The 288,358-nt window shown below is 42.2% G+C and overlaps 4 protein-coding genes and 1 pseudogene across 21 annotated transcripts in view; 3 read left to right on the top strand and 2 right to left on the bottom strand.

Moving 5' to 3' along the window:
* Positions 1 to 5,322: 5,322 nt before the first annotated feature.
* On the bottom strand, positions 5,323 to 83,758 carry Slc38a9 (solute carrier family 38 member 9). Of its 11 annotated transcripts, none has more exons than XM_016002214.3 (16): positions 83,421 to 83,758; positions 71,680 to 71,823; positions 54,592 to 54,676; positions 52,351 to 52,611; positions 48,819 to 48,940; positions 48,625 to 48,688; positions 47,668 to 47,761; positions 41,887 to 42,057; positions 38,200 to 38,259; positions 36,821 to 37,012; positions 34,572 to 34,679; positions 23,378 to 23,484; positions 13,665 to 13,778; positions 11,941 to 12,089; positions 7,829 to 7,918; positions 5,323 to 5,951 (listed from the first exon to the last, which is right to left on the bottom strand). In XM_016002214.3, exons 4-16 carry the CDS (start codon positions 52,570 to 52,572, stop codon positions 5,786 to 5,788), a joined length of 1,659 nt encoding a protein of 552 aa, XP_015857700.1. In that variant the 5' UTR covers positions 52,573 to 52,611; positions 54,592 to 54,676; positions 71,680 to 71,823; positions 83,421 to 83,758; the 3' UTR covers positions 5,323 to 5,785. The 11 variants fall into 11 exon arrangements, 8 of the variants coding, with proteins under 8 accessions (XP_015857700.1, XP_076408002.1, XP_006983715.1 ...); XM_076551887.1 differs by having other exon boundaries at positions 52,351 to 52,483; positions 83,421 to 83,535; XM_006983653.4 differs by lacking the exon at positions 54,592 to 54,676 and having other exon boundaries at positions 52,351 to 52,483; positions 83,421 to 83,683.
* Ddx4 (DEAD-box helicase 4) lies at positions 83,702 to 164,078 on the top strand. Of its 7 annotated transcripts, XM_076551884.1 has the most exons (24): positions 83,702 to 83,847; positions 99,292 to 99,368; positions 104,884 to 104,970; positions 112,191 to 112,241; positions 112,852 to 112,909; positions 114,132 to 114,209; positions 118,239 to 118,316; positions 120,967 to 121,017; positions 125,965 to 126,024; positions 133,513 to 133,614; positions 134,501 to 134,581; positions 135,088 to 135,129; positions 137,083 to 137,130; positions 137,221 to 137,268; positions 137,467 to 137,609; positions 138,427 to 138,579; positions 141,338 to 141,492; positions 146,691 to 146,820; positions 148,769 to 148,935; positions 159,081 to 159,226; positions 161,234 to 161,333; positions 162,235 to 162,505; positions 162,623 to 162,736; positions 163,380 to 164,078. In XM_076551884.1, the coding sequence occupies exons 2-24, from the start codon at positions 99,354 to 99,356 to the stop codon at positions 163,464 to 163,466; spliced, it is 2,265 nt and encodes a 754-aa protein (XP_076407999.1). In that variant the 5' UTR covers positions 83,702 to 83,847; positions 99,292 to 99,353; the 3' UTR covers positions 163,467 to 164,078. The 7 variants fall into 7 exon arrangements, with proteins under 7 accessions (XP_076407999.1, XP_042117491.1, XP_042117490.1 ...); XM_042261556.2 differs by lacking the exons at positions 83,702 to 83,847; positions 99,292 to 99,368 and adding an exon at positions 103,719 to 104,044; XM_076551886.1 differs by lacking the exons at positions 83,702 to 83,847; positions 99,292 to 99,368 and adding an exon at positions 104,052 to 104,238.
* An 18,450-nt stretch (positions 164,079 to 182,528) lies between these two features.
* On the top strand, positions 182,529 to 183,915 carry LOC102916530 (actin, cytoplasmic 2 pseudogene; annotated as a pseudogene).
* A 12,263-nt stretch (positions 183,916 to 196,178) lies between these two features.
* Positions 196,179 to 239,199, top strand: Il31ra (interleukin 31 receptor A). Its single transcript, XM_042261560.2, has 15 exons — positions 196,179 to 196,574; positions 199,903 to 200,050; positions 205,630 to 205,747; positions 207,444 to 207,607; positions 210,783 to 210,925; positions 214,324 to 214,498; positions 216,842 to 216,921; positions 219,784 to 220,000; positions 227,576 to 227,761; positions 229,248 to 229,349; positions 230,520 to 230,666; positions 232,076 to 232,216; positions 234,888 to 234,981; positions 236,435 to 236,516; positions 238,204 to 239,199. The coding sequence occupies exons 2-15, from the start codon at positions 199,996 to 199,998 to the stop codon at positions 238,660 to 238,662; spliced, it is 2,163 nt and encodes a 720-aa protein (XP_042117494.2). The 5' UTR covers positions 196,179 to 196,574; positions 199,903 to 199,995; the 3' UTR covers positions 238,663 to 239,199.
* A 14,051-nt stretch (positions 239,200 to 253,250) lies between these two features.
* The window catches only part of Il6st (interleukin 6 cytokine family signal transducer), a 41,334-nt gene continuing 6,226 nt past the window's right edge, over positions 253,251 to 288,358 (bottom strand). For both annotated transcript variants that reach the window (XM_076551890.1, XM_076551889.1), the window contains exons 2-16: positions 282,805 to 282,882; positions 278,533 to 278,838; positions 277,363 to 277,483; positions 271,916 to 272,076; positions 271,123 to 271,277; positions 269,013 to 269,172; positions 265,374 to 265,456; positions 264,315 to 264,525; positions 263,627 to 263,809; positions 261,918 to 262,019; positions 261,615 to 261,761; positions 260,984 to 261,124; positions 259,159 to 259,255; positions 257,214 to 257,295; positions 253,251 to 256,405 (exon numbers count right to left, since the gene is read on the bottom strand). In XM_076551890.1, coding sequence (XP_076408005.1) covers positions 255,665 to 256,405; positions 257,214 to 257,295; positions 259,159 to 259,255; positions 260,984 to 261,124; positions 261,615 to 261,761; positions 261,918 to 262,019; positions 263,627 to 263,809; positions 264,315 to 264,525; positions 265,374 to 265,456; positions 269,013 to 269,172; positions 271,123 to 271,277; positions 271,916 to 272,076; positions 277,363 to 277,483; positions 278,533 to 278,838; positions 282,805 to 282,868 — 2,754 coding nt within the window. In that variant the 5' untranslated portion in view covers positions 282,869 to 282,882 and the 3' untranslated portion in view covers positions 253,251 to 255,664. The remainder of the gene's footprint in view (positions 256,406 to 257,213; positions 257,296 to 259,158; positions 259,256 to 260,983; positions 261,125 to 261,614; positions 261,762 to 261,917; positions 262,020 to 263,626; positions 263,810 to 264,314; positions 264,526 to 265,373; positions 265,457 to 269,012; positions 269,173 to 271,122; positions 271,278 to 271,915; positions 272,077 to 277,362; positions 277,484 to 278,532; positions 278,839 to 282,804; positions 282,883 to 288,358) is intronic.

A 288,358-nucleotide genomic window follows, 5' to 3' on the forward strand; every position in this document is an offset into this window, starting at 1 on the left:
CCAATGGCCTGTGTCTTCAAGCTAACGCAGCCAAATCAGGGTTCCTCATTTGTATGAGCTACTTGCTATCTGAGGCTACACATTTTGTGTTGTTCCCTAAGGAGGCAACTTTAGACGGTGTAGGGTGTCAGCTGGTGGAAAACCTGGACCTGTCCTTGTAACCAAAGGTCTTTCTCAGCTGGGCATGGTAAAGCCTTCCCTGTGCTCGTGACATTTGGGAGGGGTAGGGGGAAGATGCAAAGTTCTAGGTCATCCTTGGCTACGTAGTGAGTTCAAAGCCAGGAGAACCTACAAGAGTCTAAATAATAATAATAATGATGATGATAATAATAATATATTAAATATATCTGTACTAAAGATTCATAGTAGGCAGGCACCTTCCATTGTAGCAGTGTGTACACATGTTTCTACAAATCTTTGCCATGATTTTTCTTAGCCATCACTTAAGGAAAAATTTGTTATACAAATAATAAAGCAACATGGGAAGTGATTCACCTGGAACTCCATCCCCTCAACAGGTCATTTGTTCTTCTACGTGACCTTCTGGTTTTGTACAGATAATTTAAGTGCTGTAATTAACCTGGGACGGGGGAGCGTTTTACACAGAAAGACACAACTCACTTCAGGAAGCCCCACTGATCACACTGGGCTTCTTCACTCAGCTCCTCAAATTACATGCCACAGCACTCCACAGAGACAGAGCACCGAGAGGGCAGAAGCCGGCCACTTCCTGGCACCTAAGGAAGGTGACTCAGTTGCTGGGTCAGAGGGGTGGACAAAGGATGCCGAACTGCCAGGACACACCTTGCCTGTTCACCACAGCATGCTCAGTGCTTAACACAAGGTCAGGCATTCGGTAAGCACTTAAGTATTGAATGATTAATCTGGAAACTGACTGACCCATTTTTTTTTTCCTTTTTGTAATGCTGGGATCAAACCCAGGACCTCATGCTTGCTAGGCAAATGTTGTACCACTAAGCTGCACCTCCAGTCCCCACATTATTTTGAGGGAGGAGTATGTAAGAAAATTCTAGATAATAGCATCTAATGTGACTTTCCGTTTAAGTGGACTCTTGACTAATTAAACAAGCGCATCCTGAGGCCTGCGATGACTCAACATTACTGGACTGTTTGGGATGGAGAGTCAGAGGGGGATGGCCAAGTGGAGCCTCCTCATTCCTACTCTGGGACTAGACTGTGAGGCACAGTCTGAGATTAACAGAGTGACCTTTTTAACTTTTAAAACAGTCTTAACTTCTCAAAGACTTGGGAAATCAAGAAAAAATGACATTTGGTGGGGGCTAAAAGCATTTTTACTTAGAGAAGCCAGAAAATTAGGCACCTTTATTAGCTTAAAAGGTTTTGGAAATTATGACTGTTCCAGAGCTTTAGGCCAGAAACTGGGCAACACTGACCTAAAGGGCCACAGTTCACGGGGATGGTCACCTCAGGTTTCAGTTAATGTGATGATATATGCCTTCCTAGAAGATCAGGACTTTAAGGAAAACTTCTGACATGAGACACAGGCACAGTCACTTGAGAAATGTGGAACCTAGCTGCCTCTGCCTGTGGTCAGTGCTAGGTGACGATAGTATTTCCCAGCCAAATTCTACTAAACAAAATCCCAGAGATTCTTTTCTTCGAAATAATTTTGATTTAATTTCTTTTTTTTTTCTATAAAAAGACAAATCATATATCAGAGAATACCGCTGGGACTCTGAGGCTGCCATCAGAGCTGTTTGACAATACGTGCTTATACAATCTTAAGTGAAGTTGGCGGCCAGACTGCGAAAGTGGGCCACCCGGGTCAGCGTGTGTGACATCAGGGATTCATTTCGCTTTGGATCGCAGGCCAGTGACACACTATTGTTAGGCACCAACTAGACTTGGATTTGTTTAAGTTGGTATAAAGTCAAGTTAAATACAAAACCCAAAGCACCACCACCTTCTAAAAAGCAACATGTCAATACTGGGTAAGGGAAACACACAGCATGATAGTCTCCGCTATTATCAACTGTGGGGGTTTCAGTGAGGAGTCTCCCCATGGGCTTATGAGTCCTCAGCTGGTTTGGGGACCCATTGTTTGGGGGAGGTTCTGGAACTTTCAGCAAATGAAGCATGGCTGGAGGAGCTGCGTCCCCCTCGAGGGTGGGCTGTGAGTTCACACCTCTCCACACTCAGTGTTGGCACTCTTGCTTCCCTGTGTGCAGATGAAGTGTGATCTGCCAACCCTGCTCGCATGCCTTCCTGGCCAGCATGGACTCCCTCTTTGGTACCGTAAGCCAAAATAGACTCCTGCTTTTGGTCATAGTATTTTATCATGGTAACAGAAACAAAGTGGAAACATTAGTACATCAATGAATGTAAACATTTGACATTTTGAATACTCATATTTAAAGAAATTAAAATTTTGAAAAGTTTATACAATCTGTTCATAGCACCCAGTGTATGACTAGTTACACCTCATATTAATCAATTATGCTTTCTGTCCAAGAGCTATAGGAGTTAAATACTTTAATGATAATAAGGAAGAGGAAATAATAGCATAAAGAAGCAATTAAGTGTCACAAAATAGGTTTTAGAGGAAACCTGCCCCAACAAAGGGAAATGCATGTAACATATCATTCTAGTTGTTGGTGAAACACACAGCATGATATTCTCTGCTATTATCAACTGTGGGGGTTTCAGTGAGGAGTCTCCCACAGACTTACGAGTCTGAGCACTTGGTCCTCAGAGGGTTCATCAGTGAACGTAATGTTGGGGAGTAGGAGGAAACTGAAAAGTGCCCTTTGCCTCTGGACAGTTCCTCTTCCTCTGCCGCCCCTCCCCAGAACGCCATGGTGCTCCAACAGTCCCCAACACTGCCCTGTGTGCCAATGAGCACCCTGTTTCTTCACTAGATCCAAAGTCCCTCTAGGACGTGCATGTTGTCTGACACGTCTTTAAGCTCCTCCAAAGGAATGCACGTCGCTGACTACTCAGTTATTTACACAGAACAATTATGGGAACGATAATGAAAAGCACACAGGCGTTTTCTTGGTAAGTTTCGAGCAGAAGCGGACCCCAGGCCCTCCACTGCGGCCAGTAGCTGCTGACATTTCTATGGCACATTTAATGTAGATGCAGTATTTCCCCTAAGGCAGTCTCTTCCAGTGGCACATTTAGTCCTATTCCAAGCACATTTTCGGAGTGTGCCAACGGCAGTGACTTGGCATGATCACCCACAGGTATAAAACTTATCTCCATTTTTCCCTTTCTGGTTTAATATTAGCATAGCCCAAAGAGATCCATAGGATTTATTTCTAAGGGAGATCTCTCTAAACAACACCTTTACAATTTTAGTGTCCTTGGCTGGGGGTTAAAGAAGTTAAATCCAAAGGCTAACCACATCAGAGCAAAAAGTGAAAGCAGTTTAATTAGCAAGTTCAAAGAGAGGAGAGCAGAGAGAAAGTCAGATTAACTGCGTGTGAGTTCATGTGGCGTCACTCTCATAAGCCAGGACTCTCACACTCATGCAGAGTCTGACCTAGCCAAGTGACGGGCAGCGGAGTCTCATGAAGAGACTAAGGAGCTGTCTAGCAGATAGGAGGTTTAAACGATCAAATCTCTTTAAGAAAACAAAAGCATAAATCCATAATTTTTTGTTCGGAGAGTAGCATCCCTCGCCATATTCCTTTTATCTATGAAATAGGCAAAAACACATGCAATCATCTTTGATTATTAAAGCATAACACAGCTCTGATGTGCTAAAGCATCCAGGAATGCCTTGGGGGAAAAAGCAATGAAAATTATTTCTAAAGTTCTCAAACGCAAAAGAACCTACTCCGAAGAGACAGAGCTTAAGTCGGGAACATGTCTTAAAGCACCCAGCTCTGAGGCCAATGCCCCTTTACCGACGTGACTCTGCAGTCTGAGGTTCCAGGGTCCCCCTCAGCACAAAGGCATTCGCCCCTGCAACATGACTTCTACAGCAGCTTCTGCTAGCCAGAGCTTTTGAGACCAGCTCCATGCTGAATGGGCCCAGGTTCAAAGTTGGGGCTATTAGCTGGATATTAAGGTTTGGAGAAATGAAATGACATAATGTCTGAGATCGGTTTTTAAATATGTCAGTCGAAAAGAAAAAGGCAGGAGGGAGCAGGTGGAGCACACTCAGCTAGGTCTGTAATTACTAGACGCAGGGATGGGTGTACAGGAGTTTTCCATACTATTCCATTTGTGCATGTGCTCGACAGTGCTCATAACGAGCCCTTAAAGTGTTAGGAATTACAGCTTCTTATAAACAGGCCTGTAACGCCAACAGGACGTTAAACTATGCTGAAAGAAATTAAAGCTGGTCTTAAATCTGGAGCTCCTCACTAGATTTATCAAAACCATTTCACCTGTTTTTTTTTTTTTTTTTTTTTTTTTTTTTTTTTTGTTTTTTGTTTTTGTTTTTTGTTTTTTGCTTTTTTTTTTTTCCAAAGGAAGGACATGACGCAAATCTGCACACTGTCCTGGGAAGTGGAATCAGGATGCATTTTAAACAATTTAGCCCCAAATTAGAGAACTCTAAATGTTAGTAGTTGTGGGTGGAACACAGACCGTGTTACATGGAAGACCGACATCTGGATTCTGGTTCAGCTTTTAGCTGAGAAGGGAAATGGGATGTTAACTCTAAGAACCTGGGTTTCTCAACCTTCTTGTCAGACACAGGTTTTCTTGGGGAGGCCTAACTTTTCCCTTCCCGCTCTAGGAGCAGGTGGATGGTGTCTGCTCCGGAGGTCAGACCTGAACCAGAATGACTCGGGATACACTGGGCACAGGCCCACCCTTCCCAGCTAGTCCCTCTCTCTTCTGCACAGCCTCATCCACCCCCCACCCCCCTGCTCACGCTGTCTCCATTGGGCTTCATGACAGGCCATGCTATTCTCCAGGGCACGAGAAGTAAGAGTCCCCTCGGTCTGTGAGGACAACTGCTTTTGTGACGTGCAAGATCTGGCTTGGGAACTGTAACCTCAATCCAGGTCCCTGGAACTGGGTTAGAATTAAGAGTCAGACAGAAACAAACTGTGCCCAAGTGTATCTGAGCCATGTTTTCTTTTGATGTCTTGAGACAGGCTTTATATAGTCAGGCTGGTTTCAAACTGGCCTCGAAACTGAGGATGACCTAAACCCCGGATCCTCTGCCCCACCACCCAAGTGCTCACCGACACGTACCGACTGCCCCTCTGGCCTTACTTCACATGCATTTTCTGGTGGACGGATACTATTTACAACTTTTTTGTTCTTCAGATTAAGTATTTAGTTAGGAATTCAGTCAATTAATAATGATGCCATGGAAACTTCTTTTACAATGAGGTATTTGTTTTACTGTTTGAAACAGCAGAGGTTTGAGTGAACTGTAGAAAAGGTCCAGCAAGTAAGAAACTGGAAGAGAGTACACTGAAACAGACCCAGGGTCTGGCACAGGCCGCCTCGACCCAAGACCCCTGAGATTCCTTGCTGTAGGCAAAACATACCCACCTACCTTCTACTTATCAACAGAAAGATCAGTACGGCTCCTTCTGTACGTCTACTTGGATGCATGGGAACGGGGGTCAGTGTGAAAGGCAGAGGGCTCAGACCACCCGATCACCCCCTCCCTGCTCCAGGACAAAAATAGTCATCAGCAGACCATCGTTTCCCTTGCTCTCGGTTATCTTAGGAAAACACTTAGAATTACAGCAACGACAGCATTTTCAAGTTCTTTTATGCAGAACCGTTGCCAAGGTTCAGAATACCATGAGAAATCTCGAGAAAACAGTTTTCACATGAAGAACTGAGCAATCAGGTTCGCCAGGCCCAAAATGATGATGAAGACGTGAAAGACTAATTTAGGCCATGTCAGACGCTCTTCTTGGTGGAGGGAAATGATATAGATGAGAGAAGGATATATGAACACGAAAGCCAGGCCACAAGCTGCTCCTGAGTACCTGCAGAATGAAAACTTTCTGGGTTAATGGTCGTGCTGCATTTTGGATGACTTATAATTAAGGTAAATACGGTATAATTTAAATTGTGCTCAGTCTCATTTTGCAACAAAATGTGTCATTTGTTACTGACATTGAGTTTAAATTGAGTTGTTAGATTTTTAAATTAACAAAAATATTATTTCCTGCTTGTCTTTATAATATCTGCATGGCAAACAGGTTTTATTCATTTCTTAAATCTCAGACACATCTGGAGACAGACTTTTATCTTTGATCTTTTTTTTGAGACAGGCTCTCATGGAGACCAAGCTAGCTTTGAACTTGTTACATAGCTCAGAATGACCTTGAACTTCTGATCCTCCTGCCTCTACTCCCTAAGTGTGGGCATTTCAAACCCACAACACCACATTGGTTTATGAGGTGCTGGAGATGGAACCCAGGGCCTTGTGCATGCCAGGCAAGTTCTCTACCAAATGAACTACATCCCCCATCTCCATTTTTGACCTTTATAAAGTCATTCAGGGTTTGTGAGGGATTGGTAGCACCTGTGTATGAATGAGAAAAAAGGAATTCATTCAGTGTAATTATCAAGGAACACAAAAATACTTAAATAAGTTTTGACAGAGAAAGAGGCAATTCCCCATTTTCTCAAGGAATACTTTAACAGGGACTTTTAAGTCCATTATATTCCTTAGGTACCACATAACACTTTCTCACAGACACCACAGAACACTCTCTCCCACAGACATCACATAACTGTGGTGGTTTGAAAGAAAATGGTCCCCAAAGGGAGTGGCACTGTGAGGGGGTGTGGCCTTGTTGGAGTGGGTGTGGTCTTAGTGGAGGAAGTGTGTCACTGTGGAGGAGGGCTTTGAGGTCTCATGCATGCTCAAGTCCTGTCCATGAGAATCGCCTGCCTATCAAGATGTAGGACTCTCAGCTTCAGCAACATGTCTGCCTGCATGCCACCATGTCCCACCATGATAAGGGACTAAACCTCTGAAAATGTAAGCCACCTCAATCAAATGTTTTTCTTTTATAAGAGTTGCAGCAGTCATGGTGTCTTTTCATAGCAATAGAAACCATAACTAAAAAAATAACACTGTCTCCCACAGGCACACAGAACACTGTCCTCACAGGCACACAGAACACTGTCCTCACAGGCACACAGAACACTCTCTCCCACAGGCACACAGAACACTCTCTCCCACAGGCACACAGAACACTGTCCTCACAGGCACAGAACACTGTCCTCACAGGCACCACTTTCTTTTTTTATTGCTTGCTACCTTCTTAGGAAAAATTCTTAACAAGAGTGACTCAATCTGATGTCTAAATCAAGGAAGACATCAGATCATTTTGAATGCATTTCACTCAGTCTGCTGTTCATATCGAGGAAGGCGTCAGATTATTCTGAACACATTTCTAGCGACAGTATAATCAACCATCTTTTTTTTCTTTATTCTTTTCTTTTTTTTTTTTTAGAAAGGACATTAAAAAAGAGCCATCTTGGATCTAAACTCTTGCTTTTTGAATCTTTTTTCTTTTTGAGTAGAAACATATTAAGAGTTAGGCAGACATGGTGTTGACATATAAAGGACTTCCTGGGTGCACCTAAGAAGTAATGTATATTGAAAATAACTTTTTATTTCAGATAAAAGAAACACAATGGAAAATGAGAAAAATAAAAAGAAAGGTAGCTGTGGGACAAGGGGGCTCCTAGAGCTCCTTCTCAGAGATCCGCAAAAATGGAATTTAATAAGCACCTAACAAACAGCAGAAAGTATACTTGAACATGACCAGTATGGAACACTTTCAGAAAATTCATTCAGTTAAAGCATCAACAGCAACAATGACAACAGCATGTCTGCACAGTGTACCTTATGATCCCTCCTATGTTTGGGTAGAAGCAGGCCATGGTCACTCCAGCTCCCACAATAACTAAATTAAGAATCAGCACATGGAAAATGCTAGAAGGTAAAAGAGAATTTATATGAAAGAAAAGATATAAAACAGGTAAGTTATAATCAATTTTTAGGACAATTAAAAATCATTCTTTTTTTCTCTCTCTCTTTTTTTTTTTTTCCGAGACAGGGTTTCTTCTGTGTAACAGCCCTGGCTGTCCTGGATCTCACTCTGTAGTCCAGGCTGGCCTGAAACTCACAGAGATCTCTGCCTGCCTCTACCTCCCAAGTGCTGGGATTAAAGCTGTGCGCTACCACCACCTGGCTAAAATTCATTCTTAACACCTTTAAAATGATTGTCTTTACTTTGTCAACAAAGCTGAAATATACTACTCAATGCTGGTAAATGAAAGTGAAATTGGCCTTTTTATCTAATTCTATAAAAATTCTATAAAAATTTATTAGGTGCAAACTAGTAGTATGCACCAGAGTATACATTATATCTATAATTTTTTTACTTGGAATATCTTGAGAAAACAAAACCATGAAAAAAAACCTATTAAAGTACTTACAAAAAAAAATAAGAAGACTGTAGATCAAGGAAATCAAGTTTATCTGACAGAATATAGTAAAAATTATTAAAAATAACACCATTATTTATATAAATAATCAAGAATTATCCAAACAATTTAGAAAAAAAGCTAGTTGGATTTTCACTAAACAAGAAAATCAAAGAAAAAAGTGGAGGGTAGGAAGGTATGGCAGAGCATATTGCCAATGTATGAAAAAGTAAGGAGAATTATTTATACTGGTAGGCAGTTATCATACATTTCGGTAAGTTCCAGAGCTATTAGGTGTCAAGATGTTATTAGTCACCTAGAATTCCAACCTTCAACTTGCTGGACCTTTTGTTTTACCAGGAGAAAAACTTGGTTTATTTTCCAGAGCAGCAGCTGGTTCTCCGAGTGTGACCACGAATCCCGTTTCGGGAAGCCTTTGAGGTAAACCCTGTTCTCCTGACCGTACAAGACACGGCATGCTTTATGAAAACAACACAGGAGGGCGAGGGCACCCAGCTGTGTTCTATGATGGAGTGCTCACTGCCAACACTTCCAAGAGAAAATGAAACAGGAGAAAATACTTATTAACTTTGTCCATGAGAGGGGAGGGGGGTATGACTCAGTGGGGTGTTTACCTCACATGCTCCAGGCCCTGGGTTCGATTTCTACCACCCATGGGCGAAAGGAGCAAACTTAGTGTGTCAGATCTCACCCTTGGAGTGTGTACCTTTTTAATGTTCTCTGTGGTCACATGGGAAGCAGTCAGGCACACCTGCACACTCAAGTACACGCAAGTCTTGAGGAAAGGCAGCTGCCAGCAGAGCTGGCCCAAACTATCGGACAGGCTCAGAAAATGCTACCATTTCTGGAAACGCAGCCAAAACAGCAGCCATCTACACTTGTTGATGAACTGACATTTCCTATAAATGAAGGCTGACGAGCTTGCCATTTAAGGAAAACAACAGGCAGTATTCATTGCTGAGAGTAACAACCGAGTTTTCAAATAAAAACTAGGATTTTGACACTTGCCACGGTGCGTTTGACGGTTTTTCAAAATGTAAAGACTTTTTGGGATGAAACTGGTAATGATATTAACGGATGTGAGTTTTAGTGATGTATAAAGAAGTGTGTGGACATTGGAGAGACCTACAGAAACCCGGGAACCAATATTGACCAAGTATGATGTCATAAACTCATTCAGGGACCAAGAAGCACAAAGCAAGGGAACTCAATGGGTTTTCAGGCAACCAGCTTCCAACTGTACAGTGCGGATGAGGAGCTACGCTGTGTCCAGTCCCCTCATGGCACCAAAGATGAGGAACATCCTCAATTATCTGACAAGCTATAAAAGGCTCCTCTTCTTCTCCAACTCTACATCTACATGAGGCTGATTTTCTTCACATATCTTAATGAAAGGATGGTATAACAGACAATGTAGAAACACAGACTTCAACTGCCAACCAGAAAGCAGACATTAAAGAGTTTTTAACCGTACAACAATGTTCCAGGGAGTCGGGCAGTGGTGGCGCACGCCTTTAATCCCAGCACTCGGGAGGCAGAGGCAGGTGGATCTTTGTGAGTTCGAGGCCAGCCTGGGCTACAGAGCGAGATCCAGGAAGGCACAAAACTACACAGATAAACCCTGTCTCGAAAAACCAAAAAACCAAAACAACAACAACAACCCCCCTCCCAATGTTCCAGGGAATCAGTTATTTTTCATAAAAATATTATTCGTGTTAACAAGTAATGGTTTTATCTATAATTTTTTGAGGGGAGTGCCAGGGTCTCAAGAATGATGCATTTGTTTTCCAAGTTGGCCTCACCCTTGAGGTTCTCCTGCCCCTTCCACCTAGGTGGGCGGAATTACAGGTGTGCCTTTCTGCTTAGGGTTTTTTTTAAGGAATCAATAAATACCCTAAAATTTTTAGTTTTATTTTTTTACATTAAATATTGATAATGTACCTTTGAAAATGAAAGCTCCTGGTAATACTCAATCAAACTGAAGAGTATAAAGAAGTCTGGAGTTCAAAAAAATCATGCACCATCATGTAGGGCAATGGCAGTGTGTTCTTGTCACAGGGAAGAAAAAAGTGTGAACACGAAAGGGAAATCTCAGACTTTTTTCCAAGAAGAAAAACCACTCTAATGGGCACCATTAAAATAGTGGAAAAAAGGAAAACAAACAAACAAACAAACAAAAAGCTAGGCAGTGGTCTGTAACCCTAGCACTCAGGAGGCTGAGGCAGGTGGATCTCTGAGTTTGAGGCCAGCCTGGTCTACAGAGTGAGTTCCAGGACAGCCAGGGATACACAGTGAAACCCTGTCTGGAAAAAAACAATGAAAATGAAACAAAAAAATGGCCAAAGATAGGAGTGATGCATTAGCCCAGAAATATTTCATCAATGACTTCACTGGGTTGTTTTATTTTGGTGAAACAAATACAGTAGAGTCAATGGAGTAGCAAACAGAAACTTTGTATTTTCTGGACTCCAATAGATTAGCAGGGTTAGAACTATAGCTTGTTACCCATTAATGTATAAGAGGACATTGTATCAATGTATCAAGAATACCTGGTAGCTCTTGATTTGAAATATTTCATGAGGGGACAGACTACAAACAGGAACTGTTTGTTTAATATTGCTTAAGAGTTAAAGTCTTGTTTAGTATGTTGTTATAAGTATAATGTTTTCCTATATTGTATTAATAAGTCTTTTTCCTTTAAAACATGCATTCCTTTCGCACCTATAATCACACCATTTGGGAGGCTGGGGCAGGATCATGAGTTCCATGCTAGCTCTGGCCACATAGTAATACCCTCTCTCAAACACCCACCCTTTCAAAGCTAATTTATTCCCAATGAAATAAGGCTAGGTACTTATGTACTATTTACTGTAAGGGTTAATCAGGGGACTGTGAGAAATCTTCAGGAACTCCTGGAAACACAGTGATGTTATGTGGAAATTTCTCTTGGGTAAGGGTAACTACTTGAACAGATCTTATTCAAAAGGGTGCACAATTACTCTAGACCCATTAAGAGGCTAACATTCCCATAGTGATTTAAATTTGTTATATATGAAATAAGAATTTAAACTCATTCTATGTCTCACCTTCAATTCTACACAACTTGGCATTTCTATAGGAATGTACAGCTATTAATGAACATAAATGTATTAAATATCAGTAATTAAGAGCCCTGGCTGTCTTAAGCACCACAGCAATATAGGTTCTAAGTGCCAACACCTCTTAGCAAGGTGCACTTAGTAGCAGTTAAATCTTACATAGATAATAATAGACATTAGGGCTAATTGACTGTCCTGGAAAGGATGGACACCAGATTGTCCTGGGCAAGGGAGTGGCATCTCTATTTAAAGCTCTTCTGGGAAAAGTACCCTGTGATCTATCTTTAGTAACCATTTTCATTAGGCATTTTTTTTAAATAGCAAAAGGATCAGTTAAACTTTAAACTGACCTGTTTGCATAGTCATTTGTTGCTTGGCACATCTTGCTGGTCAAGAGAAGAACCCTTACCTAGGATAAATGTCACCGAAGATATGGCCCAAGAGCTGAACACGAGCCAAGTAGCCTAAGAGCGGGTAGACAGTCATCATCTGGAACAGCAGGAATATCCTTGCAATGAAGGACAAGGTGTCCCCGCTAGGGAAGTTGTCTAAGAAGTTCTAAATCCAAGAAAGACAACGGAGTCATGTCAACACTCAATGCAGTACATTCAATTCACCACATTTCCTGCTTATTGTGAACACAGGCAATACCCAAATAGTGGCTTATGAACTGATGTCCGTCTACAAACCACTTGCCAACTACTTGTCAAGAGGTGAGTACAGAAACCAAAATTACATATTTAGAAAGTGATAAAACACCAACACTGGCATAGTCTGCCTTATAAAAATTCTGGTCTGAAAATGACTCAACATTAAAACAATAAAGAAAACTTTGTTCTTCACAGCAGACGGTGCAAGAAACACAGCTCTAAAGAGCTCATATGCAATACGTAAATTTGTTCCCGATTTATTTAAATGGCAAATTCAATCCCATGACATTGTATCGTCACTATCTAGCTCTCATGCTTTTCCTCCACCACCACTGCAGCACTTCCAAGAGTGTGCATGGCGTGAGTGCACCTGCTACCATCAATGCTTGCAGGCCAGCACCAAGTAGAAAGGAGTTACTTTGACACTTTGGCTTGTTTTTTTCATTTCAGTCTGGTATCCTAAAAAGTTAGTAACTCAGAATTACATTTGCCCTTTCAACTATGAATACCACGAATATTCCTACTCCCAGGGGAGTTGGCATTATGTGGGATTATTCACATCAGGGAAAACTTAGCAAACACTTGGCTTCCAAAGAACTTCCACAAACAACAAGATGAAGAGGGGAGCATTTCCAGCTATCACACGGCAGCAGCTCTGTCTCCTTGCAGAGAACACTACCAACACTGCTGAAATACCCCTTATAACTGGCTTAAAACACGATCACTGGACTCCTAGAGGGTTTCCTCTGACTAGAAAATCACCAGGGAAATGCTGTTCTTCGTGAGAAATTCTTTAATACCCAAGATGTTACTATTTCTAAGTTTCACTACAACTGCTTAGCGAAGGATTTCTCTCTTACTGTTTCTGGCTCTCACTTTTTTTTTTTTTTTAGTTTTTTGAGACAGGGTTTCTCTGCATAGTTTTAGAGCCTGTCCTGGATCTCACTTTGTAGACCAGGCTGGCCTTGAACTCAGAGATCCGCCTGCCTCTGCCTCCCGAGTGCTGGGATTAAAGGTGTGCGCCACCACCGCCCGGCATTGGCTCTCACTTTTTAATGGCTAAATCATCTGCTTTGTTTTGCTGCTTTTTACTCAGTCTCTAAACAAGAGTCCTATCTGTCCTTAAAGACCAATGAATTAAAACCGGTTCACCCTGGACATTCCCACAAGTAAGCTTTGGGAAATCAGGGACTTCAGTGGCTTCTCGGTGGGGGTTTTAGAAATCCACGTGAACACTGGTAATAGTGATCTATACAAAGAGAAATGTGTGCACACAAGAGTGGTCATTCAAGCATTACAAGCTGCAGAGAATCCATCAAATGGAGCCTGCATGTATTGTGTTACTTGATGCAAGAGAACATGGAAACTTGGGAAAGATGGGGGAGGTAGAGGTGGCGTTCAAATCCAGGCCTGGCTGATCTTGCTCCTGTATCATTCTCCCTGTTCCACACACAAAGTCACACATGTGCACATGGTGCCTTACCTGCTCAATGCAATCTTTGGATAATGGAGGTGAAGGAAACGAGGCAAAGACCAGGAAGCCAATATAGAGATAAGTCAGTGTTACCAGCATATAAGCCATGCACAGGTCTCGCACCTGCACATGAACAGAATAAAATGCTCACTCAATATGAAGACATTAGAGTACGTCCATTCAAACACACTAAGCAAGGAGTCCAACAAATAAACCTACATTTATATTTTTATTTTGTATGTGTCTACATACTTCCTAATTTTCACAGACTGCAATATCTATATACACACACACACACACACACACACACACACACACACACACACACACACACACATATATATATATATAATTACTCTGACAGTTTTTTTTTTAACTTGTCTGGAGTATGTAGACTACTAAACTACTTGTTAGAAAACTTTGGGAGCTAATAATAACTGTGGTTTTTAACATGACTGAAGTTCTAATTTAATTTCAGAAGGTAACATTTGCCAAATTAAAAAATACTTGATTATAATAATAAAGACAACAAGAAAGTATAAGCCACTTTTGGTTTGACCTGTGAAATTTTAAAAATTCTTTCTTAGTAAATTAGCTTATATCATCCAAGTATGCGTAGGGAACAGGAGTGGAACATATGAAAACATATTCAGTAGAGAAGGGAGACTGGTTCAAGAGTAGACAAGTACACGGTAAGGACAAGCTTTGAAAACTGAAACAGTAACTAAAAGGACATTGAAAAAGCAGCTGGTTAAAGAGCTGTCCAAGGCTATTACCGGAATCAGCAAACAAACCCAGCTTATTAAATAAAGCAGCCTGCTTTCTTCCAGTGCCGTTCCCACCCTCCCAGGCCAGGCAAAATAAAAAGCTCCAAGAGGCTGAAAGCAGCCAGCTGTTAGATCCAAACAGAGCAGATTCCACAGCCTGCACATTGTCTCCATTACCACTTAAGCCGGAGCCAAACAATTCAGCACGACTAAATTGTAGCAACAGGCCTATTCATTTTAGATAGGGACTACGTGAAAGCTAGGAAAACAGATTAGAAAAAATTATACGCAGTTTTTAAGTTTGATAACATAATAAGAATGTTCAGACACTTGGAGTCAGGGAACATTTTGGATTTTTCTGGATGACTCCTAAAGTGGGGTGAAGCAACAGCAGTGTTTTATAAACTTGGCATTCATAAGTCTGGCTGAAGGGCAAACAAGAACTTATGAAAAATCTTAAGGTCAGGTCTAAACTGCCATTCAGTTTGAAAACAAACGAGGGCTTCAGTATCAGAAATGAGATAGTGGGTAGGCCTCTGGAGCTAGAGGCTTATGCAATCTGGTCCCAGCCCTTCCAGATCAATGTGAGAGCTTACTGTCTAGGAAGGGGCTTCGGAATCTTTTCTCTTTAGTTCATGAAGCTCTAGGGCCCAGGTCAGCTAGGATTTGGTTTCCCCTGGCATTGGGTCACACTCTTGTGTGGGATGAGCAAAAACAAATCGAGAAATGCCTATTTTCATATCAAAAAGTAGTTGGCTTCAATTGCAACATTTCAAAGGCATTCCAGTCTCCACCTACTCAAGCTGGCTCAAGAATTAAGACAGCCTCATTTAAAAAGTGATTTATTATTTTTATGCATGTGTGTGTTTGTTTGTGGGTGCACATGGGTCCTGGTATCCAAGGATACCCCTGGAGCTGGAGTTACAGGTGGTTGTAGGCTACCTAATAGAACTGAACCCAGGTCCTCTGAGAAAGCAGTACATGCTCTTAATTGCTAAACCATTTGTCCAGCCCAATATAGCCCCCTTAAGAAAATCCTGGGGGGCTGGGGAGATGGCTCAGTGGTTAGAGTGCTTGTCACATAAGCATGGGGACTGGAGTTCAGATCTCCATAAGCCCACATCAATGCCAAGCTGGCCTTGGAAGGGAGAGATGGGGTCCCCAGAGCAGTATGATTGGCAAGACTAGTCAAATCTGTGAGCTCTGGGTTTGACTGAGAGATTCTGCCTCAATGAAGAGGTAAGAACAACTGAAGATGATTCCCAACTTCAACCTTGGGCTCCACATACCCATACATATGCATAACACACACACACACACACACACACACACACACACACACACACACACACACACACACGGAAACTGGAGGGGAAAACAACTGTGTCAGAGAGGGAGAAGGGAAAGACTTCACTGACAGTCTTTAACTTACACCTGACCGTCTTACCTTAGTCCAACTTCCTATAAAACCTGTGCCTAAATGAAACTTCAGGATGCGAATGATGATTCCAAGACTATGGTACCAGTGCCTCCCAACAAAGCAGGGTTCCCTCCCTGCTTTCCTGTTCTCAGGGCATTAGCCAAGTGCAGCAATGTTTACGTTCTAATCACCATTAACTTTGAGTTTTAAATTGTGTGTGTGTGTGTGTGTGTGTGTGTGTGTGTGTGTGTGTGTGTGTGCGCGCGCGCGCTCGCGTGCGTGTGTTGGTATATGCACAGGAAGGAGCCCAGGTGTCCACAGAGATAAGAAGAGGGTGTTGGATTCTTTGGACCTAGTGGTACAAGCAGTTGTGAGCTGCCCAGTGTGGGTGCTGGGAATTGAACTTGGGCTTTTTACAAGAATAGTTCACACACTTAAAGGCTGAGTCATTGCTCCAGTTCCCAAAATTATCAATTTTTTAAAAAAAGTTCTTGAGTGGAAAGATGTCCCTTGACATTAAAAAACAGCCAAGTTTAGTAGTTATTTTATCACAGACCTTGTACTCCCACTACCTAGGACAATATTGGACATAGCAGGAACTAGGAGAAAATACAGACATGACCTGGCAGCCAGCCCACCTGGCACACTGCGTTTCTAAATAAGAAGCATGGCACACCATGCCCCAGCAGTCGGAACACTGAATTCTGAAGGAGTGTTAGTTGTTAATAAATAACGTTGCCCGGGGGTCAGAGTTATTAGAGCCATAGCAAGAGCGTGGTGGTGGTGGTGGCAGCGGCGGCGGCGGCGGCGGCGGCGGCGGCGGCAGCAGCAGCAGCAGCAGCAGCAGCAGCGCACGCCTTTAATCCCAGCACTTGGTAGAAGAGCTAGGTAGATCTCTGTGTGTTCAGGGATACAGCCAGCATTGGAGACATATGCCTTTAAGACCTGGAGGGAGGTACTTACAGGCAGTGACGAGGCAGTCATGTGTTTGGGTTTACAACCAATGAGAAGGCAGAACAGAAAGACTATTTAAAGACAGACACACAGGAAGTAGCTCTTTTGAGGAAGTTAGGAGCACTGCAGGAGGTAAGATTTTAGCTCTGAGCTCTGATCTCTCAGCTTTTTCTTTTACATTGGTTCTGTGTTTCTTATTTTAATAAGATGGTTGGTTACATCTACAGTTAGTAACTGGTAGCTGGCCTGTAACAAACCACACTCTCCATGTCTCTTTTTATGTGTTTCTTCCCCATAGAGACCCTGGAGTTGTGAGCACTCACTATCCAATCCGAGGTAACATGCTAAACAATCACAGGCTATAGGCTTCCACTATGTAAGTAGTTATTCACATTCAATAAAGCAGACACTGTTCCCTGTGACTGTCTCCAGAGTGGTTCTTCTCCATGCCCTTTACCCACCCATGGGCCTTGTGGTCTTGTCAGGGGACACCTGGTAATGATGCTAGGAACTCGATCTAGATAAAATACACACATCTGTTAATGACTTCTAGATGCCCGCATCTGTGCTAAGCCCTGCATAAAACCTTACGATGTAGCCACAGTCCATTTCTTTACAGCTGAGTTTAAGTCACAAAACTTTTACATGGTGAGTAGTTTGGTGAAGCCAATATTCCAATCTCCAGCAAGGTCTTTCTGTTGCCAAATTGTGTGCACTTAGCTACTATGATGCAAAGTTTACTAGTCTCCGGGTATTTAAACCATATTAATAATAATAATAAAAAGAGGCAAAAAGGAGTAACAAAGAATATAACACGAAAGCACAACTAAAAATACAAGAAAACAAACGCCTTTGAGGACAGCTCTGTTACATGTACTTGGCACATATTAAGTACAGCTCAGACAGGAGATGTGTGTCTGTTTTCATATGGAACTACTGATGAAGAGAAATGACGCTTTTATTATAAAGCAGCTGAGGATCAGCATGACCTGGGAATCATGGCGCCCACGAATAGAATGCATATATTGGGGGCTTGCTATTCTTTGAAACCAATGTCATCTCTGTACTAGACCTAAACTATAGCTTCCCAAAACCCCACCGCAGGGAAAAGGGTCGGGAAAATCATCTTATGGAAAATGAGGGTGACTGAGTATGATGGTACCTGTCTGTAACCCCAGCAATCGGGAGACAGAGAAAGAAGAACCAGGAGTTCAAAATTACCCTCAGCTACACGATGATGTTGAGGCCACCCTGGGCTACACTGAGACCCTCTTTTGAAGCGGGTGGGGAGGAAAGACTCTAAGCAAGGAGTATGTTTAAAAAGAGATAAAAGCACAGTGTGAGGTGGTAATACACCTATGTCAAGAATCCTGCCCCCTACTCTGCTTCATTAATAGGGATCCTGGAAGATGGAGGAACTAAAGACAGGTAGACCGTCAACTCCGACTGAGGACTAGATTTACAGCAAGGTCAAAAGAAACACTTGTGTTTGTCACACACAGCTTATTTGTTCCATGTACTGTTCACAGTGAAAACACTATCCTACAGAGCATCCACTAAGAAAAATGACAGACAATAACCATACAGCTCTACTCCAAAATTTACATAAAAACTTCTGATCTGTGGCCAAGGATCTACAGACTCAGACAAGAAAAAAGGAATAGCAAACGAGATAGAAGATATGTTGAACCACTTTAAGATCAAAGCTTGTAACAACTAAATCAAACAACAAAACTACACAGAAGGTTCTGCATGAGGTCTGACTCACCGAGAACTATCAGGAGGCGAACCCACACACCCACATAGACCACGCATTTGATGGTAAGTTCATTTTCAACCCCCTGATGTTTTTCTGGTCAAGTATGCTTTAAGGAACAGAAATGATATACAGTTTACACACACACACACACACACACACACACACACACACACACACACACCAGCTGCTGAGGGCTTTAGGGCCCTTCACAAGCACCTGGGAAGGAAGGGGTCAGGTCCAGCTTCGGGCACACTGGAGGGAATGACCCGGCATTCTACTTTCAAATGTCTTCACAACTCTACTATTTTCTGACTTTAATCCCCCCAAATTTTGTGCCTCGCTATCAACTGGACAATTTTCAGTCAAATTATTTAGTGAAAGCTCTTAAAAGGTGTAATCATTAAATAACTCAAATAGTATGGTATCCATTTCGCTTGAGTTATGCCAGTGTAAAAGCCAATTTCGGTATAAGCAAGACACGATATGTTTACATCCATTCAGAGTGGTTAGGATGCTGCTGGCACACGGTACTTCATAAATGTTCATTTTCTTTGTGGTAATTTAAAAAGAATGAAGTACAACTGCTTTTACAGAAAAGTGGGAGCAGGGCCAGCAGGTAAAGGCCATTGTTGCCAAGTCTCACCACCTGAGCTCAACCCACGGGCCCCACGTGATGGAGGCAGCGAACTGATTCCCCCAAGTTGTCTTCTGACCTCTATGTAGACCTAGGACATTTGTATACACACAGAATAAACAGTTGTAGAAAACTAAAAATAAAAAAAAAACTTTAAAAGTTAGACTATCACTTCATATTAGTTTTAATTAAGACAATTAAAAAATCCATTTAAACACTGGCCTTTAAGTCTTTCTTTAAAAGGTATTTTCTATAAATGACAAAAGCTGACGACAGGCTTTATTAGTGCATCTGATACATGCACTAGTTTTACAAAGCCCTCACTGCCCAACTCAGCAGAAGGAGAAACTCATGGCGTCCAGCATTCTGCTTTGCTCTGCGCATGTCTGCTGGCTCTTAAACTCACGCCTCCCACGTGCGTGCTGAGCAGGAGCCGTAGCGCCGACCTACGTCTGCAGGCTCCCGACTGTGGTAATAAGACAGACAGAGACCTACCTCCTCAGCCCCCGGACAAGGCACCCATGTCTCTACCCAGTTCTCAGCTTCCCATGAAGAGGCTCGCCCCCTTCCAAAGAAGCAGGCCTGACTTTCTAGAGAGTCGATTCTCCTGGAGACTTTTGGGAGCTAGAGTTAAGCCCTGGCAGTCTCCACATGCAGTACAAGTTACTGTGCAGCAGGGAGCTGTGACTACCAATCACAGAGACAGGAATTGTGATGCTCGTGTAAGCTTTGACAAGTTTTGTCAAAACATTAAACTGTATTTGCTACAAATGGAGAAGGAAATGAAAAATATTAAAGTAGGTGCTTATTTAGTATTGTAATTAAAAAATCAGCAACCAAGGGCCTGGGAACGTAGCTTAGTGGTGTAGCACTTGCCCACACGCATAGGGCCCTAGGTTCAATACCCAGCACTGCAATAAATGAACAAATGAATAAATGAATGAATCAGGAGCACTGAACATTAGATGTTTTGTTTTCTAAACTTAGTATTAGTTTGAACTACACTTCCCCCTTCCTGACCTGGTTTTTAAGTACAAGGTCTCCTGTAGCCTAGGCTGACCTGAAACTCACTATATAGCTAAGGATGACCTTGAATTCCTGACCCTCCTGCTTCTACCTCCCCAGTGTTGGGTTGCAGATGTGAAGTGCAAGGCTGGGCTAACACTTGCCTCCTCTTTTTTTTTTTTTTTTTTTGGTTTTTCGAGACAGGGTTTCTCTGTGTAGCTTTGCGCCTTTCCTGGAACTCACTTGGTAGCCCAGGCTGGCCTCGAACTCACAAAGATCCGCCTGCCTCTGCCTCCCGAGTGCTGGGATTAAAGGCGTGCGCCACCAACGCCCGGCTAACACTTGCCTCCTCTTAGTGAATGATTATGATACGTAGAAAGCATCTTTTTAAGACCTCAGTGACATGTCATACTCCAGCTTCGCATGGCTTTTAACTTTTCACCCTGGGGCTTTCAATGTGGTGAGGTCTCTCCAAGAGTTCTTTCTTTTAATGTGAAGCTTTCCTAACTGTCACTCCTTCTGTGACATCTTTCTTCTTGTCTTGAAAACTGGTTTCCAAATTTGCTCTCCCTAAACTCCTCTGGCTGTGTATCTGGAGTCTCTCAAATGGAAGCAGTCTCAACGTTTCTATAACCAGCTATTTCTTTTACAACTCTATTTGGGTCTGAATGAAATTTCATTTTATCATTGCCGTTTTTGATTATTGCGTTTCACCTTTTTCAGTTATCAACTTTATAAATTATCATGTTTGTTGCTGTGGGGACAACACAATTATCAGTTCTGTAGACTGTGAACGACATGCAAGTGACCAAATGCTGGCTGACTTTGAAAGCAGTGATGGGATCTGTCACTAATCATGATGTACACCTGTTATTTACACAGTGATTTGTGAACTGAGGACAGTGACTATTATTCTACGCCAGGCTCATAATTCCAATCCTGGGCTAAATGAAATTTGAACCATATCGGGACTTGTAATTTGAACTACAGTGATTAAATTTGTGCATGCGGGAACCATGCAATGTGAGAATTGCCTACAATTTAACTCCTTATTAATCCTAGAATTCAGGAGGCAGATCACTGTGAGTTCCAGGCCAGCCAACGCTGCATAATAAGACCTTGTTTTAAAAAAAAATTTACTGGTAAACTACTTTTTAAAAAACAAACAAACAAACAACAACAACAAACCCATGGTCTTACCTAGTCTAGACTGGCCTGAAACTTACTCGGTAGTGGTGAGTGGTCTTGAACTCCTGATCCTCCTGTCTTGCACTTGGGAAGTGGAGGAAGGTTAGGATTTTGATTCCACAACTTTACTCTTAATGTAGGTATTTATAGCTGTACATGTCCCTCTAAATATAGCTTTAGGGACAATTCCATACATCTTGGTATTCTGAATGTTCATTTTTCAGTAACCTTCAGTTTGTGTGTGTGTGTGTGTGACTCTTCCTTGACTCACTGGCTGTGTAAGAAGATGTTGGCTTTCATTTCTTTGGAAATCCCCAATGTCGGTTGTTAGTTTGTGCTTTTGCTCCTTTACGGCTAGAGAACACACTTGACATAATTATCTTTTGCATTTATTGACCCTTGTTTTGTGACCTCGCACGGACCCTATCTTGTAGGTGTTCCTGTGCATTGGAAGGAATATAGGTTCTGATACTGACAGGACTTTTTATAAAGGTCAATCAGATCCAGTAGGTTCATGGCATTTTTCATGCTTCTTATCCTTGTAGTTTTCTGTCTATTTGTTCTACCGGTTATTGAGGAGGAGGGAAGAACATTTCCAATTATAATTGTAGATTTGTTTACTTTCAGTTTGTTGGTACTTCATATATTTTAATTTCTAATTACATTTTATTTAGCAGTGTGTGTGTGTGTGTGTGTGTGTGTGTGTGTGTATGACAGTGTATGAAGGTCAGAAGACAACTTCCCAAGGTCAGTTTTCTCTTTCACCACGTGGATCCCAAAGATCCACTCAGGCGTCAGGCTTGGCAGCAAGCACCTTTACCTACTGCGCCATCCTGTAGGCCCACTTCACGTGTTTTAAGGTTCTATCACTGGAGGAATATAGACTCAGGATTATTATAGTCTCTTTCTTTCTTCTTACAAGTGAGAATGATTGTATTTCAATGCATAATTTCTGTATAACCTGATATTAAAGCAGAGTAAACAGAAAACACAGCACTTCCTTTGCAATGCATGATGACTTGCTTAGAGACTCACTCACAAGTGAGCTTATGAAAACTAACAGTCTTAACATGGAAAGTGAAAAAAAGAACACAAATGAAGAACATTATGATCTAATAGTATCAACTAGACAACTTTATTTGTAATATTACATTATGAGTAACTAAGAATAAATGGACTGTTAACTAATATTTTTTATAGTTTTAGTAAATGGCCAAATCTAATTGAAACACAGTACGCACTTATTCCCATTAGGGCATTTACTCAAATGTAGATTTCATATATGTCACATGGTACTTCCAAGCGAATTAGTCCATGAGGTCACAATATAATCATTTCTCTTTGACTCTGGCATTATCATTTGTGCTGCTAGTAACACAGGTGTTCTACTTTCTTATAGTATTCTTAACGTTTCTTAAAGGTACCACATAGTTAATTTTATTTTTTAACAAATCTGACAATTTTTCATTGTAGTTCTTGGACCATTTATATTTAGTGTAATTATCAATGTAACTGGGTTTAAATCTACTAGCTTGATATTTAGTTTCTTTTTCACAGCTATTTTTTTGTTCTCCTTTTCTTGTCTTCTTATTCTCTTTTTAATTATTATTGGAATGTTATTAGGTATACCTCTTTATTTTTTAGTAGATTCTCTATAGCATCTGGTCTATGGGTCAAATCTGACCCACTGTCTGTTTCTGAAAAAAAGCTTTACTGAAACATAGACACCACCCATTTGTTTATCCATTGTCTGTAGCTGTTTTCATGTCACAACAGCAGGATTGGGTAACTGTAACAAGAACATATTGCCTGCAAAGCCTAAAATATTACTATCTAAAAGTTTCATATGCTTGACCACTGATCTATAATTTAAGCTTATAAATTAACAGGTAGAAACAAGTTGTATAATTTTACTCAGAATATAAAGTGCTTCCAACATTGATTAAAGTTTATTCTTAAGAAATATCAAGGTCATTTTCTCTGTTAACTACTCACGTTATTTTCTTGGTTCTTGTTGTTTTTCAAGAGTGTGATAATACAATTGTGAATAAAGAAAGCAAGAGTAAGCACTCCAGTCAGCTGTGGAAACTCAAATCTTATCTCTAGGAGAAAAAGAGACCAAACCAAAAATGTTAAAATTACAAGGAAAAAAAAATGAACATCATCCATTAAAATCAGTCCCTTTTATTATTATTATTATTATTATTATTATTATTATTATTATTGCCTCAGGGAATAAGAATATTCAAGTGTTTATAAAAGTTCCTCAAGGTGAGCATTGTACTTGGTCAAAGCACTTAGAAGAGACAGAAAAGGAGTAAAGGGATGTGCGTTCTGTGACTTTCTCTCAGTTATCCCTAGCTGAGATCCCACAACTAGAAATAATTCAGGGTCTGTCTAGGACTAAAATCTTCCACTCTTTTATACCTGAATTTGTTTGAAAAGTTCCTGTGGTGGTATTATGTTCCCCAAAATATTGTGCACCCCAATAAATTTATCTGGGGTCAAAGAACAGAACAGCCACTAGATACAGAGGCTAGAAAATGGTGGCACACACACCTTGAATCCTAGCACTCCAGAGGCAGAAATCCCTCTGGATCTCTGAGTTCAAGGCCACATTGGAAACAGCCAGGTATGGTGACACACCCCTTTAATCCCAGTAAGCAAGCCTTTAATCCCAGGGAGTGATGGTAGAAAGCAGAAAGATATATAAGGCGTGAAGACCAGAAACTAGAAGCATTTGGGTGGTTAAGCTTTTAGGCTTTTGAGCAGCACAGTTCAGCTGAGATTCATTCTGGATGAAGACTGAGAGGTTTCCAGCCTGAGGAAACAGGATCAGTCAGGAACTAGCAAAGTGAGGTAGCTGTGGCTTGTTCTGCTTCTCTGATCTTCCAGTATTCACCCCAATAACTGACCCCAGGTTTGATTTTATTGATAAGACCTTTTAAGATTCCTGCTACAAGTTCCTCTAGAAAAGGCACCACAGAGGGAGAAATGGCTACTTAAGCTTCTTGGGTGACAAATCTAAATTGCATTGCATGAAAATATTAGTGGTTAAACTGAGATATAGTTTGCATTGGGCTACAGTATTTAATACCAGGACAAATGTTTGAGTCAAGCAGCATGTCAAGCTTGATTTGCTTTTGTTTTTTAAAATGTACATAAACAGCTGTAGATTATGTACTCAAGGAAAGAAAGAAGAAAAGATGTTGACAGAATCACAGTGGCTATCCCTAGTTGACAGAATTTATTTTATGGAGGCAGGTAATAGTAAGTGAAAAAAATTAGCTAATGTGGAATCAGACTACAGTTGACTTGGCAATATTAGTAGGTCTAGGCAAAGCATGTGGCAAAGTAGAGAGCCACCTCAGGGACAGCTTGGTGTAGAGAGCAGAACTGTAGAAAGGGTCTACTAGTTCTCTGCTACACTGTTTTAGGAAAGGAAGTGTGACCCACTAAGAATCAACCAGCAGCTCTGAACAAAAGTAGAGGTTAGGCCAATGGAAGTCCATTGTTCCGCTTCCTTCCTTTTTTGTTTGCTTCCCTCAGCCTCCTGAGTTCACCACTCCGGTTACAGGCACGCGTCCCCACGCCCGGCTTACTCTGCTAGCATACTTCCTGTCCGTCAGCTTTCGTCCATATTTTTATCTGTGAATGCAATTCACCATATAGGCAAATTCTTCCTTTGTTGGTTTTTAAAAATCTTCTTTTGTAATCTTTCTAAAGCACCTCCTAATAAACTGAGATCACTTCTAGTTAACAGCAGCATTACACATGCGTGACGGCAAAAGCGCTATTTTTGAAAATGATGACAAAATCATGTGCAGATGGCTTTACTTGCTGATATTTTTAACAGAGGAGTAACTGACAAACTCTTTAGCTGGAATCCAAAGTAAAGCAGCTAAATAGGAAAAAAAAATCACCATTCATAGTGGTTCATGCCTGTGATCTTAGCACTTGGAGGCTGAGTCTGGGGCCAGTCTGGCTATTTAGTAAATTCCAGGTTAGCCTGAGCTAATGGCAGATCCTGTCTCAAAAGGATCTACCCCATCAATATCTTTCTTATATAATAAGTGGTTAGAAGCCGTAAGAAAACAAATGAAATGATCCCATCCACATTAGCAAGACAGACACTAATTTGGCCTCTGAGTACTTTCATTTCTACATGCCATTATATTAAAGTACTCTGTGCTGTGGGACGGTCTATATGTCAAATTGCTCTGATTGGTCAATAAATAAAACACTGGTTGGCCAGTGGCCAGGCAGGAAGTAGGTGGGACAAGGAGAGAGGAGAATTGTGGGAAGCGGGAGGCTGAGGTAGAGAGACACAGCAGCCGCCGCCATGACCAGCAGCATGTGAGGATGCCGGTAAGCCACCAGCCACGTGGCAAGGTATAGATTTATGGAAATGGATTAATTTAAGCTGTAAGAACAGTTAGCAAGAAGCCTGCCACGGCCATACAGTTTGTAAGCAATATAAGTCTCTGTGTTTACTTGGTTGGGTCTGAGCGGCTGTGGGACTGGCGGGTGACAAAGATTTGTCCTGACTGTGGACAAGGCAGGAAAACTCTAGTTACAACTCTGACATATTACCGGGAAGTGCAACACCCAGATCTTCCTTTACATGAGAACCTGAGCAAGGAGGTTGTTAGCTGATGGTTCCTGGCTCCAGCCCTCTGGTGTCTGCTGCCCTGATCCTACAATAGCCATTTCCCCACCCTAACAGCTACTAGCCAACCCTGAGCTTGCAGTTTATTAGGGTGTGGGCATATTTGTGTATCTCTAGATTATTCTAGAGGCAATATTTGCATTGAGAGTCACAGTGGCTGGCCAGGACTTTCTGAATTTACTTCTGTTAAATCCGATTCCTTTTCTTCTCTCCCTTCCTACATATCTCAACCAGGCTTGGTCTTGTTCCTAATCCCTTATTTCTTGCTCTTCTAACCCTATTTTGGTACCTGCTTACTGGAGAACTGAAACGGACCCAGTTGGTGTTGAAAGTGGTCTGAGAAACTGGGATTTGAGCCCTGGATAACTTACTACCAAGTTTTCAGTTATCATCTGTGCTGTGTTCATGCTAGATCCAGAGGTTCTTTTTAGTTTTGAGATGGGATCTCATGTAGTCCAGGCTGGCCTCAAACCCACTATATGCTTGAGAGTGACCTTGAACTTCATGATCCTCCTGTATCTACTTCTCGGGTTAGAGGCGTGTGCCACCATGTTCAGTTTTATACAGTGCCGAGGATCAAATCCAAGGTCTCTTGCATACCAGGCGAGCGCTGGATGAAGAGTGGTACCCGAGCCCCAAAGGTTCTGACAGTGTTCCACTGTTGACTGAGAGTGACTAAAAGGAGGGGCGAGCTCCTGACCTCATCCTTTCTGGGTAGCATTTCACCACGGCCACTTCACTACAAACTGCATTTTCAAACGGAGGACTATAGGGCTATTCTTCCTTCGCCCTACTGGTCTCCTGAAGACATAAAAGCCTATCTTGCAAGTGTGGGGGCCGGGGGGGAGGAGGAGGGAGTCATAACTGGCCTTTAGAGTTATATTTAGCTTAAAAGAGAAGCTTTTCAGTCCAGTTCTTGCTTTTTAGTGCTTCCTACCATTTTCTCAACAAGTATTCTTTCAATTGAGCCATTCAAATTCTCATAATTTCCTAAATGAGTCATGTTACTTCAGGCTTTAACTGTGCATGGCATACCTCTGAGAATTCTCCAATTCTCATTTACAGATCTCTTTTCGGCCTTTAATAGATTCCTCTGAGATCACTTCTCTGCCTCCTCTGGTATATGCAATTCCCCTGTACTCCAGTGTCCCTTGTGTACCTCTTTTTTTACGATTGTTACTCCATCAGTTGTCTTACTGCTCATCTGGAATCTCGTGGAGGGCAGTGGGTCATGTTTTATGCAACACTGTGTGGCATGTAGCCGGAACACTATTGTCAGAACTGAAGGACTCTCAGCCATGGATACTAACAAAATTCTACTTAAAATTGTTTTTAGAGTTGAGATTATTAATTTTCACTCTTACTGACCTTTTCCATCTCAAAGTAATCAACCTCTGTCTATGACAGCTGATGAACTTGGTCATTTTCAAATTAAAGCATTTGCAATTGATTGACACAGATACTTTTTGAGCAAAAATGTAAAAACCCGAGAGTTTTCAGTGTTGTTAAAATATAATTCATATATTTTTTACTCATGTGAAGTGTAAACATAAATGGTCTTTAATATATTCAGAGTTGTGTGATCATAACCATAGCACTTTGTCCCTTTCTAGTGCTGAATGATAGTCCACCATATTGATTCATCATACTTTAGATACTCACCAGGGACAGACACTGGGTTGCTTCCACTTTTGGCAATTACAAATAATGAAGTTATAAACACACACACACACACACACACACACATTATGAGGAATATGCCCAATATGCCTTTTCAAAGAATATAACATTCATGCCATGATTATTCCATTGTAATTAAAGAAGACAAGTAAATTCACAAAGAATTTTAAGGAGTCCTAAACATCTGGTCATTTTCAAACTACTTAATTTTTTCTTTTGAAAATGTGTACCAAAGGAGGATTTAAGCTAGTTCTGGGATGAGCCTGTGGTGCCTGCTTGGCATATGCAAGGCCCTAAGATTGATTTCCAACACTAGGAGGTAGTGGGGATAGGGAGAAGAGAATTTCAGTACATGTATCTAATAAAGTAGTACTCATATCCAGAATATACAAAGAAATATAAGTTAAAACATGAAAAATAGAAAACTACTCAGAGAAGTACTTTACCAAAGAGCAGATCCATATGTCTAGTGACATATGAAAAAGTGATACCTTGCTGGGCATGACACATGCCTGTAATCCCAGTGCTAGGAAGGCTAAGGCAAGAAGATGACCAGGAGTTTGAGGCTATCTGGGTTGCAAGGAGAAACCTTGCTTAAACGATCAAACAGAGGTGCCAGTTTTATTAGCTATCAGAGAAATGCAAATAAGACCCACAATCTAACAAACACAGATGCATCAGAAAAGCCAGTTGAGAAGAAAAGACAAGTGTTGGTGAGGCCCTGCAGAGCTACAATCCATAAACAATGTCGGGAGAATGGAGTGCGCACAACCACTGTGCAAAGCTGTTGGACATCTCTTAAGCAGAACACAGCGTATTCTTTAGCCTAGGTTTGTACCCAAGAGAAGGCAGCCACATGTTCACCTATTTATAAGAATGAAGAGTACTAAAAATGAAACTAATAGCAAAAAATTAGAGACTACTCAAATCTTCATAAATAGAAAAAGATAAGACAGACTTTGGCAGCTATCCAATGCAGTGATAATGACAATGAACTATAACACTGTACCAACATGGATCAATCTCATAGTATAATGCTAACTGAAAAAGGCCAGACCCCAAAGAATATACATTATATATACAGTACATATTACATTTATATGATGTTTAAAAAAAGCACACAAAATCAATCTCTAGTGTGTCATTCTTACAGGGAGACAGGTGGGAAGAATGAGAAGATCTAGTAATTGGGGTTTTGATCTGGATGCTGGTTAGATGATAGATACAGTTTGTGGAAATTAAACTTACACATTCTTGCATATGAATATTCTACTACAATAGTAAAGCTCCTAAACAAACAAACAAAAATCAAAGGATAGAGCATATATCTAAGAGTAAATAGAGGTTCTATTTTATTTAGAGATACTATTAGGTATCAGTGTGTGTAAAAATGTAGTCTGCTGCTGTGGATGATTGATTGATAAATAAAACACTGATTGGCCAGCAGCTAGGCAGGAAGTATAGGCGGGACTAGCAGAGAGGAGAATTGAGAGAACAGGAAGGCGGAGAGGAGGAGACGACAGCCTGCCGTCCAGGGAGCATCATGTAGAGGCAGCAGGTAAAGCCACGGAACATGTGGCGACATATAGATTAACAGAAATGGGCTTAGTTTAAGAGTAAGAGCTAGACAATGGTAGGCCTGAGCTAATGGCTGAGCAGTTTAAATAATGTAAGTGTCTGTATGTTTATTTTATAAGTGGGCTACGGGACTGCTGGGACTTGGCGGGACTCGGAGAGAAAAACTCTAGCTACAGTCTGCTCTCAATATAACTATTCAAAATACTTGAGCAGGAAAAAAAATTTCATGTTCCTATTATACTGGAACAGAATAATGCTATGAAAACAGCAAACCAGGGGCTCGGGTGGAGGAGGATCAGCCAGTAATGCACTTCATGTGCTCACCAGGCCTCGAGTTCAGATTCCCAGCAACACGCTTAAAACCAAACCCAACCCAACAACAAAACTATCGGTGTTTCAGTGCACATGCCATTTCAGCACTAGAGAAGTGGAGACAGGTGGATCCCCAGGGCCACCTAGACAGCTGCCGAGTCAAATCCAGTTCACAAGCTCCTGCTGCCTGGTTCATTTGAGACCTTGCCTCAAGAAAGAGTTGGAGGTTAATTGAGGAAAACACCTGATGTCATCTTTGGCCTTTGTGTGGCATACACACCAGACACCACACACACACACACACACACACACACACACACACACACACACACGCAGAGTAAACTAGCATCTAAAGTCTCTTTGATATCAGTTTCAAAGAATTGTGAGGGCTTGTTTTTTGAGATAGGTCTCTGTGGTGGTTTGCAAGAAATTGGCCCCAAAGGGAGTGGCACTTTTAGGATGCATGGTTTTGTTAGAGTAGGTGTGGCCTTGTTGGAGGAAGTGTGTCACTAGGGGTGGGCTTTGAGGTCTCCTGTGCTCAAGCCACTTGATATGACAATAACAGACTAAACCTCTGAACTGTAAGCCAGCCCCAATTGTTTTCCCTTAAAAGAATTGCCATGGAGCCAGGCAGTGGTGGTGCACGCCTTTAATCTCAGCACCCAGGAGGCAGAGCCAGGCAGATCTCAGTGAGTTCAAAACCAGCCTGATCTACAGAGTGAGTTCCACGACAGCCAGGACTGTGACACAGAGAAACCCTGTCTGTCCTAAAAAATAAAAAATAAAAAAATAATAAGAGTTGCCATGGTCATGGTGTCTCTTCACAGCAATAGAAACCCTAACTAAGACAATCTCACTATGTAGCCCAGGCTAACCTCTAAATTGTGACAATCCCTCTGGCTCAGCCTCAAGTGCTAGGGTTACAGGTATGAGTCACTATATCCAGCTCAGAAATGTCATCTTAATTGCAGTTTCAGGTCTACTAATTGTTTAAAGTTAGCCTGGCATGGTGGCACATACCGGTGATCTTAGCACAGTGGAGGTGAATGCTGGAAAGCAAGAATTGAAGGCTATCCTCAGTTACACAGTGCATTAGGCCATCCTAGGCTACATGAAACCCTGTCTGTCCTCCCCACCCCCAAAAAAGGCAACAACCAAGAACGGTTAAAAGTTAAACAATATTGGGAATGTGGCTCAGTCACTAAAGTGCTTGCCAAGGGTGAAGAAAGAACTGGATTTGGTCCTCAGCACCAAATAAACCAGCTGTGGTGGTTGGTGCATGCCTATAATAAACATGGGCATCAGAAGTGCTGAATAATCATACTTTTAATTTGGACTGGGAAAATCCAAATTAAAATTTTTTATTTTTATGATTATGACTGAATTCATAGCAGGCCATGGACTGCATTGTGATTAATTTCCTTTTATATAAAAACTCTTTTCATTGACTTGTTTTTCTGAAGGAAATAAATAACTTTCTTTTTTAGTCCCTTAATTATCTAGTTAATACTAGTTCCTCCTCAAACTTTAGTCAAGAATTATAAACTCTTTCCTCTCAATCTATACAACATACCAAAAATTTTTGCACTGTTTTCTTTGAAAAATTCCATTTAGGATATCTGTCTACCTCTCACCATTTGCTCTGGCTTCCCACTCGGCCTGTCCTTCCTGTTTCCTAGTTCGCCTTTCATCATGTCTCTTTACTCTTATTTTAATGGGATTTAGGAGGAAGTAAAGTAAACATATTTACTTATTCAGTAATTATTTCTTTACATCTTTACTTGTGTGTGTGTGTGTGTGTGTGTGTGTTGTGTGTGTGTGTGTGTGTGTGTGTGTGTGTGAATGTGCATGTCACAGTATGAGTGTGGTGGTCAGAAATGGGTCTTGGGGACTGAACTCAGGTCCTCAGGCTTGGTAGCAGGTGCCTTTACCTGTTGAGCTATCTCACGGACCCTCAACACTTATTTTTTATTAGCACTTAGTGTGTGCCAGCAAGTATTATAGGATTTTGGGATACAACAGTAATACAGAACTTTAAAGACTATAAATAATACTCGAGTTAAAGGAGACAGATACATAAGTAGAAAATGAATTTTTGGTATCTGAATTCAGGAACCCAAAACATTTAGAAGTATTTCTGGATAAATCCCCTTTTCTGTAGCTTGTGTTACTTTGGGAAGTGCAGGAGCCAAATGGATTAGAATAATTTGGGGCCCCCAAGACTCCAGCTCATTAGAATCAGGAATTACTAACATATCACAGGTGCTTGCTAGAAGGTTTGTACTGAAAAGAGCCTTAAGGAAAGGAGCAAAGCAGCCTGAGGGTGGGTAGGTAGTCCGAGAAGATCCTGCATAACGACACTGGCCATCTGTGCCTCTGAGAGAACAGGGCACCTCATACACAGGGAACAGTGAATGAAGAAATTCCTAAGCAGGTAACTATTTATTCACCCTGGTTATACATTTTAAAAATCATGTTTATTCTATGTTCAATTATGTGTAATTGTGCCTGTGTGTGAGTATGTGCATGAGAGTACTGGTCCCCACAGAACACTGATCCCATGAAGCTGGAGCTACAGGTGGTGTGTTGACTCCCAGAAGGTGCTGAGAATCAAATTTGAGTCCTTTGCAAGAGCAACTAATGCTGTCAATTGCTCTGTCATCTCTGGAGCCCCACTAGGTTTCTACTTTTAGTTTAACTATCATTAGTAGAAACTTTCCTCACTAGCGCTTAATAAAGCACGGTAGACGTAATATTCAAAAACAATATCCTGGTCTATTTTTGCCATCAGTGGGAAGACTCAATACTGCCATTTTCATCAGTACTTTTTATTTGTCTTTTTAGAGACAGGGTCTCTCATGTTCTGGTTCTTCTGGAATAGAGATCCAGCCACCTCAGCCTCCCTAGCGCTGGGATTAAAGGTGTGCACCACCATACAATCTTGGAAAGAAACATGCCCTTTCAAGGCCCAGTTCTTTGATAAATCAAAGTTAATAAAGTCAAATGTTCTGAAAAAAAGTAGCCATGGCAACATAATCAACAATTTTCAATGGCTACCTACTCAATACAGCTTGAAAATCTAGGAAGGTCCTAACAAAGAAATAGGGAGATAAATCGCTCCAACTAGGGATATCAGGAAGACCAGACACTGAATGGTGACTTGAAATTCTAGACTGCTTGGTGACTGAAGAAAAGAAAGAAAGCAGTCTTTCTAAAGCAACAGTAGAATCGAGCATTATTTTCTCATGATTAGTTTTCAAGATCTTTTTGTAACTTTTATTCCCCTGGGGGAATCTTTGTACTGTCAACTTTTTGGTACTTCGTGTTTTCTGCGGGCATTGGTCACACACTGGGGGCATTTTCTGACTCTAGATCTTCTTCCTTGGTGAAAAGGCTGAAACTTCCCCAGAGACACTTTGCCCCCAGCAGATCCTTTCTTGGGGATGGGCAGAGACAGGTCACAAAAACCCTCAGAGATCGTGGAGCTTGGCCTGGCACAGACCTGGCACTTGAGGCAGATTTTCAACTGTCCCACAGATAGGTCCACAATCTTGCTGTCTTCTTGCTCCAGATAGCGCTTCCACATTAAGTTGGCTCTATCATCATGACTTAATTCAGGTTCTTCATGCAGAACCCCTCCTTGGAGAGGTGGAGAGGGAACTGGACCCCTGGCCAGAATTGGAGGTGCCCGGCGGCCTCGTCAGTTGATTTCAAGGTGCAAGCGCTCCCTGAGGAGCTTCAGGAACTTTTGGGCATCCTGCTGGCTGTATCCAGAGAAGGAGGCAACGTATTTATGGAAGACAGCCCGGAATCCAGGAGGATTCACAGCTTCACAGGAGTCAGAGTGCCAGACGCAACTACATCTGCGAAGCTTCTGGGCTCGGTCTCTCTGGGCATCTCTTGCTGGAAGTTCCTTCGAAGACAAAGTCTCCAAGAGGCTTGTGCTGCTCAAACACTATAGCACCGCGTTCAGGAAACAAGTATTTTCCAGATTTCGGAGGCCAGCATGGTAACAGCCACTTTTTAATCTGTCTTCTTATTTAGTATGATTCATTCATTCATTTATTCATGGTTTTATTGGTGCTTTTTAAAAAATGCCCTCTATATTTTAATTTGGGTGAAACTAAATTGCCACATTATAATCAGGAGGAGAAATGAGACAGGTGCAAAAATCCATTTAATAATAATAATCTTGCTGGGCAGTGGTGGCGCACGCCTTTAATCCCAGCACTCGGGAGGCAGAGGCAGGCGGATCTCTGTGAGTTCGAGGCCAACCTGGGCTACCAAGTGAGTTCCAGGAAAGGCACAAAGCTACACAGAGAAACCCTGTCTCAAACAACAACAACAACTAATAATAATAATGATAATAATAATAATCTTAACCTGAAAAAACAATAAAGTTACTGAAAAACCTATAAGGGGAACAATGACTTTTCTTTTCTCTTTCTTTTTCTTTCTTTTTTTTTGAGACAGGGTCTGGACTGGAACTCACAGCAGTCCTACCCAAGTACTAGGGTTGAAAGCATGCCCAGCCAGGAACAATGATTTAAATGAGCAGTATTATCAACATGCGTAACAATGTTCTAAGTCTCTGACATTCTAAGCATGTGTTCCTTAGAAAAGTCTAGAGAATAAGTTTTTGATTTTTCAAGTGCATTATAAATTAAATGGGCTTCAAGTGTCAAGTCGTAAATGGTAAGAGCCCTGGTTATCCCTAGTTGCCAGAAATACCAACTACAGCCCTGTTTTGTTTTATTTTATTGTTTTTCTGAGGCCCAGGCTGGCCTAGAACTCAAGGCAGCTCTTCTGTCTCAGTCTCCCACATGCTGGAATTGGCAGGTGAGAGCCACCACATTAACCTTGTATTACCTGTTTTAAACTGACAGTTCAGAGTAGTTAACTTCAAACACGTTATTGTTATTCAGTTATTTCTTATTTTGACAAACTCACCTGGTACAAAAAATTCTGTTGGCACAAACCAGTGAAATTCCAGATGGAATCCTAAGCGAATAGCCTTCAGGGTGACAAGGAAAATCAAATAGAGGACGGACACCGTACCTGTACGGGACAGACAAACAAACCCAGAGACCACTTATCACCTTTGCGTATCTTACAGACTGCTTTAAAAATCAGGACTGGAGAAATTATCTTCATTAATTTTATTTATTTAAAAAAAAACCCAGCTAGATTCTAAAGAAGAAAAATTAGCCTTGTGAGTTATCAGAAAATGAAACAGGAAAGTAAGCCTAAGGAGAGCCAGATCAAGGAACCTCTAGTGCTCACTGAAGGGGAACTGTTCAGTTAACTCAGGGATTCAGCGCGGGCAACAAGCAGACTCCATTACGGAACTGTCAGGTATACAAGAGAACAAAACCATGAAGCCAGCTGACTCTGTTTTAGGTGTTGAGAGACACGCAACACACTGGAAAGTCTGTCCAGTTAACTTGAAATGATAAAGAAAGAAAAACATTTGAGAAAGTGGACAAATGGGCCGGCAGCTCCGTGAGGCTCTGCCATAGTTTTTACTGGTGCAGAAATGAGAGGACTGTTATCCTTTAGCTAAAACATGTTTCTTGTAGTACTGGGAATCAAACTGAGAGCCTCGTAAGCACACAGCTGGGCAAATGCTCCCTCGGGGAGCTCCATCTCCAACTCCAGGTTATTCCTCCTGCAGAAGTAGATCCGGTCATTATGGAGGCAGTCAGACCTGTTTCTGGATGCCCCTGGATGCTACTGCTGTGAGGAAGTCACAGTTGGAAGAGGAAGGAAAAGGACGGCAGCAGAATGTCTTCAAGTCTGGTTGGAAGCCTGAGGACCACGGACGGGGTCTCGCTGAGCAAACTCTCTGTAAGTTCACACGCTTGGAAAGACTTGTTCCCCTGGAAAGTCAGCAGCGAGTCAGGAAAGCACAGTGAGCTCTAGAAGCTGGACCGCGGGTTTAGAGATTAGCCCATTCACAAAGGTGAAGACAGAAGGCCGGGCTTCCGGAACAACTCGATTTCTCCCTGTGTTCATGCTGGCTTACAGCATCCTGCTCGGAGGGAGACAGACAGAGAGACCTGTCTGTACCCTTTCCTTTCATCTCCTGGGAAGCCAGCTACGTCTGGGTTTTGTACCTCTGAGTTCCCTGATATGATGGAGAGTCTGGTTATTGTGCACTACAGCTGCCCACCGGGAGAGCCTTTGAGGGGAGCTAAAATCCTAACAAGTCTTTGTAAGTGGTTATCTCCAGATTTCCTTTAGTTAACCAGATCTGAGCTTTCACTGAAGGTCTTTTTGTAACTTAAATGGGGTCAGAACATTCCTTGGGAGGTTTCTGTAAAACAGGAGACACATACAGAGGTCTATTCCTTTAGGAGGCAACTGTGCTAAGAAACAAAAATCAAGGAAGAGCGCAAAAGCAGGATAAACCTAAGAAGCCAAGTCAGGCTGGAGTGGAGCGCAGTGCGAGAGCATGTTGGTTGCCCAGGAGGCACAAGGCCTCTGTTTCTTTTTGTTTGCTTTTAAAGCATTGGGTTTGATTCCCAAGACCACATGAAGGAAAGAAGGAAAGGAAAGGAAAGGAAAGGAAAGGAAAGGAAAGGAAAGGAAAGGAAAGGAAAGGAAAGGAAAGAAAGGAAGGGAGAGGAAGAAAGAAAAATGAATGAATGAATGAGAAAAACTTAGCACAGGATATCTCTTATGTTTAAAGTTAGATGACAATTCTGTGCCATACCTACCCCCCATCTCTGTAGTCAAGGATGACCTTGAACTCTAGCTCCTCTGCCTCTGTCTTCCAAGGGCTAGGATTAGTGGCATGTGTCGCCCGCCTCACTGCTATGAAATACTCTTAGATGGAATACAGGGAAGGACCTTTCTGTAGCAAGTGCCAGTGCTTTCATACTTTAAAACCGAGGATTCCTGCAATAGCCATCCTGATGTCTCCTCCTGAGACCTTAGTCTATCTCCTCCAGCTGAACTCTCACCGGAGTGAGTTGTTCAAGGTTAGAACGGGAAACCATCATATCAAGAAACCCCCCAAAAGGCAAAAGGAACCCGAAGTGGTCATGTCCATTTTTCTGTGCCAAACTTTATAGAAAAACAAAAAGCAACAAAATCCAAGTATCATATGAATGAACAAATGAAGTAGATATGAACAGCCGGGAAGGTTACGCTCTCCCCACTCACATGCCCCCAAGTCCCACAAAGCAGCGTCTTACCTAGGATATTAAATTTGGAAAAAAACGAAGGCGATTTGAAGTTGAGCAGTGGCAAGAGGAGCCCTATCAGGTACAAGGGCACCGTCTTGGACTTACTCCACCACTTCTCAAACTGCTGCACCTCCGTGTCGTTGTAGAGAATCAGGGAGCCGTTGTTCGGGTGGCCGCCGCTCCCCGCGCTGGGACAGATCACTGCAAAAGTAAAGTGCCACGACAGAGGTTAGACCACACAAGCCAGGGTTAGATCACTGTGCCAGGGGCTGGCGCCTGCCTGCTCAGCTCTTAGCACCAACTTCTGGAAATGGGTTATATAGGTGCTGTGGGAATCTTTCCCCTAAATATAAATAGTGGAAGGTGAGGGAATCTTAATTAGGACCAAGAGAAAGATCCCATAAGGTGCTCCTGGGCCCCATTGCTGGACAGAAAATTTTGGGCTTATGGTATCTCAGTAATATGAGATGTATCACGCAGAGTGATTGTTGGTACCAATAACCATACAAAGGTCTAATAGCAGACCTTTCTCTCTTAACATTTGCATTGGATTTATTGCTTGTGTGTGTGCATGTTCATCACAGCACACGTGCAGAGGTCAGAGGACACCTGGCAGAGGCCTTCTCTTCTACCATGGAGGTCTGGGGACTGACCTCGGGTCATCAGGCCTGGCGGTAAAATACCTTTACTTACTGAGACACTTCACTGACCCCTTTTCTCTCTTTTTTTTAGTAACAAAAAAATCTATGTGTTAGGGAATTAAAAGCAGAAATCCATGATCACTAGTGAAAAACTGAAGAATTTGGAGTGTGGCAATCCAAAAGGATTCTGGAGTTTACCCGACTTGCAGAAGCCCAAGAGTCTATTTGACAGGCTGAGGACTGCGAAGTCTGGAGAGGTGTTGGTCTTCTCCTTCTCTGTGGCCCTCCCCTCCTTTCTGCTCTCTCAGCACCTGCTTCTGTAACTTACTTGCTCTGCACTGACAGGCTGCAGTGTGTGAAGGTCAGAGGGCAACTTGCAGGAGCAGTTCCCTCTCCAACCCCGTGGGTCTGCGGGGTCAAGCTCGGGTTGTCAGGCCTGTTACCCCCGGATCCATCTCCCCAGGCTCATTTTCACGCTCTTTTTCATTTACCCCCTTATGGTGCCCAGGCGTAACCCCAGTGCTCCTCACATGCCATGCAGATGCACTACCACCAAATCACACTCATTTATTGTTAACAAATGAATCCATTCTGAAACATCCTGCCAATAATTTTATAGCAACCCAGTAACATAAGAACAATTTTTCCCCGACCGCTTACTTAAATTGTGGTCACATGTTCTATTGTTAAATTGTTTTGGGAGCAGGATTGGGGACAAGGAAACAAACTGAATTCCAAACTACTTACCAGAGTTGCTATTATTAGTGTTCAGTATAGTGTCTGTGTCATTAATGTGATGAATAAAATCTAAAAGTTAAAGACAAACATATAGTTAAGCAATGAATGAACCATGCCAAATCCCATCATCATCTAAGGTCTTTTGTTTATAAAAATGGTTATTTACTGTATCTAATATTATTGAGTACACTGACCTCAAGCTTTCTTAGTTACATAATTTCACTTTTAGTTTTCTTTGCCTACAGGAATGATAATGTCATTTACTTCATAGGCCCATATGGAAAAAAAATTACATAATCCAAGGTTAAAAAAAAAAGCTACCTGAAAGACTGAATTAATGGTAGTTAAAAGGTCTGGAGGAAGATAATGCATACAATTTTTTCGTATACTTAACATTAATTTACAGAAGTATAGCTACATTTTATGTAAAGCTCTCAAGTATGCCAACAGGGAAACCAACCAGCATACATGGCCAAGCCCATTTGGAAAATCACTTAACGTTTTCCTAAGGCACAGTACATACTTCTACAGAGTTAAGGCTGTATAGTGACGACCAAGCTTGTAAGAACTGCTGAGGTCGATGGAAGGACACAGGTAAAGGCACGTGCTGCCAATGCCCGAGCATTCCTGCCATTCCACAGTGAATGTGAGGATGGGTAAACAGTGTGCTAGGTCTGTCTGTCGGTTTTGAGACAGGGTCCTGCTTTATACCTTAAAAAAGAAAAGAAAAGAAAAAAAAACTACAGACATAATAATATTTGAATTAGAGTAGTGGGGGACACCATGGCTCATGGTTTCTCAATGGGTGTGATAATGTTACCAAGGAGAAGAATTCATTCCTGAGGGGAGAAAAAACTTACTTTTTAAAAATATAATGTTCAGATACACACTTTATAAATGGTCTATCTATGATGGTAAATTTTCATTGGAGGGACAATTAGAATAAAATGTCTAAAAAGGTGCTCTCAAGGATTAATAAATTTTTTTTAAGTGGAGGAGTTAGAAAATATAAAAATATAGGAGATGCCAGCCCACCATCCAGGGAGCAGCATGTAATGGCACACAGGTAAAGCCACAGAACACGTGGCGACATATAGATTAATAGAAAGGGGCTGAGTTTAAGTGTAAGAGCTAGTCAGTAGTGAGCCTGAGCTAATGGCTGAGCAGTTTTAGTCAATATTAAGCCTCTGAGTGATTATTTTATTAGTGGCTGCAGAACAGCGGGTGAGAGAGATGTGTCTGGACCATGCGGGGTTGGACCAAATGGGACACAGAAAAACTTCAGCTACATATTACAGACTATTCGAGAACAGTACAATGTTGACAGCTGATAGGGCTAAGTGAGAGAAACATGTGGATTCTTTTTCCTTAGTATGTATGTATGTATTATGTATTTATTTATTTTGGTTTTTCAAGACAGGGTTCCTCTGTGTATCCCTAGCTGTCCTGAAACTCACTCTGTAGACCAGGCTGGCCACGAACTCAGATCTGCCGGCCTCTGCCTCTTGAGTGCTGGGATTAAAGGCGTGCGCCACCATCACCCAACATGTGGTTTCCTTATATTGTTTTGTTATTTTGTACACATTTGAATTTTTTAATAATAAAAAGTAAGTGTTGTATAACAAATTGAAACTACATTTACAAAACCAAATTAAGGTATCAAGCAAAAAGTGTTTCTAAAGTACATAAGACTTTTACCAAGAAAAACATTAAATAGAGACTTAAACTATGCTATGATCATGGGTAGGAGAACTCAGCATCCTGGTACAGTTTCCTCCCACACCAATAAATCTAATGCAATTCTTATTAATCCTAAATCAATATCCTAATAATATTGATTATGGTATGTTGACTGAAAATTCAATGTAACATCAGTCAAAAATCTAACTATATTGCTTTAGAATTTGATAAGTTGATTGATTCTAAAAGTATATAAAAGACTTATGAACCTTAATGTAAAAACAAAACAACAACAACTAAAAATGACTAATTTGAAAGTAAAATTAAAAAAAAAAACCACCCTGAATACAACACCATATGAAAGTGAATACAAGCCGGGCGGTGGTGGCGCACGCCTTTAATCCCAGCACTTGGGAGGCAGAGCCAGGCGGATCTCTGTGAGTTCAAGGCCAGCCTGGTCTACCAAGTGAGTTCCAGGAGAGGTGCAAAGCTACACAGAAACCCTGTCTCGAAAAACCAAAAAAAAAAAAAAAAAGAAAGTGAATACAAGCCATTCAGATGTTTACAACACAATGGTAGACATGAGGCTAGTGCATGGTCAGAATTTGATCCCGGAAACACAAGTGGCGGAAGGAGAGAACATAGTCCTACAAATCCTCTGACTTCCATACGTGAGCCCTGACACGTGTGTATCCACGCACACACATACACACATACACACGTACACACACGCACACACACACACACACACACACACACTACAAATAAATGCAAACAAAGCTTAAAATCAACATCCTTTATCCAAGTTAAAAACAGTATAAAAAGCACTTGGGTTGAGTTGTTAATACCCTCTTCAGAATTCTACAGCTGAATTGGGCGGGTAACAGTTCTGTGGTCCAGAAATAATATATCATCTAAATTTCATTATTCTACTGTTTTCTACTTTTAGTTCCTAATGTTTCAGTGACTAAAATCTGTTTACTGTTCAAACACCAAATTCTTCAACAACAAATACCAGTGAATTTCATAAACTTTTCTGTTTCAGTACTAAAGTGTTGTAGAAATACTTTATACTAGTTAGAGACTTAGAAGAATCACCACTTACTAACAGTTAACGCAGTCGGAGGTCACGCACCCTGGCGTGGGAGTTACTGCTGCTGTTTTGCTGTGGACATGATGGGCCTGTGAAACTGCCTTCTACATAACTGTGTTTATGTTCATAGACTGGCGCTGCTCTCAGCTCTGGCCAGAGACGCTGCTTTTTGCAGTGGTCAGTGGTAACTGTGGAGACTCCTAACTGGCCAAAGGACTGAGAATAAATGACTGTTGGTTGCCCAGTCGTAAGTGGGACAACTATAACTAACACCTCTCCATGGTTCGGGGAACATTCTGGAAGAGGAACCAGAAAAAAAAAAAACCAAACCCTTAGGAGCCAGAGGAAGTCAGGGCACTGCCTTCTGGGAATGGCGTGTTTTTGCATTCTTGAACTCACAACAGTTGTGATATCTTCATAAGACTGGGCTTGTCGATAACTTTCATGGAGGGCGGAAGGGCTCTTGGGGCCCACCCCTTCACGAGAATACATATGCAGGTAACCAGTGACGGGGAGGGAGGGATATTGTTGTCAGCGGCGCAGGCGCAGACGTTGCTTGAGCGCGTCTGCTCCAGCAAACCAGCTTACACCCGTGTTCGTGTGAGCAACCCTAATGAAACGTGGAAGTAAAAGGGAGCTGGTTGGGAAGGGGAAGGGGACTAAAGGGAGTGGAGGGGAATGAGAGCCTAACAGGAAGTGAATATGATTGAAATACACTATGAAAATGTCAGAATGAAACCCATTGTTTATGTAAAAAAATTAATGGTTATACACAGGATTTTTGAGGTCCTGAGCATAGAAAAGCTGAATCAAGCATATTACCCAGGGTTATATAACGCTTGACATATAAAAATGTAAGGCGGAACTAAAATATTACAATGCTATTTGTGGGTAACTTTGTTAAAGACTACATCGATACTTACTAAAAATAAACTTTCCAGTATTAAAAAGAAAATTAGACATAAGCACCCAATAAACTATCATTGCTCCAATGAGAGACACCAAGGAGAAAAGGAGACTTGACCATTGTCCAAAGGAGCCAAAATAATGTTTGCAGACATCTGGATATTCCCAGGTAGTTGTGTCCGATGTACCTAGATAAAAGTGAAAGAGAAAGAATAAGACTAGATATTGTCACACATTCAACATTTATGATTTGTATTCCCTCAATCAACTCAAAATAGTTAGCAAAAGATTATGGCTACTTTACCAACAAATACAAGAATGCACTATGGAAAAATTAGCAATAAATGTTGTAAATCAAAACAAATGTGATTAGTGAAATAGTATAATCTGAAAAACAGCATCATAACTTTTTATAACCAAAAAGAGCATGTGATAACCAAGAGTAGGAAAACTAATTAGTCAAAAACAGAATACTCTCTCTTTTTAGTTTTTTGTGATGGTGTCTTGCTGCACAGCCAGGCTAACCCCAAATTTACAGCAATCCTCATGACTCAGTCTCCTAGATTTCTGGGATTGTGGCATAAGCCACCTTGTTAGCTCATTTAAAACACTACTTAACAGTTAAACACTACTTAGCAACATGAAGGAAACTTGTCTTGAGTCCTATTTTATGCTACAAGCCAATTTAAATTTTAGGTAACTGAGTTAAGAATTTAAAAGTAAAGCTAGGCATGGAAGTGAACACTTGTTAATTCCAGACTCCGGTATGCTGAGGCAGGAGAATGTGAACTCAAGGCCAGCCTGGGCTACACAGTGAGTTTGTGAACAATCTGAACAAGCCAAACATAGCAAGACGAAACAACAACAAAAGATTAACAAATTAAAGTCAGAAAATAATACAGAAACCCAATATGAAAGGTTATATTTTTATCAACTCAACAAGAAAGAGAACGTGCAAGAGGGAAGACAGAAAGGCTTATGAAAACCATTTGAACACTGAGGGAGAAAGAAATTTGTAAGAAATTATAGATAAAAAAACTAAGTTCAATATCAGATAAATTACTTAGCAGAACTAAAAAAGCACTAGGGAACTTGGGGATAAGTGGAAAAAGATACAAACAAATGACACAATTAAAGAAGATCACACCACTTTGCAAGCATAAGAAACAAAAACTGGGAACACACAAAATAATGGCTGGCTTCAAAACAGCCTACTGCTAATGTACAGCTAGTACTCCTGGGAATTAGCACGGCTCTTAGAAAGAAACTTAAATTTAGCCATTGCCGTCTCCCTTCTGTGTTTTGAACCAGGGCTTGAGCCCATGTAGCTCTACACAAGCTAAGTCTGTGCTCCACCACCGAGTGCATCTCCAGCCCACACTTTTTTTTTCTTTAGTGGTCAAAATTTAAAGAAAATAATAAAAATAAAATCCACAAAATATGTATAAATTATTTTTAGAAGAGTATTTCTTAGAACAGCAAACAACAGAGGACATTGTACATGTGTTACAGTACACAATCAATCAACCAACTAAACAACAAACAAAAATAATAATGGTGACTGCAACCCATAAAGTTCCCTTAAAAAAAGTGATGAACTGGAAGACTTGTAATTGTAATAAAACATACTAGATGATAAGAAGACCACAAAGACGTGTATAAAAACACAAAAATTATTTGCTTTTTCATGGTTGGGTTATTGTAATAGCAATTTGTCCCCATATTTTGGGACAGAATAAGAATAGAGGTAGGTATAACGTAAGATTATGCTAACTGCCGTCAAGTTATAGTCACTTTCTCCACGACTGCATGGTTTGTACTGCTGTAAGTTAATTGCTGTGTGCTGACTAAGCAGGAGCAGTTCTATAAACATCAAGTGAACACAGCAGCCAGTACATGGCAGAAAGCAGCGGTGGACGCCGGCACTGAGCAGGGCGGTTTGCATCTACATGAACACCACTAGTTTGGACGAGCAGACGGCTCAGTGGTGAAGGTGCCGCTGCTAAACCGATGACCTGAGTCAATCCCTGGATCCACATGATGGAAACAAAGAACCAACTCCCAAAAGCTGTTCTCTGATCTCCACACACGCTGTGGCACTCATACGCCCACACACATATACAAGCATATACACCCCCCACACAATAAATCAATGTAATTGAAAAGAGAGTTTTAGAAACAATGACAGTTTCATGAACAATTCCTTCAGCCTGGTGTAGTAGTAGGTGCTATACTCCTGCTAGAGTCTGTGAGTAGGAGGTGGAAGGACCACATGAACCTATTGGTTTGAAAAGAGCCTGGGCAACACAGTGAGATCTCTCTTAAAAACAAACAAACAAACAAACAAACAAACAATAATTGTGCCAAGCACTCATCTAGTTTGGGGGGGGGGGTCCAGTGTGATTGTCTGCCTGTCTCTCCGTGTGTATTATATAAGTAGGACTAATTAGGTCCTAAGTACAGTCTGCCTCCCCCCAAATCTTTTCCGTTCTATTCTAATAGCATTCATACAGACATTGGGGTATGAGAATAAAAAGAAACAACCACAAAGGAAAAACTTTCTGGTCTATAAATGTCCAATTACGAATGGACTTTGAAGAATAGACAACAAGCTTATTTATGGGCACAGCACAGAAAAAGTTCTTCATGAATGATGGGCGATAACCACCTCATGTGACTCTTTCAAATGTCCTCTTGACTACCTGCCCAGATGATTTCTGGTAATGACCTATAACTTTTTGATATATTTCTTTTAAGGTTTTTATATCTTCTGTAATTGATCAGGAAAATCTCAATCACTAGTTTATGTGCACAGTCAACCTGCTAAATTTTCTTCTAATATCTTTATGGCTTTATTTTTTTACATTCAGTATGAATGCCATCTGGAATATATTTTTATATAAGGTGTCATACAGTGTTTTCCCCCCAATTGATACTTAGTTTAACAGACACCAAATAGAACATATTAAACTCATAAACCCGAAATTTACATTTCCTTGTCCAGTCTAGTTTTTATAAAGATTACATTTTTTTTTAATTTCATGTGTATGGATGTTTTGCCTGTGTAACATGTATATACCTGGTGCCTGAGGCTAGAAGAGGACATTTGATCCCCAAGAGTTACAGACAGTTGTGAGATGTCATGTAGGTACAGGGAATTAAACCTGGGTCCTCTGGAAGAGCAGCAAGTGCTTTAACCACTGAGCCATCTCTCCAGCCCTTCCCCTCTGTTTTCTTCCTATTTCTAAGATAGCAGCTTTCTGCTTTATTAGAATGACTTTAGAGTATGTTTTAATAGCTGGTAAGTCTGAGTCTTTCATACCGCTTCTTTTTTTTTTTTTTTTCTAATTTTCCTGGCTGTGTTTGAAATGGGACTGAATTTATACATTTGATTTTCTGCGGTTTACAATAGTGAATCTTCCAAACCACACGGTATGTTTTTCTTACTTGTGCGGTTTAGTTCTTGGGTTTAGGTAGTTTGTATTTTTCCCTCACCACTTGTGTTCTCCTCCTAAATTCTGTAAGTCCCATAGAGTTTATTGCTGTGGTGAATGGAACAATGTCCTTTGCACTGTAGTTCTAGCTATTGATTCTTGACTTCATATGCAGTCAACTTTCAGATTTTCATTAATTCTAATTGTACTAGCCAGCATTCTAATACATTTTTTTGTTATGATGTCTTTTCCAGTTTTTATATTAGTTCAAAATTCTTTTGCTGTATTTGATAATATCTCAAAAAACACTATGAGTAATTATGAGCATCCCTATGCTTTCTTGAGTTAAATGGAAATAAATTTAAGGATTTGATCACTGTAGAATGCTGCTGGTCCTGGTTTAGGAGTAAACAGTCTTTAACTTGTTAAAAGTAGTATTTTCCTTAGAGCTTTACTAAGAAAAGGAGGCTGAATGCCATCAACTGCCTTTTTAGGGGTGTCTATTGATATAACCATGGATTTTATGTTGGGTTTCTTAATTCTCGCCTCATTGGAGTAAGCCCTATTTTAAACACAGGATATTATTTTTGTACATCAATGATTCTATCAAATAATATTTTGTAACTGTTTTTCTTTCTTTTTATGTCCTGTCAGGCTTTGCTTTAGGGTTTGTTGACTTTGTAAAACGAACTGATGCAAGTTCACCCTTTTAAATGGGAGCGGTTAAGAAGCACAGGCATTACCTGTAACAGAGCGGGCACAGGAGAGGCCATGTTCCCCCTGCACAGGCAGCCTGATGTAAGATCCATACTTACTGCATGTGTACAAAGAGCTCTTCCCATTTCAGTCAGAACCAAAACTGCAGAAACCAAAGCTGAACAAACTCAACTGGAAACTTGAATGGCTTTTGAACAAGACTTCTCCCAAGACTTTAAACAATACTCCCCAAGTGACTAAGACTAGGTTTAACTAAAGAAAGAGGCTGCAAACTAAATGTTGCTTTGAACATGCTAATAAGACTGAATGGATAATACACATCTGTCAAGTCCTAAAAGTACTTATATATGTTTTTGCCTTTTCTTTCTTTCTTTCTTTCTTTCTTTCTTTCTTTCTTTCTTTCTTTCTTTCTTTCTTTCTTTCTTTCTTTCTTTCTTTCTTTCTTTCTTTCTTTTCCTTCCTTCCTTCCTTCCTTCCTTCCTTCCTTCCTTCCTTCCTTCCTTCCTTCCTTCCTTCCTTCCTTCCTTTCTTTCTTTCTTTCTTTCTTTCTTTCTTTCTTTCTTTCTGGAAAGAGTCTCATGTAGCCTAGGCTGGCCTTGAACTCCTTATATAGCTGACGATAACCTTGGATTCCTGATTCTCCTGTCTCTAACTCCCAAATTCTGAGATTATAGAGATGTATCACCATACTCAGTTTAAAATATGTACAAATGACTCAAAAAGATGTCTCTCTGTAGTAGCAAACACAGTCCCAGCTGCTTGGGAGAATGAGAAGGTGTGGGTTAGATGACAGATGACTTCTACTCAGGATTGAAACCAGCCCTGGAAATCCAACAAGACCCCATTTCAGACTTAAAAAGAAACAACACAAAGATTCTCCCCCTGATTCCCTGATCTAGAATCTATACAAATGAGTAGAGGAAATGAGTTTATACAACTTTAAGAATTGCTTCTACTTTCATATTCTTCTATGGATATTTTATGCTTTTAGGTCTGTTATGTATAGGTCAAAACAAGTAAACAATAATTGGTAAGAACCATAGAGTTCTTAATAGTTTTGACAAGGGCTTTATTTTAAAAATATAACATTTTTGGGCCAATGAGCGGGACAGGCACTTGCCGCCAAGCTTGAGAACCCGAGTTTAATCTTCAGGACCCCCACGGTGAGAAAGCTGTTTCCGTCAAGTAGTCTTCTGTGTTCATATGCACTCATGCACACCCAGTAATAAAATATAATCATTCTTATAAGGACATCAGCAGTAATATCAATGTATTCTCCAAAGAACTCTCAGTTCTGAATTTCAGAGGGAGCCAGAAATCGTTAACAGACTGGCCAGCAGGAAGCCACGAGTTAGAAGAGTAAAGCTTTATGTAAAAGTGGATGGCTGGGACCAGCGAGAAGGCTCAGGAGGTTAAGGAGCCGCTGCCAACCCTGACAGTCAGAGTTCAATCCCAGACGACTTACATAGAAGAAGAAAACTGACACCTTCAAGCTGACCTTTGACCTCCATGTGTGCACTGTGGCACATGTACACACACACAAATAAAAAGGGAAAGGAGACAGCTGACACACACGTAGAATATACACAGGGGTTCTGCCTCAGTAGGAAGGTTGGTTAGTTCATGCGACAATGGATTCTCACTTACATATCAAAGTCCGTGATTTCACCACTCTGTAGCAGCAATAAAGTGTTAAAAGGCCCATCAGCACGATGACGCACATTCCAGTAGTAAAACCAGCCTTTTGAAAAATAAAAAATTGAGTTCCTCTCATTAGGTAAGAATAACATCATATGCAATACATTGTTACCCTAAGCAATTATGATAAAAACATGGCAATGGAAAAATGAAAAGAACATTTGCATTTAAAGAGAATTTTATGTAAATAATAAAACTTCAAATATAGTGCTTCTCTCTCCCTCCCTCCCTCCCTCTCCCTCCCTCCCTCCCTCCCTCTCCCTCCCTCCCTCCCTCCCTCTCCCTCCCTCCCTCCCTCCCTCCCTCCCTCCCTCCCTCCCTCCCTCCCTCTCTCTCTCTCTCTCTCTCTCTCTCTCTCTCTCTCTCTCTCTCTCTCTCTCTCTCTCTCTCTCTCACAGTGCTAGTATTTGAACCCAGGGCCTCATGTAAGCAAGGAAAGCATGTTATCATTGAGCTATATTCCCAGTCCCAAACTTAAAGTATAAAGTAAAAAAATTCCAAGTTATTATTTAATTATTTTGGAGACATTTGGAATAAAAATAGGATGACTTCAAATTTACTTTGTAGCCCAAACTGGTCTTGAACCCATGATCCTGTTGCCTTAGTGTAAGTGTTTTGGATTGTAGGTACTGAAAAAATTTCTGGAGGTGGAGAGATGGCTCAGAAGTTAAGAATGCATACGAGCCTTTCAGAGCGCCGGAGCCTGCTTCACGACACCCACGTTGAGTGGCTCACAGCTGTCTGTGACGCCAGCTGTGGAGGGCAACCTAACACCTCTGCCCTCCACAGACCCAGGCACTTATATGCACATACCCACACAGTCTCACACATATACACAATTAAAAATAAAAAATAATAAATCTTAAGAAGTTTTCAGATAAAAGTGTACTAAAAAATATATATTACCTGTTTTATGCCCCAAGGAATACTTAGTATAGATGTTCCCATCATGGTATTCCAGATCATAAAGCTGAAAGAGTAATAGCAGTAAAAATATGAAGTTGGGCTCCTCAAACATTTTAATTAAGACAGAACTAAATAACCAGTTATTTTCGTTCATACACAGCTTAGTTCACACTTCAAGAAGTAGTTCTACTCACATAGTTACTAAGCTGGTGTTTTTACCATAGCCTTCAGTGTAGCTCTGGAGTTTATAGGCAGAGCCCAGGGGACTATACACATAGCATTCCTCTGGGGCCGGAACTACATGGTCTGGAGCAATCTTGGCGAAAAGAAAAGAGAGACATCAGAACCAGTAAATGTTCTCTATTGATCAAAGAAACTGACTGGACGCACTTCTAAGATTGACGCTGAAGTGAAACAGTTGGGAGGCTCTGGTTGATGGATGGGCTCCTCGTAGGCAGTGGCCAGTGAGATACTTGCACATCTGGGCTTTTGCTCTCCCTCCATGTCTCAAATGTGTGACCCTCCTGTCCTTGCTACGTGAGTGCTGAGGTTATAAAACCCTCCAGCATGCATATCTCTAAGACACATTTTTAGATATACTGCTAAGCATTATGAACATTTCACATTATGCATCCCTGATTGAGGAATTAAAAGTTCTTTTTTCAAATACAGTGGTAGATATAAAGAAGCAAGACTTTATCTCTATCATCAAAGTACTTTTCACATTCACAAGAAAGAAGGTAGCAAAGAATAAAATGAAAGAAATCTCCACAGAGGAGGCTGTCCTTACGTGAGGGGCTTTTCAAGAACTAAGTGGTGTTACTTAACTCTGAGGTGAAGGTGGTTTTAGAAGAAACAGCCAGGAGTCTCAGACTGAGGAGACAATGGAGAGTCAGTAAAGAGATGGTACATAGATTAACTTTTAAATGCTTTGGGTAAAAGAAACAAGTACCAAAGGTATTTAATGAATGGTAAACAAGGATTTCAGAAGCCGAAGACATTGAAGTATAAAAGCAAAGGAGAAGGCAACAGAGAAGTAACAGATGTAGTGAAGAAGACTGAAGAGATGTACCTATACACTTACTTCTCCCACTGCCTCCTACATTTCTTCTAACTCCACCTTCCCATTTTGGAGAAGAAAACCCATCCTGTTTTCTGATGAAACTCTGTCCATCTCTGAAAGTTGTTCTTAGAGAAGAGGAAGTCCTTAAAGGCGTGGAATCTAACTAGTGTGAACCGACAATCTTTTCATATTTAACACCTACATATCAATTTGCAACTTTGTGCTAGGTTTCCTATTTGCAAGTCAGGTAACAGCCTCAAACCATCTCCAACTCCAGTTGGACACATGAAGCAATTAGACAGGACTAGAAGGCATACTAAAATTAAGTGTTCAACTCTGTGCTGTACAGTCTCACTGGCTATACAATGAGACCCAGAATAGCTGGGGGAGATTTCAAGGAAGAGATGGAATGTCAGCCTTAGTAGGAGGAAAGGGCATACATTATCAGTACAATGTCACACTTTTCTCTTTTAATGTAGTGAGATCAGTGGTGTCTCTGCAGGAAAGAACATTCTGAAGGCTATGCATGGTGTGGCTTCAGAAACAACTAGTTCCTAGAGACACAGACAAAAATACATATGAAAATTGTTCTTTTCCTTCTCCTCACCGACATTCCTCTAAGAACTAGATGATCTTGTCTTCTGCCCTGAGTAAAAAGAAAAAAAAGTGCAACGCTCTGTCATATCAAGAAGGAAAAACACCAGAGCTGACAAAGCAAACTGAAGAAAAACAAGTAAAATCAAAACCTATACGGAGCATGGTTCAATAAGAGGAATCAAATTCTGGTTGTGTTCTTACACTGACATATACACAAAAAGGAAGAAAAACCTACTGCATGTACACCTCACCTAACTCTGTGCCCTGGGCTCAGTCTCTGGTCTGGATTATGTATGGGAAGATGTGAAAGATGGGGTGTTCTTAGGAGGCCTGGTAAACCGGAGGGCTGGATCTCACTGTGGCAGTGGTCTAGGGTGGTATTTCCATCTGAATGTTCCTATGACATGCACAGGATCTTGCTGACATACGGACTATGCTTCACTGGTCCTGACTAAGCCCCACATAATGCCTTTTTATTAAGCTCTCAGTGATGCTGACAATGCTGATCTGTAGATACACGTGTTTATTAGCAAGGATCTAGGAGATGCTGGCAGACAACTTCCCTCTCCAGCTTAAAATAACAATAATGGGATTTTTGTCATAAATGAAAAGGTTTTGTTCTATGAACATTTGGTAACAATGATTTATTGTTCTTCACTAAAACATACTTTTAGGGAAAATGACTGGGATTTTTAGAAAATGCATGTGGATATTTACACAAGTTCATTAGAAATGGATCTATCACATTAACTTTGGTGACTGAGTATACTAAAGTCATCTCAGTGTCAGCTAACAAAGGGTTACAACTCAGTGCACAATGCTGACTGAATTTCCAGGCACGTGATATTTATTCAGCCCTAGATGATATCTCTGAAGTCTGCTTCTAAGAGTATAGAGTTTGGAGAGTCTGTCAGACCATATTGTCAAATCCCCCAAAGACTTAGGTAATTCTATAATGGACTTCATCAATACTTGTGTAAAGTCCTGAGTGGGGAGATGGGAAATAAAAAATAAAAATTGTAAGAAAATTAGTCTGCACATAACATTTCAGAAGTCTTCTCTTGAGATCTTAGAGCCAGGTATGGTGGTTCATGCCTGGAAGCCAAGGAGAGAAGGCAGGGGCTCAGGAGTTCACTCTCAGACACACAGAGAGATGGAGGTCAGCCTGGACTTCACCAGATGCTATCCAAGCGAAGACAAGGAGATCTTAATGCTTACTTCACATAGCCATTATGAGGGTTAAATCGGATGGCCAAGGTCAGGTGGTACCCACTCCTTGACCCTGGTAGACATTTAGTGACAGTCAGAGGCCAATTGTTTTCTTCATTTTTGGCACTAAGATCGACTTTCACCCTACTTTTTTAGCTTTCAAATTTCCAAGTATCTTACATCTGATCACCGTATAAGCAACAGATTACTTACACATTTTTAAATTCTAAAATAATAGACTTCAGACAATCATGTACCCACAAGCTATGGTCCTTAATGCAAATTTGGCCTTTATTGTATTTGCGGCCCTTTCCTAAGAATTTTTTTTAGTGTTTCTAAGACAAAACAATGAACTGTAATAGCATGTGGTCTGAATAGGCTAATTTTTAATTTATAAAAGGAAATGCTAAACAGGAAACTACCAGGTATATGTATGAGCACATTTGTTTCTTATTCCCATAAAAAATGTATGTAAATATTTTCCTTTGTAGCTTCAAACTTAGAAATTAAACAGACTAGCTAGAATCTTATGTTTTTAGTCAATGATTTAAGCTGCTGTTTTGAAAGAAATTTGACTTCCTCAGAGCTCTTGGAATCAGAGATAAGCAAAAATTAAAAACAAAACAAAACGATCCAAGCTATTAAGCTATTGTCAACAGAGTTTAAAAAATGTCTATGCCAGGGTAGATAAGAATGAACAAGCCTGAAACATGTATTAATGACTACTTTGACTTTGCATGATGCTATCTTTGGAATACCCTAGCGAAAAGTTCAAGCCCTGGGAGTTGCCCTGGTTTTTGGTGTTTACAGTTCACTTCAACTCAACTTTAGACAAGCAGCAGAACTTTGCCTCTTACCAGCGCCTTGTCTGCAGGAGTGGTGAGCCGGCTGTAGTAATGAATCCGCTTGTTCATAGCAGAGGCATGGTCGCTAACCTTCTGAATGACATCATTCACATTGACGATGTTTGTAGGCTCTATATAGAAAGGCCTAAAGAAGGGAATATATACTTGACAAAAAACGTTCAGGCAGAAATTCTGGAAGTCAGCCATTGCAGAGAATAACTTCTTGTCCTCCATTTGAAATGGGATGCACAAAGGCAAGGCATTCACTTCTCACTTTTGGTGGGAAAAGAAAATGTCACAAAAGAAGTATTATCCTATCCACAGAATACAGCTTTTGTCTCATAATGCTTTACTTTAAACACACTTGAATCTTAAGGGATTTAGCAACAGATGAGAAAGAGCAGAAAAAGCTTAAGTCATTAAGGAGAAATATAGCAAAGAAAAACAAAATGCATCAGCTGTTGGTCTCCAACAGTGTAACTTAGATAGAAACAGCTTTGATTAGTCTTTTAAAATACTTCTGGCACTAAATCAGAGAAATTATAGACAAAAATGTCCCTTTACAGAAGAGTTTCTACTCCTTCCTCTATAAGCCAAAGTTACTTCCTTTGACAAACAACATTCCTGCTTCTCAGGTCATGTCCTAATCAGCCTCGCTCTTTGTGTGACTGTCCAAAGTGGGTCAAGTGGCGCATCACGGCACTAGAGGGATTTTGCCTCCCTTACTTTTCTTGGATCTTGCTAACAAACTCTGTTATGTATGTGTTTGTTTCCTCGCCGGCTGTGTCCTGATGAACTGCAGATTCTGGCTTTCAATCAGCATCTCCAGTCCGCCCCTTGGTGTCTTTCTGAAACCCCCTCACTTGCCTTCTAAGTTTCCAGTAATCAACAGCCCAAATGGAAAGACAAGGCCGCACTGCATGGAACACCGCATTCCTCTGCCGAGTCTCAGACCCTCTGCAGTGGGAAATAACACCGTGTCCCAAACTGTGGCTGTGACTCTTTCATGTTATACCCTGGCAAGAATAGTGAAAACCGAACCCCAAGAGACTAATCCTGGTGTCACAAAGCGCCTTTGCACTCACAGTTCCGAGAGAAGCTCATGACACACTGAGGTTGGTGACTGACTTTGGAGGATTCTGCTGATCTAATCTTGTGGGGGGCAACTGAAAAGCCAAGTGAATGACACTTTCATTTCTGCTACTTTTCTAGCCAACTGCGATATGGTAGGTGTTGAGTTTAGTCCTCTCTTTCTAACTGACCTATATCTATAGAGCCTTTGAGCCACTTGTTATTTGTTCTCCGTGACCACACCCAAGTAGAGGGATCAACTAACTAGTCCATTTGATGGACAGTAACTAGAGCACTTATCAAAGCAAATACATGGGCAGAGAGATCAACATGACATATTAGATATCAAACATACTGGCAAATGCATTAAGTGCCATCAATAAATTTTAAGGGGATATAGAGAAAATAAATGGGTAAGAGGCTAAACAATCACTACTTCTACATTTGCCTAATATAACCCCCAGTCTCGCTGAAGTGTTAGGATGTGATACACTATTTCTATTTCCACTGTGACACTCAGTGATACTAAAGGCAATGTAAGAATACTGCTCTCTGGGGGTGGGGCCATGGTTCGGTTAGTAAAGTGCTCGCTGCACAGGCGTGAGGAATTGAATTTAGATCTGCAGCATACATAGACAAGCACAGGGGCACACGGTTTTAGCCCCAATTCTGGGGAGGAGGTAGAAAACAGGTGAATCACTGGAGCTCATTGGCTAGCCAATCTAGTAAACCAAGGAGCTCCAGGCTCAATGAGAAACCCGGTTCAAAAGATAAGGTGGGGTGCAATGGAGCAAGATATCCAGCATTGACTTCTGGCACTTGCTTGTGTGTGTGCTCATACAGACACACACACACACACACACACACACACACACACACACACACACACACACCCCACACACAGAGGTGTCTGGGAGATGCTACATTAGGAAGCTCACACTCTCCAGGACATTCCTGTAGGATCAATGCCAAGAAAATTCAAGAATGCTAACTTAAGGCAGATACTAGTCTACTGGAAAGGTCTACTATTGGTAGAAAGAGGTATATGTCCTTGTAGCTTTTCACTCTGAAATTCAATGGCAGTAATCTCAACCACTGGGTTGGTTTGAAGGTCTGCTGAAAAGCATTCCGGGAAGTGCTAGATTCCTTGGCTCCTGCCTCTGACTGAAGCGTTAACTGTACCAGTTTAGTTGGCTCGGGTACTCTGAGAACAGAATGACTTTGAAAGGTTTCCTTTTCCAACCGTTTTCATCGAGATGTTGAGTGCCTGTTCAAACAAATATTTTGGAATTTTTTCAAAACAGATTCTCTTTAAAAATATACAATTCAGCATATTTTCAGTGAATTATTAGAAACACATGTCTAAAGCTTCATTCGAGAAAGTGAAAATATATTTCCAACGTGAACTTTGGTTGGATCTTAAGACACTTTAAAAATGAAGAACTCTACACAGAGGACAATTCTCAGGATAAAGGGGTAGAGCTTTTTTTCTCGGAACACTTTCATTGGACTGCGCCCGGCAGTGTGACTTGCCATTTGACATGTAGTTCATCTGTCTGTACCCACTGAAAACAAAGCGGGCATGTTTGCTTCCCCTTGTAAACACTTATAGTTACGCCAAAGAAAAAGTGTTTTAATACTGAGAAAAATTTGTAAAATATTTAAAAATATGACTCAATTCAAATGCGTTCATTTAATATACGTATAAACAAAGAAACCTCACTCCTATTAACACCTTTTTTAGATTCTACTCCTTAAATTCCTTAAAATCTTTTGGCTTTTCAATCTGTCTCCACCCTTCTGCTGCCTGCCATGGTTCGGTGAGGTTAAGTAACAACTCTATGACTCACGGGAAGGCTGGTACCCAGTCTGGAACTCTTGATTGGAAACCGCCCACTTTTTCACATCCCTATGAAGTTGAGGAATTCCAACACCTGACAGACAGGTGTGTGTGTGGGGGTCATTTGTTTAAAAAAAAATGTCAAGGCAATCAAATATTCCAAAAATGTTATTCAAATAACTTTTCAAATAATGAACCCACTGTAATTGCTTCTACTTGCTTGGTAAAATATTCAGCAGGCAGCTTTTCAATAAAAAGTCCAGAAAAAGAAATTGCTTAGGCCACTGCAGCTAGAAAGTCCTTCTGCTCCTAGGGAATGATGGGGAGCTCTGGCCTCCCGGCGTGTTTCTCACGTCCTCCGAAGCTCATACAACATCATCTCTCACAAAAACGCTGCTCTACAATTCATCTTTAGACACAAAGGCTGGGCCTATAATATTTCTTCTCTATATTGGCTAGTTTATTGGTATTAGCTTTCAAATTTATTGAATAAATATTATTTAAGTTCCAATGAGTATTAAGCATTTGTGTGAGATATTAAAACGATGAATAAAACATAGACCCCTAAGGAGGGAATTATAAGCTATTTAGACCCAGGAGAAGAAACCAGGTTTTCAAAAGCAACAACAGAAGCAAGGCAATGAGGAGGACTGCGTGGCGCTTGGTCTATGTGGGGAATGGGTAAAGGACACAGGAGAGGGAACCAAATCGTCTGGTACACTTTTGAGGAAGTTAGAGGTAAGCTGAATCTTAAAGTTGGAAATAAAGGAGTAAGTCAGGTGTGGGCAATAGGAGAAAAGAGTGTTTCAGAGAATGGAAGACTAGGGCTGAAACCCACATGCCCAGCATGTGTGAGGCCTTGGGTTCATTCCCTGCACACACACGCTACATGCATACACACATACACATCACCACCACATGCACCCACACCACACACTTACACACACCACACACACACACACATACACATCACCACCACATGCACCCACACCACACACTTACACACACCACACACACACACATACACATCACAACACACACACACACACACACACACACACACACACACACACACACACACAGAGGGACAGGGAGAGGGAGAGAGAGAGGAGAAAGAGAATCAAAAGGAAAAAGTATAAAGGTATATTTTAAAAACCCATGTGGGTCAGTATATGGAGGATTTCACAGCTAACACAGGACTTCATCCTAAAGGAAGGAAGCTTTCATTTCTGTTTCTCTGACTGATTAAATCTCAACTCTCCAAGCGTTAAATGTAAGGGTTCCCTGGAGTTCACAGGCATCTCTCTAGTCTCATGTCGCTGGCTTCATCACCTAACTGCATTCATGCTGTGCACACTGAAAGTGTGAGGTGCAGACTGAATGCCTGGCTCATGTATCAGACTTCCCCGCTGGGCTTCCCTTCTCCCCTATATAACATTTCAATGCCTCTTCAACACTCTTGCGATCCGCTTCTGCTCTACATGTTCTCCTTCACAGCTATACTACCTAATATGATAGACAAATATTTATTTTTGGACCCCTCTGGTGAAATGCAAGCTCCATGGGGGGCAGGATTTTTTTTTTTTGTCATTTTGGTCACTAGCATATCCTTAGAGCCAATCACTGTATTTAACATGACATAGGAGCTCTATAAAATGTGGTAAGTGGGGTTGAGACTTGATCTCAGGGGTAGAATGCTGACCTAGCAAGCACAAGGCCCTGATTTCAGTCCTCAGTTCTGGAGAAAAAAATGTAGTAAGGGAATACAGAATAAAGCAGTGCTTTGAGCAAATTCTGTGTGTGCATGCTGTGTGTGTAGATGTGTAAAAGTGTGTGCATGCATGGAGGCTAGAGGTTGACACAGGGGGTCTTCCTCAGTCAGTCTCTATACTGTTTTTTAAGATGATGAACCTGGAGCTTATCAGTTGGCTAGGCTGACTGTCCGATGAGCCCAGTGCTGGGGTCACAGACACCTTTCACTACCCCAGCTTTTACGTGATGCTTTGGAGCCAACCTCAGGGTTCCAGGCTTGGGTGTGAACACATTTGCGGAATGAGCCATCTCCCCAGATCCAAGGAGAAAATTATTTTAAAATAGCTTTAGACAGCTACACAGAATTTGGAGAAAGTACACAGAGTTGAGTTTCTATAAACCTAGGCTTCTCCATTGGTGGCATCTTCAATAATCAGAAGATAAGCTAATGAAAACATGAGACAATTCTTTCAACTTTTCTCTAGGCTTAATTTTTTACAATAAAAACTCGGGGAGCAATGATGGAGGAAATGAAATCAAAGAATCAAATGTTGCAGACTAAGCAGCAGCCTGTAAGAACACCGCACGGTTATAAACCTAACCTATGAACCATGAACACACACAGTGCTCTCTCCGTTTCCTTCTGCCCGCTGAACCTTCCTACTGAAACCTGTGATGTGACGGGTCCAGAAAGACTCTCCCTGCGGTGTGTAGACATCCTCCAGTGCAGCTGTCACACCCACTTTGGAAGAGGGTGCGTTAGTCCGTCAACTCTTCCTGCACAGAAAGAAGATATGCCCATCTTCTGAGGGCTCTCTCCATATCAGTGTGTGTGTGTGTGTGTGTGTGTGTGTGTGTGTGTGTGTGTGTGTGTGTCTATGTTTGGAGCACAGGTAGGTGCTTGAATTTAGAGATTAAAATGAATGTTAGGAATGAAAGGGAACACAGCAGAGTACAAAAGAACGGGAGGCTGGGGGACTACATGCTGATTGAATCCAAAGTATTACACCAGCAATACCAGTATTTAGAGCCTTAACAGTTGTCGGGAATCCCAGGCACGGCAGCTCATGTCTGCAATCCTAGTACTCAGGAGGACATGGCAGAAAGATTGTTCTGAGTTTGAGGCTAGCCTGGGTTACATAATGAGTTCTAGGCCAGCTTGTGCTACAGAGACCTGTCTCAAAAAACTAAACAACAGAACCAAAAATTGTATGGAATACCAGAATATACAAATGGTATTGCAAGTACTAAATGTAAAAATATATATATATATTACCAGCAAGTTTCAGCAATACCATATAATTACTAGAGGACCTTGAAGTGAATTAGAATTCAGCCTGAATGATTGTTGCACTGTAACTTTTAAAAAGCATATTAAGGCTTGTTATTTTAAATTGAACTTTTACTGTACTGTTAGTATATACAACTTAATTTTTATTAACATTGCTTATTTCTTATAATTAAAAGTTTCTTAGCCTGGTGGTGCCAGTAGTGGTGCATGCCTTTGATTCCAGCACTCGGGAGGCATAGGCAGGTGGATCTCTGTGAGTTCAAGGCCAACCTGGTCTACAAAGTGAGTTCCAGAACAGCCAGAGCTGTTATAAAGAGAAACCCTGTCTTAAAAAAACAAAACCAAGCCGGGCGGTGGTGGCGCACGCCTTTAATCCCAGCACTCGGGAGGCAGAGCCAGGCGGATCTCTGTGAGTTCGAGGCCAGCCTGGGCCACCAAGTGAGCTCCAGGAAAGGCGCAAAGCTACACAGAGAAACCCTGTCTCGAAAAACCAAAAAAAAAAAAAAAAAAAAAAAAAAAAAACAAAACCAAGTTTCTGTGGTGGACATTAATTTATAGGGCACATGAAATAAAATGCAAGTAAGTAAACATATATAATTTGCAAATGAATAAATGTGTGTGCATATGCACATTTATATGTAGTCCAATTTTTAAAATTGTTAGTGTTATTTTTCTTAAATTATGTATTTATTGATTTTATGTGAATGAGTGGTTTGTCTGTAAGCATATCTGGGTACCAAATGAGTGCCTGGTGACCACAGAGACCAGAAAAGGGTGTTGGTTCCCCTGGGACAGGAATTTCAGACAGTTGTGGGAGACCGTGCAGGTGCTGGGAATTGAAACTGTGTCCTCTCAAAGAGCAGCTAGTGCTCTTAACTACCATGCTATTTCCCCTTCTTGTTACTTTTTAACTGATAAGAATGGTATGATGGAGCAGGTTTAGAAAATGTAAATGCTATAAACACTTGGTTGAAGATTATAAATTCCCTATTTTAGATTCTAAACTGTTAACTTAGTTGCAAGTAAACATCTTCATCAAAAACATATGGCAAAGAACTTGGGCTGAAAATTAATTCTCAGGCCCATATTATCCTAATTAAATACAGACTCTACTAAGAATGAATTCCAAAATTATTTTGATGCAATTCATGTTTCAAATTTTGGCTCTAAAATGCCATAGATTATTGTTTTAATTCTACTGGGCTAAAAGACAGAAATATATATTCTCTCCCACATTACAAAATGATCTAAAATAGAAATTCAAGGATTCAGTTTTTATTTTCCTTTTCAGCATTATCATGGATGAAGGGCAAGAGAATCACATAAACACCAGACATGTCACAACCAAGTTCAGATGACAGGTGTACCTGAAGGTAAACGTCAACAAAGTGTGTCTTCATTTTTATCTAGGCTGAGGCCAACACTGATTCCTCCACTCCCCCTCAGCTTCTATTTCGAGAAAGTGAATCCACATAGGACAGGGCGAGTGACATTCCCCAAAAGGAGATGAGAAACGTGGGAAACTGCAAGAAGCGTCTCCTTCTTCAGTGTAAGTGAATACCAAAGGAAACCCAAAAGTCTCAATGTGCTTAAGTGTAATAATGAGGAGGGGTATCAATGTAGTATTTTGAAACAGAGGGCTTGTTTCAATTATAAGTAAAGTAGGCTCCAGCCAGCAGAATCATGCTAATTGTTATTCCCCCTTTTACACAAATCAACCAAAAAATTTCTCAAAATATGAAGTTTCCAGTTTGTAGCCTAACTATTCCACAATTGGGGGGAGGAAGTGGGGAACAAGAAACACGATAGGCCAGTGGCTGCCATTTTAACCAAGATTCAACTACATTTTAGCATTGCCCCCAAAAATTTCCTTCCTTAGAAACTTGGAAGATATTAAAAGAAGTTTAAGAATGTATATATATTGGTTTTATATAAATATCTTGCTTTTAATCTAAATAGTACTAAAATTGCCTTAAAAATGCTGCCCAGTGTGGTCTTGAACTCCTAGTCCAGATAAATGCCACTGTACCTAGCTTGTTTTTGCCATTTTAATAAAATCATTCAGAAACTAAAAACAAACAAACAAAAACCCTCAAAACATTCTTAAAAAGATGAATGAAGCCAGGTTGTGGTGGCGCACGCCTTTAATCCCACACTTGGAGGAAGAGGCAGGTGGAGCTCTGTGAGTTTGAGGCCAGCCTGGTCTACAGAGTGAGTTGCAGGACAGCTGGGGCTGTTACATAGAGAAACCCTGTCTCAAACCCCCCTTCTCCCCCCAAAAAAAAATCACTGAAGAAGATGATCCCTCAATCATCCCCCTTAATTCATTTTTCAAAGAGTTATTTATTTTATGTGTACGGGTATTGTGCCTGCATGTATGCCTGTGCACCATATGTGTGCCTAGTGCACTTGGAGGCCAGAAGAGGGCATCAGTGAGCTGCCAGTAGGTGCGGCAAATTGAACCTGGTTCTTCTATAAGAACAAGAGCTCTGAGTCACCTCTCCTGCCCATCTCCCTTAATTTTACCCTTCAGATAAGAACTTAAACCATGGGCTCATGACTCACTAATGGTCCCAAGGCCTTTATAACAGAGGCTCTGAGCAGCATTTAGTTAACTTGCTCTTTAACTCTTCTGCCATGTGAAGACATAGCGAGAAGACCCTTACTAGACCTCAGGCTTAAGCGTTGATCTCAGGCTTTCCAGCCTCCAGAACTGTTAGAAAATATATATATTCTCTTCACAAAATCCGTAGTGTGAAGGAAGCACAAATCAGACTGATAATTTAAAAGAACAGTTCTTCTACACATTAAGCTTTAGAAATCATCATGATTCCCAGGGCAGGGGAGATGGCTTAATGGGTAAAGGCCCCACATGAGGACCTGAGTTTGGTTCCCAGCACCGATGTGAAGCGTTGTGCGTGGTGACAGAAGTCTGTCACTTCCGCATTAAGAGTACAGGCAGATCCTAAAAATTCACTGGCCAGCCAGTCTGACCTAGGTGATGAGCGTCAGGTCCGGTGAGAGACCCTGTCTGACCTAACTGATGAGCGTCAGGTCCGGTGAGAGACCCTGTCTCAAAAAACTAAGGTGGAGAGAAACAGAGGAAGACATTTGATCTAGACCTCTGGCCTCCACCTGAATGGTTATCTGCACACATGCAAACACCTATAGATGCACAGCACACACACACACACTCTCTCTCTCATACACACACACACACACAAATCATCATGATTCTCAAGAAAGGTATGTGCATTCATGCACACACACATCACACACACAATATTTATTATTATTATTAAAATTGTGAACAATTTAATATCCAAACATGTTAAATTATATTCTAAGTTAAAGTTTAGAAATAATTCCTACTGATTAATTTTTTGTGTTATTTCAGAGATAATTTTTCAGTACTGGGGTAGAACTCAGCATCTCATACATGCTTGGCATGTGTTCTACCAGCCTTCAGGGTCTTAAAGACAATTTGTACTGTAAATGTTTAGCTATTTTTTTTAAAACCTGGTACCTATCAATTTTTGTCCCAGTTTCTGTCCCTAGGGTTTATAATAGTCAAATTTTTTTTTTTGAAAAGCAATTATTTGTTTTGCCTGTATTGTATGCATGGGCATCACACTTGTGCCTGGTACTTGAGTTCAGAGGAGGGTGTTGGATCTCCTAGAACTGGAGTTGTGGATTGTTCTAAGCCACCATGTGAGTACTGGGAACTGAACTCGGGTCTTCTACAGGAGCAAAAACTGTTCTTAACTGCTGAGCCATCACTTCAGGCCACCAGTTAAAAGCTTTAGAGTACCTTGTTAAAAGAGTCTAGGTTTGGGGCTGGAGGAGTGGCTTATCAGTTAAGAGCACTGCTTCTTCCAGGAGGACCCACAAGGCTGCTCACAACCGTATATAACTTTACTTCCAGAGGATCTGACCACCTCCTCTGGTTTCCATGGGCACCAGGCATGGATGTGGCTGCACAGCATACACGCAGTCAAGACACTCATAAAATAAAAATAAATCTATCTCTCTTTAAAAAAAAAAAATCTAGGTTTACTTCTATGGGTTGAACTTGAGGGAGAAGCTGGAGATTGATAAAAGGAACAATGTTAATTAGAATGGTGTGTGTGTGTGTGTGTGTGTGTGTGTGTGTGTTGCTGGGGACCGAACTAGGACTTTCTGTGTTTGAGACAAGTACTGTACAAGTGAACTATATCTCCAGTCTCAAAATGTTTTTACTAGAAACAATTAAGGGTGTGGGATGAAATTCAGGTGAGTAGGCTTTTTATTTTTATTTTTTAAACTTCTCCAGAAACAAAGCAAGAGGTATTTTCATGGGTCACAGCAGTATGAAGTACCAGGGGCTGCTTATACCAGGGTCTCTGGAGCTCCTCCTTCTAGGCCAGGGACCAGCAGCCCATAGTTCAGGAGAAAAAATTAGGTCCACTGCCTGTTTCCATAAATAAAGTTGGATTTAAACACAGCAAGGCTCATGCAATTATGGAGTGTCTGTGCTACCTTCCACCCTACAATGGCAAAGGGGAGGCCATATGCTCACAGAGCCAGAAATAACTACTCTCTGGACCTTTGTAGAAAAAAAGTTACCTAGCCCTTGCCCTAAGCACGGATGGTCCCCTGGGGGACTCAGAACTGGAACAGAAGCTTCCTCATGCCATTACCAGATTTATGTCAGGGAGCATTTAAACAGGTCTTTCTTTCCTTTAAGGATGTTTATACTCACACGTCCCTGGGCCTTGCTCAGGGACTTCCAGCTCACACAGAGGAGCACCAGGACAGCTCCCAGCCCAAGACCCCAGCCCTTAGCAGTGCAACGGCACCAGCATGAGCGTTCAGAGGACTAGGATTCCACAGGGGTCTCAGCCATGGTGGCTCAGAATGGGTTTAACTAGTGTTTTCCTAGTGAACAATAAGTTTTGAAAACACACACATATTTTAAAAAATATTTTAGCCATTGTATCATCATGCTCTCAGAGCTTTTGCTAGAGGCACACAGTAGGAACTCAATGTTTGCTGGCAAAGGAAGGAATGAAGAAAGAAAGAGAAATGAGGAAGAAAGAAAGTACAAAAGATGACAAGAGAGAGGAAGATAGAAAAAGGAAGGCAGGGAAGAACAGAAAGAGAGATAGAGAGGGAGAGAGAGAGGCAGACAAACACTAGGAACACCTTACAGAAGCCATGTTACCATATGTCTAAAATTTCAATCAACAAGGATCACATGAACTTGTATATACTTGTGACTTCATCTAAAATGCGCCATAGAAAAGGCAGCTCAGAAGAGAGTTCTAGTAATGCTTGTTTCTGTGTTTTATTCTAGAGACTTTATGATCTTCCTCCCAAACCTTTCCTAATTATATATATAAAAAAAATTAAGCAAGAAGAGAAGGCAGAGGAGGAAGGAAAGAAGAAAACGTACACCATCCTAAAGAAGCACAGGAGATTTAGACAAAATTTTTAAGAGAGCCAGCTTATCATTTTATAGTTTGTTTGGATCTAAATTATAAGAATGCTGTATTTTTTATTTTGTTCTCATGAGAAAAGTATTATATTGCAGACAATATAAGCATTATTGAAGAAATAACTGCGGATGTGCAGGGATATTGCTCAGCAGTACAGCATTTGCCTAGCACATACTGGCTCTGGGGTCAATCACTGCAAAACTACCTAAATAAATAAAGGAAATAAGCACTGCTGACATTCTGGTGTGTGTCTGAGAAACAAGCACGAACATCTGAATTTTGGTTTTACTTCCTTCTGCACTCTACATGAAACAGAACAATAATCACACACATAATTGTCTGTCTACTTTTTCTTTGTTTGATGTCTTAGGACGGGATTTCCTGTAGCCCAGGCTGGTCTGGAACTCACAATCCTCTTGCCTCTTAGCTTCCAAGAGCTCGGATTGCTGGCTTGTCCCACCGTGCTGGGCATCTGTCTAGCTTCTCTTGGCAACATTATTTTTTATGTATTGGAGATTCATCCATATTCTTGTGAGTGGCTAAAGTCTGTTCCCATTTATAGCTGTGTAATATCTTAACATAGGAAAGGGAAATGAAATGAAAGTATGTAACAATAAAATATAATTTTCAGATATAGATGCCCCGGCACAGCTGCACTCAAAGATATACATAGAGAAGATCACTGTCCTTTTCCATTTCCAAGGAGTGAGTCAGGATTTAAGGGAAGATCACAAACTGCTCTGCATGGGAAGTGTCGGTAAGTAAACAGCATAAGCACTGGTAGTCGTGAACGGAAAGTGGTGTTAGGAAACAAAAGCCAGGGTTCAAGAATAAGAGGGCAGATATGCGGTCAAAGAAAGAGAACCTTAATGGACATACTGACAGTGTGTCAAGATAAACAACAATCAAGTGAAAAACAAAACAAAACAAAGATCTTGAAAATGATTGTGTGTGTGTGTGTGTGTGAGAGAGAGAGAGACTGGCAACAACTCCCAGGAATCAGTTCTGTCCTACCACATAGGTTCTGGGATGGGGCTCATATCCATTGTCCAGTTTGGCAGTGAGCACCTTACCTGCTGAGCTATCTTGAAGGCCCAACCTTGCTCTTTGAAACTGGGTCTGTCACTGGCTTAGGACTCCTTGCTGGCTGGCTGGCCAGCATGCCCCGGTGATCTCCTCTTCTCCAGTGGTGGGATTACAAGCATGTGTCACTGCACTAACCACGTTACGTGGTGTCTGGGAATCAAACGGGTTCTCATGCTTGTAAAGGAGGGGACTTTACAGCCTAAGCTAGCTCCCCGAGTCCCCCAGACCTATTTGGTGTGCATCATTAGCATTTGGTTTTCAATTTGTTGAAAGCAATCCCTTGCTATCACTACTGGCTTCACTGTTTAGTGGTACTGGTGTACCACTGCAGCAAATCCCTTCTGACTATACACTTGAGTTAAAACTGAGAAGACAGACAAGGGCTGTACCTCAGCTCTTCATATCTTTTCTCCTCAACAAAACATCTTTGACTTGACCCTGCAGAGTATCAATCCATGCCCCCAAAGCTCCCGTGATCTTCGGGCTTCTCTTAGTAATGTCAATGAGAGAGGCAGAAAGTACAATAAAATATAACAGACTTTCCGGAAAGCGGGGAAAAAAAAATAAACAAACCCCGAACTGATAGATCTAAAGAGATACAGCTCAGGCAAACATACACTGAAGGGGATAATTGTAAAAAGATATCTAGGAGAGAAAGAAGGGGGGGGGGGAGACATTGAAACAAAGAATTTGAGAGACTAGAATGATTCCAAAGAGCCTAGAAATAAATCATAATCTAACATAGTAGCAGAGTCCCATATAAATTTAAGATACCTCTGACGCTAAGACCAAGATGATTTTCTTTAAGCATTTGGCAAAAAGATAGCTCTTTTAGGGAAAGAAATCACAGGAGAAGGTGGAAGAGTACAGAGGTTACTGGGCCAAGGAGGGAAAGAAAGGAGGCAGAAGGGAGAGGAGTAGAGGAAAACCAGGAAGCAGAGATGGGATTGCTGAAGGTAGTAATACAATTCGTTAGTTCACCCCAGCACAGTGTTACCAGTGATAATCAAGGTCCCAGCCATCTATTTAAGGCAAGCTCTTCATCGTGTAATTCACAGCAGCTCAGCAAACTAACCCTTCTGGGAAAACCACTCTCTCTTTTTCTCCCCCTGCTTCTTTTGGGAATTTAAGATCAAATCTAGGGGTGCCGTGAACATGCTAGGATGCTAAGAACAATGTCTACCACTTTCCAAATGTTGCTCATTTTTTCTTGTCTATATAATTCCCAACTATAAAATCACCAGACGTCAGGTAATCACTTCCAATCACTGCCACGGGCCAACATCTACTAAACTGTTTACTTTGCCTTAGGAAACTGCTTTAGTCTTCCTCTCTCCTGGGGCCACAGATCCCCATCTACCACTTGAGGCTGATCTATAGGGACAGCATTAGTGGCAGATGAACTAAAGAGGCTGATTCCCAAACACATGGACTGGTAGATACTCCACAGAGCAAGGCACCACAAGGCACCTGCCATGCTCGAAGGCCATGAGGATGCTCTGTGTTTGAAACACCCACTTCTGTCCTAGAGCCTTAGCAGAACACTACCGAGGGATGCTACCAACTAGCAAAAGCTTGAACCCTCAGGTTAGCATTTGATATTTTGAGAATTTGGGGTGTTAAAATTCACCGAAAATAGCCATGTAAAGGTAATAGATTACATCCCCCATAGATCAGATTATTTTCCATTCTAATACCAAGTAGGCAACAGAGCCCTATAAGAACATAACAGTTGAGTACTGGTAAATAATGAGGTACAGGGTTGAAAAGTATGTGTACAAAGCATTCCTAGGGGTTAAAGCCCGAGTGAGCGCCTGCCTTAGGTGACCCTGAGCCTACAAAGAATGACATGAAAGCCCTGAACTCTGGGAAAAGGAGAAAAGAAAACAGAGATTCAAAGAGAAGGGGAAAATTAAAAACCAGACCAACTCATAGAAGAGTGCTTGCCTAGCAAATACAAGGCCTTGGGTTCAATTCCCAGCACTGGAAAAAAAATTAAATCAACCATTTCATAACTTTGTAGGCTGGCTGGAATGTCAACTTCCCAGGGCACAGACATAGCAGTGGGAAAAATATAAAGCAATCCTGAATACCAGCTCCATCAGAAGTCTCTGTTAATTCCCAACAGAATGTACAGAATGTATCCAATAGAACCCAGGAGACTTCTAGACTTTTCTGCCCTTCCATTTACGTTTGAACTGTTCATTCAACCCCCAAACAGGCTGAAAAAAATCATGGTATAGGAGGGAGGCATTCGGAAGAAAAAGAGGCCTTGCTTTTTTTTTTTTTTTTTTAAATAAAAGTGCCCTAAATGATCCAGATGCTTCTGACTTGTATCCTATAATGTCAAAATCCTTCCTCTACCTGATTTAGACTCTGGTTCACCAAAATGATAAGCATGCAATCCTTCAGTCTATAGCCTTAAGTCTGAACTAAGCCTTACATCTGAACTAATATAAGATTTGATTGCCACCTAGTGGGAGAGAGAAAAATAACAGAAACTAATTGTAGAAGAAGTAATCCTCAAACATCTAATGTTGTTTTCTATCTCCCTCCAGCCACACCATTTCCCACACGTAAGATGATTCTTGGCACTACAATCATGAATGCTAACTAGCTGGGATACATGGCAATATAAATTAGAAGAGTATAAACACTGTAAAGTCCTCATTTCACAAATATGAGATGAGGCTAAATGAACCCTGATTTGAAAAGGTGAACAGGTTGTTAAGAACATCCAATTACACCGTATCTATGGTACAGGGATAGCACCAAAGTGACTCAAAGGACTGAAGCTTGAGAAGAGCTGTCTAAGTGGGATCTCCTCCGGGAAGACACAGTGTCTGGGTTTTCTTTACATGTAAGAGAGGGAGGATCCATAGCTCAGCAGAAACAAAGTCTCACAGTACACATCTCCTCATCAAATAGTTTCTGCTTTCTTAAACAGAAATAATCCCACAAGCAAAAGCAATGAGAAGTGCTAAGTTCTGACAAGTGGCTGTCTTCCTTCATACATGCTTACCAGTCACGCCAGGATTGAAACCAGCGGATTCCTTCTTCTGACAAATTTCATTATAGAAAAGGTATTTCCATTTAATCTCCCCTGTTAGATTAAATTTCCAAGGAACTGAACTCCTGCCAACTTATCGTAATGGAATGCACTTTCATGACCTATGTTCTATTGTCATAGTGGTCAATTATTTATCACAGAACTTAGAAGTCTCAAGAAAACTCTGGGCATTCAGTCAGCATTTATTAGTGCTTGTATTAACTAATATTAGAATATACAAGTGAAACTCACAATATCAATTTCTTCTAATAGCCACTACTAATAACAATGACAAACTTCTTACATGATAAACTTCACACTGCCATCTTTAGATGCAAGAAAAACTGAAAAATGGTAACAATACCATCATGATCAGCTCACAGTAATCCTTCTTATCTCCTAGGCAGGAAATGGCTGAAACTCTTTAACTAGGATTCTGCTGATAGGGAGTGAGAGCGGTAATGGATTAGGTGTTGGGTTTCTACTACCACTATTTACCAAATTACCTTACCTCAGCTGTTCAGTTTCTCAGTCATCTATTTCTTCCTCAGACTTCATTGACACATACCATGTTGTGTATAATGTAGTAGTTTTGTTGTTGTTGTTGTGTTTTTTTTTGTTTTTGTTTTTTTTTGAGACAGTGTTTCTCTGTGTAGTTTTGGTGCCTGTCCTGGATCTGGCTCTGTAGACCAGGCTGGCCTCGAACTCACAGAGTGCTGGCATTAAAGGAATGTACCACCACCACCTGGCTTTATTGATTTATTTTTACATAAATGGTGGCATACTATACACACTGCTCTGCATTTCTTTTTTTTCTTTTAACAAAATAAGTTGAAGAGTTGTTCCATTTTTATATATCATAAAGCCATCTCCTTTGTATAAGATGAAAATATTCCATTGTATGAATATGCCATAATTTAGTTTTTCAGTCCTGCAAGAAAAGATGTTTTAGTTGCTTCCAGTCTTAGCAACTTACACAACCCTGTACATACATCATTTGACACCGTGAATCAGTGTGTATAGCAGTAAGATTGCTGATACACAGCAACTTCAGAGTTGGCTGCTGGTATTCGGGAGCAGGATCACACTAAATTTGTGGGTGCACATTTGTGTGGGTGTGTACACATGTGTGTGTGCGCACCTGTGTGTGTGTGCACGTATATGTGAGCACAAGTATGAAAAGGCCAGAGGTCAACATCAGTTGTCTACTTCAATTGCTTCCACTTTTTTCTTTTTTGTTTTGAGGTGGTCTCTCGCTGCACCTGGAGCCCATCCATTTGGCTAAGCTAGCCAGCCAATGATGTCTAGACACCATCTGTCTCTGCCTCCCAGTGTAGTGATTACAGGTACACACCCCAGCTCCTGAATTGGACAGGGGTGCTGCGGGCCCAAATTCAGGTGCTCATGTTTGTGACACTCTACCCATGCAGCCTCTCCCCGGATTAAAATTTAAAAAGTATAATCTTTATTGTTTTGACCTGGAGTAGAATATGACTTTCTTTATGTTATATTTTACACATATATATATATATATATATTTAATATATACATTTCAACATTTCTAAATGAGGGTACCGCATAATCTTTAACACGTCTTAATCTCTGTTGGCCAGGTGGTCATGTGGTAGTGATTTCTGGTGGTGTGCTGACAAGCAGCTGCCACCCCTGGCCATTTCAGTCAAAGCCCTGAAGGACCATCTGAGGAAGGAATGGGAATGCTACGTGAGAAGAGCTCCCATGACACCTCTGGTAAGGCCATGACAGTGCCAGAGGGAAAACCTGCCAGCATCCTCGTTTGTTTCCTAAGAACATCAAAGAAGGCTGCATCATCAAAGTCAGCGACTCACGTTATGGCAAAAGGACAATTCTGTATGGCGGGGAGGTGGAGTGACGGGGTGGGCATGGGACACACAACTGTCTGATGACTCTAAATCAAGAAGTGGTCCAGAGAATCAGGTTTTCTAAGTGTGGGGTTTCAATAATATCTTAACCAATGCACTTCATTTATATTATCAATGTTATAATTATATATGAGATAAATGAGAAAATAACCAATATGGCCAAGAGTTCTTTCAGTGAATACAAAGCAAAAATTCCAAGTCCAGTTTTTCACATATATAATGTACATAGACCCATTGTGTTTGTGTGTGTTAAGTTTTGTGAAATGATCTTTGTATGGGTATGGGTGCTTTGTCTGTGAGAATGTCTGCACACTATGTTCACACCTGGTATTAAAGGGCCACAGGGAGGGCGTCAGAGCTTCTGGGACTGGAATTACAGATGGTTGGGAGCCACCATGTGGGTGCTGGGAATCAAATCTAGGTCCTCTGGAAGAACAGCCAGTGCTCTTAACCACTGAGCTCTCTCCCCAGCCCCTCTTTGTGTATTTTTATTTATTTTTCTATCTATCTATTGTCTGTCTGTCTGTCTGTCTATGTATGTATGCATGCATGTATCCACCCACCCACCCACCCATCCATCCATCCATCCATCCATCCATCCATCCATCCATCCATCTATCCATCTATCTAATATATTCAAGACGGTTCTCACTATGTAGCTCTAGCTCTGGTTGTCCTGGAACTCACTCTGTAGACCAACCTGTCCTTGAACTCAGAGATCTGCCTGCCTCTACCTCACAAGTGTTGGGATTAAAGGCGTGCACCACTATGCCCAGCTCTGTATATTATAAATGCAATTAATAATCAATAGCATCTCAGATTTGATGAAATACTCCAAATCCTATCTATCTTTTCTATTGATTTATTTAGTGTGTGTGTACACTCTAGTGCTACTGTGCATATCTGGAGGACAACTAACACTGGGTAAGTTCTCTCCCTCTGTCATGTGAATCCTGGGGATTTAACTCAAGCAGTCAGGATTAGTGGCAAATGCCTTTCCTGCCAACCCATCTTGCTAGCTCCTTGGTTTTGTTTGTTTTTAAATAGACAAGGTATCTCTGTGTAGCCCAGGCTAGCCTTAATCTCACAATGCTCCTGCCTCTGCCTTTTGAGTGCTAGATGATAGATGTGTCCCATCATTTTTGGTCATATTTTTGCCCAATTCATAAGTAACCACTTTGGGTATGTGTGTCTACAACTATGCACTGAGGCCACAGGAGGGCATTGTCTCTTATTAATCTGGAACTCATGTTTTTTGATTAGGCTGGCAGCCAGCAAGTCCTAGTGATCCTCCTGTTTCTAACGCCCCCCATCCTTGGTTTGAAGGTGTGCATGGGCTCACATCTTGCTTCTGTGGTTGCTAGGATACAATTTCAGGTCCTCATGTTTGCACAGCAAGCATCTTACTGCAGCATCTTCATCTTTCTACCCAATGACCACTTCACTGAACTCACTCACTGTTACATTGTTTTCAGGAGATTCCTTTGAGGTTTCCAGTTATAAATTGAATGATTATTTCATCTCAAATTATTTTAGATTATCTGTGGGTATTTAAAGTCAGTGAAGGTAAAGACTATTCCTTTTCTATCTCTAGCATCTGATTACTTTGCATGAAGCGGGTGATCAACACATAGTTGAGTCAGTTACATAGATGCATCTTACTTGATAAGATAGACATGTTGAGTTTAGTCCAAAACACAAAACTATGTAAATGAGGAAATAGTATTCATATCATTATATACACATACATCAGAGTATAAGTCTGTAAGAAAATGGGCATTCCATTATCAATTCTGTTCATCTTTTTGTCTGTAATTTATTAAATCTTAATTGTTAGAAGCTCTAATTATGAAATAAATGCATCGAAGTCTTACCTTTTAGATCTTAGATCTGATGAATCAAACTGGATATTCATAGGTCCAGGATGTACTTCATTTTCTTCCTCAGAGATAAGATGCCTAGAATCACTATCCACATTTGCCATTTTTCTTAGATTCTAGGCACTGAGGAAATTAGTCCTATATAAACCAGAAAACAGTAATTCAGTTTAATCTTAAAAATATTTTACTATACAATATATTTGCATGCAAAAGAAATAGTAAAGTATGGGAATTTGCTGAAGGTACCATTTTTAAAGACAGCTCACTGTTACTCAGGTTGGTCCCCAGCTCTTAAGCAAGCCTGGGATTATAGGTATAAAGCCATCATGACTTAAATGAGGTCTATGATTGACATATTTATCAGAAATATTACTAACTTGAAATTTCTCTCTCTCTCTCTCTCTCTCTCTCTCTCTCTCTCTCTCTCTCTCTCTCTCTCTCTCTCTCTCTCTTTTGAGACAGGGCTTCTCTGTGTAGTTTTGGTGCCTGTCCTGGAAATTTCTTACCTTTCAGCTTAGAATTAATTTCCAGGAATATGACAGATTCAGTTATTTGGACTCAACATTGAGGAAAAGAATATTTTGGAAATCTTAAAATACGGAGTGAAGTCAGGTAAGTTGACAGCAAAGAAGAGAAACATTGAAATAGCGCAGGGAATGGCTGCTTTCTCAGAATTTGAGCTCATGTCTTCAAAGCCGTAAGACTTAGGGCAACAGAGACTCCGGTCCCCCTAAAGACAAGACTCAAGAGTTTGTCCTCAAAGAAGTAAATGGGGGTAATTGTAACTCCATTACAAGAAGCAAATGGAAGATAAGTTTTCTTAACTGTGACTAGTGGCTACCACACTAGGTGGCATGAAGATAAAACCCTTCAACTTTAGAAAATTCAGTAGATTTAAGCATGGCAGCTTCTACAGTAATACTTGAAGCCAAACATCTCTCCTGAATCCACACTTGTACATCCAACTGGCTACTCAGCACTTTAACTGCACATAATCACAACTCAAATTTAGCATGTTTCAAACTTGATTTTGTTTGTTTGTTTTTGTTTTTGTTTTTTTCAAGACAGGGTTTCTGTGTAGCTTTGGAGCCTGTCCTAGTTCTCATTCTGTAGCCCAGACTGGCCTTGAACACACAGAGATCTGCCTGCTTCTGCCTCCCATGTGCTGTGATTAAAGGTGTGCGCCACCACTGCCTGGCCAAACTTGATTTTCTTCCTCAAAAAACCATATGCATACTGTTTTCCTAACTTCAATTAGTGGAATCTTTGTCCTTCTGATTGCTCCAATCAAAATTCTTGGAATCATCAGCGACTGTTTTTTCTTACTCCCAGCATCTAATCCATTAGGATATCTTATTGCCTTTTCCTTCAAAGAGATCCAGAATCAGACCATCACCATTTCTTACAAAGTCACAACTGTTTTCTTTTTATGAGAATGTGCTATTTTAATTTTTGTTGGTATATATCAAATTTTACTTTAAAATGCTTGAAATGTATTATACTGTCATCCTTGGGTACTCATGGTTTAAGAGAATCTATTGAAAACAGGACTTTGAGGAGGTTAAGAGTAGAGTCTACACGGTCTTCCTATCTACTGGATCAGAATTTCTACTATATTAGAATTCCAGAAATCTCTCACAGGCATTATAATCTAAACCAAATGTTACTATTCTGTTATACTCTAGAAGAACTCATTTGCTCAAATATGTTTTGTTTCGCTTTCTCAACTTTCACTAAAAAATCATCATCTGCAGAATTAAAATTATCTAAAATCAAAGTCTATATTTCAATAGGAGTAGCATATAGAATCTAAGACAACTTCCAGTTCAGAAAAGATTATAAAGAACTTCAGCTACATCTCTTTCTTCAGTCAGGTCCCCCAAACAGTATTTAATGAAAATAGATAAAGAACTACAACAGCTGAGTGGGACTGCCTGCTCCTAGCCCTGTCCTACAGTCTGTCCTACAGTCTGTCCTACAGTCTGTCCTACCATGAAGAACATATAAAGAGCTGTAGAACAGAGCAATGTAAAAAAGAACTTGACGTCCTCCGATTAATTGGTATGATTTGGGGGAGGATGTGTGTCCTGACATACAAAGAGCAGAGATCAGTGAGACGGCTAAATATCTAACAACGCACGAGACAACTTCCTACCAAGAAACTACCTAGGCACAACGGCATCCTTCTGATGCCGAGAGGACACACTAGAGGGGCAGTGAGGGGTTGGAACAGGAAAGACAGGACATCTGGTAATGGCAGTGTTCAACTGCTTCAATCGAATTCTAGTTACAGGGATATTGGCTCTATAGATAGTGCTCTCTCTTCTCTCTCTCTCTCTCTCTCTCTCTCTCTCTCTCTCTCTCTCTCTCTCTCTGTGTGTGTGTATTTAATGCAATTTCTGTATGAATATTTCACTATAAAATGCAGAGAACTACACAAAATGAGATCGATAGTGAGCTGTAAAAGCAGTCGTCATACTTCTTCTTTACCCTCTAAGTTACTGTTAGCATGGTCACCCTACACAGAAAGATGAGAAGCACAAGGAACCAGCCGTGGACTGTCAGGACTGCGGTCGTCCAAATCTGAGCTGATCCTCTTCCCCACAGTGCTGTGCTGTCTGTCCGCTGTCTTTCATCATCTCCCATTTCATGTTACCGTGGACACTAAGCCAGTGCTGTGTGTCATTCCTGATTTGTTTAATGGACTCTTCCACCAACTTTTCTAATTCATTCTTTTCCTGTTCCCCCCCTCCTTTCTCCCCTCCTCCCTCTTTTTCTCTACTGATGAGTACAAGACATCACGGGTGCTAGGTGAGTGAGTGAGTGCTCTACCCCTGAACCACACCTGAGCCAAACTTACCCTGATTTTCTAATTGTAATATTTATGGGAGGATTGAAAGGAAATAAGGTTTTGTATCAGAAATCCAGTATCTGCCATTCTGTGTGATTTAGCACTATCCATTTAAAGCTCTATGCCACTATTTTCCCACCTGCAAAAGCAAAACATTAACACCCATCTCACCAGTTTACATAGGGATTAAAAATAGTGATGCATACATTAGAACTCTGTATTGAGAAATGCTCAGTTGTACTGTTATTCCTCTCAATAAACTAAAAATATTTTTTCTTTTTAAAAAATGTCACCTTTTGAACTTCTCCCTTTTAAACAAAAACTGCATTAATAATAAGCATTTAGGCAACTGCCACCAACATGCCATTGACTGTGACACAGATGCGAGCAACATGTTCTATTCCCCAAATAGGTGCATTTTTTTTTGTCTAATTTTTTCTCTTTCACTTCCCTCTTTGGTTCTGCTTTTCTGACCAATATATAAGCCAGTCAAGCCCTCATCAGTACTCCTGAAGACAAACAAATGCTAAAGAAATCCATTAAACAGTATCTTGGAAGGGTAACGTTTCCAAGACTGGAAGGGAAGTACAGTGGAAGAGAGCTTACACAGTATGGGAGAGAGCCTGGGTTTGATCCCCAGCTCCACAAAAAGGGAAAAAGGTAGGGGCAGAAATAATACCATCCCCAAAGAAATACTTCACTCCCACATGCTGTAAGGATTGGAACGGCAGCAACGACTAAGATAGTCCAAACGGTGAGCAATGCAAACCCTGAACGTAGGCATTCAACAAGTGCTTACCGAGAACCTACAGTGTAAAGAGGGATTGAGAAAAGTAGAGAATTAAGCCCCGTTTCCCACCATCAGTAAATTTAAAAACGTAATTTATAAAGCTGAGGGAATATCCCCTAGATCTCTTCAGTGCTAGCCCAGTAGCATGCAAACCCAATGCCAATTTTCAGTTCATTATTTCACTTCATTATAGCTCAACTCTATACCAAGCACTGGTCCTAGTTTCCAAATCAGCTTAGGGAGAGATCAGAATAAATAAAAAAGATTTATTCCAAGTGATAACCTGGTTGTTGTGAACAGTGTTTCAATAACCATAAATGTGCAAAAACAAAACAAGATTTATCCCAGGTTAAAGTTTTTTCAATCAACTCTTTGACACAGATTCATACAGCACATTGTGCACTTTCTAACATGAAGGAAAAGAACATTCTTTTGCAGGTTCTCCACCTTCCTAATGCTGTGACCCTTTAATAAGTTCCTCATGCTGTAGTGCCCCCCAATCATAAAATTACTTTGTTGTTACTTGATTACAGCAATTTTGCTACTTTTATGGATTGTAATGTAAATATCTGATATGTGGTCACTAAAGGGGTCATGACCCATAGGTTGAGAACCACTGCTTTAATGTAAAGTATACATTGTTTGGAGAACCACTATTTTAAAGTACACATTATTTGAAGGTAATTGCTACTGGAATCCCATTAATATGGGAGCAACTGTGATAACATTAATTTTACTAAGATGGTTGAAATGCAAAAAATAAAGTTTGATCTTTCATCTATTTCTTTATTTTGAGGCAAGGTTTCACTCTGTGGCTCTGTTGACCTCACATTTGCTAAGCTGTACCCAGCATGATCAAACTGGGCTCAACTACCTCCTTTACATAATGAAACAAGTCAGTTTGCTTGTTTGCCATAAGTTTTAAAATTAAAAGCTTAGATTCTAAGACAAGACAGACAAAAAGTTAAGGAGATGTGAGGAGTGAAGGAGTTCCCTGGTCCTGGGGTCCAGTTAAACTCTCTCACCTGCTAAAAATCAAAGATTGCAGCAAAATTTCCCATCGGGATTGCCTACATAGAGATAATTATTTTATAGAGATATTTCAAATGAGAATAGCAAGGAACCGTGCTTAAGGCCAAAGTGTGCTTGAATATGGCCTTACTCCTCTCCAGGGGTAAACCTGCATTTTCCTGGTAATTTCACAGACAAGAATATAAACTTCATTTACAATATGCCCCAATTTCCCTTGTACAACTCTTGTTACCTATGGCTTTACCTTATCGGCCTGTAATCCCATCCAGTGCACCTCAAGGGCCACTCTGTGATCTTATGTACAAAAAGAGAAGAAGAGAGAAATAAAAGCCCTTGAACAATGCAACTTCAGCAGCCACCAAACACACACACACACACACACACACACACACACACACACACACACACACACACACTGCTAAGAGACTTATGCTCCACCTTCCAGGGAAGCTCACACCTCACATATGATGGGCATACTGTCTTTTCCCTAAGCACATCTTCTGCTAATACCCATGCTTATATCTAGGGTGAAATTCTCTTCTTATAGATTTAAATCTGCATCACACCGACTCTTCCTGAAATTCTTTTCTACAGCACAGTCAAGAATCCCATCTCACCTCAGTCTCTGAAGAGAATGCCTCAGGCTGCTGCAGGTTAGTGCGGACCTCTAGCTCCCACTCTGGTTCGTTTCTAAACTGAGGCATGCCTGAATTCAGAGAAAACGAGTCATCTTAACTCTCAGAGATTATTTGAACTAGGAATTGAATGCTACTAAGAAAGAGGAGAAACTTAGAAAGATTCTTGGATGTCAGTCAGCCTTGCTAAAATGAGAGTGAGATTATGGAAAGATGGAAGGAACAGAAAGAAAAACTAAAGACGGAAAAGAACTGTCTTAGATCACGTAGCTAGCAAAGCCACAGAGGACTGAGAGCAGATCATGCTCGTACCCAATGCTATTTCCTTTATGTAACAACAACACTAACCTACTTAGAAAGCGAGAACTCACATTCCACTGTTTCCTTAATGTAAAAGTGCAAATTTGACTAATTTTAAAAATGCCTCCTTGAGGCAATGAGTAAAAACATTTCATATACAATACTCAGGAAAGAAACATTTGTAATTAATTGGGAAAGTGCAATGGAATGAAAAGCTTATGAAAACTAAACATATTGGGCTAGTTACTTTCAGGATTCTGCTGTACCCTACAGAATTTTAAAACTCTTTCAGTTGAGAACGCGTTGTAGAAATTGAAAAGATGATTGCAAGGAAAGCCGGAGTCTCTCATCAGAAAGAGTGGCAAGAGGTGAAGGAGTGGGGAGAAAAAGAGGAACTTTGGGAAAATTGATTTGGAAAAATCTAAAACCCATAAAAGTGTTTCTTTGAAATATATAAATTTGAGTTGGGCGGTGGTGGTGCATGCCTTTAATCCCAGCACTCGGGAGGCAGAGGAATCCAGATCTCTGTGAGTTCGAGGCCAGCCTGGGCTACAGAGTGAGTTCCAGGAAAGGTGCAAAGCTACACAGAGAAACCCAATCGCAAAAAAAAGAAAAAAAAAAAAAAACAACTATATAAATTTGTATGTATAAGCATTTAGAACCATGCCAATCACTATTAATCTGTGCAATGGAATTTGTTGTTATTTGGAATAAGAGCATAAATTCTAAAGTAGAAAAAGAAATAAAAAGGTTTATCTTCATAGCATTATTGAACAACCACAAACAGAAGAGTACTAAAGGGAAAGTATTCATTTCTAGAGAGGACAACTGCATGCTATTTTGGAGGAACCTCAGAGAAAAAGGATGCATCTGTCAGTAGAAAGGGGGGGGTGGAGTAGAAAGGGATGGGGAATAGAGTATAAAGGGGCAGGAGATGGGTAGAATGGGGGCAAGAGATGGGGTAGAAAGCTTAGGCTCTCCGAAAGACCCAAGAACCATCTGAAAAATCAGGTCTTCATCATCTAGATTGTGAACAGCAAACGGCCTTCACCTCTAAAACACAGATGGGACTAAGATGACTAAAACTATGTGTCTATGCATCCATTATTAGAAATTCAACACAATGACTTTGTTTTCTGTAAGGCAAACTAATTTAGACGAATCTGTTTGCTGATGCAAGCTTTTTTTTTTTTTTCCTCAAGGACATTTCCCTGTCACCATCAGTCCTTCCAGGGACAGTATGACAGGAGAAGGGACAACAGCCAAATGAGAGTAATATCAAACCTGCTTAAAAGTGGAAGAGGAAAGTGGCTTTACTTCCCTATTTGTAAACCAACACATGGAATTTTTTTTTTTTTTTTTGAGACAGGGTTTCTCTGTGAATCAGTCCTAGCTGTCCTGAAACTCACTCTGTAGACCAAGCCGGCCTCGAACTCACAGAGATCCACCTGCCTCTGCCTCCTGAGCACTGGAATTAAAGGTGTGGGCCACCACTGCCCAGCTGTGGCATTGGTTCTTAAATTAAACTAGTTCAGAAAGATGGCTACTGGTCATTCCTGGAGATATTTTAACTAGGGATTGAAAACTACTAAACTGGGAAAGAGGGGAACTTTAGGAAGATTCCCTAACGTCAGTCAGCCTTACCAAGAAGTGACTGATATTAGGGAAGACACGCCAGCCATTCAGGAACTTAGGGGTTCTAGGTCAGCCACATATGAATGTTTATTTTGAGCAATGCTGAAATGTTGTGGCATAGTAAAATCGCCGGATTATTCCAAAGAAGCCGGAAGTTGATTTAAATTAAAAATAAGCTCATAAATGAGGAGTCCAAAGTTCTTGTTGCCTCTTTTATCAAATATTTAATAATTTTCAAGTAAATGAGTACAGAACTTGGTGGTTTCCAGCGGTCTTAATAAATTAGCTCCAACTTCAAATCGCCCTGAAACACTGTTCCATAGGCAATTTACTGGCTTTTGAAAATGAGGAAAACTACAAGACACTCTGCTGTTTGAGAAGCTGAGGTTGAGAAGGGAATAAGAGTTCTGTAACTGCAGGTTTGAATGCAGAACGGTCTGGCAGTGACAAAGACGCTAAGCACTCATACAGCTTTTCCTGCTGCAGTCTTTACACTGACGGAATTGGTGGGTGTTAGACAGGCAAGGTGACATAGACAGACACATCCAGATCTGGTAGCTTAGTCTCCGAGCTTTAAAACAAAGATCGAAACTCAAGACACTTGTTTGTTTGTTTTTGTTTTGTTTTTTTTGAGACAGGGTTTCTCTTTGTAGCCCTGGCTGTCTTAGAACACACTCTGTAGACCAGGCTGGCCTCGAACTCACAGAGATCCTCCTGTTTCTGCCTCCCCAGTGCTGGGATTAAAGGGATGCGCCACCACTGCCCGGCCAAATTCAGTACTCTTAAGCCAAAGCTAAGTCATTAAGAGTTCCTGATTGTTTAAAACTAGTTTTAGTATGGGGGTACCGCCATGTTTTCCTCCGAGGTTTATGTCGAAAGTAATTCCCAAGGCTGGAGAGATGGCTCTGTGGACAGGAGTAAGAGACCTTTAGGAGACGATAAAATCACCCGAATGATTAGTACCTTATAAAGGGATGAAGGGGCGGAGCTAGAAGGCCCCCTTTGCCTTTCTGTCTCTTTTACCATGTGAGAACATAGCAAGAAGGAGCCACCCCGGAAGCAGGGATCAGGCCCTTACCAAACACCCAAACTAACTCCACACTGACCTCAGACTCCCTAGTCTTCAGAACACTCAGATATAAATTTGCTGTTTATAAATTACTTCATTCCAGGTATTTTTTTTTTTTTTTGAGAATAACATGAAAAGAGAGAGATGGGTCCAAATAGGAAGTCGGCAGCTTACCTAATTTGTGTGATACTGAGGGTAAAAACAAATGTGGGTTAAAATGAATGTTAAGATTAAAATGGTGAGGTTGGGAACACTAGGGATAAGAGATGAAAAGGCTTGCAGCTGGGCATGAGATAGCCAAGCGGACCAGATAAGGGGAAGGACAGGGCTCTGGAAAAAACAGCAGAGTTGGTCTTGGCAGGCTCCATCTGGCTCCCACAAAGCCCCACCAGCACCCTGAGAACACACCCAAGGCACTGTTGCCCTCTCCCCTCTTCTTGCATCTAGTTGCAACCAAATTTTAAGAATGGCTTTGAATAAAGCCCCGCCTACTAAATTCCCGCTCCCACCGGTCTCTAAAGACGATGGGGCTTTAAGTTAATATATGACCTGCATACGTGACTTGGTATGATAAACATCACAGAGGTACTAGAAAGGAGAGTATGGGCTGATTAATGTGTGACTTTAATTCAAGCTGACTCCAACCCCAGGCAGCAGGAGCTGGGCTCGCTGTGGCTGGTGGTAGTATCATGGACAGAGACTGGAATTGCTTACCTTCAGCGTTCTCTGCTTATGATCAGAAGGGTCTAGATGTTCTAATGACCTCCCTATAAATAGCCATTAGCAAACTTGTAGTATCTATGCTAACATGCTAGCATCAATTTGCAGAGTAGACTAGGTTGTGGTAAGATAAATATTACTATGGACATAAACATCCAAGGAGTTTACTTATGTCCTTTCTCAGAGGCTGATATTAATTATTATCTAATACATTTACATATGTTATAAAATTTTAGACACTTTATATTCTGTTTACTAGGCCATAGAGTGACTTTTTTTCTGTAAAGGGGCAGAAAAAAATTATTAAGCTTATCCAGCCAGTGGGTGTCTGCAATTATTCACCTCTGCCTTTTACTGTGATAGATAATATGGAAATGAGTGTGCATGGCTAGACTCTAATAACATTTTATAAAAGGAGAATATAGTCATTAGCAGGTAAAATTTGGTAAGAGTTCATCTACCTCTATAGTATAAAGGCAAGGGAATCACATCATTTTAAAAAGGAGTCTGGTAGAAGCTGTTATTGTATACATATCTATTTTCTCTATAAATCTCCTAGAGAGTCTACTAACACACTTACATAAACCCCTTCCTTATGAATAATTTACTAGTGTGTTAATAGCTAATAGCCATAAATCTACAATTCTGATGTCACCAGTAGAACATGTTTCTAATCTGATCAACTATGCTTCAAAGGATGTTCAAATCTGGCAGAGCTGGACATAGTACAGCTTAGAAATCACCAAAGCAGCATCAGGGCACCAAAGACCCCCTCCTCCCACACACACCAGCAACACTAGATTCTCTTATGTTCTAGATAAAGAAAAACTCCTAGCCATGTACTGAAGTTTAAGTGTATTATACAAATTCAGGCCTGCTAGAAAATTTTAACCTTTTACGATTTTTTCCACTTTTATGCCAATATAGATCCTTTATAATAACATCATGCTGTTTTAATTTGTAATTCATGTTAGCAGTACTATCTTCCTGAGTTTACCCCTGTTTAATACTTAGAGTATTATGCCGGGCGGTGGTGGCGCACGCCTTTAATCCCAGCACTCGGGAGGCAGAGCCAGGCGGACCTTTGTGAGTTCGAGGCCAGCCTGGACTACCAAGTGAGTTCCAGGAAAGGCGCAAAGCTACACAGAGAAACCCTGTCTCAAAAAAACCAAAAAAAAAAAAAAAAAATACTTAGAGTATTATAAAACTACAGTAGGATATTTTTATGTACACAATATGTACACACTAAAGATTTTGAGAGGAAATCTACAGCTGATTGTTCTCAAAGTTCTGGTAGGCAAAACTGGGAATGCAAGGTAAATTTATTTCTTTAGAGGTATGTGACATCTTTGTTAATATGGAAGTAGCTGATTTTTCTCGTCTGTGCAGTGAATGTGTATGTACATGTTCACGTGTGTGCACACATGCATGTGGAGGCCAGAAGCTGAAGTCGGGTGTCTTCCCTCTACCTTACTTCTTGAGGACGGGTCTCTCAGTGGACCGGGAGCTCACCAGCTCCACTGGACTAGTTGGCCAGCAAGCCCGCGATCCTGCTGCTTCTGTCTGCCCAGTGTTGGGGCCACACCGTGCATTAGAGCACCTGGGTTTGGTTTTTACAAAGGTTCTGGAGGTAGAACTCGGGTCTTCACGCTTGCAAGGTCAGCACTTTAGGGACCAGTCATCTCTCCACCTCCGGTTTTCAGGTGTGAGAAAAGTCTCATTATTTACGTGTCTAATGGGAGACCATCCCTACATCTGCCTCACCCCCCTGAGTCCTGGGATTACCCTATGTCTATCTGGCAGCAGTTTACAAGACGCATACATTTCTCTTTAATTGGCAAGTGACATTTGACCTACTGAAAAGTTTTGTTGAAAACAATCAGCAAAACCCAAAACAAATAATGAACAAAACCTTTTTGCCTATTACTCCACATGCTGGTTCTTTGTCATATCTGAAGTCATCAAAAAGGAAAAGGGCACTCAAATCTGCTGATCTCAACAACAGATACGGCACTGCCAAAAGATCAGGACAATTCGGTTTTGGACGAGTTGGCTAATAACTGATTGATGATGATAAGCAGGTGTCTCCAACCCGGTGGGTCTGTTTCCTGATTTGTAAAGCGAGGAGAATGCATTTGACCAGCTGCCTCACAGCTCCAGTCAACACACCATGCCTTCCACTCTCAGGGCGCTCACTCCCGGGCTGGGGAAGTGGCTTGGTGGTACAGTGATTTCACCGCATCTACCAAGCCCTGGGGTGGCACTCCAGCACCCGCACACACACAAGTTGAGCAATACCCTTACCACCCGTGGCTGCAAATAGAGACCCAAGGAGGCTTCAGCTCTCAATTGCTCTCTCTAGCTTTCTCACGGGACACGTCTGTTCTTGCAGCTATCCTAAGAGTCCTTTCATCTCGGCTTCGGGTGCTGATCTGCTGTTAACTCTCCCTGCCTTTTTCCAGAGGCTCCGGCAGCCCCAGACTCCCTCAGCCTCCTCGGACTCTCCGCACTCGACCCACTCAAGGGACACGCGCCGCTCCGGGTCAGTCTCCCCGACCCAGGGCTCGGCTCTCCCCGCATCCCCCAAACCCCTCGGTGGTGACAGCCGGTTGACCGCAAGCTCAGCCCTTCCCGCCTCGCTTGGGCTCCCTCTCAGACTGTCCCAGGGTGAGTTTGCCAGGAGCGAGAACGTGCTGTATGTACCTCAGCAGGCCAATCCTGCTACCTCGGAACACCCGATCAGGAGGAGGCGAAGACCCCTCCGCAGACCTCGCAGTTGGCGACCGTCGGGCGACTTGTCCCCAAAACAGGAAGAGGCAACAACGGCTTAAGCCGCGGGGGCTGGCGGGCGATGGAGTCCTAGGCTCGCCGGGCCCGCCGCCTCTGTCCAAGTGCGGCCATCCAGAACTACAACTCCCAGAGGGCTTTGCAGCAGCCAGCCATCCTCCCTCAGAACCCCGCCCTCTGGCTTCGGAGGCGGGGTCGCTGAGCAGGTGCACGAATGTCTGGTCTGCCGCGTCCTCTTCTCCGCCCGAAGAACCTAGGAAGGGAGTAGAGAAACGATCTCCTGCGGAGTTTTATAGCATCACAGGCCACGTGAGAAAAAAAGATGATGTGGCTGACGTCCCTGGTGACTTTCTTCTCTGGCTTTCCTGGCTCATGTTATGTTGTGATCACGCGCTTGAGCGCTGTGGCTACTGAGGGAAGCTGGGGTGGGGTAGGACGGCAGGGAGGGCGTTGTTAGCTTGCATTGATTTCTCCCTGTTGGGTTTTTTTTTTTAATGCTTTGACAAATTAGACTCTGGACGAAAAGAAGCTTTCGGAGAATATTGACTCCCCTCTTCCCAGCACTTTTGCCCAAACCGACGCAAATAAACACACAATCGCATTAAGTGTTTTGGTAAGAAAGTCAGCTCATGATGAGTCCCTAAAACCCATGTGACATGCCCCAAGCCAGAGTTCTGTAAAAACAAAACAAAACAAACCCAAAAAAACTAGCATTAGAAGGCAATGTACTGTAATGTGATCAAGACCCCCAAGACCTAAATTTATCAAATAGAAACTACCCAAAAAAAAAAAAACTAGCATTAGAAGGCATTGTACTGTAATGTGATCAAGACCCCCAAGACCTAAATTTATCAAATAGAAACTATTTCCAAGAATTTTACACGTATCTCTTTTTAAGTCTTTTGCAACTGCACATTTTACCGATTTCACAGATAAACAGTCTTAGAAAAGTTAAGTGCCATGGCAAAGCCAAACTTTCAAGTGTGGAAATATCTGGAATTCAAACCAATGTCTTCCAAACTCTGCTCTCAAACGCCTCTTGTCGGCAGCAGTAAATTTGCTGCCTTAATCTTAAATGCCCTTTTTTGTCCTGTCCGTTAAGTTGTTTGTGTGAAAAATGTGCAGTTGGGTTCCGGAGGGTGCTGGGGATCAGTTCCCCTGTGGTTTTTCCTGTTTGGAAAACAGTGTCCGGCTTGCCTCCGGATACAGAGTAACCATTCCTTGACCCCTGCTGTTAGAGGGGTATATAAGCCCGACTTGGTATGAATAAAGAGAGCTGCTCCCCAACTAACTGAAACTGGGTGTCTAGAGTGCTGTTTAACCCGTCCCTCGCCAGATTTCGTGCTCCAACTGCGCGGGTGGGGCAGCCTCTAATTATCCATTCTGATACTGAGGGCTTGAAAATTTTGGGTTGGTGACTTAGTGAGTGCTGCCTTTAAGAGAGATACAAGATGTAACGCTGATAGTGTTCTTGTTCGAAAAGGCTTACCAGTGCTTTTTGGCTGTTTTCAAATGAGCAATGCATTGTTTTGTAAGCCTCCCTGATTGGAAAATTTTCTTCTTTCTCTGAATTCCAGTCCTAGAAAACAGTTTTAGGCAAGGTTGAAAAGTAAATAAATACTGTGAAACTGTCAAAAAATGTTTATAACAACAAAATCGCTGAAATTGGTAAGAAAGCTCTGTTCATACTAGGCAGTAGTAGCACATGCCTTTGATCCCAGCACTCCAGAGGGAGAGAGAGAGAGAGAGAGAGAGAGAGAGAGAGAGAGAGAGAGAGAGAGAGAGAGGGAGGGAGGGAGGGAGGGAGGGAGGGAGGGAGGGAGGGAGGGAGAGGAGGGGAGGGGAGGGGAGGGGAGGGGAGGGGAGGAGAAAAAGCGATCTGGTCATCTCCCCCATTTCAGGCGGTGGTGTTCTTGAAGGTGTCAGTCTATACTCTTGGTGCTGATCACTGGCACCAAAGGGACCAATAAAGATCTTACTCTCAAGAAATTGTAACTGAGTGTTCTGACCTGCCTAGTGGATTCTTGGAGGTTCAGCCCAAAGTTTTGCCTTGTTTCATGGCCCTCATCTTGGCTCCCAGAGCAGGACCTGTCCAAAGTGTTTGAACCCATAGCCATAGCTACAGGAACAAGGTCTAAGTCCAAGCAAGAAATAAACAGACCAGAATTGTGCCAGGCTTCCCACTGAGAAATGCTCAATTAATACATTCATGTACTGTAGAATAGGATTTAAAAATTACTCAGGATAAAAGTAGGCCAGTAATTGAGAACAAATTCTTTTGTTTTGTTTGTTTGTTTGTTTGTTTGATTGATTGATTTTCTCTGTGTAACAGCCCTGACTGCCCTGAAACTTTCTTTGTAGACCAGGATGGCCTCGAACTCACAGAGATCCACCTGCTTCTGCCTCCCAAGTGCTGGGATTAAAGGTGTGCGCCTCCACTGCCCAGCAAGAACAAATTCTAAGACACACTGTCTTAGTTAGGGTTCTATTGCTGCAGTGAAACACCAGGACCAAAAATCAAGTTGGGAAGTGAAAGACCCCCGCTCCATTATGAGGACATGGGGCTTTGGGCCAATAAAATGCTCCCCCCCCATAACTTAGCCTAAGAAACGCCATTCTGCAGGAATCAGAAAAACAGGAGTTCACAGCTGTGACTAACTAGCCAGCCGGCCTTGGAAGAAAAAGATAACTATGGCCAGCCATCGGGCCTAAGATAGGGGATAATTGGGTCAGCGGCCTTGGGAGTAAGACAGTTGATATTTTATGGCGGGCCCCTGGCCTTGAAAAATAAACAGCTGGCCTGGACAAGGCCAAATCAGCCACACACATACGACCCCAAGTTCACCCTGGCCTTCTTTGAAACAACCAATAGGGACCCTGTAACTATGCTTCTCGCTTCTGTAACCGCGCCTCTGCCCCTGGGATCCCATAAAAAGTCCCCCTTGCCCTAGGAAGGCGCGCAAGTCCTCCAAGAGACTTCGCCCCAGGTACCTGGTCTAATAAACCCTCTTGCTTTTGCATCTGATCTGTGGTTTCGGTGTGTTCCTTGGGTTTGGGGTCTCTCCCGGAGGAAGATCTCAGCCAGGGGTCTTTCATTTGGTGGCCCGTACGGGGATTGAGACCCCTCCCTGGGACCACCGACCCACCATCAGGAGGTAAGCCGGCCGGCCTTGATTTATGTCATCCCTGTCCAGTCTGAGGGTTGTCTGTTTGTCTGAGTGTTAAATGTTGTTTGTTTGTCTCCGCGCCTGCGTCTGATAATCTGTCTGTGTCAGTGGATCTGAAAGGGGGGACCGACGGGTCTGGACTTCGCCACTGAACCCTGGGAGACGTCCTAGGGGAATCTGGGAACCTGGAAGACGTTCCACGGTTCATCTGAAGTGCCCTCTGTGGCACGGTCTGAAGACCCCTCCGGGGGCACGGTTTAAAGACCCCTCTGGGGGCACGGTTTAAAGACCCCTCTGGGGGCACGGTTTTTCTGGTTTTGCTTTCGGTTTGGAACCGAAGCCGCGCAGCGAGTGTTAGTCTTATTTATATTGGTCTGTCGTTTTTTGTTTTCTGTTTAACCGTTCTCCTCCTAGAAACAGCCATAGGACAGACTGTCACCACCCCCTTGAGCCTCATGCTTAAACACTGGTCAGACGTGAAGACACGAGCCAACAACGAAGGAGTCGTAAAAAAAAAAAAAATAGATCACTCTTTGCGAGGCCGATTGGGTTAAAATAGACGTAGGATGGCCTCGTCAGAGAACCTTTAACCTCAGTCTTATTTCACAGGTGGAGGGAAAAATTTTTGCTTCCAGTCCCCATGGCCACCCGGACCAGGTCCCATACATTGCCATGTGGAGACTCCTGACAACAGAACCTCCCCCATGGGTTAAGCCGTTTCTCTTCCCCTCAGCCCCCCCGACAGCGCCGGAGGGACCGGCGGCTCCTGCAGCAGCCCCCAAACAGCGGAGGATGAGTTCCTGCTTCCTCCCCAATTGCCGGTCGCCTACGAGAAAGGCGGGACAAACCAGCGAAGGTAGGGAACACCTAGGTCTCTATCGCCAGTTGCTCTTAGCTGGTCTCCAAGGGGCTCTAGACCCCCTACCGATTGGGCTCAGGTTACCAGAAAGAGACGCCGGCAGCGCGTTTTTAAAAAGACTTAGAGAGACACGGAGGGAGAAAAAAAAACAAACAAAAAAAGTCCTGGCCACTGTAATGTCTCAGGGACAGGTCAGAGAGGGAGTTAGGAAGTTAGGACGGGAGACTTAAAAGGACACTGCTTGACAAAGACAAAGTGCTTACTGTAAACAGAGAGGACATTGGGCTCGTGACTGATCAAAAAAAAAGCCTCAAGGGTCTCGGAGACCTAAGTCAAGGGTCCTCAATCTGGAAGATTGAGAAGGTCACGGCCAGGAGCGCCCCCCCCAGCCCAGGCTAACTCTCAAGATGGGGGGGCAGCCAATGACCTTCCTAGTGGACACCGGGGCTCAACATTCAGTCCTGACCCATACCGGAGGCTCTCTCAGTGACCACACAGCTTTGGTCCAGGGGGCCACAGGTAACAAGAGGTATCAAAGGACCACCAAAAAAAAAAGGTTCAGCTGGCATCTGGACAGGACCCAAAGGGACCCCCCTATAAGTCCTAGCCCTTTAAACTGTTCGTGGACGAGAACTCAGGCTTTGCAAAAGAAATGTTGGTACAGAGACTGGGGCCATGAAAGCCCGGTAGCTGCAGGATGGCCCGCCCCCCTGTCTGCGTGTGGTAGCCATTGCTGTTTTGCTCAAGGATGCAGGGAAACTGACTTTGGGACAGCCATTAACTGTGTTATCCTCCCATGCGGTGAAAGCTCTGGTCCAGCAGCCCCCAGATCGAGTGGTGTGCAGACCAGTTGTCTCCCTCAACCCCGCAACCCTGCTGCCTAGTACACGGATGGGAGCAGCTTCCTCCAAGAAGGAGAACGGAGGGCCGGAGCAGCCGTCACCACCGAATCGGAGACAGTTTGGACCTCACCACTGCCACCTGGAACATCGGCCCAAAAGGCAGAGCTGATCGCGCTGACCCAGGCCCTCCGGATGGCGGAAGCCCGGAGGACCAGGAACTAACAAAAAAAATGGGGGCAAAATGGAGCCCCGAGCGACAAGCTTACATCATAGATGGACAGAGGCCTTGCCTACCAAGAAAAAGACCGCTAACGTGGTAACCAAAAAACTCCTAGATGACATCTTTCCCAGGTATGAAATACCCCAGATATTGGGGTCAGACAATGGGCCCGCCTTCGTCTCCCAGGTAAGTCAGGAGGTGGCCAGGCTACTGGGGATCGATTGGAAACTTCATTGTGCATACAGCCCCCAGAGCTCAGGACAGGTAGAACGTACAAATAAAACCATTAAGGAGACTTTAACCAAATTAACGCTTACAACTGGCACTAGAGATTGGGTGCTCCTACTCCCCCTAGCCCTTTACCGAGCCCGGAACACTCCTGGGCCTCATGGCCTAACCCCGTTCGAGATCATGTATGGGGCTCCCCCACCAATTGTAAATTTCTTTTACTCTGATATCTCCTCTTTTGCCACTAGCCCTCCAATTGATGCAAAAGACGGTGTAGAAACCCCTGCCTGCCGGGAGCAACTGAACCGCCCGGTGGTGCCTCACCCATTCAAGATTGGGGACTCTGTCTGGGTCCGACGCCATCAATCTAGGAACCTAGAGCCGAGGTTGACGGGACAGCGGCTTGGGTCCACACGTCGCATGTAAAGGCTGCCAAAGAACCCGACGAAGCTGAGGGCACCGAGACATCTAGTTCAACGCTCTCCAAACCCACTAAAGATAAGACTCACCCGGGGGTCCCCTTGATCCCCCTAATAGTCCTCCTGACATTGGGAGGGGCATCACCAGAGAGCCTGTTTCCCTGACGCTGGCCCTGTTACTGGGAAAAATTACCATGGGCGGAATAGCTGCTGGGGTAGATACAAGACTGCAGCCCGTATAAAGACCGGCCAATTCAGACAGCTCCAAGTAGCCATGCTCAACAGAAATGATTTAAAAGATAATTCCAAAGGTCACCATGGTTTACGACCCTTGTCTCCACCATTATGGGCCCCCTAATCATCCTCCTGCTCATTTTATTGTTTGGGTCATACATCCTCAACAGATTGGTGCAATTCATCAAGGATAAGGTTTCTGTTGCCCAGGCTTTGATCCTAACCCAGCAATATCAGAGGCTCAGACAGTCAGAGATAGAGTTAACCCCTTATTCTCCATCCTAAAATGAAAGATTTCATTTGGTACAAAAGAAAATGGGGGAATGAAAGACCCCCGCTCCATTATGAGGACATGGGGCTTTGGGCCAATAAAATGCTCCCCCCCCCCATAACTTAGCCTAAGAAACGCCATTCTGCAGGAATCAGAAAAACAGGAGTTCACAGCTGTGACTAACTAGCCAGCCGGCCTTGGAAGAAAAAGATAACTATGGCCAGCCATCGGGCCTAAGATAGGGGATAATTGGGTCAGCGGCCTTGGGAGTAAGACAGTTGATATTTTATGGCGGGCCCCTGGCCTTGAAAAATAAACAGCTGGCCTGGACAAGGCCAAATCAGCCACACACATACGACCCCAAGTTCACCCTGGCCTTCTTTGAAACAACCAATAGGGACCCTGTAACTATGCTTCTCGCTTCTGTAACCGCGCCTCTGCCCCTGGGATCCCATAAAAAGTCCCCCTTGCCCTAGGAAGGCGCGCAAGTCCTCCAAGAGACTTCGCCCCAGGTACCTGGTCTAATAAACCCTCTTGCTTTTGCATCTGATCTGTGGTTTCGGTGTGTTCCTTGGGTTTGGGGTCTCTCCCGGAGGAAGATCTCAGCCAGGGGTCTTTCATTTGGTGGCCCGTACGGGGATTGAGACCCCTCCCTGGGACCACCGACCCACCATCAGGAGGTAAGCCGGCCGGCCTTGATTTATGTCATCCCTGTCCAGTCTGAGGGTTGTCTGTTTGTCTGAGTGTTAAATGTTGTTTGTTTGTCTCCGCGCCTGCGTCTGATAATCTGTCTGTGTCAGTGGATCTGAAAGGGGGGACCGACGGGTCTGGACTTCGCCACTGAACCCTGGGAGACGTCCTAGGGGAATCTGGGAACCTGGAAGACGTTCCACGGTTCATCTGAAGTGCCCTCTGTGGCACGGTCTGAAGACCCCTCCGGGGGCACGGTTTAAAGACCCCTCTGGGGGCACGGTTTAAAGACCCCTCTGGGGGCACGGTTTTTCTGGTTTTGCTTTCGGTTTGGAACCGAAGCCGCGCAGCGAGTGTTAGTCTTATTTATATTGGTCTGTCGTTTTTTGTTTTCTGTTTAACCGTTCTCCTCCTAGAAACAGCCATAGGACAGACTGTCACCACCCCCTTGAGCCTCATGCTTAAACACTGGTCAGACGTGAAGACACGAGCCAACAACGAAGGAGTCGTAAAAAAAAAAAAAATAGATCACTCTTTGCGAGGCCGATTGGGTTAAAATAGACGTAGGATGGCCTCGTCAGAGAACCTTTAACCTCAGTCTTATTTCACAGGTGGAGGGAAAAATTTTTGCTTCCAGTCCCCATGGCCACCCGGACCAGGTCCCATACATTGCCATGTGGAGACTCCTGACAACAGAACCTCCCCCATGGGTTAAGCCGTTTCTCTTCCCCTCAGCCCCCCCGACAGCGCCGGAGGGACCGGCGGCTCCTGCAGCAGCCCCCAAACAGCGGAGGATGAGTTCCTGCTTCCTCCCCAATTGCCGGTCGCCTACGAGAAAGGCGGGACAAACCAGCGAAGGTAGGGAACACCTAGGTCTCTATCGCCAGTTGCTCTTAGCTGGTCTCCAAGGGGCTCTAGACCCCCTACCGATTGGGCTCAGGTTACCAGAAAGAGACGCCGGCAGCGCGTTTTTAAAAAGACTTAGAGAGACACGGAGGGAGAAAAAAAAACAAACAAAAAAAGTCCTGGCCACTGTAATGTCTCAGGGACAGGTCAGAGAGGGAGTTAGGAAGTTAGGACGGGAGACTTAAAAGGACACTGCTTGACAAAGACAAAGTGCTTACTGTAAACAGAGAGGACATTGGGCTCGTGACTGATCAAAAAAAAAGCCTCAAGGGTCTCGGAGACCTAAGTCAAGGGTCCTCAATCTGGAAGATTGAGAAGGTCACGGCCAGGAGCGCCCCCCCCAGCCCAGGCTAACTCTCAAGATGGGGGGGCAGCCAATGACCTTCCTAGTGGACACCGGGGCTCAACATTCAGTCCTGACCCATACCGGAGGCTCTCTCAGTGACCACACAGCTTTGGTCCAGGGGGCCACAGGTAACAAGAGGTATCAAAGGACCACCAAAAAAAAAAGGTTCAGCTGGCATCTGGACAGGACCCAAAGGGACCCCCCTATAAGTCCTAGCCCTTTAAACTGTTCGTGGACGAGAACTCAGGCTTTGCAAAAGAAATGTTGGTACAGAGACTGGGGCCATGAAAGCCCGGTAGCTGCAGGATGGCCCGCCCCCCTGTCTGCGTGTGGTAGCCATTGCTGTTTTGCTCAAGGATGCAGGGAAACTGACTTTGGGACAGCCATTAACTGTGTTATCCTCCCATGCGGTGAAAGCTCTGGTCCAGCAGCCCCCAGATCGAGTGGTGTGCAGACCAGTTGTCTCCCTCAACCCCGCAACCCTGCTGCCTAGTACACGGATGGGAGCAGCTTCCTCCAAGAAGGAGAACGGAGGGCCGGAGCAGCCGTCACCACCGAATCGGAGACAGTTTGGACCTCACCACTGCCACCTGGAACATCGGCCCAAAAGGCAGAGCTGATCGCGCTGACCCAGGCCCTCCGGATGGCGGAAGCCCGGAGGACCAGGAACTAACAAAAAAAATGGGGGCAAAATGGAGCCCCGAGCGACAAGCTTACATCATAGATGGACAGAGGCCTTGCCTACCAAGAAAAAGACCGCTAACGTGGTAACCAAAAAACTCCTAGATGACATCTTTCCCAGGTATGAAATACCCCAGATATTGGGGTCAGACAATGGGCCCGCCTTCGTCTCCCAGGTAAGTCAGGAGGTGGCCAGGCTACTGGGGATCGATTGGAAACTTCATTGTGCATACAGCCCCCAGAGCTCAGGACAGGTAGAACGTACAAATAAAACCATTAAGGAGACTTTAACCAAATTAACGCTTACAACTGGCACTAGAGATTGGGTGCTCCTACTCCCCCTAGCCCTTTACCGAGCCCGGAACACTCCTGGGCCTCATGGCCTAACCCCGTTCGAGATCATGTATGGGGCTCCCCCACCAATTGTAAATTTCTTTTACTCTGATATCTCCTCTTTTGCCACTAGCCCTCCAATTGATGCAAAAGACGGTGTAGAAACCCCTGCCTGCCGGGAGCAACTGAACCGCCCGGTGGTGCCTCACCCATTCAAGATTGGGGACTCTGTCTGGGTCCGACGCCATCAATCTAGGAACCTAGAGCCGAGGTTGACGGGACAGCGGCTTGGGTCCACACGTCGCATGTAAAGGCTGCCAAAGAACCCGACGAAGCTGAGGGCACCGAGACATCTAGTTCAACGCTCTCCAAACCCACTAAAGATAAGACTCACCCGGGGGTCCCCTTGATCCCCCTAATAGTCCTCCTGACATTGGGAGGGGCATCACCAGAGAGCCTGTTTCCCTGACGCTGGCCCTGTTACTGGGAAAAATTACCATGGGCGGAATAGCTGCTGGGGTAGATACAAGACTGCAGCCCGTATAAAGACCGGCCAATTCAGACAGCTCCAAGTAGCCATGCTCAACAGAAATGATTTAAAAGATAATTCCAAAGGTCACCATGGTTTACGACCCTTGTCTCCACCATTATGGGCCCCCTAATCATCCTCCTGCTCATTTTATTGTTTGGGTCATACATCCTCAACAGATTGGTGCAATTCATCAAGGATAAGGTTTCTGTTGCCCAGGCTTTGATCCTAACCCAGCAATATCAGAGGCTCAGACAGTCAGAGATAGAGTTAACCCCTTATTCTCCATCCTAAAATGAAAGATTTCATTTGGTACAAAAGAAAATGGGGGAATGAAAGACCCCCGCTCCATTATGAGGACATGGGGCTTTGGGCCAATAAAATGCTCCCCCCCCCCATAACTTAGCCTAAGAAACGCCATTCTGCAGGAATCAGAAAAACAGGAGTTCACAGCTGTGACTAACTAGCCAGCCGGCCTTGGAAGAAAAAGATAACTATGGCCAGCCATCGGGCCTAAGATAGGGGATAATTGGGTCAGCGGCCTTGGGAGTAAGACAGTTGATATTTTATGGCGGGCCCCTGGCCTTGAAAAATAAACAGCTGGCCTGGACAAGGCCAAATCAGCCACACACATACGACCCCAAGTTCACCCTGGCCTTCTTTGAAACAACCAATAGGGACCCTGTAACTATGCTTCTCGCTTCTGTAACCGCGCCTCTGCCCCTGGGATCCCATAAAAAGTCCCCCTTGCCCTAGGAAGGCGCGCAAGTCCTCCAAGAGACTTCGCCCCAGGTACCTGGTCTAATAAACCCTCTTGCTTTTGCATCTGATCTGTGGTTTCGGTGTGTTCCTTGGGTTTGGGGTCTCTCCCGGAGGAAGATCTCAGCCAGGGGTCTTTCAGAAGGAAAGGATTTGTTTGGCTTTCACTTCAGTATCACTGTTCATCATCTAAGGAAGTCAGAACAAGAACTCAAACAGGACAGGAACCTGGAGGCAGGAGCTGATGCAGAGGCCATGGAGGGGAGCTGCTTACTGGCTTGCTCCCCATGGCTTGCTCAGCCTGCTCTCTTATAGAACCCAGGACCATCAGCCCAGGGCTGGCCACACCCACAAAGGGCTGGCCCTACCTCCATCAATCACTAATAAAGAAAAAGCACTGCACACCACACAACCACACACACCAGCACACACACTAACATTTAATGACTAGGTAGAAAAGGAGGCATCCATAGAAAAGTTTGAGAATGAGTTGGTCATAGAGGCAGAGAAAAACAGCCAGGAAAAGCCAGGGAGGGAAGTATATTTTAGCATGACTGTTTGGTTTTTATTCTTACTTACCTATCTTTTAGGTAAGGTCTGTAGAGGAAAAATTAGAAGAGCCATTACACCTGGCATTTACTCCGGAGTGATGGCATTTACTCAGGCCTTGAAGTAATCTGTGGTGAATAAGCAGTGATTGTTACTTGAGAGTTATGAAGTTGCTCTTTCTTGGGAATTTTAGAACCTTAGCATGACCTCAGTCATAAGACTTTGCTGGCAAACCTGGAATTCTTATAGTGACTGTGTTTGCTTATTTAATGGTTCCTTCAGACAACTCCTAGATCAGAGAAGAGATTTTGGCATGTGGACATTGGCTTGCTAAAGGACCTTTTGTGTGTAACAATCAATAAAAGCTCTCCTGCAAAGCTACAAGGCAGTCAGACCATCAGAAGCTGGTCCACCCTGCTGCCTTTTTGCTAAGCCTATTACATCCTTAGTGTCTTTTCTCCCTTCAACGGTCCTTCATACTTGAGAACACCGACAAAGGTCTCACTTTGTATCCCACATGGACCCAGAACTTGCTCTGTGACCCTGGATGGCGTGGTCCTCTTGCTTCTGTCTCCCAAATGCTAGTAGTATGCATGAATCACCGCACCTAGTCTTTTCATCTCTTTCAGTGGAAAGTTTCTGCTCTATCCAGAAGTAGGAAGTATGGTGAACCTCTGTGTTTCTATTACTTATAAAAAAAAAAAAAAAAAACGAGCCGGGCGGTGGTGGCGCACGCCTTTAATCCCAGCACTCGGGAGGCAGAGGCAGGCGGATCTCTGTGAGTTCGAGGCCAGCTTGGGCTACCAAGTGAGCTCCAGGAAAGGCGCAAAGCTACGCAGAGAAACCCTGTCTCGAAAAACCAAAAAAAAAAAAAAAAAAAAAAAAAAAAAAAAAAAAAACAATCAAGACAGAACCAAGTCTCATCTATAACCACGTCTTTGTGCTTCTAAAATATAAAGTTTTAAATGCTTTAAAAAGTCATAACCTTCACATCATCTTATCTAAAACATTAATATTTGCTTAGCATCATTTAGTATCTAATCAGTTAATAAATTTCTTGAAGCTGTGGAGATACCTCAGTTGGTAAAGTGCATGCCACGAAAGTGTAGAGACTTGAATTTAATCCCCCAAACCCATGTTTAACAAAAAGTCCAGGTTCATAGTGACCTGTGCTTCTAGTTCTAATGCTGGAGATACGGAGGTGGATCCCTGGGGCTCACTGACCATCCAAGCTAGCCAACTTGTCAACCTCCAGACCAATAAGAGCCTCTGTCTCAGAAAACAGGGTGGGCAGCTCCCAAGGAAGGACATCTGAGGTTGTTCAAAGCTTCCATGCATAGAACCATTAACACATGCTCCTACGCATAAGAGCCTGCACACAGATAAATGTGAATTCTCACTCACAAAATAAATGTAAGTTTTTTTTTTTGAGATAGATTCTCACTATGTAACCCTGACTGGCCAGGAACTTGCTATGTAGACCAGACTGGCCTCAAACTCATAAAGATCTGCCTGTCTCTGTCTCCCAAGTGCTAGATTAAAGACATGAGCTGCCATGCCTGGCCCAATTTCTTGAACTGTATTATAAATTTTATAGTTGGTTGGAGTCTGGATCTACACATGTATATTTGATTTGTCTCTTAGGTCCTGAGATTTTTTTCCCCAGTAACATTTCCTGCATTTCGTGTTTTGTTGACTCTGTATCTGTGGTGAAAAAAAAAAATCTTCTATTTCTTCTATTTGTCATGGACTGGGAGTTAAATCTAAAAGTTTGATTATATTTAAGGTTGAATTTTGAGATCAAGTCTCTGCATGTAGTGTTTTGTACTTTCCACTGTGATACATCAGGCAGTGGAGGTCTTTGTTTTGAGATATAAAGGCTGTTCAGTGGGTTTAAATGCTATCCTCTTTGTGTGTATGTGTGTGTGTATGTGTGTGTGTGTGTGTGTGTGTGTGTGTGTGTGTGTGTGTGTGTGTTTCAGAACAAGATGGCAGCTAGGTACCATCTTGATCAGATACCAATTACCTCCCTAGAGATGCACTACCTGGTGTGTCCAGCCTATGACCCTAGGGTATCATGCACCCCAGCATAGCTGTGGGTAAGGCCCAACACATTTGTAGATAACATCATGTCATAGTGTCATAAAGGTGGACACCTCTGTCAGATTTTCATGCACCACACTACCTTCACGAGAACTAAAGAGGTAAGGTGAAAGACCACCCATAGTGTTCTGATTTTAGTATAAACAGAAAAGACATGTTGAAAAAAATTGCCGCGGCCTGTATTACCCCTCCCATAATTCCAAGCTTCATGGAGAGTGATACCTCCACTTTGGGGATGGAGAAGGAATTAAATCCTGACCTCGGACTTGAAACAGTATGAACCTATCAGTGATGTCAGTGCTGGTGGAACTCTCTGCATCCTGTGTCCCAGGCTGTACCTGAAGATGCTGCTGCTGGACCTGTGACAGTCAGATGGCCAAGACTGCAATTAGGACTCCTCCCCCACGACCTCAGCTAGTAGACTGGAAAGCAAGACCTCCTACTGGGTAGCATGAAAGCAAAGACTCTGCCTTGGAGCTCAGTGCCAGCCTTAATAGTCCTTAAGGCAGCAGTTCTCAATCTGTGGGTTTCAACCCCTTTGGAGGTCAAACGACCCTGTCACAGGGGTCACCTAAGACCATTGGAAAACACAGATACTTACATTACAATCCACAACAGTAGCAAAATTACAGTTATGAAGTAGCAACGAAAATAACTTCATGGTTGGGGGTCACCACAACATGAGGAACTGTATTAAAGGGTCGAAGCATTGGGAAGGTTGAGAACCAAGGCTCAAAGGGATTGTTGCTACCAACCATTCCCAGCCTCCTGCAGCAAAACTATCCTGGGCCAGTATTCACAGATGGAGCTCAAGACCCTCACTCCTAACACAGTTTTACACTTAGCATGATAGACTTGTTTCAGTTTGCCTTACTGTCAGCTCTTGTATGGACCAGGATATACTCCTGAGTCTGTGTAGATAAACTGTGCCTGTGAAAGTCAGATATGGCACAGGTTAATGTCATCTTGGATGGCCCAAGGACTGATTGCATCAACACTATCCAAACCCTGGGCAGCATCACCTGGACTCTATTCATCAGGTGGGATGGGGTAAAAGCATAGGATTTTGCCTTGGGACTTAGTGCTGGGCTTATGAAACTCAGCGCTGGCCAGACAGAACCTAACAGTCCCCATCTCAAATCCTGCCTGAAGACAGGGTCTCTGAAGAGTTCCAGTGCCACGGGGAGACTTGCTGCGGTCCTAGTCCAGCAAACTCCTGTTCCAGTCAGGGCAGAGTTCCCAACAGCAGTTGGCAGCCCCTGCAGCACAGGACTAGGTCTCACCTCAGTGCTCTGTTGGTCCTGGTGTGTTGTGGGCTCGGCACTGTGGCATTTATAGCCACAGTTCTGGAGTACCTACCCAGGGCTTGTTCCTTTTGTGATTCTCTCTAGAGCTTCACAGAATTCTACAGTGCATGACCACAAACTGATGGTTTGGGAAGGTCCACTGTAGGCCTATGCAAGCCCCACGAAAAGGTTTGTGTGGATGAACTACCCTTTGTAAGAGCTCCCTAAATGAGTCTGAAGAACTCACCAGCTGAGAGATTAAGATGACTTGGACTGCCTTCTAGTACTGCAGCAGGCAACCTGAATTTTGGTGCCATCTAGTGTTGGAACTATAGGCTGAAAAAAATTAAAGCACGCTGGCTTTAATTTCTGAAAACAGACGAAACCAAAACACGCCAAATTATGAAGACTGGGATAAAATTCTTTGTCTTTAGATGACATCATACATCAGCCAGCATCAAGATGTTCAAGGGACTATGGCCTCATCTATCAGAAAATTAAAATCCCAGAAACTATTCAGATAATAACCAGTATAGGTGGATGCTCTGTTGCTGTGATAAAATGCCATGACCAAAAACTGACTATGAAAGAAGGAGTTTATTGTTATTGTTTTTTACTAAACCAAGCTAAGGTGGGGCATTCAAAAGTAAGAATAAGCCTCTGCGTGTGATTTATTTGGGAGCTGGGTGGCAGGCCCCCCAAAAGAATAAAAAAGAGTAAAAACTCCCAATAACAGAACCTATAGACAGGCTATTTGAAAATACACTGAAGAGAGAAAAATGAAGAGGATGAAATACACTTAGGATAACTTTGGTGTAGTGGGTAGCTGTTCCAGCTTTGACCTTGAAACACTGCCCCTAGTGTGGCAGGAAGTAACTGCCACACCTGCCTATGACCTGCCCCAGGGGTGTGGCCAAGAGGAGACCCCTTAAGACCCGAGATGTGTATGTGTTCGATCTCTTAGCTCCTCATGGTCCTGGAGGCTGGATTTGCAGACCAAGTCAGAGTTCCCCAGAGAACTACGCTGGACTGTACCTCATCTTTCTCAGATCGACCCCTTATTGGTTGTAAGTTACACCTGAAATAAACCTCTTTTAATTACCAGATAAACTATGTGGAATTGCCTCGTTAATTATAACAATACTTTGGGACAACATCAAAAGGGCAAATAGGTTACTGGGGATCTGAAAGGGACTTGAAAATCCAAAGGAGTTAATTGATGGAGCGACAGTCAGGTTCCAGTTCTGCGGTGGACTATGTGTCCAGTTTTCATGACCCATCTCCATGAATCTGGATTGGCCTTGTGACTTTCTCATACCAATCAACTGAATGAAACAAATATGATGTTTTAACTTTTTATGCTAGGTCTGAAGAACTATTGTCCTGGTCTCTTGGAGTGATGTCCATGGCATGTCTGTCCATTTAAAATGCTGGCATTGGAGGTGAGCAACAACCTTATAGAGTGACTGAGATTATCCAACAACCTTCAAATCTCAAAGCTGTCACTTGTAGAGAAATACATTTGACCAGCACACAATTGTTCTGACCATTCCAGCCATCAGATGCTGGAGTTAAAAAAAAAAAAGTCACATTGGATGTTTAAACAAACTGATATTGGGGGCTGTGGATATACTCAGTGGTAGAGAGCTTGCCTGGTACCCTCAATTATCTAGGTTCAAACTCTGACAATGCCAAAGAGAGAGAGAGAGAGAGAGAGAGAGAGAGAGAGAGAGAGAGAGAGAGAGAGAGAGGCTGATATTAAACTCTAAGATGATCCAAGTTCCAATCAACATTTGAACATTATCCTATAAGATGGTATGCTGAGCCCTCTCAATGCATATAACCAAGAGAGCATTTTTGTAAGCCAATACTTTGCAATCGTTTGTTATATAGTAAAAGGTAACAAGAAGAGGGTTGTGAAGTGTGGTAAAGATAGTGTTTTCCAGGGTTCCTCATTGCATAGTTCTTATTTTCTTCTTATATTTGGGAAAACATTGTGGTACACACCTTAGGGACTTATTGTTCTTCCCCCAGTTTTCCCCTAAAGCTGAATTCTCAGCCAAATGCTGGTGATGTCCCCTCTGTTCCAAAGCTTCAATCTTTTAGTCTTTACCTTATTTTAAAGCTTTGTTATTGCATTTATTTATTCTGTGGGGTATGTGTGTGAGAGGATGGGGGCTGGTGTGTGTGTGTGTGTGTGTGTGTGTGTGTGTGTGTGTGTGTGTGTGTGTGTGTGTGTGTGTTCAGGCCATGGCACACATGTGGAGGTCAGAGGACACCTTGTGGAAATCAGTTCTCTCTTTCCCTCATGTGGGTTCCAGGATCAACTTCAAGTCCAGGTGCCATCTCACTGGCCTTTGATTTATTAGTATTTGATTTTGGCTTTTGAAGCTGGATGTTATGTTGCACAGGTTGGCCTTGAACTAACCATGCAACTGAGCTCCTGATCCTCCTGCCTGTGCCTCTCAAGTAATGGTTACAGGTATGTGCCACTGGACCTAGCAGTGGCAACCCTTCAATCTCAGAGAGCAGACAAAAGGATTCATTTCAGGTCCAGGTTCACAGATAGGAGCTGTTTGTTAATGCATTACTGCTCTTAAGATGAAATACTTTTTTAAAAAAAGTGCAGGATTACTGATTAGTGGTAACATTCACACATCCTCTTTCTATTGCTGCTCGGGACACAGAAGAAGCCGGCTTTCTTTGTTCTTTGAGGCAGATAGTATCCAGTGGGAATGGAAAGATCAACACCCCAGTGTTCTGTGTTTCCTAGAACCTGTTCACCAAATTCTGCAGTTCAATGATGACTCTCCATTTTGTGGTAAAGGGCCAGAAATGGCTGTTAGTGTGAGGAAGGTTGTCCAAGAGACCCTGACCTAGAATTTGGCTTTTCTTTTTCGTTCAACTTTAGCTTTCATTACACACTTGTAACAGCACTAGGGCTACCAACATCATGGAGGAGGGCCTGGACCAGGTAGGACCCCTCAGAAACACTGCTCACACAAGACCCATTTCTGAGCCACAATAGTGATTAACTCATTACCAGGAACAGATAGTGCCGATAAATCTCATCCATATTAAGTACTTGGCAAGTTAAATAATGAACCAGGAAGTTGCTAAGTAAGCACAGAATGGGAACAGGTGTTGATGAAATGTCTTTAAGTGGAGAAACCCCACTAGAGAGCAGCTCCCCAGATCCTGAGTCTTCATCCGTACCAGTGTCTCCCACACTTTAGCTACCTGAATATCATCTTCATGTTGCTTCTTCACTGTTTCCCTATTATTATATATCTAAGTTTTTCCTCAGATGAATAAAAATTTAAAAAGGATGCATTAATTTAGCCTCATTCTAAGCATTTACATCTCTAAAAACATGCTTGGTGTGCTAGATATAGTTTTAAATACATGACAAATAATAAGTTTAAGAGCACAAAATGACTATCAAAATGGAAAGTGTTCATGAATTGCTTAATGATTGTTAGTGGTGTATACCACAGTCTGGTAAACATTGCCTTACAAAAAATACATATTCTCCTCCTCTCGCCCCACTCCATCTTTTTGGAGACAAGGGTCACTCTGTAGCCAAGGATGACCTAGAGCTTACTATGTAGCCCAGACGACCTTCAGGCCTGGAGGGACCCCCTGCCTTACTCTCCCATGCAGTGGGATTCTAACCACAAACTACCACACATGGCAAGAAATTGTATCTTTTAAAGCCCTGCTTGTGTGGACAGCCCGTCCATTAAATGCGTTACTGATGTTTTGCTAACAAGATGGTTTCTGGAAGATGCTGTACCCCTTGCACCTCCATTTTGTGATGCTACATAGTTCTAATATTTGGTATTTGACTTATATCTCTGTGCAGAGCTTGAAATTCTACAATAATTATAGTGCCCAAGGATGCACATCTCTTTTCTATACTTGAGGTGACCCACTTTTGGCCTGCTGGTGTGTTAAAAGAAAGCTTTAGCAGTTTTGCTAGGCTGCTAAGCCACACGCAGCACACATCAACAACAAAAAACGTCACTAAGATAATGTGAAGATAATACTGAGAACATAAAAATACCGAAATGTGGGGTCTCGTCATTCATAAAAACTTGGAGAACTTAGTGCCTCTTTCTAAAGCGTGGAAGTCTTACCTATAAGCTTTACTTGGAAATATTTACATTTCAAACTGAAATAGAAAGTAATAAAAAAGTGGAGGAAGACATTCTGTTACTTTATTATAGGAGAGTTGGAGACATTGGAGAAGGTATGTATGGTTGAGGATTTCCTTCCACTTAGCTTTCTTTTGAGGAAATCCTTTGAGGAAAGAGACTAAAAGCTTGAAATTCTACTCACCTCTTTTCATTACCTTTCTCTCCACTAGCCTGTCCCTCGAAACCAGCTAGTTTCATAGTACCTAGCATAACCCCTGGCATTAGTCCATGCTAGTTTAATTCTTCTTTAACAAATAAGCGAACACTTGCCTTTCCCCTGCCTTGCAGTGTATCACTGCCACCCTGTCAGAAGGAACCAGAAAACAGAACACACTGGCTTCACTTTTTGCCCACAAAGGGGGATAGTGGAGTAGAGCTGGGCAATATCAAGGAGCAAATGTTTAGTGAATAATGTTTGCTCTATATCTGTTTATGTTCACTTGTGAGTTATATTTTTATCTTTAGCTCAAAACTGCATTAGAGTTCTCATCAGAATCACCAATTAAAAACTAGAGCTTCCATATATAAAAAGCTATTTCTTTGCAATAACTTAAAGAATAGAACCTGTTCACTCCAAAAGTGAATAACAAATAATTTTTGTTTAAAAACATGTTCATTTTAGAAAGTTTGTTCACATTTTAAATGACAGCTATATTAGAGGATATAGTGATCTGGCCTTTCTTAAATGTGGCATAGTCTGGCAGGCTCCATCTAGTGCTCACTAGATAAACGCTAACATCTTTTTTGGTGCTGAAACAGAAACGTGGTTCTAGGAAAGTTTAAAGCAAGCTCAAGCTAGAGTGCTTCTCTCTTACATCTATCATCTTGTATTAGGACTTAAGTTCCTGACAGATATCTAGACATTTCTTCAAAGATTCAGAGAAAGGAAAATGATAGAAAACAAAAACGAGAACTGTGCTTTACATACATTTCATTGTTATGCTTTTGGGGGGACTGGGAAAAACATTGAAAGATTTTCCTTCTAGAGAGACGAGGAATGGACAGAGTTAGAATATGTAGTTAATGAGTGCTCTAAATACTGGCAACTGCCCTCATGGATGTGATGGGGTAAACCTCCTCTTTTCTGCTTGAGGGGCTGTTTTCTTCCCATTAGACTAGCTTTCTTGACAACTCCAAGATGAAATCGCATCCTCGCCTTTTTTTTTGTTTTTGTTTTTGTTTTTCGAGACAGGGTTTCTCTATGTAGCTTTGCGCCTTTCCTGGGACTCACTTGGTAGCCCAGGCTGGCCTCGAACTCACAGAGATCCGCCTGCCTCTGCCTCCCGAGTGCTGGGATTAAAGGTGTGCGCCACCAATGCCTGGCGCCTTTTTTTTAATGGGGAGGAAAAAGACAAGCATCAGTTTCAGTAGAGGAGTGGAGGCAAGTGTATTCGTCAAATACAAAGAGAGAGCTTCAGACATTTAGACCCAGCAGGGCCAGGCCAGGCACCGTGGGAGGTCAAGAGAGGGCCTAGCAGCAAGGATGGAGGAGGGCATCTGCGTGGCTCCCATCTTGAAAAACTTTCCTGGGAGAAAATGGAGCTGAGGAGCCCCTGGGGGGGTGGGGGGGTGGGGGTCCCAGGAGACGGGGAAGACGCAGTGGGTGGCAGGCCCAGGGGCAGCCCGCCCCCGCAGGGCCTAACAGGCCGCACTGCCCAGTGGGTGGGTGGGTGGGAAGCCTCGGCTTCATCCAGGGCCCAGAACGTGCGCCCCCCCCCCCTCCGTGGGGCGGGAAGCCGCGCGGGTCCGCGGGCGCTGATTGGCTGGCGGGCCCGGTTGCCTGGTGCTCTTTGTTGTCCGCCCCCCCCCCCCCACCTCCCCGCGCACTCGACGCAGTCGGCGTCGTCGTCCGCACGCACGTGCAGCCGTTTAAGCCGCGCCGGCGGCCGCGAGGAGCCCAGGAAGCCCGGAGCGGGGAGGTGAGTGGGCTCGGCGGCGGCCTTGCCCTCGTCTCGGCCGTCGGTCATGGACGCCCGAGCCAGGCCCGGCGGCCTCCGGGGGTGCCGAGTCGGGCCAGAGCCGGGGGCCCCCCCGGGCCGGCGTGCGGTTTGAGGCCGGCCTCGCGGGCCCTCTTCGGTCCCGACCTGCGGCTCGGCTGTGCTGGGTGGCGCCGGTGGGAGCTCACACTTGGGGTCCCCCGCAGGGGAGGGAGGCCCAGGCGGCCGTCTCTGCCCAGCCCCTGGGCGGCCGTTTTCCAGGAGAAACGGTGTTTGACGGCGCCCCCGGGAAGCTCGACGCCCTAGGTCGAGGGGATTTGGGCCGCCACCTTCCCGACGACGACGTCCTCCCCGTCCCGTCCGGTCTCCCGGGCCTCCGCACATCCTGTGTTATCTTTGAAGGGACGCAAAGGGGAATTAACCTGGACGGTGGTGGCAGACACTGCCTGCCCAGCCACCCCGGGAGGCAGCCAGCCCTTTGGGGATCCCTTGCGGGAGAGCAGACAGATTTTTTGGGCAAACCTAGGCATTGCTGGGGACCTGGGGATTGCTTGAATGATTCACCTAGGCTGTGAAAGATTTAAAAAAAATGCTGGTTCTATCACCTGTAGGCGATAGGCAAAAAGGCTTTTGGGGAAGATGATCACATTAGTCTAATAGCTGCAAGTGGTGTGTAGGGACAAAAAGATAATTGATAGTATATCAGTGCCTTGTGCTTCGTTTACTATGTCTTTCTCCAACACCACAGCCCCATAATTGAAAGATAACTATTCTGACGTGACCGTGGCCGAAAATGTATATATATATATGTATTTTTAAAGGAACCTGTAGCTACCATGGGAGATGAAGATTGGGAAGCGGAAATCCTCAAACCTCACGTGTCTGCCTACGTTCCTGTATTTGAGAAGGTAATGAAACTCGCAGTGTAGAGCCATTAAATGCTGTGGATTTTTATCAGTGAAAAGTCAAACTGCTGAGGAAGTTCTAAATTATCATACCCTGTTTAGTATTTATCTGCATGTGATCTTTATTAACTGTTTTATGGGGAATGAGAAAAGCAGGCCAAGCTTCAAATTGAATAATGGTATTTTGATAATCACAAGCAAAAGCTGTAATATCACCAGTGTAATTCAAATCTCAGTGCTTTAGGACTTACAGGTGAACACAAGCTTGTACAAATGTGCTTGAAAGTCTTGACAGATAACTTGTATAGAAAAAGTTGAAAGTAATGGTTTGAAAAGTAAGGAGCTCAATGAGAATATATTAGGCTATAAAATATTAGATTTTTTTCTGAATGGTATTGGGGAGTTAAAATTGTAACTCAATGAGCTTTGGGTTTATATATATATATATATATATATATATATATATATATATATATAATTTCACACAAATAATTTATTACTATTATTACTATTATTATTATTATTGGAATGTACTTTCTAAGATAACTGTTTTTGGCCAGGCTCTGGTGGTGCACACCTTTAATTCCAGCACCTGGGAGGCAGAGGCAGGCAAATCTCTTGAATTCAAGTCCAGCCTGGCCTACAGAGAGAATCCAGGACAGCCAGGGCTACACAGAGAAACCCTGTCTTGAAAAACCAAAAACCAAACCAACCAAACAAACACCCCCCCCTTTTTTTTTTGGCAGAAGCTCCCTCACATTTAGAAGTTCCATTTGTGTGTATATCAGTTCTGATTATAAGTGATGTCTTTATGGAAATGCTTATTTTATACAAAAATAAAATATTCAGTGTTTTGATTTAGTTGGGTTGATTGATATGTGGACTTTGAATTCAGATACCCCAAATAATAATCTGAATGTATAATATTTTTTGGATTGAAACTTCTTTTAGCACTAGCAGCTTTAGTGTTTACACACACACACACACACACACACACACACACACACACGTACGTATATACACACACACTGTTTTTTTTGTTTTTGTTTCTCTCTGTAGTCATGGCTGTCCTAGAACTAGTTCTGTAGACCAGGATGGCCTTGAACTCACAGAGATCTGCCTGGCTCTGCCTCCTGAGCAATTAAAGATGAGTGTCACCACTGCCTGGGTTAGTGTGTCATATTTATTATTTATTTACTTATTTAAATAATTTATTTTTATTTTATGTGCATTGGTGTTTTGCCTGCATATATACCTGTATGAGGGTGTTGAGTCACTTCGAACTGAAGTTACAGCTGCCATGTGGGTGCTGGGAATTGAACCTGGGTCCTTTGGAAGAGCAATCAGTGCTCTCAACTGCTGAGCCATCTCTCCAGCCCTATAGTTCTCTCTGCATCATAAAAACATAACATTTTTGTAGATAGAGGCAAGTTACCTAAAAGTTTTGCTGTCTCATTAAATTTTTAGTATTTGTTTTTCAGAAATAATTTACATAGTTTTAATGATGTGCATAACAATATTTTTGATTTTTTACTTCAACACCAATTATGATTTCTTAAAAATAATATTTTACAGTAATATGAAATTTTGTCAAAAGAATGTACCGTAATGTAATTTTCTTTGGCTTTTTAAGATAGTCATAGTTTTTCCTTATCTTATTATCATTAGTATCCACAGCTGTGTTTAATTTGGGATTTTTTTTTTTCCAGAAATGGTCAGAGGACATTTAATGGCTTATTGTTCCTTCTGGTTCTTAATAGATTCATGATAAAAATTTAATTTACTGACACAGGCTCTGTTGTACTGGATTTTGTAAGTCATCTGTCTGATTTTCCTTTTCTTCAAGATTTTCATTGTCATGAAATGTTCTGTAAACAGCATTCTGCACTGTGGAATGTGTTGTGTATATTTATTGCCCTGGGTTCCTGAAGGTGAATGGTGCTTAAATTTCTACCCCCTCCCTTCTTTCCCTCCTCCCCTCCTCCCTTGTCTTTACCCTCTAAATGCAGGGATTATAGGCATGGGCCATCGAATCTGGAAGGTGGTTAGATCTTTCAAATACACCTTTTTGGAGTCTGTACTTTTAAGTAATATAACCATGTCTCTTGACATCGAGAATACTGAGTTGATAATTCTATCTTATGATTTAATATCGTTGTATGGAGCCAGTTTGTAGTAAGTTTCTTATTCTTGTCTTCAAACTTGACACTTGGTGCTGGTTTTACAATTTAGTGACTTGGCTTAGTTAACCTGAAGGAACATAATACAATCCATAGCTTTGTTGGCCTTCCTTGTTTGAGTAAAAAATGCAGATGATAAGGATAAGTAATATTCTTATGGAGGAAAATCCTAAGGTCTTTTATTCAGAATTTTTTAAAGACACTATTTTGAGTGTTCCCAGTGAATTTTTATTTCCATTTTGAATTTAGTGGTTTTAAAATAATCTTGTGCTAATATCATTGTATCTGTGATCAGATTTTTTAATGAGCATTCTTTGAGGTATAATAATATATACTTTGAAATATTAGGGCAGTGTTCTGATAGCTCTTGGAACTTCTTTTTTTTTTTTTAAAGATTTATTTATTTATTATATACACAGAAGAGGGCACCAGATCTCATTACAGATGGTTGTGAGCTACCATGTGGGTGCTGGGAATTGAACTCAGGACCTCTGGAAGAACAGTCAGGGCTCTTAACCTCTGAGCCATCTTTCCAGCCCCGGAACTTCTAAAATCTAGATTTGGAAGTAAACGTTCCACCTAAGGATAGAATAAAAGATGTGATTGTTAGTTAATTGTCCGTGTTGTGCTCTTACCCTGCAAGAAAATGTCACGAAACACAACAGGATCCGCTAATAAGAGTTTTATTAAAGATAAAGGGACAGAGAGTGCGCAGGCCTGTGGGAGAGACGTGGGTGGAGAAGAAGGAACCGGGAACATGGCGCTGTATTTTAAAGGCTGGGCGTGCACAGGTCACGTCACTACTCCATGAATGTGCATAGATCACATGGCCACGTTGCGCGCTTACGTCGCCATGGAATGTCACAGATCCTGGTCAAGCAAGACGCCTTGACCCGGAAATGGCTATCTTGACCTGGAACTGGCTAGGCGGAAGTGTCCAGATCCACCGGGCATCCTGGTTATGAGAGACGCCCTGACTCGGAAATGGCTATCCTGACCTGGAACTGGCTAGGCAGAAGTGTCCACCGGTGACTGTGGGGGTGTGTAGTGAACCCTTCAATTATGAAAAGCTGTTTAGCAATGTAGTCCAGAAGTCAGTTGTTACACATTTGTACATTGTTGGCATATTGGGATGAGTGTATTAGATATTCACTTTGATTGCTGTACTGTGATGCTTTTTGTTAACTAAGAGTAATTCTGAATAGTGATCATTTCTGTGTAAGGCCTATTTGTCTTTTGGGTACATTTTAGGATAAACTCCTGAAAATTAAAGTGGAAATAGATTGAGTTAATCTCTCCATAATTGTAATGTTATTAAGCAGTAATAGCAGTTAGTAATAGTTGATGAAATAAATATGTAGATGACATCTCAGACTTAACAGTAAGAATATAGGTAAACAGAACTGTATTCATTTAATGATATTTGTAGCTACACTGAGAGAATATGGGTCACATATTTTCAAGTTTCTATATTGGTGTGTTTGGGTGGCTTAGGAGACAACAAATGGTTTTTAGCTGGTTGTTCTAAAAGCAAATGAATAACATGACCTATGATTCAACATATTTTTACTTAATCCTGTGTGCTATAAATAGTGTTGAACATGATAAAATACTTTCTTTCAAAGACATTGTATTTTAGGAGACAGAATAAACACATTCGAGAAACAACTACCTACCTGGCCAAAAGAGCCATAAAAACAGAGAAGTGTGAGTCTGTTATGTTGGGGTAGGTTTAGATCAAGGGAGAGGGATGGCTTCCTAGAGGCACCGACTTGTGAACTGAAGATCAGGAGTCTGCAGGACAGCAGGTGAGAAGGTCCCAGGAGGGACAACAGCACATTAGGACATCAGGAAGGCAGGTGTGTTAGCTTTAGATCTCCACTGTCACAAGTCACCATCAAATGGGCAATGTGAAACAACAGTTTGTTCTCATTGTCCTTGGAGCCAGGAGTCAGAGATCAAAGTGTCTAGAGAGCTGCCCTCCTTTTGGAGGTTCTAAGAGAGAATCTTTGGAGCTTCTAGTATCTGTTGCAAGTAGACAGTCCTCGGCTGGGGCTCGTGTCACTCACCCAGCTCCTGCCACCTCTGTGTGTATGTGCATGTGTGTGTGTTCCCTTTACCTCTCTCTTAATGACACTTGGGCTGACAAATGAGGGCTCAGATGAATATTCTGTATCAAAATCCTTTATTAGATCTGTTATGATCCACTTTTAAATAAGGTATTTATTAACTCCAAGGATTAGTGGCATACATGGGATATAGAGTACACCCTAGCTGAGAAGCTGTTGGCAGCTAGGGTGGCAGCTAGGGCAGAGGGAGAGTCAGTTTTTTTTCAGGGGTGCAGGCCCTCAGAGACTACTTATGCATATGCTGGCTAAACTAAGTAAGTGGACTCAGGGCTTTGTAAAAATCACAAGAAGTTGGGAGGGAGAAGTGGTGTGGGTACAGAGGAGGAATTGAAGGAGAGGGAATGAGGATTAGGTTTGATCAGACATCATGGGCATGTATGAAATTCTCAAAAAATAAATTCCAGGATTAGGACTTGGTCTATGGGTATCCATTATACAGCTTGGATAGCCAGTATGGCCAAAGCATAATGAGTTAAGAGAGTGGTGCAAACAAGTCAGAGAAGGAGGGAAAAGGAAGAGGAACTGAAAGTAATTAGGCATGCATGCTTGGTAGGACTGAATGGGATGGATTTAGGTCATGAAGGAAAGAACTTAAGAATGATGAGTAGGTTTTATAACTTAAACTACTAAATTGATGATTTGCTGTTTCCTGAAATGGGGTTTCTATGGAGGGTGAACAAGTTTGGGAAGGAAAAATGAGAAGTCTGTATTTTCTATGTTCAATGCCTTCTATGCCTATGAAAGCTTAGATGCATAAGGATGGCATCCAGTAAAACATATATCGATGGAACATACATACATGTGGAATAGATATGGAACGTGTGTGTGTGTGCGCGCGTGTGCACGCCTGTATATGTGTATGGTGTGTTCCTTAGATGGATTACACCCATACCTAAAAGTTGAATGATTATCTCTGTATTAGAGCTTGGGGAAAATCAGGTAGAGTAAGAGTGTAATGGAGACCAGATATAGAGTTGCACATCTTAGGTCCCAACTCCCAAACCCTCAAATGGCAGTGCCACTGACAGTGTCCAAAGGGCTGAGCTCAGACTGGACTCTTGACAGGGTGAACAGAAGGATTGGTAGTGCAGATAGATAGATAGAAGCTTAACATTGAGCATTCCCCAGAACTGGTGAAACGGGTTTCTGCCTGTCAGGAGTAGCTACTTTAGCTCAGTATTAGCACATACCTGTCACACATATCTGAGCCCCATGCTAGCCTTCTGGCTCTTTGGGTATCTATTAGCAGTACCTTGTAATGCATGTCAAAGCCTCCCTGGGAGCCCGCAACTCCCTCCCCACTCCCTTAAACTTCCAGGCTGTTCCAGTTTACAGCTTCATGTTGTAATAAAATGGACCACTACCATTTATCAGTAAAGTTTTTGCTCTGTTTGACTGATAGCACCCTGTCCATTGGTAAGGCTGGTTGGATAATTCTTGTTTTGGTATCTGGTAGCTATAAATGTGAGCTTTTTATTATAGCAGTTTTCTAGGGCATTTGAGGGACATTGTTGTTTTTGTTCTTAATGACAGCTTTGGAAAATATCTGGATGATTGCTGAGCTATATAAGAGTTTTGAAAGTCACTTTAGTGTCTTTTATGGGAGAAATTTTAGGAAAGTGTTGCCTGAAGATAGCCGTCTTGGTGCACTCTCTTCAACTTTGGCACACACTTGGAAGAACTTATCTGAAGGAAGACTGTGACTTGAATGTGATCATTTGACTACAATAATACCTATAAGTAGATATACCTATAATACCTAAAGTGTAGGTCGCTTCATTCTTAAATTATTTGTGTTGAATTTCAGAGCTATAATCTGAAAGTTTTTTTCCTTAGAGGAAGCTTACATAAGAAATAAAGGTGCTGGAATGGAGAAAAAAATTACTTAAATTGTCATTAACACAGAGAAACCCTGAGAAATACTGGAAGGTTCAAAGGTTACCTTGGTATTTAGTTATTGATTTTGTAACCCAAGTTGAATCTCCTAAGCCCATTGATTAGTATAATACTGCCACATAATGCACGTGCATCTACAGCAGAGTTGTTAGACTAGAAACAGGAACAGTGAGTATTTGAGGGCATTGGTAATCTTCAACTACTGCTTACTCAGGTTAATTGAAATTACTCACAAGTATTTTGACCCAATAGCTGGTGATTCACCCACTTCATTGAACTTGAAATATAGCCCCAGAATTCATATAGTTTTCATAAAGGAGTATTCTTTCAAGTCAGTTCTTTAAGTATAGATATATTATTTTAGTTTAGTTGAATTATTTATACAATAGTAGTGCTTCTTAAAACATTTTTTGAGACAAAATCTTCTTAGTAGCCCAAGTTGGCCTCAATCTCTCTATCTTCCTGTCTTAGCATCCTGAGTGCTAGCATGCCTAGTCACAGTGAAAGTTTTAAAGTAAGTATGTTAACTGTGAACCTGCCTTCTGATAACTTTGTCCTGTGTTATACTTTAGCTTGTAGCATTGGTAAGTTCTGTGAAATGCTGAGCTCTGCAAACAATATTGTGTGTTGTCATTGGTTTATTTACTTAATAACAGTTTATACTTTCAGGTATGTGGGTCAGCAAACCCTTCATTTAAAGTACTAGACAGTGAATGATTTACATGTTGTAGGTTTTAGTCTCATCCATAGCTTGGCTATTGCAGCTACTGATATAGTCATAGATTAATGAATCACTGTGCTCCATTAAATTGTTTATAGAAATGGGTAGCCCACCAGTTTTGGCCCATGGCTGTAGTTTATTATTTCATAATTCCAAGTGATAATTTCATATCACACCTATAATACTAAGGTTATGTCTTAGAAAAACTAGTGAGGCTACATCTAGTGACCTAGAAAACTTACTGTTACCATGGTTTTGATGCAGTTCTACAGTAGTGTCTTCTTCCTTTCACTGCAGGTTTGCTGTTCACGATTTCAGTTACCAGTAGATAGCAGTGGGGTGAAAATAGTAAGTGGGGAATTTCGGAAGTAAATAATTGGTATTTAAATTGCATGTCATTCTGAGTAGCATGTTAAAACTTGCCATCACCTCCCTTTGTCTTGCCCAGAGAGTGAGTCATCCCTTTGTCTGGTATATCCATGCTGTATACACTACCTTTCTGGCGTGAGTTTGTGACCCATGATCACCTGACATATGTCAGAGGGTCACTAGTAGCTCAGTCTTACATTAGAATGTTTCTGTCCTCCGCCTCACTTGATCTCATTATATGGGCATACGTCAGAGCACAAGGGAGGTGAATAAAGAACAATACGAGTTTTTACAGTCTGCTACCGTAATTGTTTGATTTTCTTACTGTGCCAAATCCATAAACCTTACCATAGGCATACATGTATAAGAAAAAGTATCTCATGTATTTGTGTGTATGAGAGAGGGAAGAAGAAGTGAGGTGAAGAGAGAAAGAGACAGTGTATGAATGGAGATACTAGTCCTGGTTTCAGGCACGGAGGGTCTTAGAGTTTATTTCTCATGAAAAAGGAAGGGACTGTAATTTTCTGTTTGTGAAATAGATGACATGTTCTTATTATTAGAGTTGAAAACGTGGTTTTCTTTCTTACAGGATAAATACTCTTCTGGAGCAAATGGAGACACTTTTAACAGGTCTTCAGTTTCATCAGGTATGTGTTAAGGCAAGATGGCTTTTTTTTTTTTTGAGGTTAAAGGTTTTGTATAATACTTAAGGAGTAGACTGATAGATATAGAGAGTTTTTTAATTTTCTAGTGAGGATTTATTCTAGTTTGGATATTTTAGATAGGGAAACTCATATCTAAAGATGATACAGTGTTAGAGACCGTATTATTTAATTTAGAGAGTGCTGTAAAACTTTCCAACCTGTGGGTTGCATATTTGGCTTCCGGTTGCTAAAGCATTGTCAGGCCTCCTGATATAAGGGAGCAGGATAGATGGTAAAATTATTAAAATAGGTCCTAATTATGATGTTTGTCCAAAAACCAACCGTTTAGGCCAGACACTGCCATACTGTCAAGAGCATGAGTTTCTTTGGCATCAGAAAACTAATTTATCAAAGTTCCCAAGAGAATGAGAGCTAAGTTTCAAAATAAAGGATCGCAATCTATTCTGCTGCTCCTAACCCCTCTCCTGTAAAATTTTTATTGGAGCTGCCCACCCTCCCTGCACGTGTACTACTACTACATGCTGTAGAATTAATGTGTACAGGAACATGGCAGACTCGGTCTTGAGGAAGAAATGAAAGCATGGCAGTCGTCTTTGGCTTGCTTGAAACAGGCTGAAATGTGACTGCTGCTGTACAGTGAAAGATATTTTTTATGGTAAAATGTACATAACAGTGACCATCTTCACCATTATTTTTATTATTATGTGCATAGTGTGTGTGTGTGTGTAGGCCAAAAGATAACTTTATGGACTAGGTTCTCCCTTCACTCTTAGGTGTTTGAAACTTTAGGGAATCAAACTCAGATGGTCTTGTACAGCAAGAACTTTCTAGTTTCTGAGTCATCTTGCCAGCCCTGATCTTTGCCATTAAAAATTAGAAAAGATTTACTTTTATTTATGTGTATGGGTGTAATTTAACTTTGAGGAAGTATCTCATAAATTCCTAATACTGGCCTAGATCTTACGTTGTAGGGAAGGTTGTCTGAATTTGTCACCTTCCTACCTCAGCTTCTCGGGTAGCTTGTCTCTGTCACTTTTCTTGTTAGTAAATAAAATCCCTCTGGTATGTGTGCGGCACATTGAAAAAGCTTTCAATTTGTGTGTGTGTGTGTGTGTGTGTGTGTGTGTGTGTGTGTGTGTGTGTGTGTGTGTGTATGTGTATGTGTATATATATTTGATTTGCTTTGAAATGTTATTTGCTTTAGAAATGGAAGATGGACCTTCTGGAAGAGATCATTTCATGAGAAGTGGATTTTCCTCTGGAAGAAATTTGGGAAACAGAGGTAAGTGTGGTCTTCCTATAATCTGAACTGTTGACTAATGACATAGGGGCTTTGACTGGCTGTTTATGCAAAATTAAGTGGGCTATAACTCAGTGGATGGAAGGTTTTGTTGGTATGATGAATGAATTTTTATTTAATGTCTGGTATGTGGGGATCAGCTAACTTCAAACACTGTCTAGTATAATCCATGCTGGCCTTAACCCACACTGGCCATAAACTCTCCATGTGTGTAATAGAGTGCAGACAGATATTGAACTTGTGACCCTCCTTCCACAGCCTCCTAAGTGCTGGTGGTAGAGGCCTGTGCTACCACATCAGAGAATGCCAGTGCGCTTTACTGCTGTTTTGCTTCCTTGGGATAATGAGACATAGTTAAGTTGACTGACTACATGGACAGTTGCTGTTTAAGTTCAGATTTCTGTTTCTAGGAACTGATGTGAGAAGAATGTTTGTAAAACCTTTGGAGGATAGAATAAAAGGACCTCCTTGAGTGTTAAGTTTTCTTAACAAAAACCAGTATGGAAGATAGCTCTATTAGCTTATCAATATTAAGTTTAAGAAGTTATTTTACCAAGGTTGAATTTATTTATTTATTTTTGAGACAGGGTCTCTGGGAGCCCAAACTGGCCTTGAATTTGCTGTGTAGCTGAGACTGGCCTTAAACTCTAGTCTCTACCTTCCAAATGATACAATTATAGGCATCACTAAGCCTGGCAAGACTGGATTTTAAAATTGTATTCTTACAGCAATCAATACTTGCCATGTGTGGTGGATCCTGTAATTCTTGCACTTGACAGGCTGAGGCAGGAGGATTTTGAATTTAAGGCTGCTCTGGACTGTACTCAAAACCCTGTCTCAAAACAAATGAACAAACAAAAAGCTAGAAACACTTGGGTTTGTAGATATTAATAGAGCAAAATATCTTCATTTTTCCATAATTTAATAGTTTATATTAAAGTGCTGAAAACATTTTGTACTATGTTTTATTATAATACAATAGCCTGTTATTAAAATTCCATGTTAACTTTAACCTGTATGAGCCTTTTATCTTTCAAGGCATAGCATAGCTGGTACTGTTTGGTAGTTTTAAAACACCTAACACTCATTCTTAAATTGGTCTTTTGAAAAACTTGATTGAATTTTCAGTTGCTATCATAATTAAGGTATTTCATTTGACATCTGGAAAATCTTACTTCTTATTTATATACAGACACAAATTTGAATTTTATATTTGAGTATATTCTTTCTACTAATTGTTAATATAATCTGTAAGTATTAAAGTACATTTTGTTTTTAAATGTTTACATATTAAGTTATGTTGCTGATTTGGATCATGTAATTAATTTTTTTTCATTTAAAAGACATTTCTTTAAAAGATAGTTTTACTTTGTCTACCTTGGACTTGCTATGTAAACCAGACTGGCCTTGAACTTGAGTGATCCTTTTGCCTCTCTCTGCCTCCTAAGTGCTAGGATTATAGTGGTGTCCCACCACACCCAGATAGATCATGTAATTGGGTGAGCTAAAAGGTTCCAGTGTTGGTTTTTCTAGCTCCTACTAACAGTAGAAATAGTTAATATCTTAGTATTATATTTAGGAGAGAATTAACAATGTAGTTATATTTTCAAATTTTAAAGAGGTTACATGATACATTTTGATGTGGGCTTCTAAATAATTGAGTAGAAGACTATACTTGCAGGGATTTATTTCTTCCTTCCTTCCTTCCTCCCTCCCTCCCTCCCTCCCTCCCTCCCTTTTAGTGCTGGGCTTAAAAACATGCTGCTGTGCCTCACCTCAATACTTTTTCAGTGAGAAAATGACCAATGTAACAGGTTTTATCATAAGTTATTTTCATTGTTTTAGTTTGAAATACACTTTTTTTTTTTAAAAAAAAATCAGAACTCTGTGAGTTAGGTGTGGTGATGTACATACATAGTTCCAACACTAAGGAAGCTTAGCAGTACGTGGGTTCAGAACCAGCCCAGAGCTGCGCAGTAAGATCTGCCTCAAACAAAACCAGAAATCCCTCTTGGGTGAATGCCAATAGCTTTAAAAATTATCTTTGTACTTTGTGAACTCAGAAGTTTATAGATTCATGAGTGTGTTTTTTCCTTATGACTGACTTAGCATTTTATATGGTTTAATCGTGGCAGTGTTGTTTGAACTTGTATAGTTCAAAGTGTGTTAATGTGTTTTTTATTTTATTCTTAGAAATGCAGTGTACTGCTTAGCTTTTTATGTCTTTCAAATGATGGCTGAAATCTTTAAATTCTTGAATTACATACAATCCTTAAGATACGATGAAAATACTCCACTGTTGGACTATGTCATTAACACATGATTTTTGGAGTTTTGAAGGTTTCTTTCATAATTTCAAAACTGGAATGTTACAGAGATGAGTAGGACAGTTTATAGGGCTCATGGAGAATGTGTTTTTCCAGTTGTAGTGTAGAATAACAGTGCATGCTGATTTGGATGTCTCTGTTGCTCCTTTCTGTTCCAGGTAGAGAGGGTGGTAAGGTGAGGAGCTGTGTGTGTGTGAGGAGGGGGGGTACTTAAACTACACTGTATGAAATTCTGTAAGAATATATGAAAATACTGTAAACAATGACCGACTGTGCTCCTTGTCGTGCTATCTCTGACTTTAAGATTATTTGTCTTTTATGAGGTTCTTGGCAGTGTTGCCCAGGCTGGTCCCAAACTCCTGGGATTAAAGGATTCTCCTGCCTCAGCCGCCTATGTAGCTGGAACTGCAAGTGTGTCCTACCTAGCAAGCTAGCTGGTTCTTAGTGGTAGAGAAACACGTGGAACATTACAAAGAAGGGAGTAGTGCTATATGGAACATGGAAGAACTACACGTGGTTTGTTAGAGTGCTAGAAAAGACTTCACAGGGTAATTGGTCTGCTGAAGGGTGAAAATTTCAATAGGGAAAAAACAGGAAGGCAGGGAATGCCTTGCCAAAAGGAATATCATATAGAAAGGAACAAAATACTAGATGTCCAGTGCGGAAATGGGTTTTTTAGTGACCTGGCAAGATGACTCATTTGCTCTATGAGTGTGATGCCCTGAGTTCTGTCCCCCAGTTCCAGAGTGGAAGGAGAAGATAAACTGAAAGCTATCTTGTGACCTTTCACGTATGTGCCATGACATGGGAGCGCGCGCGCACACACACACACACACACACACACACACACACACACACCAAAAAAGCTGGGTGTGGTGTCACACACCCTTAATCCCAGCACAGAGAAGCAGAAGCAGGTGTTTGAAGCTAGCCTGGTTTACCTAGTGAGTTCTAGGCCAGCCAGGGCTACATAGTCAGAATTCGTCTCAAAAAGAGAATGAAGGTAGGACGCTGGCAAGGTGGCTCGGCCTAAGGTGCTTTCTGCTAAGCTGACAGCTGAGCTGGGGTCTCCGAACCCACACGGTGGAAGGATGCAGTCCATCCTCTGACCTTCACCTGCATGCTCACACAGAACATAAAAGTGTAAAAAATGTTTCTAAAGTAGGAACTTCGGAAGAGATAAAAGTATTAGGAAAATAATAGAACAATTAAAACAGAACATAGTGCGGAATTTTCCGTAGTGAAGATTATCGTGTGGACTGATACCTTGGGTATATGTGGACTGCTTTGGGTATATGCAGTGTTCTACTTGTCTTTTTAAAAGATTTGTTTTATTATTACTGTTTGTATGTGTATGTGTGGGTACACATGTACTGCAGTGTAATACCTTGGGCTATCGAGGTGAGGAGGATTCAATATCTAGGAAATCATAAAGTGAATTCGTGATTAAAGGTAAAAGAATGAATAGACCTTACATTTTACCACTAGTAAATTTATGATTTTTACTTTGGACTCATAACTTGAGAATTAAAAAAATAACTTGCAAGTATATTACTTATTTTTAAGTCCCTTTTCTATTTTCTTACTGTCTGTAAAAGTCATCTAACCCTAAAGATTCATTTCATCCCTATTTGTTAATGACACAGTTATGCATATTAAGAAGTTTAACTATGAACTTTTTCAGATATTGGCGAGTCTAGTAAAAGAGAGAACACACCTTCAGCTGGGAGCTTTGGAAGAGGAAAGGGTTTTGGAAACAGAGGTAATTTTTTTTTAGAAAATAAAACACATAAAGAATGTGGCATGCTAGAAATTATGAGGATCACAAAGTATTTTCATTTAGATATAGTATAAAAGCCATGGTTTGTGCTGCTTTGGGTATATGCAGTGTTCCACTTGTCTTTTTAAAAGATTTGTTTTATTATTACTGTTTGTATGTGTATGTGTGGGTGCACAGGTACTGCGGTGTATGTGTGGGCGCACGTGTACTGCAGTGTATGTGTGGGCGCACGTGTACTGCGGTGTATGTGTGGGCGCCCGTGTACTGCGGTGTATGTGTGGGCGCACGGGTACTGCGGTGTATGTGTGGGCGCACGTGTACTGCGGTGTATGTGTGGAGGACATGTACTGCGGTGTATGTGTGGGTGCACGGGTACTGCGGTGTATGTGTGGGCGCCCGGGTACTGCGGTGTATGTGTGGGCGCACGTGTACTGCGGTGTATGTGTGGGCGCACGGGTACTGCGGTGTATGTGTGGGCGCCCGGGTACTGCGGTGTATGTGTGGGCGCACGGGTACTGCGGTGTATGTGTGGGCGCACAGGTACTGCGGTGTATGTGTGGGCGCACGGGTACTGCGGTGTATGTGTGGGCGCACGGGTACTGCGGTGTATGTGTGGGCGCACGGGTACTGCGGTGTATGTGTGGGCGCACGGGTACTGCGGTGTATGTGTGGAGGACAAAACCTCTCCAGGTATTGTTCTCCCCTCCCACCCTGTGGACTCCAGGGATTGACTTGAGGTCAGCAGGCTTTTGCAGCAAGCACTCGTACCCTGTTGGGCCATCTTGCTGGTCTTCCACTTGGCCTTTTCCTCTTGCTTTAGTATCACTGGTTCACTAGACATGAGCCCCAATTCTTCCCTCCTTTACTACTCAGTTCCCTGGGGAGACTTGTTTATACCTCAGTAGGAGAACCTGTGTGCTCATCTGTAGCTGAGCAAAGGAAGACCAGGAATGTATGGGTGGGAGAGCTTCCCAGTCTTTTCCGAAACTGAACGCTGACTCTTCCTTAGGACAGGGATGAGAGGAGCAAGCAGCAGTTGAGAGCGGTGGAATAGTCATTTTCTCAAGCAAATTCGATGATTGCAAATGCTTAAGTGGCAGTAATAATTTAAAACATAGGGTTTTTGTAGAAATAATATTATTTTTTAGGGATTGTATCTATCTTTTGAAAGGAAGTATCTGCTAAAGAATTTTTTTGGTCAATCATACAGTGAAGCTCTTGGGTACTTGCTCTTATATGAGAATTATATGTTAAATTTCCATGGTGTTTTATTGCTGGGGGGCCCCTTAAATTTGGTTAAACCTGAGGATGTTAAGTGACTTGAGATAACATGTATATATTGTGTATAAATTGAACAACTGTACAAATAATTCATTAGTTTTTATATTAAAGAAGCTTAATTGTAACTGAGTACTTTATAATGTAGTTAAGACCATGATTGATAGGTAGGTATTTATATTGACATTTAATTTTATGGTATGTATCCCCACATAGCTTTTCTGTGTGTGAGAGAGAGTGGGACAGGCTAGGGTGTCTCACTATGCTGTCAGGTAGGCGACTAACTCGTTAATTCAAGTGATACTCTATAACCAGCTTCCGAGTAGCCAGGGCTACAGACATGCACCACCATACCTGGCTCCTTGAGGATTTTTACACTAAAGACCATTTTGTTAAGAGTCAGCATTTTGGAGACAGATCCCTCTCTGAACCCAGAGCTCACTGATCTGGCTAGACTGCCTGGCCAGCAAACCGCAAAGATCCTCTGGTCTTGCTTCCTCAGTGCAGGAGTTAGAGGCACACACCATTGTGTTTTTTCACTTCCTTTTCAATGTTCATTTCAGTGCTTTTTCTGAGTGGTGCTGGATTTGAACTCAAGCCCTCGTGCTTACGTGGCAGGCACTTTATCGTGAGCTGTCTCCTCAGCCCCAAATTTGAATTTTTTTAAATTTTTGAATAGAAAGTCAGTAATGGTTATAATGATACATATTGTTGTCTTACCTGTGTATATATAGAGGAATATAGGGTATTTGAGATAATATAAAATTTACTGAAATGTCTTTTAAACTTAAAAGAGTAGAGCCAATAACTTGATGAAGCAGAAACTAGTATAATTTGAATTGGTTTTCATACTGTATCTGTATATGTAGTTGTATAAGTTTATCTCATTTTGAATGTCATCATAACTAGCTGTCCCTGAAAAGTATTTTATACTTTTTTGAGACAGGGTTTCTCTGTGTAGCTTTGCGTCTTTCCTGGGACTCAATTGGTAGCCTAGGCGGCCTCAAACTCACAGAGATCCGGCTGCCTCTGCCTCCCAAGTGCTGGGATTAAAGGTGTGCGCCCCCACTGCCCAGCGTATTTTATACTTTTAAAACATGTATATGCATGTTCTGTGTGTTTCTGTACACATGCCATGGAGGCTAGAAGTGGGCATCCGATCTCTTGGAGCTGGAATTACAGGCATTTGTAAGCCACCTGCTGAGTGCTTCATCTGAACCCTTGCCCTCTGATAGATCTGGAAGCACTCTTAACTGCCGAGCCAGCTCCAGTTCTGAAAATCGTTTTTAAAACTGTAGTAGAGGTAAAACAAATTCTTTCAGAAAGTTGAAGTTTCCTTTTGTATTTTGTATAGGTTTTTTAAATAACAAGTTTGAAGAAGGTGATAGCTCTGGTTTCTGGAAAGGTAAGTTGTGTTTTTGTGGCAACTTTAAAAACTACAATGTTAGAAACAGGCTAGAGAGATTCAGATTGGCAGTTTTACTCAGGGCCAGCACTAAGTTATGCTATGCTCAGTTTCATGAAGCAACTACAGGGACCTTAGGCAAGGATGTAGACAAAGAAGTCGGGCATCTTTAATTTGGTACTTTGCTACTTGCCTTAGTTCTATCAACAAAGTACAGCCATTGAAAATTGTTACATCTGTACACACAGGTACAGGTAGTAGAAAAAGGTAAGGCAAGAGTTAGAAGTCTACTCTAGGGAAATGTAGTTGCCCCAAGCCTGATGATCTGAGCTTACTCTCCAGGACACGTGGCGGGAGGACAACTGATTCCTGAAATTTGCTCTCTCACCTCCACGTGTGCCTGTGGCTCATACAACCCCTCAGACATACATAAAATAATTAAGTAGATTTAAGGAAAATAAATTTGAAACCACGTGTAGCAGCTCATACCTTTAATCCCAGCATTTGGAAGGCAGAGGCAGGTGGGTCTCTGTATGTTCGAGCTAGTCTGGTCTACAGAGTGAGTTTCCAGCACAGCCAGTGCTTCATAGGGAGACCCCTCCTTGAAAAAAAAAATCAATTTAATCCCACCCCAGTGTAAGTGCTGGAGCTGTTTAAACTCCAGGAAGTCTAAGAGGAAGATGGCTAAAATGTGATTATCTCTTCAAAGTAGAGCCATGTTTAAGGTATTAATACTCTGGAGAAGTAGAATAATGTTATCAAAAAGTCAGCAATGCTTTCTCAAGTCTGATGGACAAGGTTTGTGTGGGGTCTTATATATAAAGAGCATCTCTGGTGATTCTAATGTGCCTTTTGTTTGAAAACCACTGACCTGTAGAATCCTCATGACATTGGGTTCCAGAGCTTATTCACTTCTTGGCCCTGGTTACCTGCTAGTTGAGCAATATTAAAAGAAATTAGTCACTCTAAGCCTGTATTTATTACTCTGTAGACTGGAGACCATCCATTTTTTGTGCTATTTAGGCTGTTAGTAAAAGAACAAAGTACAATACTAATATTTGTGGTAAATATTTAATAAATGTCATTTCTTTTGTCATTAGATACTTGAGGTTTGACTCTTGAATGGAGCTCAGTGGTAGTCTTATAGGCACAAGACCCTGGGTTCCATCTCCTAGACTGGAGCAAAGAGAATGGGTGGGGAGCTTATTTTATTATATGCTTTGATTCCCAAAGTCAAAACCAAGACTAGACACAATCTCTTTAAAAATTGAGATTGGGCCGGGCGGTGGTGGCGCACGCCTTTAATCCCAGCACTCGGGAGGCAGAGGCAGGCGGATCTCTGTGAGTTCGAGGCCAGCCTGGTCTACCAAGTGAGTTCCAGGAAAGGCGCAAAGCTACACAAAGAAACCCTGTCTCGAAAAAAACAAAGAAAACAAACAAACAAAAAAAAAAAAAAACAAAAAAAAAAATTGAGATTGGCTAATTGTTGCTTTTGAAACATGGACTTACTCTGTAGCCCAGGCTGGCCTTAAACTGGGCAGTCCTCTTGGCTCAACTTCCTGAGTGCAGTGCTGGAACTTTAGATAAGAGCCACCATACCTGGTTTAAATTGGATTGTGTGTATGAAATAAGACAGTTTCTTGTAACCATTCTTTTTAACCCTGCCCCATTCAAAAGAAAACATATAACATAGAATTAATATTCATGAGGGAAAAATTCACTTAAAATGTGTCTACTTTTGAGTTCTCTAGTTTTGTTTTTGTTTTTTTTTTTTTAGATTTATTTTATTATGTACACAGTATTCTGCCTGCGGGTCAGAAGAGGGCACCAGATCTTATTACAGATGGTTGTGAGCCACCATGTGGTTGCTGGGAATTGAACTCAGGACCTCTGGGAGAACAACCAGTGTTCTTAACCTCTGAGCCATCTCTCCAGCCCATTGAGTTCTCTAGTTTTAATCTAATTTTAACTTCGGTACTAGATGTATTAGTTGTGTTTTCTCCTCATGTGACAAAAGCAACTTAAGGGAGTTTGTCTGAAGAAGTCGGTGATCCGTGGTGGTGGTGGTGGTGGGAAGGCCTGGCAGTGGGAGTGTGAAGTGGCTGCTTCTGTTGTACACACAGTGAGGAGGCAGAGAAAAGGATGCTGGTGATGCCCGGCCCACCCTTTCTTTTTCTTCAGCTCAGGACTCTAGTACATGGGTAGTGATAGCCACACGCAGGGTGGATCTTCTTCCTTCATTTTTTCAGACTCTCTGGAAACATCCTCACAGACATGCCCAGAGTTGTGGTCTTACATGATTCCACACCCAGTCAAGCTGACAATGAAACTTTACCATCGTAATGATCAAGATTATTTCTATCGAACCACAAGTTTTCCACTTTCCCCATTTGAATCCTTTCTAGCAATTGTGGGTCCAATAACAGCAGAGCATAAATCAAGTTCTCATTATGCTAAAGAGAGCTTTTCCCCAAAATGGCTTTTCCTTTTGTCTATCTCTGATTTCATTGTTAATTAACCCCAAAGATGAAAAATGACACCTACAGATGAAATTCTTTCAGACTCACAGTTACAGGCAAATCTAGGAATGGGTGAGCATCACCATAGCACCTTTGCTTGCAACACATGGGGTGTCTGTGATTCTTTGCCCAGCTTGGTATAGTGTAATGATCAGGGCTGGAGATTTTGGAGTTGGGTGCCTGAAATTTGAAACCCAGACCATCCTGGGAGTTGTAGTGTCTTAAAAACATTATTTAACTTTTTTTTAAAACATCCTCTGTTTATAAGATGAGGAGTATAGCCATTGGACACAGATTTTGTGAGGGTTAAAGTTAATTCAGCAAAGCAGAACTGGGTGTGATTGCCTGTACCTCTAGTCCTAGCTCTAGGAATACTAAGATAGGAATATCAGGCCAGGCATAGTGGTTTCTCCCTTTAATCTCAGCACTTAGGAGGCAGAGGCAGGTGGATATCTGTGGGTTCAAGGTCAGCCTGGTCCACAGAGAGAGTTCCAGGACAGTTAGGGCTACAAAGAGAGACCCTGCCTTAAAAAACACAACACAACACAGCAAAACAATACAAAAAGATAGGACAGTCACTTGTGCCCAGGAGTTTAAGACCATCCTGGCAAATGTAGTAAGACTCTGTTTCCGACAGATAGGAAGGAAGGCAGGAAGGAAGGAATGTATTAATGATTTATTTAGAACAGTGCCAGGTGCATAAGTTATACATGACATCATTTTTATACCATGCAATTAATAGGTTATAACTATTGAATTTTACTTAATTTTCATTTATTCTTGGTTTTATCTTCTATATCCATAAAGATCACTTCTTATTTTAAACTTATTTCTAAATGGTTAGATTCACAAGAAGTTAGAAAAATAGTATAGAATTGATTTTTCTCCAAGTTCTCCTAATGCCATTATTCTATTTTACCTCTTAAAGTGACCAAACTAAATACAGGTTGTTTTAGGGGAATAATTGATGAAAGATAATATAAGACCCCTTTCTTTTTGCCAGGTCCTAAAGTGATCTATAGGATATTTTTCAAATACAGATGTGTTACAAGCTCTCACCTCATTATCTCAAAGTCAGTCTTTCTAAAAGCCCTTTCTTTTTCAAATATATTTCTTAAATCTTCTTTTCGAGAAAGTTGTGCTAGATGATTCTAGGAATATATGCTTGCTGGACAATGGTGGCACATGCCTTTAATCCCAGCACTCCGGAAGCAGAGGCAGGCAGATCTCTGTGAGTTCAAGGCCAGCCTGGTCTAAAAGTCAAGTTCCAGGACAGCCAGGACTGTTACACAGAGAAACTTCATCTTGAAACACACACACACACACACACACACACACACACACACACACACACACACACACATAATCAAAGAGGGACCTTCAGCTAAGTATCAGGATCATGTTTAAAAAATATAAAACAAGGAGGCTGGAGAGATGGCTCAGAGGTTAAGAGGACTGGCTGAACTTCTAGAGGTCCTGAGTTCAATTCCTGGCAACCACATGGTGGCTCACAGACATCTGTAGTGAGATCAGATTCCCTCTTCTGGTGTGCAGGCATAGCGTAAATGCAGATAGAGCACTCATGTATATATAAAATAAATAAATCTTAAAAAATATAAAAAAAACCCCATTAACTATGCAGTACTTTTGTGCACGAGTTTAGATGATCGCCTGTAAGCTGTTTGGTCACTTGACATCATTGCCATTTGTTTAAAGTTCTTGAATATTGGACCTTAATGACATGTAAAAGATACCTTGAAACTATCTCTGTATTTCCCAAATATGCCTTTGCTGTAACTTGAAGAACTTAGTGTTATATTAATAACATAAAACTCTGAGATTGGAGCTTAAGCTTTTATTTTCACCCGGTTCACTTGGGTGTCTTTCAGTGTTGTGATTGATCCTCACACCACCGTTAGAGAAAGTCTTGGAAGTGTACTGGCACTGTCATTAAAACAGAAAAGCCATTGGGTAATTGAGTGAATTAATTAGGGAAAAGTGAGGAAAAGTTTGCATGGATTTAAGAAAGCACCACTGTCTAGCGTTATTAAGAATGGTAATTACAGAAAAGGAAATGAGGGCATTTCAAATAGAACAGTCTTGTGTCTCTAGTAGCTCATGAATGCTTTTCAGAGCCATATGATTACTTGTGGAAGTTTTTCTTTTTGTATTTTTTTGTCTAGCACAACAGTGAGCAAATAGTCTGTGCTCTATCATACACTTAACATTAAATATTGACATGCATAGACACTCTGTATAGGGAATTTACCCTGAGCAATGTTTTTATGTTTCTAGTAAAATTATTTTAAGAAATGCAATGTTTATATTTCAGCTTGGAAAATATTCCTATTAAGTTCTATTCTGTTCTTTAGCTTTTATGCCATTAAAGTTACTTGGATGCTATTCACATGTTATGTTTCTATTCAAGAGTCTAATAATGACTGTGAAGACAATCCAACTCGGAGCAGAGGGTTTTCCAAGAGAGGCGGTAAGGAGGATGCATTGAACAGTTTGTATGTAAGACAAAACTGAACTGACAAAACCAACTTTAGAAAGGCTAAAAGAAAAGAAATGAAAGCCTTTAAGAAATATGTTGGTATATGCTCCCTGCTCCTAGTCCTTGAGCAGCTATTTGAAGGTCCACCTCTAATGTCATTAGATATTTGGTTTTTTCCTTAGGATCTCAAGAGAGATGTTTAGTGTCTTGATCAATCACAATTTAGATGAACTGAGAATGAATTTGTTTCTGAAAAAGGTCATTAGAAATTTGGAAGAAAAGCTGAAATAGCTCAGTTGGGAGGGCGTTAGACTGAAGAAATTTGGAAGAGGCAAGAAATTGCACATTATTTTTTGTTCAGATCTCATTGATAGTCCATCATTCTTTGTTAATTCTATCTCTAATGAATTTGAGGTGAGATGGTATATTACAATTATCATTCATGCTTTTTTAATATATAGAGAGACATGTTAAGACAATAGCAGCAATACCTTCAAAGAACGCCAGTGAAATTATGATAGAGTACTCACTTGAGTACTCATCTATGCATCTCTGTAATAAAAGCTTTTTTGTTTGGTACTCCATCAAACATGTCCCAAACATGATGTTTGGGAGCGTCTTTTGTTTTGCCTTTGAGATAATTAGCTGACTGAACAGTATGCTTCCCCTCCCTCCCCAGTGAAGCTATCACTCAGTTTCAGATTGAAGAAAGGCTGTTTCCTAAATTAAGCCTTATGATAATTTTGCAAAGATATGATAGTGGAGAGAAAAACAAAATTAAAAAAAATTCTCATTGAAAAAAAACAAAACCACAACAAAAACAACAGTGCTATCCATCAAACCCAGGGCCTCCTGTGCTCCCTAAGTTCTCCACCACTAGCTGCCTCCCCAGCCCTCATTCTCTTCCCCATTTCTTTATTTCCTTTTTTTTTTTTTTGTAAAATACTTTTTTGGTGGGTTCCCTCCCCCTCTCTTCCAGACAGGGTTTCTCTGTAGCTTTGGAGCCTGTCCTGGAACTCACTCTGTAGCCCAGGCTGGCCTCAAACTCACAGAGATCCGCCTGCCTCTGCCTCCCAAGTGCTGGGATTAAAGGCGTGTGCCACCACAGCCCAGCCTTCCTTGTTTCTTGCAACCAGTTTTTTTGATACCAGCTGTTTGGAAAAGATTGTTCATATTTTAAATATTCTGATTGTTTTCTGGAGAATGATGAATGTTTGTGTGTAGCCATAAGTTTCTCCGGTCCTGTCTGGACCCATGGTCACACAGCCGCTTGTAAAATAATCACTCAGAGACTTAATATTAATTGTAGATTATATGGCCTATGGGTCAGGCTTCTTATTAGTGAGCTCTTATAACTTAACCCATTTTTATTAATCTGTATGTGGCCGTGGCATTACTGGTCTGCTGGCATCTTGTTGCTCCTTCAGTGGCAGGCTGGTGTCTCCTTGACTCATTGTCTCATCCTGAGTTTGAATGTCCCACCTAACCTTATCCTGTCCTGCCATAGGCCAGTGTAGCTTTATTTATCATCCAGTCAGAGCAACACATATTCACAGCATACAGAAAGACATCCCACAGCATTTGTCTTACCTTTAAGTCAGATTAATTCGTATTTAAATGAGGAAGCCAGAAGTCATTTGGAGCAGTCTGTTCGTGTTTCTGACTTAAAGCAGTGTAGGATGATTAGCTGGGACATAGCCATTTTCTAGGGTCTTCTTGATTCCTGTTCCCTGGAGACATACATATTTTAGACTAGGAAGCTAGCACATGGCCACTCAGTGAATGTGTGTGTGCTTATTTTGTAATATGATATACATAATATATTACTAGGTAGCTCAATACTTAAGAAAACTGAACACCTCAACTTATTCACCACACCTAAGTTAAGAAATAGAAATTACTAGCACCTCAGAAAATCCACTTTTTATACTTATCTTCACTTAGAAACAATGCATTCTGAAGGTTAATTTTATTCTGACTTCTAAATGTATAATTTTCTCTCTCTTTCTGCTTGATATAAAGGGACTAATATAGCAGGTGCTGTTTTGTTTTTGTTTTTTTTGGCTCCTGTTTAATGTTCTAGGAGAGCCATTTATGATATTGCTCTTATAGATCATTAACATCGCTGAAAATAGTCTTTTTTCCCTACTAATAACAAGTGTTGGGGTTGTTTTCAGTTTGGGACTACTATGAAAGTGATGCAGTGAACGTTCTAGTATTTTTGTACATTGGTATACATTTAGGAGTAGAATTACTGGTTAATGGGCTATGGAAAGTTTTAGCTTTAAAATACATTATGAAACATTTCAAAGAGTTTATAATGCTAAGATATCCCTCACATCTATACGCTTTGCACTTTTCCTTTTTCATCTGAACTGAGTTTTTTTGTTGAACCTCCTTATGCTTTTAGTTTTCATTTACTTTTGTATATAAAGTAGGAGTCAGAGGCAGACAAAATAGCTCAGTGGGAAAGAGTACTGCACAAGCTTCTAGGTTTTCTAGCCACATTTTCTGATTTTCACTATGGAGTCCTTAAACATCTTCCTAATTGAGTTATTGGTATTTTGTGATGCATACCACTTTTCTTTGAATTAATACTTCATATATTATAAAATTTGCCAGTTGATTTCAGTATGTTCACTCTGTTGTACAACTTTGGCTAATTCTAGAACATGGAACAATGTGTTAAAATGAGTGCAGGATTTCTTTTGGAAGAGAATGAAAATATTCTTTTCTGAAGATTATTACCATGCGTTATCAGAAACTGCTAATGAAATATAGGCCATATCTCTTCTTACCTTTGAATTCAGGACTCATTACCTCTAGAATGTACTGTTGGAACTGAGCTTATAGCTCAGTGGTAGAGCATGCATGTGGCCCTGAGTGTGATTCCTAGTACTGTTCTTTCCAAATGATAATGTTACTTAGGAAGTAACATTTAAAGTAGTTAATTTAAAAACAATTTAATGACTCAGAAAAGTAAAGAATACTCTGTTATGAATGAACATTTATGTATGGATACCTATATTTAGCAAGAACATTTTTCTGCATTTCCTTCAAAGCCTGGAAAAACTTAAGAATTATGGGATGGTAGAAGATGGTCTACTTTATATTTCATCTCCCCTTAACTGACTGATACTGGTTTATATTCTGTCCATATTTTGATAAAAAGTTAACATATATCTGTCACTACTAATTCATTATATTTTAAGATACCTGCTGGGTATGGTGGTTCACATCTCTAATCCCAGGACTTGAGAGGCTGAAGCAGAGGATTGCTGTAAATTTGAGGCTGGACTGGGCTATAGAGTAAACTCAAGGATAGTTTGGAACACATAGGAAACCAACCCTTTCTTAGTTTCCATGTTCAAGAAAGTGTCAGTCTGTTTGATTGAGTGTTAATTTTGTGTTGTCTGTTCTTCCGTCAATCCGTTTATTTTAACAAGGTAATTGTTAAGATTATGGGACCAAAGAGCTTGTGCCGCTTCTTTAAGGTAGTATTGCCTATCTTGAGGGAAGGCATAACACCCATGTCCCTTCCATCTCTGGTTAATATTCTGATATAACTTGGAACTGGCATGAACTCTGGAGGAGCAGGGCGTGCTTCTTTAAATGCTTGCTTCTATTCTGTGTAGACATATAACGTAAAGATGCTAAAGGTGCCAGAGCACAGAGGAGATAGATTGGCGACCCAGCTTGTACTTAGAGAAAAGAATAGTGTGACTGAAATTTTAAAGCACAGCACATAAGTTAAACAAAAACGAATCAAAAGTAGATCTGAGAAATTATAGTGGAAATGGAAAACAAAATGTAGTTAACTGATTGGAAACTGAGTAGAATGTCTGCTTGCCCACCATATACCTAAATATCTTCTAAGAGAAAACAAGGGGAAGGCAAACAGGAAAGATGACTGACTATTCAAAGGGAATAGATAAGACTTCTAGTTAGTCATAAGAGTTCTGAGCAAATTAAATAAAAACAAATTCCTAATCTCATGCATATATTGAAATTAAAGTGTTTCAAAGGTTGAAATCACTGGAAAGGGCAGGGATACATAATAGTAAGTAGGTTACAGTATAGAATACTATATTCAGATTGTGGAGGAATAGCTTTGAGTCCAGATTGCTGTGTTCAGATAGTTAGGTGCCAGTGAGAAATTATGCTATTCAAGTAAAAACAGTATTTAACACTTACAAGGTATTATAGATAATACTACAAAAATAACTATGAAATCAAAGACAGAAGAAGGCAACAAGAAGCCTGGCGGAGGAGCGAAGCATCAGTGAGGAGTGCTAATGAGAGGACTGCATATGTAAAGGCACATGGCTGCCAAGGCTGATGGCCTGAGTTCATTCCTGGGACCCACCATGGTAGAAGGATAGAGTCACCTGAGAAGTTGTTCTCAGACCTGTGCGAGTGCTGTGACATGCATGCAGCACCCCCATACACACATACACACAAAATAAAGTAGTAGAGTTTTCCCAGGGGCCTGCCCTGAGAAGATTCCTCCCAAGGTCCTGGGGGAGACGCTATGTCCAGCGTGGGGTAAGCTGAGGGAAAATAATCTATGTACACCACGTTCTTTATTTCTTTGTCCATTTACTTTATTTCTCTAAGACAAAATTCTGTCTATAGAGCTTCAGCTCCATCCTCACATACAGCTCCTCTCTGTACCTACTGCCTGTAACTAACTAAGCTCCTCTGCTTTCGTCCTCCATCTTTCCTTCCTTGCCCTTTATGCCTTTACTCTGCCTTCTCTTCTCTCTGGCCACATGGTTCTGTCTACCGTCCACAGAAATTGCCTTGTCTCATGACCACACAACTCTGCTCTGGCCAGGAATCCTGCCCCATCCTTCACTCCACCTAGATATGCGAAAACCTCCTTTGTTCTGAGTTAATTGCTCTGGAATGTCATTTTCCCTGTCTAGGGAAGAGAGGTCTGAGCTTCATTTGCACAAGAAACAAAACTACGCATCTACAACCAGCCTGTCTCCTAGGCCCTGCCTGGATGTTACCTGGTGGATCAGCAGTAGGTCTGAGAAGCTAAAAACTGTTTGTCATATAGCCTAGTAGTGTATGGGCACACAAGAATTTCATGGAAGACAGCTGATATATTATCCAAATATTCCTTGATAAAGGGCTTCCTCTAGAAAAACGCCTTGACTTTTCTAGGTGTAGCTTTAATGTCCAGCTGAGTCTCTAATACATTCTTGTAGCCCACTGCAATAAAGTGTAATAAAACAGTGATAGGGCAAAAACGTATGAAACTGGTAATATATGGTGATCTTAAGTAGAAGCTGCATAGACTAGCAGTGATGGCTTAGGGGTGTTATAAACACTAAAGAAGTAAAATACTATGAAAGATGAAAGATTTAGGTTCATTGCCAGCTTGGAAGGAAACTAAAAGTTGCTTTTGACTAAAATTGAAGGATAATCAGAGAAAAGACAAAATAAAGTGTATGCTTTACTACTAGAGACAATCCAGTAGGAGGGCGGAACTCAGGAGGAACAAGGTTATGTTGAAACTAATTTAAATATTTTCTGAATTGATACAGAGAGAGGGAGAAATAGTTTTCTCTAAGGATGACCCTCCAATTGGTAATCCAATTCTAATTGGTCAGCCCTGATTTCATTCATATACATACAATACAAGTAGCACTAAACAGACTATGCAGTTTGTATTTTTATATTTAGGTACATGTATATATTATAGATAAATAAAAAGAGACCATGATTTTGAGAAAGAGCAAGGACAGGGTACCCAGGAAGTATTGGAGTGAGGAGAGGGAAAGTGAAAATTGATAAAATTCAATGAAAAAAAAAGTTAAACCCCTCAAATAGTTAAAAAAAAAAAAAAAAAAGCTGAAATACCAGATTCCAAAGAAATCAGTTTTTACAAGGAAGGGTTTTTTTTTTTTCTTTTTGGGTTTTTTTTTTGCATTTGGCAATAAAAAATTGATCTTTAAAAAGCATTTCCTTAGCTGTTCATTAATTAATTAGAACACTAAAGGAGAAAAAACAAAACTGAAAAAAAAACCTCAGTGAAGACAAAAAAAATAACAAAAGCAGAAACAACCATAAGATGGTAGAAATAAAAATCTGTGTGTCAGTAATCATAATATTGGTAAATATATTCATTGATAAATTGAAAAGAGAAAGTTAATATTAACTAAAATTTACTTGATACAGAGATGGGAAACAATATAATTTAGAGTATTAGGAATAAACATAAGGGAAAATTCATAAGTCATAGTATATTTTAGTCCCATTTTCCTCAGAAATTAGGAATGAGCAAACCACTAAGGATGTGGATTTGAATACCAGCTAACAAGTTTCATGTAACATTTCTATTTGGAATAATAGATTCCAAAATCATAAATTAGATGCTTTCTTAGCATATATTGAAATCACATACAAATTAATCATTTAGTAAGACCAGATGAAACTCAGAAAATATGTTACAGAATTTGTTATTGTTTCTCTTACTAAATGAAGTACAATAAAAATAAAAAATTGAAAGTATAGCAAAAGCAGAAGTCAGAAATAGAAGTCTGAATTTCTTAGTTTATGAATAGTCTATAGTGAAAATGTATTTATTATCTAACACCAATATAAAATAGATCATAATGTCTGAGATACAGCTAGTTTATTGCATGGGAAGCTAGTGAACTGAGTTCCTGGAGGAAGACAAGTCAGTAGAAAGAAGATAATAGAGCATGTGTGATAGAGTGCTGTTCCTGGTAAACAAGAACAAAGCCAAATAAAAGAAATGTAGATCCGCTTTTCTGGGATTCCACAACAGAATTAAGCGTGCTACTTAAATATATGTACATAGATGAGAATATAAGCGTAGGGAAATGTAAAACAATACAAGGTGTTGGTTGAGTCGGTGAGGGAGAGAGGTGCTTTAGGAGAGGAACAAGGCAGAAGAAACTCATGGCTACAGTTAGCATCTTAGTCTTAAACTGGATGGAAGGTCCATAGTCTTAAATTATGTTCTAACTTTAGATATATGCTTGATGTCTTATTTGATGACCTTTATGAAAATAATTTCTGCTTAGAAAAGAGAAGTCCAGAAGATTTTTTTACGAAAAGTAAGAAAGTTGATAGACTTCTTTTTAAATGTAAAGAGACACAAATAATTTAGAATTATTAAGTAGACATAACTACTAACTATTATTGAAAGATTAAGGATTGTGTTGGCTAATAGATAAATAAATAAATTTGAATTTTCTTTGATTTTTATAAATTTTGTTTTTGATTCTTTAAACAATGCCCTTTCTTCCTGTCATAGAAATATCTATATTGGTAAAGCAGAATATCTATAGGATATCAGTTGTGACTCTTGAAAAGTTAACTTTCTGTTATTGAAGTGTTCACTAAATCCATTTCAATTATACAAAGGTTAAATTCAATTACTATGTCTCCAAGATTTCTTTGTTGTTATTTTGTGCTATTCTTGTGTGTATTTTAATATAGGCTATCAAGATGGAAATGATTCAGAAGCTTCAGGGCCATTCAGAAGAGGTGGAAGAGGTAGTTTCCGAGGTTGCCGTGGAGGATTTGGTCTAGGAAGACCAAGTTAGTAGTGGTTTGATTGCATAAGATGATTTCATTTGTTAAGAAGGAAATGATTTTAAAAAATCTATTGCACAAAGTGACCACAAGGATTATATGAGTATTTTAGTAGAGTGACAGATAAAAATTAATCACCCATATCATGGATCATTACTTTTAGAACATGGGTAACTAAATATTATATTGGAACACATATTTCAGAAGTTTGTGTTACCAAGTCTTTATAAAGTATTATGTTTTGGAGTCTGGGAACTATGGCTGATCTTTTATAAGTGGTCATCTTATGGCTCTCCCATTCATACATTCTTTCACCAATATGGCTGTCTACTCTAAATTCTAATAGGCATCATTTTCTAGAAATACTGTTTCAGAAGTCACTGTTGGCATGTCTTTTAATAGAGGACAGATTAGTGACATTGGTAAACCTGTAATACTCACTAAACAAATGTACAGAATTGAATAAATTGCCCTTTAAAAAGAAGTAAAGGCCTCTGAAGAGTTTGTAAAGGGCAGGGCTGATAACATTAGATTTGGCAGTGGTGGGAACAGGGATGGTATTTTGGTGAACAAGTAGTGAAATGATGCAATGTGGTTTCTAGGCACTATTAAATTGCTATTTTTGGGGGGAGGAGAGGCTTTTGTTTGGGTATAACATTGACCCTAACTTATTTATAAAATAACATTAATTTTTGAGGGAGTTATTTGTAATTGAAATATGTAATTTGTAAAGAAATCCTTTCTCTGACACTTAGAAAAATATACATTGTGATTCTTATTATACTATTTTACACATCTTTTAGCCAATAATACCATGACTTGGGCTTTTTTACTAAACGATTGTAAAACTTTATTAAAAGTAACAGTCAAATTCTGTTTCTTTCAAATAAAGATAATGAATATGACCAAGATCAGGGGACACAGCGTGGTGGTGGCCTTTTTGGTTCTAGAAAACCAGCAGCAAGTGATTCAGGTGAGAAATGAAACTTTTACTGAGGACTAATATTCATGTATGCTTTGAGCAAGAAGGCATGTTTAAGTATACTGAGGCTAGCTGACAATTTCATTCAAATCTTAGTTATGTAGGCAAAAATACGTGGGTAGTTTTGGCTCCCTTAGAAAACTGGCATGCTGTGAATTATCTTTTCTTTGTTGACTGACAGTATGAGATGTGAGTAAATACTTTTAAGTGGAAGAAGGAAAATAAGGCTTATATTGGTTTCAAAGGTAAGTTTCTGAAGTATAGGGGGCGATGATGTATATGATTTGAGGTGAAATGGGAAAACACACACACAAGTGAAAATTGCCTGGAAAAGAATAAGGTTTAAATGAATTCTATGAAATAAAAAAATTGAAGGTATTGGGAATCCTGGGTTATGACTCTATACTGAACACAGTTATCTGTTCCCTGTGTGTCTGAGGGGTAGGGAAGTAGGAGGTATGTTTTCTCTAAAGGTGTCACAATGTAATGTCTTCCAGGTAATGGTGACACTTACCAAAGCAGAAGTGGAAGTGGACGAGGCAAGTTCTCCCTTGACTGACTTCTAGTAGTTTAAATTTATTGTAATCTGAGTTTATTTTCTTTAGGATAAAAGTAATTGTCGTTTCTATATACCTGATAAGTATGAATTTTACATGGTCTATTGGGGTTCCTTAATTTTCTAGGTTATTTCTGATCTAGCAGTTCCATTGTAAGGTTTATACACAATAAGAGTATTTATAAACACCTGCATAAGGATACCAAGTTTTCTTTATATCAAGTAAAGCCTGAAAACCACCTAAAATTCATCAATATTTACTATAACCATAAAATGGGATATCATGCAGATAATAAATATTGAGATATTTGCATAAGTTATTAAAACACTTTTCCTTTCATGATCTAAGAATAAAGGAATGCTAACAGTAGTGCAATAAATGTGACTTTTTTCCTCTCAAAAAGTTTTTTTCTTTTAAATATCTCTAAGTATTGTATGAAACTTAAGATACTTTGCAGATCAGTAGATCAGTAAAGTTTACTTGATTTCTGGTAATTATTAGTCTGAAAGCATTCAAGGTAACAATCTACCCCTGACTTCTTACATTCTTCAATATAGAAAAAAGTTTATTAAAATCCAGTTTAATAAGATTGTCCACAGATGTTTGTTTATAGCTTGTCTAAAGGGGGTTTGGGAATATTCAGGAGTTGTCAAAGCTTATGGGGACTTTTGAAGTGGGACTGAAAGCATTTTGCAATATGAGTTGGCAATGAATCTATGGGGACAAGGGATAAAAAGTAGTCGCTCAAAGGTGATACATTTAAATGTCAAGTTAACAAGGGATAACTTATTATAGTTTATGCTAATTAATTAATCTTGACATGATCTATAATCACCTGGGAACCACATCTTTGGTATGTCTGTGAGGGATTTTCTAGACTGGGTAATTGAGGTGTCAAGACTCATGGGATCCTAGACCAAAAAAACATCCCCAGTGTTCATTGCTCTCCACTTGTTCACTGCTAATGCAGGGTGATCGTTGTCCTCAAGCTCCCTCTGCCTTGGCTTCTTTCCATGATGGATTCCTAGCAATTCTGAGCCAAAATAAGTCCTCTCTTCCTTCAGTTGTCTTTTGTCACATCAGTAAGAAAGGAACCAAGACACTGCATCCCTTAACCTGGTCGGGTTGATTGCTACGCTAGCTCAGCTAACTTGTGAGAATTTGGAATTGGGAAAGAGGTCCACTCTTCTCTTTGAGAAGAGCAAGTCATGGTGCCTGACCTGTTTGTACAATATACATATGTGGTTTATGCTGAGTACTTACCTTTTTCTGTGAGGCTCTTGGATTTTTGTTATGGTATATATACTAGGCAGAAAGTACATGAGTTACCATTCCCCTAGTGAAAATTCCAGATATAAGTCTCTTAACTGCTCTGGTAAGTACTTGTGTTGTCAAAACTCTAACACGAATAAGATAACTGGAAAACTTGACCCACGTTCCTTTTTTCTTGTTTGAGTACGTTCCTTATTTCACTTTATGATCTGAGTCCTCCCAGCAAACCATCCATGCTGGAGGATGGTCTAAGTTTTAGTCCCTTTTAGAAAATTATTCCCTTGCTGACCAGGAAAAAGATCTCATGGCTTAAGCAAAAACAGTAGCGCGGTTTGTAATCTATATAAAGCCACCATGTTGAATACCAGACAACCTTAAAATGTGTAAGATTCTTGCTTGCCACCTCCCTCTTGATCTTACTCCTCTCCTCTCCCTCCTTTCTTTTCATGCTGGGGATGGACAAACCCTGGCCTTGTGCACATTAAATGTTCACTGGTAGCACCAAGCTGTGCCTGTGGCCTCTAACTGTCTCAAACACCGTTTGTAAGAAGAAACATTGAAGATGCTTGCTGTTTTAAGATTTACCTGCTTTGAATACAGTGAGAGTAAAGATGCACACAGCTCTGTATCTTAATTGATGATCACTCTGAATTTCTTTACTAGGTGGCTACAAAGGGTTAAATGAAGAAGTAGTGACAGGCTCTGCAAAGAGTAAGTTCTATTTTGGAAAAGGTTTTGATCTTTGTAGTACTGTCCATTTTACTCTTCAATTAACATCTTTTTTGTTTTATCCCCTTTAAGATTCCTGGAAGTCAGAAGCTGAAGGAGGAGAAAGCAGTGATATTCAAGGTACATTGAAATTTGCATTATCTATTTGAATATATGTTGCATTTCACTAAGGTGAAAGTATTCAAGAGTGTGGTTAAATTTAAAACATTTGAGTGATAATTTTAGTAGTGATTTCTACAGTATTTTTTATTGGTTTTTGTCCTTTTCTCTTGTTTGTACTTCTAGTATGTAAATTATATTTTTCATTTCTATTCCAAGGTCCAAAAGTGACATATATACCCCCTCCTCCACCAGAGGACGAGGACTCCATCTTTGCACATTACCAGACAGGCATAAATTTTGATAAATATGATACCATACTTGTAGAAGTTTCTGGACATGATGCACCACCAGCAATTTTGGTCAGTGTATTATTTTTATATTGATATAAACATATGGTATAATTACATTGCTATCAAGATAAGTTACCTTTTAGTGTCTAGGATCCTTGTTGAAAGTTGAGAAGCATTGTCAACCATTTTTAATAGGATTGCTCTATCAAAAGAGGAAGTGCTAGAATTCATATCTACTCCTTGTACCATATTAGGAACTTGTTTCAATTTACTAAAAGGCTACTTTTTTTTTAGAGAGGAAAAATGTTCACATACTAATTATGTGAGAAAAGTAGGTCTTAGGAAGTGGATTCTGTGTGTATGGCTGGTTTGCCTGTATATGTCTGGTTTGCCTGTATATGTCTGGGCATTACATGCCTGGTGGCTGCAATGGCCAGAAGAGGGAGTGCATCCAGCTCCTGGAACTTGGTTGTAAGCCTGTATGTGAGTTCTGGGAATTGAACTCATGTCCTTTTGAAGAGCAGTCAGTGCTCTTAACTGCTGAGCCATCTCTCCAACCCTGGGAAGTGGATTCTGTATGGAGAATAACAAAAGTGTTCTATTCCCTGTTAATAATTATCCTCATAATGAGCCTTTGTTACTTATCAGTTTTTTTGTGTCTCACAGGGCCTAAGGGTGCAGAAAAAGATATTTCCAAGCAAAGTCTATGGAATAGACTTCTACTATGTCATGAAAATAGGTTCTTATGTATTTATAGTGGGGTATATTGGTTAGTGTGTAAAGTAGAATCCACGTTTAAAGCTCACTTAAATGGAGTATGTTTATGAAATGGTGAGCATATGATGTGCACAATTTATCATTTAATCATTGCTTTCTTTTCTTTTAGACTTTTGAAGAAGCTAATCTCTGTCAGACCCTGAATAACAACATTGCTAAAGCTGGCTATACCAAGCTTACTCCTGTGCAGAAATACAGCATCCCCATTGTGTTAGCGGGACGAGATCTGATGGCTTGTGCTCAGACAGGGTCTGGGAAGACTGTAAGTCATCTTTCCAAATACAGCCAGCCCTCTATCAAACTTTTTTCTTCCTAAGCAGCTTGAATCTCTTCTGTTGGTTAGGAGATTATTAGTGGTCTTCTGATTTGGGGTTTTCTTAGTGTTTATGTGCTTCTGTTTTCTTGCCTCCTTTTGTGTTTACGCTTGAATGCTGTCTATGCCTATGTAGGTTCATTTTTATCATGCTCTTGGGTCTATATAACTCGTTGAGGAGCATCCAGTTCTACATGTTTCAGTTACAGTCACACATGCTTACATTAGGCTTCATAGCAAGCCAGAGTGGCAGAAGTCTTCTTGTCTAAGCAAAAAGGCAAGACCATTGGGCCATGAGACCATAAGGGCCACTATCACTTGAACAGAGATTTGTGGTTATAGCTACCTTGAAGGAGCTATTTTTAAAGTTGAAGTTAGCATGCAAGTAATAGGATTTATTATAGCATGTCTACATATATGTATGTCATACTCTGCTATTGTCCCTTTCGTGGATTGTTCTCCCATACGTCCCTCTCCCCCTCTTGCTGATCCCCTTCCTCCCTCCAAACAGTCCTCTCTTGTGCCTTCATGTCATATGTTCATTTACCCTTTCCTAACCTCCTGCTTGTTCCCATTGAGATCTCATCCTTCCCTCATGGTTATGGTCTCTTTCTATTTCCATGTCCTACTCACAAACAAAATCTGTATTAAACTTTGAGATAAAGCGTAGTATTTGTCTTTTTGACTCTGGAGTATTTCACTTAACATAATTATATCTAATTGAATCCATCTTCCTGCAAGTGTTTTGATTTAGTTTTATTTGTGGTTGAATGAAATCCCATTTCTTATATTAACACACTTTCTTTAACCATTTCTCTATTGATGGATATCTAGGCTGGTCCTGTTTTTTAGCTGTTGTGAATAGTGTAGCAGTAAACATAGATGTTTTGAGTGTTTTTGTTAGAATCCTTAGGATGTATATACAGTAGTATTTTGTTTCTTCTATTTTTTTTTGAGAAATATCTATACTGATTTCCATAGTGGTGCCATCAGCTCACATTGTCACCAGTTAATATATAAGTGTCATTTGTTCTCTTGATAGCCATTCCCACTGGGATGAGATGAAATTTGAAAGTAATTTTAATTTGCATTTCTCTGATGACTAAAGGATATTGAACACTTTTTAAGTTTATTAGACTTTTTATTATTTTAGGGATGATATATTCAGTTCATTACCCATTTATTAATTGCTTTTAGAGGTTACTCAAAATTTGAAGTTTTTATCTTCTAGATAATGGTCCTTCATTTGGTATATAGCTGGCAGACAATTTTTCCCCCTTTATTCTGTAGGTTGTTCAGAAGCCATGTAATTTCATGTAGTTGTAAATTCTTGGGGTGGTTTTCTGTATTACCAGAATCTTAAAACAGTTTCAAAGTTTCAGGTTTTACATTAGGGACTTTTATCCTTTTCTAATTCATTTTTGTGCAGGATGAGATAAATGGATCTAATTTCATTTTTCTATGTATGGATATCTAGTTTTTCCAACATCACTTCTTCACATAGCCTGTCTTCTAATGTATGTTTTGACACCTTTGTAGAAACTTAGGTAGCTGCAGCTGTGTGGACTTATTTCTGTGTTTCTGTTCTGTTACATTGGTTTACATGTCTGCTTCTGTGTCAGTACTATATGGATTTTGTTATTATGACTACTTGTCTGTTCTTGTATTAGTACTTTATAGATTTTGTTACAATGGCTCTGTGTTTGAGAACAGGTATTATGTTACCACAAGCATTGTTCTTTCTGCTTAACATCGCTTTACTTCAATATAAATTTTAGAAAATTGTTTTTCTAGTTCTATGAAGAATGCCATTGAAATTTTGATGAGAATTGTGTTTCCTCTGTAGATACTTTAGTTAATTCAGCCATTTTGTAAATGTTCCACCAGTCTCTGACAGTCTTCAGTATATTAAAGCTTTCATTGTAGAGCTCTTAGATATTTATGAATTTTCTATGTTGAACCAACAGTGTATCCTTGTGGTGAAATGAACTTGGTCATGGTATGTCCTCTTAAGGTATTCTTGAACTAGAGTTGAAAATATTTTATTAAGAATTTGTTTGTGGGGGCTGGAGAGATGGCTTAGAGGTTAAGAGCACTGGCTGTTCTTCCAAAGGTCCTGAGTTCAATTCCCAGCAACCACATGGTGGCTCACAACCATCTGTAATGAGATCTGGTGCTGTCTTCTGTCCTGCAGGACATACATGCAGGCAGAACATTGTATACATAATAAATAAATCTTAAAAAAAGAATTTGTATGCACACCAGGAAAATGAATATATAATCCAAATTATGATTTTCAAATTTGTATGCTCCTTAATGAACCTGTGATAGATATTACTATTTCCTATGATAATTTTATTACTATTCTCTCAAAGACTGGTGTAGAATAACTTTTGAGAGTAGTAATTTACATGAGATTATACCCACATTCCTCTGTATAACTAATGTCACTTTGTTTAGATATGTAAGATACGTGTATTTTCTTAAAAGACTAATGTTTTGTTGAGCTAGATTATTTTTATCAAACATGTTATGTTATATAACATGACTATGAAGACCTAGTTAACTCCTTAAAATAAAAGTTATGCTAAGCTGTCATCATCACTCTACCAGTAAGATGGAAGGGAATTTTAAGGTCTATGAAATAGGACTAGATTTTGGCAAGGACAAAAATGATATATTGTAAATTAATCAATTTAACCTCCAGGCAGCTTTTCTCTTGCCTATTTTGGCTCATATGATGCGGGATGGAATAACTGCCAGTCGCTTTAAAGAGCTGCAGGAACCAGAGTGTATTATTGTAGCACCAACTCGAGAATTGATTAACCAAATTTATTTGGAAGCCAGAAAGTTTTCTTTTGGGTAAGTACATCTGGAATGTTACTCTTAAAATAGTTCTTACAGAGAAGTATATTTTCTTATAAACTTGTTTATAGAACCCTTTTTATTTTTAGAAGAAATAAAATTAGATAACATGTAAAAATAAGAAAATATTACAAATATTGATATTCAGTAGCTTGACTTTTCTGATACTAAGGATTGAATAAAGCACCTTGCACATGCTAGGCAAGTACTCCACCACTAAGCTACATACCTTTTTTAATTTTGAGATGGGATCTTACTAAGTTACTAAGCTTAGTCTCAAATTGTAATTCTACCTCAGTTTCCCAAGTAACCAGATTATAGGTATCTGTCACCACACCTGGATTTTTGGTAGTTAAAATATTTTACTATGTTATTTCTGAATTTATTTACAAATATTTCTTGTACCTGTGTGCCATGGAGGTCAGAGGACAACTTAGAAGTGTCTGTTCTCTCATTTTCACCATGTGTGTTCCAGGGATCAAATTCAGATCATCAGACTTGAGGGCAAATGCCTGGTCGTGCTGTGCCACCTCACTGGCCTTCTGGTAGTTTGTAGTGCATGGGGCTGGAGAGATGACTCAGAGGTTACGCTCCCTTCTTGTTCTCACAGAAGACCTTTGGTTCTCAGCCCCCATGTGGTGGCTTACAACTACCTGTGAGTCCAGTTCTAGGGGATCTTTCTTCTGACCTCCACTGGCACTGCACACATGGAGTCTACATATATAACTCAAGAAAATACACATGTATAAAAATGGGTGCTTTTTAAAAACTCTAAAAAGTTTACAAAATGAACTTTGAATGTCCCTGGTAATTACCTACGTTTTGACTTCACAGTGTGAAAGACTGTTTTGTATAATCAAATTTGATTTTAATGACGTCAGGTTTGTTTATGCATTTTATCTTAAGGAATTTGATTTCTTTGGACTGTTGTAGTAAAAGCACAATGCCTGTCTTGTATGAAGATTGTAGGGGGACTGGAGAAAGATGACTTAGTTGGTGAAAGTGCTTGATTGTGAACATGAGGGTCTGCGTTCACATTGGTAGTTCCTATGTAAAAGCTGGGTGCATATTGAGCATCTGTTGATCTCAGTGCTAAAGGGTGGGGCTGAGGCAGTGAGTCCTAGGAGCTTGTTGGCAGCCAGTCTGGCTGAACTGGTGAACTTCAGGGTCAGTGAGAGATCCAGTCTCAAAAACTAGGGGAGAGTCTCTGACTGAGAAAAACACCTGACTTTGACCTCTGGCTTCTGAACATACACCAGGTGGGGGGTGCACACACGCGCGCACGCACATACACACAAAACACACACACACACACACACACACACACACACACACACACACACACACACACACGGGGTAGGTGCAGAGAGAGGGGGGTTTTATGGTTTTTAATTTTTATGAAGTGAACTTTATGATTTCCAAATATGTATGCTCCTTGAACCTGTGATAGATATTATTGCTATTTCCTATGATAATTTTATTACTATTCTCTCAAAGACTGGTATAGAATAACTTTTAAGTATAGTAATTTACATGAGATTATACCTACATTCCTCTGTATAACTACAGGCCTGCCTACAGCCTTGTCTTATGGAGGCATTTTCTTTTTCCTTTTCTTTTTTACAGTATTTTTTAAAGATTTATTTATTATGTATACAGTGTTCTTATAGCTGGAGAGTTTTCTCTTCAGATTCCACCAAACCCTGGCAGTCTGACAGCCCACTTATAAAATAAACACAAAGACACTTATATTATTTAAAGTGTTTGGCCTAATGGCTCAGGCTTCTAGCTATCTAGTTCTTACATCTTAAATTAACCCATTTCTGTAAATCTATACCTTGTCACATGGCTCATGGCTTACTGGCATCTTCACATGCTACTTGTCATGGCGGTGGCTGGCAGTGTCTCCTCCCACCTTCCTGTTCTCTCAGTTCTCCTCTCTGTTAGTCCCACCTATACTTCCTGCCTGGCCACTGGCCAAAGGCCAATCAGTGTTTTATTTATTGACCAATCAGAGCATTTGACATACAGATCATCCCACAGCATGTTCTCTCTGCATGTATGCCTGCAGGCCAGAAGAGGGGACCAGGTCTCATTATAGATGGTTGTGAGCCACCATGTGGGTGCTTGGAATTGAACTCAGGACCTCTGGAAGAGCAGCCAGTGCTTTTAACCTCTGAGCCATCTCTCCAACCCCATCCCACCCCTCCCCATATAACTAATGTCACTCTGGTTAGATATGTAAGATATGTGTATTTTCTTAAAAGACTAATGTTTTGTTGAGCTAGATTTGTGTTCAAACTGGCTTTGAACTCCTTGCTGAAGTGATCATCCTGCCTCAGCCCTCAGCCTTCTGAGTAACTGGGACTATGGATGTGTGCCACTTTACCCAGCTTGTTTTTTCTCTTTTAAGTCTGTGGAGTGGCTTTTGTTACTGATTTTAATTTTAACAAGGATTGATTTTAATGCTCACACTAAAGTACATTTTTATCAGTCATATATGAGAAGTTCAGTTTCACTTTCCTCTTATGAACATTTGGTTTTCTGTTATCTACTGATGCCTAACAAGTTACTATAGATAGTTAAAACAGTAAGGACATGCCACACTGTAATGGGTAAGAACTGGGGAGCAGCTTCATTGTGTGTTTCCAGCATGTAGTCTCATGAGATACCAGCCAAGCTGGCAGGAGTCCAGTGAGTTGGTTGGACTGGCCATAGATACTTAGCTCTCCTTAGGAAATGTCAGGTGCTTTCCTCTAAATTAAGCACACAGGAGGCTGCAGTAGTTTTATAAAATTGCAGTCTTAGAAATCACACACTGTAGTCTGCTACATTATAGGAATATGTCATTAGCTAGCATGCTCTCGGGACTGGTTATATAATCAGGCTGCAAGCGAGGCTGGCACTGAGGGCAGGGTGGTATACAGCAGCCTGGAGCTCAAGAAGGTCCTGCCCCTGAACATGCTGCCCAATTACACTGACTCTAAACAACAAGAAGATATCTGAGATGAAGCATGGTTCATTTCTTGGGTTAAGTCTCCTTAAATGACTACCATGGTCCGCATCTGTGGTCTTGCTGCTGCAGAGACCTTGTTGAAGTCCACAATCCATGCTGCCCCCCAAAGTCATGCGGAAGTCTATGTATGATCCATGCTGCCACCCGAAACCACGTGGACGTCTATGATCCATGCTGCCACCAGAAACTACTTGGATGTCTATGATCCATGCTGCCACCCGAAACCACGTGGGCGTCTATGATCCATGCTGCCACCAGAAACCACATGGACATCTATGATCCATGCTGCCACCAGAAACTACTTGGATGTCTATGATCCATGCTGCCACCCGAAACCACGTGGGCGTCTATGATCCATGCTGCCACCAGAAACCACATGGACATCTATGATCCATGCTGCCACCAGAAACCATGTGGACGTCTATGATCCATGCTGCCACCCGAAACCACGTGGGCGTCTATGATCCATGCTGCCACCAGAAACCACTTGGACGTCTATGATCCATGCTGCCACCCGAAACCATGTGGATGTCTATGATCCATGCTGCCACCCGAAACCATGTGGACGTCTATGATCCATGCTGCCACCCGAAACCATGTGGACGTCTATGATCCATGATGCCACCCGAAACCATGTGGACGTCTATGATCCATGCTGCTGGCTGCTATGGGCAAGGAAGCTTCTTATTCAGTGGTATCGACGACTACAGACTCCTAACTGAGAATGAGAGACACTGAAGGCTTCTGTGACAACCCCATCCTAAAGGAAATAGTCCAGACAAAGCTATAGAAGAAGGTCCTTAAATACTGTTGTAAAGATACTGAAGTGTAGCTCTCCAGAGCTGATGGCTTCTGGTCAGGGTGGGGTTGGGAAGGATTCAGTTATCTGTAAGGGGCTGGTCAGTGGGAGTAGATGGGCAACACAAATTGGACTTGGTGTATTTTTTTAGTAGGAGGTGAGAGGGTGGACCTGGAAGGAGTCGGAAGCAAGTGTGATAGGGTGCATTATATGAAATTCCCAAATAATTAATAAAAATATTATGTTGGGGGGGGAAATGGAACATTGAAGAGTTTGCAAGTGCTTAACATAGGTATCTTCTGTTTCACATACTCATATTATCAAGTAGAACTACTTTTTGAGTGCTTGCTTTTTCTTTTTTCTTTTTTTTTTTTTTTTTTTTTTTTTTTTTTTGGTTTTTCGAGACAGGGTTTCTCTGTGTAGCTTTGCGCCTTTCCTGGAACTCACTTGGTAGACCAGGCTGGCCTCGAACTCACAGAGATCCGCCTGGCTCTGCCTCCCGAGTGCTGGGATTAAAGGCGTGCGCCACCACCGCCCGGCTGAGTGCTTGCTTTTTCATGAGTTAATTCATCTGTTCTCTACAGTTTATCCACTGGAATTTTAGTGCTTTTTTTAAAGCACTTCCTGTGTATAAACCACTAGCCTTTTATTTTAAAAAATTTTAAATGATTATTAAAATCTCTTTAATGTCAAACTTCATAGCTCCCTTGCAAAAATTAGGTGTAAATTGCTTAGAATAGAGTTTGTTTCTTGCCAGTCCTTAGTGTATTGTGTTGGTATTTGATTTTAAATTGAATTAAAGAAAGAGAAACATTTTTCAAAAACAAAAAATGAACTTGGTAAATTTAGATAATATTTTTATCCAACAATGAAAATTTGTATTTGATTGTTTATTGTCACATTGCTATGGTAAAGGCTGGAAAATACCTAAATGTCCTGCAGTAGAGGTCTGATTACATTACAGTAAAATGTACAATAATTGCTGAAAACATCACACATTGGTCTCAGGCCCAAGTAGGTACTGACTAGGAAGCTTCCTTGCCGCTGGCCAGCTTGCTTAGTACTTGAGAGTGCTGTCGGGGCTGAGGAAGAACTCACCACAGGTCATTTGTGTTCTTCTGAGTGGGTGATTGGAGAGGAAGGACAGTAGTGGTGTTTCCCATTTTCTGTTAATAGCCCTTTAGTCAGACAGATTGCAAAGTAGTCCTTCCCTACTTGTTTTATTTGCTTTTTGATATTATAAACTTCCCTTTCTCAATGGAATTTAACATGTTTTAGATAGTTGAATGTTTTTTTCTTTATGGGTCTTATTTCACAAAATGTTGGAAACAAATGTATAATTTCCAAATAACTGGAAAATGACGTTTCTCTTATCTCTAGGACTTGTGTGAGAGCTGTTGTCGTATATGGGGGAACCCAGTTTGGGCATTCAATCCGACAGATAGTGCAAGGCTGTAATATACTATGTGCTACTCCAGGGAGGCTGATGGATATTATAGGTAAAGAAAAGGTAAGCCTTGGAAAGGTAATGGGAGTTACAGGGAAAGGAAGGGAATATGAAAGACACATTTCCTAGAGCACTGTTTATGTTTCTGCTTATTATGAGGCACTGTGAATTCATTTTCATAATTGTCAAGATAATCCCAACAGGGCATAGCATTTTCCATTTTATACTTGGGAAAACAAACTCAGTGAGATCAATAATTTAAAAATCCCTTAGTTAGCTCCAGTAAATGATAGAGTGTGGGTTAGAATCTGCACCGCCGGGCGGTGGTGGTACACACCTTTAATCCCAGCACTTGGGAGGCAGAGGCAGGCGGATCTCTGTGAGTTCGAGGCCAACCTGGTCTACAAAGTGAGTTCCAGGAACAGCTCAAAGCTACACAGAGAAATCCTGTCTCGAAAAACCAAACAAACAAAGAATCTGGATCTAATTCCAGTAATATTTTATTATATGGAAGAAAATACAATGGATACTTTTATATAGTTTCTCATGTGTTTTGGTGAAATAACTTTTTCCTAAGACGTTCTTTGGTGCATCAATAATTTTGTCTTCTGTTAAAGCATATGAATGGTAGTAATGTGAGTTGTTAATTTTCAGGTCTTTCAAGAAGAGATTTTTATGGCTAGATATTCATTTGGGAATCTCATACCCAGTTATTACATCTCTTAATACTTGAAGTTCACGTTAATGAACTGTAATTTATTATTTTGTGTTCTTGAAAAGAGATACTTAAAACATGTTCTTTTTTGATAAAGGCATCTTTAAAAAGATACTTATTAAAAGTAACTAGAGAAATCCATGTCAGATTCTTAACCATTTCTGTGATAGTATCAGTCACTTAGTTCCAGGACAGCCAGAGCTTCACAGTGAGACCCTGTCTCAAGTTAATATATTTTCAGTATTTCATGTTGTTAGATTTTGTTTTCTTACATTAAAAAGTTTTATTTCATCATATATTATAATATGGATCCATGTTGTCCAGTATAAGTAACTATTAGCTATATGTTGCTACTTACTGCTTTAAAATAATACAATAAAAATTTAATTTCACAATTATTTGTTTCAAACTACATATGGCTAGTGCCTAATAGGTTAGACATTGGAGATAATAAAGTATTCAGTTAATGCAGGAAGTTCTGGGGTAAAGTATTGCTGTAGATATTTTAGGTTCTTTTAAACTTAATTTATGAAATATTTTATATATCAGTAAAAGTTTAGATCAGGCTGGGCAGTAGTGTTGCATGCCTTTAATCCCAGCACTTGAGAGGCAGAGGCAGGCAGATCTCTGTGAATTCAAGGCCAGCCCAGTCTACAGAATGAGTTACAGGATAGCCAGGGCTACACAGAGAAACCCTGTCTCAAAACTACGCCCCTTCCCCCCCAAAAAAAGTTTAGATCAGATATATTAGTATTATCTATTATCTATGATGAACCTAACAGTTATTTTATGCCTTGATTTTTCATGTACTGGGTAAGGTTTCTGTTTCTGTGATAAAACACCATGATCAAAACCAATTTGGGTAGGAAAAGGTTGAACATTACAGTTATTATTGACAGAAATCAGGGCAGGAACTCAAGGCATGGCAGGAACATGGGGGCAGGAAACTGAAACAGAGGCCATGGAAGAATGCTGTTTACTGGCTCGCTTGATTATTCCTCATGACTTACTCAGCCTGCTTCCTTATAGCAACCCAGGACCACCAGACCAGAGGTGGCTCCATACCCTGTGAGCTGGGCCCTCCCGCATAAATCATTAATCAAGAAAATGCCTCATAGGCATTTTTTTTCAACTGAGGTTCCCTTCCCAAATGATTCTAGCATGTGTCAAGTTGATATAAAACTAGCCAGCATAGCCCCTAAGAATACTTTAACAATTGAAATTGTGGAGTGTGTTTTTGGCTTAATATAAACTAGTATGCATTTTCTGTTCTTGTCTTTGAAAATATCCTTAAAGATTGGTCTCAAACAAGTCAAGTACTTAGTTTTGGATGAAGCTGATCGAATGTTGGATATGGGTTTTGGACCAGAAATGAAGAAGTTAATTTCTTGTCCGGGAATGCCATCAAAGGAACAGCGCCAAACTCTTTTATTCAGTGCAACTTTTCCAGAAGAAATCCAGAGGTAAATATTTTCCCTTTTAAAAACAATTAAAGGTACACATGGTAGTATATGCCTTTAGTCCTAATACTCAGGAGACAGAGAAAGATGACTCTCTGAGTTTGAGACCAGCCACAGTTACATAGTGAGACTGTGTCTCAAAATTAATCACTTAATTTAGGGGTAGGTAAAATGCCTGTCATGTAAGTATCAAGACCTGAGTTTAACCTCCAGCATATATGTACAAAGCATGGTGGCAGGCTTTTTATTCCAGTGCTGAGCAGGCAGAGACAGGCAGATCCCTAGTGTTCACTGGCCAGACAGTTGAGCCTATTATTCAGATCCCTGTCTCAGAAAACAAGGTTGATTTCTGCCTTTCATATGTACAATCATAAACACATAAATATGCATATGTCTGGACATGTGGGCACACATGCAGATACACATATACAAAATACCGTAGCTATATAACAAATGAAAGCAATGTGAATATTCTAATTTCAGATACTTGAATTGCTTTTTAAAAAGGGCTTTGCACATGTAGTACAATAGTATGTGTATGCTTTAAAGTTTTCCATTTTCTCATTTTTTTTCAACTTTTATTCCTGACTGCATTATCATCACCACCCCCTTCCCGTGTGTAGCTGGGAATCAATAATTGTTTACTGAATGAAGTTATTCTCACTGTGCCATATTTTAATCCTAAATGTATAGGAGGCGAATTGGTCTTTGGTAGAAGCCAATATACCAATCATTGACAGATACTTGAGAATCATCCTGTGTATCCTGTGGTCTTATGAATTCAGAGATCCTTCATAGGATGGCAGCTTCTTCTACCAGCTAGTCCCTTACTTGGCACCAGGAGCCTAAAGTGTCTAGGCAATGTCGGTAGCTTATGATTAAGTAGAATCCTTGCTCTTTTGTCTGGTGAAACTGTTCTTGAGAACTAAGAACTCTGTTCCTCCCCATCAAAGAGGGAGAGGTCAGGAAGCACAGATTTCCTAAGTGGATTGATTATTGGGGAGTGATAGTAGATGACCCATTCTGGCTTGTATGCCATGCAAAGACCCATGTTCTATGGAGGTACTGTGTCATGTTGTTGGGCATCCTCTCCGCAAAGTTGCCTCTAGGTGCTCAGTCCATAGGCTGTTCTTTCCACAGAAAACACACTTCTCTTAGGCTTGAAGCTCGTAGCTAGTGCAATACATGTTGTAATCTGTGGATCCTAGAATACAGGCCTATTGCTTTCATGCAGAGTTGGTCTTTGGCCTCATAAAATATTATGTGGGATTCTGTGCTAGTGTATCAAACTCCACAGTCTTTGGTTAGGCTTGACACTGGCCACTGATTTGTTTTACTTACATGATCAAAACTTTTCATAGAAAATTGAAAAGCTCTTTATTGTGGAAAAACTAAGTCATAGAGCATTAGATCAGTTTCTTAGTGGTACTTGAGATAGTCATTTCTTTTTCTAAAATTGATTGTGTATGAGGGTGTTTTGCCTGTGTGTATGTCTATACCCTGTGTATGCAGTGCCTGAGGAGGTCAGAAGACTTGGGGAGTGGAGCTACAGGTCGTTGTGAACCACCATGTGGGTACTAGCAGTCATGCCTTGGTTTGCTGCAAGAGCAGCTAGTGCTTGTAACTGCTGAACAGTCTGCTCCACCCCACAATAATTTGTTAATGGTTGCATTCACTGTATCTTAAATTTGAAATGGAGTATCTGCATTCCTATCAATGTTGATAATAAGTAGACATTAACCTAACCAGTGAGCAGATACTATTCCTGCTGCTGTCTCTTTTCAGATTTTCTTTAATGTAGGAAAGTAAAAATATTGGCCACTCAAAATGATTCATGTATACTACTGTCAATAGTAGTATTTGTTGATCTTTTATGAGTCATGTTTGATTAGTAACCTTGGATATACATGGTAAACAGAAAATATCTTGATTTTAAATTGTTTACATTTTGTTTATAGATTAATTTTTATTTTTAAAAATATTAAAATTAATATATGCATACTATATTTGCATCATTCTCCCCCTTCTACCTTGTAACTACTCCTGTACTCCTACTCCCTCAAATTCAGGGCTTCTTTTTCTTTCATTATTATTGTTATGTATACATTCTCTCTCTTTCTCCCCACTCCCCTTTTTCTTACACACATGAATTAATATGTAAATCAACCTACTGAATCCACTTGGTGTTGTTCATATGTATATGTATTAGGCCACTTAGTATTGGATAGTCAACAGGGAACTCATCCTTGGGGAAGACTGGTTCTTCTTCTCTTAGTAGTCATTAACTAACTGCCTGTGGCTCTTCATCTATGTGTGGGACCTTGTCAGAGTTCCCATCCGCATTGGCATGTCAACTGATGGTATCATTGTTGGGATCATGTTTAGGCAACCATATTGTTGAGATTTCCTGGAGTAGCTTCCTTCACATGTACAGATTCCAACAGCAGACAGTTCTTTGACTCTTAGAATCTTTCTTCCTCTTTTTTGCAGTGTTCCCTGAGCCTTAGGTGTACGAGCTATTTCGTAGATTTATCAGTTGGGGCTGGGTACTCCACCGACAGTTCTCTGTAGTTTGGCAGGTCTGAATCCTGTCTTACTGACTGGACCTTAAGTCCAGTTAGACAGCTGTGGCTGCCCTCAGGTGTAAGTGCCACTGGTGCACCTCTGCTGATAATCTTGCACTGCTGCTCATTATTGAGGTTTCGTCACAACTGGTGAACTCTTGCCCTGAGGGCACCACTCCCTTCATTCCATTCAGTGTTAGACCTTTCTTTAAATTTCTCTTCTCCTTGAGTACGGGAATGGGCTCCAACATACCCTGGGCTTCTTTTATTCACAAACTGTACATTTTTATTTCTTCCTACTCACTTGCTCTTCCTTTGTAGATCTCCTTAAGAATAATCACTGATAACTACATGACACAGTCAATACTAGGCTGTCTTGAGATTTCCTCTGCCAGTGACATTAGTCCATAATTCTTCAATTTAGCCGAAGGGCAGAAAGCAACCACATTCTTAGCCAAAATATCACCGGAGTGGTCTCTAGGACAGTTGCTGTTGTTTTCTGAAACCTCGTGAGCTAGGCCTTCACTACCAAATTTGCTCTCAGCACTATTGTTTTCCTGCCCCATTAAGCACCCCCTTACAACTTTCAGCTGATTTCCTAATCCAAAGTCCCGAAATTCACGTTCCACCAACAAGCAGCATGGTCAGGCAGTACACCACTCTCTGGTACCAACTTCCATCTTAGTTGCCATTCTATTCCTATGATAAAACACTATGACCAAGGCAATTTTTTTCTTATTTAAAAGTTTTTTTCATTTTACATATCACAGTTCCTCCTTCCTTCCCTCCTCCCAATCCCCCCCTCCCACCTCTTCTCTTACCCCATGCCCCATTCACTCCTCAGGGTAAGGCCTCCCCTGGGGGAGTCAACGAAGTCTGGCACATCTCCCCTGCTTCAAGGCTGAGCAAGGCATCCACCATGGGGCTTCAAAAAGCCAGTTCATGCACCAGGGATAAATCCTGGTCCCACTGCCAGGGGCCCCACAAACTGCCCACGCCACACAACTGTCACCACATTCAGAGGGCCTGGTTCAGTCCCACACAAGTTCCCCAGCTGTCAGTCTAGAGTCCATGAGCTCCCAGTAGCTTGGGCTAACTGTCTCTGTGCATTGCCCCATCATCTGTCCAAGGCAGCTTTCTTTACGAAAGCATTTAACTGGGGGCTTGCTTACATTTGCAAAGGGTTAGTCCATGACCACCATGGTAGGGAGGGTGATGGCTGGCAGGCAGGCATGGTGCTGGAGTAGGAGCTAAGGGCTTATATCCCGATGTGTGTAAGCAGGAGTCAGAGAGAGAGAGAGAGGGAGAGTTGAGACTGGGCCTGCTATGAGCTTTTGAAACCTCAGAGCCCACCCTAAGTAATGTACTCCTCCAACAAGGTCACACCTATCTCAATAAGGCCATACCTCATAATCCTTCCCAAACAGTTCCACTAATTGGGAACCAAGCATCCAAATTTATGAGCTTATGGGGGCCATTCTTATTCAGACCACCATAGTAGGACTACCTATTCTTTTCTCCTATGACTGCTTGCATGGCACCTCACCTATGAAAGCTAGTCCTCAGGGAGGAGGTTTCCAGATCATATCTTAGCTTAACTTTTCCCTAAGTCCCATGTTTGAAGTTGGTATCTTCAACCATAGGGACTTAACTTCAGTTCTGGGAGGCAACCAAAGGCAACAGTGATAGCCTATACTGTTTGTGAGTTTCTGGGACTCCACTGACCAACAATTCAAAAGGAGGTTTTTCATACTTGATACTGGAGGTTTCCTTAAGTCATCTATTGCTTTTGGAGGGAGCATTATCACCCTAAGTATTCACTGCACACTTTAAAATTTTACCTGTTGCCCACTCTCTGTCTAGTCTTTTCTTTGTAATTTATTTTTTAATTTCTCTTATGTGTGTTATATATACATATTTGTTTGTGCAGGTACCAGGTGGGCATGTGTGTTGAGGTCAGAGATCAGTATCTTCCTCTCTTGTTTTCCATTTTGTGGTTTCAAACAGCTTCTCTTACTAAACTTGAAGCCCTAGTTTCAAGGAGCCAAGGCTGGCTTGCCAGTGAGCTCTGGAGATCTGCCTATCTTTGCCACCAGAGCTGGAATTACAGATTCATGCTGCTGTGGCCAGATTTTGACATGGATGCTGGAGATTTGAACTCAGATCCTCAGGTTTCCCTATTGAACATGGAGTCAGGCTGGTAGCCAATAAGCCCTGGTTATCCTCTTGTTTCTGCCTCCCACAGAACCCTTTTTCTTTTTTTTTTTTTTTTTTTTTTTTTTTTTTTTTTTTTTTTTTGGTTTTTTCGAGACAGGGTTTCTCTGTGTAGCTTTGCGCCTTTCCTGGAGCTCACTTGGTAGCCCAGGCTGGCCTCGAACTCACAGAGATCCGCCTGCCTCTGCCTCCCAAGTGCTGGGATTAAAGGCGTGCGCCACCACGCCCGGCCCCCTTTTTCTTTTTAATTTTAACTTTGCACAAACAGAAAGCTACAGGAGATGCTTGTCTTTCTCCATCTGGCTTATTTTGCTTAACAGTTCTAACCATTTTCCTGCAAATGACATGATTTGATTTTTATGGTTGGTACTACTATATTGTGTTAGGTGTCATATTTTAAAAATCCAGCTGTTGATGAACAGTTCAGCTGATTCTAGATATTGGGTACTGTGAATAATTCAACACTAAACATGAGTATTCAGGCATCTCTTGTATGCTGTCTTCATTTTGTCAGATAAATACCCAGGAGTGATGTTTTTTGAGAACTGTGTACTGTTTTCCACAGTGGCTGTGCTGTTTACATTTGAATGAACAGTGATAGGGGTCCCCCCCCACCAACATTCTTGCCAGCATTTGTTGTTCGTTGGTTGGTTATTGTTCTTTTTAAATTCTCTGATGGCTAAAGTACTTTCCATTTTCATATTTTATTACCTATTTTTAAGTCAGCAGTGCCTGTCCATTTGCCCATATTTTGATTGGACTACTTGTCCTTTAGGTATTAAGATTTTGAGTTCTTTTAAATTCTGAGTATTGTTTGTATCAAATGAATAGCTACAGAGTTTTTCCTTATTCTGTATGTTATTTCTTTGGTCTGTTGATTGTTCCTTGCTGTGCAGCAGCTTATTAATGCAATTCCAGTCATTTACTGATTTTTGGTTTTGTTCTTGGGATATTGGGATCATACTTTGGAAGCTGTTCTGTTGCTTGGACCAGTATCTTGAAGAGTCGTTCCCTTTCTTGTATTAGTTTCCGAGTTTTAGGTCTTGGATTGTGTTGAGTTGATGTCTGTACAAGATGAGAGATGCATGTCTAATTTCAGTGTTCTCCATGTGGCTGGCCTGTTTGCCCAGCACCACTTGTGGAGGCTGTTTTTCCCCTCAGTGTTTTCTTGTTGTTTTGTTTTGAAGATAGGGTCTCACTTTGTACTCTGGGCTTTCCTGGAGCTCATTATGTAGACCAGGCTGGCTTTAAAGGTGTAGAGAGTTGCCTGCTTCTGCCTCTCAAGTGCTGGAATTAAAGGTATGTACCACCAAGCCTGGTTCTTTTCAGTGTGGTATTGATACCTTTGTTGAGGTTCAGTTGGTTGTAAATTCATGCATTCACTTTTGGGTCCTTTTCTCCATTCATCTGTGTGTCTGTTTTTTGCTACTACCATGAAGTTTTGTTACTGTGGCTCTGGAGTGTATTTTTGAAATCGGGTATGAAGTCCTCAAATTTTTGTGTAACTCATCTCTACTATTGCTACTATATTGGTAAATATACAGCAATGGCTTGTTATAACCCTCCTCACTGTGTTTTCTTGGTATCAGGTCAACATCTGGGGATTTTCATGGAACCTTTTATTTAATTTGAAGTATCTGCTAAGGTTCAAGCAGGACTGGGTTGTAGGTGGAGTAAAGCAGAATTATTTTGGCTAGGTTTGGTGGTATAATTCAGTGGCAGAATGTTCCATCCAACATGCTCAAAGGTTCAGCACTACATAGAGGTAAGCAAAAAACAAAACAAAACAAAACAAAAAACAAACAAAAATACAAAACTACAGAGTGAAACAAAACAGAGATAAAAACTAAGTACCGAATAGCCACCACAACACCAAATAGATGAGAACATGGCAACACACAGTAGAACAAGCTGAAGTGTTAAGATAAAAATTAATTTTAAAAAGGAAGAAAAAAATTAAAAGGTCAAAAATAAGAAATAAAGAAGCAAAAATAATGTAAAAAGGGGAAAGAGGAATGAATTATTGAAAAATGAAGACAAGAAAGAACACAAAATGCATATCTAAAAGTAAAACACCAATAACAGAAAGTCTTAGTAAAAAGTAAGACTTTCTTCTCTTCCCATATGGTTGACCATGTGAGCAAGAGTAAACATGGCAACTCATGTAGTCAGAGCATCCTTTTGTCTTCTTAGGCTGTGTGGTCCTTGGAAAGAGCAAAGACTTAAGGTGATCAGCAAGAATGGTTGAAATCCCTCCTAGTTGCCCTGAGTGTCAGTATGAGCTATGTAGAAATAACTCCTCCTCCAGTGCTTTACTCCAGAGTTATTTGACACACCCAGAACGGCGTGATGGATGTCCCAGGTGCCTTTTGTGCTGCCTGCATGAAGACAGAGAATCAGTCAGCTTGAATTATGCATGCTAGATTGAGGTGGAGGAAACTCCCATAAATCCAGCTGTTGTTATTCTAAAGTTGGAGATGATATCCCATGGCTATTGTACTTCAGAAGTCCTGTAGCTGGCTTCCTAAGTTATCAGTATTGAGGGGGAGCACAAAGCATTTTCGTAAGGCATAGAACTGTCAGTGTTTTTGTTAGTTTATTTTGTTTTGTTTTTAAGTAGCCTTCTCCTAGGGCCAAACTAAGGTTCAAGGTAGATGCCTGCTGAATCAGTGTAGAAACAGTGCTATTGGATAGGAAGCTGTAGGATAGATAATAGGATTCTCAGAGTTCAAGCTCAAGGTAAAACCTGCTCAAAATGGTTTCCTCCACTAAAACCAGGAATGTCTGCTATGAAATACAGAGAACTTCTCCGTGAGCCAGGTTGTAGGTCTGTTGTCTGTTCAGATTGCGCTTCTGTAGAGTGCCAGAGTCTGTGGCAGAGGTGACCAGTTTATCACTCCCTTTTCTTTCATCTCGGCCCTGTCCTTCACCATGCTGCTTTGTAGTCTGCAGTAGAAGACACTCTCTCTGTTTTACTCTCCAGGGTCTGGGTTTCCCTAGGTTTCTGATTGTTCACTATTAGACTGGAGTGTTTTCCACAACCACCCACCTTTCTAAAGGGTGATCCCCACTAATTTTGATTCTCTCAGAGAAGAGGGTAATTGCGTGGTACCTTTTCTGATTTATCTTCTTAGAAATAACCGTTTTCTCATTCTGTACGTTCCTTAACCAGAGCAGTCTTTATTCCATTGGCTTCCACATGTACCTGTAACTCCCAGTTACTCTTGTACATGTAATTTCTTATATCAGCCGCAGAGTTTTATATTTTTATAATTTTTGTGAATATTTTTTCTTATAAACAAGTTAGAATTGACTCTTGTTGAGGTCCAAAATTGAACCTACTTTCCCCTTTATTTCTGTCTTTTCTTATTTGGACTAATGTATCTTAGTCTTTTGAAGCCAAAAGACTTTGAATCATGGTAATTCCTCCTTCACATTCCTTTAATTTTCTGTCTTTGAAAAATATCCAGATTGACAATTATTTAAAAATTACTCGAATCTGGCTGGGCGGTGGTGGCGCATGCCTTTAATCCCAGCACTCGGGAGGCAGAGCCAGGCGGATCTCTGTGAGTTCAAGGCCAGCCTGGTCTCCAAAGCGAGATCCAGGAAAGGCACAAAGCTACACAGAGAAACCCTGTCTCGAAAAACCAAAAAATAAATAAATAAATAAAAAATTACTCAAATCTAAGATTCTTGACTTTCTGCTCCTGTGATCAAGCCTGAAAGTTTTAAAGGTTCTTCTTCATAGACTTCATTTCATTCATTTCCTGCTCGTTTCCATTGTGGAAGAAACTGTAGAAAGCACTGCACATGTCTTGGAGTCTAATATCTGTGCAGTAAATGGTAACTATTCTAATACCGAATTTAAAAATTTCATTTAACTTTGTCCTATTTGAGGCTGGTACCAATGTATTCATCTTGTGCTCCCAAAACCATGTACCATGAATACTTAAGCAAGTGAAGGGGTGACACATGCTAAGAATTTTAGCTGCCTGGGAGAAGAGGGTGTTATATTAAAAGAAGGAGGTATATTAAAAAAATAACCTTCTGAAAACATGCACACAAATAACATCCCATAGACTGATTAGGTTGTATCTAGGAATGACTATGCATTGTATAACAATTAAAAAGAGGCCATGAATTTGAAAGGGATCAAGGTGGGGGAAGCACATGGGAGGGCTTGGAGGAAGGAAAGGGGAAGTGATGTAATAATATCAAAAAACTGAAAAATAATTAGAAGAAACTAAGGGAAAAGTTGTGTTTTTATGGCAAGAGACTAGATAAGGAGCAAGAAGAAGGAGTAACTGAACTAGAGTTTGGGTATGCTGAGTCTGAACTGTTTTGTTACATTCACAGAAACAACTAGAAAATACTGGACTGCTCCCTACACAAGAGGGGAGAATTTACCAAAGACTTGTTTTCTCCCTTCTTAACCCTTCAAAGCTCAGCTCCCTTACTTGACAATGGCCTCACAGAATTATGTTAGGGGCTGATGTACAGCAGTGCCTTTCAAGTGCATGCTCATAGTAAATGACTGTGTGTCAACTTTGGGGGCAACCTTACACAGCTTAATTTTGCATTGCCCTTAGGTCTCATTTTTCTATATGTATTAGGACATGAAAAACATTGACCTGAATCTGATTTACTTGTAACCATTTATTTAAAGAAGAGTAACTTAACAAGTAATATTTCAGAAAGCAAATCTGAGCAATAGCAAGTATTCATAAGTATTGAGATTAGAATAAAATTTGTGTTTTAAGTTTACATTTTAATCCCCCCCCTTCCCCTCCCTCCCTCTTGTGAGACAGGGCCTCATATAGCCCAGACTGGCCTCAAGCTTGCTGTGTAGCTAAGGGTGATCTTGAACTTCTAGAGATCATCCTGGCTCTACCTCCTGAGAGCTGAGATTACAGACAGGCACCACCACAACCTGGTTTTTTTGTGGTGCTGGTAATTAAACCCAGGGTTTTGTACATGCTAAAGGAGCAGTCTGCCAATTGAGCTACATTCCCAGGTCCCCTTATAGTTCCATTTTTAACTTAAAAAATTCTTCTTGTTAATAGTCAGCATTGTAGTTCACATTTTTTATTGTTATGTACAAGTTTAATATAACTTTGCATAGACAGAGAGTTCACTGGAACTTCCTGTGTCCATAGTTTGACACAGATGTTTTTGTGAACTAGTTGTCTATTTTCAAAGTCTTAGCATTGTATCCTGACCTCTGAAAGAAACGCTTGGGTAGCATAAGTACCACCTTACCACGTTTGTGTTGCAGTCTAGCTAACATGAAATTGCACTCACAGGACTGAAATAATACCATGAGCACAAGTGGACAAGACTAAGCTAAGGAGTAATATTTTCTCTTTGAAGGTTGGCTGGGGAGTTTTTAAAGTCAAATTATTTGTTTGTTGCTGTTGGACAAGTGGGAGGAGCTTGCAGAGATGTTCAGCAAACCATTCTTCAAGTTGGCCAGTATTCAAAAAGAGAAAAACTTGTTGAGATTCTACGAAACATAGGTACCTTATTTTAATATAATTATTTTGCCATGATTTTCAATTTTAAAATATTATTTATTTTTTAAAATCACCATTGTTTTGTATAACTTAATAAATCTTATTTTTTGTAAATCTTTTATAGATGACTATGGCAGTTTTTGTATAAATTATATAAAAATATTCCTTTATCTCATAAAAGTAAGGTATTGAGACTTAGTTTGACAATGCTTGACTAAAAAGTATTTCAGCAGAAGTGTATATATATTTTGTTTTTGTTTTTTTAGAAAGCTAGAAAGGTTTAAAGGTAACACATGTTTTTATTACTGTTACTATGTTGAAAGATAATTCTTCAATCTGTACATGAGAGAACAGATCTGGAATCCCAGCTTTCATGAAGCTAAGGCGGGTAGCTTGTGAGTTTGTGGCCACCCTGGCTTAATAGCGAGACCCAGTCTTCAAAGAAAAACCAATGTGAACTCTTGCTGACTTTGTGTTTCTGGTCCCTCACTTCTTGCCTACTAAACAGTCTTCCCATATTCATAAGATTTAAAGTGTTTCAGGGATGGAGGGATAATCAAATTCTGTCCTAAATAATACCCGTGAGAAAAATTTTTCTCTGCCTTCCTCCAAGTTATTTTTGTTCTTAAAATATTTTGTTTGTTTTGTTTCTTGAAGTAGCTTTATTATTAGATTGGAAATAACTGGTATGGTCCTCTTGATGTCTACTTATGTGCTATACTTCCCTTCCCCCTTTATTTTCCTAGTTTAGTAATTCTGTTTCCGTTTGAGTGTCAGTGTTGAGACAGAGGAATGAGAAGTCAGTTGTAATTATGAGCGATGTTTCTTAAACCGTGACTTACACTTGTGTATGTGTGTGTGTACACAACATACCATGGAGAATGTATGAGGGTCAGAGGAATTCTTGCAGGAATTGTTTTCTTCCTCCACAGTATTCCAGATCACTCTCAAGCTCTCAGGTTCAGTGGCAAACACCTTGACCCACTGAACTATCTTGTAGTCCCTGAGAGATGTTATACTCCTAAGGACTGTTTACTGTTCTGCTGTTTTAGCTACAGGCTAAGAGTTAACATAGAAATACAAATTTTAGCAATCTGGGTACATGGCTCATTTGGTAAAGTGCCCTTGCCCAGTCCATGTTATTTTTTGAGACAGGGTCTCACTCTACCTGGAGCATACCTCTTTGGCTAGACTGGCTGGCCAGGAATCCCAAGTGATCATCCCACTATCTTCATTTCCTGTATGCTGGGGTTACAGGTATGCGTTTTTGTGCTTAGTGTTTCTACATGGATGCTGGAGCTCTGAACTCAGCATACATCATGCTTGCGTGGCTGGCACTTTACCAACTGAGTCATCTTCCCAGGGAGGTAGGAAAGAGTGATCACTAGCAGCCAACATTCTTTCTTCTGTTAAGGCTATAGATATCTTACCATCTTTCTTTTTCAGCATTTTATAGAGTTATCCCTTGTGTAGAATAATCTATGCCAGTTCAGTACTTGAATCTAGCAAGCAAATACTGTTTAATGAGTTAAGCCTCTGGATAAGGCCAGCATTTAACTTTGTATCATGTTCTTGGAATGAAAGGGTTTGCATTAAGAGATGACGTTGCACATAGATTATAGAGTTTATGGGGTCGGATGTCATTAATGTAAATGCCTTCACCTATCCAGGCAGAATGAAAGATTGGATTACTTTTGGAAGTAACAAGCATTTATAGAATAGGAAATGGAGAGACAAAAGTGATTGAGACAAATATGATATTATTAAGAGATGGCAGGCAGCTATTTATATTTGCTTAAGAAAAGAAGGCCCACTTATCTTTTTTCAATCCCTCTAATAGGACAACAGTTGTCTCTTTCTTTGACATCTATTTGTTGAGGAAACACTAACTTTTCATACCAGGTACTAGTACTACAGTTGTGGAGGAGACAAAGTTTCTCGCTCTAACGTGCCTTCTTTTCTTTTGCTTAATTTTGTAGTTTGGATAGTAATAATTTTGTGGTTTTGTAGGTGATGAAAGAACTATGGTTTTTGTTGAAACCAAGAAAAAAGCAGATTTTATTGCAACTTTTCTTTGTCAAGAAAAAATATCAACTACAAGTATTCATGGGTGAGTACATTATTCTTTTTAAAAAATCATATTATTTTAGTATTTGTTCTTTTTTTTTTTTTTCCTCCGAGACAGGGTTTCTCTGTGTAGCTTTTCACCTTTCCTGGAACTCACTTTGTAGCCCAGGCTGGCCTCGAACTCACAGAGGTCCTACTGTCTCTTAGTATTTATTCTTGTGTGTGTGCCAGTACTGTGTACATGTGGAGGTCAGAGGACTTACTCTGTAGCCCAGGCTAGCCTCGAACTCACAGAGATCTGCCTGCCTCTGCCTCCCGAGTGCTGGGATTAAAGGTGTGCACCACCACCCAGCTCATCCTTTGTTTTGATAGGAACTAAGTAGCAGAGACAGGCAACCTAAAAGTCTGCCTTAAACTCCTCATGAATGGGAACTTTTCAAGAGCAGTCCTTATGGTCTCTGGCTCTTAGATTTCAATGTTTCTTGTGCTTAATCTAATCTTTCTGATGCCTGACTTTTCTTTTTTGAAGTTGGAATACTAAAAAAAAGGCACATTAACACCACTTTATTGGTACTTTACTAGAAGATCTAAAATAATTTTGCATATGTAAAATTCTGGAATTGAACTTTAAGAACATTTTATGAGCAATAATTCTAACCAGGTAGATCTATAGTCTTTTGCTAAGACTAGAAATTACTCTTCTATTACTGGGATTTATATTCTGGTCCTGTTAGCTGTCTTACTCCATCTACTAATAGGGGTGGTTGTTCTACCTGAAGACGGTGAGGACAAAGTGGTGGCTGGGATGGGTTATTAGAGTAACTTGTATGTACGCAGTGGGCGCTAATACTATGTGCTGTCATTTTCACTTTTTGAAATACACTGCTTGATGAACTTGATAACTTCCTCAAAGGTGACTCTAATACAGACTTCTTTTTTTAAAGTGATCGGGAACAGAGGGAGAGAGAGCAAGCTCTTGGAGATTTTCGCTGTGGAAAGTGCCCAGTTCTTGTTGCTACTTCAGTAGCTGCCAGAGGGCTTGATATTGAAAATGTTCAACATGTTATCAATTTTGATCTTCCTTCTGCCATTGATGAATATGTTCATAGAATTGGGCGTACTGGGCGTTGTGGAAATACTGGCAGAGCAATTTCTTTTTTCGATACTGAATCTGATAATCATTTAGCACAACCTCTAGTTAAAGTACTATCAGACGTAAGTCTAAACAATTTTTTTAACTTTAAATATTTAAAATAGAATAGTTCTTTGTTGTTGACATCTTGTACAATTTTCCAGATTTCATGTTGCATAAGAAATTTTTATTTTCTCAAGGCTCAACAGGATGTTCCTGCATGGCTAGAAGAAATTGCCTTTAGTACATATGTACCTCCTGGCTTCAATAATAGCACAAGGGGAACTGTGTTTGCATCTGTTGACACTAGGAAGGTAAGTTGAGAACATTAAGAAATGGATTTCTAATTACTCTTTCAAAATGTGCTTGATTCTGTTAGGTAATACCATTCAGTAATTAATCTGAAGCGATCATTTTAATTATCTATTATATATATATATATATATACTATATCACACACATATATGTATATGTATGTATTTATTTGAGATTTATAGCTGAATACCCCAGTTCTTTTTGCTGGTATTTGTTCGGATCATCTTCTGAACTTTCTAGAATATTCTTTCATTTTGACCACATCGTTAAGACAAAATGCTAGAGCTGTGGGGCAACAAATCTTAAAGACATGCCAGGCTTTTGTTTTTGTTTTTGTTTTTTGTAGTAAATCTTGTTATAGAGGAGTGTTCTTACTAAACATTTACGCTTACTGGAAGTTTAATATTAAATTTTTCTGCTCTCTAAAACTTAGTGACTTGAAAAATCATTTCCTTGAGTTATTTTGTACAGTTTAGACTTTACAAGTTTGTATGGGCCTTTTTTAAAGACAATCATTTTATAAGAAAGTCTTTGCATTCTTGAGATAGTCGGGGTAGAATATGAGTCTCTGCTATCAGTCTAGACAGTGTAACATTAGGGCTGTCGTAACTTGTCTCTTTCATTTTTCTTTTTTAAAAAAAGAATTACCAGGGCAAGAACACTTTGAATACAGCGGGGATTTCTTCTTCACAAGCTCCCAATCCAGTCGATGAAGAGTCATGGGATTAAAGCAAACAAACATACCTCAAGTCTGATAGTTTTGATGCAGAGAAGAAAAGTTTTTATTTTTAAAATTTTAACAGAAGTGTGAAACCTGATATTCTTATATCTCCTGTTCTTCTGTTCTTACTCCAACCCCTTAAAAAATAACCAACTTCATTGACTAGTTACGTGAGATGCTGAAAGTTACAACATTGCAGTTACTGATACAAATGGTGTTAACTGAAGACATTAAAGCATTCTAAATGTTGTGCTTATTTCTAGAATATTCTTCAGAAAGTTAAGGCATGTTTCATGTCCAAGTGCTAAGTCTTAGTATAGTGTTTATGATCTTATAAAACAAACAACAGGATATGATGTATGTTTGGTTAATTATTGGGTCTAATTTCTACTTGATCCTCTAAAAGAATAGTGTGTTGGTACAATGTAATAACATGATTTTCATGAAACAGTTGAGACTGAAGCCTTTCAAAGTTATTTGATTTTTTTAGATCATCAGTCATGTAATGAAAATGGTTCAGTTTGCAATGTGAGCCCTGTACTTGGTGGTATGGCAAATGTTTGCTTTTATAATACACAGATTTTCCTTGGAAATAAAAGATGGAACACATTTCCCCCTAAGTTTTCCAACAGCGTTTTTCATTTTTCTTGTGACATATTATAATTTCTAGCTCTCATATTTGGAAAATTTGTTTCTTGTGAAATCAGTGCAGTGAGCAAGGAGTTTTAAACAAATGAAATATTAATGTGTAACATCCTGACTACCAAGATGTGGTAATGAAAACCAGTCTTAGACTCTAACCCGCTTATCAGCAAATACAATGTTTCAGTTTCATCATGATTTTTATTCATGTTTTAAGTTGGTAATGGAAAGAGCTCTTTCATTTATGTACCTTGAATTTACCTAGCGTATGCCATATTAAAAAATAATTTCATGTAAACTTTAAAAAAATGCCATGAAGATACTCAGTACCCTATATGTTAATTTAAAATAGCCGAGACTACAAAATACAGAATTTTAAAAATCTTTTGAGTTAGGAATTAAGGTTGACTTCAAGTTCTAAGGACGAAAATCACAAAGAAGGAATAGATTGGCTAAAAATGTATTGAGCCTATAGAAAAGAATGAAAACTAGACAGGGAGTAGATAACTGTGACCACTTGATGATCAGTGTGTGGTTCTTTATGAGTGGTTATGTGGGAATACAACACCATGCATGGACAGCCCAAGTAAGGCACTTCAACTCACGAAAATCTGGAAAACATTTTCTTTATAATCTCACTTCTGGGAAAGACTAAATGAATGAAGATGTTTGCATTATATTTTTAACATCTGTTTTAATTTTTCTCTTCTAATGTATTTGCAGAGAGCATTCATAGTAAATACTTGTCTCAATTTTTTTTCATTTACTCAGAATCTTCGTCCTAGCTATCATGATTGCTTTCAAAGTTTTTGGTTTTGCTTAATTTGTAAAATTACTATAAACAGCATCTTTGAGTCAAAATAAAGCTGGAAAGCATACATAATCCCACCAACATCACAAAACCAACTGTGAATCTTCCTATGTTCAGTTAATTCTTTCGTCTCTAGGTGTAGGTTTGAATAATTTCCTTAAAATTAGCTATAATTAGGAAATACAATTATGTAAGAAGTGTTTATAATGGCAGTATTCTTCTGGGTTTTTTTTTCTTCAACTCCCACCCCCATTTCATTATCAACTGCCTTTAGCAGTTTCCAGCTGCTACCTTTATATATCCATACATATTTTTGGCCTGCAGTGTTTAGACATTGATAATTTTGATATTAGGATATAACTCACTTCTCTTTAACTTAGCATAAAAGCATATTTTGTGGGGTGATAGTAAAGGCACCCTTTCTCTTGCCTGTCTTCTTTTTTACATAACAGGCTACATAGGATATTTCATTTCCAGACACTTGCATTCTGTTCCGTAACTATGATCTCCTCTGAATCTGTTGGTTGATTCTAAAATTAAAACAGTAGCCAGTATTTATATTGTACCTATACAGATGTCCACAAGGTGGGCCAATTAACAGTCTTGATCATCTTCACAGTCTTCCTAGTTTTATGATCTCTATTTGTATATAAGGAGGGAAAGGTTATAATTGTTGGGGTCAAATGGAAATTTTCAAAATATCCCATAAACAAACTTGCCTTAAATATGGATCATAATTTGAGCAATTTATTTACAATGTATTTTTTAATCATAATTTTGCCTAGGAGGTTCAAATTTTCCATAACAGTTCTTCTACTTTATAGTGATGAGTAGGCCTTTTAATTCTAGGAACTACTCTGTGCTTTGAAGAATGTCTTTTTGGGGAGAGGGTGTTCCAGGCATGATTTTTATTGTTATTTCTTAGCTAGTTGGCTCCATAACTATTCAGCTCTTTGCATCATATCTTCATTTGTTTTTTGCTTGTTCTTATGTTTTGATAGTTTGTTGTTGGTGTCTTTCAAGCCATTTTAAAGCAGTTATTTTTAATATCCCAAGCCTTTCTTAATATCCTTCCCCAAATTATTGCTTAATCAAATTTTCTGTTTCTTAATACTACTTTCTTAGAATTTAACTTAAGAAATCAGGTTTACATCTGAGGTTCTGTAGCTTATATCAGAATATTAAGCTGCTGTCATTTTATAACTTGTGTATTTTATTCAGACTGAACATTCAGTCCCTTTTTTGTATTTAGATAGTCTGATGCTCCTTTTTGCCTGATGATCAAAGTCGTCTTCAAGAGAAGGCAGAGGTGATGGTGTGTCTAACACGGGTTAGTTTTCGTCTGGGATCCTCCTTCGTATTTTAACTGGGATTGAATGGCTGTCCTAAGACAGCTCAAATACAAGATAGCAAGCCGCTGCACACATGGGACTTGGGAGGAATGGAGACGTGACTGGGGACAAAAGAGAGGAGGGGTGCTCTTAGGGTTGGCAGCCTGCCTGTTCTGCTCTTTCCTGGGGACTTGGGACTGATGCAGTGGACATGGTTTCCTGATAAGCACCGAAAATACCTGTGTTCAGAGGGACGGTATGGGGTGAGCTCACAGGACTTCCTTTCTCAGCTCCATAATTGAATGATTTCTGTAGTTATTGCTCTGTTGCCTCTGACTGAAATCATGTCAGTTTTTGGTTTTGTTTATTGGTGTATGTTTTTCTCCTGGGGAATCTATCAGAGCCTGGCAAATGCCAGATAAGTACTGTACCACTAAACCACACACCCAGGCCCATCTTGATACTTTGTTACTTACATTTATTGAAAACTGGGGATTGCCAGGTGATGGTGGTGCAAGCCTTTAATCCCAGCACTCGGGAGGCAGAGGCAGGCAGATCTCTGTGAGTTCGAGGCCAGCCTAGTCTACAGAGCAAGATTCAGGAAAGGCACAAAGCTACACAGAGAAACCCTGTCTTGGAAAAAAAAAAAAAAAAAACAGAAAGAAAGAAAAAGAAAACTGGGGCTCCACATTTATTGTACAGAGAAGCATTTCCCAGGCCTGTATTTAAAACTTAAGCAATCTGTCCCATATTAACACCTTTGTGCTCCTTGAAGACTGTTACTGCTCTTTCATCTGATCATGTTAAATACTCTCTCAAGTCATACGTTGAGAATTGCAGCGTGACTGGGGAGAGTTCATTCTTCTTTCCTAAACCCTTTAGCTTCTCCCATCCTGCACTGAATCATTTTCTTGGTATGTGTTCTGTACAAATGAATTCCACGTGTCCTGGGGCTCTGGCTGTGAAGCACTAGCCAGGAAAGTCTGGCTCTGGCGCCTGGCAGCCGGCAGCTGGCTACCTGTGCTGGAGCCATTGCAGAGCGTCTGCTGGTCCCGAGAAGCTGCTGCTGTCCTGACTCTGAGAACATAGTGCTCGAAGCCACAGCGGGTCCTGAGAAGCCACTGCTGCCTTGGCTTACAGAGATAGATCCCACAGTGCTGAAACAGCCCTGGTCCGGGTCTCCTTCCACTCTGTACCTGGTGACCCTAGCCTTCTTGGGGTCGAACGAGAGGCTGGCCAGGTGGGACCTGGGGGAGCAAGCTGAGCAGCCAGAAGGGATCCTGCAGCCAGGACCCAGGGGCAGGCGTGTCCAGGTGAGAGTTGCTGTGTAGTTATGTGGATTGTAGACCAAAGCCTTATCTAAAAAGTCAGGGAGCTGATCGACTTCTCAGACACACTGCTCTGCTAGGAGGAAGAATTGGCAGCTGCAAACGAAGACCTCTGTTGTTGAGGTAAATGGTGCCACAAGAAATAAACCCTGGTAGGAGGGAGGACTAGGAGCAACAGCAGGCTTTGTATGTGGGAATACCAATGTGAATGCTGGTAATTGAAGTGAGAAAATGAGACCCTCCTACTCTGGTAAATTCCTTAGTCCTTTCCGTAAGAAATTATTTTGCTATGATGTAGAGGGTGACTATCAACTCATCCAAGCAGGGCACCAGGAAATTACGATTTTTTTTAAAATTGGGGGATTCCATGAAGAATTGTCTCCACAGTTAGTTTTTTCTATATTTGAAGTCTCATGTTTCTGTGAAATTCCCTTTCAGTGTTCAGGAATAAAACCCTTTTTCTTCTTTCTGAACACATTTACCCAAAAGTCTTGGACTTGATCTATTTCAACTTGGTTTTCATGTGAGAGATTGAAAAATTCTCAACAGATAGCATAAAACCTAGTTCTTAACATTAAGAATTTTTACACGTAGCACACAATGAGTTGCTACACAATGAGGTGAGCATGAGGCTTCATAAGTAGCTAATTGGAATAACATGACATTGACTTTATCGTGTGTGTGTGTGTGTGTGTGTGTGTGTGTGTGTGTGTGTGTGTGTGTGTGTGTGTCTCACAGGGAGAGAATCGGCACATCCAGTTATCACCTTTGGACCTCCGTTAACTTGTGTAAAAGGAAGATAGTGACCAGGGCCCCTCCCACCCATTTCATGTGACTAAGTCAGACAATCCATGTAATCACATAAAAGTTTGGAGAGGCAGACTTGTGGAAGAATGAAGATTATCAGTGCTGCATGCTGGTGCACTTGTGTAATATTTAGGTCTTCTTATCCTAGTAATGTATTAACTACTCTATCAATGTTAAATAGTTGGTTCTTGACCACATTCCAACTGTATTCTATGTTTCTATTGTCCTTGAGCTATCACACAACTTGTTTAATTGACTATCTTGGCATCTTACTACACCCCTAATCAATTGTTCCATCAGAGTGTTCCGCCATTGAGATTTATTCATGATAATTCAGGAGTTCTAATCTGCTCAGGCTGCTCCCTATTGAGTTCTTGCCAGTAAGTATGGTGTGAGGAAACAGGAACTTGCACTCTTAAGGTGTGGGGACCAGGTACTAGAGGCTTTTAAGCAGTTCAACTGAGACCCTCAGGGGTGAGGACTCAGAGGCTTTCAGTCTGAGGAGTCGTGGAAACAGGATTGGCTGAGGAAGTTGGCTGTGGCTTGTTCTGCTTCTCTGATCTTTCAACATTCACCCCAATACCTGGCTCCGGTTTTTTTTTTTTATTTTACTTATTTTTTTAAAATTAAGACCATTTAGCAATTTGCTTTACAAGTAAGTGTTTTATTGTAAGCTCTGATAAGTTGCCTCTTAACATACCCTTCAGCTGAGTTGATTGGGTTAGCAGTCATCTGAAAAGGAAAATTTGGTTCTGATAATTGGCTTTAAAATAATAAACAGAATTACCTATGTCATTAACCCTAAAGTTAATGTTATTGCTTGGAATTTAGAATGTCTGTGTTTCAGTGAGTAGTTTATCATAGAATACTATGAATAAAACCTGTTGAGTGATGCTAATCACTTTTGAGTAGTTATAGACTTCATTTCTCTCATCTGTGTGTAGAATTCAGCAGGAAAAGAAACCCTACACTAAGAAAATAACTCACATTGGCCATTGCCAATTATGTAATGTGTGCCATTAATTTATTTTAATTTTTATTACATTTTGTTCTCTGTCTGTACATGCCTTCTGAAGTCTTTATGCTTTTCTTTTGTCAAGCCAGAAAAAAATGAAAGAGTAGGAATAAGGCTCATAGACGTGAACGTAAGATTGTTATGACTTAGACATCTTGCCACATTCCATGTTGAGAACTCAGCCTTACCTATGTGTCCAGGAAGTTGAAACTTGACTGGAAGGAAGTCTTAGCTAATAATGTTTAAATAGGATGTGTTCTAGGATGATCAGTAAATTTCTGTACTAAATTGAATCAGGACAAAGGTGATTGAGTACGGGTGGGGGGGAGGGAGAGGGAGGAGAGAGAGTGTTCGTGCACATGCTGGTAGCTGGTATGGAGGCTAAAGAAGGCTTGGATGTCTTACTAATCTATCTTAGCTTTTTTTAGACTGGATCTCTTACTGAACTGGGAGCTCACTGAGTAAGTAGACTGGCTGGCCAACGAGCTTCAGGGATTTGACTGTCTGCTCTCTCCTGCTCTTGGTGTTGGGGTTGCAGAAGCCAGCCACCACACTGCCTTTTGTGTAGGTGCTGGAGATTCAAACTTGTATCCTCATGTTTCAATGCCAGGTACTTTACCAAGTCAGCTATCTTCCTACTCCCAGGACAGTGACTTCTTGATCTCCTTCAGTTACTAAGGAATCTGTAATTAAGAGTAGCTTAAACAAGGACCCCCTCCTCCTTCCTTGCTTTCTTCCGCCTGAATATGCTCCAACAGTTGGAAAGTGACCATGTAAGAAAGGACACAGGCTGGTGAGGTGACTCTATGGGTAAGGGCTTGCTGCCATGATGATGACCTGTGCTTGATCATTGGACCCCACATTGTAGAAGGAGAGAACTGATTCCCACAAATTGTCTTAGGACTTCCACACATCAAACACACAAGCACACACGAACATTTTTAAAAATGCAGGAAATAACTTGCCATTCCGTGTGCTGGGGATATTGTATAGTGGAAGAGAACTTGCCTAGCATGTGTGAAGCCCTAGGTTTATACCCAATAAAGAGCCTCAACCAATAGAAATGGAAAATAAAAATTCCAAGCCCTATTATAAAACCTCAAAACTTTTCATGTCCTAAGTCTCTGTTTTCATCTTGCTGTGCTTACCTTATCCAGGGATTATTAAGACCTCAGATCACCCCACACTTTCCTGGGCGAGCCTGGAAGTCTTGCTTAGGACCTTTGGAAGACAAGTGACATGACAGAGGTGACATTGGTTTGCTTAGCTTATACATAGGAAAGGAGAGAGGAGGCAGAGCTTGCAAATGCTTCTTTCTGGGTATGACATGACAGTATCTGTGATGTCTTGCACAGATTTGTACAAGATCCAGCAGTCAAAATTCCACATAGATGGGGAGGCACTCTCAAGACCCCACCCATTACTAAGGAGTTTATTGGCAGTTGATCGATGCTGAGTGAGGGAGAACCACTCTTCCTGTGGGGATGTTGTGACTAGTAGGTTGCATAGTGGGTGACCCCACACCTCTGTACATGGTCAGCATGAATTGGACTTACTGGGTTACTAAGGAAAAAAAGACATGAAGATAGGAAAAGCATACATTGAAGGGAATCGGTAGGATATGGGGGATGATATAATGTGTGTGTGTGTGTGTGTGTGTATAAAATTCTCAACTTTATTTTAAAATTCACACATGAGATAGATCACTGGCCCCTTTGTCAAGAGTGCTGTGAGATCTCCCATATTGTGCCCAGTGCAAAACAGGTGGATTAAAAATGTGTGAGCATCTTCAGGACCCACCCAAAGCCATTTTGCCCAAATCCATCTATTACACCTGCCCAGAAACAAGCACTGAGGCTATAGTTCTAATGATGTCACAATGGTGTGTCTCTACACTGTTGTTCATTGTTACTGATTGAGAAATGTCCTGTGCTGGGTTGTGTTTTTGAACACTTTACCCTTAACTTGGGGAAATGTTTTAGGGTGTTGTGGAACCTTGAATAAAGAAGGCATGGCTAGAGGAAGTACGTCACTTTGAGGGTTGCAGCCCAGACCCTCTTCCAAGGGCCTGTTTTCTGTTCTGCCAAGATGTAAAGAGCTGAACCACTGTGTGGAGCCAGCAGCTCCCATGCCCTCCAGGGACTGATGGGACTGATACCCTGAAACTGTGAGGTGGGATGAATTCTTGCCTGTTAGTTGTTTCTGTCAGTATTTGGGCACAATGAGAGAAGTAACAGAAATTCACTGTTGGTGCAGTTTTGGAGACCATAACCAAATGGGAGAGGAGGAAGCCAGAGTCCTTTTGTTTTTATTATTTTTGTGCTGTTAGGAACTGAACTCGGGTTTGCACAAATGCTGTGTAAGTACCATGTCATTGAGCCACATTCTCACCCTTTTTATTAGAGACCAAGTAATGGGATGTTGGCCCAGGAAAATTTTCTCTGCAATAGACTTCAACCAGGGGCTTAGAGTTAGGACTTGGAGATGGGGCTTCTTCCTATTATCCCACCTTACCAGTCATGTTTTTCTCCCTTATAACATCTCCTTTATCAAGGGTCATTCTGTCTTTATGCACTCATACTCAAGAACTACTTGCCAAAGTTTACATATACGTGTGTTCTGTTTTTCTGTTTCCTTGAATTGAATTTTGCTTTAGTTACCTATTGACATATAATTACTCCTAAACTGAGTGACATAAAACATTTCCTATCTTAACCTTTTGGTAAGTTAGAAATAAGAATAAGGCTTAACTACTTCTCTGGTTTTAGGTTCTTACAAGGCAAGATATCAGCTACAATATAACCGAGGTAGGGCTTGTCTGAGAAAGGATCTGCCTGCAAGCCCCTCAGATAGTTGTGACTCTTTCAGTTTGTTATGAGCTACTGACCGAAGTACCCAGAATTCCTTGCCATGTCTACCTCCCCCAAGTGCATCTTGTAACATGGCAACTGATGTCATCAAAGTGAACAGAGGACAGGAGTGGGAAAAACACATTACTGGATCCAGACCTGTCTCATCGCTTTTGCTCTGTTCTCTTTGTTAAGTGTGAGCCGATAGTTTCAACTATAGTAGAAAGAAAGGTTATTTAAGAGGACAAATAAGGCAAAGTCACTGGGAGACATTTTAGAAGCTTCCCATGCTATTCGATTCCTTAACTCTTCAGTGTAACACTACCAGAACTTCAAACATCTAACTTGTCTGACAGTTGTCTTACTGAAATATCCAGACATTTAATAACAACTTATTGCTTGTATTGTAATTGATAAGGTCAGTCTTAGTTCTTGCTTACAATGGGAAGAATAGAAAAAAATAAAGCACTAATTAAGCTCTCAGAATTACCTCAGTGGACCAGGTATCAAGAGAAAAACATCTTAAAACAATTTAAATGTGATTATTGTGCCAAGCTCTTAACGATATCTTTGAAATTCTTATTTCCTTTGGCTGTCAGGCCTTATGAAGGGTTGATTTATCTGCATAGTCTGTCTTCTGCCCAGCTCCAACTTGTCAATGGGAGTAGTAATTGCTTTTGCAATCTTGGTCTATTTACTATCAGTTTGCATTGCTCTTAATTATCACTCCTTGTTACTGAGGTATGTTGTGAATCTCTCCAAGCAAAGGATCATCTGCCCTGCAGGGTTTCAAATTCTTGGCCGTATTTACTAACAATGTCCAATTACTAACATAGCTTTAGTGACGCGGCAGTGTTTGTCGTCAAGAACTAGAAAGACTGACTTCAGTTGCCCGTTTCCCGTCTTGTTTTTCTTTTAGACATCCAAATTTTAACAGGTGAGGTTTACAGTAATGTTTTAATGAAATATGTTTTATTATAGGTAAAGCTAAGAATTAAAATAGTTATGAATTTAAAATGTAAACAAACTAAAGCATTTATTCTGTAATTGAAGCACTTTTTTGTAACTAGTGAGATGAAATGAATTTCAGTTTTTGCTTTTGGTCACCTTTGAAACACTGGTCTCTATGTTGTATTTTATTTTGTGAGCTGGAATAATTTTCCTTCATATATGTTAACTGGTGATAAGTTTCTTTTCACATTTAAAAATGATATGTGGGACAAATATTTAATAGAGCAGAGCAGCCGTATTTGAGTGTATTTAGTACAGAGTCGTGGAACACAGTCCCAATGGGTACACACACAAAACATTCCTACACCTAAGACTCAGGGAACATTGTGTGTGTGTGGGGTGGGGGGAGAAAAATTGTTAGAGCCAGGAGATCAGGGAGTTTGTTGTGAGATTGTGTCTCCTAGTAGTGACAGGAGCTACACCCATAAAGTCCCACCAGCATGACGACCTAAACATGAGCTGAACAAGGCCAACACCAGTAGATGTGCCACAGTGGACAGGAAAACCGTTGAAGCCTGAACCCTACCCAAAGAACTACAGGCAGCTAAGGAATGCTGAGAGTGGAAGAAATAGTCTCTGGGGAGGAGCACACCAACAGGTTATCTAATACCATGTGGTCATTCCCGAGAACACGCCTATGAGTAACAAACAGACTGTGAGCAGCTGTAGTTAGGAATATATGCATATAACACAATGAAAAGATGCCATGAATCTGAAGGCGCTAGGAAGTATATATGGGAAGGTTTGGAGGAAGGAAAGGGAAAGGGGATAATTTTCTCAAAATTAAAAGAAAAAATGAGTGTATTTGGTGTTGTGTACCTATAATTTTTGATCTGGAAATCAAGGTAGTAGGTCAAGAATCTGAGACCAAGGGCAGAAGAAATGGCTCAGTGGTGAACACTTGCTGCTCCATTGGGTTCCCAGGACCCACATGAAGGCTCACAACTGTCTGGAGCTCCAGTTCTATGGGTTCCAATGCTGGTTTCCGGCCTTTGCAGGCACTGTATATACATGGTGCATGTCTATATATACAGGCAAATAAAAACACTGATACATGTAAGAATTAAATAAATAAACCACCAGCAGCAACCCTTGAGACCAACTTGGACTACATAGCAAGTTTCAGGCCAGTCTGACATACACAGTAAGACCCTGTCACAGATGGAAAAGAAAGCTTAGTTGACCCACTGTTCATATTTAATTTTACCTTTAAGCTATGCATCATGGCCTACACCTGGAATCCCAGTACTTAGTAATCTTAAGGTGAAAGGTCATGAATCGGAGGCCAGCCTTAGCTACCTAGTAGACTTTTTCTCAAGGAAACTGAAAAACTAGAGCTGGGAATGTAGCTCAGCTGGTAGAGCATCTGTCATGCATGAAGCACCTGTACCCATTACTCAGCCCAGGGTAGAACTAAGCATTATCTAAAATCTAGCGCTTGGAAGGTAGAGACTGGAAGATTGAAAGTTCAAGATCACTTTCAGCTCCATAGCAAGTTCAAGGTCAGTCTGGTTTATATTAGATACTGTCCCATGCCTCCCCACCAAAAATCAAAATAAAGTAACTCTTCACCCAAAATATCTACATGTATCTAGTTTGAAGAGTCATAGTTTGAGATTTGTTAACACAAAAAGTTATTCTGTTCCAGTCATCTGTTACTGCACTAGCTCTCCCAGCGAGCTAGGGAGATGATGGTAAAGTGCTCGCTGGGTTAGCATGAGGACCTGAGTTGATCTAAAACCCACATTTAAAACAAAATGTGGTAAACGTGATGGTGTAAGCCTGTAATCAAGCAGTGAGGTGGTGCATGCTGGAGGATCCCTGAGGCTTGCTGGCTAGCCAGGCTAGCTGGATTGGAACGCTTCAGCAGGAGACCTTCTCTTAATAAGATGGAGAGCAAAGGAGGAAGATAACCAGTATCCACCCTTGACTCCACACGCACACATCCTCCTACCCATGCCGCTGTTTGTTTTAGCTTTCTGTCACTGCAACAAGTATTTGAGACAAAGAGAAAAGGTTTATTAGTGCTCATGCTCTTTGAGTTTAGGTTCATTATCAGTTGGCAGTTTTTCTTTTAGGCTTGTGGTGAGACAGTTCATGGTGGCAATGTGTGGCAAAGCAAAGCAATTCACCTCACGGATGGTGAGAGAAAGAGAGGGAGGAGGAAGCCAGAATCCCAAAATCATCTTCAAGGCGATTCCTGAAATCACCCAAGACTCTCCACTAGCTCCATCTCCTAAGAACCACTGTCTCCTTCTAGTGTCATGCTGCCAGGCCTTTGTCACATGGACCTTTGTGGGAGACACTGTGGTGCTTGTTTTAGAGCCAGTACTCTGTGAAGGCTCCCCTAGTACCCCACCTAGATCAGATAATAAATGCATATTACATTCTACTGAGACTGAGCCTTTGACAAGAAGGGCTGGGTAGGGCTATTGCACAAATTTAATGTGTGCATGCACAGTAAGTAGTTGCAGGTTGATCGTGCCCAAATTCTCTTGGTACTTAAGCTACATTGAACAACTCACTCTTGTTGGTGTAGCTCCCATCCTTAGTGCCAGTAGAGAAAGCAGGAGAGAGAGGTTGTAACCAGAGAAGGAAGCCTATAATGTAGAGCTCAAAATTGCAAAAAGAATTTTAAGTATGAATGGCAAGTATATTTGGGGGAAGAACTTAAGATGTTCCTAATTCTCTTCAATAAGAACCAGAACTATGGATGTGAACTTCATGCAAAAAGAAAATATGGGGCCTTTTGTCCAAAAGATGATTAAGAATTTCAAGGCAAGCCGGGCGGTGGTGGCGCACGCCTTTAATCTCAGCACTTGGGAGGCAGAGGCAGGCAGATCTCTGTGAGTTCGAGGCCAGCCTGGTCTCCAAAGCGAGTTCCAGGAGAGGCGCAAAGCTACACAGAGAAACCCTGTCTCGAAAAAAAACAACAAAACAAGAATTTCAAGGCAGCTGGGCTTGGTGGTGCTTGCCTTTAATTTCATCACTTTTGAGGCAGAGGCAGGATCTCTGTGAATTCTAGGCTAATCTGGTCTTCATACTGAGACTCTGTCTAAAAAAATTAAACAAAATCAAAACCAGAATTTCAAGGCAGTAATCTCAAGACTTTAAAACAAAGACCCAGAAAGAGCTAGATGACACAGTTACACAGGTCATGTAACCTGTGTATAGAAGATGAACAAGGAAGAATGGAAGGTTGGAAAGTGACTTGAAGCATTTGTCTACATTGTTCTATTATTAATAAAAGCTCAGGAGTCAGATATTGGAGTAAAAACCTAATAGATCATGAAAGCAGTGGAGGAACAACTATCTGACCCTCTGTCTCCATGCTTCTCAGATTGAAAAAGCCCATAAATCCTTTTCAGCCCTTTCTACTCTTCCCTTTGTCTCTCTATTGTATTGTAACCTGGGCCCTCTAAAGTCTCTATAGCTAATTCCAGTCACCTAGTCATTGACTCCACCCCCTGATTCAAGGTTAACTTTATTAACAGTTTTGGAGTGTCACAGTATAATCAAAAATCCTGCAACAGTGACTGCAAGGAAAGATCCATTTGTATGATCAGTAACCCCAAAGACCAATTGTACTCCATACAGCTTTAGAGCAAATCTTCATCTCATGTGATACATAGACGAGTGACATGATTTCTAGTGTCAGTCTGTCAACTAGATGGATCACTTTCTTGGAATGAATCTGATTCTTATTTTGATCAAAGTAAGAAAGCCAAAGAAAAATGACCTAGAACAGATTACCAAGAGACCTTGGCTGTCCTCTCTGAGAGCTTCTACTTCTTTTCTAGTAAAAAATAAGAGTGAAAGATTATCAGACCATGAAAGAAAAACAAGGTGGTTTTCAGAAGTTGAGAAACACAGCTATAGAAATGCATAAATTTGAATATGAAAGATTGCCATGCAGTTTACAGAATACAACAGTCTGTTCAAATATTTGAGAGCCTGATAGATAGAGTAGACCTTCCCTTCAGTGATAGATGCAGTAGACCTTCTCTTCAGTGGTTGATAGATGCAGTAGACCTTCCCTTCAATAATAGATGCAGTAGACCTTCCCTTTTGTGATAGATGCAGTAGATCTTCCCTTCAATGATAGATGCAGTAGACCTTCTCTTCAGTGACTGATAGATGCAGTAGGCCTTCCCTTCAAGATGCAGTAGACCTTCTCTTCAATGATTGATAGATGCAGTAGACCTTCCCTTCTGTGATAGATACAGTAGATCTTCTCTTCAATGATAGATGCAGTAGACCTTCTCTTCAGTGATTGATAGATGCAGTAGACCTTCTCTTCAATGACTGACAGATACAGCAGACCTTTTCTTCAATGATTGATAGATGAAGTAGACCTTCCCTTCAGTGATTGATAGATGCAGTAAACCTTCCCTTCAGTGATTGATAGATGCAGTAGACCTTCTCATCTAGGTGGAATTGCTTGTGCTTGCTTTACCTTTGGACATAGAATGCTTATCAGTGCCTGTGAGAGGGAGGGTTAGGAAGCAGAATTGACAAGTCAACAATCTTGAGAAGCAGAACTGGGAGGCATTTCCAACAAAGCCCAAGAACCATTGGTAGACAAGCCCTAATGTATTTATGCTGACTGTGGCTCATACTAGGAATAAAAACTGAAAGACATGAGGGACTTGTGTCTGTGTCTAGTTTCTTTTCAGTCATTATAGTAGAAAAAACATTTTGTACTAGTGAGATATACATAATTATGAAAAAGCAGATAATTTTTCCACTCACTATTTTTTAAGAATAAATAATGAGTCCAAGGTTTAAAAAGCCTGAAGAGTTTCCAGAAAATTGTGATGATACATTATAGTTGGCATGATAAGGTAAGGAGATCCATTTGCACTCCCTGGCAAGGGATTCTGTCTCTGTCATTGAGTTGCATTTAAGAAAAGGTGGTTTCAGAAACCCCACAAAGTGCCTTATTTGCACTGTTTTTGAGTGGAATTGCACCTTGCTGCAGCTTTCTTGTTCTGAGGCGGTACAGCCATGATTGCATTCTACAGTCAGCCTGATCAGCTCTTGAGGCCGGCAATAGGACAGTTCCTTCTTAAAGAGTACAGTTAAAGGTGAGAGCTAGAGGAGGCATGAGTATATAGGTTAAAGAGTTATGTTTTGAAGACAAATCAGGATCTAATGACCTAAGGAAATGTGGACCATCAAAGTGTCATGAGAGAGCAAATATGTTCCAGGAATATTATAATTGTTCAACATTGAATAAATTCCAAACCCCCTTTTGGATAATTCCTTCAGTTGGCTTTTCTAGAGTATCATTAATGAGAAGTTAGCTTTTTGACAGTTCACATCAACTGCTATAGTGGCTGCACCAGTGTGCAATCCTCCTCACAATGAACCAGGGCGCTCCCCCCCCCCCTAGCATTTGTTGTCTGTTATTTTGTGGGCCTTTGCCATTCTGACTGGGGTAAAACGAAATCTCAAAGTTGTTTTGATTTACATTTCCTAATTGCTAGGGATTTTTTAATTAGCCATTTTTTTCTTCTTTTGAGAACTATTGGTTCCATTCCCAGGTCTATCTTTGTATCATTTGGTTTTTTGACTCTTTGGGTTTTTGTTTTTGTTTTTTTTTTAAGTTCTTTTTTTGTTTTTGTTTTTGTTTTTTTGTTTTGTTTTGTTTTGTTTTGTTTTTCATTTTTCGAGACAGGATTTCTCTGTGTAGCTCTTGTTGTCCTGGAACTCTCTCACTGTAGACCAGACTGGCCTTGAATTCAGAGACCTGTCTTTCTCTGCCTCCCAAGCACTGAGACATTCTTTATACATTCTGTATATGAGTCCTCTGTCATGTTTAGTTGGGAAAGATAGTCTCCCAATCTATAGGCTTCCTCTTCACCTAGTTGTTTCTTTAGCTGTGCAGAGGCCTTTTCAGTTTTATGATGCCCCACTTGTTCATTGTTAGCCTTACTTCTTGGGCAAATTAAATCCTATTCAGAAAGCCCTCCCCCACATCTAAATAGGTAGGGTACTGCCTATGTTTTTTCTAGCAGTATCATTGTTTCAGGTTTCACATTTAGGTCTTTGATCCATTTGGAGTTAGTTTTGTGCAAAGTGATAGCCACAAGTCTAATTTTTTTCCTTCATGGCAGCATCTAGTTTTCCCAGCACCAATGGTTGAGGAGGCTTTCTTTTCACCAGTGAATTGTTTTTAGCAGCTTTGTCAAATATTAAATGGCTGAAGTTATGAGTGATCATGTTTGGGTCTTCAGTTTTGTTCCATTGGTCTACATAGCTGTTTCTGTGCTAGCACCATATTTTTATTATTACTATGGCTTTGTAACATATCTTAAGCTGGAATGGTAATTTCTCCAGCATTGTTCTTTTTTTTTTTTTAAATCAGGATTGTTTTGGCAATCTGGGGTAGTTTGTGGTTCCATGTGAATTTTAGGACAATTTTTTTTTTCTATTTCTGGGATAGGATGGTAATTTTGATTGGAATTGTATTACATCTGTAAATAGCTTTTAGTAAAATTTTGGTAATTTTCACAATATTCTGCCAATCAATTAGCATTGGGTGTCTTTCCATTTTCCAGTGTCTTTTTCTCTTTCTTCAGAGGTTTAAAGTTTTCATTGTAGTAGTCCTTTACTTCCTCAGTTAGGTTTACTTCTGGGTGTTTTATTTTCTTGGAGGCTGTTGCAAATGGCAGTGTGTCTACGATCTCTTTCTCTCTATGTTTGTTGTTGGTATAGGAAAGGTATTGGATTAGTATAAGTTGATCATGTGTCCTTCCACACTGCTGAATTTTCTTACTGTTTCTAGCAGTTTCCTGGTAGAATTTTCTTTGGGGGATATCTAATGTATAACATCATGTCATCTGCAAATGGGAATAGTACAACCTCCTTTTTTATTTTATCCCTTTGTTTCCTTCTCTTGCCTTATATTCCAGCTAGTATGTTGAGCACGACACTGAAAAGTAGTGGGAATAGTGGACACCCCTTTCTTGTTCCTGATTTCAGTAGGGCTGCCTCAGGCTTTTCTCCACTAAAATGATGTAGCCTGTGAGTTTCTCATATATAGCTTTTATTATGTTGCAGTATATTCCTTCTAGCCCAATATTCTCTAGGGTTTTTACCATGAAATCATGTCGGATTTTGTCAAAGGCTTTTTTTGCATCTATTGAAATGATCATGTGAGTATTTTTCTTTAAGTCCATTTATATGGTTTATTACATGCATTGGCCTGTGTGTGTTGAACCATCCCTACATTTCAAGGATAAAGCCAAGCTGGTCATAGTAGATAATGTTTTTGATGTATGTCTGTATTCTGTTTGCAAGTATCCTATTGAGCATATTCAAGTCTATGCTCATCAGAGAAGACATTGGCCCATGGTTTCCTTTGTTGTCCTCTCTTCACCTGGTTTGGGTAGTAGAGTGATACTGACTTCACAGGAGTTTTGGAGTGTCCCCTTGCTTTTGTTTTTTGTTTTTTTTTCTGGTTTTTTTTTTTTTTTTTTTTTTTGCTTTTTTTTGTCTGTTTTTTAGTAGTTTAAGAAGTGTTGGCTGTAGGTCTTCTTTGAAACAAAAAGTAGAATTCTGCTGGTCTATCTAGCCCTGGACCATTTCTAGCTAGAAACCTTTTTATTACTATTTCATTCTCCTCATTTATTTTGGGTCTATTTAGGTTGTTGACTTCCTTTTGGTTTTGATGGTTTGAATCTAGAAACTCATCCATTTATTTTAGGTTTTCCAACTTAATGGAGTATAGGTTTTTAAAATATTTCCTTAAAATATTCTGAATTTCATAGGTATCTGTTGTAATGGTTATTGTTTTTTAATGTTGTAGTGTTGTCTATTTCTGATTCTGTTAATTTGGCTCCTGGTCTCCTTTCTAGTGTGGTGACCTACACACACACACACACACACACACACACACACACACACACACACATATACATACACATATCCACATACACACTTTCAGTTTAGGTTCTAAGTCTGAGAAAAACTACACAGCATTTGTCTTTCTGAGTCTGGTATATTTTAATTATCATAATGATTTCCAATGGCATCCATTTTCTTGCAATTGTTTCAATGATCTCATTTTTCTTTATGGCCATGTAAAATTGCTTTGTGAGTATGTTTCACATTTTCATTATACATTCATATTTGTTGATAGCTGTCTAGTCTAGTTTCTTTTTCTGGCTATTGTGAACAATTTAGCCAGAAACCTGGATGTCGATTATCTTTGTGATATGCTGACTTTGGGTATGGAGTGTCCTATGGTAGTTCTGTTTTCAGTCTTTTGAAGAACTACCATACTAATTTCACAGCAACTGCACAAATGTATATTCCAACTAGCAGCGAGTTAAGAATTTTTCTTTTCCTGTATCGTGGTCAAGATTTGCTATGTGTTTTCTTGATGCTAGCTATTCTGAGTAGAGTGAGACGAACTCTGAAGGCAGTTTTAATTTACATTTCCCTGATGCCTACAGATGTCAAAAAAACCTTTCCCTGTGGTGATATTGTGTTCCTCAATATATCGTGCACCCTAATAAATTTATCTGGGGTCAGAGAACAGAATAGCCACTAATCAAACATAGAGGCCAGAAAATGGTGGCACTCACACCTTTAATGCTAGCATTCTGGAAGCAGAGATCCATCTGGATCTCTGTGAGTTCAAAGCCACACTGGAAACAGCCAGGCATGGTGACTCACGCCTTTAATCCCAGGAAGTGATGGCAGAAAGCAGAAAAGGTATATAAGGCGTGAAAACCAGGAACTAGAGGCTGGTTAAGCTTTTAGGCTTTTAGCACAGTTCAGCTGAGATTTATTGTGGATGAGGACTCAGAGGTTTCCAGTCTGAGTAAACAGGATCAGCTGAGGAATTGGAGAGGTGAGGAAGCTGTGGCTTGTTCTGCTTCTCTGATCTTCCAGCATTCACTCCAATAACTGGCATCAGGTTTGATTTTATTAATAAGACCATTTAGAATTACATCTACATTTCCCAGTATTTACTGGCCATTGGTATTTCTTCTTTTGAGAATTACTCACTAGCCCATTTATTGTTTGGATGGCTTTGGGTCTTTTGGTGTTTAATTCTGCAGTTCTTTATGTATATTAGATATCAGTCCCCTACCTTGTATGTAGTTGTTGATGTTCCCCACGTTTTAAGGCAGTCTCTTTACTCTGGGGATGGTTTTCTTGCTGTGTTAGTTTCATTTCCATAGCTCTGATAAAAATCTCCATGCAACTCACACTCTGCCGCCGATTTGCACTGCGTGTCTTTTCGCTGCTCGGTCACCCCGTCCTTCGCCGATCACAATGGAAGAAGAAATTGCCGCACTCATCATTGACAATGGCTCCGGCATGGGCAAAGCTGGCTTTGCTGGCGATGACGCCCCCAGGGCCGTGTTTCCTTCAATCATCGGGCACCCCCGACACCAGGGCATCATGGTGGGCATGGGCCAGAAAGACTCCAATGTGAGTGACGAGGCCCAGAGCAAGAGAGGTATCCTGACCCTGAAGTATCCTATCGAGCACGGCATTGTCACCAACTGGGATGACATGGAGAAGATCTGGCATCACACTTTCTACAATGAACTGTGTGTGGCCCCTGAGGAGCACCTGGTGCTTCTGACCAAGGCCCCCCTGAATCCCAAAGCTAACAGAGAAAAGATGATGCAGATAATGTTTGAAACCTTCACCCCAGTCATCTAGTGGCCATTCAGGCGGTGCTGTCCCTGTATGCATCTGGGCTCACCACTGGCATGGTCATGGACTCTGGTGACGGGGTCACACACACTGTGCCCATCTACGAGGGCTACGCCCTGCCCCATGCCATCTTGCGTCTGGACCTGGCTGGCCGGGACCTGACAGACTACCTCATGAAGATCCTGACTGAGAGGGGCTATAGCTTCACCACCACGGCCGAGCGAGAAATTGTGCGCGCATTAAGGAGAAGCTGTGCTACGTTGCCCTGGATTTTGAACAAGAAATGGCTACTGCTGCATCGTCCTCTTCCTTGGAGAAGAGCTATGAGCTGCCTGATGGGCAGGTGATCACCATCGGCAATGAGCGCTTCCAGTGTCCAGAGGCGCTCTTCCAGCCTTCCTTCGTGGGCATGGAGTCCTGTGGCATCCACGAGACCACCTTCAACTCCATCATGAAGTGTGATGTGGATATCCGCAAGGACCTGTATGTCAACACAGTGCTGTCTGGTGGAACCACCATGTATCCAGGCATTGCTGACAGGATGCAGAAGGAGATCACCGCCCTAGCACCCAGCACAATGAAGATTAAGATCATGGCTCCCCCTGAGTGCAAGTACTCAGTCTGGATTGGCGGCTCCATTCTGGCCTCACTGTCCACGTTCTAGCAGATGTGGATCAGCAAGCAGGAGTATGACGAGTCGGACCCCTCCATCGTCTACCGCAAAGACTTCTAGATGGACTGAGCAGGTGCCAGGCATCTGCTGCATGAGCTAATTCTGAAGTATCAATTTGCCCTGGCAAATGTACACACCTCATTAGCTAGCCTCATGAAACTGGAATAATCCTTTGAAAAGAAATTTGTCCTTGAAGCTTGTATCCAATATCAGCACTGGATCGTAGAACTTGTTGCTGATTTTTGACCTTGTATTCAAGTTAACTGTTCCCTTGGTATATGTTTAATACCCTGTGCATATCTTGATTTAGTCCTTAGTCCTGTGACTCGGTCACTTGGTGGCTGGGGAGAGCACAGCTGTGGCGGAGAACCCCAGCCTGGTGGATCTGTGAATCACCATGCAGTGATCTGTGCAGGGATTAAAACCAACAGCTGACTTCCAGGATTTCTAGAGGCTGGCAAGGGTTCCTGAACCAGTTACCACTTCCGTCTTGCCGGTTTAACTGTGGGAAAGTCCGAACCTTAGGACCCAGGTTCCGTTCTGGTGTTTCCCTCCTGACCGCCGTGGGTTGTTACTTGACTTGAGTTGGGAAAGTTTGCATTGACACCTGTAAATGTATTCATTCTTTTAATTTATGTAAGGTTTTTTTGTACTCAATTCTTTTAAGAAATGACAAATTTTGGTTTTCTACTGTTCAGTGAGAACATTAGGCCCCAGCAACACGTCATTGTGTAAAGGAAATGAAAGTGCTGCAGTTAAAAAAAAAAAAAAAAAAAAACTCCATGCAAAAAGCACCTCGAGGTGAAAGGATTGCTTCAGTTCACTATTCCAGGTTGCAGGTCAAGTCAGGGAAGGCAAGGAGCTCGTTTTTATTTTTAAATTACAAATTAGTTTACAAATTACAATTTTTTTAAAACAACACATGATTTTAAAATAGGTTTATTATCGTATGTGTGTGTATGTGTGTGTGTGTGTGTGTGTGTGTGTGTGTGTGTGTGTGTGTGTGTGTCTGCTGCACGGTGTGCATGCAGGTGCTGGAGGGGGCTAGCAGAGGACACTGGATGCCCTGGAACTAGAATTACAGACAGTTGGGAGCCACCTCAAGTGGTTTCTGGGAGCCAAACCCAGGTCCTCTGGAAGAGCAGCCAGTATTCTTCACTTCTGAGCCATCTCTTCAGCACCTGTTGGGTTTTTATAAACACTATCATGATAATTATCCTCAAGGGTATGTCTCGAGAAAACTCCATCATTGTTCATTTTTAGTAAATGTCTAGAGGTGGAATTCCTGGGCCAATGGCATACCCAGTGTTTTCATCTGTGTTCCCCACTAATGAATTACGACACGCCCATTACCCTGCTCTTCAGGGTGTGGCTTGTGAGTGGAGCAGCCTCAGGGGCTATAACTCAAAGACCATCCCACAGGGAAGAACTGTTCGTCAGTCTGTCAATCTGTCTGTCGTTTAACTGTCAGTCTCTGACTTCCCCCTTTCAAAACCAATAAACAAGGAGAAACGAAAGAAATAAAACAAAGACCCTTCTTAAATTCTTCAGTTACCCAAGAAACCAGTTCCTTTTGTTCCTCATGGCAGGACATGGTTTAAGTGTCAGATTGAGAGTGACATTGCCCACATTCTGTAGTGGGAGGAGCACTTGTTAATTCGTCTATCAATTCTCATTATCATGTAATTGTATGTGTTATCACAGTATTCTGTGTATATGGTGTGCACTTCAGAGAGCACTCAGGGCTACGACTGAGACAACTTGTGCCAGATCTCATCCCCAATTTTCCCCCAGAAATACTGTCCCTTCAGTTTTATAGTGGAGGTTGACTGCAGACCCTTCACAAGCTGGACAAGGGCTCTGTCACTCAGGTGCACCCTCAGTCCTTGACATTCTCAGGTAAGATCTCACTATATAGCATAGGCTAGTTTCGAACTCAGGATCCTCCTGCCTCAGCCTGCTAGGTGATGGAATGAAAGGCATGCATCCTCATACCTGATACTGTAATTTTGGGGATTTGAATTTCAGATAATTATTATCTTCTTGCTATGATAACTCCCAGGAGTGAAAAGTAAACAAAGTATGTTATCTAGAATTATAGAATTAGTAAGTAATACATTTTAATAAAACCTCATTGAAAAAAAGAACCCCATTTGTTAGTCTCTCTCTCTCTCTCTCTCTCTCTCTCTCTCTCTCTCACACACACACACACACACACACACACACACACACACACACACACGTACACTTTGCTAATACCTTTCTTACAATATAGTTATCTCACAATTTTTGGTTGAGTCTATCACTGTTTTCATTGTGATCACTATGTAGCTGTTCATAGCTGAGCTATGTAATAAACTGTAAAAATACTCTTATAAAGTTTTCCTTTTTCTCGGAAACATAGCCCCCCACAACTTAACTATTTTTTATTTTAAAATTATATTTATTTAACATTTTTGTGAATGCATGTGTATATGTGTGGGTGCACATATATCACAGTATGACGTGGAGACTTGGAAGATGGCTTTTGGAAATCCATTGTTTCCTTCTACCGTTGTGGAATATTAAAGTGTGTCACATTTGTTTATGCTGTAGAACATTTGTTTAATGATACAAAGATGTTGCATTCTTTTGTGTTGCATTTGTTTAACTCTGTGAAGCTGTGTTAACTGTGCCTGTCTAAAACACCTGATGGTCTAATAAAGAGATGAACAGCCAATAGTGAGGCAGGAGATTGGATAGGCAGGGCTGGCAGGTAGAATAAATAGAAGGAACATTCTGGAAGCAAGGAGGAAGAAAGAGGGAGAGGAGAGGAGAGGAGGATGTCAGGGGCCAGCCAGCCATGGAGTAAGAGTGACAAAAAGATATACAGAAGAAAAGAAAAAGCTCAAAGCAAAAGGTAGATGGGAGAATTTAGGTTAAGAAAAGCTGGAAAGCTGGGGGTGGGGGGTGGCACACTCTTAATCCCAGCACTTGGGAGGCAGAGCCAAGTAGATCTCTGTGAGTTCGAGGCCAGCCTGGTCTACAGAGCGAGATCCAGGACAGATATCAAAACTACACAGAGAATCCCTATCTCAAAAAAAGGAAGAGAGAGAGGGGGGGAGGGAGGGAGGGAGGGAGGGAGGGAGGAAAGGAGAGAGAGAGAGAGAGAGAGAGAGAGAGAGAGAGAGAGGGAGGGAGGGAGGGAGGGAGGGAGGGAGGGAGGGAGGAAGGAAGGAAGGAAGGAAGAAAGAAAGAAAGAAAGAAAGAAAGAAAGAAAGAAAGAAAGAAAGAAAGAAAGAAAGAAAGAAAGAAAGGAAAAAGCTGGAAAGAAGCCAAGCTAAGGCCAGACATTTATAATTAAAAATAAGCCTCTGTGTGTGAGCTGGGTAGCAGGGCCCCCAAGAGCCAAAGAGCAAAGAGTAAAAAACAACATTCTATCATGCGGGGCTCAGGGATTGAACTCAGGTTGTTAGGGTTGTAGGCCAAGTGTCTTTGTACATTGAGCCATTTCACAGACCCCACACTTTACTGTTTATTTAGCACTAATCCTTCTCCAGACTTCCAGTTTCAGTATCTGTCCCTTTTTTTCTTCATTCGTTGGAACCATCAATCTAGTCAGTGTGTTCTTTAATTCTGGGGAACTGAAATTTTTTTTCATGATTTCTCCCTGTCACTTCTCTCTTTCTGGAACCACCTCTAGTCAGATGTTGTTTATACTTTGTATCCTTGCTTCTTCTTATGCACTGTGGAGCACTGTGCCAACTTAGATTTCACTATGTGATTAATTTCTAAGGAGTCTTTTTTTCTTATATTTTGGTTGTGAGCCTAGCCTTTAACGGCTGAGCCATCTCTCCAGCCCCTTTTTTTCTATTCATGGCTTTTTCTTAGTATATTATTCTTACTGTAGAGGTATGGTCTTTTCCTTATTTTCCTAAGGACTTTAGCAAAAAGTTCATAATTAAATATAGTTTGTATTGTACAATACATCTCTTTCTTTCCACTTATTTTTGTGCAAGTGTGGTGGGGAAAATCGAGTCAATTCAGCTTTGTGGGTTTGGGGAAAATTCTAGTAGTCTATTTTCTCTGCAGATTTTTAACCAATATTTCATATCATTTCCCCGAAAATTAATTGTTATTTTTGACAGTTTTGTTCTCTAAAGTCACTGAAAACACTGAATTAGCAAATATTGAACCATTTCCCAGTGGAAAACACAGGGCTGAGTTCCTCTGGGCCTTTGCTCTGTTTCGTGCTTTAGTGTGTGTTTGATTTCAGTTACTGTGCTAGGTACAGTGGGACCTTTCTATCTAGGAACAAGTGCTCTTCAATTCTGGGAATTATATTAGTTCTCTCATGATATTTCTATCATCTGAATAATGCATAACCTAGTTTTGAGTGTGTTTCCCTTAAAATACATTATTTGTAGTGTATTGTTGATGAACTCAGCTCAAGGCTAACCACTATACTTCATGCCTGAATGAGGCTTTGTCTAGCATTTATTTGCTCCATAAAGCACATCCCATAGTCTTGGGAATGGTAGCTAGCACTCAAAACTATGCACATGGCCATTTGAAACAGTATAGTCAGTAAACATTGGTACAGAAAACAAAAATTTTTTAAAAAGTGGCACTAAGTGGACCACAAAAAGGATACTTATATACTTTGAGTGCGGATCAGAAGGCAGCTAGGTTGACTTCAGCTGGAAATTTGTGTATCAGGTAATTTAATTTTCTGATACTGTACACACATCTACAAATGACCAAAACTGCTGTATTAGTTTGAGAGTTTACAAATAAATATTAGTAAGTAGGCAAATTTAGAAATAAAAGCCATGAAAAACGAAGGTGAGTTATGCCAACTAATGTCTCAAATTCCTGAACCATATGTGAGTCTATAGCATAATTATACTTATTTCCTATTGACGTTCTTTAGATACTGTTAGGCCTCAGCATTCTCATTTAACAATTCACTTACCACCGGTTTCACTTCCCACTGTTTTGAAAAAGAGTTTAAATTTTAATTAAAATGTAATTGCATTTTATTTTTGCATTAATGTAATTGCATTAATCACTCTCCCTCTTCCCTGTCCTGCCTCTAATCCCTCTCATATTCCTTCTCTGAAGCTCCTCCTGTACCCCTACTCTCTCTCAAATTGATGGCTCCATTTTGATTATTATTATTACATATTATATAAATGCATTAACACAGCCTGCTGAGTCCATTAGTGTGGCTTGTGTGTATGTCATTTCAGGGCTGATCACTTTGTACTGGATAACCAATGAGGGTGCTCATCTCTGGGAGAGATTGTCTCTCTCTCTCAGCCATCATTAGTTGCCTATAGTTCTTGGTCTGGGGGCAGGACCCTGTGGGGTTTCCTCCTTCCCTGTTAATATGTCTATCGATATTATCATTTGTATGGGTCTTGTTTCGTCAGCCATATTGTTGATGATGTATCATGGGTGTAGCATCCCTGTCATTTCTAGGGGACACAACCTCACAGCTTGGTCCTCTGGCTCTTATAAACTTGCTGCCCTCTTCTGGGATATTCTGTGAGCGTCAGGTACGGGGGTTGTGTTGAAGATATATCTAGTATATATAATATATTATATGTCAACATAATCTGCTGATCTCGACATTATAACCTGTGTGGTTTTCTGTAATGGTCTCCATTTGATGTAAAGAGAAGCTTCTTTGGTGAGGAATGAGAGCTTCACTTGTCCGTGGATATACGGGTAAGTTTTAAAATGCAGTTAGGAGTTATGTCTGTCTAGTAAAGTGGTGGTAGTAGATTCTCTTCTAAGATTCATGATCTCAGTAGCTGGCTAGGTTTCTGGTACCAGGCATGGTTTCCCTCCTGTTGAATGGGCCTAGAGTCCCATCAGATAGAAGTTACTGCCAAGATGCTGCACCTTTAGGGATATCTTACCACCGGTCATTGTTATCATTCATTGGTATCACACTGTTGATTCCTGCTCTCCCTTGGTAGTCTGTGTAGCATTTTCTGGCATTAAGAAAGCTGGGCCACAGGAAGAAGGCCTTCAGGTTAGAGCCAGCTCACATCTGAGTCCTGTGTCCAAAGTGTGCCCTGTCTTCAGCAATGGGAATGTAGCCTTCAACCTCTGACAGGCAACCAAGAGCAGCAAAAGCCTGTGTTGTTTGGGGAGTCACATGGACGACCCTGACCAACAGTTCAAATGGGGGTGTCTCATGACTGGCGCTGGGGGTTTTGTTAGCATGTTGCTCTTGTAGGAAGCATTGTTAGCCCAAGTGGCATACTTTCACTTATACATGTGCATATGTATATATGTATGTATATATGCGTGTGTGTGTGTGTGTGTGTATGTGCATGTATTACGTATAATTTTAGGTAAATATAAAAAAATACGATTCTTGGACGCTTTCTCAAACATCTTTGGTGTTACTTGTCACTCTGCCCTCCCCCTTCATCTACCTTGACTTCCCCTTAAGTCCCACTATCAAAAAAAAAAAAATCAACATTTCTTATTTGCTGTTGTCTCTTTTCTCGTTTATTTTGTTTGTGGTTCTATAGTTTCTCGAGAGAGTGAAGGCAGATGCCTTCAGCTGGCCGTATCTTAACTGGAATTCCCCCGCTACACACTTTGGGCAGATGTTACACATACCTCAGGGATAAGTACGGTTGACTAAGGAAGGGCTCTGTACTTCTGCTCCTATTAGCTTTCCTATGTATTTATGTTTACTGTGTAAACAGCTGAGCCTGTCCCCCCACCCAGGGTTTCTGCGAACTTCTTCTGCACAGTGGAGAATTGCCTAAAGAAGATGGGGAGTGGGTTTAAAATAAACAACACAAGTCCAGAAAACATACCTTATCTTCAAACACAGGCTCTGTTTCTTCCCTGTTGCACCACAACTTCTTCTCTGGTTTTTATTTCTCTGTGTTGATGGTTTTATCAGTCAGTTACAGAAGGTTACAAAATTGGGGTGCTCAATGGGAATCCCCCAAACCCTCTAATGAGGCCTTGGTATATAGGACCAACAACATGGGGTGGCCTTGGTTCTTGGCTCCAATCTTAGTCACTTTTATACTGCTGTGGTTAAACACCCTGACCGGAAGCAAGGTTTTATTTGTTTTACATTTCCTGAATCACAGTCCATTGAGGGAAGTTGGGACAGGAACTCAAGCAGAGCAGAAACCTGGAGGCAGGTGCTGATGCAGAGGCCATGGTACTGCTTACTGGCTTGCTCCTCCTGTCTTGTTCAGTCTGCTTTCTTAGAGAATCTGGGACCATCAGCCCAGAGATGGCACCACCCACAATAGGCTGGGCCCTCCCCCATCAATCACTAATTAAGAAAATGCTCTACAGACTTGCCTACAGCCCGATCTTATGGAAGCATTTTCTCAGCTGAGGTTCACTCCTCTCAGATGGTTATAGCTTGTGTCAAGTTGACATAAAATTAGCCAGCACAACTCCATATTTTGTGCAATTTCTCAACCATTTTGAATTCAACTTCTTCACTTTTCAGTAGACATACTGTCAATCTCACGGGATCATTGTGAAGAAGAAGAAGTGAGAAAATTAAAGTTCTCAGTCCTGACCCAACACATATCGAGGGATTCATATACTGTTAGTAATTCAGCATTAGTGTTGAGCTGGGTTTCTACTCAGTTCATATACAGATGCACAGTTCAGTGTAGGCAGAAATAAGAATTAAAAACCTCTTTTTAGAGTTAACTACCATTATCTCTTTGCTCTGGCTCCTTCCTGGCTTACATATGTCATGGTTACATATTTCTTTTTTCAAGTTGAAGATACTCAAAACATTTTATATCCACTGCCACATTTGCCAGGACTTCCCGAATATAGACTTGAAAGTGAGTAATTTTCTTGAGTTGTTTGTGGCCTCTCCGATGGTACTTCCTTTAAAGTTGAGTGGTCTAGCAGAAGCCGATGATTATTTATTTAATTGTGCCGTTACAGTAATGCAACCCATTTCCCAGCATAAGTGGGTGAGTGCCACCCTGGGTTGGGCTGAATTTAAAAGCCAAAGGAAAGCCCTCAGAGAAGCAGAGGAAGTGCACATCTCCCTAATGATAAAGTGCACATCACCCTCCATATCCTGGGTTGTGCATAGCCTTGGCTTCTGTGAGGATCCTTTGAACCAGACATTATGGGGTAACACTTAATCATGAAGGTGAGTGTAAGGACTTATTTGCTGATAATCAAACTCCCTTTTTCCTACTATGTATGGGTTTGCTTGCTGAAACTATGGGTCAGAAGCCATCATATGGGTCATTCCCGAGACAGCTGTTGATTGTAGAAACTTTTGGAAGGTTGTGTTTTTAAAAGCTATGATGAGGAGTCAGGGGGGTCAGGAGTGAGAGGTTGGGAGATGTTTCTTAACATACCAGATTTAAACTGTAGACTAAAAAAATTACACCTAGGTGAGTTGGAGCAAAATCCTTGTGGGTAGTAAAGTTTTGAAGCAGGAGAGACGAGGGAGACTAAATCACTGAGAGCTATCATACCATTTTAATGGAGAGACTGTACTGGAGAGCTTGGATTTGTTTTTGTACTTCACAAACTAAGCATTTTTCTTCTGTGCACATTTTTGAAATGTTTACAGACTATCTCTGATGTTTGCTTATCTATGAAGTGGAGAGAGTGCCAGCTCTCCAGGGATTTGTAGCTGAGGGTACTATGTAATGTAATTACCACTCACTGGGCTCTTCCTGTTAGCTGCAGTGTGTTCTTGCCAGGCTAGTTGCTGGCCACTTAGAGCATTCTTCCTCGGAACAGCTCACTTCCAAATGGGCTTACTGACTTTAGGGCTGAAGGCAGACCTCTGACATCTCAGTTTCTTCCTGGAAAAGCATTCAATACCTCATATAAAAAGTAAGGGGACCATTATTTGTGAAGTTTAAATTGCTAATATTTGGCTGAGTTTGACTTATGAAAATAGTAATTTTATGTAACTTAATGTAAAATATAATCGATAAAATATATTTTATATAGTTTTAAATAATGTAAATAAATAGGAAACATAAGTTATCTGATTTACTTCAGGGACCTAGGTAAAAATACCTGTGTAAGTGCTGTATAAAGCTGAGGCCATTATTATTATTTCAAGGTCCAAATCAGCATTTAAGAGAAAGAGAGGGGCTAGAGAGATGACTTAGGTGGTGAAGTCCTTGCCACACAAGCACAAGAACCTGAGTTCAATCCCTGGAACCCACATAAAACCCAAGCACAACTGTACACATCCTGGAATCCCCCCAGAACTGGGGAGGCAGAGACAGGAGGATCTCCAGGACTCTGCTCAGGCAGGCTAGTTGAACCACTGAGTGCTAGATCAGCGAGAGACCTTGCCTCGGTAATGTGGAGAGACTAGAGAGATGCCTTAGCATTGGCTGCTCTTCAAGAGAACATGGGTTTGGTTCCAATTCTCAGCACCCATATGCAAGCTCACCACTGTCTGTAACTCCAGATCCAGGGCGTCTGATGCCCCCCTGTAACCTCTGTGGGCATCAGGCATGTACGTGATGTATAAGCATACATTAAGGCAAAAATACTCAAACTTATTTTTTTTTAAAGGCGGAGTACATCTGTTGAGCTCTGACCTCTACATCCATGCTCACACATGTGCACATGAACCTTCACATACAGCAGCAGAAGAGAATGGGAGCGGTGGGGGGGGGGGGGCGGGGGCGGGCTTCTGTTTAAGCAAAAGAAGAAAAACTGTACACCAGATCCTGGGGGGAATTCTGAGGGACTGTGCTCGGTACTGTACTCAGCCCTACTGGGCGGGGCAGCCCTGTGCTTTGTAGAGACTGAGAAAACAAGTGAGAGTGGCCATCTGGTCCAGTACCTTAGACTTCACACGAGGGTGGGGGGGTAGGGGTGGGGGGTGGGGGCTGATGATGGAGCGATCAAGCTGCCCTGCCTCACTCAGTCCCTCGGAATTTCTCACAGACATTAAGACTTGGTTGATAGTTTTGCTCTACTGTGCCTGGCCCAGAGTGGCTGTCGACAAGGAGCTGAATGAGTTATGAACAACTAACTGAATGAGAGAAAGTAAAAAACTGGAATCAAGGTTGAACATCTATGGCCCAACCTTGATAGAGAACGGAAATGGCGAAAGTGTCGAGTGGTGTGGAGGATTTGCTAGGGAGCAGGACGGCCACCCTTCTTGCTCCTTCACTTTGTAGCATGTGATAGGACATGAGGAGGCAGAGACAACATTCTCAGATTGGCAGTGTCTACTCTCAGAGGCCGGCGACCCCCACTTCTCTCCTCTTCAGCCTGGTCATTGCTTTGTAGCCAGCGGCGATTGCTTGGGTTGTCTCCTCACCCCTGGTGGCAGCTGCCATAGTGTTACATCCTTGGAGGAGTTGTAATTGGTAGTGTGAGATGGAGAAGTAGCGTCACCAAAGGCACAAAGAGTCCACTATGGCATATTCATTGTCCTGTTCGGGAACTCTGGGGCTCCACCAAATTCTCTGTTCAAATGCATTTTCTCTGAGACTGCCAGTTTCTAGGAAGGGGTCTTTCTTTGAAGACCAGGTACCTGCTAGTGCTCCATTTCAAAGTGAAGGCTGACGACCCAGGATCAGGAAGTGGTTTGTAGTTCTTTCTGGCAGCGCAGCAGGATCTTTGTGAATTTCCTAAAACAGACTGAGGATGATTCACCTCACTCACAGCTCTAAGAGACCCATGAGGGATAGTGTTTCTTGTGGGAGTGCAGCTTCCACCTTCCAAAGGGCTCTTAGGTGGAGGAGAGAGGAATAAGAAAGTATCAGATAGAAGGATAGACCTGGACAACAAGAAGAAAGACCAGAGACACAGGATAGCTTTGGGAGGGCCTGGGTCAATACCCAACAGCCTCAAGGTTTATTCAAAAGGGCTTTTTATACAATGCCAAGGGGAGCGACAAAAGACCTTCCCCTTGCAAGATCAAAGCACAACATACAGCCAAGTGTAGACCCTTTCAAACATCTGGTAAACACACCCGTGGCCAAATCATCTCCTTATGCAGCCCTGCTGGGTAAAGCAAGCTCAGATTCTCTGACCTTGAGTAAGTTCTCACTAGGAAGCCTCTGTGGGCTCCCACAATTTCTAACACAGGAAGTCCTACATCCCTTGCCCTGGGCTTCTCCTTTTGCTAACCTTGTAATCAGAAAAGCCTTCACTGATTCTGAGCAACCTGGGAAAGAGACTTTTGGCTTTTGAGGTATCTTTCACAAGGCTGTGGTACTGTCTTTGTGGCTGCCCGTTAGAATCTGTCACTCTGATTGCAGAACATTTTGTAATTTCCCTTAATAAATAGTACTGGATAAAAACTGCCGTGTGTGTGTGTGTGTGTGTGTGTGTGTGTGTGTGTGCGCGCGTGTGCGTTCACGCGTGCGCACACACGCACAGAACAGGTGTTCCTGCCCACAAGTGCGTGTGAAGGCCGGAGGAGGACCTTGGCCTCCTGCTCTAGCACTGGCCGCCTCTTTCCTTTGAGAAAAGATTTCTCATTTAACCTGGAGCCGGATTTACAGCCTCAAACCCCAGTGATCCTCCATCCACCCCAGGGCTGGGGGTTACAGGCATGGGTGTTACTATGCCTGGCTTTTTATATGGGTTCTGGGGATTTGAACTCAGATCCTACTGCTTGGACAGCAAGGACTCTTACGAAGTGAGTCACTTTTATCCTTTGAACCACCAATGTTTTACCTTCTGAGATGACTTCTCCTCAGGGACCCCCACAAGCCTCACTGCCTGTGTGTGGGGGTGGGGTGGACAACAGCAAGGATGATCCACAGAAAGTGAAGAATGAAACTTGAGACAGTGCCATCTTTGCGAGCACCGGGTCGGAGCCTTCCAGAGACTGACCTCGTGGTTCCCTTTTCTTCCACACTTAAACTTGTGACCTAGTGACCTTTACAATAAGAACTAATTCTATTGGCCGAGAAAGAGAGCTCAGGGCTAGGACCTGGAGGAAGGGTATAAGCATAAGGACAGAGTCTGTTGGTGGGGGATGCAAAGTACATGGGTCCTCTTTCATACGGATGTGTTCCGTTCACTGCGGGACTAGAACCTGAAGGATGCTCGGGATATTAGGGGGATTCAGATGGAGGCTGGCTCTTAATAGAAAATAGCAACTGTTTTTTCTAGGCATGAGCCTGCTCTTGGTCAGCTGGCTAGAGGATTCAGTATACGCTTAATTGGTTTAATAAAGCATGGTCATTTTTTTCATGGGGATTGTTTTACCTGCCATCCAACTACGAAGACTTTCCCTATCTCCCTCTCTGAGATGATACACAGGTCCTTGGCTGAAGTTTTGAGCGAACCCGTGCTCTTCAGTTGTGCCGGGACTTACCACCCACACTGCGATTGCCTCTGCACACAGATTTTACTGGTTGAAGTCCCTGAGTTTGTTTCCGAACTCCTGGGAGAGTCCACTCATCTATGAACGTTTACAGCAACAGACAGATCTTTCTACTGTGGTGCTTCACAGTAAGAAGTGGAAAAGTCCCTGTGACAAACGCACATTAGAATGACGGCCCCATCCTGAGGGCAGGGCTGGTTGGCTTAGCTGCTCTGTGTCCTCCCTGCATACTTGTGCTCACCGTGGGACATTTAGGATCACAGTCCATCTGTGACTCTACCGGGAAGCCCGAGACTTTTTATCCATTTTGTGCTCAGGCTCCCTGGAGGAAAGACAGCAGGGCAGTCATCAGTAATAGCTGCTCAGTCTGGCATTGGTAGCTTGAAAAGGTAACTACCCTGGCTGTCTTCTCTCTCTTTGTCCCTCGTTAAGAAGCCACGACGACGCAGCTCTTGGAAGTTAGAGCTGGGCTCTTCTCCCTGCGCATAATGCTGAATGAATCCAAGAAATCTGGCTGCCAGTGTCTCTAGTAATTCTAGAAAGCCACTCTCCAGCTGTGAGCTCTCCAGCTCTGTCCCTGGCTGGGGTAGTGCCGTGAGCTGTTTAAAGCGTCTTTCTAAACTTTCACCATTAACAGGTAAGTGTTCTCACAATAAAGGAATGATGTGATGACTGGCATTCATTAAAAAATATCATATGTTAAATTTTAGTTAGCACGAAATGATTTAATAATAGATTTAAAAATGAAAAATAACTTATTGGTAACAGTTTTAGCTTTATTATATAGATAATTATTCATTGATTCAATTATTGGACCAGTGGCATCTGTTTTTTGTGTGTGTGTGTGGCATCTGTTTTTATGGAATTTCTAGAATATGGAATATCTAGACCTCTCTCCCTATCTAATAATGCTTTTTGAATGTGTAAATAAAGTGGGAACGAAGACTAAAAGAGTTGTTTTCTCCTAGAAACAGATTAATATAAATTCTTAACAATGAGAAGCAGAATATTATTGTGCAATGATTAACTTTTGTTTCTTTTTACGTTTTTTATTTTAATCTTGATAACATTTTTTAATACTTTTGTGTGTGTGCATATCACAGTGTACCTTTGGAGGTCAGAGGACAGCTGGAAGGGGTTAATTCTCTTCTACTGTGTGAAGCCTGGGCCTTGAACTTGGCTCGTCATGCTTGGCACCAGATGTTTTTACCCACTAAGCTATCTTGCTGGTCCACATGATAAACTTTTAAAAGCTTACTTATTCTCCACTTGTAAAATATTCCCCCTTGATGTTCTATACCCATGTCTACCCAAAGTGGCTACGTCTTGAGTGAGGAAATTCTCTAGAGTTACGTTAGGCATTAACTGTTGCTCTTCTACAACCAACAGTCCACTCCTCCATTGATGCCATTTTCCTTCTTCTGCTTTCTCAGTTTTATGAATTAAGCTTGTTTGTATCGTAAACGGTCCTCAAACTTGCCAAGGTGAGTAGGATAGTATTGAACTCACAGCTGAACTTGGACCTCAGCCTCCTGAGTGCTGGAATTGCAGGCATATTTTCATCACTCCTGACCGGTTTTGTTCCTGTAGATCAAAGCTCTCATCCAGATTGATTACTTTAGGTATTTTCATTTTGTAGGCTTCATTTAGGTTGTCTTAGGCATAAGAGACGTTTATCCCTGTAGCTTTCTCCAGAAATTTGACGGTTGGCTTTGTTCAGCACCGCCCCTGGGCCACACATCCCATGATCTGTCACAGGAAAATGTAGCATTGTTCATTTCTTCCTGGAATGAGTTATGCTTTTACATTTGCCTCGTCTTTAGATTTTCCTAGACCAGAGCTGGCAGATGTTTTATTCCTTGTTAACAGCTGGGTTACATAAGCAGTACTGAACGTCTGCCATACAGCAGGCACCGTATTGAAAAGGCTTCATTCTCACAAAGCTGCCAGAGCGTGGGTAAGCCAGAAAGTATGTTGCTGAGCATCACTCATGCCCACACTCCGTGGGCGGGGCTCAAAGGAAGACTCAGAGGATGCTCATGGAGGGCATCCTATTGTAGACTGGCCTTGCTATGAGTCTAGGAAAGTGATTAATGTGCCAGGAATAAGGATGTGGCAGGCAAAACAAAATGTCTTGATTTCTTCTGCTGCTAGACCACAGTCACCACAGAAACTTCTAATAGCAGATGGGTGGGGATTTCTCACATAGCAAACAATTGATTCTGTAGCACCAGATGCCAGAGAAATGTCCTCTAATTTGATTCAGTTCTGATACCGTAAGCCCAGAGATAACATCAGACCCCCCCAGGTTGGAGGCACAAACTCCAAGATTCTCTCCCAGAAAATGCAGCTGCTAGTTCCAAGCCTTGGGTGGTTTTATTTGTGCTTTTGGATCAACTGACTATAAATCGTTATTGTTATTACTCCTCCTTGAATTTGGCTAATTTGTTTGAACAACTCACTGAACTCAGGAGCAGGCTCATCACATTATTACGAAAAATTATTTAAAAACATACAGATAAAGAGAAGCATAGTAGAAGGTGTGGGGTAGAGGCATGGAGCTTCCACACCTCTCCTGAAATCTCTGCTTCACTCAATTTTCATCTCTCTGAGAGCTCTGGGAGCCAGGGCCTTTGGGCTTTTTCCCAGTGTATAGGCTTGATTGCTGGTGGATTGGGTGGAAAACCCAGCAAGTCTTGTGTGTGGAGACTTTCTTCCTCTAGGAAATGGAGTGGGCTCCGTCTGCAATGACGAGAATTTTAGGACTTGATCCTACAGGGGAGGGTAAGGTAGTCAGAGGGCTCTTGTATGCCTAGAAGCCAGCTAGAGAGGTGGCAGGAGAAGCTGGCACAGTGACATAGGCCTGGAATTCTGGCACTGAGGGTAGCTGGGACAGGAAGATTGCTGCTGTGGGTTCAAGGTCAGCCTTGGCCACATAAAGCTCTTGGGTGACCTTGGTTCCAATGTGAAACCTTGTCTCAGTGAAGAAAGCAAGGGAGGGAGAAAGGAAGAAAAGATAGGAAAGAAAGGGGAAATTAAACTGGGCGGTGGTGGCGCACGCTTTTAATCCCAGTACTGGGGAGGCAGAGGCAGGTGGATCTCTGTGAGTTCGAGGCCAGCCTGGTCTACAGAGTGAGATCCAGTACAGGCACCAAAACTACACAGAGAAACCCTGTCTCAAAAAACTAAAAAAAAAAAAAAAAAAAAAAAAGGAGGAGGATTAGAATTTCTGTTAGAGCTTCTGTGACTTATCTCAGGAAAGAGATAGTTTAGTTTCTATGGTCTGCCTTGAGGAAGGAGTTATAAGCCAAGGACCAGGTGAAAACCCAAAGTATATATCATAATCTTACAAGGTGAAAGGGCCCTGTAGGTACATACACAGTTTGTAGACATGAAATAAAATAGACTTTCTGGGAAACTGGGGGTTATTTCATTTGATCCAGTGCTCAGTACGTGAGGCAAAGACAAGAAGCTGGCCTCAGATCTGTACAGATTTGTGGTACCTTCTGTCTGCCTCAGTCCTGTTCTCGATGGTAGTTTGCTTTGGGTATTGCAGAGTGGTGTGCATTGTGGACAAAAGAAAAGCCTGTTGCTAGTATATATCTATAATAGGGACTGGGGTTGATGTAATAATTGTGAAAAGATCTGTGTTGTGACAGACAGCCAATGGGATGGGATGGGGGATGGGATAGGATGGGGAATGGAATGGATGGAATAGGAAGGAGGATGGGATGGGAAGGGGGATGGGATGGGATGGAGGATAGGATGGGATTGAGGATGGAAAGGGATGGAGGATGGGATGGAATGGGGGATAGGATGGGATGGGGGATGGAAAGGGATGGAGGATGGAATGGGATGGGGGATAAAATGGGATGGGGGATGGAAAGGGGTAGAGGATGGGATAGGATGGGGGATGGAATGGGATGGGATGGAAATAAAACTATCCTTCATGCCCATGTGCCTAGAATCCATCACTGGAGTACTGCTGTTAGAGAGACTCTCACTTGACTGATGACATCTTGAGCTCTCTCCAGCCTCTGGGTGTGAGTTCTGGAACAATGTGGACCTTGGCACTATGGGTGTTCCCTCTACTCTGCAAATGCAGCCTGGCAGGTAGGTCAGCCTTTCATAAATCATGTAGTTCATATGTTTTCGGATAAAAATTTTAACTTCAGAACAAAGGAATTCTGAACATGCACAGATGAACAGCATAGAATCTGTGGCATTGTGTGTGTGTGTGTGTGTGTGTGTGTGTGTATGTGTGTGTGTGTGTGTCCACATGTGCACAAGCTTGTAGAAGTGTGCTGACAATAGAAAGTATATAGTCTTACAGTAAATTTGGAGTGATGATCTGTCACTTTTTTAAAGGAAGAGATATCCTTCAGTTCAAGAGCATTTAGACATGTCCAACATGTGGTCCACAGGCTACATACATTCCAGGTTAGCCATGAATGAGATCAAACACATTTCTAGATCACAACATCATGCCACAGTGTCAGAGGGTTGGACAACCCAAGGATAGCTGTAAGTACAGTCTGGCATAAATAACATTATAAGCCTACTTTATGAGATAGCTTTTGCCATGTTTTTGTGACTCAATTGCATGGTTCTCAAGAGTAAAGTTTGTAGATGACAGTTTCTTGTGCCAACGTCAAAAGGTTGGTCACATCTAAACCATGCCAACCTAAGAGCAATTCATTTTATCACAACTTATGTTTAAAAGAACTAAGACTGGGGAAAAAAAGTCACTCTGGGCTGGATAGTAAAAGGGAGGGGAAGTACCATTTACCAGCAAATGTAGGTTTCTTGCATGTCAAATGGTCAAGGCATGCCCCATGACCTTTCCTAATCTTTTTTTTTTTTTTTTAGACAGGGTTTCTCTGTGTAGCTTTGTGCCTTTCCTGGAACTCACTTTGTAGCCCAGGCTGGCCTCGAACTCACAGAGATCTGCCTGCCTCTGTCTCTCAAGTGCTGGGATTAAAGGCATGCGCCACCACCGCCCGGCCCTTTCCTAATCTTAAAAGGTCAAGGAGGTACAGTCCTCCTGTGTGTTCAGGAAAAAGAAATAATGATGCTAGAGGACATTTACTCTGCCCTAGGTTTCTTCCCTAATATCCGTGTCAACTGTCTTGGTTTTTCTTGAATGGCAAGCAGCAAGCTCCGAACCAAGGCAGCGTCATGCAGCCAGCCCTGGCTGAGTGGAACATCAGATTCAGAGCCATTCTCTTTTCTCCTGACATCTGGTGACATCTTTATTCTGGAAACTAAACATGTGATTCCTTCTGTTTATGGGTTTTAATACAAGTTAACCAAAGCTGCTTCTTTGTCTTTGAAAACTGGCTTTAATGAGATCAAGTTCACGCATCTTACAATGACGCTGAAAACATTGGATCCAGAGGTTTTCTCAGAGTGTGGCTCAGCAGTTAAGAAGGCTTGCTGCAGCTAGGCAGTAGTAGCACACACCTTTAATCCCAGCACTCAGGAGACAGAGGCAGGCGGATCTCTGTGAGTTCGAGGCCAGCCTGGGCTACAGAGTAAGTTCAGGACAGCCAGGACTGCACAGAGAAACCCTGTTTCAAAAAAGAAAAAAGAAAGAAAAGAAAAAGAAGAAGAGAAGAATGCTTGCTGCTCTTGCAGAAGATTCCAGTTCAGATCCCAGGAGCAACCCCAGCTCCAGGGATCCCATGTCCTGCTCAAGTACTGGCACTTACAAGTACGTGGCCCCACACAAATACTCTTAAGTACAAATCTTTAGAAAAACCTGTCGTCAATTTTAGAACATTTTCATCACCCCCTAAAAGAAACTGTAACCATATAATTATGGTTATGTGGGCCCTTTGTGGAATGTGTTCATTGTACACCTTCTAATCTCCATGTAACACGTACTGTTACTGGGTTCCAGGCCAGTTTATTTTAGTCTTGTTATGCATCTAAACTTGCAGGTCACCATCTTTTTCATACTTTTTAGTATCTGAGCCTCGAGATGGAAACTCTGACTGAACTGCTGAGTGGTGGGTGGTACAGATCTAGAGCTTGTTGGAAGGATTTAGACAAAGCACAATATGGAGGAATCCATCTCTCCCTCATTTTTTTTTTACATTTATTTATTTACTATGTATCACAACATTCTGCCTCCATATATGCCTGCAGGCCAGAAGAGGGCACCAGATCTCATTACAGATGGTTGTGAGCCACCATGTGGGTGCTGGGAATTGAACTCAGGACCTCTGGAAGAGCAGTCTGAGCCATCTCTCCAGCCCCCTTTCCCTCATTCTTATCTGTTACTCTCCAGGGGCTCCTTTGTGCCTGTGGACAGTGCACATATTATTGAACAAAAATATAAATGTGTGTGTAAACATTTGTACATAGAGCCCTTTAAAATCATAAATGCTAAAATCTGAACAAAGTGATGAATGTCACTCATCGTGGAGTCCTTTACTGTTGCCTTCCTAGGAAGAGGCAATACCTCTGGCAGAGTTAAAATACAAATCGAGTTGTTCAGGTATTGCAGAGGGATGGGAACACCTTATTTTCTGTGATTAAGCTAAATCAAACAAAAAAGTCTCCTGTCCACTGAAAGAAAAGTCAGGCAGAATGCAGAAATAGAGAAGGGGTTAGAAATCCCTTAAATCAGGCTGGAGAGATGGCACAGATGTTAAGAGCACAGGCTGTTCTTCCAGAGGTCCTGAGTTCAATTCCCAGCACCCACATGGTGGCTCACAACACTCTGTAATGAGATCTGGCGCCCTCTTCTGGCCTGCAGGTGTACATGCAGGCAGAACACTGCATTCATAATAAATAAATAAATAAATTTTAAAAAGACAGGAAGAAGAAAGAAATTCTTTAAATCTGTTAACCTTACCTCACTTTCTTCTGGTTCCCGGCGTCTTGTGGTTAACTCAGTCTTTCTGGGGTAAAAACTTCCACTTCCAAAATTCTTACTGTTCCCTTGCCTTCCCTTCTGATGGTGTGTGGGCATTAGAGCAGACTTTGTGTAACACCAGTGTTGGTGGGGATGGGTCCTTCTGCTCCGCTGTTCTTCTCTGGCCCATCTGGTCTGGCCCAATCTCTCCTCTGCTATTCATTGTGGAGCAGCAGGCTCTACCTGAGTACTGGGGCACCCATCATGTGTGTATCTACCCTTAAAGTTCATGACCACATTGTTTGGTCTAGAAGTCCCTCTATATATAGAAAACTCTTGATCCCAACTCCAGGCCTACTTTAGTATTACAGATCTATCCTCAGCCTGCCCCAAACCTGAAGCTCAGGAAGGATTCTGGATCCCTGAATGCTATACTCACCTATAGGCAGCTCACCTAGAGTTGCTCTAGGCCTCCCCTCTGCCACTCAGGACACAGATGCCTTGCTGGATTTGGTGCCGAGTGCTGAAATCTAGCTCCTAGACTTCCCCACCTTTTCATGCTGAGCCCTGTAAAATAGGGTACCAGCCCAAGATGGTTGATGGGGCTCATTTGCATATTTATCTAGCCATGTCTTCCTTTCATTCCAATCTCCTCTTTAGTTGTTCCTTGCCGGAGGGATAAGTTGCTACTACCACCAATGCCTCTTTCCTGTTTTCTCTCCTATGATGAGTGTGTGTGTGTGTGTGTGTGTGTGTGTGTGTGTGTGTGTATGTGTGTGTGTGTGCTCATCCAGGTGCTTGTGCCTATACCAAGGCCAGAAGAAGATACTAGGTGTCCTGATATTTCATTCTCTACCTCATTCCCTTCTCTCTCTCTCTCTCTCTCTCTCTCTCTCTCTCTCTCTCTCTCTCTCTCTCTCTCTCATTTTTTATTTTTTTGGTTTTTTGAGACAGGGTTTCTCTGTGTAGCTTTTGAGCCTGTCCTGGAACTCACTCTTTAGCTCAGGTTGGCCTCGAACTCACAGAGATCCACCTGCCTCTGCCTCCCGAGTACTGGGATTAAAGGCGTGCGCCGCCGCCGCCGCCGCCGCCGCCGCCGCCGCCGCCGCCGCCGCCACCACCACCACCTCCTGGCTCCCTTCAGGTCTCCTATGGTGAGACCCTTAAGCTAGGCTGGTGGGCAGCAAGGCCCAGAAATCTTCCCATCTCCTTCTTCCAGTGTTGGTTCAAAGCTCATGAGTGGCCTTGCCCAGCTTCTTCTGTAGCTGCTGGGGAACCGAACCAGGTTCTCATGCTTCTGCAGAAAGCACTCTTACCCACTGAACCATCTCCCCAACCCAGCCTTCCCTAGCCCTTGTCAGATAAGGACTTCCTTCCTAGGAAGCGTTAAAGCTTTGGTTTAATGTGATTGTAACTTAAGTTGATTTCCTCTCTCAAATATACCTTCTCTTTAAAGGTTATTATCTTGTCAAACGTTCAGAGGACATTGTTGGAGCTTATCTGCTGAACATTGTCCTTAGTTGCCCTCAGCTCTTGCATTTATATATGTGTAAGAAATCCATGGTCACCTGGTATAGCTGATGAATCACCTTCTCAAAATAGTATGTATAGATGCAAAAAACCAAAAAAAAAAAAAATCAACACAAAGTAAAATTACAATGGAATCCACATGTTAGGAGTCAAATTTTCAAAAAAGCAAATTTACGACACTTATTCTAAGTATTTTAGTAAGCTCTAATTAATTTATATCTAACAATAACCAGGTCTAGTCACTACCTTAACCTAGAAATTCTAACATTGGTATTTTATATTTCATGTTATCTACAATTGAAATAAAATGTTAAAATTTGTGATTTTTAAAACAATGAGCCAAAGGCAATGATTCTGTTTCCACAGTTTGTTGACTACATTCACGATGAAAGTAAATTTTAAATTTCACTTAGGTGAGTGAAAAATTAAGATGTAATGTCATCGGTCTAGAGATGGTGGGACCTGGGAGAATGGAGCCGATAAAGGAGGTGGACTAAAGTCTCATGCAACAGCCAACTTTATTCAGAGCATCAGACATTTTATACTCTGAGGATTAAGAGGAGTCACCTGAGTAAAGTGTCCAGTCACAAGGACAAGCTACACATGGCAAAAACACATTTTTCCACTGAGGCATATAGACAAATAACAGCAGCCAGTTGTAGTGAATAATCTGAAGTAAACTCACTCCTATCCGCTGCACCTGGGAGTAGCATGAAAACACTCAGAAAGTGTTGAGCATGAAAACACTCAGCACTCAGAATTCTCACACAGCTCCATTCTTGGGTTATGTTCTAACAGTATAATGTATTCCCATTACTGCTTATGAGTATGTAAATTCTACTACTTAGGGAACCCTTAGGGCTCTAGGCCCGTTTTGAATGAAACATCATGTGTTTCTCCTGTTCAGTGGGGAGCTACCAGGAACATCAGCTCTAAGACATGTTCTCTTTAGGAAAAATAGCTGATGCATAGATCAGCATTTTTTATTTTTCTTAAGTCCATATCATAATCACTTACTCGGAGGAGTTCATTTAATGCCTCGCTTAGTAGTTCACATGCATCTAATGCTTACTTACAACAGATTTTGCTTCTAAGTGTTTATTTTTATTAGGAATGTAAAAGGTATTTTTTTTAAGTAGAAATCTAATTCTTCAAAGGGAATATCTGACGTGACAGACTTTTCCTGAGTCTGATTAGGAGACTCTACCTAGCAAATGGCATTTGGAAGGCATTGATTAAACTATCAAGTGCTAGCAATGGTTCTTGTGCACTAAAGCTGTGTTTCTGTGACTTTCCCCAGCTCTTCCAGCTAAGCCCGAGAACATTTCCTGCATCTTATACTTCAACAAAAATATGACTTGCACGTGGAGTCCAGAGGAGGAGACCAGCGGCACCAACTATACCGTGAGGCTGACTTAGTGAGTGTGGGAAGTGCGTGTGCTCTCAGCATGGGCAAAGACTGTGTGTGTGTGTGTGTGTGTGTGTGTGTGTGTGTGTGTGTGTGTACGCTTGAGTGCGCACACGCACGTTCTCAGTAGGCAGCAGAGGCTCTTGATTCGCCCAGGAGTCAAGTCACTTAGAAGGAAGGCGTTTCTCAGTGACAGCTTGTGCATGCCAGCTGCATCTACACACTGACTAGGTGGCATCTTAGCTCCTTGCAGGTACACTGACAGGGTTGAGGCTGCAGAGGGAGGTGATCACCACATGGGGCTCTGCCCTTAGACATTCAGAGTGGCTGAGAGTGGTCTCCAGTCAGGAGCGTAGTGGGAAAGTCTTCATTTACCATATTTGGTCAGACTCTTTCCTAGAAAGACCTGGGCAACTGTTTTTCTTCATGGATCCAGATATAGGGTAACTGTGGCCTGGAAAAGAACTAAGAGGGTTTGCCTCAGTCCGCCACTGACTTTTAAGGTACTGTTGTCAGTTCAGAGGCTCAGTCCATGATCGTCATGGCAGGGAGGTAACAGGCATAGCACTGGAGCAGTAGCTGAGAGCTTTACATCCTGATCCACGTGTACAGCAAAGAGAGAGGAGGCGGCAGAAAGAGGGGAGGGGGAAGAACGAGGGAGGACAGAGATGGGAGAGGATGGAGAGGGAGAGAGGAGAGAGAGCAAACACACACACACACACACACACACACACACACACACACACACACACGGCCTGGTGTGGGCTTTTGAAGCCTCAAGCCCACCCCCAGTGACACATCTCTTAGTCCTTTCCAAATGGTTCATCAGCTGGGGACTAAACCTGCAAGTATCTGAACCCATGGGGGCCATTTTCATCCAGATCACCACATCCACCTACCCTCTGTCACCTGTTTATCATCTCTCTATCAATATTTTATCTGTATGTATAGCAATCTATCTTAATGAGTTTTTAAAAATAGATATAAATGATAAAAAAATTCAGCATGAAACATACAGATGTTTTTAATTGTACCATAAAGAGACAATAATTTAAACATTTTTATGAAGAGCTTTCCAAGCATCTCTGACAAACCACATAAATGTATGTCTTCATAAAACTGATCATTCCGTACATGCTACATACCCTATTAGAAGATGGGGTATCTTTCCACATCAGTAACCATGAGTATAATAATAGCTATAATTTTAAATATTATTTATATTTACAATAATTTATTTAGCAAACCCTCTGATGGTTTCTCTATGCAGCCCTGGCTGTCCTGGAACTCACTCTGTAGACCAGGCTGGCCTTGAACTCACAGAGATCAGCCTGCCTCTGCCTCCTGAGTGCCAGGGTTAAAGGCATGTGCCACCACCGCCTGACTTGAAAGGATAAATCCTTAAGACTCTAACTTTAATATTCTGACTATAGTCTGGACTTCCAACACTCTGTTCCTTGTTTCTGATGGTAGGAAGGCACTGTCAGAGAGTCTGCTGGGTCTCCAGGTCTGTGTGGCTCACAGCATCTCAGGCAGGTAGGCAGGCAGAAGCGGGTACCCTTAGTATAGAGATGCACCAAATCCTGGACCACACAAATCTGAGAAAACCAAGCAAAACTAACACATACTGCTTAGTACTGGGAAGCGTGATTTTGTCTTCAAACTTCTCCACTGACCTCACGCTGAATTCCTTTTTTCTCCCAAAGCTCCTTTGGGAAAAGCATTTGCACGGCTTATACCACGAAGGCTTCGTGCTCCTTTTTCCCACCGTGTGTGTTACCCCCAGACGACTGCAGCGTGCAAGTAGAAGCTCAGAATGGAGATGGGAAAGTGAAATCCGACATCACGTACTGGGACTTGGACCACATAGGTGAGCGGCTGAGGATACCGGTGTAGTGACAGCAAATATTTCCTCTTCCACTTCCTTCTCAAAATAGAGGGATCTTTGAGCTCAAATGTAGACTCAGAGTCTGTGGGAATGATAGGTATATGCTGTGGGCCGCAAAAGGTACACAGTATTAAGGAAGGGGGAGGAGAGGAATGGAGAAAGAAGGGAGAAGATAAGGAACTAATTAAATGAGAAAAAACAATGATAAACGAGTTATCTTGCTGACTGTTGATCTCTTTTAAAGCATGGGACATGAATGGCTCTCTGAGAAATAAACAGGCCCTGGACTGGAGAGATGGATCAGTGGTTAAGGGCACTGGCTGCTCATCCAAAGGTCCTGAGTTCAATTCCCAACAACCACATGGTGGCTCTCAACCACCTGTAATGAGATCTGGTGCCCTCTTCAGGCCTGCAGGCATACATGCAGACAGAACACTGTATACATAATAAATAAATAGTTTTTTTTAAAAAGAGAAAGAAGCAGGCCCCTTCCCAACATGTCATCATTGCTCGTGAAGAAAAGAGGAACTCTCATTTTCAGAAAGAGTCGCTGCCAACTGTTCTTTCAAACGTCTTTGAAAAGTCATTTTGTTTACCATATAACTTAAAGTAACTGCTTTATTTAAATATAATTAATATGCTACACATTCAAAGCACTAAAGTGTGCATTTCAGTGATTTAATATGTGTACAGAGATTTTTAAATATCACCACTAATTCAGTAATAGGACTAAGTTCAATGTATCAAGAAACTTCGTACTTGTCAGTAGCAAGTTCCCAATCATTTCTTTGCCTTTTCCTCTAACCTCTAACAACTTCAAACCTGTTTTTTTATTCCTATAGATTTACCAGTTAGGAACATTTCATATAAATAGAATCATGTAATATGTGGCCTTTTAAAACATGGCTTCTATAATGTTTTTAAGGTCTGTCACTTTTTAGGACTCTGTTCTATTTTAATGATTGAATTATATCCCATGAAATGGATATATCACATATGTTTATCCACTTGTCAGTTAATGTACAGTTAGGTTGTTTCTACTTTACGGTTAGTATAAATAATGCATCTGTGAATATTTGTATAAACCTTTGCTTGAAAATATGTTAAGTTATCTTAGCTCTATACCTACTGCAATTGCTGTGTCGTGGCTAACTCAATTTAACTTCTTGAAGATTTGCCCCACTTTGTCGACGTGGCCGTACCATTTACCATTCTCATTGGCTATTGATGGAGGTTGCAGCTTCCCCAAATCCTCTCTGACATACTCTGTCCCCCTTTTCACAATTGTCCTGGTTGGTGAGTGTGAATTGGAACCTCATTGTGGTCCTGATTGACATTGTGGCATCTGCAGTGACTGTTTTTCATTGAAAAATTTTGCCCGTTTTTATTTTCTTTTCAAAGTATTTTATTGGCTTACTAATCACAGTTAACAATGGCTTTCATCATGACTTTTCCACACACAATTAAAATACAGTTTGATTATATTCTTCCCATTACCCTTCCTTCTCCCATCCCCACTGACCGCTTCCCAGCTCTATTGTTTTAAAGTTGCTTTCTATTTGGAATAGGTGGTTTACAAATATTTTCTCCCTTTGTTTGGATAACCCTTTAAATTTTTTGATGGTGTCTTTTTAGACAACAAAATAAGTTTGATGAAATCAATGTCTCTGTTTGTCTTTTATTGCCTGCGCTTCAGGTATTGCATCTAAGAAAGAAATCTAAGAAAGAAATCATTACCAACCCTAATTGATTGCTGTACTTTCTTTTAAGGTTTTAAATTGCTACACTTTGTTCCATTTGGACCATTCCAAGTAACTGTTTTGTTTGATGTTAGTGTTTTGGAGCAGGTTGCCCTCACACTATATAGCCGAGACTAAATTTGAACCCCCAATCCTCACATCCTCCACCTCTCAAGGATTATAAGCATGTACTACCAGGCCTGACCCATTGAGCTCACTTTGTAAAAGGTGCCTGTTGATTTCATTTTAATTATGCACGTGGGTGTCAGTGTATGCACATGGGTCCAGGTGCTTGTGGAGGCCAGAGGGGTTGAACCTCCTGAGCTGGAGCTGAAGGTGATTATGAGCTGCCTGACATGGGTGCTGGGAATTGAACTTGGGTCCTCTGCAGTGGTACTGCACACTCTGAGCCATGTCTCTAGCCTCCTGAGGTAGTTTTTAAACATGGCGTTAACTGTGTTAGTCAGCCTTATGTTACTATAACACACCTCTAGACAATTTATAAAGAGAAAGGACTTATTTTAGGGGTTCAGTCTATGCTAGGGAGCCCCATTGCTTCGAAGCTATTTACTTCATGGCTGGAGAACATGAGACGAGAGAGGACGTGGTCAGGGCTCTATTGTCCTCTTCAAAGGTAAATGCCTGATGCCCCAAAAGTGCCACAACCTTCCAGTAGCTACAGGTGAAAACCAAACTTCTGATACAGGGACCTAAGGAGAAGCTGAGTGGCATTCTTTTTGGAAACTAAACATTTTTTTGCTTTTTACTTTAGGATTTTTAAAGAAAATTGTATTTATTTACTTAGGTCAGGGTCTTGGTCTGTATCAGTCAGATACAGAAGTTGTTTGAAGTTGTTTGAATCTTCTTACTTCAGTCTCTCACATTCTGGAGCTATAAATATGAGGCACCAGGCTTGACTAAAATCACATTTTCAAGAAAAGAAACTTGGGGTTATGATGTTGGCAGTGTGCAAGAAAATTGAGAGGCATTTTCTGGTGGCCATTCTCCTTCATTGGGGGCCACGGACAGAGGCCTGCTAGATGCTTACATTATCGCTTCATAAACAATTTAGTTATAGTTTCTTCTGAAGGCCACGTTTTGCTCATGATTGCATCATCATCATTGAATGTGTTCTTATGCTTTGCCACTGTTATGCCAGGCATTGAGTAAAGAACTAATTTGCAAAGAATTCACAGGAGCCATCCTCTTTTGACTGAGCGTGCTCTTTCCTTTGGTAGAGGGGTTTGGGAGAGAGGCATTCTCTTTCAACTGTATGGCTAATGGATCTGGGTATAATGAACCACAGACTGTGGACTGCCGTTGGCTCCCTAGGTTTACTGTGCTCTCAACTCTGGGTGAATGTTGTTAGCCTCTTCTGTCTGTCTGTAAATATGACGTTTGTATTTTTTTTTTTTCAGTGAAAACTGAACCTCCTATAATTTTAAGTGTGAATCCGATTTCGAACCAAATGTTCCAGATACGGTGGCGACCCCGTGAAAAGCTTCGTGTTTATCATCTAATGTGCATGCTTCGGTTCAGGACTGTCAACAGTACCCACTGGGTAAGTTATCACTATGATGTTTCTACGAGAGACCCCAGGAAAGACCTCACTGACAACTTTTGTTCATCTGGAATTGTGTTTTTCACTTTGTCCACGGAGGACAGAAAAAGTATGAATAGTGACTATTCTGCTTGCCCGTTTTCCATTTGCGGCCTCCTGAGGCCTGCACTTACAGCCATTTTATGTTTGTTTATGTTTGGCTTTGTTCCTTTAATATGATACTGTTAAGGTACATCGTGTTGTGTAATGCTGCAGTTTATACATTCCCGTTGCATGAATCACTCTAACTAGCAGTTACCCGACTTCTAATGAAATTGCACCAACCTTTTCATGGTTCGTCGGCCATTTCGATTCCTTCTTCAGAGTGCTGATTTAAGCACTCTGCACATTTCTGTACTGCATTGTTTTCTGTTTGAGTTTCTGATTGACTTGTGGGCATTCCTTGTGTATTCTATTTAACATCTTTTATTTGTATGTAGATTCCACCATCTTGGCTCTAGGGATGATAATGGACAGAACTTAATGCTGTCGGATTTTTATCAGTCTTTTGCTTTATGTTTAATGCTCTTTGTATCTTAAGAAATCTTTTTTTTTTTTTTATCTCAGAGCTAAGAAGACATGCTCCCATGTCCTTCAGTATGGGTGGAAATGACATCACTTTTCTGTTTTGGTGATCCCCCCCACACTACTAAAATGGTCAATAACCTATAGTAAGCCAATTAACTCTCAAAGACCATTTTCCTTAGAAGGCTTGCAAATAAAATGCATCTCACTGTCTCATAATTTATTGCATCTTAACCAAAACTCAAGTGCTTTTTATTACCCTTGGATTTCTTCATGTTGGTCTCAGCCATCATTTCAGCCTATTTAGAGTCTTTATTCTGCTCTCTCAAACTTATCATTAACATTTTGCTTCTGATGTTCAAGGCCTTCAGATTTGATAACTTCATAACTTTATCGTCAATAAAAGTGGTGACTGACTCAGAGCCCCGTGGCAAACCAGCAGACCCTCAGGGACAGTGACTCTTCTTTCATTGGTTGTCATTTGTTTTCCAGGCCTCTGGGATTACGTCTAGTCACCATGACATTCAGCCTGTTTTTAATTTATCCAGGCAGCTGTCACAGGACCTATTCCCTTGTATAAGCTCATACACTATGTCTATTGTATCCTAGGGTCCGGAATTCTCTCAGAAAAGCAAGTGGGTTAAATGTTATCTGCCCTGTGTTCAGGAGGAGATGATGTTGGCTACTCCTTCTAGCTTCCTCTCTAAGCCAGTCAGTCCTCAGACCCTTCCCTAGAACCTGTATACGTGTGACTGGCAGTGTGTTGTTTAGGGACTGCCTAAGCCAGGCAGTTCACATCATAGCAAGTTTATATGTCTCTGTAAAAGAACAGGTGATTCCTTCTATGGAGGCTAGAGTCAATACAACTTCTGGGATAGAATTCATTGGGGAAAAAAACTGGGACTTCCATCCATCTTGAAAACTATTAAGCTGTGGATAACCCAAAGGAGCAAATACAGACTATTTCCAATCCTTGCCTCCCATCACTTTTCCTTTACCCTTTTGACAAACCACTACTTCTGTGGTTATCTTTGCCTCCTCCTTTCCTGATCCTGAGGTAAGATGGCTTCCTTCCTGCTCTTCTGGAGGATGTGAAGCAAAGCTGGATGTACAGTCAATGCCTTCTCTCTCTTCTCAACTTTGAAACACAAGCAAGTCTCTAGCTCCTGACCAGCTAAGCTCAACCCGATCGTTCCAACCTCGTATCAATGGGCCTTCCTAATGACCTCAGTCCTGCTCCCACTGGATCTCATGCATTAATGATGAGTTCCAAGTTTCACTCCCCTAAACATTAGCCTGTGGCCATTGAGTCTCCCTGGTTGTTCCAGAAGAGTCTCTCAGGGGACCTGGGCTTTGGCAGCAAAACTACCATGGCCTCTGGATTCCACTTCCTTGCTCCATCCGCATCTTACTGGCCCTGGTGTTAAAGAGTGTGCCTTTGGACCTGGGATGCTCACTTGTTCCCTTTGCCCAATCTCCTCCAGGACCCATTGTAGCTGGAGGGCTTCTCTCCAGGTTCACCAAGCCCCGCAGTCCCACAATCCACTTATAAAATAATCACTCAGACGCTTATATCACTTATAAACTGTATGGCTGTGGCAGGCTTCTTGCTAACTATTCTTTTATCTTAAATTAACCATTTCCATAAATCTATACCTTGCCACGTGGCTGGTGGCTTACCGGCATCTTCACATGCTGCTGGTCATGGCGGCGGCTGCAGCCAGTCCTTCTGCCTTCCTGTCCTTTTATTTCTCCTCTCTGTTAGTCCCGCCTATCCTTCCTGCCTAGCCACAGCCGATCAGGTTTTATTTATTGATCAATCAGAACAACTTGACATACAGACCATCCCCCAGCACAGCCAAGTGCAGACCATCTCAGACACCTGCACTCAGGCCCATGGTCCTAATCATCCTCTATGCGGACCTGCTGGGTAACGCCACAAAGAACCCAAGAAGGGCTCCCACAGGACATACAGAACATCCCACAGCAACCCATAATTCCATACTTGCTTTCATAGCTGTTACATGCATGTAAGAAATGTCAGGACTGCCTTCTCCTGAAGGCTACCATGGGAATATGCTATGCACACACTAACCGAAGGGTCAGCCTGCGCATGTGATTCAGTGTAGGTTTTATAAATCAACAGCTAACCAGGTTTATTGCTGAAGCTGTGACTGGATTAGGAACAAAAAGCTAAGTTTTCTGTCTCTCCTAAGGGGACTAGATCCAGGGACTTTTAGAGCTTCAGTAGAGCAGCAGCCTCATTTTCCTCACAGAAAGTTGACCTTGAGAGAAGGGGATGGACTTGTCTCCCCAAGAGAGTGAGAATTTATACATCTAGGCTGCCAAGATTTTTAGCAGCTTGAACGGTCATCCAAAGAGCGATGGTTAGGAATAGAAGACTTGGCTAAAGAGGACGAGTCTAGAAGTGAAGAAATCTGTCTTTCGATGACTACAGCTGTCAAGGCCGTCCAAGGTCACTTAACTATAACATCTGGGCTAAGACTGATGCCACATAAGTCATCACTCCCCTCCCCATGTTCTGTGAGGCTGAACACTTCTGGGTATCAGAGTCACTTGGGGAGTTTAAGCCAAAGACTGGGTGGCCCCTGGTCAGGGGGTTCTGCATTATACCTCCAAAGGCAGTGAACCCCGACTCTCTGTCCCACAAACTTCCAAAAAGGAAATGGAGAGCATGGCAGCGATGCAGAGTGTGATCCACGCTTTCGTAGGTATAAACTGTCTCAGCAAGAAAGCACCGAGACTGAGGCAGAGAAGCAGTAAAATAATACACACAGTCTCCCCTTCTGCTCAGAAGCCATTCTGTCTTTCAGACGGAAGTCCATTTCGAGGATCATGACTTGGTCTACAAGAATCATAACTTGGTCTACAACCTCATGGGACTTCAGGCTTTCACGGAATATGTCATAGCTCTGCGATTCAGGGTCAAGGAGTCAAGATTTTGGAGCCACTGGAGCAAAGAAGAAACCGGGGTGACCACGGAGGAAGGCAAGCCGCGCTCTGCTGTTGCTCATCTGCTTAGTCTGGCGTAGGGCTTCCTGGGTCTGGTTTTGACACATGCCATGCAGGTCCCCTCTCCATAAGCACTGATGGTGTCCGCTGCACCCCTGGGAGTGAGCCGTGCTCCTCGGATGGCTTAGTCACTGTAGCAGCTTTTCATTCCCAGAGATCTAAAATCTTATCTCTCATACTCTTTAGGAGATTTTTTAAAAAAACTCTATTTATTTATTTTATGTATATGAATGCTCTATCTGCATGTACACCTTTATGCCAGAAGAGGGCATCAGACCCCACTATAGATGGTTGTGAGCCACCATGTGGGTGCTGGGAATTGAACTCAAGACCTCTGGAAGAGCAGCCAGTGCTCTTAACCGCTGAGCCATCTCTCCAGCCCATCTTATGAGATTCTTACACTCAAGAAGTGGTATCATATCCTCTGAAGACATCCTATGATAAGTTGAAGCTATACATCTTAAACCTTAAAAATGGCTACTAAGTGTATGAATGTAGTGATAATACGAGAAAATAGGTCATGGTTTTAATGACAGCAAGGTAAAGACCGAGTCTATTCACATACTGGCCTCTGGAATCAACTTCTGTACCTGTGGCCCAGGATGTTTTTGTTTTTTGTTTTTTTTGTTTTTCCTGTTCCTGCTTGAGTTTCCCTGAGACCAACTTGGAACTATCAAATATTTGCCATCGTTAGCCTTTTGGTTAGATTCTGGAACCCATCTGAATTTGCATTCCCTTTCGGAGGTGTTCAGGCATAGCCTGTAACTTTCTCTTCATGGATATAGCTTCATGCCTCAGTTGGGGAACTGTACCCTTCTCATCTGAGATTCAGTTCTGACATGCTCTGGTAATGTGGGGGAAAGACCACAGAAAATCCAAAATCACATGCTTAAGTGTTAGGACCAGGCCTAACGCATAATGATGGCTATATTAAAGGAATGCTTTTTTTTTTTTAAATTAAAATTGTAAGCACTAGGCACGCATCCTATACACATCATCTCTGAATGCTCAAGCAATACAAATGACTGTAGGTATAAAACAGCACATAAAATGCACAGTAAGAAATGGCTAAATGGTGCTGGAACAGTCAGAGCTGTGTCTGAGCTGAGCTCTCCCTATAAAAACATTGCAATGAACCTCATGTTACGGAGTCCTTTCCCAAACTGTCCTCTTCCTCAGCTACACCTTTCACCAGGGAATTTGGTGATTAAGTAATACCCGGAGTGTGGCTGTGGCTTGTCCAAATCTCCTTGCTGTGGCTCTCAGTCTTCTTTCATGGTGCTATCATGGCTCATTCTCAAGCCTCGCCTGCTTTTCAGGCCAGTATGTCCTGATGAAACTGTCCCCAACTTTTCTTGCAGTCAGCATTATAATTTTTTGTTCCTCCTGCTTATGAGTTCAGCTGGCTGCCGCCATTTGCTGACTAAATCAGACCAACCCTTACATATAACCCCGGAGAACTTTGGCTCTGAGTGGAGCATTTCCTCTACTTTTGTTTTTTCTCATTCTTTTTCAAGATCTGAGAGGAATAGATAGATGATTGTATGACCAAAACCCCAGAGATCGCTAAGTTCTTGTTTTCCAATTCATAAGCCATCCCTTCCCTATTTCATGACAAACTGCTAGCTGTCTAATTCATACCACCTCAAACCTTACAATTATTTAAAAAGTTCTAAGCCAAATTGAAAGGATGCTTTTCTTTCTTTCAACCTATTGATTATTAGAACTATCTCCCTATTGATTTGAAAAGTTCTATTTAAATATCTATTCATATTGTGCATATCTACTTGGGTTTAGATCCTGGCTGTATTACTCAAAAGCTTGTGTAATCGGGCAATTCCTTCATTTCTCTATGAGGATGGTAATGCCAAACCCTCACAGTGATGGGGCTATAAGAAGTCCGCAAGCCCATCCAGGTTCGCCACTTACTGCAGTGGTCCTTGCTGGAAGTTAGCTGCTGCCACCGTTGGTCTGATTGCAGATGGAAGGTGTCAAAGGTCAGAGGATGTAAGATGCTGCATTTCTACCCAGCTTTAGGGGACCAGATGTACCCCAACGAAGCCTACTTTACTTTCCCCTCTTTCCATTATTATTAAGTTATCAGACCAAGAGCAGTTTTATTTTGCAATGTGGTTGGTTCCAGTCACATTTCCTTCAGCCACAAAATGAAGACCTTGTTGGGCGTTGCGAGGCTGACTCCCTCCTCTCTGCCTCATTTGTCCCCTTGAGCATCTCCTTACCAAGGGCAGGGTGCACAGTGGCCCAGTGACTATCCACAAGCTCTTCTGTCACTTACGAGTTTCCTCTTGTTCTTTTCAGTGCCCCATGTCCTGGACCTCTGGAGAGTCCTGGGACCGACAGATGAGAACGGAGTGAGGAAAGTGCTGTTGCTGTGGAAGGTGACCTCCCTTTACTTACCCCCCTGGTTAAAAACCTTTGGTGGTGGCCCACACCTTTAACCCCAGCACTTGGGAGGCAGAGGCAGGTGGATCTCTGTGAGCTTGAGACCAGTCTGGTCTACAAAGCAAGTTCCAGGACAGCCAGGGCTACAAAGAAAAGTCCTGTCTCAAAAAACCAGAAAAACAAAACAAAACAAAAAACACCTTTGGTCCCTTCCCCTTAAAACACTGTGATTCCTGATGTTTTACCTCCTAACATCCCCCTCCTATAAGTCCTTGTGCTGTCTCCCAGCTCACAGCTGTGCAGGTCAGAAACTCTCCCTCGGTCACCCCATAGATGGCCCCCACACACATCACAGTCATGGGCTGCGTTCTTTATCTGAATCATTAACATTGGGGCAGTTACAAAGCCCAGCTGCAGGATGCCCTGTGGCCTTGCTGAGGAAGCCATCCTGGCTGCCATCCCCTAGTGTTCAATGTAAGATTTTGCAGCCTCATCCTTACACCCAAGAAGAGCACTGACTGGGGTCCACTCACTGGGGCGTCAGGTCATCAGATCTTGCCAACACATTTGATACAAGTGTTCCTTCAAGTGTTAGAATAGTGTGGTGTGCAAGGCAGAAGAGTGGCCATATGATCTTTCCTAGGGCGCAAACCTGGGCCTGAGGAAAGAAGACGGTAGGTGATACAGGGAAGGGGGGAGGGGGAACTAATAAGAAAGAGGAGGGAGAAGCATAAAAAAGGAGAGTGTAGAGGTCAATAGGAAAGGACGGGGCAATTAGGAAAAAAGCTACAGGAAACAGAAAAGAAAAATGGGAAGTTGAAGAAAAGGTGAAGAGGAAAAAGCTGTTAGAACTCCAGTGTATCTCCAGGGCTATCAGGAAGAAATCTACTTGCTCAAGTTTGGCAACTTAAACCGTTTGAAATGGAGACATCACCCTGGCTTGCTGAGTGACATCCAAAACCAATTATTGCAGGGCTGGCGCTGCCTTTGTCCATCTCCTCGGCAAAGCCTCAGGTGGCAGAGGCATGGGCATAGGAAATCACAGCCAGGGATGTTGGGAACTCTTTGATACTAATCTCAGATGTGGTGAAATGTGGAAAGAGATGACTGTGTTCACACGTTTTGGGGGAGAAAAGTGACCAATGATGTGTGCCCTTGCAAGGTCTTAGCTATCCTGTGGTCGGTAGGAGTCAAGAAGCCAGCCTGGGAAGTAGCACCAGACACTCCTGCCTGCCGCCTCCTCCCTCTTCTAGAGGACTGGTTTCCTCTATGCCTTAGGAGGAGGAGGGGTTTTTCTAAGAATTCAACTCCTTTAGCAAAGTTTGCCCTAAAAGACTCCAAAGTCTGAGTGTGATGAAGGTTGTGAGATTTTAGGACCGTCTTGAAGGTCACTGACTTGTTCACATTTAAGTAGTGAATGTGATGGGCTCAGTGGTAGGGTGTTTGGCTAGCCGCTGAGGCTGTGGATGCAATTCCCAGCCCTGAAAATAAACCCACATTGATAAAATATGAGCTCCATATCAGCAAAGGCTACAGGGGAAAGATGAGGCCTTGTCCTGAGAGACGGGGACCCTAATCATTTAGAGTCTCTAGCTGGTCTTTTATAGCTGTGGTCGATGAAAGGGAAATTCCTGGACTGGATGACATTGGGCCCGAGTGAATTCAAACCCTATCTGAACACACATCCACTCATTCTGCTCCATGATGCTTGTAATCAGTAATAAACACCGAAAACTTGGAATCCCCATACTTCCCAGAAAATATTCCGTACGCTTACTCCTAGGCAAAGCATCTGGTCAGTGGGCCTAAGTTCAAGACTAGAAATAAGAATTTGAGTCAGAGTTTCTGGGCTTGTATTTTGGGCTTCTTGCTAAGGGGACTGGCAGGGAAAGCCTGCGTATTTTTGTCCTTTTAGCTGGATCACCAAGCTGGATGTCTGGCCCAGGACAGTTATCTTCCCTCTTTAGAAGGGGAACTATGGGAATACAAGTTGAAGGCACAGCTACCCACCAACATTTGATGACTTCTGAACTTGATTTTGGCCCAGAAGGGAATGCCTTGACTTTTTAGCTTTTATACCTCTGTGCATGATAGAATGAAAGAGTCAGAAGAAAAGAGAAGTTGCATGCTCATACTGGTTTGGACCTATGAAACTGGACTTGTGTTAAGAGTTGATACCGAGGTACTGTGGTGATATTGTGTCCCCCAACATATTGTGCACCCTAATAAACTTATCTGGGGTCAGAGAACAGAACAGCCACTAGATAGACATAGAGGTCAGAAAATGGTGGCACACACACACACCTTTAATCCTAGCATTCCAGAGGCAGAGATCTATCTGGATCTCTGTGAGTTCAAAGCCACACTGAAAACAGCCAGGCATGGTGACTCACGCCTTTGATCCCAGGAAATGATGGAAGGAAGCAGAAAGGTATATAAGGCGTGAGTACTCTTTTTAAAAGTCTTTTTAAGCTTTTAGCTTTTAGCAGCAGTTCAGCTGAGATCCATTTGGGTGAGGACTTAAAGGCTTTCAGTCTGAGGAAACAAGATCAGCTGAGGGATTGGCAAGGTGAGGTTGGATGTTCTGTTTCTCTGATCTTTCAGCGTTCACACCAATATCTGGCTCCTGTGTTTTTTTATTAATAAGACCCTTTAAGATTCATGCTACAAGGTACCATTTGATAAATAATCTCTTCTGGCACTTGAAGGGTTATCATCACCACGCTGCAAATGTTATTTGTGTTGGAAAGGTCATAGCTTAGCGTCTGATGGCTAACATGATCTTGCTCCATTTATGACTGTCATTGTGCCTGTCTCTTTCTGGTATTGGCAATTCCCTTTGTTTTCTTTGGACACAGAAGGCAAGAGGAGCCCCCGTCTTGGAGAGAACACTTGGCTACAACATACAGTACTTTGCAGAAAACAGCACTAGTCTCACAGAGATAAACAATGTCACAAACCAGCAGTATGAACTGCTTCTGACGGGCCAGTCATACCGCGTGTCTGTGACTTCTTTTAATTCCCGTGGGAAGTCCCAAGAGGCCGTCCTGAGGATCCCAGCTGTCGATGAGGACAGTAAGTACCTCTTCCTCCGGTGTCTCGTCCCATCTGGTTGGAGAAGAAGCAGTCCGTGTCCTTGGGGTAGTTGTTCCTCTGGAATCAAGCTGAAGGGTTGGGGAACAAGGACTCTGTGGGGGAACAGAATCTGCTGATAACTTTCGGGGTGTAAGGGCTTACTTAGCTCCTTTGCAGAAAAACTTGTGCTAAGAATTTAGAGACTGAGTCATGTAGCACAGTCAGAGCCTAGAAGCGCTGCGTGCTGCTTTGGTTGGTTCTGGTCCAAATGGTTGCGTGCCGGGTTTGAGCCACATGCAATAGTCGTATTTGAGACCTATGTCCTCAATGGCTGTGACCTCTCCTGAACTCTCTTCATCCCAGATGGCATCTGTCCCGCTGTGGCTTAGCGTTCACCGTCCTGTTCTCTCTCCTTTCCCTTCCATCTGATGGCCCAGCTAGGAAAACTGCTGAGCTGTGTATATAGACTTGCCAATAAGTTGCTTGTTAGTTTTTTTGAGATGGGATCTCACTCTGTAAGCGGGCCTCTAACTTACAGACTCTTCTGCTTCCGCCTCACGGATGGTGGTATTACCGACACCAGCCACCACGCCTGGCCTCTGTCTACACTTCATGAAGTAGTTCTGGGCATTTTACTGAACCCAGGCAAAGTGGCAAAGCTTTTATTTCTATGTTTTGGAATAGAAAGCCTTGTTGGATTGTGCGTGAGAGAGTGCTGTCCGTGTGTGTGTGTGTGTGTGTGTGTGTGTGTGTGTGTGTGTGTGTGTGTGCACTCACTGTGGAGACCAGAGGTTGAGATTACTCTCCACCTTTTTCTGAGGCGGGGCTAGGGTCTCTCACTGAACACAGAACTCACCGATTGACTACATTGCCTGGCAGGAAGCTCCCTGGGGCCCTTCTGTCTTCCTCCAGTGCTATGATTGCAGACATGCTGGGCAGTGCCTGGATTTTTAGGTGGGTGTGCTAGGGATCCAAACCCAGCCCCTGACACTTGCATAGCAAGCGCCCGCTGAGCTTTCTCCTCAGCCTCCTCACTTTGGGATTTGTGTTTAAAATTTGCAGACAATAGAAGGGACTCTGCATATGTACCTAGAGCCAATCAGTCTCTCTGTCTCTCTCTGTCTCTGTCTCTCTCTCTGTTTCCATTTTCTCCTTAAAGAGGATGCATACCCCATCAGGGCAGTTGTTATAGGAAGGCAACCTTGGCAGGTGGGAGCCCATGACAGAACTCATGTGGAGATTTATTGGGGGGGACGACGACACAGAGTGCGCCACTGGAGATGAGGGCTGAGCAGAGGAGGAATAAGAGAGGAAGAGAAAGGAAGAGAAGAGATGGGAAGAGAGGAGGTGAAGACTCGGCCTCATGGGAAGAGAGAAAGGAGTGGGGGTATATATAGGTTTGCCTTTAACAAGGGGAGTTAGCTCATGCGTATACAGACTATGCAGCCATGCCGCACATGTGCACAGACTAGGACCATCTGGGCTGTCTAGGCATTTGCCTGAATATTAGCAAGAGCATCCTACCAGGTCCCCAAGGGGCGGACCAGGTAATGTCTAAATGCTAACAGCAGTCGTTTTTTAAAAATAACATTTTTATTATTAATTCTTGAGAACATCATACGATGTGTTTTGACCACATTCATCCCTTCTTCTAACTCCTCCCAGATCCACCCTCTCCCTCAACCTCCTTACTTCTCCCAAATTAGAATTGTCTCCTTCTGTGGCCCCCCTCCCCCACCCCACTCCCTTGTAAATCCAGTGTGTGTTGCCCAATTACTCTTTAGTGGACCCAGGGGGCAGGGTTTCGTTTGCACGTTTGCCAGATTTTGTTTGTTTGTTTCCTTTTTTGAAATATCATTTCTGACATGCCGAATAACATAAGCAGCTGGCGTAGACATCTAAGAGCTGGTCTCTCTAATTTACGCCTCTGTTTGCTCAGCCCAGCCTGGCGCGGGCATTTGTGTAGCAAGCTCCAGACTTCTCTGCCTGTCCTTCCCTTTCTTTTCTTAAACCCAATCCACTTCTGCCTTCATTTTAGAATTCTGGGAAGCTCATCATGCTGTGTTTTGAGTCAGTGTTTAATAGTATCGAGACAGGGTTTCTCTGTGTAACAGCCCCGGCTGTCCTGGATCTCCCTCTGTAGACCAGGCTGTCCTCAAACTCAGAGATCCGCCAGCCTCTGCCTGCTGAGCCTGGGATTAAAGGCGTGTGCCACCACACCCCCCTGGTTCTTAACATCCTTGTTCCAGTGTCTGGGAGTCTAGTAACATTTTCAATAAATGTTATGTGATTGGACTATGGATTCTTTGTTTAATGGAGGTACTGCCAAAATGAATTACCCTCACTTCCCACCATGGCCCCATAATGGGAAGCAATAGAGAACAGGGGAGGGAAGCATGGTCCTTGGAGTCCAGCAGCCCCGGGGTTCAAATCTTTGCTCTTCCACAAGGTAACATTACCATTGGACAAGCTATCTAACCTCTTTAAGATGCATGTAAACGGGAACTCTTTCCTAATACACCTGTCTCAGAAAACCGTTTCGAGGAGTAAATGAGATCCTCTCTGGAGATGTGTCTAGTGCTGATCCTTACGGCTTTTGTTGTTTGGAGACAGGGTCTCATGTAACTGAGCACTCCTCAGACTCACAAGGCAGAGGATGGCCTGGAGGTTCTGACACCCATGTTTCTTCTTCCCAAGTGTACTACCAAACCAGGTTTGTGCTGTGCCCAGGACTGAACCCAGGTCTCATTTGTGCTAGGCAAACACTACCAATTGAGTTACATCTCTGGGCCAATCGTCAGTGTTCTCTTTGTGTATGTCTCTTTGTCTCTGTGTCTCCATCGCTGTCTCGGTCTCATCTTCTCCATCTCCAGTGCTGGGAGTTAAACACAGGACCTTATGGGTGCTACACAGCAAAGCTCTCTACCACTGAGTTACTGGGTTATATCCACAGCCCACTACCACCATTCTTAATAAAGTTCTGGTTAGTTACATTTGTATTAGGTATGAATTGTCAACTTAAAAACACTATAAGAGGCACTTCAACTAAAGTGATGCTAAATTCACTTAGGATTTTTCTTTTTGGATTTTATATTGGAACTATTGCCTACCATGGTCCTAGACACGGTATTGGCCAGATCTGGCCTAACACTTTTTTTTTTTTTTGCAAGCGAACTTTTTGAAATACTGCCATATCCATGTGGATCTTTACATGTGCTCTGTGGCTTCTTTGTCTAACAGTTATGTAATAAATAATTGTGAATTATGTAGCCGATGCACACTAAAATGCTTATCGTCTGGCTCGTTATAGAGGAAGTTCGCAGAACGTTGTCATAGACAACTAGAAAAGCTTAAATCATTCTTTTTCATTATCAGTGACCACTGACAAGAGCAGCTGTTCAGTGTGGTACACATGTGTGTCAAAGGCATTATCCGTGCATGTGCATGGAGACACAGGAAAAGATAATGTCCATCATACCTCTGGCTACTCTGTCAGTCTTTGTCATAATATATCACAGAAACCTAAGACTCTACAAAATTTTGTTTAATAAAATAAAATCAGCTAGGAAAGAATTAAGTAATAATAATTTTGATGCTTACCTTTCATTGAATTCATATGATCAGCACATGTTGTGCGTTAGGCTAGGTCAGGCATTGTAAGGTGGCACAGGCTAGCTCAGCCATGAAATGATCCATGATGCTAATACTGTTAGGTCTATCTTCTACATGATGAAAAGATCCAGGAAAGCTTTGTAATTTGTACAGGATTTTCCCAGTGCAGTTTTAGCTGGTCTGCATGAATCAAACTGGTGAAATTAGTGTTCATAAGGTGATTTGGGGATTCTGGTCACAGACCCTCTACGAGCCAAGATGGTTATTGGCCTCTGTGGGCCCCAAGTTCTCATCTTTAGAATAAAGGGTTGGCAGAGATGACCTGTCAGGGTCCCTCTATTTGAACTTCCGGAATGTTATGTGTCTTCAGTCACAGGCAGGAGTGGTCTGATGCAGGATGTGGAAAAGCAAAGCCACTTGTGGTGAGGGGGCCTGCGGGGCAGTGGGAACTGCGTCAGGGAGAGCTGGGGTGAGTCTGAGCTGGCAGAGGGAGGTGGCCCCGAGAATGGTATTTGCTAGATTGGGGTTAGGGGTTAGGGTGGGGAGGTGGGAGGTGGCTGTCTTCTCATCCTTTGTACGGCATTGATGATGTTCAAAGTCCAATCTCTTCCCTGCTTTCAGGGCCCATTTCTTTTCCTCGTACTCTTCAGAGAGTCCTGTATCAGGAGTGGGCGCTCAAGATGCTCTTGATTTGGAACGGAAGAAGGCTGGTAATTAGTCTGTATGCCATAGATGACTTAGAAACCTGTCTCTCAGCGCTTCTCATCACGGCCAGGCCTCCCCTCTTGCATGACTGACTCACAGTTTCCCGACTCCTTTCCAACCTCCCCATGTCTGCTCCTCAGCCTCATACCTGGCCCCTTAGACCTGGTTCTCCTGCTCTTTCTGAGTTCCAGGATTGGTGAGCAGGAAGAGTGTGAGGTTTGGAAGCCGTGCTCACTCATCTTCGGGGCCAGGATTCCTTGCCAAGTTGCTTGTTAAGAAAGTGCCTCCAGGAGGCCAGAAGAGGAAGTATGGCAGACAGGCAGGCAGGGAGGAGGCTAATTAAGCTAAGGTACTAACTACCTTATTGTCCTCACCAACTGGGCCGCTTAAAACAACAGGAACACATTGTCCTGCCCTGCGGTTTGGGAGGCTAGAGGTATAAAGTTGTAGACTGTACCATACTCCCCCCAGAGTCCCTAGAAGAGGACCTTCCTTAATCTTTCCATCTTGTATAATATTAGAGGGACCAGCCTTAATATTATACATCCCAGGGGCTCAGGAGAGAGAACTACTAACGTCGAGGACTATTTTCAGGAAATAGAATCTCAGCACACCGAGCTCTATCGTCCACTTGCTTTAGTTCCTCTGACATAAGATCCTTTATACACAGCTTCAGTTCTGTTCTCGTGCCTAGCTCCTTTCTTGCCTGATTTCTCTCTATATTCATCTACTGCTCCCTCTAAGTTCTATCTTAATTCTCTCGTCTTAATTCTGCCTCATCTAGGTCCTTTTCACCTTGTTCTTACACAGCGAGGACTTCCCCATCTGACTCTTCCTCATCTTCCATCTTGTCCACATGTTCTCTCTGGTCAAAATCCTCCGTATCCCTCCCCATTCTCCGTCTCTCCGTTCTCCACATTCCTCCTAAGTCTCCCAGGAATCCAGTTATAAACCCAAGCAGTAGCAAGCCCCTGGTCGAGCAAGGCCACCAGGCTTGAATTCTACAGGGTCACAAAGGCAGGTGAGAATCTTCCTCAGGCAATGACCACCAGGCTTTCTTTTATAATCCAAAATGGAAGTGGTCAAAGAGGTCAACCGAGTGCTAATGACGAGTTAGTATATGAAAAAGGGGATCTATGTGCTCAGTCTACATTCCGAGAAGTGGTTAGGTAAGAAGTTAGGGTCTATTAGTAAGGTTGTATAAGAAAGGAGGGTCTCACCCTAAATTGCACAAGAAATAAAGCTATCTGCCTGAACTAGGAGACAGGTGTTGTTTCATATGGCCTTGGACGCTTGATAGGTGTTTTAGACAAATACACTGTTAGGAGTTCTTGGAAACACACAAGAAAATAATTTTAGGAACCAGCTAATATATATACAAAAGCTAAACTATCACCAAGACTCCTTAAGCGGTGGCTTGACCTCTGGAGAAGTCCTTGACTTTTCCAAGTAGTAGCTTTTATGATAGTAGCTGAATTTCATTATGTTTTCCTACAGCTTGTAGCATTTCCACACTTCTTGTGGCCCTAGGCCCTGGCTTGGGGCAGTTCCAATATCTCCAAGTGCTCTTCCTCCTTCTCTCTCTCTCTCTCTCTCTCTCTCTCTCTCTCTCTTCCTTTCCTTCCTTTTCTTTTCTCTTTTCTTTTGTATGTTTCTGTTCATGTTAGTTTGTATCCATGTGTGGAGGCCAGAGACAGACATCAGCTGTCTTCTTTAACTGCTCTCCACTTTGTTTTTTAAGATTGTGTGTGTGTGCCTGTGTGTGTGTGTGTGTGTGTGTGTGTGTGTGTGTGTGTGTATGTTTTGAGGCAGAGTTTCTCTGTGTCATCCTGGTTATATTGAAACTTGTTATGTAGACCAAGCTGGCCTTGAAGAAGATCCTCCTGCCGCTGTCTCCCAAGTGCTGAGGTTAAAGGCATGCACCACCCCACGATCCTAGATTGTTTTCTATTATTTTTAATTACGAGTATGTGTGTGTGCCTGTATGTGGGTGTGTGCATGTGAATGTAGGTGCCCATGTAGGCCCGAGGCATTGGACCCCCTGGAGCAGGAGTTACGGGCACTTGGGAACACCCAGTGCTGGGGACCAACTCCAGTCTTCTGCGGGAGCCACAGTCCTCTTTCCTGCTAGGCCATCTCAGCCGTGAAGGGACAGGGTCAGCCACTGGTCATGGAGCTCACCAGCTTGGCTCAACCAGCTAACTAGGTGACTGTAAGAATTCTCCTGTCTCTGTCCCCTGAACTCAGCGTTTTATGTGGGTGTTGGGGATCAAACTCAGTTCCTCAAGCACAGTACTGACTGAGCCATCTCCCCCGGCCTCGTCCTCCCCAGGTCTCCCTTTCTCCTAAGGACATCAGTTACGTTGAATGCAGGGCCTGCCATCCACACCACATCTATGGGGGTCCCATTTTCACGGGAAGTCATTTTCTATAGCACTGGGGATATCATTTCAGAGGATACTCATTGACTCTTAACAGATGTGGGCAGGGGGAGGCAGGGGGAGGCAGGAGGAGGCAGGAGAGTACAGGGGGAGGCAGGAAGAGGCAGGGGAGGCAAGGGGAGGGCAGGGGAGTCAGGGGGAGGCAAGGGGAAGGCAGTGGAGGAAGGGGACGACAGGGGGAGGCAGGAGGAGGCAGGGGGAGGCAGGGGAGGACAGAGGGAGTTAGGGGGAGACAGGAGGAGGCAGGGGAGGACAGGGGGAGTTAGGGGGAGACAGGAGGAGGCAGGGGGGTGGGAAGGGGGCGGGGAGGAGAAGCAGGAATCCTGCGGAAGAGGTGGCAATGATGCCCAGGCTCTGTGCTTCTGGGCCTGGCTCTGGCTCTGCCTCAGCATCACATCTTCAAGCCTTACTTTTCTCAGAGCTGCCTTTCCAGGTGGACAGATTACCTGGCTTACGTCCAGGAGTAGCAAGTGGAATCTCAAATACAGGGCCAGTCTGGGAAAGGAGATCGTGAGCTGCAGCTTTTAGGGATGAGACTAGGTTTCCATTCCTGTTTTTGACTTAAAGGGAATGCATGGGACATAAGCCACTAGTGAGCTCTGTTTCTGGAAACTGCTGAGTGTAGGAGGAGGTAAAAGCAGATTAAGAAGCCTTGCAATCATCAGAGGTATTTGGTAAAGAAAAGGGAAAAGGCTGAAAATAAAGTGGGAGGAGCTACCGTGGGGCGTCTGGCAATCTGGCGTTGGCAGGATGCCAGTCCGGCACATGTGGGCTGGGTGTGGCAGCTGTGGGCGCGTCCTTTCCTCTCTCTCTCTAGCCATCCAGTGCATCCGCGACCTGGAAGCCCGCCTGGCGGAGCCCCTGCTGGTGCTGACGTGGCAGAGCACCATTCCTGAGGTGGACACTTGGGTGGTGGAGTGGTTCCCGGAAACCGTCCCGTCTGAGTTCTCTGGCCTTTCCTGGGAAGCCGTGTCTCGGGTCACACACTGGACCGTCGAGCGAGGTAGCCGGCCCAGAACCCGCAAGCTCCCTTGGTGCAGGGTTTGGTTTCCTTTCAAGCAGCTTTTAAAGCCCTTTGTGAGGGCGGCCCTGGAGAAGTTTAGTAACTGTCACAGCGCGCAGCGTTCCCCGGCGAAGCTGGCAGAGAAAGCCTGTCCCCAGGTGGGAAGTGCACACAATCTTAGCCTCTCATATTAAAGGAGACGCAGGAAATAATGATGCTCACTAAGCCTGCCAGTGCTAACCGTAATTTACCTAGAAAAGGAAGGCTTTTTAAAATGTATAATTGAGCTGATAATTTCATGTGAACATACAATGCATTTGCCTATGTCCGTCTGTCCTCCTCCTCTTCCTCTTCCTCACTGTCCCATGTCTGACTCCTCCTCCTCACTGTCCCATGTCTGTCCTACTCCTCCCAGATTCCCCCCCACTTCCCCCACCCCTCCCATCTTTCTGTTCCTCCCTTTTTCCCCCTTATTTTTTAATAACCCAGAGTCTCATTAGTGCTGCCCACATAGGCATAAGTGTGGCCATCCACTGGGTAGGGGTGACCCACTGCGGGTGGGGACACACCCTTGAAGAAAGCTGACTCTCCTTCCTCTGTCAGCCGGCAGCGGTCCACAATAGTGCCCCAGCTGGGGGTGGGTCCCATGGGTCCCCCCACTTCATGCTGGAATGTTGACTAGTTTGGTCTCAGGCAAGTGACCGCAGCGACTGTGAACTCATGAATGCGGTGGGCCCATCATGTCCAAAAGAAACAGAATCTTGACACTTACCCGAGGAGAGCCCCGATTATCCTGGGGTAACACCAGACTTTGGGTACCAAATGTCCTACCTCGGAAACTCCATTCTGTCTCAGTGGCCCTCCCTCAGTGACCGACGGAGTAAATAGGCTTCATTCCCAGAAAGTCCGTTCCCCACGTAAGGTATAAGGCCAGCTTTGCCTCTGAAGTCTCCGTACTCCAGCTGCCTCCCAGGACTTAGTAGCATCTATATTAAGAAATATATAGTCAGACATGGCGGTGTGTATTTATAATCCCAGCCCTCTGGAGGAGGCTGAGGCAAGTGGAGGGTACTGAGTTTAAGGCTAGCCTGGCCTTATCACGAGACTTCATCTCCAAAAACAAACAAAAAGCCTTATAAAGGAACACAGGCGGGTAGAGGAGCTGGAATTCAGGCTGTTGTCAGAGGGGTTAGATTTTATTCAGCACATGCCCAAATCATATGATAAAATCAGTGATGGCGGAGGAAGGACTGACTGGCTTTTCTCCCTGTTCATGATGGAGCTGTGATTTTATTAGAATTGTCCTCAGCTTAGTTCTGGGAGCTAGTTAGAACATTCTAGAGCCAGAGTGGATGTTAGAGACCATCTCACCTAGAGAACAGAAGGTCTCCTGGGGGTCTTAGGACACAACTCAGTCCTTCATGTCCGCTGTTCTGCCATTATGTGTACTGATGCGGCTCTCTCTCTCTCCCTCCCTCCCCTCAAGATAAACTAAAGCCTCTCGTGTGCTATAACATATCAGTGTATCCAGTGTTGGGGCAAAAAGCAGGAGAGCCACGTACAATCCAAGTGTATGCCAGAGAAGACGGTATGTGTGGACCAACCTTGGGGGGTGGGGACACACTTCTATAGATTCAGGTGCTGAGTTGTCTGAAGGACCATTTCAACCACACCCTAATCTTCCCCTTCAACTGTGTGTGCTTGACACACTGGGGCCCAGGTTACAGTCACTACATTTCAAAGGTGGGTAGATGTAAAGTGTTCAACAGATCCAGCTACTTCCCCTTCACAAATGGGAAATCGAGGTTCATGGAGGTGAAACTCCTTACCTAACATCACAACGAAATAGCAACTCGCGATGTAACCGAAGTTAACTTTCATTGAGATTGATTCAGGAAGCCTACCAAGTTCATCAGACCCAAGTTGAAGAGGATTCCCTGTTGAGTGTGTGCAGGTGTGCGCATACCTGTTGGTCGCGTGTGTCTTGGTGCACATGCATGGAGGTCAGATGTCGATCTCACTTGTCATCCTTCAGGAGCCATCCACCTTGTTTGGTGTTTGAGACTGTCTCCCTGGACCTGGGGCTTGCACATTAGTCCAGGCTGGCTGGCCAGCAAGCCCAGCGATCTGCCTGTCTCCGCCTCTTCAGCTCTGACATTACAAGCAGTGGCCACGTGGTCAGCTTTTTCCACACCTCATGCTCGCCTGGCAAGTGCTTTACCAACTGGGCTATCTTAGAGCCCCCCCCCCCAAATGACTTTTATGAAACAATAAGCAAGGATTTCACTGATACATTACTCAGACGTTATTTCATCTTTTTGAAAGTCCGCATCTTCTAGATTCAACACTGGAAACTCTCCTGCTGTATATGGAATGGTTGGCCAGGGAAGTTAGTCTTCAGCTGCTCATGCTTTACAGATAGGAAAGAAAGCTGGATGCTAATTGGAATGGGGATCTGTAAGAAAGTACGTCTTCTTGGGGCTTAGAAACGCCTTGTTGTCTTATATAAGATTCCCGACCGAGAACAAAACAAACAATCTCTACAAACAAGTTGATGTATCAGTCCGTCAGTCTGTCCGTCATCCATCCCCCCCCATCCCCGTCTCCCCCTCTGTCTCCCCCCACCCTGCCAATTCAGTTACCTTTGTGGGTCTTGCTTGGACAATGGTAGCAGCTCTGGGCAGGGGTGGATCTTCCAGGGTGTGATTCAGCCTTGGTTTCTGTTTGTTTGTTTGTTTAATCTCCCTGTCCTCTGAAGCTCCAAAAGAAGGTCCTAAGACCTGGGCAGAGAACATTGGTCTGAAGACAGCCACAATCATATGGGAAGAGATTCCCAAGAGTGAAAGAAATGGATTTATCAACAATTACACCATATTTTACCAAGCTGAAGGTGGAGAAACATTCTGTAAGTGTGCTCAAGTTGAGGAAACTCAATCGACCTCTCCCCACAGATGATGTGAATAAACCCAACATGGGGGTGGGGGGTGGGGTGGTTTCTCCTGTGCAGTCACGGAGTGCTTTGACTCACCCCTCAGACTTTTATGACCATTACTTCTGGCGGGATCTGCTCAGCTTAGAATGGGTCCATATGTGGGGACATTTGGTGGCCCTTGCCTTGCTGCAGAGCTCCTTTTGTTTTTGTTTCTTTGTTTTTTCGAGACAGGGTTTCTCTGTGTAGCTTTGGAGCCTGACCTGGATCTCGCTCTGTAGCCCAGGCTGGCCTCGAACTCCCAGAGATCCGCCTGACTCTGCCTCCTGAGTGCTGGGATTACAGGCGTGCGCCACCACCGCCCGGCCACTGCAGAGCTCTTTAAGCTTGGGTTCTACTGCCCGCTGCCCAGTGCTTTATTCTTGAGTCCACAGTATCTTCTCTCATCGTAAACTCTGAGCTATGCTTGGATTCCCAGTTAGGCTAAATTTGACTTTGTTATGGTGGAGTAGACATAACGTAAAATTTAGCAATAAACATTTTAAGGTCTTAAGAACATTTACCATATTATGTAGTTATCACCTTTCTGTATTCCCTCTCCATATGGAGCTCTATATTCTTTAATCGGTCACTCCCCACTCCCCTCCTCCCACAGCCTCTGGTGACTACCAGACTGTGTCTATAGACTGTGCATTCAGATTATTTCAAAAAAGTAATCAGGGCTAAGGGGGCAGCTCATAGTCCAAGCCCTTATCTAACATGCACGAGGCTTTGAGTTCACCGCAAAATAAAATAAGTAAGTCGTACAGCATGTGGTCCCAAGGGGGACCTCATTTAGAAAACTGTTTGTCCCTGGCCACCAAGGATATGGAGCAGCCTTGTGGAGCTATTGGCCACTGTGTCTTCTTCAGAGAAATGTCCTCTTAATTTGTTCACCCGTTTTAACATTGAGTTATCTGTGTGACTTTGAGTTATGAACCCATTATATTCTGAGTATAAGCTCCTTATCAAATATGTAACTTACAAATACTTTCTTCAATTTTGTAGATAGTTATTTCAGTCTTATGCTGTCTTTTGATGAACAAAAGCTTTTTAATTTTAATGAAGTTCAGTTTAATATTGTTCTATGTGGTTGCTTGTGCTTTGGGTATCATATTTCAAAAACAATTCACAATTCAAAGTTGTGATTTACTTATTTTGGCTTTTGAAGGGTTTTATGTTTTTCGCTCTTGTATTTAGGTCTTTGGTCCATCTCGATGGACTTGTTTTCAGCAGAAGTTGAGAGGGGGCCGGCTAGACTTGCAGGTCAGGGCTTCTAGGGTCAGTACTAACGCACATTTTCAGTTTGGCTTGCTGTATTGTTCAGCTTCTGTTTTTCCCTTCAGCCAAGACAGTCAACTCCCGTGTCCTGCAGTATGACCTGGAGTCCCTGACACGAAGGACCTCTTATACTGTTTGGGTTGAGGCCAAGACTGGAGCTGGGGGAAAGAGTGGGAACATAATAAACTTCAGGACATTGTCAATCAGTGAGTACTAGCTTCAAGGCCTCCTTGTAGAGTTTACATTGTGTTGGAAATGCCATTTGTCAAGAGCAGGGAAGCCAGCAGAATGCAGCAGTGAAGCCTTGTGTGCTCTCTGGCTCAATCACCTCTCCGGGAGATGAACAGTAAGAAACTGCCGGGGAGCACTGAGGGCTGAGTCAGACAGACTGTTAGTTTGCTCCTCCTTCCTGATAGGAAGCCCCAAATAACCTTTGGGGGGAGCCATCAACTTCCTCCTCAATCGTGAGTAGTTCCATGACAGGTTGTCATCCTACCTCACACTCACGAGTTTCTAAATGTCAGGACTTGTGCAACAGACCCTTGCAAGGGAATGTTGGTTGGTCAAAGGTCACTGATGAGCAGGAAGAGACTTAATGTTACCATCTGTGGGGTTTGGGGGCAAAAAGATGTGTGTGTTCAACTCACCAGCTTCTGCATTGAAAACACAGAAAGCAGGAAAAATTTGATAGGAGTAACAATGTAAAATACAGTAGTTTCATATGGTGGTTGGCTAAGGAAGATATTTAATAGGAAAGCAGTGGGAATGTAATAGATGAAGGAAAAAGAAGAGAAAAGCCTGGTCTGCAGAGTGAGTTCTAGGACAGCCAGGGCTACACAGAAGGACTCTATCTCAAAAAACCAGAAAAACAAAAACAAAAACCAAGGAACACTGCCAAGTTTTGCAATAACTAGTATAAGCCAAAAAAATGTCTTCTTGAAGCATCTCAAAATCCTCTTGTTATTTATATTCTGAAAGAATAAAGTAGACTTGTGGCTCTGGAAACTATGAGCGGAGCATATGCCTTCACACAGAAAACATGTTCCATTCTGTGGGCAAGCAATGCCTTCTTGGAATTTTCTTTGATACTGCTTTTGAAAAAATCCTTTTAAAAAATCATGTTGTGTTTTCAGAGCACTGCGTGCAAGCTGTGTCAGCTCATGGAATTTTCTCTCAGGATCAAACTGAAGGCAAGATCCTGTGTTGGAGCCTAGGCTGTCTCTCCTTGACCTATAGATTAGGTTACAGGCCACTCTATGATCATGCTGGATTAGCTGAGTGAATTTATGTGAACCACATGCATGTGAGAGCCTGCATAGGTCAGAAGAGAGTTCGAATCACCTGGAACTTAAGTTCCAGGCAGTTGTGAGCAGCCATATGGGTGTTGAGAGCTGGACCTGGGTCCTCTGCAAGAGCAGCTGGTGCCCTTAACTATCTCTCAGCCCTCTACCACCCACTCAGACACAGCAGCCCCAGTTTAAAGTTCTAGATGCCCTGTGGAAAGCCCACCGGTCTCTGTCCACCCCTTACTTCATTTCCTCTCCCTTCCTGCCTCTGTTTCTCTAACTCACTCCTTCTCCAAAGCTTGTGCGCATCTCTGGAGTGCTTTTCTCCGTAACTGTGCAGGGCAGGCTCTTTCTCGCGATCAGATCTAGCCAGGCGTGGTGCTGAACACCAGCCTCGGCACTCAGGGCAGAGGCAGGAAGATGTGAAATGTAAGGCTCAGCCTACACGGTGAGTTCAGGCCACTCTGGCTACACAGTGAGACCCTATCTGAAAAATTAAATAAATGGTCCATACGTACATGCAAGATTAAGTTGTTAACCTCCCACCAGCTTACCCTAGTTGCTCTATTTGATTATTCTATTTGAAGTACTCTTACTTAGGATTCCCTAGAAGAACAGAACTGATATGGTTTATGTGATTGGAAGTTAGACTTTCCAGCAGTGGCCATCGGTATGCTGCCGAAGCGGAGACCCTGGTAGCTGCTCAGTCTTAGAAGTTAGAGTCTTTAGAATAAGAGTTGGGCTTAATGACGCAGTCCCCATCTAAAGCTGGACCTGGAAGCTCTCTGGAGAGTTGCTAGGGTGAGTCCATGTCCAAAGACTTACTACACTGAAGTCTGAAATCCACAGATAATGGCCCCAGCAATCAACGTTCATGATCAGGAAGAAGGAACTTGTGTTTACTGACTGGCCTTCTCTTTTTCTACATTTATCACATCTGGGGCCCAGCATATCCGATGGTCCTGCCTACAATCGGGGTGGGGGTGGGGGTCTTCCCTTAGGTTGTTCTCCCGTGGCAGTCCTCTGAACACACCCTCACAGACACACAGAAGCATGTTTTTACTGTTCTGTAGACATCTCTCAGTCCAGTCAAACCAACAGTCAAAGATTAACTGTCAGGGTTTTACTGTGTGAGGTTTTCTACCCCGGTATATAAGGACCATGTGAGTAAGGATCCGATATGTCTTGCTTATTTGTTTGTTTTATTTCTCAGAATGATGTCTGGCCAATAGTTATTATGCTCAGTAAGTACTGAGTAAATGAATGAATTTGGAGGATGACCCTGGTGAACACATTTACCAATATATAATGTGTAATATTTGAAGACACCATAATGAAACCCAGTATTCTGTATAAGTAATCTATACTAATACAAAATAAAGTATATCAATATCTACCCTATTACATGGGGGAAAGACAGCTAGATGGGGAACCAAAATCCCAGTGGTTTTAATAGAAAGAAATTTAATTCAAATAGCAGAAAATTGATGAGAATTGTTGCTGAGTCTAAAAGAAAAAGTTAATATTTGATTCTTGTCAATGAACAGGGGAACTATATTGACAATGGTATTTTGTTCTCTTTGTTGCAAAGGTATCCTTGAAATTATCTGCCTATCATCTCTGGTCGGAGGAGGCCTTCTTCTACTTAGCATCTTCACAGTGACTTCTGCTCTCAAAAAGCCAAAGTGAGTTTATAATTGACAGTGGATGCCTTAAAAGTGAGCAGCAGAAAGCCGTGGAAGGCATCGTGGTACATGGTGTCAGAGGGTACTCCACCCTGAGGGGGGTTCTTCTCACTCATTCATTTGGTCCACCTTGGTGGACACAATTAAAGGCAGCACCCTCAGACTCATCAGGACTCTGACAATCAAGAGGACTTATTTGTACAGGTCCGTCCACCAAGTCTAGATTCCTCTGAGGCTGAGGAGAGCCAGCTGCCCCAAAGGCTCTGTCTGCCAATGTCTATCACCTGAGTCTAGAGTGAGGGGAGACTGACTCTGGGTGTTAGCTGGGTGAGAACACATATCTGTCCTCTGTGGTGCAGAGTTGGAGTCCTGCCTGCTCTTGCCAGCGTGGGGAAAGAAATCTACATTTCTCCCAGCAGGGAGCCTTAGGCTGCCCTGGTGTTCCTCTTTGATAGAGCGTGCTACACTGGTCCCAGGGAGCTTTCTCTGCCCAGCAGCTGGGACTCATTCATGATTAAGCTAATGTCAACCTCAATTACCAACAGTATGGTGCAGCCAAGTCACAGCACAAATTTTTGTACGTCATGCTCTTGAGCAACCATCTTTGGCACATGTCAAAATCAGGTCCTGCCCCCAAGGGTTTCTGACTCAGAGTTCTGGATAAAGACTAAGAATCTGTATTTTGATTAGCTGTTGATGTTGGTGCTGAAGTTGGGAACATACTTTGGGAACCACTATGTAGAAGTGTGGGTAGTTAGTGTATTAGCTGCTCCCAAGAATATATCTGCCTAGAGTGACTGTAATGCAATTTCCAACATCAGGACCAGGGTAGAGATACAGGGGTGATGGAGAAAGGCAGGAAGGATATAATTACATGGGGGAAGCATGTGTCTCCTGTGTTGTCCCACAGACAACTGCTTCATATTTCCCGCCGTGTGGAAGCTTGCCCTTATTGAAAAGGGAGCTGTACAATTGCCTTCTGTCTTTTATTTTCTATTGCTGTGGTAAGACACTATATCAAGGCAGCTTGTAAAGGTTTTGCTGGACACTTACAGTTTCAGAGGGTTAGAGTCCATGACCGTTATGATAGGGAGCATGGCGGCAGTGAGGCTGGATCGGCTCTGGAGCAGTAGCTGAGTGCTCACATCTTGAGACACAGCCATATGTAACCGAGATGTGTGGGCTTCTGAAATCTCAAGGCCTGCCCCCAGTGACACACCTCCTCGTACAAGGTCATGCACTCTCAGTCATTCCCAAACAGTTCCACCAACTGGGGGCCAAGTACTCAAACATATGAGCCTATGGAGGCCATTCTGATTCAAATATCCATGCTCTTCTTGAATAGGGAGTCATGCAGTTGCCTTTAGTAAGCCTTGCCCTTAGCTCAGCCGCTCACTACACATGGATCATGCCCTGAACTCACCCCCTCTTCTAAAATCTCATCTCTTCATAGCCGGTTGACTCGTCTGTGTTGTCCTGATGTACCCAACCCTGCGGAAAGTAGTTTAGCCACGTGGATCGGAGATAATTTCAAGGTACACGTTGCTGGGTTTTGTCCAGGAAACTCTGCAGGCTGGCTGGGGGAGGTGGAGTGGGTGGATGGGAACGGGTGAGGCCTTTCTCTGGGTTTATAGAGAAAGAACTGAAGTTTGAAAGGCCCAGGAAACAGCTGAGCGAGCAGATGGATTCAGCCTTCCTACTGTGACTTTCAACTTGCACTCTGGATTAGAGCAAAGGGCATTACCAGGGTCCGAGGTATGCCCAGCACAGAACCAAAAGGCATTACCAGGGTCTGAGGTATGCCCAGCACAGAACCAAAAGGCATTACCAGGGTCTGAGGTATGCCCAGCACAGAACCAAAAGGCATTACCAGGGTCTGAGGTATGCCCAGCACAGAACCAAAAGGCATTACCAGGGTCTGAGGTATGCCCAGGACAGAACCAAAAGGCATTACCAGGGTCTGAGGTATGCCCAGGACAGAACCAAAAGGCATTACCAGGGTCTGAGGTATTCCCAGCACAGAACCAAAAGGCATTACCAGGGTCTGAGGTATGCCCAACACAGAACGGATCCTGGAAGGATGCCTCTGGAGAGGGGCTATTTCACAGACTTGGCTTTGTGATGGGGAGCAAGAGGGCCTGCCTGTCTACTCTGTGGCCATTTAAAAAGCAGCCAAAAGTGAATTAATCTGGAAGCCATTCAGAGATACAGGAATACTGGGAGAAATGGCAGCTTTGAATTGCATCTTTCTAATAGGGAGAGTTAGAGTCAAATCTTATTTAATTGGAAGTAGGGTTTCCTGGTGTATTTTTCCAAGTAGAAAACCTCCTTTTAAGTATGTTTTTAAATAGGAAACTTGAAAAAAATGTCTAAGTTATGACTTCCTCCTTCAGTGGAAGTCAGCTCAGTGAACTTATAGCTCTTAAATCCTTATTATTGAACATCCTTTCGCAGATTTTCCTTGATGCAAGAATTTAAAATGTTAGTATTTTTTTCAACTTAGAATTTATTTATTTATTTATTTTAAATTTTTATTATGTATATAGTATTCTGCCTGCATGTATGCATGCAGGCCAGTAGAGGGCACCAAATCTCATCATAGATGGTTGCGAGCCACCATGTGGTTGCTGGGAATTGAACTCAGGACCTCTGGAAGAGCAGCCAGTGCTCTTAACCTCTGAGCCATCCCTCCAGCCCTAGAATTTATTTTGTAATGGATGTTCTTATAATAATGAACTATTTCTGCTCCCTCCTTTTCTTCACTTGTGTTATATATTGGCCTCTTTGCTCTCCTGTTTATGAAGGTGATGAAATGTACTTTGTAGAGTGTGCAGGCCAGGCATCTCCGGCATGTGCTGATTAGGGAGCAGGACAGGTCAGCAGGAGACCAAGATGGTAGAGCCTCTGCTGCATTGGGAGGTAGCCTTAGAGAGCCTAGTGGTGTCTGCCTATATGGTTTTCCCCCAAGAGTTCTCATCTCACCTGGAGCTTTGTAAATATGCCATGGGAAACAGCCTTGAGCTCTCTAGAAGGACTGTGGGCCCAGGGGTGCTGTTCCTCAGGGAATAGAGCACTGTCACCAAGCTCCTGCGGAAGTGGCTGGTCACAGTCTGGACCAGCGAGGGATGTGGGGCAGGGCTTCTGTGTCCCAAATTGAATGATTCAGCTCCATTATTTGTACTCGGTACGTGACTCCTGGGGTGTCCCCTTTTCCTTTTGTAGGAGAAGTCACGTCCGAAGGAGCCTGAAAACTCTGGGAACACAGAAGGCAGGGTCCTAAAACCATGTTCTGTCCCTGCTGACCTCGTTGACAAGTTGATGGTGAACTTTGAGACTTTTCTGGAAGTTGTTTCTACAGAGGAAGCTAGAAAAGGTCAAGAGAGCATTTTGGGAGGGGAAGAGAATGAGTATGTGACCTCACCATCTAGGCCTGACTGTCCCCCGGGGAAAAGTTTTAAGGAGGCCTCTGTTTTAACCGAGGCTGCTCCTGGAGAGGCCTATAACCAATGTCTGGGAACGACAGAGGAGACATACACAGAATTCAACGAGCAGCTTCTGTCTTCCGGCCACAGTCCAGAACGAGAGCCTCTCTGTGAGGAGCGAGCTCCAAATCCATATCTGAAAAATTCAGTGACAACCAGGGAGTTTCTTATCCCAGAGCACACCAAGAGAGAAATCTAGGTGCAGCTGTGGCGTGAGGCCCTCGGAGACCGAATGGATCCCTTCCCTAGCAAAGGCAGGAGACTTCCGGAAACCTTCTTCGGCCCCTCCCCATTCATTTGGCTGCTAAGCTGCCTGGGACGTGGTGATTCAGACGTCAGCTTGTGCTTTACAGGGAAAAGTAAGTCACTTTCTTCTGGGGACTCCCTCCCAGGCCCCTTGAAATGATGGCATCAAGAGAAGGACCCAGCTTTGGAGCTTAAAGGACCCCTGAGGTGGACACGTCTGGCCTTATTCTCAGGAACCAAGTTGCCCCGGCCATAGCCGAAGCTGCCCTCGTGGTTCCAGGACAGTTGTTTCCTTGGTCTCTCCGCTTCCTCACCCTGTCCCTGAACAAGATGTCTCTTCTTGGTGCAGAGGCCAGGAAATGGAGGGAATTCCTAATGGTTTCCCAGGCTCCTCAGCCCTTGCTCCATCTCAAGGGTCTCCATCCATGCTCTTCCTGGGACTCTTCATCACCCGTTTATGTTTAGTTTTTTTTTATGTTGCAACACTGGGGGGGGGGTGTGAATCCAGTGGGGTCTTGTTTATACTAGGCAAGTGCTCTACCCATCCCATCCATCCCATCCACATTGACGGCGGGTGAATCGGGAAACGCGAGAACCCTCCAGTTAGCCACTGGCTTGGACTGCGGGCCAGGTCACAGGTCGGCCTGCGCCGTAGGCCATTTCTCAGCTCTTGCCGCTCTTCTGTCGTGTGCTCTACCTAGTGGCAGAAGGCACGTGGATCACTGCAGTGGTTTTTCTTCAGAGCCACTGACCCTCAACACTGGTGTGGAACGCAGGAGTGCTTACTGAGCAGACCCTAAAAAGATCTCTTCCCAGCCACACACAACCGGGACCCGGGAACATGGCATGCTCAGCAACTTTGCTGCTGTATCATGAGGACCTCTGCCCCTTTGCTATAGCCAAGCATACAGCCTGTGACAAGAGGGAGTCACGGGGGCTGTTTGCTTAGGCCTAGGGACCTGTGTGGCTGTGCACTGTGGGCCAGGTCACCGGGAACCTGAGAAGATCACAGTGGCCGAGGCGGTGAGTGAGTGGCCGGAAGTGCGGAGTCAGGTGCGCCCAGGAAGCCTGTGGTACTTTTCTCTAGGATTAATTAATTCATCTCTAGCCCCAGAGCCTGCATTTCAAGAGAACGACAGCCCAATTTTCCTGTCAAGACTTGACCTCCCTAGGACCGATCCTGAGGATGCTGAGGAGGGTGGTGTCTGCAGGGCTGTGCCAGCCAGAAAGTCTTCTAGAGTCACTTGTTCGTCCAGGCATGGTTTGGTCAGTGAACCATGCCCTGTTGGGTCACTGGCTACTTTTCTTGGTTGCAATCTTACTGTGGGCACAGGAAGTGGAGACTGCTTCCCGGAGGCCTCCCGCCCTCCATAGGCCTGTGAGTCCCTGGGTCTCAGTGACTGGCCCTTTCTCCAGCCCTGCTTTTTGCCCCTAGTTTATACAGTGACTGTTTATAGCTCAGGAAACCGGGGAGGAACATGAGGGAGCTGGATTCTCGCTCCTGGAAGAGATAATCAAGGGCACTCCCACACCTCTTCTCTCCAACCCTTCAGCCCCTAGCTGGGAGAATCTCAGACCCCATGGGAGCGTAGTGGAGCTGGCAGAGTCTCAAAGGGGTCCCCAGAAAAAAGACACGATGAGGCTTTTGAATCTAAAGCCCATGAACAGTGGGGGGAGAGAAAGAGAGAAGTGGAGAGAATACACACACACACACACACACACACATACACATACACACCACACACATATACACACTGCACCACACACATACACACCACACACACCACACACACACACATACATACACACATACATACACACACTGCACCACACACATACACACCACACACACATACACACCACACACACATATACACACTGCACCACACACATACACACCACACACACACACATACACACACTGCACCACACACATACACACCACACAAACCACACACACACACATACATACACACATACATACACACACTGCACCACACACATACACACCACACACACACATACATACACACACATTCACACACACACATACATACACACACCGCACCACACACATACACACCACACACACATCTCACACACACACATACATAGACACACTGCACCATACACATACACACCACACACACACATACATACACACACCGCACCACACACATACACACCATACACATACAGATAACACACACACACACACACACACACACACACACACACACACACACACACGATGCCCTCTGCCTGCCCTGCTACACGGCAGCAGCATCTTGGGTTGTCTTTGCACCTGCTGGCCTGTTCCCTCCTCTTGATTTTGCCTCCTGCCCATCCTCCCCTCTTTTCAGGCTCTCCGTGCAGCCTCCAGGTCTCCATTTCCTTTCTCCCCTTCCCAGCCTCCCTGTGCCACACCCCATACTTACCCTTGCTACCTTTGGCAGGTAGGATTGTTGAAGACCCTGCGTTGTCCCAGGCGGGCTTCGGGGTCGTCCCAGCAGAGCCAGCTCTAGGGACAGTTGCTTTTCCTTTCACACTGAGTTCTCCAGGTGGATCACAGCAGGCAGGTGCAGAAACCACGATGCCTTCCTGTCCTGGATCAAATCACCACACGCGCCCACTCTTAGCATCCAGGGGTTGCTTCCATGGATACCGAAGGCCATCGTACATCGTACATCGCTGTGTTTTCTCTCTTAACTGTCAAAGAAAAAGGATGCTGGGAGGACTCAGGGAAGTCATTAGGTGGCAAAGTCAGTAAAAAATGATCAAATGCATGGTAAAAAGAGATTCCCAGGATCCCGGGAACCATGCACACAGCTAGATTAATACCATGAATGGCCTTTCATTTACAATAATAGAAAAAAATTGAAGACTAGTAGAGAAGCCAGTCTATTTTTAAACAACAGAAACCCAAAAGCAACTTCAGGAACTGTGGCAGAGACTTAGGACTGTAGGGCCTGTGGTGTTTCCCATCTGCCCCTCTGCAGGAGGTCTGTGGACATCTGTGTAAGGCTTAGACATCATGGTCTTAACGCTGAATTAGCTGCTAAATTAAAAAAAAAAAAATCAAGGGACCAGGAGGAGGCTTAGCAGGTAAGAGTGTTTGCTGAACAAATATGAGAACCTGAGTTCAAATTCCCAGCACCCACATAAAAGGCTGGGTGTCGCCATGTGCGCCTGTAACCTCAGGGCTGCAGGGGCTGGAGACAGGAGGATTCCTGGGTGTGATAGCCTCCAGCCTGGCCCCACATTCAGTGAGAAACCCCGTCTCAAGGGACTAAGAGAGTGAGCAATAAGGGAGGACACCCAACCTCCCTCTCGGACCTCTAGGCACACGCGTGGGCACACGTACCTGCACACACTCGGACATACATCACACACACACATGTAGACACATACCCCCCAAACAAAAACCAGGATATCTTTCTGGTTTTCTAGTTGAGAACCTGCCTCCTGCAGAAGGGCACACACTCGGGGGTCCCCTCGCCCTTATCACTTCCTGTCCTCTACCCAACCCTGTGGAGAGTCAGCGACTGTTTGCCATTTGCATTGGCTGTGCTCACCCAGGGGGAGTGTGCCCTTTCACCTCCACCGTCAGACAGAGAAGCCAGGCCTGGAGATACTTTGACTGTCATGGCCTGTGTGTGTGTGTGTGTGTGTGTGTGTGTGTGTGTGTGTGTGTGTGTGTGTGTGTGTTACTGGCATCCAGTGGGCAGCAGCCAGCAATGCTGAACTCTGTCCTACAGGGCACAGCCAGCCTCACCCTCACAGCTAAGGATAACTGCTCTCCAAATGTCAGCCGCCCCAGACTTTCATGGGCTTGCATGCTGTGGTCTGCGAGACAGTCCTGAGTCAATACGACTGGGCTGAACACCTGTCCACTTGGGGCTGTTTACAAAGCTGAATTTGCTGAAGGAAGGCCTTAGGATCACATCTTGCCTGGTACAACCTCAGGAGGCTACAGTGATTTTCAGGGTGACCAGAGATGTCTGAGGGGTACTTTATCCTTTTCCATGACAGTCTACTGTTTCACTGCTATGAGCTTGATTTTGCTTTTGTTAACTGTTTTATGTGAATGTTAGCTATCATAACGCCCATCCATCATCGATTATGTGGAGGTGTTGGTGTCTTGCACTCTAATTGTGGGGGTCAGAGAGGATGGAGCCTAGCAGAGGATATTAGATGTCCCCATTCCCTCTGCACGCTGGGGTCAGCGGAAGATTTTTGTTGGAGCACAAACAGCTCCAGTCCATGGTAGAGGAGCCCAGAGGTCCCAACTGCCCCTTCGGTATTGAGTTTTGTGTACACAGTCCTGGGCACGGGACCTGCCCTGAGCTGCTGAGGACTCAGGAGAGGACAAAAGCGGAGTCAGCAGGGCCTTCCAGGGCCCTCCGGAGAAGGTTGGACGCAGATGGTGCCTGCTTCACTTTTAGACGGGGGGATCTTTTGTCTTTCTCAACCGCAGTCTGTTGTGGATGGGGTAAGATAGGAGAGGACTGTCCTGGGGCCTAGATTTGAAATGAAAATAAAAATATGCAAACCAGAAAAGGCACCGATTTCTGAATGATCGCAGCAACAAAGAACACCAGGCCCACGTCCCCTGAGGCTGGGCATGTCCGCTTGTCCACAGATTTATTATGTGTCTGGGTGCTATATGACAAGTGAATGGCAGCTCTGTGTGCCGAGTGGGGTGAATGCCCATGAGTCACATGGCGGTTGCTGTGGGAGGAGCGTTCCAGGTACTTTATCGTCCACGCATTTGTAGTTTGACCGTCCATATAATAAAGCCATAAGACTGCCTTCATAGTTTTCTGCACTTCTAAGGTTTCTCCTCCTTCATTATTTAATCTATAAGCCTGGCCAGGTGTGATGGCGCAGAGGGGTAGGTAGAGGCAGGAGGATTGCTGCAAGTTTGAAGCCAGCGTGGTCTACCCAGAAAAACAGCCACGATTCCAGAGGGTGAGGGCGGCACAGAATGAATAGAGACCAGGGTCTGTGGCGGTCAAGGATGAACCCCAGGTGACCAGGACTCTCTAGGTCATCTCGCTCTTTGCTTCTCCTTCCAGGAATCCCTTCTTCCAGGAAGTCTCCTGTCAGCCAAGCCACTTCATTACCATAGACGTTATTATAAATTTAATTCAACAACATCATTATTTTAGAGTTGTATAGGTTGGAAGTCCAGCTGGGTCTCTCTGGGCCAAAGTTCGAGCCGTACCATGTTCTGGAGAAGCATGCTGCCCTTTCCTCCTGCGGCTGTAGCCTCTTCCTCTCTCTACCAAGTCATCGGGGCTCTAGACCTCCTCTGCTCTCCCACAGGCATGTCTTGCTCAGCTTGTTGGGCCTGCAGGCAGCTTGAGGCTTGGGATTCATCTCATCATCCACACCCTGCCTAGAAAACCTTTACCTACACTGCCACCAGGTCACAGGCCCGGCTTTACAGCTGACATTTTGTTTTGCAGAGATGACCCTTCAGCCTTATTTGGGGCACAGAGCAAATGAATGCGCATCATCTGCTAGGCACACTCCAGGAGCGTGGGAGGGGTGCTGGAAGAGAAGGGCCAAGCACTTTCATCTCAAGTCAGAATTCCAGATGACCCACGGGGCACACAGGTGCACAGCAACTAATGAAATGTTCAGAGCCCTCGGAGGGCTGAAACCGAGGGTGGTCCCAGGTGTGGTGGTACACCAGTAATCCCAGCCTAGCACATGGGAGACAGGTTGGAAAAGAGCATTTGAAGTCAACCTAGAGCATGTAGTGGACCCTGTCTCAAAACAACAAAAGCCAACCAACCAATGATCTGTCTGTCTGTCCGTCCGTCCGTCCGTCCATCCATCCATCCATCCATCCAACCAAACAACCCCAGCTAGACATGTGGACATCTCCAGTTTCTGTGCTTCAAAACTGCCTTTATGGGAAACAGCTCAAAGGAGCACACCCACAGTAGTGTAGCTGGCCTTTCAAAACCAACAGTTTGCTTAGACACTAGGCTGTACATTTTCTCTATGTAGCAATGTGTACTAAGGGTCCGTCCAGCCCCTCCTGGGATATGTGTATCCACCAGGCTGTGCTGTCCTCCAGGAAATAAATAGGAGTTCCAGGAAAGTGACAGACTTGAGGGCTGTCGGTTTCTGCACAAACCTGGCAATAGCCTCCCAGCTGACGGAGTCGGGACATCTCATGGGCTAGCTCCAGGGCACGTCCTTTTATCTTTTAATGGGGGCGGGGGCACACTCCACCCAAAGGCAATTGCTCTCAGACCTACAAGATTTCCTCCTCCTTTTCTAGAATAGAGAGCCTCGCCAGTCCTCCCCGACCCCAAATTAAAACCAGAAAGAGCAATCACAACAAAACCCAGTATAAAAAACTTCTACACGAACCAGAGGAATGAGGGATTCCTGCCTCATGAGTGTTCCTTGAAACCCCCTAAAGTCCTTGGCTGGGAAAGCCCAGGACAGTCCCTTGAACAAGGTCTGTGGTACCCGAGGCCCATTACTACATAGCAATATGGATGCTTAAGGTTCACCGATGGGCACTGTCCCCATAAAAGCTGAACAGTGTCAGGGGCAAGACTTGGCTAACTTGATGTGTGGGGAGAGAGGCAGGTTTGTGGGGCCCAGCAGATCTTGCGTGTGTATTCATAGAATAGTATGTGAGTTTGGGACCGGACCTCACAAAGGACAGAGGGGAGGAAGTGAGAGATGGTAGAGAGCCCTGGGGACATTTACACACTTTGGTCATCACAGTCCCAGGCCACACCATCATTTAATTAGGGCTCAATGACAAAGAATTATCTGACTCATTCTCTGCCTGCAGCACTCTATATAATGTAGGTAACAGGGGCCTCCTCTGTATCCCTCACCTACACTCCCATGACCAGCTCCCTTTCTCTCCTCTTTGTGATGGCTGGATCTCCTGAGGGTGGTCACCGGGCGCAAGCTAGCTAAAGGCTGGGAGCAGTTGCTACCTCACACCCAGCTAATGTAGGTATAAATACATGACGATAGAACTGGGGGGGGGGTCAGGGTCAGAGGGGACACTGCATGGTTGGGGGTCACCACAGCATGAGGAACTGTATTAAAGGGTCGCATCGTTAGGAAGGTTGAGAACCGCTGTGATAAAGCAACCAAGGGGGAATGAAAAAAGATGATACAGGAGCCTGTCAGGGTCACTCGGAGGCACATGTGGCGAGATTTACGTCAAGCTGGAGTTCCTAGGGCAAGCAGTGACAAAAGTGGTTTTGAGTTCCCGGAGGTTCTACAGCTACAACTACGCAGTCTGTCAAGGGCTGGAAGGGATTCAGGTGATCTCACTGCACCCACTGTTTTGGAGGGTGGGAAATCTCATGGGCTTGGGTGGTGCTAGCTTCCCTAGAGGATGGCCAAGGCTGTCTACAGGTGAAGACCACGCAGGGTGACTGAAGACCTCGAAGTGCATTGTGGACTTGTTGGTCTCTTACAAGGTACAGAATATTTGGACTTGGGAGGATCTGGGGTCCGGAGCCTCGGCTTTTGGAACATCAAGAGCAGTGGGCATCCACGGATGGATGCAGAGATAGAGGGCTATAAAGGATTAAGCTTGTCCTCCGGTTCAGATGTCCTGCATATCAGATATTTATTTACATTATAACTCATAACAGTAGCAAAATCACAGTGGGCAAGTATGTTCATTTCTCATCTAAAAGAAGCATTTTGAAATAGAGATTGTTCATTCTGCTTGGGGCCCTTGTATCAGCTAGTCAGGCCTGTGGCATCAGCCCCGAGCTTTTCTGGTCCCCTGCCCCCAATGTTCCTACCTAGCTAAGGTAAAGCATGTTACTCTATCAGTATGCCAGGTAAAATGTGCCCATAGATGTAACTGTGCCATGACCATGATGGGTGCAACCAATGACTTTCGGATTAAATTTCAGGCTCACGCTGCAAGAGGTACCATGTTTGGTACTGTCAGCCTAGGCCAAAACCTTGGCTGGGGAAATGATAGACCCCAAGGGGCAAGGGCAGCTGGAGTGTTAGGAAGCTCTGTCCTCTGAGCATGACACAGCTGTTGTGCTCTTGAAATCAGAGCGCCGGGGTTACCCACATGAGCCCCTCACCCCTGCGGAGGGGAGGAAACAGTGGTATTGTTACTCTGCCTGGGCACAAGTTGCCTTTGTTTCTGTAACGCCTATGATGCTGTAAATCTCAAACCCATTGGTTCATCACACTGGACTTGGGTGGAACTGTTTCTTTGGTTTCTTGTTGCCTTCTCTATTTGGGGTGAATATAAATAGACTCCCTAGGAAATTCATGAAACATATAGTCATGTCGTAGAGAGCCAACCCCAGAGACACCCTTTGTGGGAGCCCACAGAAGTTTCCTAGTGAGATCCGAGCTTGCTTTACCCAGCAGGGCTGCATAAAGGGATGGACTGACAATGTACATGGTTACCAGGTGTTTGGAAGGGTCTGCACTTGGCTGTGCTCGGGGGAGGTCTTCTGCTCCACCCCTTGGCATTCCTTTAAAAAGCCCTTTAGAAGAGACAGGAGGGGCCGATGGATAAGGTACCAGGCCCTCCTGAGGCTATTCTATGTTTCTATTTGTTTCTCTTTCCCCTCTATATTTTTATCTAACTCTCTTATCCCTCACTCCTCAAGAGTACCCTGGGGGAAAAGGTGGGGCGGGTCCCCCACAATCCCTTGCCTTCCTCACATCAGAATCAGACTGCTTCACTGTGTGACTGGAACCCATTTTAACTTGTTCTTACCAGCGAGCCAGTGAATGTGAGGCCCAAGCTGAAGGTTTGCTCTGTCTCATCGCCTACAATGACTTTTCTCCTCAGGGACAAGGAAGCCACTCTCCATGGATGAAAGCAGGACAAGCCATTGGTACAGCCTTCAGTCTATCCTTGTTCTGGTTTGAGAGTGCAGAATAGCTCTCAGGGGTCCACAGGAACGGCCCTTCCGGAACCCACTGGAGAACGCAGTGAATTCTGATTGGCTGCTGGCCTGTCCATCAGGCTTGCTGCTTAGTGAAAGTGGGTGGAGCTGGCTTAGCATGTTTTAAAGCGGTCCTGCGGCCCAGGGGTCCACAAACTGTCAAAATGAGTTTCCTGGGTTTGGTGACACCCGCCTTTAATCCTAGCACTTAGAAGGCAGAGGCAGGTAGATCTCTGAGTTCGAGGCTGGCCTAGTCTATACATAGTAAGTTCCAGGCTATAACTTAAAAAAAAAAAAAAAAAGTCAGTGAACAAAATGTATTAGTAAAAAGAGCAAATACATGTGTTATATTTTAAAATCAGGATCTTTTCATACAATTACTGAGATCAATTTTTCCATTTTACTTTTGGTTTCTGAAATACTGTGTAATTTTTTGCTGGGCAAATATTCTATATTATTTTATCATATTTTATATTTTCTTATGAGGCCTAGTTTTTAATGTAAATAAATTTCATCAAAAGTGATAGTGATGATTCTACCACTTAAATATTCTATTCGTAAGAAATTGTTCCTACTTGTAACATTCTCAGAAGAACTTTAGTGTGAGTTGGGAAAAAATTTTTAAATATGTATTACATCTTTCAATGTCATAACAAGCACCATCCAAGTTCTGATCAAGACAGACAACATTTTTTAAAGGTTTTAATGTGTTGTTTTTGAAAGTATTGGGTGGGTCTCTAACTAGGAAGGGCTGAAACTATTCATGACTTCTTAGGAATCACTTTTTTAACATTTTTTTGGAGCCAGTTCATGCTGCTGAACTCGCCATGAACTTGCTCTCCTGAGGGTTGTGTCCCACATCCTGTGATTACAGGTATAAACCACCAAACTAGCTTAGGACCCCTGTCAACTGAACAAAATAGCCACCAATCCTAATCACATTTGTAAGTGTTTTACAAATGAGCAACATTTTTATAAATTCCAAGAGAATGATGCTGACATTATGTTTTATTACACACTTCGTCAAACATTCTTTTATTTCAATTTCATAATTTTTTTGGCTTGTTGGCAATAGCTCCTTTGTTTAGGCTGAGTAGATTTTTGTAGCTTCCTGAAGAATTCGATAGCCTTGGATCTGGCCTTTTGGTACCAGGTGCACAGACAGGTACTGACTGTTTAAATGAACACACCCAACTGACGTTGAACCAGAAATCACTTTGGTGACCACCATCACTTAGACATGGTTCGTGGCAAAAGGGGGATTGCTATTCCCTTGGAGGCAGATGGTTTCGGGTGGAAGGCGTGGGTCAGGGTTCAGCTGCGTCAGGCGCACAAGCAGGAAGGTAGCTTCCGTGCTGACAGGATCCGGCCAGTTTTCCAAAGTGGCCCACTGGGTGTTAAATGTGACACCTAAACAGGTCATCCCATTAGCCCTGGACGTGTGAACTGGGGTCCAAGGAGTCTGTCCCTTTGGATGACTCCATAATTACCCATCACCTGGGTCCCGCCTTTTGCTCACCTGACCACGGTCACTCCTCACCAATCAGAACGCTGCTTTTGTGGAAGTGAGGGCAGGGGTGGTCTCTTCAGTTCCTCAGGAACAAACCAGGAGACAAGTACAGGCGCAGTGACTTAAGGACCTGCCCCCAGCTGGAACGGTAAGGGAGCGAGAGAAGCTTGGTAGGATGGGGAGACCCCTGAACAGGGAGAGTTCCTGCCTGACCCAGGGACGACCTTGAAGTGATGTGCTCCTCTGAGCATGTCTACCCTAGGCAATGGGCTGGACTTTCACACTGCCAGTTGCTCAGCCATGGTTGAGGCTGTTCCCATGGGGTAGTAAGCTCCAGCCGGCTTTGCACCTCTGCTCTGGAGAAGGTGAACAAGAACATGGAGGCAGGCCTGCCAGACTGGAGTGATTCACACAGCGCCCCTTCAGAGACTGGTTTGCCAGGCCTTGTCCCGGGCTCCGGATGGGCGCCCCCGGTGTTCAAGGCAGAACGTAAGAGTGACTGGGAGAGCAAACCTCGTGTTGACAGTACTGTGCGGGGGTTGGCATGCACCAGGTGATCTGTGAACAACAGCGGTGGTTTGGGTACCATCTCAAGGAAGAGTGTCTAAGAGGCTGCACACGCCCTCCAAAGCACCGACTCTTCCTAAGCACGGCTTTGCACTCTTTTTAGCTTCTGGGTAGGTCACGAGGCTGTGGACCAGTTGTTACTGGGAACACGGATTTTCCTGCCCCCTCTTGGCGTGTGTGGGTAACTGTAACTTTCCTGAAAGGAAAGGGGCTGTTTTTCAGCTCCTTGCCATCAGTGGCTGAGTGAAGACACTCTGGCTAGGGTGCATACTGTGTGTGGGCTTTGCTGTTGGCTCCACCCTCTTGAGATCTTATAGACAGCTTTGCTGGGCCTGGCATGGGCCCTGACACCAAGACCTCCCTGGGTGCTGCCCTAGGGAGCAGAGATGGGGCCTCCTTACTTGCCGCTGGGAGGCTGTTTAGATGAGTTCACAGCCTCAGAAACGGGGCACAACTCTTTTGCTCCCCCTCCTTGGCTGCCTCTCCTTGGCCTTGGTCGGCCAGTCATGACGCCTGATGTCTTCTCTATTTCACTTTCCTATCGCTCTTAGCCCGCTTCGGACGTCGCCCAGATCAAAGAAACCTGCCTCAAGGGCTCCCAATTTCCTACTTTGTCTCCTTTGGTCTGTCTATCCCTCAAAAGCTAGAATGCCGTCTCAGAGTCAATAACTGGAGAACCTAGAGTATCTCCCTGTCCTGCGGTGGGGGAGAGCCCAACCTAAATGTCTACACCCACACGGAGCCTTCTGTACGGAAGTGCACACATGTAGTTTGTGGAAGGATTTTTATATATTCCTCTAAGAAAAATCGAACCAACAGAAAGGTAAGCAACCCTCAGTAAGATGAGAATTTCCCTCTAGGGAACCAATGATCCTTCCGAAAGCAGGAAGGACTTTTAGCCACACACACACAGTACATTAGAAGGCAGGCTGTGCCTCTTAGACCTCTAGTGAAAGTGGGATTTAAACAAATCCCAAACTCCAAATTGAAGGTTTTTGTATAAATTTGAGGATAGACTTGGAGGAGTGATGTTTACTCCTTGGCTAATTTGTAGGTTTTGGCCCACTGTGTTTCTAGACCTTTTCTTTTCTTTTCTTTTTTTTTTTTTTTTATTTATTTATTTTTTTTTTTTTTTGGTTTTTCGAGACAAGGTTTCTCTGTGTAGCTTTGCGCCTTTCCTGGAACTCACTTGGTAGCCCAGGCTGGCCTCGAACTCACAGAGATCCGCCTGGCTCTGCCTCCCAAGTGCTGGGATTAAAGGCGTGCGCCACCACCGCCCGGCTAGACCTTTTCTTATAATCGCTGACTTGGTTTCATGTAGAGGCAAATGTGGAGACTGCAGCAGCATGGACCGGCCACGAGGTGGCGCAGCACATCTATACTTGATCCTTGAGCAAATTCATAGGGGATCACCCACTGGGAGTAAGGATGTTGGAATTCCAGAATTTATGCAGTAAATCTGAAAAGGGTAACTGACTGTCAGGTCTTCTGGTACTGAGGCCAACACAGTGTATCAGCTTATTTTAACTCCTATCCCATCATTATGCCAAAACAGCATTTAAAAAGCCATAACACCTTCATAAAACATCATCTATACTAAGACCCGTATTAACCAACACCAGTACTAATACCAAAAACTTATGCATGACAGGCAGATAGTGGTGACCACACACAGGAAAAACCAGCCATTTCTTTCTTAAATTTACTTAAAGGATTAGAGCTGATATAGTAAGACACCGATGGTAAGTCAACATAAAAGTGACAGCCTTGGTTATACTCAGCACGTTACAATTCACTACACAGATAATACTCGCAACAAGCATTCCAAATGAAGCGACGTGGGTGGTGGGGGTGGGGTCCTAAACCAGCAGGCAAACTTGAAAGGACTGTGCTCACATGAAGTACAGCAAAGAGCAAAGACAGAAGGAGGAGCCACACCTAATGCCTGGGGCCACACTGGGCTAGCAAAGTGCACTTGCTTTGAGAGTGGACTACATACATTAAGGCTACAGTTTTCCAATCCTCACCTCTGTAACACCCCTGTTTCTGACACATCACCTCTCACTATTCATGAACAGCATCTGCAGCCTGTAGTGACCCAACCAAGCTGGTCACAACAGGGCTAAAAATCTCTACCGAACTGGCCTAGTGTGTCTCCATCCTGATCCATCAACAGTACTGACAACTGGTTAATAAAAAACTAACCAGTCTGTGAGGCTTACAGGGGGGGAAAGTCCAGGAAAAGTATGGAGCAAACGAGGAATCCAGCTCACCTGGTGCTGTCCTTTAGCTTTGATGCCTCGAGCATACGCTAATCTCCATGTGACAGGAAAAAACCAGGAATCCAAGAGACAGTGCAGCTGGCTTGAAAAATGTTGTTGACGTATGAATTATGAATAACCGGAAGAGAGAAAAAACGGTGCCTGGGCCCCAGAGCGGGCCAGGTGTGGGTCTGCTGGTTTACACCTTTGCATTCTGCAGGGCCCATTTTTTTTTTTTTTTTTTTTTTTTTTTTGGTTTTTCGAGACAGGGTTTCTCTGTGTAGCTTTGCGCCTTTCCTGGAACTCAATTGGTAGCCCAGGCTGGCCTCGAACTCACAGAGATCCGCCTGGCTCTGCCTCCCGAGTGCTGGGATTAAAGGTGTGCGCCACCACCGCCCGGCGTGCAGGGCCCATTTTATGCCAGCCCTAAATAGCCATTTTACGGCTGTGTGTTTTCTAATTTATAGGAAGGCAGATTTTAAAGGTAATCTTACCTGGGCAAGATAATCGAACAGTAACAGCCTGCAGTAGAAAGCTAGCCTAAGAGGTTATTTTTAGTAACTGACCTATCCATTTTTTGTAGCTTACTGATTTTACTCATCTTCCTAAAATCTTTACTAAACAGATGGGTTAAGAACTTGCTTTTAAAACGAATTCAGTAACATGAAATAGGAGAACGAACAGGATAGTCTAATGGCTTCTTCTACTTAGTTAATGCATGTCTGTAGCAAGCAGGGGAACCCTAGGATTATTAGGTCTAAATCTATGCCCTGGTTTTACTCATTCTGTGGGTAGAAAGAGAGAGACTGCTGTAAGAACTGTATTCACTGTCTGAAGGTGCCGGAGCCATCCTACTTAAAACATGAGCTTTAACAGTGTCCATAAACACTTCAACAACTTCCAACTTCACTCTAAGAACTCTGGTTCCCAGACGAGCTGATGAACACACACCCAGGAATTCTGCAGAAACTGAATAACTGAGTAGACCCGAGAACCAGGTGGGGTTTGCCCTCTCCACTCTGTCTGCTGTGTTCCTGAATACCGACTCAGAATTTGAAAAGGCTTTCTGCTTGAGTAGGTAAAAGATCGAAATTGTATAGTTTTGTAACCGTGATTCAGTATTAAATCTTTATGAGACAATGGCAGGATGTGTAACCTATGTTGACTTTTCCTCTAAATCCTGAGGCAACTGCTTTAGAAGTAGAGAACGAGTTCCGGCCACAGAGAGGCTGTTTTCTGATGTGCCTTATTTTAAACTACACTTTTACATGTGAAAGAATTCAAGAGTAACTACGCAATAGCTTTATTAGACTGGATTTACACAAAGAAGCCAGAGCAGTTTCTTTGCCTCCCTAAAATACAAGGTACATGCATCCAGATTATTCTAAAACATGCTGCAGCAAAGTCCGTATTTAAAGACGAGTTTTAGGATTGGTTTTTCTTTCTCAGGGCAAAGCTGATCCATTATACATTTCCTGAATGAGTTTTCATGCAGTGGCCACACTACCATCTCCGTTGGTGGGGGCACTGGCTCACTGGGACATTTTCTGAATGGGATTCAACATGCAAACTTGCTTCATTGAGGTCTTCCTTCAATGGTCTCTCATGCTCATTCATGAACTCACACTGGATAACTGCCCCTCCCACCCCCAGTGCAGATGTCACACTACAATGTTCACAGCACCACTATTCAATGTGAGGAAAGTTATAGCTAAACATGAATACAGCAACATGACTAGACTACTTCTGTGAGAAAATGAAACATTTACAAGTGTTCTTGACATACATACATACATAGAAAATTCAGTCTTGATCTGGACCAGGCTTTGAGGTCCAGCTTGAACGTGATCACGCCACTGCCCTGTAGTGTGAATTCTGGTCTCTTTGACCCTACCTGACCTCTCTGCCCCTGACTTTTCATCATCTACTTTCAATTCAGCCATTTTCTCAGTTTCAGGTTGGTTTTGCCAAGTGGGCAACTGAATATAAACAAAACTATAGAATGAAGTGTCTACTGTCTCACAAGGATTATACGTGTGAAAGGACTCAGAAGAGTGTTAGCTATTATAAAAATAGAAATGATAACATCTATCAGCAAATCTAATATAAACAACCTTCGGAGAGTGAAAGGTCAAACTGCATCCAACTTAACGAGTATCATGCTTCGTAGCCTTTTGCTGGAACTACTCAAGTGCGCCCCTGCTCTGAAACCTTCCGACTTCTCCTGGGAGCACACTGCGTGACGATGAGCCACTAACGGAGGAGAAGCCCCCCTGTCCGTCCATTCAACTTCTACCGTTAGCCCCTGGCCAGGTCACTCTGGGAAGTTAGGCACTAATACATTAATGGCTTTAGTCCTAACCCCTGGATTGCCTGGACGGTCCCTTCACAAAGCAACCAGAAGGACTAGGTTTAAGATACTCCTAAGTCACATGTAAAACTCTACCTCAGCAATGGCAGATATTAAAGATGGCATCTCTTGTTGGGTGTGGCAGCACACACCCCAAGTCCCAGATACTCAGGAAGCTGGGACAGGAGGATCACTTGAGCCTAAACAACAACATGAGATGTGTGGGTGGGGAGCTCAGTGGTTGAGTGTCTAGCATGTACAAGGCCATGGGTTCAATCCCCACCCAGCAAACTCTACAAAACCCTACAGCTTCTTCAGCTCCATGTGACAAGGCCCTCAGCCACTGTGGCGGCCATTAAGACGGCTTGTGTTCTGGGGTTCTGCTTGGAGCTGTGGTGAATGCTGTCCTTCAGTAAACACCTTGCTATTCTTGAAAATGAAAACAAGGTGGAGGCAATTAAAATCATTTTGAGCTGAAGGCATACTGTATAAAGTGCGTCCTCAACCAACCTTTGGGATCATCTGTCCTGGTGTTTGTGTGCATTCAGAAAGCCGTCAGCAGCTTACACTGCGATTCTGTAACTGCTTGAGCTGCTTTGCAGCTGGAGTTCACTGCTAGCCCTATCACGCCCTCTACGGGGTTGGGGAAATTCACTTTAAAGAGGTTGTCAATGAGCAGAGTTGGGAGAGGCTGGGGGTAACAGTAAGAAAACGGGAACTCCTCTGCTGCTCATTTTTTAAAGTTCATCCTTTCCTTCGGTAACAACCGGCAGCACTGATAAAAACAGCAGGGAGCAGGCCAATGTTCTCTAACTGTAGAACCAGAAATGAACCCGGCCTCACTATTTCTTTTGCCAAACGACAAAATCTGGACAGTCTGCCCCATGGCACTTTGAAATGATGCTGTTGGTTGAAGAGGGTCTAGATCTTTGCTCTTGGCATCTGGATGACTAGTCTTACTAAACCAGCACACTGTACTATGCCTCGGCTCATTAGAATTCTGCTTTCTATGGAGCAAACAAAAAGCTTTCTAAATCTCAGACACACTTTGTTTTCTTCAGTGCAAACATCCTGAAACAGAGTCAGTCCTTCAGCTATTCAGAGGATGAAGTCAGTTCATGTAGTGCTTGGAGGAGAGTCCCAGACATCCGGAATGGAGATGTCTGTTGTGACTTTGTCCTTGAAGGAGAATCCCAGACATCTGGACTGGAGATTCCCCTTGAGACTCTGACCTCAGGGGCCATGATAATCTTCAGGAGTGAAGCTGATTTTTCCACTGAAGTCACAGACGAGGATTTTAGCTTCCCTTCACAGGACCTGCTGAGGCTGTGCGGGCCAGTCTTTCACTGTGGCATGTAGCCACCTTGTCTTACAGTCTGTGGCAAGTAACTCTTGGGAATTTCTTCATCCATCGCTGTCTCCATTCCAACCGGTTCAAACCGCTCTACTTGTCCATCAGTCCCTGGGCCAAGAGCATCTGCTGCAGGGCCTTCCTGAAACAGCCTCCGCTGCTCAGACCCGCAGGGCTGGGAGATGTGACCTGAGCCCTGCTGCTGCTTCAGTCTGACAAAATCCTCCTCGCTGCCCGACGACACCTGGTTCGACCTTTCAAAATGGGAAATATCTGAACTGGCTTCGGGCTGACTGCAGTTCTGTTTAAAGTACTGCTGCCTGGGTAAAACCTCCTCACTGCCGTCCACGTGATCGGCCAACTGCAGCTCGTCGGGCCGCTCCTCGGAGTCCAGCAGGGGCTGGGTGGACTCGGACCTGGAGAAGACCTGCACGGAGGGGACCTGGTGCCGGTAGCCGCTGTGTACCACGGTGGAGTACTGCACGGTGCTGGCCGTGTTCTGAGCAGAGCCCGCCTCCTCGGTGCTGGAGATGCTGGGCCTGGACGAGGACATGCAGGAAGAGCCCCCAATGCCGCTGCTGTGACCTTCGGTGCTCACTTTCTCCTTCTTGAACAGGTCCAGGGACTTGAGGTCGTCCGGACAAGGCTTTTTGTTGTTCGTCTCTATTTCCACAACGCTCACATCAGTGAAATTGCCATCCGAATACATCTGATCTTTGGAGCTAAAATTGTGCTGGAAAGAAAGCAAAATGAATGATTACTTTGGGCATATTCCAACTTTTTTAACCACTGAGCTATCTCTCCGGGCCCTCTATTATGACTTTTTTAAATAAAAAATTCTAAGAGTTAGTGTATCTTTGAAACTTTTCAGTGATTTTCAGGAGTGGGATCATCCACCTCTGCAAGTCTATAACCAGCTCAAGTGCAGATAAATAAAATAAAGTACAAAGTCTGAATTAGTCTGTATTTCCAGTTTCCAAATTAATATTGTTGTATTGTAGACTATAAATAATATTGAATATTTCATACTTACAGCAGGCCTAGAATTAAATAGAAAAAAAAAAGCCTTGAAAACATTAAAAACTCAAACTTGAATAACTGAGGTTTTGTAAACTATAAAATTTTACAGGTATAATTGTTAAAATTAAGTTCAAGGATTCCTAGGGGTCAGCAGGCAGGCCTGCCCCTGTAGGGTGTTCTTTAATTTAAGAGTCTAGTACAGTTCCCGGAACGCATCTGCTCAGTGTGAAGATGGAGAACACCAGCCAGCACTTACGATCCAGTCCAGACCCTGTGTTCTGGTTCTCAAGTTCCACTTTCCACCAAGTGTTTGCTGTGTTTACTCAACAGTGTGAGGAACAGGGGCACAAACATGGTACTGTAAACAGTGTCCTAGAGTGAGTGGGCATTATTTATGATTTGACAACTACCAGTTAAGAACCAATTGACTTTCGCCAGGTCCGAATATCTTTTGGTTAAACTCTGTAACTGTATCCTAATAAACAAGCCTGCCTACTAGAGACAGTAAGATGTTATCTTACCCTTGGGGGGGTATGAGGTGACCACTGCGCGATATGACTCTTTGAAGGATCTGGAACATTAGGCCAGATGTGTTTTTTAATTCTGAAGAGAAAAGAAGTAAGACAGATGTAGAACCACATGTAACAATGAGAAGCCTTTTTCTGTCATCCAAGAATCTTAAGTACCAAACCAACAAAAATACCTGTTATCCTAAAGCCAGACAAATTATTACTTGTAGCCAAGAAAAAGATACTGCCAAAACCACATATGGATTGTCTGTACAGTATTCCTAATGAAATACGGTTAACAAGGCTAATTATCAGTATTCAATTAAAAAAATCTCTGATCAGATCCTCTAATAAAGACCAATTAAGAACTTTAGGTCATAACAGGTTGTGATCTGCCCCAACAGAAACAAATGCAAAGACATTTAACTTTCAACTCAAAGTATCTAGTCAGAAACTTAGATAAAAAAATGGTTTACTGATACCAAGTAGAATATGATAAGCTTGTTTGCCCCCCAAGAAGACAAGACACTGTAGAGCAGATACACAAGGTGACGGCGCACACTCATGTCATAAACTCAATACTCGGAAGGCAGAAGCAGCAGGAACAGGCGATCAAGACCGGTCTGGGATATGGAAAACCCACTCTCGGAACATAAAAAATTAAAAAAGAATAAACGAGTCTGGAGGAACAGAAGTAATATGGACTTGTGGAAAAGACTGATCTGGGGCCCAGGAACAAACACACTTACTTCAAAAGAGACCTATTTTCAAAATCAACGGAACTAGACTGGGGTGGGAGGTGTGGGGGGACCTAACTGATCCATAGCATGCCCCAAATTAATTCAGGATGGATTATAGATGTTAGAGCTAAAACTAGTGACCTAGAAAAAAACATAGGACACTGGGTTAGACAGATTTCTTAAAAAGGTTACAAAATGCAAGAACCACAGGGAAAAGCCTGGGAAAGGGACTTCAAAATTAGAAACGTCTGCTTTTCCAAAGTCACAGTTAAACAAAATACACAAACTGGGACAAAATTTGCAAAACATGTATTTGACAAAAATTTTTGTTCTCAAGCAAAAAGAACTTTTACAACTCAGTATTTGCAAAACAACCCAATTTAAAACTGGACAAAAGACTTCAATTGATATTCTATGAACAGGCCAGGTGACTCCTGGCCAGAGCCACTGGTAATCAGGAAAATGGTATGAACACAGTGAGTACTTCACTCACACCACACATTCGGCAACAACCAAACTGAACACCTCAGGACCAAGTGCTAACGATGGTGGAGGCACTGAGAAGCTTGGGCTGTCTCTTTATTCTTCTCCTGTGGTGCTGGAATTGGAACCTAGAGCCCTGCACACGTTATCTGAATGCTTTACCCTGCTTTACCGCAGTTACACGCCTGGTTCTAGCAGCTTCTCATCAAGTTCAATTATCTGAGCGCCACACACTACAGAATGTGGAATATGGATCTTCACAGTGGTGTTATAAACAACAGTCAAGGTGAGAAACCTCTCAACTCTCCCCTGTATCACACTACAGGTCAGGATGCAGCAGCATAAAGGAGAGAAATTAACATAAGCAAGAGCATGAATGAAAGAGCATGAATGAAAGAGCATGAATGAAAGAGCATGAATGAAAGAACATGAATGAAAGAACATGAATGAGCTCACAAGTAGCTAAACGTGAGTCTCACAGAAGACTGCAAGCCACCTGATTGCATGCACATGAACTTCGAGCTGAGACGAAGCTGTCACTGGGAACACGCTCGTCTGTGTGGGGCGGGGGCGGAGAGGGCAGACTAGGAATGAGCGAGGAAGCGTTGTAGAAGTGGGGTGGATGGTTGGGATGCATCCGTATACAATCCATCCACCTGTAGACATCAGACAGTTCAATACTATCATGTAAATGAACTGCAGCCCGATAAACAGTGAGGGGAACCGGTACTTACAGGTCTCGTTTATTAAAGCAGAACAGGACGCCCAGAAGAGTCGTCAGGAGGAATGCTAAGCACACAGGCACGACTATGGCTTCTATTTCTCCTTGAGCTAAAAAACGGAGGGCAAACGAGAAGTAACTGTTAACACATACAGAAAGAGGAAAACACACGGTGTCCTCACTGGACACTGCTTGATTTTGTTCATGGAGACAGTGTCTCACATGCACCCAGAAAGACCTGGACTCACTGGGGAGCCTGCCCAGGCTCTCCTGTCTGTCTTCCCAGCGCCTGCACTGCAGATTATCGTCAAAGTAAGTATACATCCCTTTCACCCGCCCCGCCCTGCTGCTTTTCAGGTTTGAGGCAGCCTTTCTTCCTCTCTGTCCTTGGTTAGCCCGGCCACTGGTCCTTCCGCTGCAGACCTGGCTATGTAGTAAGTATCAAACACACTGGCGGGGAGAATACAATGAATTCAGCTCACGGGGAATAACCATCACAACGGTAATACATCTACTACGGGGCCAAGACTTTCAGAAGGGATGCTCACAAGGCATGGGGGTGGCACAGCAGACAATTCATCTAAAGAGCAGCAAGGCCGGCATGGTGGTGCTTGCCTGCAGTCTCAAGTAGGCAGGAGGTGGAGGCAGGAGGATTGGGAGGTTGATGCCAAACCTGATCCTGGGCTGTATCACTAGAGACACTGTCTCAAAAACAAATAAAATATTTAAAGATGCAAATAAATCTGAAATTCCTAAATACCACACAAATCTCTATATGCTTTTTAAAGAGGACTTAAATGAGTCACTGAGGGAGAGATGTTGGAGACATTTTAAATGCTCTCCCTGTGGTAGTTCCTGGTTAAACCCTCCAGCTATCTCCACCTGCCTTTTCCCCTGGTTCAAAGAGTAAGTCTTCAGGAAGGCTACAGAACAGCCACACAAGAGCATAAGGATGTCAACAAGGACAGGATGAGGTAAAGACAGTAAGGAGCCTCTGGTCAAAGGGGCAAGTTGATTCCAATGCGGAAGGAAGCACAAGCAACCTGACTTTCTTCGATCATGCGAGAGAAAACCACAAAGCCATGTACTGCAATTACAGTTACATTTCTGGTTTTCCCAAATAGTGGGATGGTCGCGGCAGGAAGGAGAAAGTAGCTGAACCGTGTGGGGAGTCTAATGAGCCCATAGGGAGATTGGACCAGTGACAGAGCTCTGCAGAACAGAACTTGTGACAGTGCTGTGCAAGCAGGAAAACAAAAGCCGGGCTCTAAGAACCAGGGGCCCAAGGGAGCTAAGGCCAGGGAAAGCCAACAGACTGTGCTGAAGCTGAGAAACAAATGTGAAGCCAAAATTCAGCACTGGGCAGGACGTGGGTCCTGGAGTGACAGACACTGGGGTGAGAACCGACTTCAGCAGCACAGTGAATGAGCCAGACTAGTTTCTCAAGAAATCTGTCTGTAAGCAGAAGGACCAAGTGTAGGAAGGATGGAAAGTTGACACAAGCCACCCTGTGAATAAAGGAACCCACGAAGAACGGTCTGTAAGCTCTTGGGATTTACAGTGCTGGTGGCCTCAGCCGCTGCAGGTAAGTAGACTCCAAAGGGGCAGAGATTCCTATAAAGCAGCATCTAAAGCAGATGACCACCATAAACATCCTAATGTACACACCCCTTTCTGAGGCTGCCCCTGCCCCCAGCCAGGGCTCTGATGCTGTTAGCACTCTACCACTGAGCTGCACCGCCACCCTCAACGGCACACTCTTAAACAACGCTTTAGCATAGCAAATCCATGTCTAGTCAAATTAAAGTTAAAACAGACAGAACTTCCTGACTTCTTACCAAACTTTGGTGTTGTGAAAGTGAATTCCGGACCTTCTTTTCCACCCTCGTCTGTGTATGCTGCCATTTGGACCATGTACAGCGTATCACTACTCAAGGAGGACAGTGTATATTCTGTGTGGGAAGAATCCACATTCACAACTGCAAGGAAAAACGAGGCTTCTTTTATCCAATGTTTTTGATTTATCTGTCATATTTACAACTAAAAATTCTTTAAGGACAAAATAGTATTTATTTAAAGTTTAAAATTGTTGCAAACTCACACTTACTTACTCTGTATGTGTATGCGAGAGAGAGAAGGAGAGAGAGCGACTGTATGTGTGAAAGTCAGAGGACAACTTCTGAGAATCAGTTCTCAATTTGCTCCCTCACCTGCTGCCATGTGAGGCCTGGGCTTGAACTGAGCTCAAGAGGCTTCGTGGCGAGCCCTTGATCTGCTGGGCCACAGCCCACACACTACCAGCCCACAATACAGTCTTTTACAAAACAGTCACACACAGCTGCAAGAGACATTTGTGGTGTCTGCTAAGGATGCTGCATACTAGAAGACACCTTACATGAGAAACTAGTACCTAAAAAGCTTAAGAAAAAGTTTTAGTAACAGTCTTAGTAATTGCTGCAATTTTATTACCAATTTCATTTCCAATGATGGTTCTGTAAGAGATGGAGTAGTTTCTGATAAATCCATTCTGTTCATCAACAGGAAGCTGCTCCCATTCTAAGACAGCTTCATTCTTTCCCACTTTCTTTGTCCGAACAGTGGGCCCTCTAGAAGGCGCTGAAAGACAGTAAACGCATTTGGTGACTGAGGTAACACACATCAGTACATAGTCTATTCACACAATCATTTGAACATAGTAGAGATTCTGATTTACGAGTGATCAAATGTTTTTGTAAATGGTAAGCATTCCCAAGGCAAGCACGGGTGACTCACCAGCCTGTTTGAGGTAGGCCTTTACTGACTCGGAGCTCCCGGGGCCACTGGAGAACACTGGAGTCACGGTGATCAGGTAACACTTGCTCTCCAGGAGGCTTCCTGCAGGAACAGAGAAGTCATTTCCCCCAATGAGAAATGAAAATCCAGGAGTTTACCTTATAATTTCATGACTACTGCCTTTTCCTTTCCTCTAAAATCTGCAGTTTTATAAAGTTGCCTTTTCTATACCAAATGCAGACTTAATATACTAAAATGTCAGTTGTGTAATTCTAGCATTCAGACGGCTGAGGTGGGAGGCGGAAGACGAGCTGGAAGCTATCTTGAGTTACACTGTGAGCACAGGCTAGGATGAGCTATCTCGAGACAGCAAGAATTAAAAGGCTATGTTTACTGTCAACACAGCAAACTGAAAAGTATCGAGTGTTTACACTGTTCACAGAAGCGGACTGCCTTTACGTCAGGACGCATAAGCAAAGCCCTTCCAATTAATCTGGGACAACTTAGGGGTTTTAGCTCATTTTGAGACTGCCAAGCTGCGAGGGTAAGATCGAGGGACGAGCACTAACACCCAGCTGTGGTTGGCCAGGGGCTGTAGGGAAATGACAGTGAAGGCTGCTTCCCCCTCGATTTTAAAAGAAACAAATCTTGAATACACTACTTCATTTCTAATCCTTCCAAATGATCAAAGTAAGTTTTAGCAGGCAAGAAAAGCAGGGTTTAGCAGGCAACAGTTAAAACGGTCTTTTATAAACTGTCTCATACGTACCAGAAAATAAGGTGGTTATCATACCATTTACACCTTCAACATGAATGTCTATTTCCTTCACTAACATCCATAAAAGTATACAAACCTTTTGTCTTCCTAAAAATAGCAATTTTACCTTTTCTTGATACCTATTATCAAAAAGTGAGCCATTTCCAAATTTTGCTCTAATAACAATGCTTCGGGGTACTGCGCCTTGAATCCTTGTTTCTAGGAGATGACCCTACCCTCTTTCAGTTCCACGGGTTTGATACGGTCAGCCTGACAAAGGAGACACCCAAGCTTATTACCAACGAAGAGCAGGTTGGTAAGAGCCACGCATGCCCCTTCACAAGTGAAGCTGTGGTTTGCAGCAGCCATCCCTGCTCAGGGTGCCCTCTGTGCCACCCACTCTGATGGTCGCCCTGCTTTAGGAATACAAGAACACACATGGAGTGGGCTGTTTTTCCCTTAACGCTGTTACGTGACTTTACAAGCGTGTAGTAGTAGGTAGCAGCTACAATCACACAGAAGAGTGTGTTTGGAACCCCGCAACATCATTACCATTCTAGGGGAGAACTTGAAAGAATATGGAAGCCTGTGTTCTGATTGGGATCCCTGTACATGATGGTCCTACAAAGTTAAACTAGGAACTATTTTACATCTGGAGGATTAGGGAGTTAGCGGAGTTGAGTACACATAACGAAAGGAAAGGCCAGACTTGATTCTCTATTAGTTTTCCGAGTGTCTACAAAAGCATTAGCCCTTCTCCACAGAGACCCTAAGAGAGGCTAAGTGTTTGGTGTAACTTGCCAAGAGTCACATATCTAGTCTCAAGTGCGGCTCTAAGTCTTTCCGGTGACTCACAACACCTAGAAAACAGAAAACAAGAACAGCAGCATGCAAAGGAAACCGTCTCAAGAGTCAGACAGACGCGATCTACTTAAATGGTCAGGGAGGATACCTCTTAAGTAGGTCTGCGTCACGGTGCCACCTTCCTGCTGCCAGTCTGGGACACAGGGTGAGTTATCTGACAACACACACCACTCGATGATGTATTTCTTCGCAGGCTTTGGTGGAGGAGTCCATTCTACCCAGAGCTTCTTATCTTTTGGGAATGCGCTAAGATCCACTACAGGGTGAGAGGCTTGAAAAAGAATAAAATCAGTCAACATTCACAGAGCTGACATTTCAGTATTTTACAATCATATCCAAAGCACGTGGCTTATAAAGCTCCAAAAGAAAAAAAACACTTACACACAGGCAGTCTATTTTTAAACTCAAATTCTCTTTCTCCAAATCTCCAAAGGTTTTATGATTTTAAGTTTATAATTGGGTCTTTGTCCTAAACAGCTAGAGGTAAACAATGTATTTGTGTCACTTGCAAAGAAAGTTCTAAGAACCTTGAAACAGTCTTTCGAAAAACCAAATAAATCATAAGGAAACCCTTAAAGAATTCGTAAGCTGGCAGCAGAGTTTACATGAGCCACACAGTGTGGGAGTCCTTCCTGAGTCCTGATGGACAGAGCCTCCTGACCTCACCCTGTGGCCGCTGCCGCTGCGGGCAGAGAAGAGTGTCTCTACCATGCTTTCTGGGGCCCTGGCCACACTTAACCCTGACACCCACAAGTGAACCTCCGCCTTACACGCACCTTTGAAGTGGGAGCTGGGGATGGCGAGGACAGCTCGATCTGACTTGCCGACCTTATTTCTTGCTGCTAGAGATGCGGTGTAGCGATTATTTGTGAGATTTACTATCAACTCTGTACCATTAACTGTGTAATTTTGTGAAAATGATTTCCACTGTGTAAGAGTCACTTCATAATCCAAGATTTTTCCATTGGCTTCAGAAAGAGGTAATTCCTATAATAAAATTTTACCAAAAATTATTTTATGAATCTTGAATAATCATTTTTTTTCACATCTATAAATTCTGCCAGTGTGTCAAACCTGTAACTATTTAACTGGAAAGAGAAGACAAACTCATTTAAAAGAAGAGTTATTTCTGTTTATGGATATTAGTGTTTTGCCTGCATGTCTGTCCTGTACTGTGTGCATGCCTGGCACCCATGGAGTTACAGACAGGTGTGAACCACCACGTGGGCACTAGGAACCAACCTGGACCCTCTAGAAGAGCAGCCAGGGCGAACTGCTGAGCCGTCTCTTCAGCCTGAGCTCATTTTGAATTTAGTACTACTCACTAAGACTATAAACAAACAAAATAGCACGGTCTAGCTTATAGCACGGTCTAGCTTCTGGTTCTGCAGTGTCCACACAGCTGAGATGTGGGTCTACATTATTCAGGCTTCAGCAGTTTTTTCTCTCTACCTTTTAAAGTAGGATGTGTTTAGTCAGCCCCAGTATGGCCTCATCAGCCCACAGCCTGCTGTCTCCAAGCCTCTGTTTCTTTCTAGGAGGCTCTCTAGGGAGTTCAGAGAAGTTCAGAACATGGGCCTTGTTCTTACAGAGGTTACCATATTATGAACTGTGCTGAACTCCCAAATGAGGGGTCAGCTAAGTTCATGAACTTGGTTGGCCTCTCCATTAGCTGAATAAGGCTTTGTGTTTCTATACGGTAACATTATTAAATGCCTGGAGGAAATTAAGATGCATAGAATAAAAATTTAAGTGTTAAAAAAATTCAAATAACATTTAAATGATTCTATGGGATAAGAGTATAAATCTTTTTTTTTTTTTTAAGTTTTTTTTACCTTCCATATGAGCCGTGCAGTTCTAGATTCCGGAGTATGGGGTGGATTTATCTTAAACCAGAAACTCGGTGGTTTGGATGGTCCTAAAGAAAACACAAACTTCATAAAATAAAATGCTTTTTATCTTAACAATACAGAAAAATCCCGAAGTGACTCTTTTTGTTCTTCGTGGTCTTGCCCTTCAATCACGGGGCTTCTCTTCACAGCAGCAGGCCACGGTGGCCTGCAGTACAATGCACCTGGGTCTTCATTAGTCAGGTAACCACTGATCATTTAGATCACTGTCATCTTTCGACTTCTTTACTTGAGATAGAGTTTTGCTTTGTTACCCAGGGCTGGTCAGAACTTCTAGGCTCAAATGATTCTCCTGCCTCAGCCTCCTGACAGCTGTGCCATGGTGCTTGGCTGTGGATTACAATGGAATTCTCTTCTAATCTTAATGTTATAGAGATATAAGTATATTCTAGTCAGCAGACAGAAAAGCATTCCTATTTCTTTTTTGTGTATGCACGCTTCCTTCTGTGGGGTGCTTCACTGTATTCAGACACACACTTTCACCGCACACAGCAGCCTCCTCAGTTCACTGGTCTCCTCCTTTGTCTGTTTTAACTGCTTCTTCATGGTCAGCAAACCTACCACTTACATCCATGCAAATCTTTTCTCATTCTACTGACTGGCATAGCTTCAATTATATTTAACAGTAGTGTTTTCTTGAAAAAATGAATGGGATCGTGTGGCTGGCAAGGCTGGGCCTGAAATGGTGATATCCCAACCTCAGTTTCTCAAATAGCTGTGATTCCAAGAACATGCCACCATACCTCATCTAATAAGTAGGAGCAATCAGGTGACAGTATTGATTAAAAAAAAAAAGTAGGGTGTGTGTGTGTGTGTGTGTGTGTGTGTGTGTGTGTGTGTGCACTCACGTAGTACAGTGAATAGAAAGAAAAAGTCTTAAAAATAAAGTTTTTCTTTCAATACTGCTTAAAAAATGAAACTGAATTATTTGATATTACATTTTGCTAAAATTTAAACTGGAAACACATATGTAAGTATATGGCTGAGGTCTAGAATTGTATGTACACACACACACACACACACACACACACACACACACACACACACATATAGATATATATAAAGACAGCTCAGAGCACTGGGATGTAGTGTCACACACTAACACAGCAGCCCTCTAATCTGTATGGGTTGTGTTCTGAGAACCCACGTGGACACCAGGAACTCCGAGAGTACTGAGCATTACATATGCATTGCTTTCTGCAGATACACTACTCGTGCTAAAATTTAACTTGAAAATTAAATACAGTAACAGATTGACAACAATGGACGATACCAAATAATGGATAATAAGAGAACATAACAAAGTTACTTAAAATTGATAAATTATTACTTCCTGGAACTTTCATCTACTATTTTTAAACTGGGGTAACTGAAAACAAGGAGCGAGCACTATAACTACACTAAAGAATTCTTCTAGGAGGTAGGTCAGCACGGTGTCTCATTACCCAGCACTGGAGATGTGGAAGTAGAAGACTGTGACCAGCCATGGCTACCTAGCAAGTTTGAGCATGGGCCCATTTCACACAACAAATCAAACAGTCCTGACTTTTCAGAGCTGTGCTGAGTATAACTGCAAATACAGCACTCACTAAAACAAACCAGTGTTTGGAAGAAACACAAGAGGTGGGGTGCTGGTTATGAAAAGGCTGTAACGCAGTACCCAGTGAGGAGTGAGGAGAAGGCGGCCATCAGGAAGGTTTGTGAAGAGCTGCTGGCCCAGGACATTCGGATCTAACGCACTCAGATGGAATCAAGAACATGAGAGCACACAGGAAGTGAGCTAGAGAAATGTCTTCACACGAACAGCATCCAGGAGCTTCATGCTGTGGGCTTACGGAATACCTCCTCTGATGGCTTGTAAGGTGTTGGCTCTAGAGAACTCTGAATGTACACTTAACCAATTTTGCCTACAGACTGAGGGGTTTCATGAACTTGTACAAATGCACCCATAAACCTCTAAAAACCCCTTTAGGAATTCCCAGTTAACAGCCTGGTGTGGTGGTCTAATATTCCTAACATTTGGGAGGCTGAGACAGGATTGCTGAGAGTCTAAGGCCAGCCTATGTTACAAAGTAGGAATTCTCCTGCAAAAAAATCCTGTCAAGCTGAAGGAGCTTAGTTACTTGATTGAACATCTTCAAACTGGCCATAGTAAGACTGCTTTCTTCACTGTATTTATGAGAGTGAGAGAAACTCCTTACAGAACGAGGGGACTTTTCTGCCTCTGCCATTCTTAGTTAACACAGTGACCTAAACCTCTAGCACGATGGTGTGAAGGAATGGGGTCTGTAAGCTTAAGCTGCTCTTCTGAGACTATGGTAGGAGAAGAGTCAATGCCAAGGGGCTGTTTCTTGGTGGCTACACAGGAGCTCAGTGATGCTGGCAGTTCTGTGAAGAAAGCTCTTTCTTCTGACGTATGTGTCCTTATTTTATGAGGGTTTTCCCTGCATGTATGTCTACACACTGTAGTATGCAGTGCCTTAGAGGCCAGGAGAGAGTGGGGGATTCTCTGAGCTGAGTTACAGATTATGAGCGGCCATGCGGGTGCTGGAAATTGAACTCCAGGCCTCTAACAGAGCAACAAGCGCTCTTACTCACTGAACCACCTCACCAGAGCCAGAGCGACCCTTTTTAGACTCTCTACCATTTGGGGTTTATATTCTGTACAGTATATGTAATTATGATTTAATCAATGATGAAAAAAGGAAAATTAGAGCAAACCAACCCAAACCCCAAATCATTCCTTTTCCAAGGGCTTATCAAATGCTGGTAGGAAAAATAAAAATGTGTAACATGTTTTTTTTGGCAGTGTTTTGTTTTGTTTTGGAGACAAGGTCTGTGTAGTCCTGGCTGGCTTGGAACTCAAACCCACAGAGATCTTCCTGCCTCTGCCTCACCAATGCTGGCATTGATGGTGTGCACCACCACACCCAGCTTTGACAGTGTGACTTTTTAATAAGTTAGGAAACAATTCTCTAGTTAGGGGTATCTTGGGACCACCTTTTTTGAACAAAGTTAAGTGAATGGTTTTTTGGTTTTGGGGTTTTTTTTTTGTTTTTGTTTTTTGAGACAGGGTTTCTCTGTAGCTTTGGAGCCTGTCCTGGACTAGCTCTGTAGACCAGGTTGGCCTTGAATTCAGAGATCCGCCTGGCTCTGCCTCCTGAGTGCTGGGATTACAGGCGTGTGCCACCACCCCCTGGCTAAGTGAATGGTTTTTAATGACAACTAAAATACTTTTTCATAATAATGTAACCTAATTAGGTATCAAATAGATTTATACTATCAATAATACTCATCAAGTTCTATTTTGTGATGTCCTTACAAATGAAAGAACGAAACACTGGTTTGACTAAAATGATCCTATCTAAGCAGCAGTGAGGTCTGCATCTCTAAGAGACAGCAGCACAGTTCACAGGCCGACCTCCACTGGTGCTCTCCACCCCAAAGTTCTCTGCTCACTGTCCTCAGGTGACCCCACCCCGTTCTCTACTCACTGTCCTCACATGACCCCACCCCGTTCTCTACTCACTGTCCTCATGTGACCCCACCCCGTTCTCTACTCACTGTCCTCATAAGTGACTCCACTTGACTCCTCACTCCAGTCGCTCCAGTAGCCTTTGCCATCCTCCTTTATGGAGCGGATCCTAAACACATACTCTGTGAAAGGTTTAAGGTCCTGGATGGTGAAGGAAGTTCGGGGAGACTCTGTATCTTCAAGAGGGACCTGAAAATAAAGCGAATCGATACCATCATCAACACCCCAAAATATAATGTTTCCTAAACTGAGTACAATTTTAGAAATCAATTTAACATAAGATTAATAAATTCAGCCTCTGGAGAGAAAGAAATGAAGGTAAAGATATGACAATCTACATCCATCTGTTCTTCCTTTTCTTTCTTTTCTCTATGAGACCTGCATTGCTCAGGATTCTCAACATGAAAGAGATGACACGTGCTTGTAATATGAGGCAAGACTGCACTAGTGAAGACAGAGCAAGGAGCAGGTTCGAGGCCAGGCCAGACTATTTAACCGAGATGCTGGCTCAAAGAACCGCACCAAGCAAACAAAGGACCAAGTACAAATATAAACTTTTATAAACCAAACCAAAGAGTAAAAACAAACAAACAAACAAACAAACAACAACAAAACCCTTCAAGGAGGCTTAGTAAAAAGATATGGGCAAGACTATATATATATTGGAATCTCAGTGGTTAGTACACTAGGAATACTGTTACCAACTCGATGTCCAAAGGGGAAAAGAGTCTGAACGAAGAGTCAGAGAGGGCAGCCGTGACAGGCACAATCTTAGAGAGACAGCTTACTCCACAGAAAAGGAAAATTAACGTGTTCTCAACTCTCTCTCTCTTCTTTCCCATCAAGCCCCTTCCGTGCATTAACTCACAGGAAGGTAGATGGAAAGGGAACCCACAGTGAAATCATACAGGCCAGCACACCAAGACAGGAGTCGTGTGGAGAAGAAATGATGTGCCCTCGTCAAAGAAAAGGAAGCCATTATCCAACCGTATCAAGAAAATAAAAGCTAGGGCTGACGGGCTGGCTCAGACCGTAAGGGCGCCTGCCACCAAGCACGACAGCATGAGGTCTGGGGTCCACACGGCGAAAAGAGGAAATGCCTTCTGTAGGTTGTTGTGACTTCCACATATATGCTGTGATGTGTACACAACTAGAAGCTAGCCTAATAAATAAAGTTGCCTTTACTTGGGCGTAGAGAGATCAAATATACAAAATTACTATTTTTTTCTTCCACTCTGAGATTTTGATACTGGATACAAAAATAGATGTTAAGTTTGGTGGGGTCTCTTTAGTACTACTAGATTAAGATTCTATAATCTTAAAGTACACTTTGAAGAACTTTGGGTACACGTCCTCTCTATACAGTATGAGTCACGATCCCGATTCTGTTTTGTTAATCTGTAACTGTATTTTGAGCCCATAAGAAAGTGGAGCAGCAGAAAGTAGTACCAAGGTTTGGGGCTCAATAGCCTCCTAACTTCATAATGCAACCAGGGTAGCAAAATAAATGAATGGACCAATCAACCAACTAAAGCCAAAGTGGGCTATCAGTAATAAGTGGAGCCGCAGCAAACTAACCCAGGCAGTCAGTGAGGTGCTGGCCTGGAGACAGCGGCAAGTGCTTCCTCTGCTGAGCATCAGCTCTGGGCATGCCACCCCTTCCCTTCCCATTTTGAAATTCCCCTTCATCTTTTTCTGTACTTTAGGAGCTGGCAGAGCCTCTTAGGGCTGGAGAGTAAGGATCATGGGCTGTGGGCAGAAAATCCGTCACACCTGTTCAACTCTTCCACTCCAGCCCCCAAATAAAGACAACAAACATGTCCCAGTAAAACCCCATTTATAAAAGTGGTGGCAGGCTTTAGCAAAGACAGTCTGAACTATGTATGCCAAGCCCTGCTCTATTTCATCCTCAAAATCTCCGTATTGATCCACATGCCTTTCATTTCCATCAAAAGTGCTCTTCCTACGACCCTGCATCCTTAAAGATCACTGTGTGTTTCTATCAGCATGTCTGTCAAATGACATGTTCACATGATCACAAACTTCAGACATTGAGAAAAGAGGTAAGACTTTATATTAGTGTTTAAAAAAAAAAAAAAAAAAGAACACTATTAGAATAAACAGCAACTTTCAATTTACCTGGATCCAAGTTGAGGCATCTTTGGTCCTATATTGAATGTCGGATTTCAGCCTTGAAGAACTGCCAAAACCCGAATTGATCCATGTTAGCTTTAATATACTGGATAATTCCTCTGAGTTGGTCACTGATAAATTATGTGGTGGGCTGGGTTTCACTGAAGAATAAAACAAGTCCTAATGTTGGTTATACTTTAGTTTTATAATTTCATATACAAAATCAAACCAACTATAATCTTCTTTATTAGATTATTCTTACCAAATGAAAGTTCTCTAGAAACGATGTTCTGCTATATAATGAGAAGAGATGCTAAGGAAAATTTCCTTATCTGTTTAGTATAGTTACTAATTTTCAGGTGCTGGTATAAAAATACTTATTATTTTTTTTAACAAAACACATTTTAAAAAGAAAATAAAAATAGAACAAGAAAGCCACTATGATTGCAATGGTATGAGATGCTGGAAAATTGGATGAATACCAAAAGGTAACATTTGGAGCATCAGTTCAATGTTAGCCTCAGATACACAGTCAGTTTAAAACCAGCCTGGGCTACATGAGACCTAGTCTCACAAACAAAACAACAGAAAACAAACAAACAGCAATGATAAAACATTCCAAAAGCACACTGAAAATGGCTACAAGTGTGGCCAGACTACAGCTATTTATAATATTACATTTAATAATATTATAAAAAGGCTACAAAAATCACTGTACTAATAAGCATTTCTATATTAACTGAAGTCTGAAAAGTAATTACAAACCATTGAGTAGTCTCAAATTCAGGCTTATAGGTACCTTTATCCACGGGATCGAAATTGATGCCCTCTGATGAGACCTTCCCGAGGGCATTTTCTGCTTCCACCCAGACTTCAATGTTGACAAAGTAGATAGGAGGATAGCTCACCATGCACGAGGTGCCATGCTTTGTTAGACAGTCAGGAAACTTTTCTGTTGCCCTAAATATAAAATTGGAAGAAATCAGCCATTAAAATAAATTTAAAAATACAAAGGTAAAAAAAGTTACTGGAAAAGAGTTGGATATGACCCAGACTGCTGCAGTCAAGTCTGCAATAAATGTTGGTCACCAAAGACAGATCACATATTTTTAAAATTGTACTCAATCTATATCTATGTCTTATTTCCACATTTTAATCTGAGAATTTAATTTCAGAATTTTATGCTATGTCCTTATTGACCCGTCACTAAAAATTATCTATTTCTTGTGATCTTAGAATAGCAGCCCCACCTCATCCACAAAGACATGTTTCAGGATCCCCTGCAGATGCCTGAAATGCTGGGTAACAGCAAATCCTAGGTACACTATGGTTTTTCCTAACAATGCTTCACTATGATGGTATTTAATCTCTAAATTAAGCTTGGTAATGAACAGCTCTACCATGTAACAGTTAAGTAAATGCAGTCTCTCCCTAAATCTGTAGTGTGCTCACTTTTCTAGTCATGCTGTGAGGTGACGACACACTGCATGGAAGACGGTTTGAATTGAGGTGAATGATATCAGTCCTGAGAGAGAATGTTGGGACACTACTGACCTGACAATAATTCCGAAAGAGGACTGTGGTGGTCTGAGCAAGAATGGCCCCAGAGGCTCCTAGATTTGAATGTTTTAGTCATTAGGAAGTGGTGCTACTTGAGAAGACAGGGGCTGTGGCCTTGCTGGAGGAAGTGTGTCACTGGGGGTGGGCTTTGAGGCTTCCAAAGTCCAAGCCAGGCCCAGTGTCTCTCTCTGCTGCCTGTGGATCCAGGTGTAAAACTCTCAGTTACTTCTCCAGCACTAAGCCTACCTGCGAGCCACCGTGCTCCCTGCCGTGATGATAATGGACTCGGCTCTGAAACTGTAAGCAAGGCCCCAGTTAAATGTTTTCTTTTATGAGAGTTGCCTTGGTCATGGTGTCTCTTCCCAGCAATAGAACACTAAGGGCCATCTGTTTCATGTAATACCATTTGGGACAGATTATGTCTATGGCTGGTGATCTATTGTTTATAAAGTGATCCACTGCAAGCTTCTAGAAGAACACTAAGTGAAGCTTGCCTGTCTTTAACTCACCAAAGGATTGCTTAGAAAGGCGGTAATCTGCCTGTGATCAGAGCATGCCTTTAATGTTGTATTTCTCCAAGGACTATATTCTATACTTTTGTTCTTCAGTGTCTGTGTGATTCAAACACTGCAGATTCCCTAAGTTCTTGAACTTTTGTTCTATGAGGCTGTTTCTATAATGTGTTCGTTGCTGGTTATACTTCAGTTTCCTCTTCATCTTCTTCTGTAGGTGACTCAACAAGATGGACCATTCTTCATTCATTAGTACTTCTCAAAGGCCTTCAATGCTGTTCCACGTGTCAGCAAATTATTCTCTACCAACTTATCTACCATGTGAACGATTTCCCTGTCTTCTCTGTAAACTTTTGAAAAGCATTCACAACTACACTCTATAAACTTACCAGCAGGCATTTACATGTAGTTCTGGTTTGAATTCACCCACAGCAACTCTATGACTGTTACCATCCCAGAAACAGTAAGTCACCTACAGCACTGCCTATGTACAAACTAGGGTTGAACAGAATCAATACCAGGTGGGCACAAGTGGCCTCTGCCAGCCAGCCAAGGCTGTAGTAAGAGGCAAATACTACTTGACATCTTGGTAACAGCCTATGCACTATCTATTGCTTGTAGGACTCTAAATCTTCTTAAACTCTTCTTCCAAGGGTTTTTCCACTTCTTGGATGAGGCAGTGATGGAAGCACCCCACACAGGAGGGGTGTGTCACCTCCACATTGTAATTATGCTATCAGAGCACAGGCAGATAGACATGTAGTCTGCACTCTGTACACTACACCAGGCTTACTCATTGCCTTCAACTGGGACCACACAGTACCAGATAAATTTATGCTTCATGGTTTGACGGCATCACCGCATCTTAATGACTGGACTCTCTGCTGGGCGCCTGCAAATGTAACGGCAGTTTCTTCATTTGCAGACAACCTCTTCAGCAGGTCTGTATGTTTCAATCCAAACCCACTTCTGAATATGTATAACCATCCCTTACTCACAGTAAGTGGCTTGGTGTCGCTCCCCTTAGAGACCCCTTGAGATCCCTTGCAGACTCATCTGGAGAATGATTTCTGTTCACATCATCCAGTCACAGATTTTAAGGAAGTATCGCACACTGTGGTAGTAACTGAGATGTGAAATAGCATATTTTTTTCTTCTTCATAATACCACAAATAGTACATCTGTCCTTACTGCAGATTAAAATAACCATAGCATGTGATTTTCCTCTTCTTGCTCAAGAACTTCCTGTCTTTCACTTAAAGAAAACCACTACATCATTTCTCTTTGCATATACAACGCCATGCTTTGGGACCACTATTAGGTCAAACTGGCTTTTCTGTTTAAATACTGCACTGTGTTATCACCAGCAACCAATCTAATAACCAAGGTGACTGCTAAGTAACTAATAAGCAGGCAGCATGGATATGTGGGACCAAAGGGAGGACCGCGGGAGATGGGGAATTTTATCAATGCAGACAGGAGTACAATTGCTCGGAATTGCTTATTTCTGGAACTGTACATTTAATACTTTTAGACTGAAACAACAGATTAAGGGGATTGTTGTAGTTTTCTCCTTCTCGAAACAGAATCCCTACGAAACCAGCAATATCTTCTCTATTCAGAACAGGCTAGGCGACAAAAGATTAGGTGAAGGGGGTCTATCAAGCCCCCAAATGTCTTCAACCTTTACAGCCAAACCAGGGAGCCACTTTCTGATTACTGTCACCATAGAAAGTCCACACTGTTCACAAAGTTATGGCCCAGTTTGAAACATTCATATACAGTAAACCTTCAAAGAAAGGAAAAGATAAAGCAAACCCTTGCTCTGGCAGAGCAGAAGTCTCTCCAGACCTAAGTTCAAATGTTCTACAACAATGATTTGACCATACATACTTGTGGCGAAAATCAACCTTAAAATTGCTTTTAGAAATATCATCACTAGTGCTAATACTGTGCTTGGTTATATTCCTGTTTATCGTGGGAAACGGTAACAAACATATATATGTTAGTACTGTTGGGAACTAGCGTTTTCTTTTTCTTTTTTTTTTTTTTTTTTTTGGTTTTTCGAGACAGGGTTTCTCTGTGTAGCTTTGCGCCTTTCTTGGAACTCACTTGGTAGCTCAGGCTGGCCTCGAACTCACAGAGATCCGCCTGGCTCTGCCTCCCAAGTGCTGGGATTAAAGGCGTGTGCCACCACCGCCCCACGAGGAACTAGCGTTTTCAGTGCAGAAAAAAAAGAGGATGTAGCTGTTTGATGGATTATATAAAAAACAAAACAAAACTATAGTCCCCTTTTTCAAAGATAAAAAGATCAACATGAACTCATGATGCACCTTATCTTTTTGTGGAGAGCATTCAAGTAACTCTGAGACTAGAGGTCTAGCTCAAAGGCAGAGTGCCTGGGATGCATTTGTTTTGATACCAGGAACTACAAAATAAAATACACAAATAAAATAGAGTGCTATCTTATGACTCACAAATAGTCATCAGTGACAAGTGCTCACACACAGAAAGAAAGTCAACAGGAAGTGAGCTCGTTCAATCTTAGTAGCTGTCTCCTAAGCTGGAGTCAGGACTAGAATTAACTGAGGAGAAACGTGAGAAAACTTTTCAGGGAACATCTGAGTTCTACAGGTGTGTACACTTGTCAAAACGTGTAACAGACACACTTCGGATCTGTGCTCTCACTATATGCAAAGTTTAGTGCACTTAAATACTGATCTAATCATGTAAACACTGAAGTGTTCAACTAAATCATACTAATGCTTACAACTCCCTTGAAATTCTTTAAAGAAAGAAAGAAACTGCTGGGGAGGAGGATGCATATACAGGAGATAAAGCAAATCTAGTAAATTGTAATTGTAGAATCTAGGTGACGGGTGTGTATAGGTATCCAGTATTCTCTAAGCTTTGGTGTGCATCAAAAACAGATTTTTAATTTGCATAAGGCTGGCGACACTAGAAATCAATGCTCAGTGTGTGTGTATTCATGCAAGGGCAGTGGCTGATGGCCGGTGTCTTCCTCAATCCCACTGCACTGTACTTATTAAGACAGCGTCACACGGACGCTGGACCTCAGTGACTCAGGCTGCCTGGCCGGTAAGCTCCAGCCTAACTCTAGCTGTCCCCCAGAGCTGGACCACTCACCTGGCTTGATGTGCGGGTGCTAGGCACCTGAGCTCAGAGCCTCAGGCCTGTGCAGGAAACACTTCCCTGAGCCATCTCCACAGCCCTCCCCCAACACCAGAAAACCATGTGGAAGAGCACACCATCCCTGGGAGTGGGATTTTTGAGGAAAGAAATCCAACACAAATCTGACCAATATATAGACCTAACAACAATTTGTAGGATATGTTATACAATATCCAACAAGTAACTCAACTGCATGGAAAGGAAACAGAAGCAGGTAGAACCAGTCATTTAAGAAAGAGGAGAATTTATCAACTTAAAAGGTAGGGGGGGATTTTGTTTTGTTTGTTTTTAAAAATCTCAATTCAAAAGAATATTTTTATAAGAAAATATTTTTGAGAAATGAGAAAGTTAATACTAGTTGAAAGTCTGATATTAAAATATTTCAAACTGTTGGAGTAGAACCATGGAGCGGTGGTCTGAACAGGAACGGCCCCCACAGACTCATACACTCCAATGCCTGGCATTAGGGAGTGGCGCTATTGAGAGGTGTGTCCTTGTTGGGGTAAGTGTGGCTTTGGATCAGGATGTAGAACTCTCAGCTCCCTCTCCAGCACCATGGCTGTCTGCCTGCTGCCATGCTTCCCACCGTGCTGATAGTGGACTAAACCTCTGATTGTAAGCAGCCCCAATTCAATGTTTTCCTTTCTAAGAGCTGCCATGGTCAGGGGTCTCTTCAGAGCAAGAGAACATTGCCTAAGACAAACAGTATGTGACTGTGTTTGAAAGTCATCATTTAGAGCTATGCACTGCAGTATCCGTGGACGGAACATGGCTGGGCTTCTCTTAAAGGCAGCATTGGGCAGACAGAGGACACACACTGCTCACTGCTGACACTGGGACAGGTGCACATGAAGAGCACATTGAGTCTCCTGTCAGAGGACGCCATGTCCTAAAATAGTCACCCAGTATTACTACCGACGAAATGAAGGTCCCAGCAACGGCATCTGAGAATCCAGCAGAGGGCATATCTGGAGTGACTTACCACTCGGACTTCAACGTGTAGTTTGTTTCCAGGAACGTCTCCCTTCCTGGGTCCCACTGACACAGCATGTTCTTCCCCTCGTTCACAATGCAACTCAAATTTGTAGGTATATCTGGGGGAACTAAAAGGAAATAAGCATACATATACAAATATTATTCAACTCATATAACACCTAAGACCCACCTCAATTAGATAAACAAACCCAAGATAAAGATATGGGCATAACGAGAAACAGATGTTAGTATCTTTTTCTTCAAACTCTTAAATACTTCTTAGGTCATATATATATTTTCAAGTGTAACTGTCATTAATTTATTGCTTTCATATTAGTTTTCTATATAAAAATAAATTTTTATTTATAACCAGATAAATTACTAGTAATGTCTCCATTAAGTGTTCTAAAACTAAAAATAACTAATAAATATTAAAAGGCAGTTATAGGAGCAAAAATGATTCACATATACTTTATTTTACTTTTCTATTTCAGGACAAGCTCCTACTATGTAGCCCAGGCTGGCCTCAAACGCTCAATCCTCTTGTTACATGTGCCAGGAGCTGGCATTTCTGGCCTTACCAGCACACGAGGCTGCTGCATTTGTCCTTACTGCTTTGACCCGGGGTGGAAGTAAGGTAAACGCTGAAACTGTAACTCCCGGCTAACCCTCATGGGTCTGGATCACTGGTTCCACTCTTTTTAAAGAATATTTTTAAGATTTTAATTCCATCCTTTCCCTCCCCCTTTCCTCCCGTACACCCCTCCCTGCTCTCTTCAAGCCCATGGCCTCTGTGTTTCAGGGTTCCTCCATTTTCTCCATTCGGGGGCCTGTTTAACTTGATTGAACCTTTCTCAGTAATGAGGAGACACAGAAAGCTGCCATCAGCAGAAGCTCTGCAAATCAGTAACACTCTCGGGGATACGCACGAGTCTCTGGTCAAGGCATTCTCCAAGAGCATGACGAATGCTTGTCTTTTAGCAAAGAAACGGCAGCCATGTTACTCTTGGATTTGTGTATAACGGTGAAAATGTGCACAGTATTTCTAAACATTTTTATAAAGTAAGTATATCCAAAAACTCCTGAACCAAGTGACTGTCCTCGGGAAGGCTAACAGAAACCATCACAAATGTAGTTCAAGAGTCTGGCGAAGCTGAAAAGAAGACCCAGATCTTACAGCCTGAAAGTACGGTGGTTCCGTACACGTTCTGTTCGATCTGCCCAAATGACAAGACATTGCAGGTGAGCTGGACCGTCGGGAGGATCATGTCTGTGAAGGTGACACTAGACGTGGTTCTGTTGATGACGGTGACCTGCTCCTTGGGAACAGCAACATGGTTTGTCTTCCACACGATGAAGCTAGCATTCACGTCATACTGCTGAAGACACTTTTCCTTTAGCACACAAATGGCAGTGAAGTTAGAGCCACGCTGCACAACCGGAAACTCGGGGTAGATATAACCACATGGTTCCACAATTTGACCTGAAAAGAACAACAGACTGTGCTAAGTGACCTGCGCTTGCCTAGCACATGTGATGCCTTGGGTTCGATGCCTGGCACTGTGACAGGAACAAGGCAAAGGAACAAAGACTGGGTATCTCTAGTACAAAAGGGTATCTGGATAGCAGCACTCAATGTGGACCCCACAAATTCATTATAGTAATTCTGAAGGAAAAGGAAATGTAAGACTGAAAACATTGTGGTCTGAATTTAAAACCTAAATTTGTAAAGAAATACACAAATTATATTGTACAAAAGTAAAAATTACTGAGCCCATGGTCCAATATTCTGATTTTCCTTAGACACAGACTGCTTCCAGTATATCTCAAAGCTGCCCATCCCTCATGCACCCCCTTGACTCAGACAGCCTAAACTCCAGAAAACAGGTGGGCTGTCTTCTCCAGCCCTGAATGCTGGTGGAGGCGAGGCCACAGGAAGAGAGGGATGGACATACTGTCCATATATCAAAATTCAAACCGCAGTGAGACAGCAACCCAAACAAGAAAGACGAGAAAATATGGGCAAATATGTGTGTTTTAACAAAGTGTAGAGGATAGGGTTTTCTGAGAAAACAATTGGACTAGTTTTAGCAATAAATGTATTTTATCCATCAATGCAGGGAATAAACGTTTCTATTTAAAGAAGGAGGAAAAGAAATTAGATAGGATCAAAAACCACAAGCCATTATACAACTGAAATGTCTCGCCCCCACTGGAGATGACAGTGACAGGTCCACCTCTCATTTCCTCTGCTTTCAATATCCTGCTAGAGACACAGATCTTTGCAGTTGGAATTGTTTGGGAATGCACAGGATGCTACCACTATTATAGTTACTTTGCCGTACAAGAGAACCCCAAAGCTTATTTCTTGTATTTAAATATAACTTAGTACCAGTGAGCAACCTTTCCCTCCCCTAGTAACTACCATTCTACTTAACTTTTTATGAGATCGACTTTTTTAGATTTCACAAGTGAGATCATGTGGTATTTATCTTTCAGTGTCTGGCTTATTTCACTTAACGTGGTTTCAGTTCTATTTATGTTGTCCCAAATGACAGAATTTCGCTCTTTTTTAAGATGGAATAGTATTCCATTATGAACACACACATTCCATTATCCACTTACGTAGTTCTTGCTGTAATAAAAATAGGAATGCAGCTCTAATTTGACATACTGATTTAATTTCTTTTCTATTATTTACCTAATAGTGAGAATGCAGGATCATATGTGGTGTGCATCAATTGTCAATTTGACAGGGTTCAGACTTGCCTAGGAGATAAACTTCTAGGCACATCCATGAGGGGTTTTTATATTGGGTTAACTGAGATAGGAAGACACACTCTAAATGTAGGTGGCACCACTGCATGGGCTGGGGTCCTGGAGTGAATAAACGGATAAAACAAGCTACACACTAACATTTATCTCTGTTTCCTCTAAGTGCATGCACAATGTAACCCTAATGTACCAAACTACTGTCACCAGGCCTGCCCCAGCCCGATGGGACTATCCACTCAAGTCCTACCTTCCTGAAATTGTACATCAGGTATTTGATCCTGGCAATGAGAAAAGCAACTATAACAATCTGGTAGTGGAACTGCCTTTTCTTGAAGAGCCTCTGTATTCCTTTTGAAAATAGCTGAACTAATATAACATCCCATCAATATTGTGTTTGGTTTCCTTTTCTCTACAGTCCTGCCAGCACGTATCTTAGGTTTTGTGCTAACAGGAAGCAGGTCATTCCTCACTATGACTTTGATTGGCACTTCCCTGATGATTAGTGCTGAGTATGTTTTCATGGAATGATTAGTCATTTGCATGTCTTATCTTGAGAAATGTCTACCTAGGTCCCTTTAAAAATTATTTATATTTTTCTACTGAGTTGTTTACATTCCTTGCATAATCAGTATTAATCCCTTATCAGGTATATGATAAGGAATATTCCCGTTTGGCAAATGTCTTTTTACTTGGTTGGTTTTCTTTGCCACACAGAAGCTAAAGTGTGACACACTCTAATTCCTCTACTCTTGTTGTATTCCTATGGTTTGGGATCCTAGTGAGACACTCCTCACCTGTTCCAGTATCCTAAAGCATTCCCCCTGTATTTCCTTCTAGTGATTTCATAGTTTCAGGTCTTGTACTAAAGTCTTCAGTCCAGTTGGTTGTGGTGTGCACACCTTTAAGCCCAGCACTTGGGAGGCAGAGGCAGCAGATCTCTGTGAGGTCAGTGCCAACCTTGTCTACATAGTGAGTTCCAGGGTGGCCAATGAGACTGTGTCTCAAGAATTAGTAAATAAATAAGCCTCTAATCTGTTCTGAGTTATTTCTCAGACTGTTGACAAAAAGAGAAAAACTGGATATCCAATTACCCCACATCTTGATCTGGAGTGACTATACTTTAATATCTTAGCGCCCTTGTCAAAGATTGGTAGCTATACATAATGAATTTACTAGAAAAGGCTCTCTAGTCTTTTCTGCTGCTCTGTTTTCATGGCCACACCATGCTGTTTTAATTATTGTAGCTTTGTAAAATATTTTGAAGTCAGTTGGTATAATGTCTCCATTTTTGTTATTTTGTTCAAGGTGTGGAATAATCTTTTTGTATACTGTGAAGATTTGTCACTTGGATTGGTTTAATAAAAAGCTAAATGGGCATTAGCTAGCAGGATTTTCAGGGCAGAGAGAATGATGGGAAGAGGAAGGGCAGAGTCACACAGAGATGCCATGAGATGCAGATCGAGCAGGATGGGAAGTATGTAGATGAGGTAAATGAGCCTTGGGGCAGCACATAGATTAATGAGTGTGGGTTAATTTAAGTTATAAGAGCTAGCTAAAAACAAGCTTAAGCTATTGGCTGACCATTCATAATCAATATTAAGTCTCTATGTGGTCACTTGGGAGTGGGCTGGCGGAACAGAAAAGTCTGCCTATAGCTCAAGACTATTTGGGTGTTTTGTGGTTCCACACACATTTTAGGAATTATTTTTTTCTAATTCTATAGACTGCTTTGAAAAGTACAGAAATTTTAACAACTTTAAATCTTTTAGTTCATGCACATGGACTGTCTTTCCATGTTTTTGTGTCCTTTCCAAAACTTCTTTCATTAGGTTTTATAACATATTTTATCTCTGACTAAATTTACGTGTATTTATTTTTGAAGTCACTGTAAATAAGAGTGCCTCTTCAGATACTTTACTATTAGCATATGGAAATGCTGCTGACCTATGCATGTTAATTTTTTAATCAGCAACTTTTCTGAATTCATTGATTTAGTTCCGTTTTTTTTTTTTTTTTGTAGACTCTTTGGGGTTTCTTGTATATAAGACCATGTCATCTACATGAGACAATCTGATATCCTCTTTTCCAACCAGGATGCCTTTTATATCTCTTTGCCTGCTATTTGCTCTGGCTAAGTCTTCAAATATCATATTTAATAGAGGTAGTTAGAAATAAAGTTAGCAAAAATAACCTCTATCTGTATCAGGATCTTGGAGAAAAAGCTTTCAGCTTCTCTCCATTCAGCACATTAGCTGTGGACTTCAGATGTGTATGTGGGGTGTGTGTGTGTGTGTGCGTGTGTGTGTGTGTGTGTGTGTGTGTGTGTGTGTGTAAAACTTTTATTATGCTGAAATGTTCTTCCTATACTTAATTTATTATTTTAGGTTATGAACGGTTTTACATGATATTTATCAGAATGCATCTTAAGGTGACCATACAGTTTTTGTCGTTCAATCTGTCTCAAACTAGCTAATTAGCATTTAGTATTTATAAAACTCAAATAAATGATATAAAACAAATTATCAGGCTTATTTGTACTAAGAAATTTCTCTCAATAATAACCAAGAAAGAATATATAAGCATAATTATAAAACTATTAAACATGAGCCTAATTATACAGTATATAAAACACATAAGCCGAATTTGTCGAGTTGAGACATTTCATGAACCTTACCTATAGATTCAGTGGTGAGAAAAATAAGCAAAGCTTGTGTTAGCCAAATCCTCAGTGTTGACATCTTCAGGGATGCTCCTGAAACAGACACAATGTGCAATTTAAAAACCTTTCTCTTATACTCAAGCTAAGACACAGGCTTATTTCTACTGTGCAGCTATTTCCTGAAAGGTGGAAAAATACCTATGTGAATGAAGAAAGGGAATATTTTCCTCTGTTCACTAAAGTTACCGCTGCACAAAACCACTAGATGCCATTGACGGTTAAGGACCAATTCTGTTGTGTTTTTTTTTTTTTTTTTTTTTTTTTTTTTTTTGTCTGCATGTATGCCTGCAGGCCAGAAGAGAGCAGCAAATCTCATTACAGATAGTTGTGAGCCACCGTGGGGTTGCTGGGGATTGAACCCAGGTCCTCTGGAAGAACAGTTTTAACCTCTGAGCCATTTCTCCAGCCCCAATCCTGTTTGTTTGTTTGTTTGTTTGTTTGTTTGTTAGGTTTTTCGAGACAGGGTTTCTCTGTGTAGCTTTGTGCCTTTCCTGGAACTCACTTGGTAGCTCAGGCTGGCCTCGAACTCACAGAGATCCGCCTGGCTCTGCCTCCCCAGTGCTGGGATTAAAGGAGTGCGCCACCACCACCCGGTTGTTTTTTTTTTTTTTTTTTTTTATGATGTGAAATCATACATACAAGTAAGTAACTGTGAGATGGAGGACTTCAGAAATGGCAAAGTCCCCTCTAAGGAACCTCAGAAGGGACTAGACAATGGGAAATTAAGCTCAGTGTGACCACAAGTAGTCCCTGACAGGAGGAGGATGCCCACAAAGTACTAAAAGATTCTAACATCTCAGAAAAACAAGCAAAAATTTTTGAGTAGGCAGTTTATAGAGAAATTCATGTAACTAAAATATGCAAAAAGACAATTTTAAACTATTCACAATGAGATGCAAATTAAAAAGAAGATAGGAATGAAAAATGATACACTCTGGAAAATGGCGGGGCAAGTGAGGCTTTAGCAGGTTAAAAAGCATTCTGGCATTACACATATAGCTAAGGAAAATAGGAACAATGTATGTCCACACACAGACACACTCAAATGTTTATAGCAAATCTATTCAGAAAAATCTCAAACTGGAAACAACCCAAATGTCTATCAATTGGTGAATGGATAAAGAAAATCAGCTCAGGGTATATCTACAAAACAAAGAGTACACAGCAATAAATGGGAACAAACTAATGATATATCAAGCACAAGGGGAGAATCCCCCCACAGAAGTGAGTGGAATAAAGACACCAGCCACAACAGGGTGCATGAGCAAACTAAGATGACGCATAGCAGATCAGGGAGCCCTAAGGTGAGGTAGAGGGGAGGAACGACCGAGTCTGTCGGGGTGATGAAAATATTCAATAACTGGATTTGGGTGGTGACTTTATAAAGACTATAGGTATTTGCGAAGATTCACTGCATTGTGCCAATATTACAAGGCTCTGGTCTGAGACTACTACTGATAAAATTTGCTTGCTGCAGTTACATGAATATCAGCAAATCATTGTAAGCCCTCTGAGTTAGAAACAAAAAAAATATGATGCATAACAGCAGAGACAAACTATCAATAACTTCTTTTGCTAACTACCAGCTCATTTCACAGGGTGCTGTGAAGTCAGGTGACACCCAGAGAGAGCAAGTTATCTTACAGCACACAAAGATCTGGCTTAGGAATCCACACCTTAAAGTGAGCAGGAAGCATTCCGGCCTTTTACTCTAGAGGGGGCCATTACAGCCATGTTTTAAAACTGCAAGCACGCCTTCCTAAGTGAAACAGTATTTCAACATCCTCCAAATGATAGTAAGGGTGGGGCAGGCAGGGCTTTTGCAACTAAGGCATATAGTATGCAAAAATCACGACCCACTTTTCTTTTTAGTTTATACATTGAATTTTAATTGTAACCAAACAACACTACACAGACAAGGTGTACACACACTGAAAGAAGCATGTGCTAATGTCTTCCAAAGGATATACACATAGGATGCCCAAGGTAGGTGCAGCTCCACGGATCAGGTTCTCAGTATACACAGGGCATAGGTTCAGTCCCCAGCAACAAGAAAATCAAACCACATCCAAAAGCTGATGAGAAGCAACCAGACAAACTGGCAGTCAAGTAACTAACTGAGCCATGGCAATTGGCGAGAAGAAGGTACAAGTGTGCACAGCATGGTTAACCCTCACATGCAATACAGAACTAGAGCGGGGTAGGCTTGTGACTGAGCAGTGTCATGAGGAAATGGGAAAGCCTTTCACTGTAGTGACTACAAGTATTACTTTCTAATTTTTAAAACTGTCACTGAGACGTGAGGAAAGAGCGTCTATGAAAGTGCCTGACATCAAAGTACGAACGTATTCTGTTTGGTATCCTATACAACTAACTTCTCTTGGGGCTTATTTTGTTTTAAAATGGACAGTATTCTGCTACATTCTTTTGATTCTGTTTTTGGGTAAACACTCAAATTAAAAGTGTATTAAACAGCCAGCACGCCTTTAATCCCAGCAGAAGCAGGCGGATCTCTATGAGTTCGAGGCCAGCCTGGGCTACAGAGTGAGTTCCAGGACAGGCTCAAAGCTACACAGAGAAACCGTGTCTCAAAAATACAAAACGACAAAAAAAGTGTATTAAATGCTCCTCTTACTCCACAGCTCTTGCAGAATATGCACATATCGCAAAAATACTGCATACGATGACTTCCTTGAATTTGTAAAAGCTTTCTAGGAAGCCTTTACAAAGCGAAAACATGACTCGTAACTGCAGATGCTTGCATCGACAGTTTATTTCGGAATGGAGTGACTCTTCTACATTGGTAATTCCTCAGCTCTGGCGAGCCAACAGTGGTGTGCTGAGAGGTGTGCCACCCGTGACTTCCTCCAGTAATGCTCCTCACACAGACTGTGAATGGCTTGCTTGAGAACTCAGAACAGAACTGCAGTAACTACACCACCGCTCGCTCTGTCAGTCCATGGATTTTCTCGAGTGGGAAAAAGCAGTGTAATTATAACTGATGAACAGTTAACAACTGTGCATGTTCCTCCTTAACAAATGTCATGTTCCTTCTCTTGGTCTCCCTGTGAAGACAGAGAGCCTTGTTCAGAGCACTGGCTTTGGTAAGTGTTGTACGCGTGCTCCTTACTAGGGTCTTTGAGAACGCCATACACGCATACAATGTATTTTGTTCATATTCCCCTCCTCCTCCTCCAACTCCTGGATCCACCTGTACACATGTTCTTTAAATCCTCACTGGTATTACGTTTTCGGGTTTGCCCCAAGTAGCACATCAAAGAACTTGAAAATAAAAGAATCCCACAAATACTTGGGTGAGAGTACTCAATAATCCAGTAGTTATTACTATGTCTTTTTTCCCCCTTTGAGAGAAGGTTCTGCTATGTTGTCCTGGCTGGCTATTAACTACTGAGTTCAAGTAATCTTCCTGCCTCAAGCTTTTGGGATCAATAGGGCCCAGAGTTATGTTTAATAGTGGTTCTCAACCTGTGGGGTTCTGACCCCTTTGGGTCAAATGACGTTTCCATGGGGGTTGCCTAAGACCATCACAAAACACAGACATTTATATTACAGTCCATAACAGTAGCAAAATTAGTTATGAAGTAGCAATGAAAATAATTTTATGGTTGGGGTCCCCACAACATGAACTGTAAAGGTTTACAGCATTAGGTTGAGAACCACAGGTTTAATACATAACTATTGAAGTCACCTACACCTAATTCAACCCCCTCGATGTCTGTGCAATGTCACAAGGGCATTTTGTTGACAGGAACAAGAGGTCCTTAGTAGAAGGCTGATATCTTTTGTTCTCTAGTGGCCCTGAGTTCAAATTGCTGACTCCTCAACTGTCCAAACCATGCCTGGTACTAGGTTCAGTTGAGCAGTGGCGCTATTTTTTGAAATAACTTGAGACTTAGGCAAAGAATTGAATCCTGTATTTCCGCTTTCCACGTGTTACATCTTTGATATGATGCAAGAACAAGGAATTAAGTTTGTAACATTTTAAAAATTTCAAATGAAAAATGGGGTGGGGTGGGGTGGGGAATGCAGGCATGTAAAGTCTATAATTTTACCAAGAAAAATAGCTAGTGAAAATGCTGCTGGTAGTCTGGAAAATTCTCCACCTACAGCTTCATACTGGGTAAGTAAGTACATATTTCTTACGTTATAAAGCCAGGTTCACCGTGTGGTGCCGGCTGCCGCTTGCCTTCTTCATGGAACACTACAGATTGGAGCTCTGTGAGCACCACAGAGGTTAGGTTTGCAGCCTTGGCCCTCCCTCCTCCCCAGAGGTCTTTCTTGGCCTCTGCTTCTCCCACCCTGCTCTCCTGCTTTTTGTTTCCTCCTTCAGAACATCTGAGACACCTGTAACAGATTGGCAAATATCGTATGCAATGAATCAGATAAATGTTTAGACTTTCCTTACAAAAAGACTGCAAGCCAGATTTGGTCTGCGGGCCACTATTTGTCGGGCCTTATTTTAAAATGCCATATAATTTTCTTATTTTGCTTACTGTTTCTTCAAGGTTGAACTGTGTCCCCTACAAAAGATGCACTCAAGTCCTAACTCCTGGAACCTCAAAACAGGAGCCTCTTTGGAAACAGAACCATTGTTGGGGTAGTCAGCAGAGAAGCCCTAGTGGAGTATGCTGTAGAAGAGTATTTTAAGATGTGTTGCATTTGTATATGCTGGGGAACATTTGTTTAATGATGCAAAGATGTGCTGCATTCTTTCACATTGCACTTATTTAACTCTGTGAAGCTGTGTTACTTTGCCTGTCTAAAAGTCTTGATTGGTCTAATAAAGAACTGAACAGCCAACAGCTAGGCAGGAGAAAGGATAGGCGGGCCGGCAATTAGAGAAAATAAATAGGAGGAGAAGTCTGGGAAGAAGAGACCAAGGAACAAGAAAAGAAGGGCCAACCACTTAGCCACACAGCCAGACGTGGAGAAAGAAGTAAAGAAAAGATACACAGAAATAAAAAAAGGTAAAAGTCCAGAGGCAAAAGGCAGACAGGCTAAGTTAAGAAAAGCTGGATAGAAATAAGCTAAGTTAAGGCCAGGCAATCATAAAAAAGACTAAGACTCCGTGTGATTTATTTGGGCCCCCTAAAGAGCCAAAAGAATATAGAGAATAAATAAATAAATAAATAAACAAACACCAGCAGGAGTAGGTAAGACATTAGAACAATATGACTTTTATAACAGAGACACAGAAAAGTGCCTGATGATAGAAGTCAAGAGCCTGGAGTGACTGCAGCTACAAGCTAAAAAATGTCAACATATGGTTACTACAGGAGGCTAGGAAGAGCCAAAGGATTCTTTCCAATCTTAGAAGGACTTAAGGAGAAAATAACATTTCTACAGTTTTATTTATTTATTTATTTTTCAAGACAGGCTTTCTCTGTGTAGCCCTGGCTGTCCTGGAACTCGCTCTGTAGGCCAGGCTGGCCTTGAACTCAAAAATTCACCTGCCTCTGCCTCCCAAGTGCTGGGACTAAAGGTGTGC

This window comes from Peromyscus maniculatus, chromosome 15 (assembly GCF_049852395.1).
Source record: "Peromyscus maniculatus bairdii isolate BWxNUB_F1_BW_parent chromosome 15, HU_Pman_BW_mat_3.1, whole genome shotgun sequence".
In the NCBI taxonomy this organism is placed as follows: Eukaryota; Metazoa; Chordata; class Mammalia; order Rodentia; family Cricetidae; genus Peromyscus; species Peromyscus maniculatus.

Excerpts from the sequence above, each read along its gene's own strand:
- Slc38a9 (XM_006983653.4), bottom strand. The coding sequence starts at position 71,789 with ATGGCAAATGTGGATAGTGATTCTAGGCATCTTATCTCTGAGGAAGAA. Across the intron at positions 42,058-47,667 it reads GAAATCACGGACTTTGATAT|GTACATCGGACACAACTACC; the intron begins GTAAGTGAGAAT and ends ACTTTTATCTAG. Across the intron at positions 12,090-13,664 it reads CCAAAGATTGCATTGAGCAG|AACTTCTTAGACAACTTCCC; the intron begins GTAAGGCACCAT and ends TCTTGGATTTAG.
- Ddx4 (XM_076551884.1), top strand. Across the intron at positions 121,018-125,964 it reads TAGCTCTGGTTTCTGGAAAG|AGTCTAATAATGACTGTGAA; the intron begins GTAAGTTGTGTT and ends TTTCTATTCAAG. Across the intron at positions 126,025-133,512 it reads AGGGTTTTCCAAGAGAGGCG|GCTATCAAGATGGAAATGAT; the intron begins GTAAGGAGGATG and ends ATTTTAATATAG.
- Il31ra (XM_042261560.2), top strand. The coding sequence starts at position 199,996 with ATGTGGACCTTGGCACTATGGGTGTTCCCTCTACTCTGCAAATGCAGC. Across the intron at positions 220,001-227,575 it reads CCCAGCTGTCGATGAGGACA|CCATCCAGTGCATCCGCGAC; the intron begins GTAAGTACCTCT and ends CTCTCTCTCTAG. Across the intron at positions 234,982-236,434 it reads TCTGCTCTCAAAAAGCCAAA|CCGGTTGACTCGTCTGTGTT; the intron begins GTGAGTTTATAA and ends ATCTCTTCATAG.